At 35.1% G+C, this 288,358-nt stretch overlaps 4 protein-coding genes, 1 long non-coding RNA gene, 2 other non-coding genes and 2 pseudogenes across 17 annotated transcripts; 5 read left to right on the plus strand and 4 right to left on the minus strand.

The window, feature by feature from the left end:
- Window positions 1-2,609: 2,609 nt before the first annotated feature.
- On the plus strand, window positions 2,610-82,038 carry HECTD1 (HECT domain E3 ubiquitin protein ligase 1). 5 transcript variants are annotated; one of them, XM_036238606.1, is made up of 43 exons: window positions 2,610-2,748; window positions 4,059-4,319; window positions 23,581-23,815; window positions 26,463-26,690; window positions 27,462-27,743; window positions 27,843-28,113; window positions 28,892-28,968; window positions 29,053-29,151; window positions 31,812-31,926; window positions 32,433-32,607; window positions 38,167-38,305; window positions 38,496-38,666; window positions 42,074-42,296; window positions 42,817-43,080; window positions 43,187-43,263; window positions 46,731-46,865; window positions 47,482-47,628; window positions 48,695-48,789; window positions 52,547-52,652; window positions 53,967-54,101; window positions 54,670-54,809; window positions 55,080-55,403; window positions 56,403-56,569; window positions 56,664-56,840; window positions 59,862-60,698; window positions 61,388-61,609; window positions 66,688-66,821; window positions 67,694-67,816; window positions 69,107-69,263; window positions 70,384-70,606; window positions 71,751-71,805; window positions 72,008-72,190; window positions 72,588-72,795; window positions 72,880-72,965; window positions 73,166-73,293; window positions 74,501-74,702; window positions 76,279-76,416; window positions 76,700-77,307; window positions 78,269-78,347; window positions 78,472-78,565; window positions 79,216-79,366; window positions 80,826-80,970; window positions 81,073-82,038. In XM_036238606.1, the coding sequence occupies exons 2-43, from the start codon at window positions 4,180-4,182 to the stop codon at window positions 81,208-81,210; spliced, it is 7,833 nt and encodes a 2,610-aa protein (XP_036094499.1). In that variant the 5' UTR covers window positions 2,610-2,748; window positions 4,059-4,179; the 3' UTR covers window positions 81,211-82,038. The 5 variants fall into 5 exon arrangements, with proteins under 5 accessions (XP_036094499.1, XP_015979085.1, XP_015979086.1 ...); XM_016123599.2 differs by having other exon boundaries at window positions 66,688-66,815; XM_016123600.2 differs by having other exon boundaries at window positions 60,003-60,698.
- Window positions 82,039-84,471: 2,433 nt separating this feature from the next.
- AP4S1 (adaptor related protein complex 4 subunit sigma 1) lies at window positions 84,472-122,849 on the minus strand. Of its 2 annotated transcripts, none has more exons than XM_016123621.2 (6): window positions 122,543-122,849; window positions 102,146-102,353; window positions 99,632-99,718; window positions 98,681-98,749; window positions 93,506-93,517; window positions 84,472-85,254 (listed from the first exon to the last, which is right to left on the minus strand). In XM_016123621.2, exons 2-6 carry the CDS (start codon window positions 102,281-102,283, stop codon window positions 85,126-85,128), a joined length of 435 nt encoding a protein of 144 aa, XP_015979107.1. In that variant the 5' UTR covers window positions 102,284-102,353; window positions 122,543-122,849; the 3' UTR covers window positions 84,472-85,125. The 2 variants fall into 2 exon arrangements, with proteins under 2 accessions (XP_015979107.1, XP_015979108.1); XM_016123622.2 differs by lacking the exon at window positions 122,543-122,849 and adding an exon at window positions 121,581-121,771.
- On the plus strand, window positions 111,785-111,907 carry LOC118600562 (annotated as a pseudogene).
- On the plus strand, window positions 115,958-116,708 carry LOC107499448 (annotated as a pseudogene).
- Window positions 121,931-198,115, plus strand: STRN3 (striatin 3). Of its 5 annotated transcripts, none has more exons than XM_016123606.2 (18): window positions 121,931-122,425; window positions 152,304-152,407; window positions 152,839-152,912; window positions 156,585-156,666; window positions 158,963-159,136; window positions 164,142-164,271; window positions 165,519-165,660; window positions 170,711-170,821; window positions 177,710-177,850; window positions 181,793-181,926; window positions 183,229-183,404; window positions 183,601-183,648; window positions 183,949-184,070; window positions 187,616-187,783; window positions 189,137-189,277; window positions 191,840-191,947; window positions 195,400-195,486; window positions 195,571-198,115. In XM_016123606.2, exons 1-18 carry the CDS (start codon window positions 122,144-122,146, stop codon window positions 195,738-195,740), a joined length of 2,394 nt encoding a protein of 797 aa, XP_015979092.1. In that variant the 5' UTR covers window positions 121,931-122,143; the 3' UTR covers window positions 195,741-198,115. The 5 variants fall into 5 exon arrangements, with proteins under 5 accessions (XP_015979092.1, XP_036094501.1, XP_015979090.1 ...); XM_036238609.1 differs by lacking the exon at window positions 121,931-122,425 and adding an exon at window positions 151,649-151,864; XM_036238608.1 differs by lacking the exon at window positions 170,711-170,821 and having other exon boundaries at window positions 121,932-122,425.
- On the minus strand, window positions 148,926-149,028 carry LOC118601090. The gene has a single exon (XR_004950190.1). It is a non-coding gene; the product is annotated as a U6 spliceosomal RNA (small nuclear RNA).
- Window positions 198,116-198,350: 235 nt separating the features above from the next.
- Window positions 198,351-211,803, minus strand: COCH (cochlin). Of its 2 annotated transcripts, none has more exons than XM_016123620.2 (12): window positions 211,787-211,803; window positions 211,179-211,236; window positions 211,032-211,091; window positions 208,743-208,899; window positions 207,920-208,053; window positions 207,350-207,412; window positions 207,057-207,101; window positions 206,821-206,968; window positions 204,259-204,362; window positions 203,331-203,557; window positions 202,637-203,153; window positions 198,351-200,436 (listed from the first exon to the last, which is right to left on the minus strand). In XM_016123620.2, the coding sequence occupies exons 2-12, from the start codon at window positions 211,210-211,212 to the stop codon at window positions 200,261-200,263; spliced, it is 1,665 nt and encodes a 554-aa protein (XP_015979106.1). In that variant the 5' UTR covers window positions 211,213-211,236; window positions 211,787-211,803; the 3' UTR covers window positions 198,351-200,260. The 2 variants fall into 2 exon arrangements, with proteins under 2 accessions (XP_015979106.1, XP_015979105.1); XM_016123619.2 differs by lacking the exon at window positions 211,787-211,803 and adding an exon at window positions 211,557-211,621.
- LOC118614988 lies at window positions 208,873-217,272 on the plus strand. The gene is made up of 3 exons (XR_004956233.1): window positions 208,873-210,699; window positions 212,404-212,479; window positions 214,073-217,272. It is a non-coding gene; the product is annotated as an uncharacterized LOC118614988 (long non-coding RNA).
- Window positions 217,273-223,007: 5,735 nt separating this feature from the next.
- Window positions 223,008-223,113, minus strand: LOC118601067. Its single transcript, XR_004950169.1, has one exon. It is a non-coding gene; the product is annotated as a U6 spliceosomal RNA (small nuclear RNA).
- Between the last annotated feature and the right edge of the window lie 65,245 nt (window positions 223,114-288,358).

The following is a 288,358-nucleotide window of genomic DNA, read 5'->3' on the forward strand; positions in this document are numbered from 1 at the left end:
GAAAGTAGGGCCAAAAGGCAGCTTGTTTCTCTGCTCCCTCAAGAGGAGGTCACTTTATACCTCTATGCCGAGTCTCCACATGGTCTTCCTAAGGTCTGGCCAGCTCCAATATCTAACATTTGAGATCTAGTTCACACATCATTTTTGAAGCCTTCTGACATGCCATCACGTCCTTGATATTCTCAGTGTACCTGATAATATTATGTGATAAGTACTATCACAGATACTGACATGGGAAGTGTGTTTATATCTACCTTCCCCTAGACTTTCATAGTTTATCAAAGATGAAGTCTGTGATTTACTGTGCCTTATACTGTGTCTGGCACCTAGGAATTCTCAATGTCCATTATTCCTATATTTTGACTCTGAGGTGAAATATTAGCTTGTAAACATATCCTGGTTTCTTGGGACATACATTTAAGTATAGTTAGTTGACTTCATCTGGATCTTCTGTTTTCTTTAGGGCTTTATTCCTTCCCTTTAATGTTCTTGTTTTGGGATCTCATATTTTAATTTAAAGTAATATTAAAATAATAGAATCTTAATAAAAGTCATAGTATTTTTCTTTATAAGTTTCCTTTAAAGCATACTACAGTCGTTAATTTTGGTGGCAGAAAGTGGGTAGTAGAAATGAAGATGGTGAGGGAAAAAAGGAAAATATACCTTAAAAACTTAGCACAAAGTAGTCTCTTCTGTCCTAGTTTCTGTTAACAGCATCGTCATTTTCCTAGCTCAAGTCCTTTCCGTAAATTAAAAAACAAATTGAAGTTAATTGTTTAATTTCTGATATATTTAAAAAACATATTTTTAAGATGTAATTTTGTCCATTCTTATCGTCAATACCTAGGCCCTTCCTCCTTCCACTACTGGAGGATTGCAGCAACCTTCCAGCAATCTCCTTCTCTAGGTAGCTCCTTTTATCCATTCTGGACACTCTTGCTCTATAATCAATCTTTCTGAGACTCTAATTTTTCCAGTGTCAAAGTTCTGGTCCAGAACTTGTTACCTCGCCTAAATTCTGATCTCACCTACCCCCACCCCACATTCAAGGCCCTGCATACTTTAGCCCTTACCTTCTCTTCTCCTCTTTGCTTAATCAGTGTTTTTCTTTTTTTTTTTTTTTTTTGCTTGGGGCACACAGGTCCTCTTTCCTTTATCTCAAACCATATCAAGTTACTTGTAATCTTTCCTTCAAGGTCCAGAAAAAATGCCACTCCCTTCTTGACTATTTTCCTGGCAGCTCCAAGTCACTTTCATAGCTCCTAAATAATTATTCTCATATTTTGTAGTTGTGACAAGATAGTGGAATTCTTTACCGCTCTCTGGATCTGTTAGCAGGAGATCTATGGACCGACCATTCCTTGCGACAGGGGTACATGTGCTTATAGATTTCTGAAGTGCAAATCTGTAATTTCCAAAATACTGGTTCGTTAACCATGGGTATAGGCTTCTCTAATTGCTTAAAAGAACAGGTCTCGAATACTATCATGTAATATTCATTTTTGTTTAAAAGATGAAAAAGTATAGGGGGAGTGTCTGGGGCATGGGTTTATCTAAAATCAAGGGATTCATTTCTTAAAGCTATATTTACATTTCCAATTAATTACATCCTAACTATCTCCAAGTATGTCCTATTAGAAGGCATATTTTATTTTCAGTGCGTGTGAAAGAAAGCGTTTGAAGGGAATAACCTCGGACATACTTGAGACCACAACCCAAAGGAGTCAAAAGCACACTCTCCGCGCCATTGCTTACTGGCGACGCCAATAGACCTGGATTTACGCTTTTTGGAGCCTCGGTTCTCACATCTGTACAATGGAGATAATACTCGATAATATTTATTTCCTAGGGTTGTGGTGAAAGGTTTCCCTTTCTGGTGAACTGCTGGGCGGTTTGCCTCCATGGATCGAAGGGAGTCGCTTTTCCTCCTGCGACGCACTTCCGTGCGCGAGGAGGGGTCGCTCGAGGCGGAGCACAGGCCGCCGGGGCTGGAGCCTGGGTAGGGACAGGTTGGGCCGCAGCTTTGACGTGCAGCGCGGGGCCTTCAGCAGGAGCGCGCTAAGTGTGTGGACGCCGCGCGAAACTAGCTGGGCCGTCAGCACCAGTGTGCTCGGGGTGCTGGGAGCGCGCTCGCATTGACGGCGAAGCGTAAAGACGCCGGGCCATTGGGTAGAGGGGCGCCAGTCGGGAAGGCCGACGGAGTCTGAGGCCCCGGGGGCCAGAGCGGCCTGGCAGGGGCGGCGACACGCCCGGCGGGTTGGCGCCTCAGTGCTGCGGGCTGACCAGTACCTGCAGCGCCCCACGTGGCGGCCAGCAGGGTCGCTGCCGCGAGAGCCTGTTTGCTCCGCCCCCGCCGAGCCCGGCTGCCCTCCTCAGCCTGCCCTCCTCAGCCTCCCCGCCCAGCTCACCCGACCCTCCTCCCTCCTCCCTCCGGCATCGCGATGGACGCGGCCTCCCCTTGCCGCCGCCGGCAGCACCGCGCGGGCCTCTGAGCTGCCGGGCCTGCGGAGCCGCGTGCCTGGGACCGGACGTGCGCTGGCTTTCGCCGGTCGAGGGAACCTCTCGCTTCCCCGTCACTAGGTCCCCGCAGAGGAAGAGGAGGGACGAGGCACAGCTTTTCCTGTGCCGCCTACCCGGCTCGACCTGCGCGGCCTGCGGCTTCCTGGGAACTCGAGGGCCGCGGCCGGGCCTGGCTCTGCCCGCGGCCTCCTTGGTGCAGGACTGGAGCGCTTTGGGACTACAAGCCCGGTAAGAGCTTGAAGGGAGGGGAGGCGGGAGCTCCTAGGGCGGTCGGAAGGGCCAGGGCTGGGGTCCGGATGCCGGGCGGAGGGCCGCGAGCGAATACCCGGTCCCTGGCTAGGTCGGCAGGGCTGCTGCCGACTCACCCGCTTAGCCCCTTTGTTTCCCTCCCCCGGCCCTGCCCGCGCCGGGGGCCGGCTTGCCCGAGCCAGAGCCCAAGGCGGCCCCCCCTTGCCCTTTAGAAGGGTTTGCTGCCTGGCCAGGCCAGGGACGACCCGCCGGGCCTCGGGAGTTCCGGGCGCCGCTCCCGGGAGACCCGCTGTCCTGCCCGGCGGCCTCCTCACGGGCACGGAGGCTTGCTGCTTCTCCTCTAGAACTTCCCCCTCCTCCGAGACACAGGTAGCTAACTTAGCGGGGTTTGGTGCCGGCAAACCGGAGTGTGGTGCTTGCGCTTCCCCGTGCGGGGTCTCGGCTGGGCCCAGAGTGTTGGGTCATCTCTGCTGGTCGCCGCCGTTGGTGACCACCGGGACCTGCCTCTGGATTCAGACACCTGCAGCTTGGTTACGTGGGACCCAAAGCTAGGTCCTCCCTTATAAGCTCTGGTAATGACTTGCCTCTTGGGGCTGCTACTCTGTTTTGTATTATTATTTTTAAACTAACTGCTCCATTCTGTGGGGAACGAGGGACATATATTGGCCTATATTCTGATCCGTAACGTGTTAGTTCATTGCAGTTTACTTTTCGCATTTCTTTTTAAACTTTTAAGAACAGTTGCCAAGACTGTCAAAATTCTTAACCAAGTCTTTATTCATAGATAGATCTTGGATCTAGTTATGGTTTGTATTTGGACATATTAAGAATAGCAGTCAATAAATTGAAAATTCAGCAGAATTTGTTAAATTAAGGGTAATTTTAAAGCAGAAACTTAATTTGGAGGGGGATTGGATCAAAGTGCTTAGACTCTCTTCAAAATACTGACTCTAACTACTAACCCTTATCTGAAGAGCAGTTTTGAGTGGAGGAGGGGGGAATAGGTTTGCTGGGGAAAAAAAAAAAAGAACCTTTAGTAAGGTGTTCTTTGCCTTTTGGCACAGACATTGGTGATAACAGAAGTGGGATCCGAAGCTTGTTTGACTGTCTTTAACAAAGACAGCTCTGGTTTCCAGTTAAGCAGCAATCTAATCAGCTTATACTCTTGTGCAAAACTGGTTTTTATTTAGTATGGATATGTGAACGTTAAACTCGAGAAATAAGGGTAGTTGAAAAACTGCATTAAGCACTATAGCTAAACACACTTATAACTCTTTTCTAATTCCTAGGAGGACACCATGAAAATTTGGTTGTAGCCGATGTAAAGGAAACAATTTTAAACCCCTTGGACGTTTAAAGGACTTTTTCCCTTTAGTTTTTTAATTTAAGCAAAGAGGCTTTTAAAAAACCATGGCAGATGTGGATCCTGATACATTGCTGGAATGGCTACAGATGGGACAGGGAGATGAAAGGGACATGCAACTAATAGCCCTTGAACAGCTATGCATGCTGCTTTTGATGTCTGACAACGTGGATCGCTGTTTTGAAACGTAAGTACATCCCTTCATCATCTTCCTTTGGGGTTGCTGTAGTGACATATTTTTAACCATTTGCTAACTTCAGTTTGTGTAGAATTTTCTTTAGTGAGTTTAAAAATTATCTTTTTAAAAGTACCCACGGTTTTGAATTTATACTTTTCTGAGAAACAAAAATTGGTAGGTGAAGTAACTTGAGTAGTAGTAATTGTTATGACACAAATACATGTCTGTTGAATGAATAGGGATTAGTAAGGAAATGCTATTTTAACCCATAGCTTGGTTATGAAGTGGGGAACTACAAATACTTATCTTCTTTAAAGGTAGCTATTTCTTTGCTAAGAAAATGATTTAAAATTGCTGTGGAAATACAGTTGATAGTGAACATATATTTAGAATCGCCCATTTCTTCATAGGTATTAAGTCATATCACAGCATACTTTTGTTACAGCAAATCATTGGTTTGTAAATTTTATTTGAGGCTATAAATTGGATGTTACCCATATAGCATACTTTTTGGAATAGTAGAAACAGATTTTGAAATTTGGAGAGTTTAAACAATTTTATTCAGAGATTATGTTGTAGAATTGTGCAGAAATGTAGAAGAATTCAGTCCTAGAATGGCCATTAATACCATGTTTTTCCTGTTATGTGATACTTGCCTGGTATCATTTTTCTGAATGCTAAACACTTTTGGTTTTTACTGTTTATTTACAATTTTGAATTCCAGTAATGACTAAACAAAAACTCAGATGTTTCTGTTTTTTTTAATACCATTTTGAGGTAATTAGTAGAAAATATTTGAGATGTTGACATAAAATTTGGTATAATTACCTTAATTTCTTTGAGGTGAGAATAAAGGCTGTATTATTAAATTAACAGTATTTTTGTCTACTTTTTTAAATAAGTAATTATTGAAGATGAATTAGTAAGTGAATGATTAATTATTCTTAGATATAAATCTCATGAATATAGTATATTATTATGATAAAAATCTTTATGAACAATTTCTGAATAATAGTCCGTTAGTGGCCCATTTATTTGAACTAGTTCTTGTTATTGACAAACTGAGTACCTCATAAGTTAGCCTCTCTGTTGATACTTGTTTTAGCAGGATTCATAGAAGAGTGAAGTAGATTTTTGAGTATTCATAGATTCATTAGAGGGTCTTCAGTAACCTGAGAATTACTTTTGGCATTTTAAAAAGTAAGCCATACTTGCCAGTCAAATCAACTGTCAATTCATATCTTCTATTAAGTACTAACATATAGTAGAGGTATTTGTAATGGCCTTAAATAAAAGTGTTACCATATTAAAACAGTTATAAAGGAAATTTTTAAAATATAAAACTCATCCCTGTATAATATCCTCCTATCCTAACATTGATATTCTTTCCATTTTCCCTTCCAGGCTTTATACATATTTGATATGTAATTTTAAGAAAGAAGAAATTAAAGTCATGCATTTTATATTTTTTATTTACTAAGTGAAGATAAAAGAGTATTTCAAAATGGAATGGTCAACCCTGTTTAATGTAGCATACCAGTAATTGGCCTATCAAAAATAGACATTTGATTAAATTTGTGAAATTTTTTTTTTTTTTAAATTTAGTTTGCTCTGTGTTCTAAAGCCAGATTTTCTTGTTGTCACAAGGAAAATGGTCTTGGTTCTTTTAAACTAGAGGCAGCCTGGTGAGGTGGAAAGAATGGGCTATGGCATCAGAGTCCTGGCTTCAGATTTTTGGTTTACTACATGTAATTTAGCTTCTGAGAGGCTTAGTTTCTTCCTTTAAAATGATTGTAATCTTATTTCTGATAGGCTTCATGTGAAGACTAAAGGAAAGAATATGTGAAAAGTGTTTTGAGTAAAGTGGGCTATTAAGTGGGCTATTATTATTAAATATCTAGTTTTGAATTTTATTTTGGGACTTTATTCCATGAAACTGATTGATTTTGTAGAGTCTTAAAATTCTTTGAAACAGTCAACAAATAAGACGAGAAAAGCAAGGTGATATTTTGATTATTGGTGAAAATCAAACATACTAACTTGATTTCATAAGATAGTAGCAAATAGTCCTTAGTTATGTTGAGTAAAGCAAAAGATTTCTGTATGTTCAATGTTTTTGCCTGGATTAGCTTGTGTTAATAGTTATATGTTTTTTAGTCAGGAAAGGCAGATGGCGTGGTAGAAGTAATGGCTTTGGAATGAGATAGACTTGGGTTCAGGTTTTTGTGAAGATTAAATGGGATAATACTTGCAAAATGCCTAGCACAGTGCTTTTCACATAATAAAGTGTTTCTTTTTCTTTAAGTACATGCCTCTCCATTTTTTTTTTTTTTAACCAGTTTTGCTAGTCTTTTTCAGGTTAAGGAATGTTAAGTTTTCTGTGAAGCAGAGATGCTTCTTATTAATGCCTAAATTTAAAGTAGTGCTCTAGAAAGTAAAGTTGAGGTTCAGGGTTAGTTTTTGTTTTCATCTGTGACATGTTATTGAGTTAAATTTAATATGTTTTAAGTTTAATGTTATAAATGATGAGTACTTTGCATCCACATTAAAATAGATAATCATCATACATATTGTTATAAGTAGATAAATCCTGGGCAGCTGTAGATCTTGCTACAAAATCTTTATGTAATATAATTTAAAGTCATTCTTTTTTTCTGGGAGGAATCTAAGATCTCCCCAGAATATCTAGAAGGTAGGATATTAGGGATAGTGCTTTTAGGTACTAGAAGGCTCTGTTTAAAAAATAATCATTTTATTTAATTATGAAGGCACAAAAGAATATACATTAAAAAGTAAGTCTCTCCCTTTCCTGTCTCTTGGCTAATCAGTTTTCCTCTCTAGAGGCAACCCACCATTACTCATTGTCCTAGTGTATCCTTTGAGAGAGATCCTGAGGAAGACTGCCTTGAGTCTGGATTCCAAAGTTGTTTAACACAGTAGTAAAAATGTCCTGTTGTATATTTATAGTAAAAGATGAATGATACAACAGGACAAGGCTTTTAACTTTTTAAATGGTCTTATTTTTTGTCAGGTGTTAGAGATATTGTGATAACCAGAACAGGTACAGTTTTTGCCCTTATGGTGCTTAATAGTCTTATAGGGAAGACAGCTATTAAATAATTATAAAATCGTGATTACAAACTGTAGTAAGTACCATCTTGGAAAAGTTCAGGGCACTATGACAGCATACAACAGGGACATGGTCAGAGTGGCCTTGAGGAAGTGATTTCTAGGGATAGAAGGGTAAGAGTTTATGAGATGAAGTATGAGGAGATGAGATAGAAGGGTGTTCAAAGGGAAGGCAATGTGTGAAGAATTTGAAGTGGGATTAAATATGACATGATTGAGGAACTTGGAGAAAGCTAGTGTGACTGGGGAAAGGAAAAGTTGCTTGAGGGTTGTGTTGAAGGTAGAGTCAAGATCAGATGGAGTCTCTTGGTGCACATTAAGTAAAGCTTTTGGTTTTATCTTAAGAGCAATGGCAAGGCATTGAAGTTCTGTGAAAGTGAGAGATATGATTAAATTTATCTTTTAAAAACGTTACCTGCTTTATATAGAATAGATAGGTGGAGAGGACAGAAAGAACAGATGCTTATAGAGTTGGTAGGTTATGATCCAGAAGGAGAAGGTTGTTGTTATAAAAGTAGAAAGTGAATTTGAGATAGATTTAGGAGGTAAAATAGGACTTGTTGATTGGTTGGATATAAGAATGGGAAAGCAGGAGGTGTGGATGACTGAGGTTACAACGGATGATTATGCCATTCAGTGAGATAACACTGGAAAAAGAACATGTTTTGAGGGGCTGAGATCATGAGTTTGGATTTGACTGGATTCTCATATCTGCTTCTACATTTAGTTGCATTATATTGTTTTGATTGAAAAAAATTATTCTCCATAGATGTAGTTGGAAAAGAGAGGAATGCTGTAATGAATTTTTATATAATCATGAATATTCTCCTTTGATACCATACTAAACTATAAAAGTGATAGTTTCTTAAGGGGTTAGTTATAGTGTGGATTCTGCCATATCAATGAACTTTTTATACTCTTGTTACATTAGAATCTATTTGTCTTGTACATTGAGTGGATTTTTAACCTATGTTTAAAGGAGTAAAATCATACACTGGTCATATGAAAAATATTGGCCTGTGAGTTATACAGATATTCCAAATGTTGACATATCATTCTACAGTATTGCAAACATTTGCTAATATGACTGCTGATTTCAGCAGACAGTATTGGGAAGCTGTCAGGCTCATGGTGACAGATAACAAGTTTTCTAAAATTCTAATTTTTGCTTGAGCATTTGGAAGTTATCATTGGCAGCAGATATTGTCAAATTGTTTTCCTTGAAGTAGAAGGCTTACTTCATTAATTTTTGAGAAAATGTTTGCCAGATATCCAAGTCTGAATAACCACAGTTCATCTGAAGTTCTTTCAAATAAAAATGGTGTTACATGAAAAAAGTGGCTAGCTAGTCCAGCTCTCTAAAGGTTGTACAAAGACTCTTCCTTGACACAACCATCATTCTTCGGTATGCGGAAGTGCTTATTCTTTCTTCCTGTTTCCTTCAGTAGAATATTAAAAAGATATATATGTACTTGAGGATTGAGATTAGTAAAATTAATAGTTTTTTGCTTCATTAAGATTATTCTGTAGTGAAACTGGCTTTTCTTTTCCCATGCCAGAGCTTGGTAGTACAAACTAGTAGTACAGTTTAGTGGTGCTGCCTTGATTCATGCTTATGCAGGAGCAGTTTTTATCCACCATTGCTTTTGCATCATTAGTTTACATGTCAACACAGGAAAGAAAATGATTCAAGAAGATAAAGGACAATCGTGTAGAATACTGGTGAGAGGTCAAGTAGGGTGAAGACCAGAAGGTGTCTTTTGCATTTAGGAGCATTCTCAAGGTCATTGATCTCAATGAGGGCTGAGTGGAATGGGAAGAGTGGCAGATTTGAATGGATTGAGAAGTAAATAGGACTTGAAGAAATGGAGAGAGGGAGTTTGGCAAACTTTTTTGAGACATTGGAATGGGGTTTAGGGCTTTTTCTTTTAAAGGTCGGAGAGCCAGAATAGATAATCCATAGTGTGAGGCTTCTGAGAAACTGGGAGAGAATTGGCTTTTGTCAGGAGCAGTGCTTTTAAAACTTTAATCCAATTCCCGTTTAGGAAAAAAAAGGTGCAGTTCACTGCCTGCATTAATTTAATTTTACATAAACATTCTCTTTGAGGCTCAAGCAAATCTGACTGGTTTTCAATGTGAAAATAAAATATAAAAACTGTCCTTGGAGTTATTTCTAAGCAGAACTTGTCTCTAATCCTAATGTAACAAATGTTTACATAAACTGGATTCATCAAATGAATCTTCAACTAACAACTGTTTGAGAATGTTAACATCATGCATAGGAATGCTATGTTTTCTAGGATCTGACATTTTCAGCGATTGAGAATTACCATATTTTGTAAATGGAAATACCACTACTAAAAACAGAATGTTATAAATAGGATGATTTCATTTGTTTCCAAATGCTCTCGATATACTAGAGTGATGCAAAAATAATAATAAAAATAAGATGTTTCATGGTAAACCTTGAGGGTAAGGTTAGGACTATAATTGGCAAGGTATTTCTGGGTAAACGCTGCAGCCTCAAGTGCCGCCCACCGAGTATTCTCAGGGCCAGTGGGAAATGGGTTAATGTGCATAATTGTGATTCAGTTGCTTTGGTGTGATGCCTGATATTCTGCATTCCTAATACGCTTCCAGATAATGCTGAAGCTGTTAGTCAGAAAAACCCCACATTGAGTAGCAGAACTCTGATCCGCTGATAGATAAGTGTTAGGTAGTGTGTTCCTTATTGTAAAACTGGGAAGGTGCAGAGGTTAAATGCAGATGTTTTAGATTTGATGGTAAAAAGTTGAAGGGATTTCTTTCTGATGACATCTATTTTCTCCCTGAAGTAGAAGATTAAAAAAGTTATTATCTAGAATTGGTATGGGGAAATGATTATGCTCAGATAGTGCTAGTAGCTTAATAACAGATATCTCTGCTTCTAAGCTAACTCTACCCAGAATTATAGTCTTAAAATATTTTTATGGCTCTTTATTGAAGTATACTTGGCTATACTTTTAAAATATTGATTTGATTGTTCCATCAAATCATTAGGTTCTTTACCTAATGAATAAGATTTAAATGCCTTCAAAGACCTTTCTGCATTCTCACACACATAATACCAGTACTTTTATTTTTCCATTGCTAAGTGTAATGCCTGGCATACAGTAGCTATTATCTGGATATTGAACAGGTTAAGAAATTCTTTATATTGTGCGTGTTTTCCATTTATGCCTAAAATGCCTATAGATGGTATTTCCGTAGTCATGAAACTTGTTGAGGAGTATGTAGTAGAAACAGATAGCATCGATATGTATTTTCCCTACCCCCTTGCATTAATGTACTTGCCTTTTCCATATTGATTCTTGTTTTCTTCTACCCAGTGGCAGGGTTATAGGGAGGTGTAATTACTTTGTTTGATTAGCCCTATAGCTCTCCTTCTCTGATTAGAAAATGTTCATTATATCAAATACATACAATCCTAGAAAGTTAAATAAGTGAATTTCTATAGACAGCAATTGTGTACATACGGTATGTGCTTCATTGCAGTGGGTAGTAGAGGGAAGTGCTGGAAGATGAGAAGCATTCTCTCGTCAGTGTTCTTAACCTTAAGTTCTAGGGAGCCAATAAATAATGAGTTTCAGTGAGCTTTTATTAAGTTTACCAAAGTATCTGTCACCTTAAAAAGGAAAAAAAAATCCACTTCTAGTTTATAACAATATATGCGTATACTTTGCATACTTGTTGGCTGAGTCATGAGACCTTTGAGTTCTTCAGAGCCCAGCACTGTCCTGTTTGTCTTTGTATCTTAACACCGCCCCCGCCCCCCAACAAGCACATAATACTTGGCATAAAAAGGCATTCAATAGATACTTGTTGAATGAATTGCAGTTAGGTTTGTGCGTGTATTTTAATAGGAGGAAAGCAAGTCTACATATTGGACTTTGACTTGCTCCTTTTTCTTTGAGAGGGAAGGCCATATTTTCAACTGCTGTGTCGAGTTATTTTTAATTGAGCAATACAGAGAGTCAAGGCTGGGAGCAGATGAAATATTTCAAAAGATGTTATTAATAATCTTCAAAAAACCAAATTTATTACTTTTACAGTTAAAATTCTTAGTTTTTTAATAAAGGAAGCACCCAATTTATAGACTATTCAGTAAAATATTGCAGCAATAGATAACTTCCTATATTTAAAAAAGTTAAATTTTTTTATATTGTAAATCTGAAATTTTGGCCCAAGTCCAAGTGCTGTAGTCTGGAAAAAGCATATGATAGTTATTGTGTAGAAACTATTACAGTTCCCAGGGAACATTCTTTCTCTTTGGAACCTCATGAAACTTTTTTTGTTCTTGTTTGAAGTTACTTATCTCTGTTTTCATCAGGGAAAGATTCTGATGTCATTGCAGGTAGCATTTTGGAAACCATTATTTAAATTTGGATTCATCTGAAGATTCTTATCTTTTATGTGATTGACTGGTCTGACAGGTCTGTATAGACTGAGTGATCTTAAAGTTTCCTAATAAATTGGTATTATACTATGATACTGGGTTTAATATCTAAAAATAATTTCTACCTGTAATGTAAGAGGTAAATAGGAAGTTTAAAATTTTGAATAACTCTTTAATTGTTTAAATGTGTATAAAATTTTGTGCTGTTGATGGATACTTTTAGCACTATTCAGGGAGGGCTGTGATTATTATATGCATGATATTTGATTTTTTCTTAAATTCATTTAAATTTGAGTTTGAGTTTTGACAGATTAGTATAGAGTTGTGTAACTACCACCATAATGGAAATTCAGAACAGTTCCATTCCGAAACATTTCTTATCAATGTCTCTCTGAACTTAAAAACCCTCTGCTCACCTCAGTGCTCACCTCAGTGCCTGGCAACCAGTGGTCTGTTCTCTGTTACTGTAGTTTTGACTTTTTCAGAATGTCTGGTAAATGAAATCATATTTATAGTGTATAGCCTTTTGGAACTGGCTTCTTTCATGTAGTATATTGCATTTGAGAGTCATCTGTGTTGCTGTGTATATAATAGTTCCTTCCCTTTCATTTCTGAATAGTATTCCATTTTATGGGTGTACTGCAGATGGTTTTTCCATTGACCTCTTGAAGGACATTTGAATTTTTCTTGTTTTGGTGATTATTACTAAAGTTGCTACAAACAGCATACAGATTTCTGTGTATGCTGTTTTCAGATCTTCTAAAATTCTTAGAGATGAGTCTGACAAGATGTAGAAATTGATGAACTGATTTCAGAATTCATATGGAAATACAAAGTACATAGTAGACTAGTCAAAATGTTTTGACAACGTTGGAGAATTAATGCTACTGTATTTTAGTTCTTATTAAACAGCTATAGTAATCAAGACTGTGTTATTGGTATAAAGATCAATGAAATAGAGAGTTCAGAAATAGACTCACATATATAAATAGCTTATTTCAATAAAGGTGTAAAGGCAGTTAAGAGGAAAAAGGATAGTTTTTTAGGGAGCTGGAACAGTTGGATATCCATATGCAAAAAGGAAAAATTAACTTTGATCCATACTCTACATCATATACAAAAATATACTCAAAACGCATCATAGAATTAAACTATAAACTATAAAACTTCTAGAAGAAAACAAAAAATCCTTTGTGACCCTAGCAAATTTTTCTTAAGTGAACACCAAAAGCATAGTCCATAAAAGATTATTAAATTGATATGTTTGAAGGTCTTTACTCCTAATTCAGTTTCTGAAATAGAGGACTGTTCAGGTTTCTTAATTCTTCTTGAGTGAATTTTAGTAGTATGTCTTTCAAGGAATTGGTCTGTTTTACATAAATTAAAATGTATGGGTATAGAGTTGTTTGTAGTAGTCCTTTTTATCCTTTGGATGTTTGTACAGTCTGTAGTGATAATTCTTTTCATCCTGATATTGATTATTTTTATCTTTTGATCATTTGGGCTAGAGATTTATCAATTGCATTAATCTTTTCAAAAAACTAGCTTTCGTTTTCATTTATTTTCTCTTTTTCTGTTTTAAGCTTCATTATTTCTGCTCTGTATTATTTACTTCTGCTTCTGTGTTGGTTTGGTATTTAATTTGCTCATTTTTTTCTAATTGGGATGGAAGTTGAGGTCACTGATTTGAAACCTTTTCTGATATAAGCATTTAATACTATAAATTTTTCTTTTCTGCTTTAATTGATGTTGTATATTCATTTTCATTTGCTTCAAAATATTTTGAAATTTTCTTTGAAACTCTTTTTCACCCTTGGGTTATTGAAAAGTGTGTTAATTTCCAAATTTTGGGAGATTTCCCAGATTTTTGTGTTACTATTGTCATAGAGCCTACTTCATATTTTAATTTTTTAAAACTTTTTAAGACTCATTTTATGGCCCCAAATATGGTCTATTTTTGATGAATGGTCCACAAACATGCACTTGAGAAGAACGTGAATTCTGTTGTTGAGTGAAGTGTTCTACAAGTGTCAGATTAAATCGTTCAGTTTTTATCCTTATTGGTTTTCTATTTTGTTTTGTAGGTTACTGAGAGAGATTTTGAAGTTTCCAAGCATAATTGTTCACTTACCTATTTCTCTACAGTTCTCTGTTTTTGCATGTATTTTGAAGCCCTTTTAGGTGCTTTTAAGATTAAGTTTGCTTGGTGAATTGACCCTTTTATCATTATATAATATCCCTCTTAATCTCTGGTAATTTTCCGTGTTCTGAAGTTTACTTTGCCTGATAAAAATATAGCCACTCAAGCTTTATTTTGATAGTGTTTTTTTTGGTAAACCTTTTTCCATCCTTATAGTTTTAGTCAATTTATGTCATTAAATAACATCAGTTTCTTATAGACATTATATAGCTGGCTTGTGTTTTTTTTAAATCTAATCTGGCAATCTGTTTTTAATTGGTGAGTTTAGAACATTAACATTTAGTGTAATTTTTGGTATGTTTGGATACGTTTAACATTTCGATTTTTGTTTTTTGTTCTGTTTCTTGTTTTGTTTCTCTGTTCCTTTGAATATTCTGTAGCATTCTATTTTAATTTACTTATTGGTATTTTATGTCTCTGTATTTTTTAGTGGTTGCTTTAGGGATTGCAGTTAATTTAGAGTTAATATTTTACCCTTTAAAGTAAACCGTGTAGATCCCTTTACCACCTTCTCTGTTTATGTTATAGTTTTCATACGTATTAAATCTATATACTTTGATAATCTCAAGATACAGTGTTATCATTTTGCTTTTAGTAGTCAATTTAATAAGAGAAAAACAATCTATTCCATTTAACCAGATATTTATCTTTTCTCTTGCTCTTCTTTCATTCCTGAAGTTCCATGTTATCTCTCTGATATCATTTTATTTCATCCCCAAGAACCTTCTTTAGCATTTCTTTTAGGAGAAGTCTGCTGGTGATGAAGTCTCTTTGTTTTTCTTCATCTGAGAATGTCTTATTTTGCCTTCATGCTGAGAAGATACTTTTGCCGGATATAGAGTTTAAGAGTGGCAGGGTTTTTTTCATTATTTTAAAGATGTCATTCCACTCTCTTCTGGCCTTTATGGTTTCTGATGAGAAATCTGCATTCATTCTAAGCTTTGTTTCTTTGTGTTGTTTTCCTCTTGCTGCTTTCAGTATTTTTTGCAGTTTGATTATGATTTATCTGTTCATGGTTGTCTTTGAATTTGTTGTTTGTTGAGGATTGTTGAGCTTCTTGAATCTGTATGTCTTCCAACAAATTTGGGAAGTTTCCTCTTCAAATCTATTTTCTGAACCAGTTGTTTTCCTTCTTTTCTTGGAGTCCAGTGAGAAATGTTATGCTTTTTGATATGTTCCCTCAGGTCCCTAGGACTCTCTCCTCCTGCCCCCAATCCTTTTTCTGTGTTCTTCAAATAAGGTAATTTTTACTGATTTGTCCTCCCGTTCACTGACTGTGTCATCCTCATTCTGTTTTTGAGCCCATCCAGTGAGTTTTTTACCCCACAAATTTATTTTTAATTTCTGAAATTTTCATTTGATTGTTTTTCACACTTTCTGTGTTCTCTGTCGAAAGCAGCTGTTTCCAGTTACTTCAAGAATGTTCACATTTATTACCTCATGGAGTGTAGTTATCATAGCTGATTTAGGGTCCTCTCTAGTAATTTTAACATCTAGGTTGTCTGTCTCAGGCTTAAATCTGTTGACTGTTTTTTTCTTGAATTGGATAGATCAAATTGTACTGATTCTTTTTGTTTCAAGATCTTTTGGATTTTATCCTAGACAGTTGAAATATTGTATTTCGGGACTCTGGTTTTTATAAAAATCCTCTGGAATATGTGGATTTTGTTGTTTGTTTTGTCATGCAGTCAACCTGGGAAGATTAGATTGTAAGTTCTATTTTGCTCTGTGAACGGATGGTTCCAATATCAGTGGTTTCAATGCCTTTGTTACGATGTTTGGTTCTATTCTGTGCATGTATCACTCAGAGTTTAGTCTGGAACTTGCGTGATTATATCATAATTCAGTTGTTAAAGTTATTGGCTCTGTCTTCCACATGTACAATTTGGAGGTGAGCTCGGGACTTGTGTCAGGGATCCTTTTTCTAACTTTTTCTGAGATTTCCCTTATATCTTTTGGCTACCAGGAGCCCTTTTTACTAGTGTCCTAGCTAGAAAGCAGGTCTTCTCTTAGAGTTTTAGCCACACTTCTCTCGACCCTCTTCCCTTCTTCCCCCATGTGCTGTCATACACTTTCTGCAACTGGAGCTTCGCTGAAGGTGTAAGTAGTGAGAGAAAAGAGAGAAGAAAATAATAGGATTCCTCTCATGTGGTTTTTTGACCACAGGAGTTCCTTTTCTTAGTTCTCAGTTCTTCTGGGCTGGAGGTGTACGTGGCACCTCCACTGTACTGTGCACATGTCACTCAGGGTTTAGTCAAAGGCTTATTCCTGGGGCTGGCCTTGGGGCCAGGCTGGGAGGAAAAAACCCCAGGAATTTCTCCCCATACCCTCTGGCTCACAGACACTCCTTTTTCTTGGTCCTTTCAGAGTTTTTGTTGTGTGCTTCTGCTATATAGTTTTGGGACTTAGCCTATCCAGGAGTCAAAACTGGAAAAGAGGAGAGGAAAAAAGCCCTTGAAACTCACTTCCATCAAAGGTCATTATTTAAGTTTTAACTTCCTTCCCGAATACATCTGCTGTTGTCTATTTTTCAGAGTCCTCAGATAGTTGCTTTTTTTGTGTTCTGTCCAAGTTATTGGTTGTAATCATTGGGAGAGACAGGCTGTAATAAGCTTACTCCAGTTGACTAGCCCCAGACTTTACATTCATACTTTAGTTTCAAAATTTGGAAAAATCAAAGTTTAGAGAATGAAAATTATAATTGCACCATCTAGAAATTACCCATTTTAAGTTTTTGCTATAGTTTCCTCTCTCACGATGAACACCATAATGGATATCATTTTTTCCCTTTTACTTATTATTTCTACCAAACAGTATTTCTATCATAACAAATTCTTACTGAACAGTTAAAAATACTGTATTCTATTATGTGTCTATACTTAATTAGGCCTTTGTTATTAGATAAAGGTTATATATATATATGTATATATATATAAATATAAAACATGCTCATAGTGAGCATCTTTGTATATACATTTTGGCATGATAACATATTTTTTGAACTGCTGACTCTAAAGTTACATATAAGGGAAATTCAAAGTTTACTAATTTGTTTGAATAATAACATTTAATTATTTTTAGAAGTCTGGCCAAACATATTTGTATAAAATTATCTTCTAACTAACTTCAAAATGATACTGTTTTTGGTAGAGGTTTTGATGGTTTTGAAGTTTAGAGTTGATTGTAGGAAATCTAATTGAAGATAATATTAACAGGTTTTCATTCCTTGGAGGAACGAATGAGTAGGTTAGTAAATTGTAATTTTTATCTTTTAGGAGAAATCTCAGTGAAATTTTAAATGATGTTAATAGACGCCCAGTGTGATAGTTTCATATTTTGTATCTACATGTCCATAAAGAAATAAAATCTATATCAAACATGCAGAAATAAAATATGAATGACTGAATTTATTTTGGAATTTATCATGACTTTTGCTATTTTAATTAGAGACTATATCTTGAGAGTGTGTGTGTGTGTGTGTGTGTACAACTTTAGATTCTTTTTCTATTTTCTTGGTGAGAGTTTGTAAAAGTGTTAATTCCGTCATAGCTAGCTAAATTTTATGAAATGAAGTTAAATATTTACCAATTTAGTAAAAATTCCTTGTGGCCTGGGAATGGGGAAATAGATACTCTAAATGTTTCTGTTAGGATTATACATTCAGAATATCTTCTTTAAAAGTAAGTTTGATATCTGCCAAACTAAAAATAGACACACAGAAACACTTCTAAGAATCTTTCCTTCATAAATACTGATACGGGTGTGCAGAAATATACTTTAACGTTGTTCACTGTTTCAAGTTAGTAAAAAACTGGAAACCTAGGCTATTCATTAAATTGGATGTTACATAGACATTAGAAAGATTGAGCTGCATCTGTATTAATGTAGAAAGGTGGATATAACACTGATTAAGGTAATGAACAAGTTATAGGGTAGTATGATCCTACTTGTAAATAACAAAAGCTTGATGATCAGGCACTGGAATCATCTGGTGACTTGTTCTTTCATATGCCTTGAATATTGGCTTTTTCTGGCTGGGATCTGGTTGGAACACCTGCTGGCCTTATAGTGTGTCTACTTGGGCTTCCTCACAGCATGGTGTCTATGTTCCAAGAGGAAGAATACCAAGAGAAGCCAGTAGAAACTTTTATTGGTTTAGCTTTAGAAGTCACAAAGTGGTCACTTTCATTATAATCATAAATCTGCTCAGATTCAAAGGGTTGGAAGAGTATCAAAATAACATTATAAAAAAGAATATATGGATATGTGGGATGGGGGATAATATAATTCTTCATGAGATTCCATCCTTTGCACATGCTATTCTTACTTAGAATGCATGAACTTGTCTTCTTGGCCAACTTCTACCATATGGTTTATTCAGAATCTTTTATTTCCTGAACCCTGTATTACGTATTTTATATACATTATCCTAAATCTTTGTAATGACTCTTCAAGTCAGAGAATACCTTGACTTAACTCAAACTTTTCCGTTTTTGTGAGGTCCCTCTTTCTGTAAATTCCCTGAGTTGAGCTTTCCTTCAGCACTTTTCATTAACCTACTTTTAGGTTTTTATTATGGCAATCATTATATTTACATTGTCTTTCTCCCTGTTAAACTGAATTTCTTGAGACTGATTATTTTCATGCATTCATTTATTAAATATTTAGGTGCCCACTAGATAAAAATTACTGGGCTTGGTTGTAGGAAAATAGATAAGGTATAGACCCTGTTCTCAAGTAGCTCATGTTTTCATGGACGAGACAGGTAAATGGCAAAATATAATATAGTTTGATGGATGCTTTTTATAGATGGGTTTCACTGAATGCTCTCTGAAGCCACACAAGAGGAACAGAATTCAGAATGGGTAGTGAGGTTGGTCTTAGGCAGGCTTCCTAGAGGAGGTACTTTCTGACCTGAGTCTTCTGGAAATTTTAAAATTTAATTTAAAAAATTGCCTTGAAAAGAATACAAGTGAAAAAGAAGAGAAAGGGATAAGATTGTTTCTTACAGAGGGGACATGTGTAAGGAGATGAGAATCTGGAAACTTTAGATTGGAAATAATGAGTAATTCTGTTTGGTAAAGCAGGAGTGGAGTGTTTGTGTGTGGAGCAGAGAGGGGCAATGAATGAGGCTGAGGACAGATGAGATTGTAATCATGATGAATTTGGATTTTATCCTCAAAGTAGTAGGGGAACTGATGAGAAATTAAGCAGGATGTTACAATATCAGATTTGTATTTTAGAAAAATAACTTTGGTGCTAGAGTAGTGAATGGACTGGGGAGTCTAGTGAGAGGTTCTCCTTAAGATGCTGTTGCAGTAATAATCCAGGTAAGAAATAGTGAAGGTTGGAATTCAAAGGAAGGGGCAGATACTAAACACACTTAAGAGGTAAAACCATCAAGATTAGGTATTAGATTTTGTATTTGAGAAACAGGAGTTAGGAAGTATTTTGTGATTTTTACGTAAGTGAGTGGTGTTGATCGTAGGTTAAAGAATAAATGATGTGGTTTTTGATAGGGAAACTGTTTAGTTTTGGGTAAGTTGTATTTGATAGTTCCTGAAACATCTTCACATGGTGATAGGTGAATAGGGAGAGAGGCATTTGGGTCTGCAGTTCTGGGATTTAGGAGAGCAATTGGGGCTATAGTCTAAACTTGTCATTTTGTTAGAGTATAAAAAGATGGAAATGGTTTCACTTTTTTTTGTGTGGTGGAGTGATGTGAGGCGGTAATGGGCGGGTAGGGGGAAGTAGGTTATTTGATAAGGGTTGGGCCAGAATAAATTTATGTGGGGTGGAGAAGTAGTTTGGTAAGGGAGATGATGGAATTCTTTTTTCTTGGCTTCTCTTTCCATAAGCAAACAGACTCTTATTTTTTCTTGATATCAGTCATTTAACAAAACTTGAGTGTCTCCTATGTGCAGACAAACCTGCTGGGTTCTGTAAGAAATCCCCACTGCAGAGCTTACAGGCTTTTAGGAGAGAATACAGTGGATAACAAAAAGTAAAATGTAAATTGCGAAATAAATTAAGACAAAAAAAAAAAAAACAGGAGTCCTGTTTTGGGTAGTTAGGAAGTGTAAGTCTGAAAGCTGAGACAGTGACATTTAGGCTGAAATAGGAATGTTGACAAAGATCCAGCAATGGGAAGAGTTAAGGGAAAAGTATTTTAGGCAGAGAGATCAGCACACATTAGCATCTTTATTTTTCTATCTATTTCCATCTGTTGAAAATCATGAGTTTATACTAATACCCCCAGTTCCAATATAACACCACAGGGTTCATTCAAGTTTTCTCTTTCTAATTTTGCTACTCTATTCTGCAGTCAGAAACTTGGTTTCCATTATCCTTAATATAGTGATTGGATCATTTCCCTTATGCGTATCAGTTGCCTGTTACTGAGGCATTCCTCTGAGCAGATGCCCTCTTCACCTTCCTCATGCTGTGACATCCTATGCCATACTGACCCTCTCCTCGCTGTAGAGATACCCTCCTCAACACTGGTGCTAGACTTATCTCTTATGGGGGATGTCTAAGTGGCTGTTTCAGTGGTTCGAACAAGAGTTAGAAGTTGGCTTAGATTAAGAGTGTAACAGAGGATGTGGTGAGAAGTGAACAAATTAAGGATATATTTTAGAGAGAAAACTGGTGAGATTTAACTGATGGATTGGATATATAATGTGATAAAAATGAAGGGAAAAAAACTGGCTTTCTAGATGGTGAACTTTATAAAGATGGCAATTTGGGGGTAGTGGTACATAATGGGAGTTTTGTTTTTTGATTGCTCTCATTTTAAGATGCTTGTGATAATCCTGAATAGAGATAGTGAAATGAGTTGGTTGGAGGTAGAGATAACATTTTGGGAGTTTTCATAGTATGTAGACGAGATTTATGCTCACGGTGTGTATGAACTAAAGGCATAGATGAGATCAACTAGAGAGAGAAGAGAAGAAAGCTTAGGACAGGCTCCCATGGAAAATCAAGGGAGTCAAAATCAAGAGAAAATTGAAAAAGATATGAAATACTCATTGCACATAGTGGAAGAAATATAGCAGTATTATTGAACATTTTGCTCATTTAAGGCTAGCGATCATAAATTTATAATGAGATCAGTTTTCCTGATTATGTAAATATTGTTTTTAGTTAATCTCTTTTGACATGAATTCAGACCTAGGAATGTTGTGGTTATGTTTGTAGCCCAGGAAGAAGGCAAAGGACTTGAGGTTCTTGCTAATGGAAGGTAGTTAAGTGCTTGTTGAATAACCCTAAAGCTCAAATTGAATTCAAAGACCAAGGTGAATTTTCTATGAATTTAGAGTTTCTTTGATACTAAGGAATTTTCTAACAAACAACTAAAAAGACAGTTTTAAGGTCTTACGTGATTATATTATAATGGCTATATTAAAGCAGGATATCCAGCAGAGTATGTTAGGAAAAACTTGTTAGTAATTTTAGTTTCAATATGTACTTTCAAGTAATATAACCATAGTTCTTTTAAGTATTGTAAACTTTTTAAAATTCAGTAATTAATATTGGCATGTTTTCTCCTACCTCTGCTTAAGTTATAGCTTATATTATTTTTTGTGACTTGCTTTGGTTCTAAATTGAAAAATTAGTTTTTTTTTTAATATTTATGTATGTTTGTATATTTATGTTTATGAATGTGCTTAAATACCTTCTCATTGTTGAAAAGTAACTCAAGAGCTAGAAAAACAATTTTTCCTCCTAATAGCCAATAGTACAACAGATGTTTTCTATCGTACCTTTAACAAGTTCACTAAATGGGTTTTCATTATAGCTCACATGAAATAAGCTCCTATGTATGCAGACCATCATTATTTTTCTCTTAGAATAAAATTGATCACAATTAAAATTTGAGAGCCTATGTTTAGAACTTTCCGTTTTTTTTTTTTAAATTAGCAAATATGTACTACATTTCCCCATGAAATACAGAAAGTTATACTAAAAGTTTCTCTTAAATTTTGTTTATTTTTTGGTGTGCAGTTTTTGCACTGGATAAGAAATATAGGTGAATTATTTTTAATGTAAAGCATACAGTAGTAGATTCATTCTTGTCATTCGATTCAAGGACTGTCAACTTTAACATTTATTCTTTACCCAAAAGCTACTATTTTATAAAGGGAAAAAAAACATTACTTTTTAAGACTATGTATGCTGTTCCTCAGTAGTATTAACACTTATATGCTCTCTTCTCCTCCCTTTGGTTTATTACATATGTATATGTAGAAAACAGCAAAAATGCTTTAAAATTCTGATATGCTAGTCAGTCCTCTGATCTTACCAACAAACTAAGGGATCTGTCTTCTAGCCTCAAAGCATTTCCTCTTCAGAAAAATTACAGGTGACTACTTGACACGTAGTATTGCCAGTGTTGCTGGTTCATAAAAACCGCCTGTGTTTAATCAGTGTCTGGTCAGTCAATGAATGTAAGAGAGCTTTTAAGATCTTTGATAAATTCCTGCTACTGGACCCCTTAAGTTATGAACATCTAAGCAGATTTTAAAGAGTAGAGTTACTTTGAGGTTCATGCAGATATTTTTAAAAAGCTGCTAAAGACATCACACACATTAAAAATTAGAAGAAAAATAATTACAATGTGGAGAGTACTGTTACCATAGCCCATTTAAAATTTAGTCTGTGCAGAGGAATTAGAATAATGTGTTTCATCTAATATAACTGATATTTCTACTAAATATAAATTATACTCTTTCATATTTTAAATTTTGATTAAATATAGGGGATATTGATACCTCAAAAATTCTGCTTTCATTAAAACTTACGCAGGTTTATATAGCGCACATTAGACTGTTCATAGGAGGGAAGGGGAACTAAAGTTAATTAGTTTAATATGGTACCAAGGTACTGAGCTAAGTGTTTAATGTATATAATTTCATTTAATCTTCATATCATTAATATAAAGTAGTTATTGTTTAGATATTATCGTTGTATTACAAATGAGGAAACAACCAGAATGGTTACACAGCTGTTATTCTGTTTTATCCTGGCTTGTTGAACCCCAAATCATTCGTTCTGATAAAATATGAATTGAACAATGTCCCTGGCCTTCAGGAACTCTCAATGTAAATAAGGAAATAAAGTGATACATTAAACAGTGTGGGTACTGTTTTTATGAGGTTTTAGGAACACGAAAGTACCACATACGTATTTGGGGAGGTTAGGAGAGGTTTTTGCAGAACAGTTGATGTTGGAGCTGAGAATTGAATAGGAAATTTTTTTAGTATGGTTTCAAGTTAATGCTCCTATTTTATAAACTGTTTACAACTTGATATTTTCAGCAATGATGAAATTAGCATCTGAATATTGTTATAGAATCAAAAGCTATGTGAGAAATATTACCTAATACACACATAGACACAGTATTAAGCATGACGTATTATGTTTAATTTTATTATCTATTATTTTGATACTATTTTGATGTTAAGAATTTAGTAATTCTAGGTTTAATGTAATTTCTTTTACTACAGATGTCCTCCTCGCACTTTCTTACCAGCCCTCTGCAAAATTTTTCTTGATGAAAGTGCTCCAGACAACGTGTTAGAGGTAACAGCCCGTGCCATAACATACTACCTGGATGTATCTGCAGAATGCACCCGAAGGATTGTTGGGGTAGATGGAGCTATAAAAGCACTTTGTAATCGTTTGGTTGTGGTCGAACTTAACAACAGGACTAGCAGAGACTTAGCTGAACAATGTGTAAAGGTAAGTCTTATGTATTGGTCCATTTGAAAATCACTTAGAGAATAAAAAATATATTTTGCTAATAAAATAAACTTTGAATCATCAGTCTTACTTTACTGAAACTGATTGAGAACAGTGGAGGTCACAGCCCTTGTTACACAGTAGGAGATTCCATATGGCTTGGGGAAAGAAATCTTATTTTTGAAGGAAACTTGTAGGTCAGTGATAATTTTCTTCGGTGCTGCCTCAGTGCTCTTCAGTTCCTGGTAGCCACTATAACACTTTTGAGATAGGTTGTCCCTTTTCTCAGCCAAAATGATTTTGTACGAAAATGGTAATAACCTCCACCATGACATCTAACACTGACTACCAGTGCTAGCTATTATACTAAACACTTCATATGTATTAACTCATGTAATCATTTTTAAGACAATTTATTGTTGGTTAATATTGATAATAATTGGACATTTATTGATTAATATAAATTTCAGGTGTACAACTTTATCTGACTCATTTAATCTTAATACAACTCACTGTGTTAGGTACTGCTTATACATTTCTATTTTATAAGTGAAGAAAATTCAAGCATACTGAGGTTAAGTGACTAGTCTGGGGTGATGCAAATAGTGTTAAAGCCAAGATTTGGAGATTATAAATTTGAAGATTAGGAAGTCTGGTTGTAGGGCCCATGGATTTAACTATTTTACTCTTTTAGGTGTAGCTAATTGTAAACTTTATGTGACTCTAAAGGCATCAATACTGGGTCAGTAGTTTATTGGAACTACTTATGAATGCATTTAGATTTTACATAATTTTTTTATGATTCATGTTTCATTCTTTTTAGTATTCTTGTTGCTCTAGGTCAGCAATTTTTAAACTTTTTGTCTCCAGATCCCTTTACAAGTCTGAAATTATTGAGGACCCCCAAAGAGTCTTTGTTTATGTAGATTATATCTATTTATATTTACTGTATTAAATATTAAAACAAATTAAAAATATTTATTACTCTATCTGAAAATAATACTCATTACATGTTAACATGCATTACATTTTTAGTGAAAGTAACTATTTCCTGAACAAATAGAATATCAGAAGAGCAGCATTCTTAAGCATTTTTGCAAGTATCTTTAAAAAGTGTCTGGCTTAATAGAAGACAGCTGAATCCTCATATCTGCTTCTGCATTTAGTTCCTGTATCACACTTCACATTAGCTTCTAGAAAATTCTACTCTACTCCTGAGAGATTGAGAATGAAAAAGACAATTACTGTTTTAATATTATTATGAAAAAGTTTTCAAGGAACCCTGAAAATATCTTCCTCACACTTTGAGAGCTGCTGTTAGGTTTTAATGTCTTGACATTCTGCCTATATGTCTGTAGTTTTATTTGTCTGTCTCAAGTCTCAGAGGAGGAGGTATCCATTTTCCTGTTAAGAGCTTCCCCACTCCCTTATTCTTATCATATCACTTACTCAACTGCTATATTTTCAAACTCTTTCTGCTTTGTTACACTTTGCTTTCTCTTTCTCTGTTTCCTTTGCAGATTATTCTTAATTCATGCTTTCTTCAATGGTAGTATTTCCTAAGGTTCTGCTTTTACCTTCTTAAAACTATATAGACTTTGCCTAGACAGTCTCATCTATCAGCACCAGTACCATTCATATGTATATGCCTCCCACATCTTTATCTCTAGACCTAACCTCTCTCTTGAGTTCTTGAGTCTGTATTCAAAGGGTTGGTGGACATCTCCAGCTTGATGTCTATGTTTATTCTTTCAGTAAAGATAAACTCTTACTCTGATAATTGACGTTAATGTTCATGTAGTCACTGAAGACAGAAATAAATCTGTACTTTATCTTGTTTCCTTTTTTCCACTCTACACATCATTAATGATCAAGTCCTTTTTTAGTTTATTTCCTCCTATTTGTCCCTATTATTGTCTTAGTTAAGTCTCTATCATCTCTTGAATGTTAATGCTTGAATTTTTACATTTACCTTTACACTCTCCCTGTACCCTGTTTCCCATAGTTATTAACTGTAAATCTGATCATATTATTTCCCTGCTTGAAACATTTTTCTTGCTTTCAGAATAAAGTATAAATTTCTGGTATGCTTTTATGATCTGTGGATTCTGATAACTCTCTGGTTCTATCTGAACACCTTAAACATCAACATAATTTAGAAAATAAGTTGATTTTTAATGTTTTGAGATTCATAGAGTAAGAGTGAGGGCAATGAATAATGTAAAGCTAGCATTTATTAAAAAAATGTTTTTAATGTCTAGAATTTTTACACACTTTTGCTAAATTACTTGTAGTGTCTTAGCTTGCCATGTAGGTTTCACTGTCCAGTATGGTAGCCATATGTGAGCATTGAGCACTTCAAATGTGGCTATCTAAATAAAGATGTAAGTATGAAATATGCATGGGATTTTGAAAATTTAATACATAAAAGAATGTAAAATAGATAAATAATTTTAATATTATATTGAAATGATGATGCCTTGAATGTATTGGTCTAAAAATATTAAAGTTAAATTTTTTCATTTTGCTTTACTTTTTTAAATGTGGCTACTAACGAAGTTGGAAGGTGCTTTATGTTTTCTGTGATTCTGGAAAATTAAAATTGGACTTACTGTATTCTTTTGTTAATTTTGTTTTACTGTTATAGGTGTTAGAACTGATATGCACTCGTGAGTCAGGAGCAGTCTTCGAGGCCGGTGGTTTGAATTGTGTGCTTACCTTCATTCGTGACAGTGGACATCTGGTTCATAAAGATACCTTGCACTCTGCCATGGCTGTGGTATCAAGACTCTGTGGCAAAATGGAACCTCAAGATTCTTCTTTAGAAATTTGTGTAGAATCTCTGTCTAGTTTATTAAAACATGAAGATCATCAGGTAAGTAAATCACTGTTGTACACTTCGATTTTATAATGTCTCCTATTTGTAACTATGATATACTATAATTTGAACTTTTCCTTGATGAAGTAGAGGTAATTCTATCTTCATTTTCTCTTATTTTATATCTTTAGGGTAATCCTTTTTTGTTTGCCAGTGAAACATTTTAAATTTTAAAGGTGATAATGTGTTTATTCTTAAAATTTAAATGTTTTAGCAATATATAATTTTTAAAGCTGTACTTATACTCAGTGTAATTTGTTGACTTAAGCACAATTTTGTAGACTTAAAAAGATAGTTATCTCTGGAGTAAAATAACACAGTATTTAAAGTGCTATATGTGTAAACTTTGTTGAATTAGCATGTGAGAAAATAAAACTTGACTTACAATGATTATCATTCAGGTGTTATTTTCAATTGATACGCATAGATTATCTTGGCAAAGTTGTACATAATAATAGTTAATATTGGTTGAGGTTTTACTGTCCATTTAGGTTTTTTACATATGTCATCTTATTTAAGCTCAGACAGTGAATCATAGGTACTATTATCCCCATTTTATAAATAAGGGAACAGAGGCCTTGCGCTGTTAAGTAACATCCTCAGGTCTTACATTTAGGAAAATGGAGCCAGGATTCAAATTTAAACAAATTGTATGCCTTATCTCTTTGCTATATCTACCTTTCTTACTGTCTCAGTATTGAAATAAATAGTACCAGCTCTTTTTATTTAGGTGAATTTTGTTTATATGCATATTATTTACATCGTTAGGTTTCAGATGGAGCTTTACGATGTTTTGCATCACTAGCTGATCGATTTACCCGTCGTGGTGTTGATCCAGCTCCTTTAGCCAAGCATGGATTAACCGAGGAGCTGTTATCTCGAATGGCTGCTGCTGGTGGTACTGTATCAGGGCCATCATCAGCTTGCAAACCAGGTCGCAGCACCACAGGAGCACCTTCTACAGCTGCAGATTCCAAATTGAGTAACCAGGTTTCAACAATTGTAAGTCTGCTCTCAACACTTTGCAGAGGCTCTCCAGTAGTAACACACGTAAGAATGTTTTTGAATCTTTGATTTTTAATCTTTCAGAAAAAGTGTTTTAGTGTCATGCAAATATGTTAAACTCTTTTTCTCCCATTCTCTTTCTAGGATCTCCTGAGGTCAGAGCTTCCAGATTCAATTGAAAGTGCATTGCAGGGTGATGAAAGATGTGTGCTTGATACCATGCGTTTGGTCGACCTTCTCTTGGTGCTATTATTTGAAGGACGAAAGGCTTTGCCAAAGTCTAGTGCTGGATCTACAGGCAGAATCCCAGGACTCCGGAGATTGGATAGTTCTGGGGAGCGCTCGCATCGGCAGCTTATTGACTGTATTCGAAGTAAAGATACCGATGCCCTTATAGATGCAATTGACACAGGAGGTCAGAATTTTTTTTTTTTTTTTTTTAAATATAAAAGGGAAACAAATATAAGGAATTATATAGACAATTTCTAGTTTCTAGATTTTGGACAGTAGTTTTAGTAATTAGGCCAGATAAAGAATGGCCAACCCTTTTCATATCTTCCTTTCTCTTCATGTATATGAGTATCAGCCTAATTGATGCATGGTAAGACCTGAGTAAATACTTGTTGAATGAGTAAATGAAATTTACCTGTTACACGTCAGAAGGAAATCATGTTAGTTCTAAGGTGAACTGCAGATCGAATTTAGGGCTGTCATTTTCTCAAGATTAATGAAACTGACACAAGTGATTTATTGCAATATATAGTACATTTTTAGACTGTTTCATGAGGTGATGAGCAAATATAAATTGGTGAAAGATGCTTTTTGGTCATTAGACTTGTCTTTGTGTTCTTTTGATGATAGATGTGGATTAGTTTCTTTTCCACAGTATGGCATGAGGCAGCTAGTACCCTGTTGAGTTGTGTTACATAGTTTTTTTTCTTCCTTATTTTATATTTATTTTTAAGACTTAAAGCCTTGCAAATCCCCAGTGGTTTAAAATTTTAGAATACTTCTTCTTAGCAGAATTTACATTTGCTGATTATTTACTACTTTATAGTTTACGTAAATGTTTAAAATTGGCTCTGTATTTAGTAATTATTAGTAACAATCTTTAAATGGTCCCCACTTTAGTAAAGTTCAACATTATTTTGTTAGCTTTTAAAAAATTTATTTTTCTTCCTTTAAATTTCCAGCCTTTGAAGTAAATTTTATGGATGATGTGGGTCAGACTCTATTAAACTGGGCCTCTGCTTTTGGAACTCAGGAAATGGTAAGCTAATAAATAAAAGGTAATGTTTTAAATCAAAGGTAAAAATACTAACAAAGCAATTTATGATTATTTATCATTTTACAGGTAGAGTTTCTTTGTGAAAGAGGTGCCGATGTTAATAGAGGTCAGAGGTCATCATCATTACATTATGCTGCATGTTTTGGAAGGCCTCAAGTAGCAAAGGTAAAATCCAGATTTTTAAATCATTTTAATATTTGACATTTATCTGGTTCAAAAATTAGAATGCTATACAAAGTTTCATTATATTACTTCATGCTTCCATGCCATCTTCATTCATTTCATTCCCCCTTGCCCACTATAGGTAAGCATTTCTTATTGTTTCTTTTTGTTTATCTTTTCAGAGTTTCTTAATATAGGTACAAGCAAAAGTAAATATGTATGCTTAATACCTCTTTTTCTTATACAAAATGTAATATTTTATACACTGATGTATACTTTGCTTTTTCATTTGATAATATAGTTAGAAGACCTTTTATATATTTGGAGAGCTTTTTTACATTTGCATACTTACCCTGTGTGGATGTACTGCAACTTTATCCACTCATCTATTGGTAAACACTTGGTGGTTTCCAATTTCTTACTCTTGACAATGAATAACTTTGTACAGGCATACCTCAGATATTGCGGGTTTGGTTCCAGACCTCTGTGATAAAGCACAAGTATTGTAGTGAAGTGTGAGTATCCCTGTAAAGTGAGTGATGATCTTTTTGCTGGTGGAGAGTCTTGTCTTCAATTTGTAAAAAAAAAAAAAAACAAAACAAAACTCAATATCTGTGCAGCTCAGTAAACTAAAGCACAATATAAAGTGAATTATGCCTGTACATATTTCTCTTATTTCTGTTTAACAATAAGGTAAGTACTCTATTTGCAGATGAGTTATATTATTTGACTTTAAGTTTACCAAAGGACTTTGGAGAGTTCAGTTAGGAGAAATTGAGGTTCAGAGAGGTCAGATAATAAGGGTTAGACCAAATATATGATCTAGGTTGCTACAGTCTTCTTATTGTGAAGTAATTTGGCATAGTGCAATGTTCGTTGGCTACAGAATTAGGCACACCTGGATTCAAGTCTCAGCTCATTAACAAAAAAAGGCTGAGTGGTTTGGGGCAAGTTTCTTAAATTTGACTTGAAGTTTTATCAATAAAATGCACATATATTCCTAGCATGCTTATTGTGATAATTAGGAAAAAATCCATGATGAGCACTTAGTATACTAGTTGACATGTTATAGATACTCAAATGGTAATTGCCATTATTGTCACTTTTACACTATAAGAAAATTTTTGTTGATAATTTAGCTTTCTAATCTGGGAAAGGTGGTCTCTTCAAGCTCGAATTCTGTCAGTTTGAATTAGTTTCTGGAGAAAATGATGTTTCCGAGAGTGATAATATTTTTTATTGAGCCATTTTCTTTTGACTCATACTGTTTCAGTTATGAGTGTCTGAGTGGAAGAGAAGGAACCTAATGAATTTTATCTAACCTTAACCTATATTGATTACACATCAGCCCACAGTGAGCTATAGCTGCCAGTACTAACAATGGTATAATAGGTACTGTTCACTAGGCGTGTATTCTGTGGCAGCCAGTGTCTTAAGCATTTTACACATCTTATTTAATTTTCACAGGTTCTTTTGTTTTTAATTGATTCTAAGATATACTTCCACATTCCCCCTCCACATACACATTTTAACATCTCTTAAGTAGGAAAATGTCTTATAATTGTTGTAGACAGATAGAAATTGCATCATAATTATTACCTGTCCATGCAACAAAAATTGAGAAATGGATTTTAGTAACTTGAGTGAAAAATCCTGTTTGATAAGAGGAGCACTCTCAGAAATGCTATCATTAGTGCTGTTTATGGCACTGATGACAGCATTGTGTACACATATTGATGACTTTGCATCAAATTGTAATTAATTATGAAGAATTATATTTGGAATGTGAAGAAATTACAGAAATACTTATTACGTTTCATTTATATTTTCTAATTTGTTAAAGTAATATATGAAAAAATATCTAAGTTTATAAAAGTTCTTTCAGTATGTTGAAAAATAAATTCCAGGCAATGAAATAGGATTGTTGCAAAATTTAATTGGCCTTGCATTTTATTTCTTAGTAGTACTTAAAGATATAGAATAAATCTCTGGCATCTTAGAGTTGATGAAATACTGAATTATTGTGATTCAAACCCCAATAGTTTGAAACTTTTAGGCAGTACTGCATACTTTCTTGATTAATTTATTTGTCAAGTATATATATTTATTTATTACACCATAGTGAAGTTCAAAAAACTATCTCTGAGGCTGATAGGAAAAATGTGAGATATGTTCTCTGTTCCAAGGAGTTTACAGTCTGCTGGGGAGGGAATCCAATGTCCATTAAAAATTGATGAATAGTATGAATTTGTATTTAAGACCTAAATTTTGTAGTTCATTTTAGAAGAATTGATTTCACTTGGTTATTGACAGAAGGTAGGAAACAATGAAGATGATTACCACATCATAAACTGGATGCCAATAGCTATGTTAAAGAAATTGGAAGGAGGAGTTTGATAGAAAAGGTGACAGGTTCAAATGTGAACATGTTTAATTTGAGTTGTTAATAACCAAGTAAAAATCTAATTTTTTCAAGTTATAAATAGACCACTTTTATGGTGATGTGCGCAAAGGCAGAGATTTGAATTGGTATCTGCTTGATTAAGTAATTCTATAAGTATGCAATTTAAAGTATATGGGTACGATCTGAAGATTACAGAATTGGATACTAAAGTAATAATGTGTTAATGGTTATATCCAAACTAAATACTTTTCTTTTTTAGACTCTATTACGGCATGGTGCAAACCCGGATCTGAGAGACGAAGATGGGAAAACTCCATTAGATAAAGCTCGGGAAAGGGGCCATAGTGAAGTAGTAGTTATTCTTCAGTCTCCAGGTGAGTGGTAAAATATTTTCTTTTAAGCCATCTACTACTACTTTTCAGCTTCACTTCCATAGAAGTGGACATATTAATATTATATAAATGAACTATTGCTATGAAATCAAATAATTATTACGTATATGCTTACATTTGATAAACCAAATCAAAAGTTTAAGTGGTGTGGGAATGTCATGAAGAATAGTTGGGTAGATGAAGTAAATACTTTGACCAAATGTTTAGATTTTCAAAGAGTAGATGAATGCATACCCTCTTTGAAATAATTTTTTAGAATCAAGTGGAATAGCCAAGATTATCTCCTTAAGTTGTGATTGAGCTCATTGGAGCTACTAATGTTCTTTAATATTCTTACAAGCAACTTTGATAGATACAGCATCCTAATTTCAGTTTAATTATTGTTAATTAGGGATAATAATAGTTTGGAGTTGGGCACATTTTAATATTTTTTCATTGAAAGAAAAAATTTCCAAGAAGTTGTTTTATTGAACAATATTTGTTTGCAGGGGATTGGATGTGTCCAGTTAATAAAGGAGATGATAAGAAAAAGAAAGATACAAACAAAGATGAAGAAGAATGTAATGAGCCAAAAGGAGATCCGGAAATGGCACCCATATACTTGAAAAGGTTATTGCCAGTGTTTGCACAAACATTTCAGCAAACTATGCTGCCTTCAATAAGGTAGTTGTTCATACTATTTGTATTTACTAGTTAAATTATGCCAGTTATATAGTTTTATTTATCTCGCTTTTCCAGAATGATTTGAGGTTTATTTTAATACTGAAAAGGTATGGTAAGAATAAAAATTAGATTAGATTGGCAATTAGATTGGAAAGATAAATCTTTTCTTCTGATATGACTTAAGGATTTTAAAAAATCAAGAAGTCAAGGTTATAACACAATTTTTGTAGCTCTGAATATCAACTCCAGGGAAATTTTGATGAGTAAGTAAACATTTATTGAGCTTTATAGTTTTTTTGCTAGAGTCAATGTGAGATGGCCATTGGAGAAATTACCTAAGGAAACGAGATTTAGATTTTGCTTACTGTACCCATGCAGGCTTAGTGAGGAAGACTTAATAATACAGGGTGGTAAGTGATAGATTAAACATATAATCAGAGTTCTCTGAGAATATAGATTATTTAACAACTAATTGGGCTGGGCAAATTGGAGAGGATTTTACATGAAGCGAGTTTTAAGTTAGGCGTTAAAGGATACTTGGGAGTTTTCAAGGTAGGCAGATTTGGAAGGATCGCTGGATACCAGTATGTGCAAAGGCATGGAGGTATAAGTCAGTCGATCCTGGTGCAAGTCCTGATGGCTCTTCCTCTACAGTGTGTTCATAGTCTGCCATTTCTATCCATCTGTTGCTAATACTCTGGTCCAAGGTATCTACTCTGTAGTTTGACTACTCTAGTTTCTCCTCTTTCTCTCTTGCCCATTTATAATCTGTTCTTACATATTAGATTGTTATTTTAAAAGTCATAATCATATCGCTTTATGTTTTAAACCTTCCAGTACCTTCTAACTGGCCTTAACTAAAACCTGACTCTTTAACTCTCAGACTTGCAAGATCTTAACATAAGCCTTACCCAGTTCTCTGACCTCATTTAGTACTATCTAACCCCAAGCCCATTACACTTACACTCTGCTAGTCTTTTTTCTATGTTTGGAACACTCCAGGTATATCCTTATCATAGGGCTTTTCCACTTATTTTTTTCCCTTTGCTGGAAACTTTCTGTTCCTCGGTCTTTTGAATGGTTGGTTTCTCCATGTTAGTTCAAATGTTACATCCATTGATGTTTGTGCACCTAATTTAAATTTACCCCTAGGATACCTTTGACATCAGTCATAATGTTTTATTTCCTTTACAGTACTTGCACTGTCTGAAATCTTGCTCTTTGAGTTTTTTGTTCATTTTGTTGTCTGTCTCTCTCTCTAAAATAAGCTCCATGAGAGCTGGCCTTTGGGTACTGCCATACTCCTACAAAGACAAGGAGGTATAGAATAGGGTTTGATATTTAGTAGGTCCTCAGTAGATAGTTCCTGACTGTTTGAATGAGTGTGTTTTGTTAGCAGTGCAAGTAGTTTGCTATTAATGGAATATGGAACATGTTTGGACAGCTCAAGTGAATGATATTAAAAAGGTAGATAGGAGTCTTTATGACCTATGAAGGCCTTTGCGATCCATGATAATGACTGTGGACTTTACCCTACAGTTAAAGAAGGATCATTAAAGACTTTTGAGGAAATATGTCACAGTCAGATTTGTGATTTTTATAAAGATCATGTTGGCAGCTGGTGGCAAAAAGGACTGGGGGGAGGGCAAGAATGAAAATAGACTACTTATGGGTTCATTGCAATATGAACTCCAGATAGTTGCTTGGTGACTGGATTTGTGAGAACAAATTCAAGAGTTTGGGAGATGGGTTTTATAGGGATTGATGACTAATTAGATGTGAGGGATGAAGGAAAGGAAGCGGTGAAGATGACTGCTGAATTTTTGGCTGAGATCAATAGAATATGTAGTTTAGTAGGATTCAAGTACCTTAAATACCTGTATTCTGAGTTGATGTTTTAAAGTACAGTCTTCTTTAAATAGGAGAAAAATAGCAGTAAAATAAATCACTGTGAACATGTAAGAACTTAGTTTTTGTTCTTTCCCCAGCAGCTAATGAGGTATAGGTGTTAGTGGGGCCAACTATTTTTTTTTGTTCTGTTTTTATAAAAGATTTGACTTATCTTAAGAAATGAGCAGGTTTAATTTCGAACAAGATAATTTGGTCTGAAAATTTTAGAGGACTAGCTGTCAGGCCAATAAAAGATTAGCATAGAATTGCTTCATGATAAGGCCATCAGAAAATTAGAAAGTATGTGCCCTATAACAGAGTCCCCTTTTTGGATAGTTATTTTTTATCATTATTTTAAATGTTTGAAGATTGTCTAAACACAATTTTAGGTTTTGCACATTTGATGCTAAATTCTCCCAGGTAGTAATTAGCAGACACATTTAACTGGCGAATGAGATAGCATTATGTCTTAGTTGAGAGCTCATGCTTTGTAGTCAGCTCTAAGTGGGTCCAAATGCTAATGTTGTCGCTTCCTAGACAGGTGGCCATGGGCAAGGTACATAACCTCTTGATATTAATTGGTTCATCTCTAAGATGGAGATAACTATACTTAATTCTCTTTAGGTATGAGAGTAAAAATTAGAAATGCGTTAGGCATTTAGCATAATGCCTAATATTAAGAAGTATTTGAAAAAAGATAGCTCATTTAAAAAATATTTAGCAATATTGAAAACAAAGGGGAATAGATTACAACCTAATTTTTTTATTGTTTCAGTTTGAAATTTGATTAAAAGAGTAAAAATGTACTCTGATCAGGCAGTTAAAGAAGAGTCCATGTATATGGACTTCAGCTATTTTCTATCAGTATTGGCTTATGCACAATGTCTATTCATAAGTAAAAGGCAGACAACAGATGGGTGAAGGCTTTAAAACAGAGGATATCAGTTTTAATGGTGGAGAAGTTTGTAAAAACTTGATTATTCTCTGTAAGGTTCCCCATCCCCCAGTTTTATTGAGATATAATTGACATAACATTGTATTAAAGTGTACAAAATGTTGATTTGACCTATGTATCTCTTGTAAAGTAGACTGAGCACTTCTCACTTTGTTTTTGAAGAAAGGCTACATTGAATTTTGGAGGTCTGATAAATAAACATTTTTGGAGTTAGTATAACAAAACACGAAACCAAGATTTTTAGCAATGGAAATTTTCGAGGATTCATTATTATTATTTTTTAAATCACAATTTGAGGGAAAGTAGACTGGTTGGATAAAGGGAGAAATTGTTCTTAGATAAGAATAGTTAAGTAATCTAAAATAAATTATTTCAAAATTGATAGGTGGAGTTTTAAAGAAAAATAACTACAGAATTTGTTTTAGAATTTGACAGATCTTAAAGTTTATCTGGAAGAATAAGTGAGATTATTGAAGAAAAATCTGAATAGCTTTTGTAAACTTACAGTAATTAAGTCTTTTTGATAACTGGCACAGGAGTTTATAAAATCAATGGAATAGAGTATCTTCCCAAATAGAGCCAGTTATAATATATATAGAAATTGAATGTATTCTAATAGAAGTTTAATAGATCATTTGAGATAGGGAGGATTATTTAGTAAATGGTACTAGAATATCTGCTTTGCAGTTTGATTTTTAAAAATCAGCTTAGTCCTTTACAGTGTATATCTAGTTGTAATTGGATTAAAAAAGATTTAAAATAAAACCTTAGAAAACAAAAAGAAAATAATCATAAATGTTTATCAGAATTTGATAGGAAGAGTGACTTTTAAAAGACGTTTGTATTCGTCCTGTCATTTTAAATTTATTTTATGTAAAAAACAAAACTACATAATATCAGAAACAATATTACAGCCATAAAAGGGTCATAAATCAAAACTCTTAATCCAAATAAATAGGCTAGCAGATTGGTATTTGTTAGAAACTATGACCAAGGAATACTATCTTTATTATACAAAGAGCATATAAAATTTTTGGTAAAAATGAAAGAGCCAATTTAAATCATCCAATGACATTAGTTTTTAAAAAAATCACATTTTGAGGGACAAATGCACAGTGCTCAAGAGGAAATAGCAGAAAACTAACCTGGGAAAACAATACCTTACGAATAAAAAATAAAACATTTAAAAATAAAATCTGATGTCATTTTTACCTATTAGACATTTAAGAAGTTTCTTAAAAAGTAATATTGTAGTGAATTAGTGCATCTGAATCTGTTGTAGTTTAAGCTTTTAACATCTTTTTTGCTTTCCAGCTGTATTGAGGTATAAATGACATAAAATTGTGAGCTATTTAAAGCGTATATCTTGATGGTTTGTTCTGCATACCTATACATTGTGAAGGGATTCTTCTGTTTAGTCTAGTTAATTACCACATCTATCACCTCACATATTCATCTCTTTTGGGAAGGGGGCAAGAACATTTAAGTTCTACTCTCTCAGCAGATTTCATTGATACAATACAATGATATCAACTATAGTTACCATGTTTTATATTAGCTCCTCAGATCTTATTTATCTTATAGCTGAAAGTTTGTGCAGCATGGCCTTTAATAATACAGTTCAGCATCGTTTCATTATAATGTTAATGAGTTGCTATAGGAACATAACTCTTGTTTATATCAATTAGCTTATGGTAAAATTGGTTTCATTATATGTCATTTGGCTTAAAGTCGCAGAACCTATTCACTACGTTAGGTGAGGACTTACTGTGTACCCTTTACCAATCTCTCCCTAGAGAGAATTATGAAATACACAGAATAAGAGACTACATGCTATAGAATTAATAGCTGTATCATATGCTTCTCATGGACATCAGTGTCAATTTTTGCCTCTCCATTCTTCCTATGGAAGTTACCTCAAGGGCAATAATATCTACAGTGCAGGGCCTAGAATATTATGAAATATGTGATAAATGAATTATTGGCTTTTATATAATAGAATGGTCTCTTAGTCTATTATAATTGTTTGTGGATATGTGTTTACTTTAAAACAACAAGTTGCTTGTTTTAAAATCGAGATTGGTTTGTGTGACTTGTTGAGTAGCTCCTATGTTCTAAACAAAACCGTGGTTAAATAGAAGGGAAAGAAGGCATGTCAACTTGTTAACAGTGGAGATATTGGGGGGCATAGGATTATTAGGATCTCAACATTTGTATGAGAATATATTTAAAATGAACATGGATTTTGAATTTGACAGATAGCAAAAATACTTAATTTGAAATTTGATTTCCATATAAACTACCAGATATAAATCGTTAGAGCTTTGTATTTTGGGTTATAGGAAATTACAAGTTACAATTTATACCATTTATTCTGTTAGTAATTGCATTACTCTTTACTTGATTTTCTAAAATTATCATGGCATGTTAACAGCCATGCTAGTTTTAAATGTAAAATAGAATAGCACATGTAAGAAAATTATAGATAATTTCAGTTTTGATGAGCTCAGTACATTCATATTAGGAAATAAATGAAATCACCTAAAAATGATCGTAAACTATTGCTAGTATTGTCTTAAATTTTTGTATTCTTTTATTGAGAGTAAGTACTTTTTAGCGGGGCATACAAAACCCGATTGGATATTTTAGTTTTGATTAATGTGTACTTATGTTTAATTTTATTATGACTTCCTAAAATTCTTCTACTTCTCAAGGAAAGCAAGTCTTGCTCTGATTCGAAAAATGATTCATTTTTGCTCTGAAGCACTGTTAAAAGAAGTTTGCGATTCTGATGTTGGTCACAATTTGCCTACAATACTAGTAGAAATCACTGCAACTGTCCTTGATCAAGAGGTCAGTTTTTTATCTTTTTTTGAAATTCCTATAGATTCCCTTTAGGTAATGGTCAGTAAAATAATGTAACTTTTATCTTAATTTTAGTAAATCATTTTATCTTTGAAAATTATTGTATTTGTCTACTCCAGGCATCTAAACTTATTTTTATAATTTTTTTTTAATTTCCTTTTTTTTAAATTTTCTCCAGGATGATGATGATGGCCACTTGCTGGCTTTGCAGATCATAAGGGATTTAGTAGATAAAGGTGGTGATATTTTTCTGGATCAGCTAGCCAGACTTGGTGTAATTAGCAAAGTGTCAACTTTGGCAGGTCCTTCCTCAGATGATGAGAATGAAGAGGAATCAAAACCAGAAAAGGTAAGTGATCTTAATTGCAGTGGTCTCAGGAATAAGGTTTCTTTTGGGGAAATCTACTTGTACTTTATAATGGATTTTGACAAAATAATGGCAGTATGAAATAGTGCTGTTTTTAAAAATTTGACCAATTAATAAAATATATTATTGATAATATGTAAAACTTTCAGAAAAATTGCAAATCAAGAACATCAGGATATCCTCTATTCAAATTCACTAATTATTGACATTTTGCCCCATTGGCTTTCTCATTTTGTAGACACTTGTGCGTGTGTGTATGTGTGCATACATTAAGAAAATATTATTTGACAGAAGCTGGATACATAGTGCCCCTTTTTATACCTAAAAATGTCACCAAAAAAATCGGGACATTCTCTTATGTAATGCTAGTATAGTTATCCAAATCACAAAATTTAATATTTATATAAAATTATATTTAATTCAGAGATAATATTCAAATTTGCCATTGTCCTTAATAGCATTTTTTCCCCTTGGTCCAGGAGAACATATTATATTTAGTTATTATGTTCCTGAGAACCTGCAAAAATTTCTTAGCTTTTCTTTTTCTTTCATAGTCATGGCATTTTTGAAGAGGACAGACCACTTAATTTGGACAGTGATCCTCATTTTGCATTGGTGCCATGTTTCTTGATCAAATTCAGGTTATGTGTTTTTAGCAGGGTGACTGTAGAGGTGATGCTATATTCTTCTCAGTGCATAGTGTGCCTTCTCATAGGCCCATGATATCTTGTTTGATCTTTTGCTGATGCTAATTTAGATCACTTGGTTATGTTTGTCAATGCCAGGTTTCTCTATTGTAAAGTCACTGTTTTCACTTTTGTAATTAATAAGTAATTTGTGGGGAGATAATCTGAGACTGTGAAAATATGTCATTCCTCATTAAACCTTTACCAGCTAGTTTCAGTATTCATTGATAATTCTTGCCTTGGATTACAAATTTAAAATATACCTTATCTGTCTCTACCGATTGCAGTGGTTTAGTTCTAACATTTAGTGAAAGCTTGCTATGTATTAGTGACAGAGTACTGATTTTTTGAGATTGATGATGTTTGGTTTGTAATTGTAGAATCCTGAAGGAGTATGTGTGTGTGTGTGTGTATTTCTTAATTACTGGCGAATGTAGTAAAAAACAAAAGAGGTGACGTTTGGGTTTATCCTACTGGAATTGTACATTCAAGAAATAGGTTACACATACTAGCAGTCTTTTTTTATAGACTAACAAGCAGATTCTAACACACACTTGGAAATGCAAGGAACTTAGAATAGCCAAAGCAACCTTGAAAAGTAACAAAGTTGAAGGACATACACCCTAGATTTCAAGTCTTATAAAACAATAGTAATCAATAAAGTGTGATAGTGTTTTAAAGATAGATTAATGACCCACATATATACAGTCAATTGATTTTCAGCCAAAGTGCTAAGGCAGTTCAGTCAGGGAAGGATAATCTTTTCAAAAAATGATGCTTGAAAAAGTGGATAGCACATGCAAAGAAATGAAATCTTGGCCCTTACCGTATACACCATATACAAAATTTAACAGAAAACAAATCACAGACTGAAATGTATGAGCTAAAATGTAAATCTTCTAGGGGGAAAAGAAGACAATCTTAGTGACCTTGATGAAAATTTCTTAAATACGACATCGAAAGGTTATACTATAAAAGAACAAAAAAAGGCAGTAAATTGTACTTCATCAAAATTAAACTTACGTTCTTCAAAATATGTTGTTTAGAAAATAAAAAGTAAAGCCAGAAAGTTTTCTCAGATTTTGTCTGAAAATATCTTTATTTGGCCTTCATTTTGATGGATACTTTCAGTGCATACAAGGACTCTTGTGTGATCATTTTCTAGAACATTAAGAGATGTTCCTTTGTTAGGTGATGTGCGTAGTCCCTACTGAGAAGTTTGCTGTAATTCTCTTTTTAATTCCTTTGTATGTAACATATCTTTTTATTTTCTGTCTCTTTAAAGGATTTTATCACTAGTTTTTAGCAATTTGACTTTCGATATGCTTTGCTGTGTTGGGTCTGTGTGTGCTTATGCAGATGTGGGTATCCATCAGTGCTCAGGATTGTTTAGTTTTCTGTGATCTGTGGGCTTATAGTTTTTGTCAGATTTGGAAAACTTTCAACTAATAGTACAAAGAATTTTCCACTCTTGACTGTTTGGAATGTAAATATCTAACTACCTGTGTGACTTTTTGAAATTGTTCACCTTACACTTTTCTGGTTGTCTTTTGCTCTACCATATGGAGTATTACCCTATGCATGTGTGGTCTACTACTCAGTAGAGACTCATGATGACTACTAATTTTTAGAGGTCCTTTTTTTGCTTGACTCCCTATATTGAATTTAGCCTCCATATATTTTGTTTACCATAGCCTCTTCAAACACAGATCTCCATTTCTTCACCTCATATAGCTGGACTCTATGTTCCCTCTTCTTAAGACCTTAGCCTGAAAATTGTGTCTAAGGGGCTTCCTTTGTTTGTTTCCATTTTCTGAGGATCACAGTCCTGTGTTGTTCAGCATTTGAAAACACTTTCATATATTTTGTCTAGTTTTTATTAGTTAAAATCGTAGGTCTTGGTGTGTGTTAATCTTATCTGGAGCACAGGTACTGTGTTTAGAGGAAATTATCCATATTTTAGAATCTTATTTTAATATTCTAAGCTACTTCAGGGAAAAACATAAAAAAAATACTTATTTTTTAAGGTATAACAAGTATCTTGTAAAATTGAAAAGAACTTCACCCGTACACACATGCATGCACACATGCCAAGTGCATATTTGTTTAAGATGAACATTCTTAATATTTAAATGTCAACAAAGTAAAAAACAATTTAGGATACCAAGCTAGGCAAATAATATTTATAGTTTTTAAAAACATACTCTAATTAAAAGATTTTTGTGATGATAGGAATGATCCAGTATATTTGATTGACTTGGCTAAGGATGGACCTAACAGTTTATTCTTCAAAAGCTTCTCTGGTGATTCTGTTACACATCTAGTTTCAGATACCATTGACCCAGTCTAAAGATCCATTTTTTTTCCCCCATAGTTAGGTCCAGAGAATTGGTGGGTTTCCTGAGGATGTAGATAATTAGCTAGTTATGTGTAGCCCTAATCCATTGGTCTTCTCTACCACTGCACCTGGAAATGTTATAACTTAGGTTATTATTTATATGAATTTCTTAACATTTTTAGGGCTTATTCGTAAGACTTAGTTATAGGTAGTTAATAATGTATTATTAATTAAACTATTGGCAACTAATATGTTCAGGATGTTTTAATTCTAAATTTGATTCATGTTCATGTTTTAAAAATACTTATGAATATTTGGAATAGAAATTATTTTCCATGTTTCATTGAATAATTTTACACATTTAGGAAGATGAACCACAGGAAGATGCTAAAGAATTACAACAAGGTAAACCATATCATTGGAGAGACTGGTCAATCATTAGAGGAAGGGACTGCTTATATATATGGAGTGATGCAGCAGCCTTGGAATTATCTAATGGCAGTAATGGATGGTTCCGATTTATCTTGGATGGAAAACTTGCCACCATGTATTCAAGTGGTAGTCCTGAAGGTGGATCAGATAGTTCAGGTAATATTTTGTTTCTATTTAAATGTTATACTAGTTTCTGTTATTTCGATAATTTGTTTTTCTGCTCATATTTTTGCTGTCATTGTCATAGAAATAGCACATCCTTGATGATCTTATGGCTGGTTTCTTTAATATCAACAGAGAAAAATTATTGTATCATGAAAGCATTTCATAAATGCCTTTTTGTTGTATGAGATAAGGAATAGCACTATATCTCCTTTTGTCACTCTAGTTTTTTAGGTAAAGCTGTCTTTTGTCATGTAATGAAGAATTACACTTGCGCGATGCTTTCTCAAGTTATAATATCCCAAAAGCCTTAGATTTTAAAAACGTGTGGCTGTAGGATTGTTTTTATGCCCAAACCTAAATATATCAAACCAGTGAGAGTATATCAAAGAACAAAACTACTAATTAAGTTTTTTGATAAGATTTTTTGGTAAGAAATTCCAATAGATTTATTTTTTAAAAATAGAATATTTGAAAGGAGTGAGGTTTTCAAACAATCATTTTGTCTTTGTAGAAAGCAGAAGTGAATTCTTAGAGAAATTACAAAGAGCTCGAGGCCAAGTAAAGCCATCTACTTCAAGTCAACCTATACTCTCAGCACCAGGACCCACTAAACTCACAGTAGGGAATTGGTCACTAACATGTTTGAAAGAAGGAGAAATTGCTATTCACAACTCCGATGGTCAGCAAGCAACAATATTGAAAGAAGATTTACCTGGATTTGTATTTGAATCTAATAGAGGAACCAAACATTCATTTACTGCGGAAACTTCTCTGGGTGAGTAGGTATATAACTTTAGCAGATAAGAATAAGTGAATATATTAAATTGTAATAAAAAATATACTGTGAAATGTCTTTTTTTTTTTTTTTTTTTTTTTTGAAGGTTCAGAATTCGTGACTGGCTGGACTGGCAAAAGAGGCAGAAAACTGAAATCTAAGTTAGAAAAAACAAAGCAAAAGGTATATTTGTGGGATTTGCTAGCATTTTTCTTTTTAAGTCTTTTATGCTCACATGATAAGGTTTCAGTGGTAGATTCTAAGCATTTAAAAAATTGAGCCATATAACAAGCTACACTAATCTAGCACACTTGTTTTCCTCTTTTCTGTGCAGTTCGAAATTCTGTCATTCAAGCCAAGCAAGGGTCAACTGGACGTATACTAACTAGCAACATTAAAACAGAAACGAAATGAAAATTTAGACAAAGAATAAAATTTAAATTATTTTTAAATAATTTGACTTAATGTCACAAAATTTTTAAACTCATGTTTTATTATTAATGTTAGTAATATTTTTAGTGCTACAGTGGGATTGAAAATGCATTATATTTTATAAATCTAATTTAATACTTTATGAAAAAAAAACTTGTGCTGTGTTCTAGATTCAGATTATTTTGATGCTTAATTTAATAGCCATCTTAGATGAAATCACTGTTTCAAAAAGATACAGGAACAAATGTATTATTAACTCCACCCACAAAATTACAATACTGATTTTTAAATTCTATCAAGTATGCATTTTTTAAAAAAAATATGTTCAGTACATTTCTGTCTTTATTATATCAATTGTTCTTACATTTATTCATTTTTAAAAGAAAATCTAGTAGTCAGATTCAGTATTTTCTGATGACAGATTATTTTTACTTTATAATGATATAAAGTGTTTTTTTTTTTTATATACAGTATGTGAAGAATGTTTTTTTGGTGTTGGAATTAGGCAGGTACTTGTGTTTTGATGGTTTTGGCCATGGAAATGGTTATAATAGGTTTTATTTGGAGTAGTTTTTTTTTTTTTAAATATGTAAAGATGTCTTCATTTCCAGTTGTTAATGTCCAGGACCATCCCTGAGATATTTCCAGATGCTCTGCCTTGGATGGAACATAACCACTCATTTGTGCATGTGCACTCTCTTTATATCCTATAATCATGCACTGCATAACATTTTGGGCAACAACAGACAGCATATTTGATGGTGGTCCCATTAAAATTATAATGGCACTGAAAAATTCCTATCACCTAGTGAAGTAGCCATTGTACATCATAGGACAATGCATTACTCATATGTTTGTGGTGATATTGTATAAACAAACCTATTGTGTTGCCAGTTGTATAAAAGTATAACACATATAGTTATGTATAGTACATAATACTTGATAATGATAACAAATGGCTTTTTATTATTATTTTAGAATTTTCTTTTTACTTACATAAAAAATAGATTTTCTGTAAAACATTATGCCATGTTATGTTGTCAACAGCCTCATACATCTCATGTTTACCATGTCTCTTGGGTGCATCATTTTCTCTTATTCTTGATTTAATCTCATGTTGTATAGTAACACGCTATACAGATTTATAGCTGCGGAGCAATAGGCTATATCCTATGTGTGTAGTAGGCTATACCATCAAGGTTTGTATAAGTACATTCTATGCTTGCACAATGGAATCACCTAACAACACATTTCTCAGAATGTATTCCTGTCATTAAGTGGCATATGACTATGTTATTTCATGATTGCTTCTATGTTTTTGAAAGAAAGTGTGAGGCCAGAAATTTCTTCTAATTCAGGATATATTAAGGGCACTTGAGGACGACATAATCTCAATTAAAGCTAATCATTAGATGCTAAAAGGAATTTGAACTAAATACAGCTGATTTTCATTATTCATAGTAGTTATATTCTATAACTACTAGGAGAATTGTTCCTAGGGAAAATAAAGGGTTAGGTTTTTGTGAGACTCTAGTCACATTTTTGTCACCTGATCCATGCATAACTTTGTTTTATGTGTATTTCTATTTAAAAACATCATATTTGATATGTATTGTTTATTCGTTAGCATTGAACTTGTGGCAAACAGCACTGTCATGGCTGAACAGTGCTTATTTAACCACATGTATTTTCTCCATAAGGCACATGTGCCTTCTTGAACTTAGGAATACTGGACTGCAGTTCAGTATTGTGTTTGGAGGCCATTTTAAAAATTGAAATCAACAAAAAGTATAAAAATGTGAAAAATGTGGCACAAAATAGACTGTGAAAAGGACACTTGTTTATGGTATAAGAGCAAAAATAAGAAGGTAGAGTGTCACCTTGTTTGACCTCAGCTGGGAACATGCACGTGAAGGAACTCTTAAGTTTTTCCTGTATTGGCCATGCCTGTAAATGACTGAAAGTGCTGCAAGTATTGTTTTGGGGATTACAAATAAATTTTAGCCAGTGAATTCGCATTTTCAGATAATTTTCAAATAATGAAGATCAACTGTAATTCTTTTTAAAGCTATTACTCAGCTATCAAGAATTTCTTGGAGTATCTGATTTGTGGTATTCACCAACAAAATCTAGGCTAACTCACAGGGAACTGAAATTTCATAATAAAAAAGAAAAGTACATCAAGGAGAACATTGTCTCAGTCCTATATTTTCATTTTCTTAAAAATATGTAATTATTGATCCATTTTCTTTAAATTAATAGTAATTCAGTGATCATGTGACTTGTGTATGAAAGCAGTATATATTAAAATAAACTAATTTTAGGTAAAAATAATTTATTAGTTTTAAGCTCTTCTTTTATTTATTAATAGTGTTTTATAAAAGAATGCTTTCTTCAGTATTGTCTAATACCGAAAACTTACTTATGTTTTAATTGTGAATGGCACATCAGAATGGAAAGATACTACTAATTCACTTTTGGAGCAAATAGTGTTATATTACATTAGGGTTATGCTAGGTTAATTTGTGATTTAAATGAAACTGTATAAAGCCTAAATTTACATTATTTAAGCATTTATTTTAAAAGTGTTATGTACGAAATTTCATCAGACCCAAGTCTAGGATGCGTATGGGGTGTTCTCTCTGATAACATTAATTTACAGTTATTCCTTCTGATGAAATATGTACACATATGAATGTGATATAAATTGTATTTTGTGTGAATAACATAAATAGAAAAAAGGTATAAAACCTAAGGTATACCCCAGAATGTGAAAAGGTTCAACTTTGGTTGATGGAATTACAGGTGGCTTAATTTTCTTTTCCTTTTTTTTTTTTTTTTTTGCTTATTTGTATTTTCTAAGTGGTTCACCATAAACAGATTACTTTTATTTAAAAAAAAAAAAAGCAAAATTAATTTTTTAGATTGTTAATATTGGTTTAAATGAAATAAGTTTTTTGGTATATGATGAATACAAAGTTTAAATAACCAAAAATTAAAATTATTGGTTCTTTTATTTGACACTAGAGTACTTTTTTCAATCTTTAGAATCTTTGACATACGAATAGAAGTATTATCATTTTTTAGAAGTTGATAATGGCACAAATATTTTAATTCTAAAAGTTGCGTGTATGTGTGTGTGTGTGTACGTATGTAAAAAAGAGAAAATTTAGTAAAATTATAGTGAAAATTCACATTTGCTGTTTTAATTTTGATAGGTACGAACAATGGCTCGAGATTTATATGATGACCACTTTAAAGCTGTTGAAAGCATGCCTCGTGGAGTAGTGGTAACACTCAGAAATATAGCAACTCAGTTAGAGTCATCTTGGGAACTTCATACAAATAGACAAGTATGTTAGCCTCCAGATTTTATGACATGCAGTGTTTACTTTTGGTTTAGTTTCCCCTTTTTCCTTTATATTCTGGGCATTGATTAGGGGCCAGCAAATTATCACCCATGAGCTAAATTTGGCCTGCCTCCTAATTTTGTATGGCTTTGTGAGGTAAGAATGATTTTTACATCATTTTATTTTACTTTTTTGCTAGATGAGAATTAAATGACTGGTTTTTACAGTTTTAAATGGTTATAAACAAGTAAGATTATTTCATGATTCATGAAAATTATATGAAAATGTGATGTCAGTGTCCATAAGTAGTTTTATTGTTCATAGCCATGCTTATTGAGTTACATATTGTTTGTGACTACTTTGGTGGCTACAACAGCAGAGTTTTAGAAGTGTGATGGAGGCCACATGACCTAAAAAGGCTAAAATATTTACTCTTGGTGTTCTACAAAAAAAAATATTTGCTAACCCTGGTACAGGTAATTTGCATTAATAATGTGAACTTCTTAATCTTGTTTAATATCTAATTTATTTTCATGGTAATTGATGTTTTGATAAATTAAGAATAGTGAGACTTGTTTGTTTTTTGATTGACTTTATTAAAAAATATTTTTTCTTGTAGTGTATTGAGAGTGAAAACACTTGGAGAGATTTAATGAAGACAGCTTTAGAAAATCTAATTGTACTTTTGAAGGATGAAAATACAATTTCACCATACGAAATGTGCAGTAGTGGCTTGGTACAAGCACTTCTTACTGTTTTAAACAATGTAAGTTTATGAAGTAGTACAAACAAAGTATGTAGTTTTAGAAATTATTGGTAGGTACACTTTTGGCAGAGTGCTATTTACTTTGTTAAGAAATATTAAAAGCTTGAGTAATAAATATTACGTTTATAATTTATTCAGCCTTTCCTTTAAGTTGTAGTACTAGTTTGAGCCAATTGAATTAAAGAATTGGGTCTACTTATTTACATTTTTGAATTACCTAATTATAATTTGTTCAAGATTTTGTTGAAAAAAACACTTTAGCTTGATTTAACATTATTCACTGCTTTGATTTCCTTATTAAAAATGGAATTAGTCTGTAGACCTTAAATACCTAAATTATTTGCACAAAAGTAATTTATGAGCAATAAATGTTGAGGATGTTTATGTGAATATTTGATGAGTATTTGCTAATAACTTTATATTTCTTTTCAGTTTCTTCTACCTTTAATATCGTGATAATTTTTCTTTTATTTTTAAAATGAAATGTATGTTTATTATAACAAATTCTAGCATAAATGTAAAAAATGAAAGCTTTCTCCTTATTTCAGTTCTATTGCCCATTTAATTTCTTGATCTTAATCATTATATGTGGTGATACATTAAAGATTCACTTTAACTGTAGTATCATATTTTTTTAAATTAATTTTACAATTTGTATTTATTTCCATTTATTAAAAGTATATTTATATATTGCATATATCAGTGCTATCTATGAAATCATTTTTATAAAGCAGTTATTTTTCTAATATCAATTAAATTGTACTGTTAAAATATAAATTCATAAATCTGAAACCACCTTGCATATACTACACTAGACAAATTGATAATAACAATGTAATTGTTAGTCTATTTTAACATCGAGAAGAAAAAAAAATCTATGTATATGTTAGCTATGATTTACTAGTTATATAGTAGTTAAAAGAATTTTAATGGAAGGAAAATAATGATTTCAGTTAGATTATATTATTTAATATTAATATTCATCTTTGTAGCCTATGTTTTTGATAATTTTAATAACAGCCTTAAACATTTTTTTTCATACTGTTCTCCTTTTTGTTTTCTTTAGAGCATGGATTTAGATATGAAACAAGATTGTAGTCAACTGGTAGAAAGAATAAATGTTTTTAAAACAGCCTTTAGTGAAAATGAAGATGATGAAAGGTAAATGCCCACATTTCTTTTAATTTGATATTTGCAGTATTTTCAAGTTGGCATATTTTAAAATAGAATCTAATATAGTGTTTATACACAAAGTAGGAATTTTTTAGTCAATAAAAAAATAGCTTACATTATAAATACATAATAAAGAGAAAGATTTTTTAAAATTTTTCAGTTTTAGTTGGCATACAATACTATATTAGTTTCAGGTGTACAACATAGTGATTAGATATCCATATAACTCAGACAGTGATCACCCCAATAAATCTATTACCCTGACACTGTATAGTTATTACAATATTATTGGCTATAGTCTTTATGCTGTATTATCTTCCTATTTTGTAATTACCAGTTTGTACTTCTTCCCCCTCCTTTTAATTCCACCCCCCACTTCCACCCCTGACCTATGGATGTTGCCGTTTCCCCTTAAGAACTGGATCTCTGAAGGCTGGGCGTCTCCTCCCACGTGGTTGTGGCACGCACCTGGGGCCTGGTGCACTGGGGCTTGGTGCACCCTGGGCCTGGCACCCCTGATGAACTCGGGAGGCCTGGTGCACCCATGGTATGGTCCATGCTCCACCTGGTGCATGAACCCAAGACCTGCGTGTAAAGTAGACGTGTTAACCACTATGCTATGGAGCCACACCCCCCCCCCCATCTGTACTTCTTAATGCCTTCCCCCCTTTTCACCAACTTCCCCCAACCCCCTTCCCATCTAGTAACCCTCAAAATGTTCTCTGTATCTATGAGTTTGTTCTGTCTCATTCGTTTATTTTGTTCTTTAGATTCCACTTATATGTGCGATTATATGCATTTGCCTTCCTTTATCTTATTCCACTTATCACACTACCTTCTAGGTCCATCATGAAATATCTTTCCCATCCCATTACTTGTAGACTGTGTGTGTCTTTTAATCTAAAGTGAGTCTCTTATAGGCAGCTTATGTAAAGGTATTGTTTTCTTATCCATTCAGCCACCCTATCTTTTGATTGGAACATTTAATTCTTTTTCATTTGAAGTACTTGTTGATAGATATGTAGTTATTGCCATTTTTTATTTATACTTTTGATACATATTTTTTTCTTCTTAAAGAAGTCCCCCAACATTTCCTGTAATACTGGATTGGTGGCGATGAACTCCTTTAGTTTTTTTTTTTGTCTAGGAAGCTCTTTATCTGTCCATTCTAAATGATGGCTTTTCTGGGTAAAGTAATCTTGGTTATAGATCCTGGGTTTTCATCAATATGAATATTTTGTGCCAAGCCCTCTGGTCTGTAAAGTTTCTGTTGAGAAATCAACCGACAGTTTTATGGGTGCTCCCTTGTATGTAACTAATTGCTTTTCTCTTGCTGCTTTTAAGATTCTCTCTTTGAATTTAACCTTTGGCATTTTAATTATGTCTTGATATGGATTCCTTTGGGTTCATCTTGTTTAGGACTCTCTGAACTTCTTGGAGTTGTATGTCTGTTTCCTTCACCAGATTAGAGAAATTTTCTGTCATTATTTCTTCAAATAGGTTTACAATTCCTTGCTCTCTCTTCTCCTGATTACCCCTATGTTGCGAACATTGTTACACTTGATGTTATCCATAGACTCCCTAAATTATCTTCATTTTTTTGGATTCTTTTTTTCTTATTGCTGTTCTGATTGGGTGTCCTCTGCTACCCCGTCTCCTGTGTCACTGATTTTGATCCTCTGTTTCATCCACTCTGTTGATTCCCTCTAATGTATTCTTCATCTCATATAGTTTATTCTTCATTTATGACTGGTGCCCTATTATGTTTTTCATCTCCATTTTTTTTTTTTTTTTTATCTCAAAGTTCTCACTGAATTCATCTACTATTCTCCCAAGTTCCATGAGCAGTGTTTTGAACTCCGCATCTGGTACATTGCTTGTCTCTAATTTGGTGATTTCTTTTTCTTTCTGGAGCTTTGTTTTGTTTTATGTGGGATATGCTTCTTTGTCTCCCAATTTTGGCTGCTTTTCTATGTCTGTTTCTATGTATTAGGTCAAGCTCCTAAGTCTCCCAATCATAGTAAAGTGGCTTTATGTAGTAGGTGTGCTATGGGGCCTTGTGACAGAAACCTGGATAAGTCTAATTGCAGGCCAAGTTCAGCTGTAGCCTGGGCACCTCTGGGGCCACCTGGTAAGAGTCACCAAGAAATCCATATATGGCTGCCATCTGTGCCTCAAGTATCTGAGTCAGAAACTGAGGCCGGCTGCCATTGGTGCAGGGCTTAGGGCTACTCAGCAAGAGGTACAAGCCATGCCGAGACCAGATGCTATTTCTTTGGGTTTTGTGAGCCTTTGAGAGAGTTTATAAAATTTTGCAGCAGGAGCCAAGATAACCGTTTGTATGGAATTACATCACTGGGAGCAGCTTAGGTGGGCCCATAAGTTGGGAGAGGCGGAGTCTCAGAATCACCTGGGCTGAGTGACCTGTGTTATCCAGGTCGATGGCACCTGCATCTGTAAGCTGGGTATAGGGAGGGCTCAACAAAGGAATAATGGCTCTGCCCGCATCTCTGTCTGGAAACAAGCCGCTCCTCCAGTCTTCGCCCTGAAGCTTGACAGTTTAGCACCTCCTTGGTATGTCCCTGGTGCCCCTTGAGCTGCTGTCCCAGTGCTAGAGCTCAGAGTGAGTGAGTCTGTCAGCAAGTTAGGCCTGGTGTGGCCCCCTTAAAAGAAGGTGTCTGCTTCCCGCAGTCCTCTGTCTCACTCAGCCACAATATCTACTGGTTTTCACAGCCAGAGGTTGTGGGGACTGCTCTTCCTGGTCCTAGAACCCTAGGCTGGGTAGCCCAGTGTGCGGCCAGGACCCCTTGTTCTTTAGGTGACTCTACCAGTTCTCGATTGCCACTTGTAATTGTGGGACCTGGCTGGTTCGCATCTCTACCCCTCCTACTCTTTTGAGGTAACCTGTTGTTTGATGTGACCTAGTCGTAGGGGTTCTGTTCAGCCAGACTTCTAGTGACTCTGCGTACTGGTTCCTCTGTAGTTTTGTTAAAATATTGGTGTGATTGCTAGAGGAAGTGTGTACAGCCTTTACTTTCTATGTCATCTTGAATGCTCTCTCAAGAGAAAGATTTTTAAAGCATATTTAATAATGGATTAAAGACAGCTGGAAATTTGAACACTGGTTAAATATTTTATGATATTAAATAATATTCATTTTTTAGGTGTCATAGTGATGTGATTTTTGTTTTTTAAGAATTCTTCTTTTGTAGAACTACATACTAAAAATACTTCTGTATAAAATAAATTCTCTGGCATTTTCTTCAATATACGGCAAGGAGAGAAATGGGTGGGGATATAGAAACAATTGGCTATGAGTAGATCATAGTTGAAGCTTAGTCATGGGTTGATGATGTTCATGTTACTATGTTATTTACTTTTGAAACATTGTATCAATATTGCCTTGCCAACAAATACTATCATTTTCAAAACTGCTGCTTTATGTATTCTTTTTTTGTGTCAGATGTTACTTAAAATTGTTTAAACTTTAAAAAAATAAATTACACATCTGCTTTGAATGCAGTAGATAAAAACTTTATAAGAAAAATGCAGTAGTTTATTCTTAAGTGAAGGAAATTGGATTATGAGATTATCTTTGCTTACTCAGATGTACCGTAATATAAAATTAAACTTCGCACTAATAAAGAAAGTAGGGATCTGATGAGGTTGGTTATTGCAATTTACGTATGAACTTTTGAATGAAATTATGTAAAAACTCTTATAACAAAAATTTTTTTCTTCATAGTCGACCAGCGGTTGCATTAATTCGAAAGTTAATAGCTGTACTAGAATCTATTGAACGCCTACCTCTTCATTTATATGATACACCGGGATCCACATACAACCTACAGGTAACCATGAAAAATGTAGTCATTATTATTGCTGAATGCATTTAGGAGCAGTCTTATCCTTAAACAAACAAACAAAAAACTCTATAGTATATTAAATAATGGTTCTGCTTAATTATTAAAGACTTTAACTCTAATGCCATTTGATTGTTCTTTTTAATGACTCTTGAATGTATTGACATTTCAGTTTTACTCTGTTTACAATCAAATCATTGTGGATTTTCAATAAAATATTTATTGTAAGTAATCATATTTGCTAGGTCACAAATGGAAAAAGACACTATCAGTGGAAATGCAGAAAAAAGCATCTTTTTTTCCTAGAATTATGGGTTAAGTCCGTTCATTTCTGTGTGTGTCAACATATAAGAAAATGTGAAAATATGTTAAGCACAATTTTTTTTTTCTTGCTTTCTGTATATTATTGGTTAGAGCCAGATGGCCTTCCTTAGGTAATTCTATTAATTCTTTTGGAAATCTGTCATCATATGCATTTATAAAAAACCTATTTCTTCCTAAATGTTATTTGGGTGATGTTCTCATTCATTCATTCAGTTATTATTTTGTTAGCAGTTGGGATCCAGATATGAATAGACAAAACAAATATTCTTGTTATTTATACCTTCATCATATCTTCTGTGGGTTACTTTAGTATTTCCTAGCTGGGCCTTTGGCCTTAAATCTTGCCTTTGTTCAACCTATCATTCATTCCACTGCATGGAATAAGTCTCTTAAATATAATATAGCCTGTGGTAAATGACTAAGAATCTGTATTTGCCAAAACAATGCCTACTCAAGGTTAAAAGCTTGCCATACCACCCCCCCCCAAGTAACCCAATAGTGTTACTGAAGTCACTAGACTCCCAGACTAGTGAGTTTGACCAGGAAGATAAGTGTAGTTAGTACAGCTCACTTTGTATGTATTATAAAATAAGATGTAGAGGTCTACTTTGTGTCATTTCAGACAGAATAACATGTAGGAGCAAGGGTATTTTTTGGTCTGCCCTTTTTAAGGCTCTATCCTTGATAAATGAATAAAGTAGAGATAAGTCTCAAAGACTGGAAATTCCCCTGCTTCTACAGTCCTAGGAACACCAGCATTTAGAAATTTTAAGTAATTAACTTTCTTGAAAACCAGTATTACTTATTCATTGGACCTTTTTAAAAATATTTACATATTTAATAGAAAACACATTGATCCTTCATTTATGGTTTTTCTTTATAAATTTGAATTACTGTGTTCATGTAACATGTCTCATTTTTACAATTATAAGAAAAATACAAGATGTTTTCTGAAGCATTTTGGTCATTTCTGTGTAGATACTTACAAGAAGATTAAGATTTCGGTTGGAACGTGCACCTGGTGAAACTGCATTGATAGACAGGACTGGCAGGATGTTAAAGATGGAACCCTTAGCTACAGTTGAATCTTTGGAACAGTATCTCTTAAAAATGGTGAGCTCTTGCGAGGACATGGTGAAATAAGCATTCTCTGTTGTGGTTTAGCTCTTTAGAGTGAACTAATTGGGAAGTATATTTCCAGAGTTATGGTAATTCAATTTGACCTAGTAATTTCATTGTTAGGAATCTATTCTAAGAAAATAATCTTTATACACTGTAAGTGATTTCTTCAGAAAGATGTTTATTATAGTTATTTGTAATACTAAAATAGTAAACAAAACTTAATGCCAGTCAATAATGGAATGTCAAATCGATAGTTATTTCCATTAATTTGAATACTGTTATATAGCTATAAAATGTATAAGAACTGACAAAAGGAAAATGACCAAGAAAGACTTTGTTTTATCATATGCATTGAAATAATAGACTAAAGAAATACTCTATGATATTAATAGCGGGGTACTTTGGTTGTGGACATTTCTAGTTTTTGTTTTGTTTTCCAAAATAGTTTTTAGAGTATTTGTTATTCTAAAACAACTCACATTAAAGGGATAGGAAAAAAGTGGGCAGTATGTTTTAAAATAGCATTATTAAGGTATCTTCTGTATTTTCTTTGGTTTAGGTAGCAAAGCAGTGGTATGACTTTGACAGATCTTCATTCGTTTTTGTTCGAAAATTAAGAGAAGGCCAAAATTTTATATTTCGGCACCAGCATGACTTTGATGAAAATGGAATCATTTACTGGATTGGGACAAATGCCAAGTAAGTCATTCTATTTAATGAAGAGTAAAAACATGCACCTGGAAAAAGAATACTAGGTAACAGAATAAAATTTGAGTATCTTGTAGTTTAGGAGCTTTGTCTTATAGGTTAAATTTATGACTATCTAAATTACTTTTTGCGAAGAAAAAAAGATCTGAATTATTAATTGTAGAATTTTAAAAATTGACATGACTTCATGTGGAAAAAAGGTAATATGAACAAATGCAGTTATTTTAATAGTTTTAACATTTATTTTTTATTTTTGTGTAGAACTGCATATGAATGGGTAAATCCAGCAGCTTATGGACTTGTAGTAGTAACATCATCAGAAGGAAGAAATCTACCTTATGGACGCTTAGAAGACATATTAAGTCGTGATAATTCAGCTTTAAATTGTCATAGCAATGATGATAAGAATGCCTGGTTTGCCATAGATCTGGGTCTCTGGGTGATACCATCAGCATATACACTCCGTCATGCACGTGGTTATGGAAGGTCTGCATTGAGAAACTGGGTTTTCCAGGTATCCAAAGATGGACAGAACTGGACGTCTTTGTATACCCATGTTGATGACTGCAGTCTCAATGAACCAGGGTTAGTTGAGGAGTCTTTCTGAACTGGAAAATTCAATAAAGAGCTTTGTTTATTTTTATAATTGTATACCCTTAGAGCTCTCTTCTTTGTCAGATATTGAAGCAAGATTTTCATTCTAGAAACATCACTTAATACAATTTAGGCCTTAAAACTTGAAATCCTTTACCAAAACTTTACCAAAATTTTTTCAAAAGCTTTAAATTAAACATGAGTAGGAAACTAAGTATATTTTATTTAAAAAGAAATTGATACATAGTGTTACGTGCGTGTATACAGCACACTAATAAACACCAAAACAAATGGAATTAGCTTTTTACTAAACTTCATATATTCACACAATACATGTGAATGTTCAACAAATCAACAATGGTTTATTGCTGGTTATTGAATAATGACCGACTTAATTTTTTATTATTTTTATGTATCTCTTTTCCTAAATTTTATATATTGACCATATTTAATTTTTTTAAAGTCTGAAGGTCAGTATTACATTTCTAAAAATTTTAGTTCTAATAATTTATAATTGTACATTGTGACACAGTTTGAGGGTTAGATAGAAGGTGGAATTAAATAATTTTGTGCATTAGATGTAATACGGAAGGAGCTTCTTGACATTAGGATTAATAGGTAATATTTTCAAGCTTTAAAGTTAATATTTATATCATTTAAAACTTTGCAATAATTCAAAACTTTCATCATAAAAGCATATTTATTCATACAATTTCTCATATTTCTTTGGATTTTATTATTCATAAGTCATTTAATGTTATGAGCCAAATTAATAATATACATTTAAACATTTTATATTTAACTTAATTTCTTGACTGCTATTTTTCTCCATTTGAGTTCTTGATTTTTGTGTAATAAACTGTTTTCCCAATATGAAAGTTAGTTTGTTTTTCCTATAGTTCTCTATTATGTAAAAATATTCCCCTCTTAGAAACATCTTTTTCATCTGTTTTAAAACATTACACAATTTTTTCTTTAATGCATTCACAGGTCAACAGCAACCTGGCCTCTTGATCCACCAAAGGATGAGAAACAAGGATGGCGACATGTGAGAATTAAACAAATGGGGAAGAATGCCAGTGGACAAACTCATTACCTCTCACTGTCTGGATTTGAACTTTATGGCACTGTAAATGGAGTATGCGAAGATCAGCTAGGTAAAGAGATGGTAGTAGGTTTTTCTAACAAACTAAAATAATTGTATTTATCAAAAGTGATTTTGTTTATATTTCTGTAATTTTTACCTTATAGGAAAAGCAGCTAAGGAAGCAGAAGCTAATCTTAGAAGACAGAGACGTCTGGTACGCTCCCAGGTTCTGAAATACATGGTTCCAGGGGCTCGTGTGATCAGAGGCCTTGATTGGAAATGGCGAGATCAGGATGGCAGCCCACAGGGAGAAGGCACTGTCACAGGAGAACTGCATAATGGTGAGTAGGTGCTTAGCATTTGTAGTGTAGAAATCAAGTACTTAAATAACAAAATATTTTTCTTTTATTTTGTGATAATATATAAATTGTATAAATGTTTCAGCACTACTTAGAAAAACTGATGTATTATTTCACATCAAAAATGGAAAAATCATTTATTTAAAAATAAAGGAAAAATTTAAATTCCTAGGTTTTGACTAAAATTTATTGCTAATATTTTGAAGTGATTAATAAGCTAGTATAAGTTGAATACCCTCATAGCACATTTTCTGCTGTTTTTTTTTTTAAGTTTATTCATAAATTTCTATTGCTTTTTATCTTAATTTCTTGTGTTTGTCTTTATCTCGTTAGCCTGACAGGAGTCAGGGAATCATGTTTTTTTCTATTATGTAAGTCACTTAGAAGAAAAAGCATTAACATTTATAGTTACTGTTTCTCAAGAAAGCATAGAACAAGAATCATAGCCTCCTTATTTATAAGATTATAAGCAATTTCACAATGCTTATCAGACAACCAGCTTTTTACTTTGGGATTTTAAACTTTCATGTTTTACAGTATTGGTTATTGTTATTCAGTTCATTTTTGACCTTTGTTGCTATATGTTTTTAGGGAAGTCTATACCCACTTAGTAAATTCTATCAACTCCCAGAAACAACTATTATGACTAATTTTTTTTCTTATAATTTAAAAGACTGATTTATTAGTGGATAATTTGCCTAACCAGTAGTGGGGTTCCTATGAATTTCACCTAGCATTAAACACAAAAAGAAGAGGAAAATGTTCATATTGCCAATACCAGATATTTAAAGAGCTATAATAAAACTGACAATGCTTAGAATGACTAGCATTTAATATCTTAATATGTTCATATTCTGTGTGATAAAAGCATCAATTTACTTAAACTCTGATTTTTATTGCCTTTAAGATTCTTTTCCTTGATTTACCTTACTAACAAATGCGTTTCTCTATAGTCATACCCTAATTGCAAATAATTGTCACCATAGCCAGTTTATAGTGAGTGAGCATGTATTGACGATAACCGCCAGAATTCATAAAAACCAGTAATGGTTGAGAAGACAATATTACCATTCAGCTAAGACATTTCAAATGTTCTTGATTTTTACATATTAATTATAGTTAATATTCTTTCTTTTATATTGTTTGATTTGGCTTTTAAGTATGTGGGCTAGTTAGAGATATGTGAGTACAGTTCATTTTTCTTAGGCCAAAATCATCTGTGAAGCCACTGCATAGGAAAATGGGGATCTTAATTTCAGAATTTAGCATATAAGAAAAGTTTATTTTTTTGCTGATTTGACAAATGTGGGGAATCAGAGTTTTGGCTCACCAAGATGGCCATTCCTGATAAGTTGTGCCTTAAAACTGTTATATCAGCGAGGGTTCCTAGCTTTTAAATACTTCAGCTGACTGTTTCTAATAATGGCTAGTTATTACTAACTTTATCTTTTAATCTGTGTTTTGGGCATAGCAGGAGTTCAGTTTTGTCTCTGTGTATTTATGGATAGTATGTATGTACCCTATATTATGCCCATTAGATATCAATTTAAACACATTCTCAAACCTAATATGATTTACATTTTAAAATTATTTTCCCACATTATATCAATTAAATCCCAATTAATACATAGATAATACTTTTTATTTATTTTGCAAATATGAATGCCTATTATATAACGGTCAACACTAAAGTATGATCCCCTGCCTTCTGGGTGAAACAGATAAAAATATAATTACAGATTTTGATAAGTGATATGAAATAAATTATCAGTATATTTTTTGCACCAATTAATACAATACAAATGTTATTTTTACTTGGGGTTGGGATATCTTTTTGAACCTTTTCTTTTCTCATACTTCTCCATGTTGCAGAAGAGATAGTTAAATTTTGGTTCTTCAGAGGTTATTTCAGCATAAAGATAAATTGAGGCAATTGAAATCTCATGTAAACTAGATTATATAGATTTGGGGCAGTTTTCCTCTCAAAGAACTCATATGCAGAGAATCCCCACAGGTAATTCAATATTACTTATACCCCTCTGATTCTCATCATAAACATATATGAACTTGGCATTTGTGTGTGTGTGTGTGCAGTGCGCATGCATGGGAGTATGTGTGTGTATGGGTAAAGTACTTTTAAACTTTATAAAGACTTATTATGCTTAAAAATAAATACTTTTATGTGTTGTGTTTTTCCCTGAAGTAGTTAGTGTATAACACTATAATAAGAATGTAAAATTTCTATTAATTTCCTTTTTAATAGGCACTTTGTTTTATTGCTTTTGGAAGTTGCTTTAAAAAAAAGAATAAGTATCATTTTCCAATTATAAGTAAATAGAGATTGAATATCATTTTACTCATTAGTTCTTTGTAGGTTATTAGCTTTAGCATGTAGGTTCTAGTAAAAGAGCTTAGTATACTTTTAAATTTTGTTTTAAGAATTTTCTGTGCTTATTTAAATTTATTAAACTTAATCATAAGAGAACCAAGTAACCACTGAACTTTGAGAACACAACCGAAATGCTAACTTAGTGTTATTTGAGCTAGTGACCTAAAATTCTACAGTGATATGTGAATTTTTGTCTGTCAATTATAGGATTTAGCCCAAACTCAGAAATTAATGGTAAGCCAGCACTTTTTTCTATAAAGAACGTTCAACCACATAATCATACTTAGCAACTAAAAATCCTTTTACTTAGATTTTATTTATACTTGAAGTTGCAGTGTTTTACCATTTGTACAAGTTTTTAAAATTTTTTTATCGGTCTTCCCCTTAAAAGATACCCCAATAGTTGTAAACATGACCCTTACATTGTTTTTAAATATCACCAGAAATAATAGAAATAAAGGAGGAATTTAATTTAGGTTGGCAGACCTTAAGTGACTATAGAAATTCAGAAAAGTACAACACTGATGAAAAGCTGATCCCATATTGTGGAGCTACTGTCTGACACGCTCCTATCTGCTTTCTGCTGGGTCTCACAAACTCCTGTCCCTTTCCAGGCTGGATTGATGTCACCTGGGATGCTGGTGGCTCAAACTCTTACCGTATGGGCGCAGAAGGAAAATTTGACCTCAAGCTTGCACCAGGGTACGACCCTGATACAGTGGCATCACCCAAACCTGTTTCATCCACTGTTTCAGGCACAACGCAATCATGGAGCAGCTTGGTGAAAAACAACTGTCCAGACAAGACATCTGCTGCTGCAGGCTCCTCAAGTAGAAAAGGAAGCAGCAGTTCTGTGTGTAGCGTGGCCAGTAGCAGCGACATCAGCTTGGGTTCGACCAAAACGGAACGGAGATCAGAAATTGTAATGGAACACAGTATAGTTTCAGGAGCTGATGTCCATGAACCAATTGTTGTTCTTTCATCTGCTGAAAACGTCCCTCAAACAGAAGTAGGGTCATCTTCCAGTGCAAGCACCAGTACCTTAACAGCGGAAACGGGAAGTGAAAATGCTGAAAGAAAGTTAGGCCCTGATAGTTCTGTTCGTACTCCTGGGGAGTCTAGTGCAATATCCATGGGAATCGTTAGCGTTAGTTCTCCTGATGTTAGTTCAGTATCTGAGTTAACTAATAAAGAAGCAGCTTCACAACGACCCCTTAGCTCCTCAGCAAGCAACAGACTATCAGTGAGTTCTTTGTTGGCTGCTGGGGCCCCTATGAGCTCTAGTGCAAGCGTACCTAATCTGTCCTCAAGAGAAACATCTAGCTTGGAGAGTTTTGTAAGGAGAGTGGCAAACATAGCACGGACTAATGCCACGAACAACATGAATCTAAGCCGAAGCAGCAGTGATAACAACACTAATACTTTGGGGAGGAATGTGATGAGCACAGCAAGTAAGTGAGCTTTTCCTTATGGAACCCAATGCTTTTTCCACTGTGAGGGATGCAAAGTAGGGTTTCTTGTTCAGTGGGTTCTGGCTTCAGTCTTTAACTAGATCATTTACCATGTTATATGCAATTATGTCAAATTTAGCACTTCAGGAACATGAAGTTCTATAGAATCATGATATTTTAAGAATCAGATCAGGTGTGATAACCTCTTCTTTTGAAAGGATAAAACAATAACACACTTCTGTTTTTCACTCTTCTATGATAAATCATTAAGTATAGTTGTATGAGGAAATAAATGACCATTAAATATCCTAGTCAGTTGAAATCAGAGCATCACACTGGTATAACTTACTTAGCTTCTAAATTGTATTAGCTGTTGAAAGTTATTTAATTCTAATTCAAGCTACTAATGGGTCAAAGTAGTTCCCTTGGAAAATATCTTTGGGATTTATTCCATTGCCTACTTCACTTTTTAAAAAGCTAGGCTTAATTTTTTGAAAAATAATAGTGATATAAAACCAAGAATTTTTAATTGGATTTCAGTTGGGTTCCCAAAGTTGTTGCTTTTCAGCCTTTTAATAATTTAGTGTTTTATGACCTCGTTTTTTTTTTCCCTAAATATAGAACCTAGTTTTTTTAAGGTTTGTACAATCCTGCTTATTTGTACTGATTTGTTTCATTTGTATCCTTAGCTTCTCCTCTTATGGGTGCTCAGAGTTTCCCTAATTTGACCACACCCGGTACTACATCAACAGTGACTATGTCAACATCCAGTGTTACTAGCAGCAGCAACGTAGCTACAGCAACAACAGTTTTATCAGTTGGTCAGTCATTAAGTAATACTTTAACCACCAGCCTCACATCAACCTCCAGTGAGAGTGACACAGGTCAGGAAGCAGAGTATTCCTTATATGGTAAGTTATAGTTTAAAATATTTAGCTATTTATATAGTGATGCTTTTATTATGGTTTTCTGCTGGATTGTTTTTAACTTTTGATTAGAAATGAATTATTCTTAATAAATATGGCATCTTTATATAAGATGAAAAGAGTGATATGAGGGACTATTAAGAAATCAGATTATAAAAAGGCATCTAGGAACTTTTGTTTGTCATCTTTTATTTGCCTTTTGTCACTAACGAAATTAGAAGAACCATAACAAAGGTATCTGACACCTTTATCAGAGAATAATAGAAGTATAATAGATTAATAAATTATATTCCTTGTACACTAATATAATGTGTCTACTCTCAATATTCACAGAATACTTCACTTCTGTTACCTCTGACTACTAAATGTGACATTTTCCCACACTAAGCAATTCTCAGACACCACCAGCTATAATTTAACCTAGTTCTGACACTGCCTACCTACCCAGAGAGGTCAGATCCCATATGATAAAGGCTCAGTTCCACAACACTGACCCCTTCCCTCCTTTCCCTTTCCTTCAGAAGCTAATCGCAAGTCCAGATTGTCATTCCTGTTTCTGACTGACTGACTATAAATTGGTGGTTCCCACAATCCCCACTTCAGGTTCAATTCATTTGCTAGAGAGGCTCACAGGACTCAGGAAAATATTTTCTTTAGTAGATTACTGGTTTATTATAAAAAGGATATAACTCAGGAACAGTCAGAAGAGATCCATAGAGTGCGGTCTGGAAGGGTCCCAAGCATAGGCGCTTCTGTCCCCTTGGGGTTTGGGGGCTTTTCCTACCCATGACTGTGTTCTGTCCTCCATCCTGGAAGTTCACTGAACATCATCCTTTGGGTTTTTTTGGAGGCTTGCTTCACGATTTAGGCACGATTGATTAAATTATTAACCATTAGTGCCCGAACTCAATCCCTAGCCCTTCACCCCTCCCCAGAGGTTTCAGAGGTGGAATGAAAGTTCTAACCCTCTAATTATGGTTGGTTCCACTGACAGCCTGCTCTCATTCTTAGATTACCTAGGAGCTTTCCAAAAGGCCCCCCCCTCCCCGCCCCCTTCCGTAAAATAGTAAAACAACCCTGGGAATGAATAACAAAAGACACCTCTATTCTTATCATTTAGGAAATTATAAGAATTTAGGAGCTCAGTGTTTGGAACAGAGACAAAGACCAAATACATATTTCTAATTATAAATTATAATATCAATATTATTAAGGTCTTTTGGGAATAATTCCTTAATTAGATAACACTTGACATTTTTGCTTAGAAAGTTCTGTAGTTATATCATGGCTTCAATGCTGTATAGTCAGTGATAAAAATATGATTCAATTAAAATACGTTTCTAAAAATTTTATTTTCTCTTATTAGAAAAGTAAAACATTTTATAGAAAATAAATCTAAATGAAGATAAAAAATCTAGTCCCCACTTTCTTGAGGCAATCACTTAAATAAACGATACATACTACTTGAGGTGTATGTTCTCTCCCTTTTTTTTTTCTTTTGTAAAAACAAAAAGGAATTATATCTTTTCCAGAGAGCTCTTTTAACTCAGTACATTGTTAAAACATTTTCACATTGTTCTCTGGGTTTTATACTATTTGAAATGGCTGCCAAATACTCCATTGTTTGACTATTTGATCTTTATTTAATAAATTCTCCATTTAGGATATTTAAATTACAGCTTTTCATTACCATAACCATTGTTATGAACGAGCATCCTTGAATTGTGTTTTTGTATATTTCCTTAGGATAAATTCCTGAAGGAGTAATTGTTGAATTGCCTTCCAAAAGGTTATACTCTCATCATTATTGTTTTAAAATACCCTTTACCATAAATTCTTGATCACATTGCCTGTTCTTTTTTAACAAAATATTTTTATTAATTTCAAATACAAGAAAATTTATATGAAGATATGTTTTAAGTACTATTGTATGTGTACATCATTTTAATAGGTTTTCTTTTTTTTCTGAGAATGTGGCCTCTCTTATTCTAAGCCAAAAATTAGATGTGATGTTTTATGGTTTTAGGAAAATTATTACATTTTTGTTTCTACTTTATCTTTTAAATATGTATGTTGCAAAATAATGATGATTATTATACCAGAATATTATAAATGTATTGAATAAGCTATTTTCCACTTCAAGTTTTGCTGTGGAGGCCCCCTACTCCTCCCTATTCACTTGTTAATATGTTAATGTCAGGCTTTTAGTTCTTGGTCATGTGAAGGTATGCTAAGGGGAGAAAATATTAAAAAGTTAGGGCTATTGGTCGCCTTTTAAAAATTATTAGATGATTAAAATTTCCTTTTCTACATTTCTAAAACTGAAAGATTCTAACGAATGCTACTATGAAGGATCAGAGTAATATATCTGTCTTATAAAATAATTTGTGTATATGCAAACTTTTACTATGTATTTTGAGGGACATGATTCGATTCTGCGATATGGTCAAATATATGAAATAAAGAGCTTTTTTTATCTTCTTATACTCTGATATTAAATGGGAGGTAATGAGTAAAAAGAACCTGGCTTCAACAAATTGTAACACAAGAACGGAATTTCAGTATATAAAGTTAGATGGTTTTCCTTTAAAAATAAACTAAAAGTGGAATTAATTTATTTTGTGTGCTACCATGTCACATTCATGAGAACCACTGACTAAATTGCAAGATGGCACCTTACATGTATTAGGGGTAATATATTTTATCAAATTTAAGGTGCCATTAATTATGAGATGGCATTATTTTATGTCACTAAGGAGAAATGTTGCCAGTTTAGCTGTGACTTGCCACTGTTTCTAAGACATATTCTGATTTCAGAATATTAAAGTGTTAAAAAATTTGTACTATAGAAACTAATTGAATATAGTTTCAGGCCTATTTTTTCCTACTAGCCAGCCACCCAGTGAAAGGCATTGAATTTTTAGTCCCATGTAATTATTAAACCTAAAAAAATATATTTGGTTCAGAGGTATGCAAAGGCAAGTGTTTATTAAATAATTATAAATTGTCTTCTGAATATTGTGGAATGTGTAGTGTATACTGTCTTTTTAGCCATAGAAGTTATTTTTCTTCTAGATCTAGTAAAAAAAATTCTCCTGTTTTAGTCCTGTTATTCCTTTTTTTGTTTTCAGTTTTTGTGAAAAATAGCTTGTCAACACCAGTATGTAAGACAATGTAAATTTGACACAGTCTTTATTGCAGGGTGAGGGAGAGAGATCCTGAGGAGGGAAGTGAAATGGATTCAAGTTTATTGAAATTCTTTATGTGCTAGATAATATGGATCAAATGAAAGATGTTATTCCATAAATAGGCATTATCCTTAAGTAGTCATCATTTATTAACTTGCTCGGTCACATAGCTAAGCCTGGGTCTTTTCTGACTGACTGACTTTTGTTCTTTTCCTGTATAAGATCTTTTATAGTTTATATTAATATATTCATTTGTTTAGTTTTTAAATGCCTCTCTCCTTTGTAAGCTCCATGGGGGCTCAGACCATGTCTATTCTGTTTACAACTGTAGTCATGCACCACTTAACAATTGGGATACGTTTTAAGAAGTGTATCATTAGGCAATTTTGTCATCATGTGAACATGACAGCATGCACTTACATAAAACAAGATGGTATAGCTATATATCCTGTCGCTCCTAAGCTAAATCTGTACTGCATGTTACTTTACTGAATACTGTAGCAGTTGTAACACAATGGTAAATATTTGTATATCTAAACATGTCTAAATATAGAAAAGATACAGTAAAAGTACAGTACGAAAGAGAAAAAATGGTACAGTTGTATAAGGTATGAACCATGAATGGACCTTACGGGAATAGGAGTTGCTCTGGGTGGTGTGAGTGAGTGGTGAGTGAATAAATATGAAGGTGTATGACATTACCGTACACTACTGGAGACTTCATAACACTGTACACTAAGATTACACTAAATTTATAAAACATGAGATTAAATTAGCACAAGGGAGAATAATGTGATCAAAAGATGTAAACATGAGATCTGAGGCTGCTGCTGGCATTTTATGGCATATTGTTTTATAGCAAACTTTGTAAGTAGAAAGAGTGCACTCTAATGATAAAAAGTATAGTATACTAAGTATTATGTACTGTACATAGTTGTGTGTAATATACTTCTATACAACTGGCAATGCAATAAGTTTGTTTACACCAGCATCACTACAAACACATGAGTAATGTGTTGTGCTGTGACATTACAGTATGTAGTTCACTGGGCAATAGGAATTTTTCAGCTCCATTGTAATCTTAATGGGACCACCATTGTTGGTGACCAAAACGTCACTATGTGGCTCATGACTATATAACTATAAAAGTAATATATACAGAAAGAGAGAGTGCACACATACATTCCTTCCAAGGTTTGGCATTTGAAAATATCATTTGGGATGGCCCAACACATTAGCAGCTGTATGTGAAGACGTGAATATCTTTATATATTAAAGAAAATAAAGCTCAGTACAGTCATTTCTGTAGCCAAAGCCATAAAAACACAAGTAACCTCCCAGTCTCCCATCACCAAAAAACATTCATCACATATTGGATGAAAAAACTATATCATTATTATAGGTAAAATAAAAATCATGTCACCAGAAAATATTGACTGTGGTATATGACTGTATATATATCTAGTACCTACCACAATTCTTGGCACATAGTAGTTACTCAGTAGATATTTGATAGAATGAATGACACCATTCTCTTTCCACCATGTTATACTTCCTGTGACTTATGCAGAGACTGATAATAGCATTGTTGATTTTTAGCATAGCGCATATTGTTGACCTTTTATGTTATGATTTTGTACATTTAAATTGAGTTTTTAGTCATCCTTTATCCCATGTTGTTTTCTGCCATGTTCGTGATGATTTAAAAGTCATTCTGTGTGTACAGTTGGATAAGAAGGTTGGCATTACTAAATGTGGCCTTTATACTTGTCCCTTTTGAATTTTGCTTTTGTTTTGTAAAACCAAAACAAAAGAGTTATTTTGTTATTCTTTGTTAATTGTGTTGAGAGTAAAGTTCTTGGTTTTGTTTTCTAGATTTTCTTGATAGCTGTCGTGCCAGTACTCTGTTAGCTGAGCTAGATGATGATGAGGACTTGCCTGAGCCAGATGAGGAAGACGATGAGAATGAAGATGACAATCAGGAGGACCAGGAATACGAGGAGGTTATGGTAGAGAGAGTCTCCCATTCTCTTAACTAAGATAGGATGTTAATAATTGAATAAAAGATGTTAATAAATGAAGAGAGGAAAAGCAAAGTCTTGGTTAAACTTTAAAGCAAGAAAATACAGTACCAGTATGAAAAATATGGTTAATTAAGAAAAATGCTTTTAATTTGAACATTTATAATTCTCTTTTAAAAGAAAATAAGTTGGCTATATTGGAAAAATGTCACATGCTGATGTTTTAACAGGTTTAAACGTGTGAAGAATTTCACTAATCCTAAAGAATACAATTTTCATAGTTCTGCAATAATTTTTTCACATAGAATTTTTTAGTACCTACTGTTTTGCAAGCAGTATATTATTTCATCATTCTTTATGCAGAGCTATGGGGTACAGGCATAGGAAAAATAATTTGCCATAATTAATAAGAGTTAAGTAGAAAAGTAGGGACCTAAATTTAGGCAGTGTGATCTAGAACTACCAGTGTTTAACCACTATGATTGTCTTTGAATTGAACTTTTGCCTGAAAATACTCTTTACTGTAATTTGTATATCTTTTTTATTTCTCTTATAAAGTGTTATTAGATTTCAAAAAACTTCCTGAGTTGAGTTTTAATGGAGTAAAGAATTTTAAGAAATGCTTTTAGTATATGTTGCTTAAGAAACAGTACATTAGCATGTTTTTTGCATCTATTAATATATGATGCATGATAAATTTAAAACATTCATTTTATAACTTTTCTGAAGCTAGCTGAAGAATATGAAATTTTATTAATGACAGTTTTGGTAATATGGGTTGATAGTTTCACATCAGAGTTGCATGGGGATATATATGGATCAAATAATTAGACATATCTCTTCACATTTTTTAATTTCAGATTCTGAGACGTCCATCCCTGCAGCGGCGAGCCGGGTCTCGATCTGATGTAACGCACCATGCTGTTACCTCGCAGCTACCACAGGTTCCTGCTGGAGCAGGGAGCCGGCCTATTGGGGAGCAGGTAATAGCTTCATGTTTATATTCCCTACAGTGTATTTTTTCCCCTTTCACAGTAAAGCACCAACCAAAATGCCTATAGAAAAATATACAGGGGGAGGAGAGGGAGTTACAAAACAGAGTTAACAAAAGAAACATCCCCAACTGCTTGGGTTCCACATCCCAGATGGAGCCGATGATTGCTCTGTCATAATGCATACAGAAGTTTCTTACTTGAGACTCCTTTATCTTGGCCTTTGGTTAACAGTAAACATATAACAAAAAGGCTAATAGATATTATCTAAGAGTTATAGTTTTCATAGTAGTAGTAAGAGGTAGTAACATCAGTCTGTTAACTAACATTTATTGATTATTAATTAAGTTCTGGGCACTTTTTAAAAATACTTTACATGTATTAACTAATTCAGTCCTTTCAACAACCCTATAAGAGTTATTAGCCCCAGTTTTCAGATTAAGTGATTGGTAAAGGTCACACTTAGAAGTTTTGGATCCAGAATGAAAACCCAGACACTCTGGCTCCAAAGCTGTCAAATGTCAGTTTGATTTGTTATAAAAGTTAATTTCAATTGAATGTTAAAAATATAAGGAGCTATATGTGTACATTTACGTATATATATCATAGTTATTTTAAAATTGTTACATCAGACATTTAAAATATTTACAATTCATTGATCTCTTTTTGTTGATAGTAAAAGTGAAAGACAGGAGAAAATGTTCCTTAAAAACTTTTATTATGAAAATTTTCAAACATGCTAAAAGTTTCACTTTAACAGTTATTAACACTTTGTCAAACTTGTTTACTATTTGCCCCATAGTAATTTAAAGCAATTCCCAAGCATTATATCTTTTGTACGTAATTTAGTATATAATGCAATTTCCATTTTTTAAAAAAGCATCTTTAAAAATAATTATAGGTTCACAGAAAGATGCAAAGATGGTACAGAGAGGTCTTATGTGCTCTTTGCCTAATATCTTCCAATGGTTACAGCTCACACAATTAGAGCACAATATCAAAACCATGACATTGGTACAGTGTATGTGTGTGGTTCCTTGTCATTTTGTCTCCTGTAGATTTGTGTAACCACACTAATGCAACTTACTGTTGATAAACTTAAATCATTAAGAAATGTATGTACCTAAATATATGTTGTCACATTTTGTGCCTAAGAAATATGGCTAATTAAGGAGTGGTAATAACTATAGAGAAGTACTTAAACGTATACCTTATTTTATAGATAGCATATCACTTTTGCAATAACAAGTTTTATAATGTTCATACATGGCATTTTAATAGGAAGAAGAAGAGTATGAAACTAAGGGAGGACGCCGGAGAACATGGGATGATGATTATGTGTTAAAACGGCAATTTTCTGCTTTGGTTCCTGCTTTTGATCCTAGACCTGGTCGTACTAATGTCCAACAGACAACTGATCTAGAAATTCCACCTCCGGGTACAGTATATTTTAGTTTTTGTGAGCTAATGGATTCCAAATAAGATTATTAATTACAATTAGAAGTAAGGTTCTATGTGTATATGCAGGTTATAAATAAAAGTTTTCAGGAAAAATTGTCAGCCACATTCCTCAAAAAAGTTTTTTTAAAAAGAACAGATTACAGTATATTAAAAATACCATTTTTATTTATGTAATATTTGAAAGCAAGGCTTCATTTAAAGGTGAATAATTTGTTTTATTTTCTACTGGATCAGAATTCCTAAGGATTATTCCTGTTCATATTTTACTTTGAAAAACTATATAGTGGTTTCAGTCATGGCCCCTAGAGTCAGTCGACCTCAGTGGCAACTCTGTCTCTTATATCTCTGTTTTGGGTGTGGTGGGCACACTAATGCCCCCACCAATACATAGATCCTAACCTCCAGAATCTGTGAGTATGTTACCTTAACATGACCAAAGAGATTTTGTAGATGTGATCAGATAAGGATTTTGAAATGGGGAGATTATCCTGGATTATCTGATTGAGCCCAGTGTAATCACCAGTGTCCTAATAAGAGGGAGACAGAAGAGTCAGAGTTAGAGAAGGGGATTTGAGGTACAATAAAATGTCATGCAGTGAATAAAATATTTTTTAAAGCTCTATCTATGATATGAGGAAAAGATTCCTGAACTAATAAAGAGTACACCACCAAATATACTACGAACCTAATTATATAAAGTGTGTGTGTTTACCTCACAACATGATCATTCAGTGTAAGCAAAAGATTGACAAGTAATTGACCAAAGTATATGATTTTCTCTACATGTAGAAATTTTATTAGTCTTCTCATTTATAAAAATAAAATGTTACCAAAATATTCATATAGTTAGCATATGTTCCCTAATAAAAATGAGAGATCCATATCATATGCATAAGTTCTAGTCTATTATCTGTCTTTAAATAATCTTGGTTTATTACTCCCATTTAAAAAAAAAAAAGGCCAGGAGAGTGCTATGTAGCTGATATCTTTAGCTAACATGTGGCAGAAGAGTTTAGATTCCATGTACCCTGTCTCCTAGTGTTGTTCTTTCTGGGCAGCTTTAGTGTAATTGTTTTTCACATCTTCCATATTTTTAGGAACACCTCATTCAGAACTCTTGGAAGAAGTCGAATGTACCCCATCACCTCGATTAGCCCTCACTTTGAAAGTAACGGGTCTTGGAACAACTCGTGAAGTTGAATTACCACTCACTAATTTTAGATCAACCATCTTTTACTATGTACAAAAATTGCTTCAGTTGTCCTGTAATGGCAATGTGAAATCAGATAAACTTAGGCGTATTTGGGAGCCAACATACACGTAAGAGATTTAAATTTAATTTTTAAGTAGATATTTTCATAGTACATGAGCCAAGGAGCACTGTATTTCTATATTTTGAGCTATAGGAACGGAAAAGATCTGGTTTTTGTTCTGTTGATTTATAGGAACAGCTAAGATCATTTTTGACCCCCGATATAGAGAGGTTAAGGTTCACAACTGAAAGGAACTTTAGAAATAATCTAAACTAATAATAGTTGAACTCTTTGACTGGGATTGTGCATAACGTACTACTTATTTTCTATTTGTTTGGGGTCTGTGAGTTAAGCCTATTTCTTTGTTCATTCATTTATTCATTAATTCAATAAATAATTATGAGTGACCTTGGGTAGATTTATTTAACATTTTAGTGCCTCAGTTTCCCAATCTGTAAAATGAGAGTAATTGTGAGGAATCAATGAATTAATATTTGTAAAGTGTTTTCAGTACTCTCTGCAATGTAGAAAGTGCCCAGTATTACCCATAATAATTATTTATTATATCATATACATTAATTTATGTATTTTTTACATTATAGGATATTTATATAAAAATTATAATTATCCTTATGTGACTTTGTTAACTGTATTTTTCTGATGCTCTCTTAACAACATTGATAATCTTATATAGTGTCCCATAAAATAACCTAGGTCCTATTGAGATAGAATAGATCATCATGGCAATCCCCCACCTTCAGTTTTTATTAGAGGAAAATTTGATCTCAGCTACCTTACATGAACATAAACACTTCTGGTCCTTGTTATTCTTATCCTTCTTTCTATCTAGACACAGAAGCAAACCATTTCTCATTTTATTCTTACAATGATATATGAAAGTTATAATACATGATATAGCATGTTATTCATATCTTTAAAAGTTCCAGGTTTGATGTATGTTTTCTTTGCAATAATGCTAAATTTATAAACCATAATTCTTTTTCAGGAATATGATATCTGCTACTTTCCATTGTGTTTAACAAATTAATATATTTTTTTTTTGATAAATTCTCTCTGAGTTCAGTATTTAATATAAGATTATGGCTAATGAATGGCATCATTCATCTATTTTTTAAAAATTGAAGTCTTACTAGAAATAACCACAGATCATTTGATGTATGAATTAACTTGAATAATGTGTCCATGTTTAGAATCATGTACAGAGAAATGAAGGACTCTGACAAAGAAAAGGAAAATGGAAAAATGGTAAGTTACTTCTTGAGTATTTAGAAAAACTGAAAAAAAAACTAACAGTTTTCAGTTGAACATATGAGGGACAAAATCACTAACATGAAATTTCTTTAAATTAGATTAAATGCATGATCTTAAAATTACCTTATGTAATGCATGTGAGATAACATAGACTTTATAATCAGGAAAGGCCAACATTTGGTTTTTCCTATTGTAGGGTTGTTGGTCTATAGAGCATGTGGAACAGTACCTTGGCACTGATGAATTACCAAAGAATGACTTGATAACCTACCTGCAGAAGAATGCAGATGCCGCTTTCCTGCGCCACTGGAAATTAACTGGCACTAATAAAAGTATTAGGAAAAACAGAAATTGTTCTCAGCTCATAGCTGCATATAAGGTATATTTTGGCATCAAAACACTGTTTTGATTGGGAATGGCTTTGTGCTTTGTTTTGCAGCTTTTAAAGATTCTTAAGGAGGAGAGGTTTATTGGGACATACTAAACACATAAGATTGAATTCACATTGTAAATATGCCAATGCTAAAATTTCAAATATAGATTGTGGTATTGGAATCTAAGTGTATAGTTTTAATTGTGGCTTATAGTAGTTTTACATTATTTGAGAGTTTTAATGGTTTATAATGTATTAATTTCCAACTTGGGTGATACTGTTTTTATTTTAAAAAGAAAGCAATTCAAAAAATCCCAGCCTTTTCAAAGGAATACTAATAGGATGATATATTGCTTTTCTGAAAAATGTGATTAATGGCTAGTTTTGCTAATGGTTTCCTCAGGATTTTTGTGAGCATGGAACAAAATCTGGCTTAACCCAGGGGGCCATTTCTACTCTTCAAAGCAGTGATATTCTTAATTTAACAAAAGAACAACCTCAGGCCAAAGCAGGCAATGGACAGAATTCTTGTGGAGTAGAAGACGTCCTTCAGCTTCTGCGTATTCTGTATATAGTTGCAAGTGACCCTTATTCAAGAATATCCCAAGAAGGTTTGTAAGAAGCTTTGTTTCATTTCTATGGCATTTTAAATAGTAAATCAGTTTATATTTTTATTAATTTTATTAATTTTACAGAAGGTGATGAGCAGCCTCAGTTTACTTTCCCACCAGATGAATTCACTAGCAAAAAAATCACAACAAAAATTTTGCAGCAGATTGAGGTAATAAAGTCAGAGTTGACTCTTTATTCTGTAACCATTGAACTTCCTTTTCTATCTCCCACCATCTCTCCCTTCCCTCTGATTCAGTGATTTGGGCCACTTGATCTATTGCATTCATTTCTTTAATTACATTTAAGAATTGACTTCTTTTTGTCTTTTTAGATAATTGCCTTAAGACATTGTTATTTGTTAATTTACAGGAACCATTGGCATTGGCCAGTGGGGCTCTGCCAGACTGGTGTGAACAATTGACCAGCAAGTGTCCTTTTCTAATACCATTTGAAACTAGACAGCTTTATTTCACATGTACTGCATTTGGTGCATCAAGGTAGGAAGTGTATCCTTTTATATTTTTAGAATAAAAGTTTTTTAATGTTATGTAAACTTAAAATGTACTAATATACTTATATTGAGACTTATGGAGGGAATGTGTTATTTCCTTTTCTTTTTAAAGAGTTGTCAACATTTAAATATTACTTTGTTTCCAGTTGGATATATGCTCTCTTGGAGTAGTGTGGATGGATCTCTTGGAATAGTGTGGGTTGGAATACAGTCATCCCTTGGTCTCCATGGGGGATTGGTTCCAGGACCCTCAAGGATACCAAAATCCATGGATGCTCAAGTCCTTTAGTTAGTTTTTTTTCTGTATCTGTGGGTTCCATATCCGTGGATATGGAGGGCCAACTCGTGGGTATGGAGGGCCAGATATATTGCTTTCGCTAGCATTTTGTACAGTTCTTAAGTAGCTTACATAAATTATTAGTTGCTGAAGATCCCAGGAATACCAAATTAAATGCTTGCAAATAGCTTTGGTAGCATTGAAATATATCTACATTCTGGCCATCATTTTTCTCTTACTACCGTTTAATATACTACATATTTTACTTATTTCTGTCTCCTTCCACTAGATGAAAGTTGTATGAGGACAGGAGTTTCTGGCTGTTTTGTTTACCTCTTGCTGTAGTTCCTAAAATAGTGTATAGCACATTGTAAATGCTCAATAAATATTTGTTGAATGATTGAGTATCCAGAGTATTTTCGAAGTAGATATAAGAAATTCTAATTTAAAACGGAATTATTTGTTTCCCTGATAGGTTACATTGTTGTCCCATTTTATACCATTTATAAAGCATTTGTACACATGGAACTACAGGCCTATTATGATAAATGGCATTGTTTATGATTTTTCTTTTATAGATAAGGAAATTGATTCTTAAAAGTACTTAGTCGATTTGCCTGGGAGTACCAAAAAATTGTAACACACATGAGAGTAGATCTTTCATCTTATTCCTCATTCAAGATTCTTTCTCCCACCCTAGATGGGTTAGTTCTGCATTGCTAAAAAGAAAATATTTTAAAATCACAATATCATTTTAATGATGGCTTTCAGTTTGTATTACAGTAATAGATAGCATAACCATTGTTTAGTTTCTTTGGTAGTTAGGAAACATTTGTCTGTATTTTTATGTAGCAGGTAGGTAGCACAGTCAACTATTTTTGTATGCTACAGCTACATAGATATTTTTCTATTTCAGAGCAATAGTGTGGTTACAAAACCGACGTGAGGCCACTGTGGAAAGAACAAGAACCACAAGTAGTGTAAGGCGAGATGACCCAGGAGAGTTTCGAGTTGGTCGCCTGAAGCATGAAAGAGTAAAAGTTCCCCGTGGTGAATCACTGATGGAATGGGCTGAGAATGTCATGCAAATACATGCAGATCGGAAATCAGTTCTTGAGGTACTTCATATAAAATTTTTGTGTGCATGCAGTAATAACAGAGAACCAGCTGATCTGCATTGGATAGAAAGGAAGAGGGATTTCTAGCAGAACATCTTTCATAAGAGGATGTCAGCTCATCCCAGGGGTCAGGATTTTGTGATTTACAGTGAGCAACAAAGAATATCTTCATTCTTGAGATAGGAAAGCGTCGGTCTATTCGAAGGACACTATCCATTTCTTAATAAAGCCTGGACCCAATAATAGTATTCACAAAGGATTCTTTTTGATACTCTAAAAGTTACCTTTATATTAAGCTATGCTGTTAGATATCTCTATTTTTGGAGCATAGTTTTATAATACTGCTTCACTTAAATTGTGCTTGGTATTATATCATTGATCTGTATTGAGAGATGTAACAAATGGCAGTGTGAAATTCAATATATTTACTAGAGAATGTTTTTGTGGGCATTGTTGATTATATGCTATATACATATTATTCTTTGTATAAGGGACAGTGGAAGAAACATCCTTCCCGTCAACAGTTGTGAACCAGCCTTTTTGTTTATCTTTTGGATTACAGACTGATCATAACAATTATATCTCTAGAAAATATATAAGCCTTATGTCTTTCACTTTAAACTTTCTTTGCCTTCATCTTATTTTTCCTACCCGTATATGTGTCTAACCTAGATTTTATATATATATTTACTATGCACTATATGTTTTTGTAAGCTGCCTTAAATCATTTGGAACAGGTAGAGTATGGATAAAACCTTTAAAGTGATTGCCTAAAGTCAGAAATAAGAGTGTTTGGGTTTTGGTATTACATAGACACATACAACTCAGTATACTATCATTTCGTCAAGCAAATGATTTAACTTTTTAATCTGAATTTTAGTTTCCTTTGGTGTAAAAAGATGATACAGTAGTCTGCCCTTATCCGAGATTTCACTCTCTGCTGTTTTAGTTACCCTTGGTCAACAGTGGTCCGAAAATAATAAATGAAAAATTTCGAAATAATTCTTAAGTTTTAAATTGACTCCATTGAGCATGTCGCAATATTGTTCTTTCTTGAATCACCCTTTGTCTGGTGTATCCACGCTGTATATGCTGCCTGCCCGTTAGTCACTTAGTAGCTGTCCCAGTTATCAGGTATCTTGAGAGAGCGCATATTCACATAACTTTTATTACAGTATATTGTTTTATTAGTTATTGTTTATCTTTTACTGTGTATAATTTAGAAATTAAACTTTATCATAGCATGTATGTGTAGGAAAAAACAAATACAGGATTTGGTACTATCAGCAATTTCAGGAATCCACTGAGGGTCTTGGAATGTATTCCCCATGAATAAAAAAACTAGTCTATTTTTCAGGGTTGTTGGGAGAAGTAAATTAATGTATGAACAATTCTCACCAGTATCTAAACATGTAATAGTTCATAATAAATAAAACCCTTCCATGTTGCTTATAATGAATGTATCATACTGCTGCTATAAAAAAAAGTATAGTACAGGATTGGATATGACTAATTTTGGCAAGAATTGGGTCATTTAAGCTCACTTACCTTTATAATTAATTTGTTCACACTTCAGGTTGAATTTTTAGGAGAAGAAGGAACTGGCTTGGGACCTACATTAGAGTTTTATGCTTTGGTGGCAGCAGAATTCCAGAGAACTGACTTGGGAGCTTGGCTTTGTGATGATAACTTTCCAGATGATGAATCTCGTCATGTAAGATTTTTTCCCCCCATTTTATGATTTTATATGTGATTTTGCTTTTAGAAAGTGTTAAAAAGAGGATATGCTTTCATAACATAAGCCAGGTTTTTCTGACTCAATTTATTATTGAATAATTTTGATAATATTAAACTGTTTTTAAAGGATAGTATTTAGTTACAAAAATAATTTAATAAAATGTATATATAAATAATTTTAGATAGCTAATTGATAAGATGTTTAACATTTATGGATCTTTTATTTAATTTTATTTGAATTTCTCCCTCTAAAAAATTAGGTTGATCTTGGAGGTGGATTGAAACCTCCTGGCTACTATGTGCAGAGGTCATGTGGACTGTTCACAGCACCATTTCCACAAGATAGTGATGAGCTTGAAAGGATCACAAAACTCTTTCATTTCCTTGGAATTTTCTTGGCCAAATGCATTCAGGACAATAGACTTGTGGACTTACCTATTTCTAAACCTTTCTTTAAACTGATGTGTATGGGTGACATTAAAAGCAATATGAGTAAACTGATTTATGAGTCACGAGGTGACAGAGACTTACACTGTACTGAAAGTCAGTCGGAAGCTTCTACAGAAGAAGGTCATGATTCACTCTCAGTAGGAAGCTTTGAAGAGGATTCAAAATCAGAGTTTATTCTAGATCCCCCCAAACCAAAACCCCCAGCTTGGTTTAATGGAATTTTAACTTGGGAAGACTTTGAACTAGTAAACCCACATAGAGCCAGATTTTTAAAAGAAATTAAAGACCTTGCTATCAAGAGGCGCCAGATTTTAAGTAGCAAAGGTCTTTCTGAAGATGAGAAGAACACCAAATTACAGGAACTAGTGCTGAAGAATCCATCAGGATCTGGGCCTCCTCTTAGCATAGAGGATTTAGGGTAAGCTTAATATAAATATTCTTCAACCTAATGAATGAATAAGTTCTAAAGCTTTTGTTTCTTGGTCCCCACTAATTTGCAATATATGAGTAAAGTCTTATAGAACAATAATATGCTATAGGAAATACTGATTATTGATTTGAACCTTTGATTTATTAATATAAAGATAGCTTAGAATATCAGAATATAGTTTATTAATAAACCTGAAAGATTGATTTGTCAAATGTGATAAATGTATATATTTTGTATAAAAAACTCCAAAGCCAAAAATTTGACAAATTAATTTTTATATGTGTGTGTATGTATGTGCGTACACACATACACACACATATTACATAGAGAGAGAGGCAGAGAGAGAGAGAGAGCGCGTGCCAGCCAGCACACCCACTTGACAAAGCTCAAAATAGTTTGCTTTGTATGTAAGCCTATCCTCAGTGGCTGCATTAACTAACTCAGATGTTGCAGATCTTTTGATAAAATTATATTAATTTATGTGCATGGAACTATTATAGCCTTGGTATGTTTTACAATGATTTTAGGTTGACCACAAAGCTTGCTTTTCCTCCCACCCTCCCTCATAGTCAAGATTTGATAGTGTGAATAACTTTACTGAAGCAGTAGTTTCTTCCTACAAGAAAAAAGAAATCTTCTAAATTTGGTGTTGCCGGATTTCATTTCAGAAATCAGTTCATTGATTTTTTTTTGCTGTACGGGGAAAGTGAAATATGGAAAGGTGGTTTCATGCAGTCCTTGGTACAGCCAGGTTTTATAACAGTTGGCCTAATCATTTTTGTGCACAGGGTTTGGCTTTAAAAATGTCTCATATTTAACATCTAAGCAGTACACCGACTTTGTTGCTAGAGAAGAGTAGGAGGGTGTTCATGCTTTGGACAGTAATGTTATGAAAATTAAATAGCAGTGGTAGCCAAATGTTAATCTAATCCTTATTTTGTTCTCCCAGTTTAAATTTCCAGTTTTGCCCTTCTTCAAGAATATATGGTTTTACAGCTGTGGATCTCAAGCCAAGTGGTGAAGATGAGGTAAAACTTTGCTTTTGATGTGGTTTTAAGGTCAGAGTCATCCTCTTAATGAAGCTAGTTGTACTAGGTGCTTCTTTAATATTCCTAGATATTAACAATAATGTTGGCAAATTTTCCTTTGCAGATGATAACAATGGATAATGCAGAAGAATATGTAGATTTGATGTTTGACTTTTGTATGCATACGGGTATTCAGAAACAGATGGAAGCTTTTAGAGGTAATTTTTAAGGCTCTGTTAGCTTAACCTCTCTTTTTTTACCTCGAGAAAGTTGAAATTAAGGCACTGCTATGGTCAAGAATTGCTGGTAATCTCCAAATTACTCTCTAATTATTCTCTAACTTTTTGTCTTCCAGATAGTTAGGTACTGCACGGTACCCAGAACAGGTTGGAACATTGTAAGCTGTAGGATAGCTCAGCTTGCTCCTCCTGAGTAATGTGGGACCCACTTTTGGCCTCTATTTCTTCATTTTTCAGTGGTCATAGGTTGCATTCTTTGCACATTATATGATTAGGATGACTAAAACCATATTAGAACCTAAGTTATTCTGGTGAAGATTAAAGGAACATAAATTAAACTGTTTATCACTTACAGCTTTGGCTGGCTTGTATGATGGGTGCAGTGTACTGGTTGGGAAATGATCAGAATTAGGTTATTGACCATAGTGACCAAATATTTTATGTTTACATTTGTGATATTAAGCAAGAGATTTTTGTACTTAAAACCCTAGCATAGTTATTATTTCAAGCTATTTTAATTTATATTTTATTTTTCTAAACAATATTTTGATTTGAAATTTGGTATTTTGAAAGTATAACTTAGTAACTAAGGTGTGTGTGGTTTCTTTCTTGCTGTGTGTATAATGTAGATGGGTTTAATAAAGTTTTTCCAATGGAGAAATTAAGTTCCTTCAGCCATGAAGAAGTCCAAATGATTCTTTGTGGAAACCAGTCACCATCCTGGGCAGCAGAGGATATTATTAATTATACTGAACCTAAGTTGGGTTATACACGTGACAGGTATGTGTTGGTTATTTTCTAAGATTAACAAAATTGTTTATGTCCAAAATCACATGGCAGATGATCTGAAAAGAACTTTGACTCAGTGTATTGTATTCATAAAGTGAGAAAGCAGTTAAGTCTCACCATTACCAGGGTGCATATCCATTAATAAGACAGCTGAGTCTTGGCTAATGTTAAGATTCCTTTTCTCAGTTTTAATTGTTCGTTATTTTAAAAATTGGGGAACTGTAAACCCTTCAGCTTTATTGCTTTTATATAAAGTAACTTGTATTTTCAAATAATTTCAAACTTACAGAAAAGTTGAATAGTTGAAAGAAGTCCCCATAAACCTTTATCCAGACTCACCAGTATTTAACATTTTCCTGTTTCTTTAAACTATATGTCTTGCTTTATACACACACATATACCTACACATAATAAATATGTATATATGTACAGACACACTGGCTAATTTTTTCTGAACTGTTTGAGAGTATGTTGCATGTATTGTGTCCCTTTACTCTGTAATACATTTCCTGATAATATGGATATTTTCCTGTGTATCTACATTAGCAAATTCATGATGCTATACTATTAACTAATCTAGCGTCCATATTCCAGGAATGTTCTTAATGGCACTCCTCTCAACCTTGTACCTCACATGTCAGGAAATTGCATGTAGTTGTGATATGTTTTTAATCTGGAACAGTTCCTCAACAATTTTTATTATACCACTGACATAAGATTACAAGGGTCCTATATTCCTTTAAAAAAAAAAGTTTCCAAATTAATGAGAATGTTATAAATTATTTTATAATTAAATAACATAGCTTTTTTTAAAAAATAAATTTATTGAAATATAACAAGTACACAAATTATATGTACAGCCTAGAGAATTTTCACAAAATGAACACACCTTTATAATTGGTACCCTGAACAAGAAAACAAGTCCAGAAGTCCCTTTTTCTTCCCTGTCATATTCTTTTTTAGTCACTATTCCTATTGATAATTTTACTTGCTTTTGAACTTTATAATAAATGAAATCATGCAGTTATGCATTGTTTGAGGTTTGGCTTTTTAACAACATGATTGTGAAATTCATCTGCGTTGTGGCTTATAGTGGCTGTTTATTTCAGATCCCCTTTGGTAAATTAGCCATATTTAGATAAATTAATCAAGTGCATTTTGAGCTTTTCTGAATTGCTGGCTTTGTTGCATATTTGACCCCTACATTTCATCAGTGTTTCAGTTCTTACCGAGTACAAGAGTCTTGAAAGATATTTTTAAAGTACCTTGTATCAGCTTATTTTATACTTACTCAAGAGTCTGTAGATAGTTCTGTTGTTCTGACATAGTGCTGTTGTTCTGACGTGGGTATTGTTTATTTTTAAGGTTACTGCTGCCTTAAAAAGTAGTGATAGTGTTTTTCATTTAAATCAGCTGTCAAATCAATGTAACTGTATTTTTCTTTTCTTAGCCCTGGTTTTCTGAGGTTTGTGAGGGTTTTATGTGGCATGTCTTCAGATGAAAGGAAAGCATTCCTGCAGTTTACCACTGGTTGTTCAACTCTACCCCCAGGTGGACTGGCCAACCTGCATCCCAGGCTCACGGTTGTACGCAAGGTATAAACTCTAGCTGATGGGGAATCCAGTGTAGTTATTTAAAGGTTGAAAGAAATATATATTTAAAGTCATGGTCTGTTATTTTCACTTTTCCATTTGTAGGTTGATGCTACTGATGCAAGCTATCCATCAGTGAATACATGTGTGCATTATCTAAAGTTGCCGGAATATTCTTCAGAGGAAATCATGAGAGAACGCCTGCTCGCTGCTACAATGGAGAAAGGCTTTCATCTCAATTGAGCTTTGAAGTGCAATGGGAGACATCAGAGACTTTTAAAATACTAGTGAAGCCTCTTGTGCTTGTGTGCAGAGAAGTTTATGATCCTCCACGCTAATGACACTTGCCTTTTTTTCTCATCATTAAGGCTTTAAGAACATGTGGAATAAGTTTGTTAGCTGCTAATGACAAAACAAATCCTTTAACTACCCAGCCAGCCAGTACATAGCACAGAACACTGTTGCTACAAGGGCTTATGTGACTGGAATAAGGTGGTCCTACTTGACTGTTCCAAAGAGCAGCTTCTCAGATCTTCAGTGTTCACTGGTAAATTTCTAACAGTGTATTTGTGTAAAGTTTGTCATTTCATACTTCATACACTACAGTTGCCATCACTGATTCCTATTTTGCTGGCTTTTAAGCTACTTGGTCAAAAAATCCTGCTTCCTTAAAACTTAGAGAGTTAATGAGCATCTCAAGCTTTTTTTTTTTTTCTCTCCTTTTTAATGATGCCTGCACTATCAGAGTATTCTAGTGTTCTCTCTTTGTTTGGCATATAATCATGCACAATCTTTTATTTCTTTGAGGTGGGAGTATATTTTTATTTCCTAAATGCCATGCTATAAAGATCAAATTCTTAAGTGTGTTTGTGCAGCTCAAAAATAAAGATTATTAAGGGGAAAGGAAAAAAAAAAAACACTGGTCTAGATGCAAGGCACACTTAAAGCAAGTTTTACTTTCGGTTGTATTTTCTTTGTATATTATAAACATTTATTTAACTTGTTGCAGTTTGAAGTAAAAAATTTCCAAAATGTATGCTCAACAATAATCATTAAAATGTTTGCAGCGTACAAAACTGTGTCATGTGACTATTTCACTGCAACCACCAGACCTGAGCTTTAACCAGATACTTTCATTTTGAATCGTCAAGATTTAGTTTTTTGAAATTACAACATGAAGAAATGTATTTTTCTATAGTCGATACACTTAACTGAAACTGGAAAGCTAGAAGAAATATGTTCATATGCTTAATCGTGATCCAGCTGTTGTGTTCTGTCTTTAAGTATTCTTTTGCTAAAAACGGCCAAGTTATAACTTTTTAAACACCACATCTGCTATTTACCATTGTATCTTCAGGGATGTAAAATCTAAGATCCCAGAATAATTTTTGAATGTTGTGTTATCATGAAAAGAAACTACCAGGATACCACTATTTTCTGATTTTGAAGAAGGAGCTCCAATTCCATTTTCCAGACTTCTCTGATTTAGCATATTTGTGCATTTAGGTGAAGGAAATGTTGCTAGGCTTGATTTAGCCAAATGGCTTTTTTAGGAGTGAAAACATTGTTTTGGAATTGCCCATTATTTACCTGTTTAAAAAGTAGGTTCCCTTTCCACATTAGAAGAGCTATCTCCCACTACACTACAATCATCTGAGTACTGTTTTTATGTTCTACATGAGAATGTTGTAACTATGTAATCAGAGGCAGCATTTAAATAACCTTATTGTTAGCTTCACAGTTCTCTGTGAGAATAACAGTTAAAATAAAACATAATAGGAATATTTAAATGTATGACCTATGCTTTAATCCAAAAAAATAGTGGTGGTGATTGTCTCAATAAAGTCATGCATACATGACTAAAACTTTATACTATCATTAGAATTAAAATCCAATATATGCATGTAGTATTGCCATTATTTAGGTCTCTAAAATGTCTGTCGACAGCCAGTTTTTTCTAAGACTAACCTAGAATGGGTCAGCAAACTATGGCCTACCACTTGTTTTTGTATGGCCCATGAACTAAGCATTATTTAAAAATTTTTAAGTGGTTAAATCAAAATAATATTTTATCATGTGTAAATTTTATGACATTTAAATTTCAGTATCCATAAATAAAGTTTTATTAGAACACAGCCATGCTTATTCATTTATATATTATCTGGCTGTTTTTGCATTATGGTGGCACAACTGAGTAGTTATAGCAGAGACCATATGGCCCACAAAGCCTAAAGTATTTACTGTCTGACCCTTTAGTTTGCTGAATCCTTGCTGTAGCCAGTAGAATCGATGAGTCATATAAAATTAATTCACTATTTGAAACGTCGTCCAAGAACAAGGTAAAGTTGACCAGTTTAAGACATAAATTTCATGAGTGTGAAAGTCACTTAAAGCTGATAGTCACAGTTCAGCAATAAACCTGAAGAGATGATGGCATAGCCTGTAAGAACAGTCACATTATATTTCATTTGCATCAATCAAGTGTTATGAGACATCTACTAGAGTCTCCACATATACTAAGTACTTGAGTACTTTTTCCTGTGGTATCGTGTGTGTGTGTGTGTGTGTGTGTGTGTGTGTGTGTGTGTGTTTTAATTGTTACTCTCAAGGTACTTAAATCTGTGCCAAGATGTTATTCAAGTGCTATTTTGGTGTGACCTAAAAGTTAATTTTGTTCACTCCCTAGTTACTTATGGTGTACCAGTTTCAGCAGTTACCTCAGTGTGCTACTGATTAAGTGCCTACCAACTAGGACAGTGTTTCCCAACTACTGTCTCTGAAAGACCTCCAAAGCACTTTGATCTAGGCTGGGCTTTCCCCAGACCTTGGTGACAATGCAAAGGTGGGTCTGTACACACACACTACCCACTGTTCCAGTAGGTCAGAAGTGTTTCCTCTGCCTTCCTGAATGAGTCTGCTATTGACTGGTTGCATGGCTCTTTACAGATGCAAATTTTGAAATATGTAAGTAGATTTTTAGGAATGGATAAAGAATTTAAAATCCTCCCTCCACATACACATGAGAAGAAAAAAAAAATCAAATAGTGAGCACTAAATGAATTATTAGTGCTAGAATGTCCATTAATGTCCTTTTGGAGGATTAAGTATTGTAGATGAAAGAACTCTTGGAATTCCATTGGATGGCACAATATCTTAATGTACCAAGACTTTAATTCTATTTCCCCCACTGCACCTGCCCTCCTACTTCTACTGGACATAAATAAGCTTTTACTTAAGACAGTTCTGTATGTTCTACTGTTGACTGAGCAGCAAAAGCATATGGAAAGGTTTGGGCGGGGGATGAGGGCATTGTTCTTCCATAGCAACTTAGCAGTTTTCTTTGCTTCAAGGCATTCCAGGCAGAGGGGTTGAAGGAATAAATTAGGGAGGGGTGGGGGAAGGATTAATTTCATACCAACCTGAACAGAGATACCCTTTTGCCTTTTAAAACTTTGAACTAAAGTAAATTTCATTTATAAATAAGTTTACTAATAAGACAAACCCTTTATAATATGCCACAAAGGATAGTTGGCTTTTTTTAATGTATAACCATTTATTATTGGTAGTAACATTCTCTATAGTTAATTACATGAATGGTATTGTAATCTCTATAATTAATTACATTGATGGTATTGTAATTGCCAAGTGCCCATAAAATGGTTATCAGGTTTTTAGAAAATGGCAAATAAAATTTAGTTCTGCAGCATTCATTATGTATACAATAAAGTTTTGACTTTTTAAGAAAAAAGATAGCATTCAGAAGACAAAGTACTATGTGTTTAAGTCACTTTAAAAATTTTATTGGCTACTAAACAGTTGCCACACTTTCTTCCCACCTCATGCTGCTATTCTTGAATTTAATTTGCAAAGGGAAGCAGAGGCCAAAAATTTTATTTAAGAAAATTTAAACAAGTGAAGAAATGCTTGTGGTTAAAAAATAAAACTTGTTTCTCCCTCAGAAAATTTTTCTTTGCACATCATTTTAAAATACAGTTTTGTTTTCTATTAGGGACTAAAAAACACCTACTTAAAATGTCTTTGGAAGGATAGCCATTTTTCAGTATATGTTCTTCCAGATTCTTTTGGGCTACAGATGTTGAGAGGTCTTCCATATTCTCATTTCCTATGTTGATGTTGCCTGGCAGAGCCTTCCATTATTCAGCTTTCTGACATCTTATCAAGAATTAGTAGAGGAGCAAGAATTCTTGCCCGATTCGTTTCCACAATGCAGCCATTTAACACCATTTCATCCAAAATGATGTGTACTTTGTCTAAATTAAACATTATCTAGGGTCATATTAAGGAAATTGGTTTTAGAGTTAACATTCAATAAGTAATAGCATAAATCAGCCGGGAAGTTTTCCAGTTTTTTTTTTTTTTTTTTTTTACAGAATTCCTAAGATTAAATTTGAAATTAGTGTCTATATTGAAAATTATTATCTTCATGCATACATACACACCTAGTTTCACCTTGGTTAAGCTAACTAGACAACAGACATAGAAATAGAACAGCTATACTTCTTAGCTAGAGAACATAGAGAACTAAGAGCTGGAGAATATAGCAAGTGACATTTGGTTAGAGTATGACCTGGCCTCAAGAACAATGTTGTCTTCCCAGATAATAATAGTAATAGCCACAATTTATTGAATATGCATTATGTTCTGGCATTGCATTGAACATTTTGTATGTTATTTCAGTCTTCTCTATAACTCGTGATGCACATGTTAAATATTATCTTTGCTTTACATAGGAGCAAACAGACTCAAAGTCCAAGGTCATATAGCTAGTTTACTGCCAGAGCTGGAATTTCAGCCCAAAGTTTGGTCTTGACTGCTCTGCTTCTAGATTTCTCAGGAGGGGCCTGAGGCTACTGAGTACACACCTACTCTTAGCCCTCAAACCACCCTAAAATGCTTTTATAACCTTATATCTTAACCAATCTTCTGTGTCTGAAAGGCTGAAGAAAAATAACCATGAGGAGAAATGAATGAAGACGACAAGACAATACTGATTCAATTCCCAAGTAGATAAAAATTCTGAATTTTTAAGAGTACTTATAAATGGACAGCTCTAAAAATAGTCGTTTGAGAATTTTGGAGCCACTTTAGCTTACTGATATTCTTACTAGAAAGTTAGTATAGGGCATTGGGGAGAAGAAAATACTGGTAGACTATGAAGTCTAGCTAATTAGAGCCAAATTCTTCCCCCAGGAGCCCCTTCATTTGAGTACCAAACTTTTGTGAAAGGAGACGAGGAACCGGAATGGTTAAATGTTGATGAATTCTTAGTTTCCACTTCTATTTAAAGAGCATTATCCTGGTCTGTTAAAAAATCAGCTGACATTATTTCAAATAGACAAACTTCAACAACTGAGTGATTAAATGAAATGAGGAGAGTTCATAATTAAATGGTGAATCTCTATAAAGTGAATCATTACCACCTGATTTTTCCCCCAGTAATTCCAGATGTCCAAGTCTATACTGTATTTTTTTTTTAGTGAACTATATCTATGGAGACTAAGACAACCCTGTGAATGACTTTTAAGTTTCTATTAGGCTCTGCGGTAATATCTCATTAAGCTCTGTGCAAATAGTGTTCCAGCAGAATAAACTTTTTCAAGAGCCCATGGGAACTTTCCTTAAATGACCCAGAAAAAAAAAGCTTTACTCTGATAACACCTATTAATAATATTTTTCAATTATATAGATGATTGTTTTGTCCATGGCCAAATTGGGACTAGAATATTAGGCCCTTGACTCAATCCTATTCACCGGACCCAAAAGCCAGAACTTAGAAGAAGCCAAGACAAAGCAGGAATGACAGCCAGGTACAAAGAAAGGCAGAGTTGGGGAACACAGGTGGCTGCATGAAAAGTAGCCTACAGAATCCCCCTGTTTTATTCACTAAGGGCAACGAAAGATTTAGAACTTTTGAGAATGCCAACTCATCCAAGATGATTTTCTCAGAGATAGAATATCTAATTTTAATCTATTTGTATTGAATTGGTTCCCAGATCAAACTGGTCTGAAGACTGCTCCATCTTTGGCAAGTAGATGATCAGCAATTCAGATGTCCCCTTGAGCAACTGGCCAAGTGTTTTGAAATTCAGATTAGAATTTACTGCTGAATCCTATCAATCACTGACATGCTCATATTGCAAGGACAAGGTTCTTCAGCTAGTCTGAATTTCCCAGCATCCTTGGAAACAAGTTGCTCAGTGAGATCATTCTGTACTGTGGGCATGTGACTGCCTGTCTATCTGAGTATCTGGCTCAAACCCCTAATAATCATGCAGCTTTCTGGCACTATTTAGGGAAACCACAAACCAAATTTAATGTGAGGCAAAAGCCTGAAAGCTAATTTCCCCCTGGAATCATATGACTCCTTTAAAATAAGAATCCAGATGTTGTTCACATCTTGATTTGGTTTATGAGCAACTTGTGTACACTGGTGACGCCAGATGTAATGGCATTTGGGCTATGTGCCAGGTGAGCAGGGACCAAAAAAAAGTGTCCTATATGCCAAGCCCCACGGCAATAAACAGGCACACACACCTCAACCCTGAAATTTGGAATAAGACGAAGCAAAAAAGGTCCAGGCTGTTGATCTATTAACGTGGTGAGCTGAGAATGACTATTTCAAGAAACTCTTACCTTCCTACTATGCTGAACTTGACTGACATAAAGATCCTTAAGGCAACTTGTTACCCTCATGGGCACCCTAAGGTTGGAGCTGACATAAACTAGAAACAGCTTCCCAAAGAGCGAATTCATAGCCGCACTTTCTCCCAACCCTGAATCCTAAGAGTCTTTCTGAATTTCTATGAAATGTAGATTGGAGCTGAATATCTTGGGGCCACCATAATCAATTTTTTAATTAATGATCAAACTTTCTGGGTTTCTACATTGGAATTTGGACCATGAAACACGTTCTCAACATGGTGTTTTAACACCACTGAAGTGGCCTAGTTGTCCTTTCATAAGAGAAAATAGGCATACATTCAAATGGAACCTCAAAAGCAATTCCAATGCAAAGCCCGGCCTAAAAACAGGAATTTCTAACTTTAGATTTTGGTATCAGATTCTTTGTCTTATTTGATTTCTCTTCTTTTTTTTTTTCTTTATTTCTTGAAGATTCTAGCTAAGCAAAGTTCTTTATGGTGGGAAAAACTTGCTCTCATTATTTATACTTTAATTAAATTTCCCAATGAAATTAGATAATGCCAGTATGTTCACATTTTCCACGGACAATCGACTACGACTACTACTGCATAGAAAACTATCATCATGAAGATTCCGTACAGTCCTGGATATACTCTCCTTGTTACACGGTCTTCTGTTCACTTGTTAATTAGGCCACTGAAAAGGAATGTATCTGGGTTTTTCAAAGGTTTTCCTTAAAGACCATTCATATTCTGAAAGTGACAAGATATCCAGGTGTAATTTTTAAAGTTTATATAGGCTTATGTAAAATTACACAAATACTAAAGTCAGCTCTGGGTCAAATAAGCCTGTCATTTCTCTTGTATTTTTCCTGTTACTTCTCGTAAATTGCTGTCAATATTCCTGAGGAAAACAGAACCCAAACACATGGAGCAAAGGGAGTGGGAGGGGTCAGGGAATAGTGGAGGGGCAGGGCTCAGAGAACACATTGAAAGGAAATAGATGGCTAAGGCTGATGAGAGCCCAAAAAGCCTGGAAAGCAGAACTGTTTAATATGGAACGTTCACACCCCCTTTTCAGGCAAAAGGCTGACTCCCGTGGGGACTGTTCATTATTCTGAGACTCGTCACTCAAGACAGCACTGACTAGTACCCTCCTGGCTCCTTGTGTCTCAGGGCCTGCCCCTCCTAAATACTTGACTACACATACTCCCTCGAACCCACTGGCCAGCTCTCGCCCCCTTTGGCCCTGCCTTCAATTTATGTATTTTCAAAAGGTAAAAAAATGTTTAGCAATCTCTGAATGTCTGAATGTGAACTCCACTTTTGAAGAGCGTGCTTATCAAGACATTCAGATGTCCTCCTCATGATTTTTCTTCATTTCTGAATCCTCCAACCAAACACTAGTGTTTCTCTAAAACTTCTTCTCTAATTCAGAGGGAAGCTTTGACAACACCAAGACAGCATGGTGACAGGCACTTTATTAGTGTTTGTTAGAGACTAAATTGCCACAATCTACCTCAGATAACTACAAATTTAAAAAAGTGTGTCAAATTTAATCTTGTATCTAATTTATAACCCTAGAGTCAAGGGCTTTGGAAACCGAGAATGCCAGCTCTGCCCCAAAGCAGCTTTATATGTCGGGACACGTCACAGAACCTCCCTGGGCCTCAGCCTCTGGTCTAAGAAGTGAGCTTTTAACCTGATGATTATGTAGTTTTCTTCCAATTCCAGAGTACTCACATCCTATGACTAAAAGCAATCTTCAGGGAGAGGGGAGCTAATTTACTCCTTCCTTGTATTATCAAGCCGTTCCTGATGTTGTCATCATATCTCAAAAAAAGTTTTTTTTGTAGTGACTCCATTATTTTAACTTTCTGAGACAACACTGAGAAAATTTCAGTTCATGTAGAAGCTGTCGCTTCACAGTAGGATGGCTTCCCTGGGGAGTTTCTTTGTTCTTGTCAGCATTTCTGTAGCCCCTATTTGAACAAGTACTTTTATGACTTCTCATTAAGTCAGGCTGAAATTATCTACTTGGAGAAGCCCTGTCCTGGTTTCTGGACCTCTAAAAGTATTTGTGATTTTAGGATGGTAAAGAAGGAAAGAGATGCCCCACAGTGGGCAATGATTTGGGCCCGACTGCAAATCTTGGTGGTGCTGATTACTGTTGCCTGGTGCCTTCATTCTTCCAGAGAGCATCCCAGTAGAGAACTAGCTAAGTCACAGAGAGTGCAGGTGGGATGGAGACCCTTCCTACTCCTCCACTCTCAACTGCAATAAAGTGGGCATGAATCAAGGTACTTTCACATTACCCACATGAGCTTTGAGATTCTAGAATTAATTGCTTAGGCTTTGAGGCTTTAAAAAATTGTAAACTAAAAATATTAATGTTTAAAACAATTTTTTTTCTTTTTTAGATATTTTTGAATCAAGAAAACCTGGATTCTAGGTGTATCATATACTTGGGGTGGAGGGAACATGAGAATATAAACAGGGACTCAGCCTGCTCCCCACTTTTCGTCCCATGCATGTACATGAGATACAGTTACCATCCTAGCCTCTATCATTCCTGCCCCCAGGCCTGGGGCGGAGGTTGGGGGAGGCCTGCCCAGGCCCTAGCTACAGGCTCTGGGATGTCTGTTCCGTTCACCCAGTAAGTTCTGGGGACCGAGGTAGCTGGGGGGTGGCCAAGAAGTGAATAAGCATCCTCACCGCATGGAGAGGGGTGCTGCTGAAGGAGAGCGAGAGTGGGGCCCAGGAAAAGGACTCTGGTTGCCTAGGTCCAAAGGCAGTACAACTGCTTTCCATTCTAGGCCTCTACCCCCCCCCACCCCCCAACAAATCTTTAAGACTCTTTAAAGGCACCAAATGTCAAAAGGCTGTTAATGTTTTCTGTACCTTCATGCATACAGTACGTGTACACTGAACTGAGGAGTCGGACATGACCCAGACAGTACTATTCACTGACACCATCCCCTATTTAACGGAAGGGGGTGGACACAGCTCCCTTGAATTATGAATGTCTGAAGAATTCAGCAAACCTGGAGTTCCAGAGCTGAGCGCATTTTGGGAAGCTCATCAATTGGTTCCTAAAAACCATCTTAATTCAGGGAATTTTAAGTCTTAAATAGTCTACCAAAGTATGTGATAGGGAAAACTTTCCTATAGGAGCAACACTGGGTGGATCCCAGTAGGTGGAGTGGAACGTGAAGAGTGTACAGGAGTATTCATGGTACGTGAATGATTTAGGTCACTGATGTACTTGGTCCCAAGGGTGCAGTCTGCCCCACCTGCTACGACTGCAACAGAGAGTTTCTACTTAAAAGAAGGGTTTTCAACGGCCGGAATTTCTATCCTGATTCTTGTGCTTAGGTCATTTCTTTTTCAAATCCCATCTGTCTTGCTCTATGATGTTAGTTTTACTAGAAGTAGAACAAGCCCATACTAAGGAGAAATGTAAATGGTGTATTATATTTCTCAAAGTGTAACTATGAAAACTCTGGAAAACTGCCCCATTCTTAAAAGGCTTCAGGATGGTAAAGCACCTGTAGAAAAAGACTGCAAGAAAGGGCTTTCTGGGAATTCCATGAAGTTTTGACCTCCATCCTCCTGTTGTTGCACCAAAACTGAGCCCTAAGTCGTGTCTATTCCACATGGGCTGACAAGGAAGGTCTTCCTAAGCCTGAAACAGCACAAAGAAAATTATGTGCTCTTGAGTGTTGGGAGAACCAGTTCCAGGTTGCGATGATATCAGTTCTCTGTTTTCAACCCTTCAAGGCTTAAGGAAGCTTTCCTGGCGGAGAAGACCTCAACAGTATTAGCTGCTCCGGCAGGTTCCTGGTTACATGCTACCAGAGTGGTGATGTGGATCGTTTGTGCCCCTAACCCAGAGAAAGCCGGAAATAGGATCTACCTCTGAAAGGCTCCCTCACCCTACTGTTAGGAAGCTGATGGGTAGAGGTACTGCTTGCATATGTGATGGGTAAGAATAACTCTATGTATAAGGCAGAGCAGAGTCCTGGGATTCTAATTTGATTTTTTTTTTTTTCCAGATGGCTGAGGGTGGAATGTCAACAGAAGACAGATGTCCCAGGTCCTGCCTGCCCTGCTACCTGCTCCACTTTTAGGCTTCTGGATCCACATGAGATTATACCTAGAGCAAAGACAAACACTCCTAGGTGTGGAGAGATTTAGTCCCCTTCTCTAAATTTTGATGAATCCCTAATATGTCAGATGGATATGGCTAAGTAATTCCTAAAGACAGTAAATATATAAGTTAGTCAGAGAGGAAGAGAAGGCAAAAGTGAAACTAAGTAAAATGAGAGGGAAAGATATGAAGTGTGTGCCTTGGTGTAGAAATTAAATTTGGACAAGAATGCAGGAGCACATTACATGGACCTACGTATACACCATAGGGATATAAAGATAAATCCATCTCTACTTCTAATAAACATCTAGTCAACATATAAGACAAATGAACACAACTAACCCAACTATAATATATACCCTGTTATATCTGATTCACTTTAATTCTCTGAATATCTAAACCTATAAGACTCTCCCTTCCTTCTAGGTATAAGGTAACTCAGTTCAGTTACCTAGAATCATGGCAACATAAAGTATTAAGGCTAAGAGGGTTTTCAAGCTCTAATTCTATCATTTTAAGTTGAGGGGCTGTGTATCTTGTCCAAAACACAGCTTGTTGGTGGCAGGACAGAAAGAGGAACTTGGGTTCTTATACTCCCACTGAAGCGTCTATTAGCTTTTGCTATTTTTCTGATGACTTTTTAAATCAAAAGGCATTTTTCTCATTCCCTTGTAGGAGGAGGAAGAGATTTACTTTGAATTGCTTTAAAAGGCTTAGTAGAAAAGGAATGTTACATGCTGATATACAGCCTGGTATTGGGTCTTCTAGGTCAAAGGGATAATGGATTTAGGTCACTCACCACTAGAGGGCACTCAGATTTTCCTACTTAATTTAAAGAAGCTTCCAAACAGCCTGCAAATGAAGTTTATCAACATGATGAGATTTTCTATCAGTAGTAAAAGGTAAATGGCCATTTCCTCAGAATATACTAGCTCTGGGCATAGATATATAAATGTATGCATATGTACATATATATAAACATGTTATAATTATATATTTGTTATAATTAATGTTATTATTTTAGATTTGAGCTTGATTTTTTCCTCAAAGATCTCTTATTTATTGCTTTCAAGTGGTATACAGATTTTTAAAGTAAAAATTAACTTAGAAGTCAACTTCTCCCCAGAGCACTCACACTAAAGTGGTTCCTGCCAGAATCTGCAGGCCTGCAGTATTCTAAGCAAATCATGCTTGTTGTTTAGGTCCTTGCATACTTTACAATGGAGAAGAAAGAAGAAAAGGAGAACATCTTCTGCTATAAAAGGAAACGATTACAAACCAGGCTATATTTTAACCCTCTAGTTTACCATCCCTGAAGGCCTTATTCTGATCACGTGAGGAATTTCTGGAGATTAATACCTGGAGCCATTAAAATCCATTCTCTCTATGGGGACCAAGAAATTTCTGGCTGTGTTACTGGAATTCTGGAACGGTCTATTCCACATGCTTAAAAGAAGGTAATATATAACAGTTATTATGACCTATTACCACAATATCGCCCTGTCTAAAAATTACATAAATTTAATAAGATTTGTAAAAAAAGGTGAGGTGCTTCTGCAAAGCACCTGTGCCTCTCCGGCTGTCATGTTGGGGTTGCTGATGATTAGCATTCTGGATTAGATTTTGCTGAATCGTTTTCCTGCCCCATGGCACTTACCTGATCAAGACTAGCCTGTGTTTTGCCAAGTACTGTGGAAAACTTGGCTCACAGCATTGAAAAGGATACATCTAATTCACTCTAGAAAAGAAAAAGAGTGCAAGGATGAGAATGAGACACTGGGACTACAATGCCCTTAGCAGAGTTAGTGGCTGCTCTGGCCATAAGCCCGGAAACAGGTGGGAGAGGCTGCGTTGTAAGCAGAAGCATGAGGGCAGGAAGGGCCTAAGTTTGGGAATGTGATTTTAAAAAAATAGGCTGCAGTTTAGGGGAATTTTATAGGCTATAATAATTCATCTTTAGAACATAGAGGGAATAAATTAACTCGACTGTTACAAATGATAGGTAATTTGATTTGTACATCAAAAACCTTAATCACGTTATATATATCCTTTGAATCTATCAGTTTTACTCTTAGATGTTTATCCTAAGGAAATAGATAATGGCACAACAACATGTGCTAGTTCAGGATAATGTTTATAGTATCAAATTATTGAAAACAAGGGGGACTAGTTAAATAAATTACAGCAGATCCACAAATGATGATGTAGATATATAAGTACTGATATATTATTGAATAAAAAAGCAAGTTAAAAATGACATATATGTATTATCCCATGTGGACAGATAGATATAGATAGTTAGGTATACACAGATATGTAAAGCCTAAAAGGAAATGCACCTAACAGTATGTAGCAATAAGTGACAGGCTTACTGATGATCTTCTCCCCTTTCCTTTTGCTTATATGTATTTTTAATTTTTTTTTTTTGATGAACATAGGTATCTATGTCATGAAAATGTCATAGAGGGAGAAAAAGTAAACAGTGACATTCATATTTGAAGGGACTTAAGATGTGTCAAATGCAGCACTGACAACACTGATCCCTCTTCCTCAAGAGGAACGGTCCTTCTCTCTTGCAAAACTGCCTCCTTTAATGATAACTGGGTTGGCTTTTTGTTTTGAAATGTGATGCTAAGATGTTTCTTTCAGCTGCATGAGACTGATCTCCAAATTTCAGATTTGGAAACTCTAAGATTAAAAATAGCCCCAGAAAGAATGTTTAAAATTCAGAAACCTAAAAATAAATTTTAAATGACAAGGCATTCTCCATGAGTGGAACAGTTTCTACTTTCTTTCCTATAGCACTTGTTTCCTTCCTTTTTGCTTCTACTGTCATCCTAACCCGGATCCTCCAAGTCCTGTATAATCACCAGGTTTAAATTAAATTCTAATCTTTTCTTCTGTAGTTTATGTGGTCACTTACTTTCCCTAGAATTACAGCTAGAATTTGGCAATGTGCTATTTATACTGTTACCGAATATAATTTAAGCAATGACAGTGCTCGTACTCACTCTTTATTCTCCCAGGTTTAAAACACTGCTATTTGGGGGAAATTATATTCTTCTTGATAGGTGTTCCCTTAAAGTGGCTAATCATAGCCAGCTCTGAATCACAGACCTTGACTTGCAACGAATGTCTTAGAGTGGCTGTCCAGAGATAAAAGCAGGAGCTAGAGTTATGCTGTCCAATATGGTATCCACCAGTCTCGTGTGGTGATTTAATTAAAATGAAATACAATTAAAATTTCAGTTCCTCATTTACACTAATCACATTTCAAGTGTTCAAGAGCCACATGTGGCTAGTGCCCAGCATACTGGACCACACAGGTATAGAACATTTCCACGGTTGCAGAAAAGTTCTTTTGGATAGTGCTGCTCTGTGCTGCTCTCTTCAAGCAATCAATAGCAATACAAAGGTGGATTTTAAAGCCAGCTTCAATGCTCTGTCCAATCCAAGTCTCTGAAATGGCCCAACTTCTTGCCCTCTTCCAGTTTTGGAAAGCACTAATCCTTTCCTAGCCAGACGAACTACCATGTCACAGGCCACTAGGCAGCTTCCCAGCTCCAACATCTGAATTAGGAAATGGCTGACGAGAAGCCTCATGCAGTAAGACAGTGGTTTTCAAACTTAAGCATGCATCAGAACCACCTGGAAAGCTTGTTGAAACACATTGCTGGGTCTTAACCCAGAGTTTCTGATTCAACAGAATGCGGTGGGCTGAGTTTTTCTTACAAGGTGAGGCTTATGCTGCTGGTCCAGGAACTACATATTTAAGAACCACTGCATTAAGGCAATGAACACAGGCTAGTTGATTGTGCCATGAAGGAGTCTGCCAAACTTTACTTCTGGCATTAGGAATTAGATTGAAGATACAACTTCTTAACATGAGTTTTGCCCCTACAGGCTTCAGTGCACTCCATATTCCTAACTGTGGAGCAGAGTCCACTCGCTGCCTCAGGAAGAAGCGGCTTGGAAATGGTTCCTTCCTAATCGTTTTATTTAAAAGCAAAATGAAATAAACAAAACAACTTTGAAAAGTCAGCTTGTGCCACTACTACTTTTCAAGAATGTCTAAGCAAGGCTCAGGAAAGCCTATGGTAGCATCGTAAAACATCTTCCCTCATTCTTTTTTAAAAGAGTATTGGATTTCAAATTAACTACAAAGCTAAAGTCATAAAGATAGTGTGGCAATAGTAGAAGGATAAAAACATGCAGATTATTGGAACAGAACTGAAAGCGCAGAAATAAACCCTTATATTTATGGTCAATTGACTTTTTAAAAAATTTATTTATTTAAATTAGTTTCAAGTATACCATACATTGGTTAGACATCTATATAGTTCATAAAACGATCCCCCCAATTGCTCTCTCCCTCCCCTGGCCCTCTACCTAGCCATCATATTAATGCTAACTGCATTCCCTCTGCAGTGATCCCCATCTCTGTGACCATCCATCAGCTACTAATTTGTACTTCTTTAACCCTTCACCCTATTCTCCCAGGCCCCCAATCATCCCTCCCTTTTGTCTGTCACCTAATTGTCTACTATATTTTTTGAGTCTGTTTTTGATTAGTTTGTTCTTTTTGTTCCTTAGATTCCACATATAAGTGAAATTATATGGTATTTATCTTTCTCCGTCTGACTTATTTCACTCAGCTTAATAATCTCTAGGTCCATCCATGTTGTTGCAAATGGTAGGATTTCATTTTTTTTAATGGGTGAGTAATATTCCATTGCATGTATGAACCATAATTTCTTTATCCAATCATCTGTTGATGGGCACTTTGATTGCTTCCATATCTTGACTATTGTAAATTGTGCTGGCATGAATATTGAAATGCATAGATCTTTATGAATTATTGTTTTGGTTTTCTTTGGATAAAAACCCAGAAGTACAATTGCTGGGCCAAAAGGTATGTCCATTTTTAATTTTTTTGTGAAACTTCCATACTATTTTCCTTAGTGGCTGTACCAATTTGCAATCCCACCAACAATGTATGAGGGTTCCCTTTTCTCTGCATCCTTACCAACACTTGTTTTTTTGATTTATTGATGATAGCTATTATGACAGGTATGAGGTGATATCTCATTATAGTTTTAATTTGCAATACTCTGATGGTTAGCATATGGTCAATTGATTTTTGACAAAGGTGTTAGGACAGTTCAGTGGGAGGAAAGAATAGTCTTTCAACAAATGATGCTGTGACAGTTGGATATCCGCATCCAAAAAAATGAAGTTAATGAAGTTAGACCCCAACTTCACATCATATACAAAAATTACTCAGTATGGATCAAAGACCCACGTAGGAGCTAAAATTATAAAACTCTAAGAAGAAAAGATAGAAGTAAATCATTACAACCTTGGGTTAGGCAAAGCCTTTTTAGATATGACACCAAAAACATAAGCAACAACAACAAAAATAAATTAACCAAACTTCATCAAAATAGAAATTATTGTGTTTCAAAGGACACCATCGAAAAAGTAAGGAAAAAAACCACTAAATGGGAGAAAGTATTTCTAAATCATATCTGATAAGAGATTTGTATTCAGACTATACAAAGAACTCTTACAGATCAATAATGAAAAGACAATACAATTGAACAATAGGCAAAAGATTTAAGAGTCTCATGCTCTACCAACTGAGCTAACCAGGTACTATAAAAAAATGGGCAAAAGATTTAAACAGACATTTCTCCAAAGAAGATATAGAGATGGCCAATAAATACATGAAAAGATTCTCAACACTGTTATCTATCAGTGAAATGCAAATCAAAACCTCAGTCGACTTTATAACACTTCATACTCACTAGGATGGCTATAGTAAAAATGACAGATAATGTTAAGTTTTGGTGAGGCTGTGGAAAAATTAGAACTTTTATACACTGCTGATGGGAATTTCAATCATGCAGCCACTCTGGAAAACAATTTACCATCAAAATGTTAAACATGGAGTTTCCATATCACCCAGCAATTCTGCTTCTAGGTATATACCCAAGAGAACTGAAAACATGATTCTACACAAAAATGTGTACACAAATGTTCACAGCAGCAATTCACAACATCCAAAAAGTATAAATAACCCAAATACCTATCAAGTGATGAATGGATAAACAAAATGTGGCATATTACCGAGCAATAAAAATGAAAGAAGTACTGAAATATGCTATAACATTGATGAATCTTGAAAACATTATGCCGAGTAAAAAAAGCCAGCTACAAAAGACCATATATTGTATAATCCTGTTGATATGATATAGAATGTCTAGAAGAGGCAAACCTATAGAGACAGAAAGGAGATGAGTGGAGAAGGTGGAGGGAGATAACTGGGAGGGAAATGTTGATGGGTATGTATTTCTTTTCGGGGTGATGAAATATTTTAAAATTAATTGTGGTGATGGTTTCACAACTCTGTAAATACTAAAAACTATACACTTTAAAACAGTAAATTGTATGGTATATAAGTATTTCAATACAGCTGTTTATAAAAAAAAAAAAAGACTATTGGAAAGGAATGCATGTATTCCTTATGGGGAGATGGTTTTGACCCTCAAAGGAAGGGTTTCGATGGAACTGATTTTTAAATTAAAAAAGGGTCCTGTATATTAGGAGGGAAAGCAGAAGAAGAAAAGAGCGAGCAAGTGAAATAGCAAAATCTCTTAATTGAAGTAAAGACACAGGAAGTTCTTAGTCTTGTAGAAATAGTTTTTTTTTTATAAAGATCTAAGGCACACATAGCTTTGTAACACTTTAGATGAGCCAGAGGAAAGGTAATGAAAATCTGGCATCATTTGAATTTTAACTTTTACACATTAAAGCTCTATATAACACATGTTCTTGATATAGACCCATTTCTGGGAAATTGGCCTGCTGACAAAAACAATTTTTTAGTCATTAGACTTACAACTCGGCTGAAGTACTCGTCTAAAACTTCCACAAAGTTATGGATGAATTCATAAATCGCCATCTCATTCTGAAATAAAAAAGGAAGGGCGTAATTAGTTTTAGTGTGGCCCATGTGTAAATCAGACATGCAGCTGCCCACTCAGCAAACAGGTTTTAGAGCATGTGGCTTGGTATAGAGAAAATGTGAGCAAATATCTTCCCATGGACAAATATTCAGAATAGTTCTATGACTCGCTTGTTTAAAAGAAGCTTATTAGTAGGAGAAATGTAGAAAACCTTAATCTCTGAGATTTTTTTTAGTGTCCATGATGAATCTGGCTGGACTGTTTAGAAATCTGAGCTCTACTCCCTGACTTCATCACCAACTGGCTGAAGCAATTTCTCAGGTTCTTCATGTCATCACTTTTCCATTTGTGAAGATGAGGAAACCACCTTAAAGTTTGGTTCGCAGATAAAAAAACAACCAACTGATATTTCAAAGTATTTTAGATCTTAAACACCTTTTCAGAGCATCCATGGCCATAGGTGCTGTTGATCTGGAGTTAACGTTTCTGAAAAGGTGAACTAAAATCTGAAAAGACGCAATCATATTTACAGTTTGCTCTGGCTTCTGATATGTCAGCCTATGTTTAATGCTGTACTTCTCTAAGCTTGCCCCACTGTGTGACACAGAACAAGGGTAGGACACTGGTACTGCTTAGGGTCAAGGAAGGCATTCTGTGGTTTTGTGCTTCTCTACAAGCTGCACATCTAATTCAATAAAAATACTAGTTATTTCTCTTCCACACAGCTTTTATTAGCCTTGATGAAAACAAAGATCTTTCCAAGGAGTCAAGATAATTCTCAGGGAGGCAAGTAGGGAAGAAAATGTCACTGTAAGGAGGAATAAAAAACTAGACTGCTATTCTTAATTTTCTTGCATTTTCCATAGGCTCTTCTAGTCTCTTACCTCAGTGTCATTAACTCCAGCCACAATGAAGAGAGCCGCATACTGCCGATACACCAGCTTAAAATCCTTATATTCAATGAAGGAGCACTACACAAAACACAATTAGATATTAATTCCTATGTTTAACAGCGATTTCTTCAAAATGGCATGCATAATTTTTAGGTTCTGCTTTGAGTATCTGTCAACACATTCTTAGAAATATACAACATTAAAATGTTATACAGTCTTTGTTGGCCACATCCTCACAGTATTTAGAGGACGACTTGAAAGCATTTCTAGTGGGAGGTAAAGAAGTTGTCATGGAAAAAAGTCAGTGCTGACATAGGTTCCCACCTGTACTTCTTATTCCTTTGCTTGGCTCTATTTGGAACTCAGCAGGCAAAGCTACTGAATATTCAACATATTAAACCACCTCCAATGTGAAAATAAGCCAACATGATAAAGATTTTCTTCTTTTCACCTCCCTTAAGCTCTTTTGGAAGCAATTAGAGATTTGATTTTGTACTATTTAATAGCTGCTGAAGAGCCAAATACATGTGTAAAAAAAAATCTTGATTTCTTTTTCCTATACTCATGAAAATAATCAATGTGGACTCTTTTATAAATTATTTAAAGATGGCTTTTGTGTAGCAGATGCTAGACAAAAATCTCTCATTGTAAACATTGCTTCATATGAATTAATAACTAGCTTACCACCACTGACTTGTGGATAAAACAACTCCCGTCCCATTCATCTCTCCTAAAGCCATTGTATAAAGGGTAATGGGAAGGCCCTGGGTGGACAGGAATTAAGTAGCAGGCTGAAGGCACAGGGCTGCCCTTCCTTTGGACCTTTGGGTGTGCCTGACCAAATGTGACTGAGCATAAACCGTATGGCTTTTTGTACTGGATATGTTGCTCTCGGGTACCAGGATGCACCTGGGAATGAAGCAGTAATTTTTGATTATGGAATTTTTTCCATTGGAAAACCACTTGACAATGTATAAAATGGAGGGATTTTAGGCTTTTATTTAAAATTAAGATAAAAGTAGTAAATACAGGACCATTCTGCAGCTTTCAGCTCACTATAGAGCCAGTGTGCTTTCTGCTTAGTCGGACCTTTCAAAAAAACACAACCTGCTTGAAAGAACTGAGGAACATATTTCAAAGCCTCTCAGGAGTCTCAGACATTAAAAAAAAAAAAAAAAGTATCAAAGCACCTTTGTGGATAAAATAAAAACTAAGCTGAGATTGTATTACCTTGGTGCCTGATTATGCCAAAAGCCCAGTGGGTTTCTATTTAGTCTAAAATAATTTAGAATGCTTCGAAAATCTCTAACAGTATATTCATTCCAAAGCACATATTTCAAAGGGTACCCTATCACTGAAAAGGGTGTCTGAAATTGTGGAATTGAAATTGTAGAAAGATTCAAACATGAATGCTTCTGGAGTGTGTTTACCTTTACTTAAGGTACGTGGCTATTAACACAGCCATTTAATAGTTTCTGTTTCCTTTTGACAACTACATGAAGCAGTGTGTGCCATGCTGGCCAAAGCAGTAATTCAAAGAGGACTCTTGAGATGTTCCGACTGGAAAATCAATTTAGAAGCCAAGGGAAACACAGTTCCAACACGTTACATTCTGAGCACTGATGTAGTTTAATATTTTATGGCTTAGCAGTGGTTCCCACAGGCGGCCTTTCTACATAAGCAGTGAAATGGAGAGCTGGCAAAATTAATAAGTGATTTAAACAAACTTTTTGATTTCTGCCTTAGTTTGTTCAGTAATTTCCAATGGATTCAAAGTTTAGGATCTAGATTAAGTAATTCTCCAACTAAAGTTCTTTGTAGTAATAAACTCAGTTTTAAAAACTCCTTTTTATTCTTATTTTAATGATTTAATTTAACCTCAATTTTGGCAGAATGGATGTATCTGTTATTTCATATGAATTTTTAACTTCCATTTCTCCTATCTACATAATAAAATAAGACAGGTTTAAAACAAGTTTTTCAATCACTAGTTCCAGTATTATGTTGGTAGTAAATTCACAAAAATGATAAGCAGAGAAACTTCATTTCACATAAGAATCATATTATTATCCTCTGGTACAAAGTGGGTCTTGAGTATTCACCTCTGTACCGGTCCTCTGACCTTCAATGTCTGGCTTATAGAAAACCACATGCTAGCTACAGGTTCTCCTAGGAGTTCCAAGGGCTGAATTCGTAGGAACAAAAAAGGAAGATATGTCTATTAGCAGGAGTCAATTTGAGCTGCTACTTCCACAGAGCAATGAGACAAATATGCTGACCTAAATATGAACCCAAGACTTTTCATGGTTTTCTTTGACTTTATTTTCCTTAAGGGGATGTAAGGAGAGCTATGCTTCAGTCTTCATTTCATTCGATTTGTTATTTTCCCTAACAGCTGTTGAAAAATGTAGTTCAAAAGAACACGATGGCCCTTGAGACTCAGTAATAACAGATCAGCCACTGCTGAGTTGAAAGCAGAGATAAAAGAGAGAATCAGAAACTTACTTGTTCATTGGATCGAGAGAGACAGCTCTTTATGACTTCTGTTTCTAGAAGTGTACGCTTATTAATCTCCACATGTTCATAGTACTTAGAGAGTCGGGTCTGCCCTTGTTTATTCACCATGAGAAAAAATTTTATCATGTTTTTTTCTGGCCAGTATTTTTCCAAATATAGGTCAAAAGTTATGGCAAGGGGTGGTAGTAACTAGAACCTGAAGGATGAAAGAATAACAGAAAGGCAAGATCAAATTTCTCAAAGAATCATATCAAACGTGTTTTATAGATGAACTAGAAATAAATAAAATGTCTTCTGATATCATTGGTCTTCACTATGTGAACTAAATGAGGGTTTCATAAAGAACTAAACATTAACATTTCCATTAGTTATCTTCCAAAACATTTCTGAGTATCCGTAGTACTTCTACTCATATTCATTCAATTGACTCATCAACCTTGTTGGGCGCCAACTATGTGTCAAGCTCCAGAAGAAGAATTTGGAGAGGAAGTCATTATTTCTGACCTTCACACGTAGCACAAGTGTTAGATAGGTAAATGAGTAACAGCAGTACAAGGCGATGAGTTATAATCAGGACAAGTATCCTTGCATGGGGCACAGAAGGGAAGGACAAAGAACATTACAGGAGAGTTGGGCACAGCTTCCCAGAGAAGAAAGAGGCTTTTAAGCAAGATCTTAAACAATGATCTAGAAGTGACTCTGAGGCAGAAAAAACAGGTATGAAAACTCTGGAAAGGTCACTATGGCTGTAGTTCAGGGGGCAGAAGAATGGTCCCAGGAAATGGATCTGCTCACATAAGATGAAATTGGCTTTAGAAGCCATGCTAGGGAACATGAACTTTATTTTATGGATAATGGAGACAAGATCTATAGTGAAGCTTTTCTTTCCTTCCTGTCTGGAAGCAGTAGTAGTGTAATATGCAAATCTTCACTTCTTCAAAATGACTTTTCTCTTCTCATTCTCCTTGATTCAAATGCTACTTTTCTTTCCTTCTGCATAATGCAACACCCTCCCTTAATCATTAAGCCCTTTGGTCAGCATCAAACAGTCTTAGGAACAAAGCCTCAAGTCTGTTAAGCACAGAAACAGGTTAAACTAAAAATAACATCTTGCATCACACCCATGAAGGAGAAAGACCCTACCAGCATCCCCTAGAAACCAACAGAATGACACCATGACTGACATCAGGACCTGATGGAATGATCAGCTACCTCCTAGCCCCAACCAATCAGTAGAGCCCAAGACCCCAACTCCCTTAGCTACCATGACTAATGAGTTTTCCCCTGTATAACCTATCCCATAGAGGCAACTGGGAAGCCAGATCTTGGAGTGCTAGCTCGCCTGTGTCTTTGAGGAAAACTCCTGTCCATGTCTCCTTTGGCTTTGATGCGTGCAGGCAAAATGAACCCTTTGAGTTTGGTAACAGTAGTGATATTAACTGTTTGTCATAGGCCTCTAACGAGGCCCAAATACAAGTCCTATAAGGTTACATACTAAGCAATTTACACATATTATATAATTCTCACAATTCTCTGAGGCAGGTACCTCTGCAATCCCCATTTTAAGGACAAGCAAACTGAACACCTAAAATCCCTGGATTATTTTATATCAGACGTGAGATGCAATCCAGAGGTCAAGCACATGCACACATTTGTGATACCTCTTAACTTGTCTTCATCATTCAGGGGTTCATACTTGTAGTTTTATTTCTAACTCAGCTGTATTGCACCTCATGTTTCTTTCTCATATTTAACATAGATTTTGAAATAATCAATGCAAAAGAACACAGTATTGACCAATGGCCAGTCCTTCTTTCATCATGAGCATTGGAGCTGCCTTGTTGGCTCATCTGATATCATGCTCACATTTTGTGGTATCTGTGAAAGTCAGTGTAAAAGAGCAAGGTTAACAATAGTTCTTAAACTTTTATAATATGAAATAATTTTACAGAGGAGTTGTAACAGATTATGGGATAATATTTGGACCGAGTTTTATAATATTTTTTGCCTTCCCAGCTCATCTCGTATTTTATAACCCCATCAGACAGGGGGGTTATGTCACAATTCCAAACATTAAGAGCTAGAAAGAGCAAGGTCCAGTCTGGCAAAGCCTGGCATTGCTGTGTTTATTCAGTGTGCAGAACAGGATGTTATCTAGACCAGCTCAGCTGAGGATATGACAGCTGTGCCATGGGGGAGGCCTGTGGTCATTCACTCCCTTTTCCAGGAAGATAAGCTCACTACTGTACGTGGGATTGCAACATATTGTGTTGTTTAATCATTTGGTATTACGTGCTGCTTTTATTCTCTTTATAAATTATTGCCAGTAAATTATGGCAACGACTAGTAAATTATTAAGATTATCATCCTTTCTTTTATTCCCTTTCAACAGAGTTATTTTAAAACCATTTTTATGAAAGTTAGAAATTACAATCTTATACCCTGGATTCCAACTGCCAGGTAAAAGAAAAAATATTGTCTCAAAGGAACTCGGGGTCAAGCCTATGCCTTTAAATACCCTGGTTGCAGTAAGTGGTAAAATGAGATGTAAAATGATCCAACTGTAATGTTACACCAAGGGATCAAATTGGTTTCCACCTTAAAAGCACAGCATTCCTTCCCAATGACTTTAAGAGCAAGGATGACAAACAAGGACATGTTGAACTGATACTCACTAGGATGCAAGTCTTGAAAATAGTAGCTGAAGGCATCGAAAGACTTGAATACAACATTTTTTTGCATGTTTACAATTACCCAATTTATAACTGTACAATTACACAATGGTAATAAAATGGACAAACACAACTATAAATTATTTCTATTATAAAATAGACAAGGCCAAAATATACGATGCAGAGACTCGGAGACAAATATATGTTTGAGAACTGAAGATGAATGCTTTAAGTACCTATCCTGCTTATTAATCATCAGGGAGGAGGGAGATCAAATAATTATGAAACTTAGGTAGGGCAATAAGAAGGAATATGCTTAGACAAGTGCTGGGAGTGGTCAGGGAGCAGGTACGAACTTCCTCTGTTTATAAAACTCTGTATTCAACAACACACAAGGCTGGGGAAGATGTTTTGATTGCCAGAAAGTTAGATTCTACACCCAAGAGCTTGTGTGAATGTGCATGAAAAACCAAAGAAGGAAAATAAAATTTATTTGGGGAAAGCATTACACAAAGAGTGCTAGGATGCCTAAAGGGCAAGGCTAGGGAGGGTGGTAGATTCATAGTAGGTCAGGAAAAGATTAGTGACTCTGGAACCCAATGTGATGTAAACTTAATGCCTAGAGAAAAGACAAACTGGATAGACTGAAGTACATATCAATTAGGCAGTTTTCCAATTTCTGATGGTGTATTTCTGGGAGTTAGAACTGAGTCTACAGGTTGTCATATCCAAACATGATAAACAGATTTCGACTTAGGTGCCAACTGTGACTAACTATACTTGTTTTGAGCATTGTGTTGGGGAAGATTCTGGAGTTGTTTTCAGGTACAGAATAAAAAAATGACATGAATAATTACTAATGTCAGTCATGGGTTAGGAAGCAGGGTGTGGCAACATACGCACGTTCTCTCTGTCATCCCTGATTGTGTACTCCCTGTATTTTGTAGATGGGAAACCGATAATCTGAGATGTAGAGTGAAGTCTTAAATTTGGGTCTCCTGACTCATAATATATTATTGTCTTTAATTCATCACATTGCCTCTTTGCCTCACTGTGTTGGGGTCATTAATTGATTATTTAAGTTTAATAAACTCAATATTAGTTAGCTTTGGGAATGTAAAGTCAATTTTCTCTTTTCTAATGCCACTGACTGAATAATTAATTTGAAAAATACCAAACAATTCACTGAATGAAACAGTAGAGTAAAATTCCTAGAAATGAAAGCAGTATTTGATGATGACTAACATCCCTTATAGCTTCAGATGCTTTCTAGATACCCCAGAATTGTAACACACACACATTCCCTCACTCTCCCTCACCCTCTCTAAGGTATTATTAGACAAAAACATTATTTTTTGGCACATAGAAATGATTGAAATAAAATTCCCCAAATTTACAAGCAAATTTCCACCAAGAAAACGTATGGAACTCATACAGTATAATAGTAAGAAGCATGAACTGGAGCTTGACTGTTTGGTTCTACTAATTAGCTTCGTGATCAGTGATCCGGGGCATGTTTTTCTGTACTCAGTTTAAGGTAAGGTGGGAATAATAATAGTACTTACCACCTGGGTTGTGAGGATTAGGGGACCAAGTATATGTAACATTCTTGGAAGTGTGCTCAGCAGTTGGGACATAGTGAGTGCTAGCTATGTAAATACTGGCCAATGTCATTAAGATGATATAGCACCTTTTTCTCAGTGAAGCTTTCCTGCCTATCCCAAACCCTGCTTTCTAACCACAAAAATCTGGCTATCCTTTCTTTGAACCCATCACTCTACTTTACAAAATCTGCTACCCTATGTAATTATTATTAAAATACACACTGAGCTCCCCTACCAGACCAGTGATTTTCACTTTTTTATTGCGACAGTAAGAGGGGTATTTCACACTGTGACACCATATACAGTTACATATATATCTGAACCAAAAGTTCACAAAGCAATGCTTACCCATATTATGTATATCGCACTCTAGTATTTTCTTTAACATTTCATTTTGTAAAAATTGAAGTTGTGAGGGGTTTGGGTTACACAGATATATGGATTTTTCAAAACTCGGTAAATGTACATTTAAGATTCATGCATTTATCTTACGTAAAGTTTACATAAAAAGTAACTAATACTCTAGCTACTCTAGTTAATAATATACATGTTGAAGTGTTTGGGGAATTATTGATATCTATAATTTACTTTGAAATGCACTCAAAACTAATATAAATTAATGATGGATATAGATAGATGGTTAGCTATCTGATAAAGTAGGTCTAGTAAAATGTAGCATATAAGAAGTGAGTACATGGAATTCATTGTGAAATTCTTTAAATTTTGCAGTATATTTGAAAATCATCATAATAAAATGTTGAGGAAAAATAATAGCTGTGGCCCACTGACATTATTAAATTCATAAATTTTATGTTTTAGAACACTTTCAGATTTACAGAAAAAACTGCAAAGATTCTTATACAGAAAGTTTCCATGTACTCACACCCAGGTTCCCCTATTATAAACATAGGACAGTATAGTACATTTGTTATAATTAATGAACTGCTATTGATATATTATTATTACTGAAGTCTATACTTTTTCAGATTTCCTTAATTTTTACCTGATGTCCTTTTTCTGTTCCGGGATCCCATCTAGGATACATTATATTTTATCTTCCTGTCTCCTTAGAATCCTCTTGGCTGTGACAGTTTCTTGTGCTTTCCTTGTTTTGATGATATTCAGAGTTTTGGAAAATATTGGTCTGTTATTTTATAAAGTGTCCCTCTGCTGGGATTTGTCTGATGTTTTTCTCTTGATTAGGAGGAAGACCACAGAGGTAAAGTACCATTTCCATCACTTCGTATCAAGGGCACGTACTATCAATATGATCTATCACTGACAGTGACCTTGGTCACCTGGTTGAGGTAGTTCTTGTCAGGTTTTTCTACTGAGAAATTATTCCCCTGCTTTCCATAATGTGGTCTTCGGAAAGAAGTCATTTTGTGTAGCCAGTGTTTAAGGGGTGAGGAGTAATATTCCATCTCCTTGACGGAGGAGTATCTACGTAAATTATTTGGAATTCTATTGCACAGGAGATCTGTCTATTCTATCCATTTATCTATTTATTTACATCAGTATGGACTCATGGATATTTTATTTTATACTTTGGGATATAATCCTATATGACCTACTGAATTTTAATTTCAGAACCCATTAAAGGGCTGTGACCCAAAGTCTGCAAAATACTATAATAAAAAAAATGAATTGTGGGTAGGGTCTATATCTTACTTTAGATTTTGCACAGTGCCCAGTGTATAGTGAGTATCCGATACATGTTTGTTGAATGAAATAATGAAAGCTTTTTTTTAGCAATAATTTTTCTTCTAAAAAATCACATAAATATTGAAACAATGCAGACATAAAAAGTACCCTGGTACCCCAACTCCTGCCCAAAGATATAACCAATGTTTTTAAGTTTAGTGAGTATCCTTCTAGACCTCTATACATTTACATGTAAATATGCATGTATGTGTAGCGACTTTATTTTTTAAACATAAATATGATAGATGAACTCTAAAATGTCAAGAGGCCAGCCTAGCATCTATTCTCTTCTGGTACCTCTACATGAACCTAGTCTTCTCACAAATCCCTGACTGGATCCTATAAAGAGATGTGTTTGGAAATTCATCAAAATGACCTCTTATTTAGCCCATCTAGCTTAGGCTTTCCTGAATTTTTGTCCCCTTGATCCACTGCCTTGGCGCCCATTCTTTCTCTGGCCTTGATTCTTAATGACCTGGTTTAGATTTCTGCAATCTTCCAGGACTTGACCTTTGGTATTTGCCCTCCGGTTGCAACCTCTTTGACATTCAGTCCTCACAATGTCTTCTGGGAGTAATAGCTACCTCAAAAACTGGTGGCAAACATTAAATGAGGTAAATGATGTAATTCTTGCAAAACATTTAGCACTGCCTTCTTTAATTTTCTCCCTTTATGCATATTAAATTAGAAAAAAATGCTGATAAGGTTATAAGGCAATAAATATGTGAGTTATATATATAATTAGTTGTCCCTTAAATTGTTAACAAATTTCAACACTGTAACCAGGTAGAATGCAACAAAAATCATGAAAACAATTCTAATTTATAACTCAAGTATTTAAGTCCTGGGTATCTATCCTAAAAGTATAATTCAAAATATGCATGAAAATGTTTACAGCAATATTATTTATAATAGTAAAAAATGAAACAAGCTCAGATACTTCAAACTGAAAACTGAGTGTTAAATGAACACTAACTTGATGTTTTTAACCATTAAATAAATATGCAGACAATGCAGAAGAACAAAAACAACAATAAACAAAGAAACAAAAAAAAAAAAAAAAAGGAAAAGAGACCAGACAGATGGATATTGAAAACATTAAGCTAAGTGAACGAGGCTGGTCATAAAGATGACATACTATACAATTCCATTTATATAAAATACCCAGAAAATAAACAAATCTACAGAAAGTAAATTAAGGGCTGCAGGGTATGGGGGTTCAGAGGGTGAGGTCTAAGAGGTCTGCAGTTCTGGTGACGTTTGCAGAGATATGTGAGTACATAAAAGTACACTTCAAATGGGTGAATTGTATGGGTATGTGAATTATATCTTAATAAAGCTGAAAAAGAAATAGATAGCTAGACCAGACAATTAGGAAGAGCTCGAATAACCAAGCTGGAATGATTTGAATAAATAATATAGTACTAGATTACAACTCTTAACAGGAAGATATAAGCAGCACAATTAAAAAATGGACAATGGATCTAAAAACACATTTGAACATAATAAGCACACACAAAGATGTTCAACACCATTAATCCTTAGGAGAAGACAAATGAAAACCACAAGAAGATACCACCTCACACCTACTTAAATGGCTACAATCAACAGGGCAGAGTGACAGTCAGGCTGTGGAGACACTGGAACCCCAACATAGACACTGGTGGGAATGTAAATGTTACAGCTACTTTGGAAAACAATTTGGCAGTTTCTTCATAACTTAAACACAGATTTACCATATTATCCAGCAATTCTACTTCTAACTATATATCCAAGGGGAATGAAAACATATATCTACAAAAAAGACTTGTACATGAATGTTCACAGAAGCATTATTCATAATAGTCAAAAAGTGGAAACAACCTAATGTCCATCACCTAATGAAACAGATAAACAAAATATGGCATACCTACACACAATGGAAAACAATTCAGCAATAAAAGCAAACAGAATACTGCTACATGCTACAAAAATGGATGAATCTTAAAAACATGTTAAGTGAAAGGAGCCAAATGTAAAATACTACCTATTGTATAATTCCACTATAACGAAATATCTAGAAAAGGCAAATCTATAGGTAGGAAAATATATCAATGGTCACCTAAGGCCAGGAGAGGGAGGAATGAGTGGAAATGGGGATAAGATTTCTTTTTTTATAAACTAAAACACTTTGTTTCTTGGCTTGGAATTTACTGAATTGATTTACAATGATTCAGTTTTCTCATCTGTCAACTGGGAATGATGACAGCTGCTTCACAGACTTTCTGTGAGGACTAAAAGAGATAAAGGGCTAGATAGTCTTCCCAACAGATTCCTCCTACTGCAGTTCAAGACTACTGAAATTTGACTTCAAGAAACCTGCCACCTGTTCTCCTTTTCTTTCCAACCATTCTTCTCCACCTTGTCCTCCATTTCTCTCTGTAAATCTCTCTTTTATGATTCAGAATATATTTTCAGTAGCTTCAGCTGACACTTTTACTTTCTGTCAAATCCCTGGGTCACTCAAGAAATATTTCAACCGCATTTGATTTGGCATTAAATACATTTATATGTATGACGGTTTTTTTTTTTTTTTAACTCAAATAGTTTTAAAACAGCTAAAACACTTTAAAATCTTAAGTTCCAATCAAATTCAGGATTTGGCGAAATCCTGAAGTTATCAGTTCTACCGAAAAATTAGGAAAACACTTTGAGAATAAACCTTAATAATATGTATGGCCTACCATTTTTATAACAGTATATCTGAAAAAATTTCTAAAGCTTCATTCACGTGACTCTCAGATCTTGATCTAAAGCCACTTAGGTAAATTGATGAAAAGTCTCATCAAATTCTGTTCCAAAACAATATAAATCCAAATAAGCATGGTTATTTGTAACTTTAAAATGTATGTAAAGCAGACACACATTGGAATTTTTACTGAAAAGGGTAGCTATTGTATTTTTGAAAGTGTTCAAGTATCAAACTTCCTACCCTAAATTAGGGGGGTGAATGGAAGAATTTTTAAGGTCTTTACAGCAATATGATTAAGGCAGGGGGAAGTCATACTTCAAAAACTGAGGATGAGGAATTTATAAACTATAAATAGACCATTACATTGTCAGTTTGAAAGTATTTGTTTTATTTTTATTCATTAGTCATCTGTGTGTGGAGTGGCGGATGGAGGGATTGAGAATAGACTCTCCACCAGTCATTTGCCAGTGAGGTACTGACTATCAGATCTGGTGGTAGTGAAAGGTGTGAACAGTTTAAAGATAGAAAAGGTTGATGGCTGGAGTTCACTTGAGCCTGCTGCTATTGTTGATATCTTACCTGCCACTCTCCTCAGGACAGTAAAGCTGCTGTTGGGCAAGTAATTGGACTCAACCTTCCCATTACCACACACAATGGAGATATTGATATGTATCTTTCAAAATCGAAATCAAATTTCTTCCTCTAAAATCATCTTTCATTTGGTTTTAGTGTTGAGGGTAATTTATTTTAAAATTTAAAATAGAAAACTAAATTTTTAATTTGACACAAATTGGACATAGGTTAGAAATAGTGAAGAAACACCCCTGTATGGGCAATCTTATCCTACATTGTTTAGTTAAAATTAGCCACATGAATTAAATATTTGTGCTTAATGATTAAAAAAATTTTCACTGTAGTCTACGGCCATGCCACCCTGAAAGTGTCCAATCTCGTCTGACCTTGGAAACTAAGCAGGGTCGGGCTTGGTTAGTAAATGGATGGGAGACCACCTGGGAAGGAACACCAGATGCTGTAGGCGTTAAAAAAAAAAAAAAATCTTCATTCAATTTTTGGATTAAAAAGATGTCCAATATCTCAATTTTAGAGAAAAAGCAGAGGGGATATGAAATCTAGAGGTCTCCTGACTTCCAAGATTTGCTGTTGTGATGTTACAAAGTATCGATAAGGAGAAACTCCAGAAGGGAACTAGGATCACTACATATTACTTCCCATTCCTATAAAATGGTAAATCAAATCTCCTCTCAAATTGGAAACATGTATTTCAAGCCAGGTGCTTTGGATTCTGATAAATTTCTGTATTTCTTAATTTTGTTAATTATTGTTGGATATCTAATTTCTTATGAAAACTGTGAAAGACATACAAAGATAGAATTTTCTTAAACATTTTTCCTTCTCAAGAGTAGTGATCTAATAGTATTGCATTAGCATTCAAATGACAAGCACGTAAGTGCTCTTACAGGGTCAAGTACAATGTTTTAAAATTTTCAAATCAAACTAAAGGAATTTAAAATTAAAATTTGATTTGCTGGTGTCTCCTATAGTTTTGTGTCATATGAAGAAGAAACAAACAAAACCTTACAGAGGAATCTCACTTTGCATAAAATAGATCTCTGGAATTTAAGTGCAATAATGGAATTATGGAAAATGTTTCTGTAAAATAATCTGTAATTTATCTGCAAGTAATTTGTTTCAACATTATAAAGTCATTTACTTTATACTACTGTTCATATTACCTGGGGAAAAAAATTAGTCACCATGTGAATTTTTTTCCTAAAAAACATACAAGAAAACAATACTATAAAACTAAAGCTAAGCATTAAAGGTATTACTTAAGAGCTTCTTAACTAAAAAAAAAGCTTCCTAATTAGTGAGTCCTTAGTTAAAATTAAGCACCGTTAAAAGCTACATTAATATTTTTGAAGTCCGAAAATATCACTTAGAAAATTATAGCTACAATAATAAATTATTTTTGCAGCTCATGACTCTAAAAGAAGTAATGAAACATAAAAATTACTGTGCTAAACTTCAATTTCGGGATCCATTTACTTACTTAACAGGATCTATCTTTTTTGGTAATGACATGGCCACAACTATCTCTAATTCAAATGATTAATTAATGCTCCTGATGTTTGATAGTGCTTGTCAAAGATCTCCACTGCTATAACCTGAAAGGCATTATTGACTATTTACAATATGATGTGTGAATATAACCTAACAAACCAACTCATGAAGAAAGATAACGGTAAAAAACATTTACACAGTGCTTACTAAATAGCCAGGCACTGTGTTGAATACTTTACCTACACTCATTTAATCTTCACAATAGCTCTACAAGTTAGAGACTGTTTTTATCTCTATTTTACAGATGTGAAAACTTAGTTACTTGCCAAATGTCACTCAATAAAATGGTGGAGGGAAGACCCAATTACTGTTAGGCCCGCTACAGCATCTGTGCTCTCACTCACTGATCTTTATCTCCAGGTTTGCCTCAAGACTCCAGTAATTCAATACAAAGAACTCATATGACTCAATAATGACAACAAAAAAACAAATGATCTGATCAAAAAATGGGCAGTGGACCTGAACGGACACTTCTCCCTAGAGGACATACAAATGGCCAATAAATATATGAAAAAATGCTCAACGTCATTAGCTATTAGGGAAATACAAATCAAAACCACCTTGAGGTACCATCTCACACTTGTTAGAATAGCTACAATCAACAGAACAAGTAATAACAAATATTGGAGAGGATGTGGAGAAAAAGGAACCCTCATACTCTGCTGGCGGGACTGCAAATTGGTACAGCCACTATGGAAAACAGTATAGAGGTTCCTCAAAAAACTAAGAATTGATCTACCATGTGACCCAGCAATCTCTCTACTGGGTATTTACCCCAAAGACTTGAAAACCCATATCCTAAAGGATATTTGCACACCAATGTTCATAGCAGCGTGATTCACAGTGGCCAGGATATGGAAGCAACTGAAGTGTTCTATGATAGATGATTGGTTAAAGAAGCTGTAGTACATATATACAATGGAATATTACTCAGCCATAAGAAGAGATGAAATACTGCTATTTGCGACAACCTAGATGGACCTCGAGATAATCATGCTAAGCAGAATAAGCCAGACAGAAAATGTTGAAAATCACATGATACCACTTATATGTGGACATAAACCTAAAAGCAACAAATGAACAGGACAAACACAGACTCAGGGACATGGACAATAGACTAGTGGTTACCAGAGGGTAGGAGGTGGGGGAGGAAGGAAGAGTTGGACAGAGTAAAGGCGGTCAAATATAGAGGGTTTGGGGGAGGGTGAAGTGGGTAAAGGGGATCAAATATATGGTAGCTGAAGGAAGCTGGACTCCGGGTGGTAATCAAACAACAGAATATATAGACATCGAATTGTAATGTATACCCAATAATTATATAATTGTATTAACCAATGTTACCCTAATAAACTTAAAGAAAAAAAAAAAGACTCCAGTAATTCAGTGATGGCTGTAATAACATGGATGCACAATTTCAATCCCCATTCATCGGTGTCAACCTAGCTCTGACCCTCTACACACAACCGTTTACTGGCTAATATGGATATTCTGGCAGTTTCAATCTTGACCCTGGAGTGTATCAAAAATGGTGCAGTTCTAACAAATGATTTAGGTTTAGTTGATCTCAATATGAAGCCTAAAATGCCTCAGAAGTGGCTCAATCAGATAATGTGAAAATTTAGGACAGAAAAGCTCATACTACTACATTTACCACACTATATTTGTGATTGGACTTAAACTCCCAAAATTCTCATGTCTGATTGCTCTCCTAGTGAGTTCAGCTAATCTTGCTCTCTACTTTCAGTGAATAAAGCATACCCATATCTGAATTTAGTATCATTCTCATTCAGATCAAATGTCGGTAAATGTAGAGTTTTTCAGGTGGCCTGTTTGGCTGCCCTTTGCCCAGGAACCTTTTTGCTTTTCTCAATTTCACAATAAAGTGTAGCAATGTTATAGCCCCTGTTGAAATTGTAAATGGAAAATTAAAGATGTCAGACAAGAGCCTGCCCAACTGTTGCCCAGAGGATATTCATACTTAAATTTACATTCATTTATATATCTCACAATCCCTGAATTAGCAAAAATGTCACAATTACTTTAATAGTGATCAAATAAAAATATTTTAATAACAAGGCTATAATAAATAACTTTAGGTTAAATAGAAGGTGATTTAAACTTTAAATGCCACGGGAGTGGTGATGACAATAAAGTAGTTTTGGGATCTCCCTGGATCCCCTAATGAAAAGAGTGAGAGCAACTAGGACAGAAAAAAAAAATCTGCAGGCAAATCTTTACCAAAAAGTAGGTAAAAAACATCCTCTGGAACTCTAGAACACTAATAGGTTAATCAAACTATCCTTAGCAACGAGAAGGGGATGACCACAGCTGTGCTGGCAGAAGTGAAGGTTTAAATAAGTGAAATTATAAGAGTCAAAAGAGCCAAGGAACCCAGAAATCACCAAGTTATCATCCAAAGGAAGCCTCCCCGCCTTGAATTAAGAACCCCATATTGAATCTAAGAACCATAGTGGGAACTGAGAGGAGGGCTGGCAGAGTCCCTTTTGCCAATGAGTGTAAGAAAAGGTCCTATCCTGGTCACGAAGGCCTGGAAACACCCAATGGAACCTGTTTTATAGAAAGACAGACCCTGTGCTACAGAGAAACTGTTGAGGGCAGAACACAACATATGTGTTAAAAGACAGCTGGCTGGCAGCTAAGGCTGACAATAGCTAAATCAGAGTGATCAAGTTTAGTACGTTACTAAAAGTGAGACAACTAGACATTATGTGCTGCCTGGTGCGATACAACAGGAAGTACATTACATTCCCAATGAAGTAGTTTTGCCAAAAAACTTATAACCTGAATTGAACCTAGCCTCTATGGCTAACTTCTAGTTTATAGAAACTATGGAGGGGAAAGGAATTATGCTAAGTAATACCAGTAAATGGAATCAGCCAATTGTGGGAAATTCTTCAAGATAAATCAACAAATAAATGGCATGACGATGGAGAGTATAGGGAAGGCAAACCAAAAAAAAAAAAAAGAACTAAAGACATATCAGCTAAATGAAATATGTAGTTTTTTTGGATCCTGATTTGTAATCATCAACTCTTTAAAAAACAAAACAAAACATTTTTGAGCTAATCAGAGGAAACGGAATATGGACTAGGTATGAGACTGTATAAAGAAATTACCATTAATTTTGTAGGTGTGATAATGGTATTGTGGTATTTTTTTTAAGGTCCTAATCTGTTAAAGATACTTAGAGAAGCATGCATCAATATCATATGATGTCTAGAATTTACTTAAAAACATCTCTGGGGCCTGCCAGTGTGAGGGAGGCCATAAATTCTGTTTCAAGGTGTCATTGAGCTTGTAGAATAGATGCTAGGAGCGAAGCTCACCCTCCTGAGTTGAAAAATTTTTGGACAAGAAGTTATCAATTGAAATTAAATGGTGACAGATGTGTCCAAGGAATATTTCATGGATTTGATCCCTTTATGAATCTTATAATAGGTCAATGTGTAATGACAGCAACTAGTGGGCCACAGAACAATATTGAATGGTGGCAATACGAAGAAATAGTATCATCATGTTAGAAGCCTTGGAATGAGCATAAACAAAGGCTGTGTTCACCAGAGAAATCAATTGCTTCCACATGTCCTCTCTTCAAAGAGCCCGTTTTACTATGATGTAAAAATGGGTTGCATACGTTTTCATATCAAACTTTGTGTTAAATATAATTTTTTAACAGTCGAAAAAAAATCCTCACAGAAAATAAGTACCATAGATAAGAATGGCAAAATCTTGGTGATTGTTGATAATAGTTCATTAGACTTGTTTTAGCATGACTAAGTTTTCAAAATAAAGTCTTAAAAAGTCTATGTACAATATAATTTAAAATATCTGATAAAACAAAAAGAGCAAAGGGCAATAGGAGTTATTTTAAAATGCTTTAAAAATTTATTCTATCTTTTTTTGTGGAGTATTTGCCATGTACTTTAGGTTAGTCTATTAAAAGAAAGACAAAACTAAAGGTTACCATTGTTTAAAATGTTATTATATATAAAAAAAAAGTTTTTGTAAATTCTTGCCAAATTTAAAACATTCTCCAAACACTGTCTGTAGCAGAGATTTCCCAGGAAGGTATTCATGTCTGGTACCATTCGAACATTCTCCCCTGCTGCTCCAACAGGAGACAAACCACATTTCCAAGACTGTTAAATTATTACCTAGGAAAGCTTTGGCAATTTCCCATTCAGTCACATTTTCCAGTCATTTGGTTCTCATGTTTATAGAATGAGTTGTTCACTTTTAGCCAATGTCCAGGAGGGACTCAGCTCCAGGGAATTCTTTGTTTTATTTCCTTCAATTTTGACATCTCTATGAGTTAGCTATTATATAATAGTATCACAGCCTACTGCTTTCTGACTCATATTACCCAGGAGACAATTCAGGAATGAACTTGGACTAGAATTTTGCACAGAATGCTGAGTTTCCTAAAGGTTTTGGTGCCTATTGTCTATAATCTGTGAAGATCCTTTTCTTTTTCTTTACTACACAATATATTATTTGAATAGTTCAAGTGCCCTGCAACGAATTTCTACAATTTTCTTAGCTACAGGCAACTACTGTAATGAGAAGTAGATAGCTGATCTCATTTGGCAGGTCAAACCATGGAGTAGGTCAACGCTACCTCCCCCTCCTTTTCTGTTCCATCTGCATTATACAGTTTGTTTCTTTAGTTTGTGAACACATGCCAGCTCTTCTCAAAGATCTTCCTCTGTGCTCTAATATTCATTTGTTCTCTAAATTTATAAATGTAAATATTACATAATTTACCTAAGTGACTGAATCACCTCAAAACTACCTAAAAAGGCTTCCTTAAGAGCAAATGACTTGATTACTGTGTAACATATATAAAAGTCTAACCACTATGTTGTACACCTGAAACTAATATAATATTGTATGCCAACTATAATTAAAAATAAATTTTAAAAAACAAAAAAAGTAAAAAATGAAAAGTGTCTCTGGGAACCAGAGACAGCAATATTGAGCCTATTGACAGGACAGTAGGAAGCAGAATAGTGAAGGAATACTAACTTTTGTTTCCAGAAACACATACACACTGAGTGATGTAAGAGTGGAAACTGCTTCTTATTCTACTAAGGGACTGTGGAAGTGACCCAGAACTCTTATCTCAAGTTTTTCTCTACCCCATGAAGATAAGAATTCTTGTTACAACTTTTTCAGATGATGCAAAAAGATTACTAGTGTTTGTGAACTGGTTTGAGTTCTTTGTTAGAAGAATGTCAGGTACATAGTCAGCAAAGTCTAAAACTGGACGTTCAGGTGAGTAATTACAGGGCACCATATAGTTCTCAAAGGCAGAGTCAAAGCTCTGTACATTAGATATTACAATAATTGAGAAGAAGGCATCTGAGTGTTAACTGCGTTGAACTTATTGAAAAGCCTGGAATTCCTTAACATACCTTTGCTGACATAATATATGTACATGATATATGACAAGTTGCTTTTTGATCAGACAGAATGAGCACATAAGTGTCAAAGTTTAGATAATGGGAAAGAAAAAACAACACCCTAAAATTCTAAACTGATATAAAGAAAAATATAAATAAGCATTCCTGAAGATCATCAGTAGTATATTGAAACTAAGAATCAATGGGAGTGAAGGAAGGATGAATAGTCTGATGAAAGGACAGAATAATTAGAAAGTTTCAAAGATGAGATTGAAAAGAGGAAATGAGTCAGCCACAGTTTAGGGAGGGAGTTCCAGTTAGGTGAGCTGTAGGTGATAATAGGGTCTGAGAAAGCTCATAACCTGCAGAAGCCAAGATCCTAGGAGCTCACTGCAGATTGTTCTCAGAAGTCATGGACACAAAGCTCAATGTCAATAGAGTAAAAGTATATCCTCTCAAAGGAGGAGAAAATCTTGGTGTCCTTTACTTTTAACTCATGGCAGTTCTGGTCACTGAACCTTAAGAGACATCTGGTATAATGGTAGCAAAAACAAAAAATGATTCAAGTGAAAGAAAAATATTTATATTAGTCCAAATTGAAGTTATTCATCAAACATTTATTGGGAATCTCACTGACCCAAACACTGGAGGTACAGCTGTGAGCAAGAGGGGCATGGGTCCTGCCCCTCAGGGAGGCAATCTTGCAGATAAACATGTCCAGGGGACACGGCCATTAATTGACAATAATAAAACCATGGTTAAAGTAAATGTAGACATGTTCAATTGGAATTCACATAGAGAACACACTTGAAATTTTAAAAGAGACAGTTTTAAGACAGATCTGGATAGATATTGAGGAAGCCAGGATGGTTTCTGTGAAGTAATTTGCCTAAAAGTAGACTGGAAAGACTCTGAAGGCAGAGCTTATGTCTCCTTGGTTCACGGTGGATCAGTATGGACTAGCAGAATATCTGAAAAGTAGTCACCAGTCAAAAAATTTTTTAAAAAATAAATGAGTGAAGCAAAGATTTGTAGTACCTGTTAAATGCAGGTCTTGCTTTCACAGTGATTAGTATGAGTGTCACTGCCCAGTATATAGACAATTTAAATACAATGTAATGGATTCTAGGAGATAAGCATGCAATACTATTAAGATGAGGGTCTGTAAATAATTCAGGGATTTGGATAGCTTCTTGAAGGAAGTAACACTTCAGCTGAATTTCAAAGAAAGAAGGTAAGAAAAGGCAATAGGGTACAGCATGTATTAAATTCCTATAAAATGAAACATCATTATGCACTTGAGGAAGCCAAGACAGTGCAGTTTGGCTAGAGAGAATAGGGTGACATGATTGTGTGATGGCAGATTAGGCAATAGGGAGAATCTAGAATTTGAAGAACCTTTATATGCTATGAAAAATTGGGGCATTATTCTAAATCTGGTGATCACTAAAATATTTTAAGTAGGGAATGACAAGATCAGAATTGCCTTTTGAAGATCACTCGGGCATCAGTGGTAGTGAGAGATGGGGGAAGAATAGAGATAGGAAGGCTTAAACTAGACATGAATGAAGATAATAGACTAGATATGAAAGATGTTATTGGATGTGGGGGGGGGGGCTGAGTGAAAGGTACTAGAATGACAGCCAGGCCTCACGTTTGGATGTAGTGCCACTTAATAAGATAGATAATAGAGAAGCAAGAGTTTTCTTTTGTTTTGTTTTGTTTTGTTTTTTGAAGATGAATGGGAAGGCAAAAAGGATTAAAAATCCAGTCTTTACTTGAGCTTGAGGTATGTAAGTGTCTGTTCTGCTTCTTTCGATGCCAATATCATGGAGGTCAACCACGCACCCTCTCACAAATGTTTCTTGTTGTATATAGGTCTGGAGGAAGCATGGGATTTCTCAACTTGTATGTTGGGGTTCCCCCCAAAAGGAACAGATTTGAATAAGCAGATTGTATGTTGGTTGCTATAAAATGGAGAAATAGCACTTTAATAATATGGAGAAATAGTTCTTTAAAATATGGAGAAATAGTTAATAATACTGTGACCTAAGACCTTATTTCATACATAAATAAAACATGGCAGCCTGGGTAACAAGTCCAATATGCTTTCCATTAAAATTTGATAACAGTAAAGCAGATATGATAGAATGATGTTCTACTTTATCTCTTTGAAATTTCACCCTGAGTGGTCGTACATATTCCACAGTGAAATTTTTTAGTAGAGAAGAAAGTTTTAAATGTAATCCATTTAATATGCAATTTTCCTGCATAGCTGTAATCACTAAACCTCTTTTCCTTATTATGTTGTTGAATATTATTTTTGTCCTATTTTTCAACCAAATGGTTATTAGCTTTACTAAATTTTATTTATCTTAACTTTTAGGAACTAGTTTCTTAAGGATGTTTCCGGGAAACTAAGTACATAAAAACACATTCTGGTACGTAAAAGATTAACCTTGTCCTTTATGTGTGTATTGTAGTCACTCAAACAACATTTAATGACCCAAGAAAACATCTTTAGCCATTCATCTAAGATTCTAAGTTGTATTCACGAAGCTTTCACATTTTTATTTCCATCAAAAGATTCTGGTATGAATGACAGTACTTCTAAGCGCATTCGTTTCTAAAACACCAAATTGTTAGTCTAATCATTCTTCTCCAAAGTTATCTTTCTCCCTCTATCTACCATCTAAAGATCTAAACTTTTTCATTCCCTCCCCTCAAGGAAACAAAAAGCTAGGAAAACAATCGTCCCTGCTTTCCAAAACACAATTCATCCCGGAATAAGAAGAGGGGAGCCAAAATGGAACTAGTTGCGACGGGCGACCAGGCCCACATAACCCGGACCAAAACCCGCGCTCGAAACGTAGATGGGGAATCATTCACTACGTCTGGAAGGATCTGGGCTATTTGCCCAAAGAGAACATCCCCAAAGCCCCAAGAACTGACCGGTGCTAAGAACCAGAGAAAGAGCGAGTGACAGGCAGAGAGGCCCGACCCTCTGGGACTGCCTGAAACACGCATGGAATGCAAAAGAACGTCAGGAATCTGGGACCGGCCGCGGCTGGCCAGGGCGACCAGCCAGGTTAAAACCCAGCTCTACCAGCAGGCACATCGCTGAGACCCTTGAGTGGGGAACGGTACCTGGGGGCTGACTGAGCGGAGAGAACTGATTATTGGGAAGCCCGAGACCGAATCGCTTCCAAAAGTTGGAGTCAAGGGCCACTGCCCGGGACTCTCCGCTGGACACCCGGAGCAAGTCTGGGGGCGGGCCTAGGGGCGGGGCCAGAGTGCCTTCCCCGCCTCTAACGGCAACCCTGACGGCGCCCTCAGTGCGCCTGCGTAGGGTGAGGCCCGACTCTATTTGGCCACTAGGCGTGCGACGGCAAAGGCGTTCTCTACCCGGCATGCTGCGCGGGAGCGGCGGCCCTACGTCTATCCCCTTCCCAACCCTGCCCCCTTTCCCCCCTCCCGCCGCGGCCCCCCTTTTCCTAAAGTGTGAGTGAGACGGGCAGATGGAGGAGGGACTGTAATGGCGGCGGCCGGCAGCTCCCTGCTCTGACCCGCGGCAGGCATACAGCAACCACCCCCTCCCCGCCCCATTCCCAGCCGGCCTCCGCCCCGCCGCCAGCGCGGGGCCAGCCTCCCCGGCCCTTCCCCCAGCCGTCGGCGTCTCGCCCTGCGCCCCGGCCGGGGCCCCACACACAATGGACGAGCTCGCCGGAGGCGGTGGTGGCGGCCCGGGGATGGCGGCCCCTTCACGGCAGCAGCAGGGACCTGGGGGGAACATGAGCCTTTCACCAGGGGGGAATGGAGCGGCGGGTGGCGGGGGTCCTCCAGCCTCCGAGGGAGCGGGTCCCGCGGCAGGCCCCGAGCTGTCCCGGCCGCAGCAGTACACTATCCCGGGGATCCTGCACTACATCCAGCACGAGTGGGCTCGGTTCGAGATGGAGCGGGCGCACTGGGAGGTGGAGCGGGCCGAACTGCAGGTACCTCGCTGGGGTCGGTGTGCGGGACGGCAGCGGCGGCGGGGTTCCCGTTGGGGGGTGGGGCCGGGGCTCCTCTCAGTCGGAGCCTGCGGCCTTGGGGAGACAAGAAGAACCTACCTGTGCTGCTCAGGGGGCGTTGGTCCTGGCCACGGCTCTTCCAGAGTCGTCCTCCCCCTTTCCCACAGAAGCTTGTTTCTGAACCCTCACTAGCTGCGCGGTGCGGGCTACCTTGGGGCAGCCATTTTGGCTTTTAGCATGGCGTCTGCGGGGGCTCCTCCGGAGGCGGCCTGCCCGGGCCTCCGGGGCTTGGTGCTGAGCTCCTTTCTGTGGGAGGGACCTGGGAGAGTCCGGCGTGGAGCTGCTTGGCACTGGGCTTGCTCTTGTTTGTGCTTCTTGAGATGAAGAACCCGAGGAGAGGGACTGGGATGGGCATTTTACCAGCTTTTCCAGGGTCACCCCCCCCTTTCCAATTTGGCACGTTTGGCCCCCTCCCCTGGAGTTGGGACACACTTGCCCCTTGACAGCCACACTTCTTTCCAGGGCTGCTACCAAGCACAATGGATTGTGGCTGACCTGTGAAGTTTTCATTTCTTACCGCTAACTTTACCTTCTTACCTGGGATGCTGCCTTATTCACTTATATTCCCTATCAGTTCTTTCTTACTTTAGTGACTGACTCATAAAGCCTCCATACAGGCATACCTCGGAGATGTTGCAGTTGGGCCCCAAAGGACCGCAGTAAAGCGAATGGCAATCCTTTTGCTAGTGAGGGTCTTGCCTTTAATTTGCAAAAAAATTTAAAACACCGCAACATCTGTGAAGCGCAATAAATTGAAGCGCAATAAAACGAGGTATGCCTGTACTGAATTTTTCTTTTGAGGGTACTCTTAAGCAGGTCTCCCTCTTCTCGGTCACCTTCTTTACCTATACAAAGCCAAACCAGACTATCTGTTGTCCTTGTGAAACGACTGAGAAAAGATTTAATATTAGCTGGAAGTAAAATGTCTCAAGTTACTAACTCACAGAAGGGAAACAAAGTTAACTATTCTCAGGACCCTTCGTGATTAAGCCTATCTCGATGCTCTTAAGGTGCAACTGAAGGGCAGCTCTACCTGACTTTTGGCAGATGTTGGTAGTTTAAGGGTGCATGTCTCGCATTTTAGAATGGGTACATCTTCTTAAAAGAATTCAACTTTTTTGGATATTTGTATTTATTTTTAAACCTTTCCAGGTCAAATTTAGGCTTTGAAGCAAAAAAGTATGCACCTAAGTACTGTTGCACCTGTTTTTTAGACTGACATATATTTAGAATGTAAGCAGTATTGTTTCCTGACATGTTATATATGCCTATGGTGAATCGTTAGGAAAATATTTTTAAAGAAGGAATATTGAATGAACTTAGAGTTTCCTCAAACAAATATATATCTCTTCAGTTTGATTTTGAACTAGTAAAGTGGGTACAGTTAAACTTTTAGAAAGTAAGACTACTTAGATATTTTGACACTATCAAGTCTCGAAAAATTAATTATAAATTAATTTTTATTATTAGTCATTTTGGTGTTTTAGAATTGTGCTTTGATATACTACTTGGCTTTTAAAAATACTACTTTCAAAAAGAAGTCAAAATTGTCTATTGTTTTAACTTGTCTATGTAGTTGGCTTTAAAATCTCTGAGATTTATAGAATTCTGTTGTTACACAGCTTTCTACCACACCGTGTTACAAACTTAATATTCTGTGCGAGTGAAGATAGTACGGCCTTTTTTTTTTAAAGATAACATTTACAAATGCAGTGAGGCTTGGGCTCACTAAATATTAAATACTTCACCAGTCCCTGACATAGTGTTTATGACTTTTGTACTGTTGTAGAAAAGCTTGAATTATACCATTTTTCAAGTTAGCAATTGCATTAGTCATGCATAAGCTTTGCTAATGTAAGTAGCTGAGAAAATGCCTTCGTTTTGTGTAAATTCATAAAATATATACATTAATGAAGTCTATATTGTCTCCCCTAGCTCTTGCTTTTCTGTTTCGTTCTTTTCTCCTTGACAATAACAGAAAAGTCTCGTAAGGAAGATTTCCTTTTACTTGCCTGCTTTCAGTTGCTCTATTGGCATAGCAGTTCTGACATAGTCATTCTCAGCTTTTTGTTTCCTTATTTTGAAGTTCTACAGTGTTTTTAGACTCTTAATTTGTTCCAGGAATTTTCATTATTTCATACTGATTCTTTTGGAGTAAAACGTTCATGGTTGTGTTTGTGTTTTTGTTATATGTATTTCTCTAAAAATTTTTTTTTGAGTTACTTAATAGAGTTTCACGTTTACTTCTGGAATACTGAATTTGCTTTATGTGTATTCGTCTCTAGTGAGATTGTACCCATTAAAAAATATATATGTTGAGTAAAAATTTATTGGGAGGGTTTAAGTGAAGCATCAGTGGATTTAAACTGTAAAAAACTTATTTTTAGGCAAGATAAAAGAAATAAGCTTACATATCATTGTGTACAGCCTTGGGTACACTGTACATCTGCACATATATTTAAGTATTCAGTATTATAACTATTCAGTAATGAATAGAAAGAGTCTAAGGCCTACCTAATTTTGATGTAAAATTCCTATATGGAATCATGTTTTTCCTGGCTTTGGAAAGGACTTTAAATTGGAACTTTACAGTGTTGTTCTTTTCTCTGTAAAGAAATTTGTGGTAAAGGTCTGTCTTAAGAACTTGGAACTAAACCAGAGAGCATGTCTTAAAGCTCTTTTTATCTTTGACAGTTCCTTGGATTGAGGTGAAGCTTTGTTAGTAAGGCCCTAAGACAGTGACTCCTAAATGAGAGTGCTAGTCAGAATCACTTGTAGAACTTTAAAAAATAGGCAGGCCTCTGCCTCATCCTCCAGAGACTTGGAAAAAAATAGACTGTAATTTTGGCAGTTCATGTTATATAAAATTATAACTGCCAGTTAATCAGCACTGTAACCTTATAAGGTAGATATCATTCTAATTTTACAGATGAGACAAATTTAGGTTAAATAACTTTGTTAAGGCCACCCAGCTAGAAAGTATCGTAGCTGATATTTGAACCCAGGTGTCTCTGAATCCAAAGCCTGTGGTCTTATTTACCACTCTTGTAATCACTGTGTTGTATTGCCTTAGCAATCTTCATAGAAATAGAATCTGTCCTATATTTCTTTGTCTACCATTATGTGGCATACAACACTTTAGTACACTTCACAAAGCTTTTCGAGCCCCCATAATGTGTGAAGTCTAGTTCATGTTTATTGCCAACATGTCCTTACAGTTTTCTCTGTAATCGATATGTAATATTTGCGCGTATATACAAAGCGCTTGTTTGTCAACTTCAGAAATATGACGTAGATCATACATAGAAAATGGAGTTCAGAAGTTTGTATTCTAAAACTGCTAATTCTCCAGCAAATTAAAAATTTTAATTAGTGTCTGTGTTTGCATATTGCCATACAGTTTAATAGATATTTCACTTACATATAAGTTGATTTCTTCCTTTTTAAGGGAGAGAGCTTGTTTTTGTGCATCCTTTTAATTTCAGCGTTTTCTTAGGGCGGTCTAGAATAATGATTTGCAAATCACGGTGCCTTTTCTATTATAAGATTTTTATGAATCTTATATGAAATTACAAAAATAAGAACAGTATAGTGATTTTTCATAAAGGTACAGAATTTTAGCTTTCATAAAATTTTGCCGTTATGTAGTTTCCTATTTCAAATGATGGTGACAGTAGAGTAAAAAATATTTTATGAGATAGAATTAAGAGTCTACAACTATGTCATTCTCCCTTTTTTTTTTTTGAAACCCTTAAAAACCAAATGACCACTAATCTAAAATTCTTTTCTCCTCCGTTTACCCTTTATCCCTGTTCTATAATCTGCATTTTTTGCTCTACTCTTTCCTTAATACCTATCTGAACACTTTGTAGAACCCTGTTTTTTTCTGATGGTTGACCTTCAACGTGCCAAATCCTATGGTCTTCTTATATACCATATGCATCTAACCAACACCTTCTGGTGTTGACTGTTTCTTTTTTTTTCCACTGTAATTCCCTATTTTTCCTTTGGTCCACTTAACACTTTTTTTTCATGCTTTTCTCTCCTTTGTTCCCAGTTGATGTTACCTGGCGTCTGGTTTCTTCTTGTTTTCACTGTATATTTCATGTGAAATCAGTTTTTCAGCTATTACTTACCATCTTAATACCTAACATTTATTATTTATCTTTGGCTACGTGTTATTCCAGTACTTCAGTATTCACTCATTTAATTTTAGAAACAACACATTGAGATTGGTACAGTTGATTTTTTTTTATGTTGTTGGGGTTGTTTTGGGGAAAGGACACTAGAATGTTGAGGCCCAGGTTAAGTAATCTATGCAAGATGGTGCAGCTAGGAGGCAGCAGGCTAGGATTTAAACATGGACAGGCTGACTCTAGTGGCCATGCTCTTAACCACTTCTCTATTTTTGGCTTACTGATGTCTCAGACATATTTCTAACTTCCTGTTTAACTTTTCTACTTCAAATTCAATACATCCATTATTCATTTCATCTCTAATGACTGCCTCTTAAACCCCTATGAAACACACTTAACTTGTTCATTCTCCTTTATTTCCTGTTATTGTTAATGTTTATCATCATCCTTCCAATCACTAAATACGAGAGATCAGTGGGTCCTCCCCCGGTATATGTTGAGTCTTTGAGTTTTATTGATCTAGTGTAATTATTAAGTGAATATATTTGAGTGCTACTTTGTGGTAGGCCCTGGGTATATAAATGACATTTGAAATAAGGACCTGGCCCTCATGGATCTTGTCACTCTAGAAATAATGAAATGTGGTAAACCAGAAATTAACAGGCTACAGAGGAAAAAAATGATGGGATAACCTGTGTAGATAATGGACTTTCAGATAAATAGCTAATATTTACTGAGCATTTACTACATGCTGAGTTATTTGAAATTCTTAGTGCATATCTTAGCTCAATGGGTTAATAAAAAATTTTGCCTAGAAGGTCCATGAAACCTAACCACTCAGCTAAAGAAATAACCCTAATTTAATCTGGTTTTAATTTCTTTACTATCATTGTGTTAGTTTATATTTCTCCTCCTGCCTGAATTCTTGGAGTAATCTAACAGCTTCCCTCTGTCCACACCCCTCTCTTAACATTTTATCCTCTATATTGTAAATATGGTTGTATTACATATACCCTTGCTTTAATTTTTTATTATCTGTGATCTGTCACAAACTTGTCACTCATCTTAGTAGTAACTCATGATGACCAGTCTTGTTTTACTTATACTACTACTCCTCCACTGTCCCAAATTATTTTGAAGCAAATCCTAGCAGCATATTTTATTAATGAATATTTCAGTATATATCTAAAAGACAAGGACTTTAAAAGACAACAATGATACCATTATTGTAGTCGTATACCAAATTCTTAAGAAATATGAAGTTCTTTAATATTATCAAATATCCACTGTTCAAATTTCTTATTTCCTCAGTTATCTGGGAACAAATTGAATTAGGATCTAACTAACATTGTGATTGGAACTCTCTCCATCTTATTTGTCCATTCACTTATTGAGGGACACCTTTGTTTCTCAGTTTTGGTGATTATGAATGAACATCCATGTGCAGGTTTTTGTGTAGATGTAAGTTTTCAAGTAATTTAGGTAAAGTAAATAACTAAGGAGCTTGATTGCTGGATTGTATAAGAGTGTGGTTAATTTTTAAAAAACTGCCAATCAGTGTTCCAAAGTGGCTGTAACTTTGTGTATTCCCCCCAGCAGTGCATGAGTTCTTCACATCTTTGTCCGATTTTGATGTCAATGTTTTGGATTTTAGCCATTTTAATAGGTTTGTAGTAGTATCTTGGTTTAAGTTGCAATTCCCTAATGGCATACAGTGTTCAGCATGTTTTCATATACTTTATTTGCCATCTTTATATATTCTTTGGTGAAGTGTTTGTTAAGGTCTTTGGCCCGTTTTTAAATTGTAATTTCTGTATCTTTTCTCCTGACATGTATTTGGTATCTGGATGGAATGATGTTGGGCATTGTTTCCAGTCATTCATGAGTTATTGTTTAATAGATGGCAGCCGCATTATTACTTATAACACTTAAGTATTTACCTTACAAGGCTCTCAATGGCTTGATCTAAAGGAATGACTAGCTGTAATATCACCTTGCCTGAGGCTCTCCTAGTGTAGCTACCAAAGGCAATGATTACATTTATTTTATATGGAGATACTTGTAAAGTCTTTAATTTTAAGAGAGAGAGAGAGAGAGAGATCATCATCACCTGGGATGCTTTAAAAATACATATTTTCAGATTCTGTCCCTGGTCATTGTGATTTAGTAGTTCGAGGTGGAACCTGTTTTTAAAGTGTATATCTGCTGTTTCTGATTATCGGTCATGTTTGAGAACCTACATGATCAGAGGCTCTAAATGGTATAATCCATTTCTCTAACCTCTTTCCCTTCTTCATCCTTATTCTTCCTATTGATAAACAGTTTACTCCCTTCTCTTCACGCACAGTGACTTGCACTGTGTATACTTATGTTGTTGTACTTTTTATTATTATTTTCACTCTTCTCCTTTCCAGTACATTGAAACCACTGTTAACAGGAACTTTTTGAGTATGCTATGAATTTTTGTTGGTTTCCATAGAAACACATTGTGGTGTTTGGTTACATAGATGAAGGCCTTATATGTCCATAAGGAACTATTATGATGATCATTCATTAACATTTAATGAGCACTCTCTCTATGTTGGGACTCATTCTAATTTTCATACCATCCTTAGATCATAGGTAACAGTTAATTCTATTTTAGAGAGAAGGAAACGTGGACAAGAGGTTAAATAACTCAACATAAAATAGTAGGTAATGAAGCCAGGAGCTGCTGAATTGCTTTTGACCAATATGTTTATGCCATCTTAAGGTAATAATACCAATACCTGGTGTTCATTGGGACCACCTAAGTGGTAAAAAATTGTAAACAAATGACTAATAGGCTTAGCATGACAAGATTTTAAAGACTATAACTGAAGCAATTACAAATGTATAGTGAAATTTTTGATCATCTTTAGGCTAACAAGGTTTTTAAAGTTGTAATTAAAATTCAAACTTAATTTTTTTCAATAGGTAATGAACGCATGGTTCAGAATTAAGCCTTAATTAACTATGAGTCTGCCCACATTTAGTCCCATATTAGTAATCACTTTTATTAGTACTATAATGTATTCCTCCAGTGTGACTTTATGCAGATAAATATAAACATATATATATATATATATATACACACACATACTTATTTTCCTCCCTTTCTGATACAATTTATAAACTATGTCTCAGTTTAAATTAGTAGTCTGGAATATTTAAGCTTTGAAAGCTGTTAACCAGGGCTTGATTCCATTTAAGTTGTGAGTCTGTTACTGAAATCCTAGAGAATGAAGAAGCCAAAACAGAAAAATATGAAATAGAAAAAAGGGGGTGGAGCAGATGGGAAGAAGAATAAACATAATGATAGTGTAACAATGGATGAGTGTAATAATATGCCACTAACAGTTGTCTTAGATAAAATTATTTCAGAGTGGCCTAAGCTAGTATTTGTTTTGTTTCTTTTTCCCAGAGCTTTAAAAATTGGACCAAATTTCCATAAGCTTATATTTAAAAAAGAGGGTGGGAGTGGGGCTCAGGATTCTAGAAAATCTATACTTAAGAATCTTTATATGTCATGTATATGACTGCACCCTGTTCCTTTTCTTTTTAACATTTAAAGTAATTTGTAATTTTAACTCGTTTGTTTATTGTCTGTTTCCTCCCTTAAGGTTGATAGTAAGCTCTTTGAGAGGAGAATCTTTTTTTGACTCATGTATACCCAATGTGACAGTAAAGGACCTGGTGACATAATGAGTGTTTGCTAAATATTTGTTGAGTGAAGTTGCTGAGGACATTCCATTAAGCTGAATTTAGGTATGAGAAGGTGACTTGTAATTTTTATAGTACATAATAGAAGAGAAAGCCCGTAAGATGGAGATAACATATTAATAGTAAATAACTACTCTTCCCTGACCCTTTCATTTGATATTGGAAATGGATGCAGAACAGCAAATTTCCCTGTGTATGGGGAGACCAAGCCCTACACTGAAACAGATGAAGGTTCTTTGACGGACACACATGCCAATGTTAGGGTCAAAAGGCAAGTTTATTAGAAGGGGAAAAGCAAAGACTAGAGAAAGCAAGGACAAAAACCCAGGACAAAGAAGCCCCTAGTGTCGTTAGTTTTATATATCATTCTTTAGTTCCTGCGAGTTACAGTTTAAAGACTTTGTGTACCCGTTTCCTTAGATTTGGACATACAGTGGGGAAGGGGAAGAGTATGTAGCGTGAAAAGGTAAGAATATGTAGTGGGAAAGGCCTGCTGACAGTTCCCAGCCTTTAATCCATTGGTTCCCTATGGTTTTAGCCATAGGGAATAAACAATTTTATTTGCTAGGGCAGCCACTTAAAGACTCTTTTTCCCCAGTTTCTTCTTCACTGGTGTGGGAAATGGGTTGTTAGCCATCCCAGCAGAAGTCTTCCTTTGTTCTGTAGATGTCCTTGTGGCCTGACTGCAAGGCTGGTCAGCTTATCACTGTCGCTAAATATAGCTTGATTTAACATTTTAGTTCTCTTGCCTCCTTCCTACATCGAATAAAACTAGTCTGCGCATTTTTTTTTATTATAAGTATTCAAAATAATTTATCCCCCCCCCCCATGGAGCGTAAGAGAAATCACAATTTCCAATTAAATGAATCACTGCTTGAGATTAATGTACTAGATGGGGGGCCTCCTTTTTCCCCTTAAATAATAATGATTTTATATAAAGAATGTTTAGTGAGTAGGCATTGCTTATGATAAATTAAAAATAAAAGCAGAGTTCTGTATCATGTGCTAAATCAACTATATAAAACATTGAAAAAGACTATAAATATTTTTAAATAACTAAGTTTTGGTTGATGGGATTTTGACAACTTCTGTTTTATTTAGAAAAAAACAGTAGACACTCCATAATAGGGTTTTTTTGTTTGTTTGTTTGTTTGTTTGTTTTATGGTGACATTGGTTAACGAAATCTAGTAAGTTTCAAGTGTACAATTCAGCATTAAGGCATATATGTATTGCATTGTGTGTTCACCACCCATTATTAAATTTCTTTCTGTCACTACATATTTGACCCCTTTTACCCCACCTACCTACCCCCTTCCCTCTGTTAACCATTTGTCTGTTGTCCATGTGTCGCTGTTTGTCCTGTCTATTTGTTACTTTTAGGTTTATATCCCACATATAAATGATAGATGATTTTCAACTTTTTCTATTTGGCTTATTTTGCTTAGTATGATTATCTCAAGGTCTTTCTAGGTCGCAAATGACAGTATTTCATCTCTTCTTATGGATGAGTAATATTCCATTGTATGTACCACAGCGTTTTTATCCAGTCATCTATCGTTGGACACTTTGTTTGCTTCCATGTCCTGGCCACATTAAATAATGCTTCTATGAACATCAATGTGCAAATATCTTTCTGGATATATGTTTTCAAGTCTCTGGGGTAAATACCCAGTAGAAAGATTGCTGGATCATATGGTAGATCAATTCTTAGTTTTTTTGTGGAACTTCCATACTGTTTTCCATAGTGGCTGTACCACTTTGCAGCCCTACCAGCAGTGCATGAGTTTCTTTTTCTCCACATTCTCTCCTACACTTGTTATTGCCTATTCTGTTGATATAGCCATTTTAGCAGGTGTGAGATGGTATCTCATTGTGGTGGTTTTGGTTTGCATTTCCCTAATAGCTAGTGATGTTGAACATCCCAACATCCTTTCATGTGTTTGTTGGTCATTTGTATGTCCTCTAGGGAGAATTGTCTGTTCAGGTCCCTTGCCCATTTTTTGATTGGATCGTTTGCGTTTGTTTTTTTGTTACTGAATTACGTGAGTTCTCTGTATGTTTTGAATATTAGACCCTTATCGGAGGTGTTGCTTGCAAATATATTTTCCCATTCGGATGGTTGTCTCTTTACCTTGTTGACTGTTTCTTTTGCTGTGCAGAAGTTTTTTAGTTTGATATAGTCCCATTCATTTATTTTTACTTGTACTAATTTTGCCTTTCAGGTCAAATTCATAAAATCCCTTAAGTCAGAGTAGGTATTTTTTTTTAATTAAAATTGATGTTTCAGAAGTGGATTGTTCTTTATGCATATGTATAGTCATTGTTGAAAAATAATCATAAAACAGCAAGTTGAACACAGTATTTTTAACAAATTTATACACTAGTTTATCTTTTCCCCATATCCTTTTTTACTGATTTCTTTAAAAAGTCTCAAATACCCTCTAGTATTTATTAAGATTTTATTTTACGATTTTAAAAAATTTTGTGGTTGCATTTAGTTGCTTTTAAAGTTTTTATTTTAGTTTTTAATCTTAATTATTGTTAAAGCAATATATTTATATGCAAAGCCACAAGAATATAAAAAATAGTGACTTTCAGTCATCTTAATCTCCCAGGAACAGCTACTAGTATATTTTGGGGCGTGTATTTTTATATATATATATATATACATATATATACACACACACACACACACACACACACACACACACACATACAACGGTGATTCTCAATGGGGTGTAGGGTGGGGCGGGTTTTGCTCTCATGGGACATTTGGCAGTGTCTGGAGACATTTTTGGTTTTCATAACCAGGATAGAGGTGCTACTGACATCTAGTGGATAGAGGTCAGAGGTGCTGCTAAACATTCACAAGAGAGCCCCTTACCCCCCAGATAAATAATCTAGTCCAAAATGTCCAATAGTGCTACAGTTAGAAATCCTGATTGCAACTGCATTGGCCCTTGAACAACACAGGTTTGAATGGCACAGGTCCACTTACATGCAAATTTTTTTCAGTGATATAGTTGGCCTTCTGTATCCCTGGCTTTCACATCTGTGGATTCAACCAACTGCACATTGAAAACAGTATTTTCCATCTGCAAATGTGGAGGACTGACTATGCATTGTTCTATACTATTTTAAATGATATGCATTGTTCTATACTATTTTAAATGAGGGCCTTGCGCGTCCATGGATTTGGATATCCAAAAAGGTCCTGGAACCACCAATCCCACGTACACACTGAAGGACACTGAAGTCTTTAGGGAGTCAGAAGTTACATGGGGTTTTTTCCACTATGCAGGGGTCATTGCCCCCAAACCCTTCATTGTTCAAGGGTCAATTTTATATGTATACATGTGTGTTTATGTAGATCATCTGTTCATTCATGTCCAGTGCCTAGAAAAACATGCCTGGCAGTGAATATATTAATACAAATAAAGACTATAATGTATTTCGAATGTTTCATTTCAAAATATATAATTCTACCTCATTTTTGTTAACGGTGTTATAGTGTTAAGTTTATGAAATCCTGTCATTTGTCAAATTAATTTTGCTCAGAAAACACATACTCAAATTTTAGAATGTTTATGGCAAGAATAGCTTGTCCCCTACCCTTCCTGTCCATCTAGTCCAGCTTTTCAGAAGCAACTACTTTCAACTTTTCTCCAATATTCACATCTTTATTTTTAAATAATAGAATTCTACAACTATTACCTGTTTCTGGCAATATTAAATATTACTTCTAATATACTGTTATGGCAATTAAGGACTTATCACACTTCTTACATCTCTTCTCACCGTGTTCCAATATTGGTGATTAAACTAGTTAAATCACTAATTTTTGCATTTTATTATCATGTAAATAATAATTCGTGAGTCAAAAAGCATAGTGTGAATACTTCCCTTTTTCTCTACATTTTTTGTTTTCCGTGGAGTTATTTGCTTCTTTTTTTTATTTGCTTATTTTATGTGCACCGATTGCTATTTTTTCAAAAGGTCCTACTAATCCGTCAGGGTTTTCAAACTCGCAAGCCCGTTACATCTATCATTCCTGCCTCTTGTGAGGGAGTGGAGTGGGATGACCTTCCAGAGCTTTCAGTTCTCTTGCTCTCATCTAGAATCGTTCTTAAGATTTATTAAAAGAGTTGTTATTCTGAAACTTCAGTCTGCTATTCTGTTTACAGAGTTACTACTCTAAAATTTGTTTGCTCTTCTCCAGCCGGGATTTCCACCTTCCCTTTTTTTTTTTTTTTTTTAAACTTGATCTAATTCCTAATTCTTTCTTGGTTTAGTCCTTCATTTTGCCAAAGTATGTTATCTGATCATTTCTTGAGAAAAGTTGAATAGGAGGTAAGTTTTAGGGACTTGGTTTTTTGAAAAATATCTGCTTTAGTCTCACACTCCATTGGTAGTTTGGCTGGAAGTAAGTTTCTGTAAACATTTGAAGGCATTTCTCTTTGAAGGTGTTGCTTTTTAAGGGTTTGATGCTGTTCTGATTCTTGATCCTTTTTTTGTATGCATAAGTTTTTGGAGTATCTTTTGTTTACTCTGGTTTTATTAAATTTCAGGAAAATCATTGTTAGGCACTGAGAGAATTCTTTTATGCCATAGTTTAGTATTTCTCAGTAGAGGGCACTGTAGACATTTAGATGGTACCACTTTTGTGTTGGAGTGTGTTGTGCTTGCAGGGCTCTGAGTATGCTGGCTCCCTGTCATTAAATCCACGCATAACTGATTAGTTATTGGTACAACTAGTAATGTCCCTAGATATTTCCAAAAACCCCTTGTGGGGGGTGGTGGGAGGACAGTACTAATCTTTTTTTGAGAAGCGTTATTGTAGTCCCAAGCCCTTAGGGCATATTTTCTGTTCGATTGGTGATAGACCTGCTGACTTGAAGTTTTTCTTGTTTCTTGTTTTTCATATTTTTTTTGGTCTATTTTCTGAGATATTTTCTTCAACTGTATTTTTCAATTTTTTTAAATTTGTAAAAGTGTTTTCTTGTTTGAATTTTTAAAAAAGAATGGTATTATGTTTTTATTTATTTTCTTGAGCATAGAGGAGTTTTCTGCTCTGAATTTTTAGTTTCCTCTGAATTTCTTTTTCTCTTCTCTCTTACCTAATTCTTTTCTCAAATATTGGTGATAATTGACTGTCTTCATATTTAAGAGTAAGGTAGTATAAGACTGTATGGTAGTTATGAGCTTTTTACTCTTAAAACTCATTTTCATTAAAAATTATCAAATGACTTTTAATCTGCTTTAGCCTAGCCATAGGTTTCTTAAATCTTTCATTGTTTATAATTGGTTCTCTTAGCTTATAATTCCCTGAATTCTGCAGCTAACTTCTTATGTTGACTTTTGTTAGTCTCAGATGTCTGTCATTGTAATTTTAAAAAGTTTTAGCTATATGGAGTTTATCATTTTTGTGCTGCATTTTATTTAGAGCTTAACTGCAGGTTAATATTGCATCTCTGCTGAACTTTTTAGAGTTGGTTTTCTTTGAGTCTTCTGTCAGTTTTTTCCAGAATTCTCTTATATCTTCTATTAGTACATGGTCACTTTCTCCCTAGATTCTTATCATTTCCACCTTACCAGGCTTAATAAACTTTAGGTCCTTCACTTTTCCTTGTTTCCTTAGCCATACTCTCTATTTCTAGTTTGTAGTGTCCTTGTGTTCCTTGCTGATATTTTAACCATTTCTGGTATCCTTAAATCCCAGTTTTTGCAAACCAGGTTTAATTTTGTTAAGTCCTCTAAGCCAACGGGTATCTCCAGTCTTCAGTTTCTGTTTTGCTTATCTGGTATAAATGTACATATGGCGTGGGGTACAGATTTCTTTTGATTTAAATTCAGTCTCTAAATAAATTTTAAAAGTAACTATGTCATTTATGCTGCTTTAATACATCTAAAATACTATAAATGTATCTTTTTTCCCTGCAATTTTTTTATTATGGTAAATAATAAAATTTATCACCTTAACCGTTTTTAGGTAGCATTTCAGTGACATTAGGTACATTTCTATTGTGCAACCATCACTGCAGTCCATCTCCAGAACTCTATTTTGTAACACTGAAATGCATTAAATAATAACTATCCATTCCCCTGTCCCACCAGTTTCTGGCAACCACCTACTATTCTACCTTCTGTGTCTAGGAATTTGACTAATCTGGGTACCTCATATAAATGGAATCATTCAGTCTTTGTCTTTGTGACTGGTTTCCTTTAGCATTATATCCTCAAGGTTCATTCATGTTGTAGCATGTGTCAGAATTTCCTTCCTTTTTAAGGCTAAAAATATTCCATTGTATACATACACCACAGATTGCTTATCCATTCAGTGGATAGACACTTGGGTTGCTTCTACCTTTTAGCAATTGTGAGTAATGCTGCTAAAACGCATTTACAGATATCTCAAGACTCTGTTTTCAGTTATTTTGGTATAACTAACTTATTTGATAATAAAATTGATAAATTCAATACACAGGTTATAGATTCTTTACATCAGGTATGGTGTTCTTTTCAAAATCTGAGTTCAAGGCATTTTTATTGATTCTTCTAAAGTTTTAACACTTTCTGAGTTATAAGAATGCATGAAATTTGGTGGACAGTTTTACACAGTCATGTGACTATTGATTCAGGGCAAGAGTGCCCAATCAAACTTATCAGAATTCGAATCCGATTTAGATATTAATTTCAACAGAAGCATACAAGGTACCTAGCCATCTCCCCCTCTAACTCAGATGTCTTTACCTCCTATTTAACAAAGAAAGAAACCCCATCAATTGGGGAGTTATTTATATCCCTGCTACCAAATATACAAATAGTACATATGTACACATACCCCTTTCTCTTAGGCTGCTTTTAAAACGGAGGACATTTCTTATAAAGCTTATCTCTACTGGTTATTCATTAGTTTATTCATTGATTGTTTATCAAGGACCTACTCAGTAGGTGTGTGTGAGGCAGTGGGGATAAAGCTATAAACAAAATAAAGCTCCTGCCTTCTTGGAGCATTAATCTTAGTGTGTAGAAAAAGAAAAGAAGGTTTGTTAGCTGGTGATAAATGCTGTAGAGGAAAGTAAAGGAGAGAAGGGGGATAGACACAGAATGGTTCTATGTGTCAGAGATTACTGTTTTTAAGCAGGGTCCCTGGGGAAGACCTCACTGCTGAGGATTAGATAACTTTTGTTCCTCTCCTTCCATTACTGCCTTTATGTTAAATATTTTTTTAGTGTACCATTTTAACTCCTTGTTCTTTTACTGTATATGTTTTTTTGACTTATTTGCGTTATGGTTGTACTAGAGATTATAGTTAGCATTTTATCTAGTTTAGATTAATAACAATTTAATGATAGCATACAAAAGCTTTTAAAATCAGGTAAGAGAAAAAAAGTTACAAATATATTTATACTGTTTTTTATAGTTATCTGTGATGTTACCTGTACTGGTGCTTTGTATTTTTCATGTGGATTTGAATTACTGTTCAGTGTCCTTTTATTTCAGCTTGGAGGGCTCCTTTTAGTATTTCTTTTGGGGTAAATCTAGTAGTAACAAGCTTTCTCAGTTTCATTTATTGGGAATGTTTATTTCTCCTTCAGTTTTGAAGGATATAGAATTTTTGGTTGAGAGTCTTTTTCTTGCACCACCTTGAATATGTCGTCCCGCTGCCTTCATGGTTTCTGATGAGAAAATGGTTTAATTTGGGGAGGATCCTTTGTGTTGAGTAGTTTTTTTTCTATATGTTATCAAGATAATTCTCTTTTTCACTGGCTTTTGGCAGTTTGATTTTGATGTTTGTGTGGATCTCTTGAATTTACTCTCCTTGAAATTCTTTTAATGTCTTTCAAATATTCCACCCTTTTTCCTCTCTCTCTCTCCTCTCCATTACATGTATGTTGGTGTTCCTAATGATGTCCTACAGGTTTCTGAGGCTCTGTTCATTTTCCTTAATTCTTTATTCTTTCTGTTCTTGAGACTGGCTGATCTCATTGGACATATCATCAAGTTTGCTGATTGTTTCTTCTGCCTGCTCATATTTTCTGTTTGTACCCCCTGTTGAATTTTTCATTTTATTTACTATATCAAATTTATAATCTCTATTTTGTATTTTTAAAAAATAAATTTGTCTTTGTTGATATTCTCACTTTGGCGAGACACTGTTCTCATACTCTCCTTTAGCTCTTTAGACATAGTTTCTTTTATTAGTTTTAACATATTTTAAAAAGCGAATTTAAAGTCTTAGTTTAGTAAGTTTAATATTGGGCTTCCTAGGGAGCAGTTTATATTGACTGCCTACCCCACCCTAACTCCCAGTATATAGACCATACTTTCTTGTCTTCTTTCATGCTTCATAATTTTTTGTTGGAAACTGAACATTTTAAACAATGTACCAACTGTAGAAATTAGATTCTCCCTTCTCCCCAGAATTATTTATTGTTGCTGTTTATTATTATGTTTAGTGACTTTTGGGAACTAATACTAAAAAGTCTATATGTTTTTGTCGTATATGGTTACCGAAGTCTGCTCAGTTAGCTTAGTGGTTAAGCTAATGAATAGGTAGAGATTTCCTTGGATGCCTGGGACATGAAAGTCTTCCAGTCTTTGCTGAGGCGTCTGTGTGTGTGGTGTGACATGCCTTTAACACTCAGCCAGACAGTATATAGCTCTGTTGTCTTCTGCTCATTCAGAGACTAAAGGTGAGCCAGAAGTAAGAGTTGAGAGCCTTCTTAGGTCTTTTTTGAGCATGTGCAAAGGTTACACATGATTTTGGCCTTCTAGATTTCCATGAATATCTTGAAGCTTTCCAAAGTCTCCATGGATATCTCATTCTCAGCTTTTCCTGTTAAGCTTTTTTATTATCCGATTGCCCTAAATATTGTCACTCACCTCAGGCAGCTACAGTGTTTAACAAATGCCTCGGATGGTTTTTGACTTAAATCACCAGATGAGAAGACATTAGTACTGGATGAGCTCAGAGTAAGGTCAAACAAAGACAGCTTTGCTACTAGAGTCTTCCAGGGAACTACCAGACATGTCAAATGACAGTTCTTTGGGAATGGGACTTTTTAAGGAGTTCCAGCCCAGTTCTGCCCCCTGTAGTGGCTGTTAATTTTCACATAAATGTGTTCTTTAAACGTTTCCTTAAATTGTTTTTTAATTGTGGTAATATTCTTATTTAATGAATCAGTTTTTCTAATGAGAAAGTGGTGAAGTAAAATTCTCTCAGGTTGTATATATTTTATTCATAATAAGATGGACAGTTCTTTCTGAAACCAACTGAACTGTTTTAGTTTTGATGTGTATAAATAATGAGTTAACCATTTTAATATCAGAAATGTCATTATAGAATCCTGAGGTGCTAATCATAGGGATTGAAATTTACAGCTAGCAGATCTTAGAAAGACATCTAATTCAGCCCTCTCATTTGACAAATGAGGAGGCAGAGGAGGAGAGATAAAGGGTTATAAAGCTAGTGACAAGTAAAGATTAGAATGTAGGTTTCTAAACTCTTAGACTAGTTTCTTTTATCAACTTCCTTACTCAGTTTTTTATAATTCCTGAGAAGAGAATATTAGGATTCTGGACCAGCAAGAGTATGTAATGGCCTTTGAAGTCATCTTGTTGCCCCTTGGAACAGTGTTACTATGTGGATGCTTCATTAGCAACAGCAGTAATAATAATAAAGTCAACTTCTGGAGTCTGTCCTTTTCATTACCCCTGAAATTATTTTGGACTGACCAGTCTCATTTATTTTTAACCTTCCTGGAAGATGATAGCTTTGGAAACTTCTTCCTTGATGGCTATGGGTTATCAGATAATGGAATTATCTTTTCACTATTTGCTGGCAGAATTATACAGTGAACATGATTTTCAGACGAGGTCTGAAAGTGCTCTAGAATTTAAAAATTTAGAATTTTAGTTTCAATGGTAAATTATCTTAAACATGTTTTGGATCATCTGTATGTATCACAACCGAATGTTGTTTTTTACTTGACTCTCAAGTTAGAATTTGTATTTATTTTCGGTGGTGCCAAATAATACTGTTTGTTTCTTGAGGACTAATATTAAGGAAAAGAATAGAGGTAGTCTGAATGAATAAGATGCTTTTAAGTTAAGTAAAGACCAAATGATTTTCTAGCATGTGGAATTAATGTTTCATAATAGTGTGAAACAGGGAAAAATTGCATGCCTTGACATGGGGTGAGACAGACCTATTTAAGTCTTTAAGTCTTAGTGCCTCCACTGTTATTCTTGTGATAGTGACCAAGTTACTTAACTTCTTTACCCTTTTTGTCTCTTCTGTAAAGGGGGGAAATAATACCAACTCATAGGATCATTATGAGGAATAAGTAAGTGCATACACTTAAATACTTAAAACTGGCACGTGGTATACTTGACAAATATTCGTGATGGTTATTATTTACAATAGCTTTTCCTTTACAATTCTCAAGTCCAAAAGTTATGAAAATCAAAAGGTTTTTGTTAACCATTTAATGGCAGAAACCTTACCTGAAGTGACAGTTATCCCATTTACTGAAAACTCATATATTTTGTTGTATTTGTTTGATTTTGTTATTGCTACAATTTGCATTGGATAGGGTGTTATATAATATGTGGTATATACACTTTACTAATAATTTCCAGGACATATCTGGCCTAAAGGGTTTTGGTAGAGAAGTTTGGGCGTCTGCTGAAAATTATACTACCTAGCTAAGTCTTTTTTCTTAAGATTTGTAATGATTTTAAATAGTTTGCCTGTTCAGTAATTGCTGTACTTGATTACTCAAAATGTTTCGAGTTTTAAGAGAAAGAGTAATAAATTAATCTAAGCCGCTGTTCTTGAAAACTTGAAAACTTGCTTATAGAATTATTTTTTATTATTTGTAACCTATTAATATTTATTATGAAATTTGAAATATCTCTGGGGGTTTAAAAAATGGTTTCAAGAAACATTCCAGTCTTGAGAATGTAAGTTTGCCCTCCAATCACAAGAAAGGTGTTTTTCCTCCCCTTTAATTGTAAAGTGCTATGAAAACCATTTTGTTATTTTTTGATAATATGTAATCTTTCATTTAGTCAACATTCTCATTATTGGCTTCCCCAAAGAATCTCAGCAGCGCGCACACACACACACACAGCTGAAAGTCATTTAATGGAAGTTTCTTCTACTTAGTCAGTTTTTGAAAAATTTAAACCCATATTCCAAAAATAACTTCCTTCTCTTTTCAAAGATACATAAATAACAATAAAATGTGTTAGAAGTAACAGAGTCTACTTAGTCTTAGCTTAGACATGATTTGGTTGGTTTGAAGCAAACCAGCTATTGCTGTGTAAAATGACATTGTGATTTTAGAGGGTGGCGGTGGTATTTTTATTAAATTTTGTTTTAGCTTTTATTATAAATAGAAGAGCTAAAAATATAGTGTTTTTTTTTTCTTTAGTTTTACTGACATTTCTTTAGTTGACTCAACCCCTACATACTAAATAGATGATTTAAGATTTTTGAATGGAAAAAAATTTTGGTGTCAGGAGGTTTTATGAATCTACTACATGTTTTCTGGAAATTGTTTAACTGGGAATTTTAAGACCCCTGAAGAAAATAGGAGAAAAATTAGTTGAAGGAAACTAGCAGTTAGATTTTTGCATCAAACTACCTCTTCTTTTTAAGTTTATTGGGGTCAAACTACCTCTTCTTAAGCAAGCAAATCCAGAATTAGAAATTGGGACAATTCCTTGTCTGTATTTTCTACACACACTAATTCATCCTGGAAAACAATGTTGTGTTTTGCTTTAAAGTGGGCACAACTGAAAGCATAGAAAGTTTGTGGAATGGTAAGAATTTTGAGGGTAGTTTGAGCAGGGATGAGAAAAATAACTATACATAAAGTTAGATCAGAAACCATGAATTTGTATTGACACCAACTACATGACTTTTCTCAATAGCCTTATGGGAATAATGGATAAAGTGGGTTGACCCAAGATGACTTGTTAGACTGATTGGACTAAGTAATGAGGTACTTTTAAGTAAAGTCAACCACATTTTTTTCCCCTAAGGTGGCTAGAGGGTTCATAATGGTCACAAATTAACACAACAAACTTTAAGACTAGTAATTTTTTCTCATTTACTTTATGTTTAATTTCCATCAGTTTTGATATATACCAGTGTAATTACCATTACTGACAACTCTGCATGAAATTCAGTTTTCTGCATATCCTATGGAGTCATGGGATTGAACCAGTTGCTGCTTTCTTTCTTTTATGTGAACTTTAGTGGTACTATGGAGACCAAACCAATTTTATTTCGGTTAACCAGGATGTTTCATTTGTAGGAGAACCCTCTTGCAACAGGATTCTTCTATTTTCCTAATAATGGTGGCATTCTTTTAAATTTTTTTCATTTCAGGAGTAGCAGTTTTATAAATTGAATATTAGGCTAAATCTAAAAATGTGGGACTCCTAGTCAACTTTCATTTTTCTACATATAATCATGAGAACAGATTAGGATATCCATCCTTCACATTTTCAGGCAATACACAATTTAAAATATTTGTGCTTTCCAAACTACAAAAAATAGCCTCTTGAGAATAAACCAGAAGAGCATTGCATTACCCCAGTAATACTGTAGTTTCATCATATGCACCAACAAATCTACATGACTAGTTCTGTACTCCTTTTTCACAGAATTTATTTTACACCTATTATATCAAAGCATTTTAAACACTGACATATAAACTCCTTAATAAGATAAAGCAGACAAAAATGTTTATGAGAAACAAGACTATCACTTAGTCTTCAAACATTATTGCACTTTCATAATTTGATAGTTTATTCATGAAAAAAATCTGCAGACAACTAGTTTTTAACAGAACACTTTTAAACAGACATGACTGACCCAAATTGTTTATTAAGTAAGAATTTTAATAAACATTACTTACATTAGCAGTGGAGCTGCAAAGTATGGCGTCTTCTCCAAGCTACGAGAACCACCAATAATGTGGAACTTGGGGCACTTTTCGAGGCCACAGCTCTTGTGGCCTGCAGACGTCCGCCTTCACATCTCCCTGTGCTTGTGGACTGGTTGGGTGTCAGGATTACATCTGATAGCTTTATGGAAAGGATCAATGACGTTAACCTCAAAGAATTTATATAATTCAGTAAGAACTCAGGACTCTCGGAGCCCCACAGTGGTGTCCAGCTTGCTCCTCAGCAACAGATTGAAGGCTTCAAGCAAACTTTATCTGGTTAACACCATGATGGACAGGCTTGTCATAGATCTCACCCTAAGGAACTGGGCGTTTGTGGCCACTGTAGGCACATGAATCCGATATATGACATAACCTTACTTGGCTTCGTATCTCAGCCTGCACATTTTATTGTGCTAGGTGGGGTAGAGAGCCCTGTGGAGCACAGAGAGCTAGTGGTAGTGCCAGCAGAGCACCCTGAGAAGAAAGCACTTTGCTTCGGACTGCTTTTTCCTCCATAGCTCCTGAAAGTACTTGTAAGTGCTCGTCTTGGCTTACCTGATGGCTTCAGCCAGATGGAAAGGAAAGATCCTTTCTCCCACCAAAAATAGAGGTTTTATTTACCTCTGGAAATCTTATTATTTTGTTAGTGTTTCTCTTTTCCCTGGAATTCTTAGCTAGGTATAAAGTTGGAAAATGGAACGGAAAATGAGAATATTTATAGGTTATATATTTAAGCAAGCTTTTTCTTCTTCTTGAAAGGACTATGCCTTTTGCATGCACTTAAAGTGGGGAGCCGACTGTATTACTAGATGTTTATATAGATTTCCATGCAGTGTGCCTCAGTACACTAAAATATGAGGCTAAGTGTGTGTTATGTGTTTAAAATCTAAGCTCCTCGATGATTCTGTTAGCTAGATTTTCAAACCTTTGTGTGATATGGATTTTTTTTTTTTGTATTTTATGTTTTATATAAAACGCCAGTGAGCTAGTTGACTCTTTATAGTTATAGCTTAAATTATTTACAACTGAACCTTTCTTTACCTGAAGTATTTAAGTGCTTGGAATAGAATCACATGTATAATTTTAGTTGACCATTAAGGGAAGAGGATACTAACATTTGTTAATAGCCCACCACTTTAAATAGTGGTGTTAATAATTTATTATTGGTTGTTATAACCTGACTTTTCCTTTACTTTGCTTCCAAACCTAAAGTAAACTCAATTTTGTTAATTCCTTGGATGTTAAAGTTCTCCAGTGGTGGTGGTGTAGTTTCTAAACATCTCAGTTTTCCAATAGTTCTAAAGAATGTCTTAAAATCATTAAAGAAAACTCACTTATAGCTAGTGTTTGTGTTTAGTTTAAATTTTGTTTAAAATAAGAAAACTCTTACAGTAAAACATTTTATTAAGTAATTTATTTCTTTGTTTTAAATGAGATAATTTTATTTTAGAAACATTGGAAACTGCAGTAATCGTGAAATAACTTTAGGCCGATACTAGCTGAATCAGTGTTGATCATTTGCACTGGAGACATTTGCTGTTAAAAGTTATCTGTTGTCAATATTAAGTAATTTCTTTAGATTGTCATGTTATAACCACACGCTGATTGTTGAATAAACTCAAGTGATAAATAAGTCCAGTGAATACCTTCACCTATGTTCAAAGGAAGAGAGATTATCTTAAAAATCAGTAATAAGATTTGTTACTCCAAATTAACTGAGATCGGATATGGAAACATTTATAAAAGTTCATTTTTTGCCTGTACAGTATATTTGTAATAATGAATTTCAGGTTAATTTTCTATGTACTTTTATACCCATGAAATCAAATAATTAGGAACATGTTAAAATTAGTTGAGTTTGGCAATAAAAAAATTAAAATATATGGTTCTTAAAGAAGTTCTTTACTGAAGTTACTATGCATTTTATTGTAGAATGTTTTTTTCCTCTTAACTAAGGACCTAGATCTTTGACTTTATCTTCATAATAAAATGTACTCTTTAATTCTTACCCTTAAGAGTGAGATTAATTTTTTAAACATTTTAAAATTGTGAATAAATACAAAAAGTGTATAAAACATAATCACACAGTTTAACCAGTTATAAAGAGAACAACCATGATATCACTCTTGGAGAGGTCAAGATACAGAGCATTGCCAACACCCCAGAAGCCTTACAACCTGCCCCTTTCAAATGATACTGCCTCCTTCTCACGGAAGGGTAGCCAGTATTCTGTCATTTTTGTAGAATTGTTTCTTTGTTATCTAAGTGTGCATTGCTCATTAGTTTAATTTTGCCTGATAGTGAGCATTCTGTAAATGGAATCATATACATGTTGTGTCATGTCTTGCTTCTTTTCTAACATTGGTTCATCTGCATTGTGTGTAGCTGTCATTTATTTTCTGTACTATATAGGATTTCATTGTACTAATATACCACAGTTTGTTTTTTAATGGATATTTAGATTGCAGTCTTTGGCTACTATTAAAAATGGTCCTGTGAAGATTTTATTATGTCTCCTAGTATGTACATCCATACACACATTTCTTTTGGGTATATGTCTAACAGTTTTTTGGTTTTAATGTATCTTCGACTTTAATAGATAATGCAAAACTTTTCCAAAGAGGCTGTACCAGTTTATGGCCCCATAAGTTGTTTATGAGACTATAGGTTGATTCATGACTTCCTCAACAAATAGTGCTGTTAGATTAAATTTTTTTTAGCCAATCTAGTATCGTTATTATATTGTATTTTTAATTTTACTTCTCTGAATACTGTTAGGTTGAGAACTGTTTTGTATCTTGTGATCTGGTAGTATAAGTCTTTTAACAGTATTTCCATCGGGCTGTCTGTTTTTATTTGTTGGTATATCATTTTGGAGAGTAGGTAGAAATTATGTTTATGAGCCCATCCTCTGCTATATGTTTTGCAAATATCTTCCATGTGGTTTGCCCTTTTTTTAAGACTTAATTTTTTAAAATACTTTTTAAAAATTGCATTAAAAAGCATTTACTATCTTAACCATGTTTAGGTGTACAATTAGTAGTGTAATGTATAGTCACATTGTTGTGAAACAAATCTCCACAGCTTTTTAATCTCGCAAATCTGAAACATTAAACCCATTAAAAACATCAGTTCCTCACCTCTATCTCCCTAGTAACCACCATTCTATTTTCTGTTTCTATCAATTTGACCATTTTCAAAACCTCATAGAAGTGGATTCATGTAGTATTTGTCTTTTCGTGACTTCCTTATTTGATATACCATGTTATTGTAGCATGTGACAGGATTTCCTTGCTTTTTAAGGCTGAATAATATATATTTTTTGTATGTATATACCACAGTTTGTTGATCCATTCATCCACTGATGGATAGTTGGGTTGCTTCTACCTCTTGGCTGTTGTGAATAGGGCTGCTATGAATATGGATGCACAGATACCTCTTCAAGACCCTGCTTTCAATTCTTTTGGATATGTGCCCAGAAGTGGAGTAACTAGTTCTATTTTTGACTTTTTGAGGAACCTCCATACTGTTTTACATAATAGTTGCATCATATTACAATCTCATCAGCACAAGAGATCTGATTTCTCCACATTCTTATCAGCACTTGTTAATTAATACTTTATTTTAAACAATTTTAGAAATGGCAGAAAATCGAGTCATAGAAGTCCCATGTGTGTCATGTCCCTGCCCCAAACCCTGTTTTCCTCTATTAAAATCTTGCATTAGTGTGTTACATTGTCTCCAATTAATGAACCACTTTTGATACTTTATTAACTAAAGTGCATAATTTAAGGTTTGTTCTGTGTTGTACTCATTTATGGGTTTTGGCAAAGCACAATGTTGCGGATTCACAACATACAGAATATGTCTTTTTACCGCCTCTAAAAATTCCCTGCGCTTACCTATTTATCTTCCTTATCCCCAAATGCTTGGCATTGTTGTATTTTGTTGTCTATAGTTTAGTCTTTTCTAGAACATTTTATGGTTGGAATCATGCAGTATGTTAATTTTTCAGACTGGCTTCTTTCACTTAGGAATATACATTTAAGATTCCTCCCTGTCTTTTCATGGCTTGATAGATCATTCCTTTTCATTGCTGAATAATAGTCTCGTGTATGGATATACCACAGTTTCTTTAACCATTGATCTATTGAAGGATGTCTCGGTCAATTCCAAGTTTTGGCAGTTATGAATAAAGCAGGTTTAAACACTCAGGTGCAGATTTTTTTGGATACGGATTTTCGGTTAATTTATATTGGTACCAAAGGGTTTGATTGCTAGATCTCATGGTAAGAGTATGTTAATTTGTAATAAACTGCCAAAGAGTATTCTAAAGTTGCTGTACTGTTTCGCATTTCCCCACATATGAATGACAGTTTGTGTTATTTCACATCCTGGTCAGCGTTTTGAATTTCAGCCATTCTAATGGATGTGCAGTGGTATCTCATTGTTTTAATTTGCATTTTCCTGATAACAGTGATTTTGTGGAGCATATTTTTATGTGCTTAATTTGCCATCTATATCTCTTCTTTGGTGAGGTGTCCTTATCTTTTGCCCTTTTAAAACTTGGGTTGTTGATTAGATTTGGTTATTAATAGTTGTTTTAAGAATTCTTTGGTATTTTGGAAATATTTTCTCCCAGTTTCTGGTATTTTCATTCTTCTAATAGTGTCTTTTCTAGAAAACAAGTGTTTTCAATTTTAATAAAGTCCACTTTATCAATTTTTTTCATGCTTTTGGTTTTTGTATTTAGAAACTTATCACCAAACCTAAGGTGACCTAGATTTTCTCTTTTGTTATCTTCTAGAAGTTTAATAGTTATGTACTGTACATTTAATATATATTATACACTTTAATGTATGTACATAGTATAGTTTAAATGTATGTATTTTACATATGGGGGGAGGTAGGAGGGAGAGAGATACAGCTACATAGATACAGTGAGTAAGTCTTTAAGTCTGGTAGGGTCAATCTTCTGACTTTGTTACACTTCCGTATTACGTTGGCTATTCTGGGTCTTTTGCCTTTTGCATAAAGTGTAGAATCAGTTTGTCTATTTCCACAAAATAATTGGAATTTTTGTTGCTGGGCTTTTCCTTGGGATTTCATTGAATCTACAGATCAAGTTGGGAAGACTTGACATCTCAAAATACCAAGTCTTTCTATCCACGTAATATACATATCTGGAATATCTCTTCACTTATATAGATCTTTGATTTCTTTCAGCAGATTTTTTTTGCATATTTCCTTATAGATCCTTGTGTATCTTTTGTTAGCTTTATATCTACATTTTTTTAGTTCTAATATAATGATGTTTTCTAATACGAATGTATTTTTAGTTTCACTTTCAAATTCCAGTTGTTCATTGCTGATACATAGGAAGACAGTTAACTTTTGTATATTAATCTTGTATCTTACATCCTTGCTATAATTGCTTATTAGATCCAGGAGTTTTTTTGTTGTTGATGATGACGATGTTGTTAATTCTTTAAAATTGTCTATGTAGATAGTTGTGTCATCTGCAGACAGAGTCTTATTTCTTCCCTCTCAATCTGTACACTTTAAAGTTCTCTCTCTCTTTTTTAATGGAACACTTCAAAGATTTGTGGGACATCCTTGAGCAGGGGCCATGCTAATCCTCTGTGTATCATTCCAGTTAAAATGTTCTTGTCTGTTGCATTAGCTAGGACTTGGAGCGTGATGTTGATTTGAGTAAGAGTGGGGAAAGGGGCCATCCTTTCTTTGTTCCCAATATTAGGAGGGAAAGCATCTAGTTTCTTACTATTAAATATTAGGATACTTAGCAGTAGGTTTCTGGTAGATGACCTTTATCAAGTTGCAAATGTTCTTATCATTAGATTGCTGAGGGGTTTTGTCATGGTGTTCGAGTTTGTTAGATGCTTTTTCCGAATTTATTAATATGGTCCTATTCCTTTTCTTTTTTAGCCTGTTTAGCCAATTAATGATAGAGGTTACATCAACAATCTTTCAGATGTTGAACCAGCCTTGCATACTTGAAATAACCTGAATTGATTTGTACTTGTTATGTAATATTTTCTCTCTTCACATGTATGTGCGTGCACACACCGTGTGTATTTGTGTGGGGGGGGTGGAGTGTGTTAGATTCAGTTTGTTAATATTTTGTGGAAGATTTTTACATCTGTGTTCATGAGAGATGTTGGTCGGTGGTTTTCCTTTCTTGTGATGTCTAGTTTTGGTATTAGGGTCATGCTGACTTACATTAAGTAAGTTACCAAGTATACCCTCTGCTTCTGTTTCCTAAAATAGATGTAGAGAATTGGTATCATTTCTTCCTTAGATGTTTGGTAGCATTCACCAGTGAGCCCATCAGGGCCTGGTGCCTTCTGGTTTGGAAGATTATTATTGGTTCGATTTCTTTAATAGAGGACTATTCAAATGATCTATTTCACCTGTATGAATTTTGGTAGATTGTATCTTCCAGGTAATTAGTCCATTTCATCTGAGTTATCAAATGTGTGGGCATAGATTCCTAAAAAACTTAGAACTATAGCAATTTCACTTCTGGGCATTTAGCCAAAGAAATTGAAAACACTAATTCAAAAATATATATGCGTTCCTGTATTCATTGAAGCTTTACTTAAAATAGCCATGATATGGAAGCATTTAAGTGCCTATTGATAGGTTAATGGATAAAGAAGATGTGGGAGTATATGTACACAGAGAGAAAGAGAAATATTACTCAGCCATAAAAAAAATGAAGTCTTGACATTTGCCAAAAGACATGGATGGACCTAGAGGGTATTATACTAAGTGAAATAACTCAGAAAGACAACTACAGTATGTTTTCACTTATATGTGGAATCTAAAAAAGCAAAATAAATAAACAATGCAGAAACAGACTCGTAGACACAGAAAACAAACTAATGGTTGCCAGAGGGGAGGGGAGGTAGGAGAAGGGCAAAAAAAAAAAAAAAAAAAAAAAAAAAAAAAAAAAAAAAACCGAAGGGAAATAAAGGTACAAATATCCAATTATAAAGTAAGTCATGGGGATTTAATGTTCAGCATAGGGAATATAGTCAGTAATATTGTAATAACTATATGGCAACACATGGTTACTAGACTTATGGAGATCACTTCATAAAGTATATATAAATGTCAAATCACTATGTTGTACAACTGAAACTAATATAATGTATGTCAACTATAATTTAAAAAATATTTGTCAAATATATGATAATGGAAGAAGCTGGATATTTGGTGGTGAGCATACAGTAGAGTATATAGATATCTAATTATAATGTTGGACACCTAAAGTTTAATGTTATTAACCAGTGTTACCTCAGTAAATTAAAAATGTTTGTGGGCATAGAGTTCATGATATTTCTTTATTAGCCAAACAGTATCTGTAAGATCTTTACTAATGACTCTTCTTTCATATTTGTTATTAATTTGTGTCTTTTCTTGATTAGTTCACTTAGAAGTTAATTTTGATTTATTTCAAAGAATCAGCTTCACTGATTTTTTTTTTCCTGTAATTATTTTTGTTGATTCCCCTCCCCCCCCCTTTTTCTATTAAACTTACTGGAGTGGCATTGGTTAATGAGATCAAATAGATTTCAAGAATACAATTCAATAATATGTCATATGTATATTGCATTGTGTATTCACCACCCAAAGTTAAATTTCCTTGTGTCAGCAAGTATTTGACCCCCTTTACCCCTTTCTACCTTCTCTACCCCCCTCGCTTGTGGTAACCGTTAATCCACTGTCCGTGTCCATGAGTCTGTCGTGTTTGTTCGTTGCTTCCAGTTTTATGTAAATTGGTACAGCCACTATGGAAAACAGTCTGGAGGTTTCTCAAAAAATTAAGAATAAAATTACCATATGATGCAGCAATCCCTCTTCTGGATAATTACTCAAAAAACTTGAAAACATTTATCTGCAAGATATTTGCAACCTGATGTTCATAGCACCGTTGTTCATGGTGGCCAACACGTGGAAACAACCGAAGTGTCCTTGGTACATATATACAATGGAATATTACTTAGTTATCAACCTTAGTCTAAAAATACTAAGTGGAAAATGTCAGAAATAAGCAGTTCTTAAGTTTTAAATTGCACTCCGTTCAGAGTAGCATCATAAAATCTTCAGCTATTTTGCACCTTCCTGCTCAGGATGTGAATCATCCCTTCTTCCAGGGTATCCATGATGTATATGCTACCTGCCCGTAAAGTCACTTAGTAGCCATGTCGTTTTTCAGAGACAGACCATATTCACATAACTTTTATTACATTAAATTGTTATAATTGTTCTTTTTTACTATTAGTTGTTTTTATATCTATTATGCCTAATTTATAAATTAAACTTTATCATAGTATGTATAGGAAAAAACATATATATGGTTTGGTACCATCCCAGATTTCAAGCATCTACTAGGGATTTTGGAACATATCCCTCCTTCTCAGATTTGTAGGGGACTGCTGTATTTGCAGTACTCTGGCATTGTTGTTTCAAGAATTGAAACAGTTTGGAATGGGTGAGTATAATGATAAAAAAAAAAGATTATAAATTTTTAAGTATTCCATGAAATAAATGCTTTTGAGGTAGTATTACTGTTTATTGAAACATCTCATTTTGGGGCAAACATATATCTGCTTGTGAATATAATATTGCTTTTTAGTTCCTTCTGATATGTTAGGAATTAGATACAATTTTTATGTATAAAATTTTCTTGCAAGGTTATGTAAAATTATTAATATTAGTGACCTTAAGGATTATAAGGAAGTAGTTAATTTGTAGTTTATTTTTAAAGTGCTCATGTTATCTGACAGAAAGTTTGGTCAACTAGTTTTGTGAATTTTAAGTCTTGCGGTGATAAATAAAAGTGTAGAAGTTTACCTTTATCATTTCCTTTTTTCAGTTTCCTATGTATAGTTAAGAAAAAATGAAAATAAGTGGACCATTTATATTTTTAGGCCCGAATAGCATTTTTGCAAGGAGAAAGAAAAGGTCAAGAAAATTTGAAGAAGGATTTAGTAAGAAGAATAAAGATGTTAGAATATGCATTAAAACAAGAAAGGTATGTGTGTCTCATTATATGAATAAAATAAATGAAGACATTATCCTCTTTTATATCATTGTACAAGGTATTTGAAAGCTCTTTGAAAGATACAAAACCTTGTTCAAAATACAAGGTGATATTTTGATTTGATTCTTATATGAGAAAAGAAAGAGTAATTAAAATCCTTAAATTGAAGTAACTTTTTGTTATAGAATTTAAGTTTTGGAATTTTTTAAAAACAAAATTTTTTCGTTAACTGGGTATATATGTTAGCTGGATAATTTACCTATTTTTTTTCCTTTTAGAGCAGTACATTTTTTCTCCAGCTTCTTTTGCAAATAAAGTTTAAAGAAACAGACATTCATACCATGTTTTAGTTGTTATTGGAGAAACTGTGTAGAAAAAGAAATTTTTTTTTTCTTTCAACAATTTATTTTTAAATTTTTCAGGGCCAAGTATCACAAATTAAAATATGGCACAGAACTGAACCAAGGTGATTTGAAAATGCCAACCTTTGAATCAGGTAAACTCTATTCTTATTTATGGCCCTCCTTCAAGAAAAACTTGTTTAAGCTCATTTTTATTTAACATATATGTTCTACCCCTCACCCCCCATTTTACCTTAGTTGCATTGGTCAGTCAAATGGTTGACTGTTGTACTTCTGTCTAAAATTTTGGGGAAAATAATAAATGAATAAAAGTAAGTAGTTTTATCTACATCTCAGCCTTGAGATATTTTGTCCTGTTTTCCTTGTATCAAGACCTATGTAAAACTGGATGCATTTTTGATAGCAATTAAGAGGTGGAAGGTAATGAAGTAATAAATAACTCTTCCTCCATCTGTAGGCAATTCTTGTTCCATCTTATATAGGCTTACATTTTTATTAAAAAGTTATTTTTATCTGGAGAGGCTGTCATTGACTCATTTTAATACTAAAAAAATTGGGTATTTAATTGAATTAGGAAACTATAGTGGCAGCTGAATAAGGAATAAGAAGGAAACAGTTATCTCACATTGGCCTTGTTCTTTTCTAAACAGATAGTGAATCTGAGAGTATCTGACGAACAATTATGCAGGGAAGAGAGGGCTAGATATAGGAAAGAACTAACTATATAGTGTTTATTTTAGGGTTCTGTATAATTACAACTTGAGTAGTCTAAAAGTCTAATAAGTAAGGAATGGTTTGATTTATATAATATTTGGAAATATTTCTAGCAGTTTCTCACGTATATTTAAAACCCATTTACATGCACATTTTGATGGTACAAGTTGAATTCTTTGCTGTTCTTGGATGCTATTACTAAGACGAGAAAAAGATGTCTTTATTTGGATGTACAATAGTTGTTTCCATATCTAAAGAGTAAAAGCATATATATGGTAGGGACAATAAAACTTATGTAAATTATGGCTAGAATAGTCACAAAATAAACCATCACCTTCTAGAAATCAAGGATTGTCCCCCAAATAGTCTGCGTAAATGTGAGGAAGGAGGCTAGTTGCAGGCACATTGTTCCCAGAGCCAGAGTCAGAATTCTTAGTGCAACAGTTTGTACAAAGTGAAATAATTAGCAGATAAATCTCTCTACGCACAACTGAAGTCAGATAAAAATAAACTTGTTTTAAACTTAACTATTAAAACTTCATCAAATTGATGAATAAGATAACATCAAGTATTTTATTTTTAGGAGACACAATAATAACAAAGTAGATCATTTTTACAGAGGTAGAAAAGTTATTCAGGATATTTAGTGACCAAAAAAAAAAAAAATGATAGACAAAAATATACTATGCAAACACCACATAAAGTCATTTACATCAAAGTGTATAGATAGAGATAAACATTAAATGAATCAGTATTGCCCTTTATATGACTAAGTGTAAAGAGTGTAAAAAAAGAAGAGAAAATATGCAAAATATTGATTTGGAAGAAGTACAAGAGATGCATGTTTTATACCCCCCTTCTCGATAATCCCAAGATATATGATGTAAACTTAACCTTGTAAAAAGGGTTATATCAGAATATGTAAAACGCTTTTTTCTCCCTACATATAGGGAGATAAAACCTGGAACAGTAGAAAAACGGGCAAAAGAATTGAAAAGGCACATCCAAATGGCCAATAAGCATATGAAATGATGCTCAATTTTATCAGTTATTGAGAAAATAAAACTTAAAACCACGGCGCAATATAGTTAGACAGCTACAAGAATGGCTAAAATGTAAAAGAGAAAAAGTCAGGTGTTGGTGAGGAGTGAGACATGTACAAGCAGAATTTGTAGACTTACTGGTATTGGAATTGTAAATTGATAGAACTGCTCTGGAAGTCATTTGTCAATGGTATTACTAAAGGGAACATAGCATGCTCTGTGACCCACTAATTCCTTTCCCAGGTATGTCACTCCCTAAAATGCTTACATATGTTCATCATAAGACTTGTATAGGAATGGTCATAGTATCATTACTTTTAATAGTAAAAAACTAGAAACAACTTAAACATCCTTCAGCGTTAGAATAGATAAATATATTGTGATATTTTAGCATAATGGAATGCTATTTAGCAACAAAAGTGAACAAACTGTAAATAAACCTGACAACGTGGATGGCTCACATAAAATTGAAAATTGATATAAATGATTTATTGTTATTAAATTAAAAAATTAATCTAGTTTTTAAAATTCAGGATAGTGTTGATATGCCCTTCTGGGAGTATCTAGTGACTGGAAAAGAACACCAGGAAAGCTTTTGGGATGCTGATAATGTTTTGTTTCTTCATCTAGGTACTGGTTACATGAGTGTGTTCAAAAATTCATTGAGCCGTATGCTTACGATGTACTTCAAGGATATCCTTAGCAGCATTATTTATAATAGTGGATAATGGAAACTAATTTCAACATTAGGGGACTGGTTATATTAAATAGGTATATACTTTCTATGGAATATTATGTAATCATTTTATATGATGTTAATCTTTTTATTGCCATAGAGAGAATGTTCAGGATACTTTTTCAAAATCAGCTTATAGTGCATATACACAGTGGCCCATTTTTTTAAAGGAGGGGAGAAGCTTACATACGTATTTTTAGATGGAAAGTATGGAATGATATACTCTTAAATACTTTAGTGATAGGATTTTGGGCAGTTGCATTTTTTTTTAACTGTACTTTTTTTCTTCAGTGATTATGTGTTATGTATGATTTAAAAAATAAAATGGTATAAATAGAAAAAATAAATAGAAAAATAGAGGAACTATTAGAATAAAATAATTATTTCTAGAAATTATAGAAATTCCTGTATGCAGAGGAAGAATAAGAAAATATTAATAATAGGATTGTTAGGTTAGGGTTAGAGAAGTAATACCTGCAGAGAATATTTGAATTGCTACCATTAGGTATTTGTTCATGTGACTTGAATCTAAGAGCCTTACAATTGAGCTATTTTAAATTCTCAGCATTCAATATGAGGACTGATCTTTAATGGCCCTTTATGCTTTATCTTTATTTCGAATTCATGGGAAAATAGTTCTATAACAGCATTTGTGCCAATAAATTTAAATTTCAATCTAGGGATACTTATTGAGAGTTTTACCCATTGGAAATTATACAGTTTACTAAACTCTTCTTTAATACATATACTTTGTTACCTGAGAATAAAAAATGACTTTTTGTGCTTTAACTTTTTGTTCTAAAAATGAAATTGATTACATAATCAATGTAAAGTCTTGTGATACAGACTTAGAGTCTATTGGTTCCCACTCAAAATTAGCTTATTTAATAGTTTTATATATTCCTAATTTCTTAACAGATACTGAACATGAATCGCTCATTTAAATGTTAAACATAGCTTTTTAAGGTCAAAAGTATTCAACTCAGCAGAATTTTGATAGTTAAAAAAAAATTTTAATAGTTTTTCAGTTCAAACCCTGGGCTTTTGATTTTTGAATCCGTGGTGGTAATAGTTAATATACACTTGACTTTTCAAACAAGGGGAGTAGTACCTAAGTGTTTGGGTTATTGGGATAAACATACTTAAAATGAATGACCCACAGTAAATAAGTTAATTTTCTTCTGTGTTTTAATAAAGTAGGTTTATTTTTGTGGGAATTTATCCTTTAAAGAACTTTGGCAGTATTTTCAATAGTCGAAATAATGTGTATGAAACTTTCTTTTTTGATGTTGTTTGTTTGTGTCAACTTTTAGAAGAAACCAAAGACACAGACGCTCCCACGGCTCCTCAGAATAGCCAGTTAACCTGGAAGCAAGGCAGACAGCTATTAAGACAGTGAGTAATGGTTTATTTTGAGTTTTAAGGTTCTAGATGTGTCGTGCTTATATTCAGTCACTTTGTAAGTGAAAAATTATTTAATGATAGTGGGATAATGTGTATAGTTTTCATATTGCTTTTTTTTATGCTTTGGTAGATGCTTCAATTTTTTTAAAGTTCATTTCCTTTGAATGTTGGTCTGAACATTCCTCAGGCTGATGATTTTTTTTATTTGCGGGGTATAATGTTCTAAAGACTGGATACCTTGAAGGCCAGAACAAAAGCAATACAGAGTTCATACTGTAGACACTCGCATGCCCATCACTGCAAAATCCACATATTTGGTTTTAAGTGAAAGTGTGACTGGTTTAAAGAAGGAATTTAACTGGTTATCTGAAACTTCAGAAGTGGCTTGCCAAATCCTACCTTTAAATTTTGAGGCACCTTTTTGATGTTTGAAATCTTCGTTGTATTAGAAGTACTTCTGTGGCAAATCTTATTTATTTTCTTTTATCTATTCTTCTCCCTTATGTTTTGAAAACTTTGATACTTCTGTGCTCCTGATATCCTGGGTAATTTACAGTTACCCAACTTTCTCAACTCTAGACATTTCTCCCTTCACTTCAGTAAACCCAGAGAAGTGTGGTCAGACCCTTAATCTTGTTGTTACCCAGAACTACCCTAGCTCTGGAATATTCCATAATCCAACAGTCATTTTATATTCCACCTCTCATTGTCCTCTCACTTTACCTTGATATTTAGTTGCGTAGTATTTTTCTTAGATATGCCTGATCCCATTGCCTGGATTTATATTGTCTCTTCTTACCTTTCTCTAAGAGTAGTTTATTTCCATAGTTTTCTTTATGCATACCTGTTCAGTCTGTTTTCTATTTTGATATTCCATTGAAGCTGCTATCAGAAACATATTTTAAAAACCTTTTTTGTTCAATTTTGATCTTTTGCAAAAGTGGGACATTAACTATTTTATTTCATTTTGAAACTCTACTTCTGTGATACCACTCTCTGCTATCATTTGCCCCTCTAATTTCTCAAGTTCCTTCTTTTAATTTCCTATGTTTTCTCTTTTTCTTAGCCAGTTAAACGTTCGTATACACAGACTTTCTGTTCTTACTTAAGCTTTTTTTTTCTGGATAACTTCATTTAAATCTATGGCTTCAAACACCATCAAACATTAATGACTCCTAAATCTGTATACTCAGTCAAATCTCTTCCGAGCTTTTGACCTTTGTTATGGTTGTGCCTAATAAACATTGACACTTTCATAGACACTGCATGATTATCCAATAGGTACCCGAGAAACCATGCTAACCCTTCTTTCTTCATTTCATTGAACAGAACTACTATCCCAACTATCCAAGCTAGAAACCTGAAATATTTCCAAAATTTTTATGTCTTTAATTCTACTGCCAGATCTTTAGTGTACCAAGTTACTAAGATTATATTTTGCTTATTTTTCTCATGTTTACTTTCCTCTTCCTCAGTTTTATTTCTTGCTGTATTAGTGCCCTAACCAGTCTCCCCATCTTTATTTTTCACCTTAAAATCTTTTGTTCTTTTGATAGCTCCTTTTTATCACCCTTCCTTAGCTTATGAAATACTTTTGGAAGAACTTTTAAAATTTGTTATGCAAAGCCATTTATGAGCCATATATATTTATGTCATAATTGGGTCCCTTTCATCTTTTTCAGTCTCATCCTGGATCCCAAATTAAGTACTCTGGTTCAGATATACAGAAAACTTGAAGACCATGGAATTGGAATGCCATGAGATCTTAGATCCTAGAAGGAGAACTAACTGTCCATCTACCTCTGGCTAAGAACCTAGATTGAAACTTAGCATATCAAATATATACATACACTTATACATACATACATACCTATTAACTTAGCATGACACTCTTCTGAGGTTAATTCTACTCATTCTCTACCACCTTCTAGACTTAAAAAAAAAAATACACACACACACATATGTGTGTGTGTATATATATATGTATGTATGTATGTATGTCATCAACTCAAGAGTCTCTTAAGGCTCTAGGACTTTGTAGGTTTCAGGATAATTGGTCCTTAATTAGTGTTGACCATACTATATCCTTTCTTAATTTTGGTTTTTGATTGGCCTTATTCTCTTAAAACTGGACCTAGTCTATAGAGAAGACAGTTATAGAGGCAAAAGAAGAGTATATTTTATAGGATTATAGGTTTTTCTAAAATCTGTTGATAAAATTTTGGACTAACAAGTTTGCAGGTGTTAACAGTATGTAGGGTTTAATATTTTTAATTTTCTCTTACAGATATCTTCAGGAAGTAGGTTACACAGATACAATATTAGATGTACGGTCTCAGCGGGTAAGGTCATTACTTGGATTATCCAATTCAGAACCAAATGGATCAGTAGAAACAAAGAATTTAGAACAGATCCTGAATGGAGGTGAATCTCCTAAACAAAAAGGACAAGAAATTAAAAGGTATGATTTATAAGTGTAGATTAATGCTGTTTATATAATGGATATTATGAATCTCTTTAGTTTCTTGTTACTACCATTGATGGTTTTTAAGGCAGGTAGAGTTTAGATTTACAGACTTCTGCACCACCCCTCCCCCTTTAGTAGTACCATGGACAAATAAATTTTTTATTTAACTGTTTTTAAAATTTATCTTAAGTTTTGATGCCAGGAAAATAGCTGTAGTTTTGAAATAGGTGCAGAGTTAAAATCTGAAGGTGATTTCATGTAATTCAGAGCTATTTTAACATCCTGGTTTTTAAATTTTTGCTAGAGTATTTTCAGTAAATTATAATGCTACTCTATAACCGAGTAGCAGTGCTTATTTAGACACTAGTGCGAAAGGGGCAAGGCTTTGCATTGAGCTCACTCAGAAGCCACCAGATACTTTTTTTTAAATTTAATGTCCCAATTAAATATCACAAATTTCACCCATTTAAAGTAAATGGTTTAATGGTTTTTCGAATATTCACAGAGTTGTTCAGCCATCACCACAATCTAAGTTTTGAAAATTTTTATTGCCCTAAAAAGAAATCCCCTTTTCATTAGCTACCACTCCCCATTTTTCCCTTTATTCCTCCCACCACCCATCACAATCAACTTTACTAATCTCTCTGTCTCTATAGATTTGTCTGTTCTGGATGTTTCACATAAATGGTTATTTTGTGAGTGGCTTCTTTCACTTAGCATAATATTATAAAAGTTCTTCCAAGTTATAGCATGTGTCAGCAATTTATTTCTTTTTATTGCCAAATAACCTGTACTTTGAATATACAACATTTTGTTTATGCATTCCTTGTATAAAATGTAGGTTGGTTCTACATTTTGAAATAAAGAATAATGCTACTTTGAACATAGGTATATAAATGTGGACGTGTTTTCAGTTTTTTGGGGTATGTACTTAGGAAATACTAACTGAATTACCTTTTTGAGGAATTTCCAAACTCATTTCCCAAGTGGCTGGATTATTTTACATTCTCACCAGAAATTTATAAACATTCTGATTACATCCTTGTCAATTCTTATTTGCTGTCTACCAGATATACTTTTGGTTAATATAGACGTACTAAATGCAAGCAGTCAACCAGGTGGAATTCCCTCTCCCCTTTTCATTTATTTTTTTAAACATTAGATATTATGTTGAATAACATAGGTTGTAAGGACAAAGAAAGGAAAAAGAGGATTGGGGAAAAAAATCGATTGAGTTCATTTCAGTTCTTGTAGAGCTTAAATTAATAATGTGGCGGTGTTGAAACTTACTGGATTTCATTAACCAATGTCACCATGATAAAAAAAAATAGATTGAGAAGTAAAATATATGTGATGAGCATTGTTATATTTATAATAAGTGTAAGTTATTTATAATAAAATTTTTTCACATGTTCCAAAATAAATAAATTGCCCCCCCCCAATAATAATATGTACATTATGCAATTATTTAAAATATGTTCTATGACTTTCAAGTTAAAAAACATGAACCTTTTGTTTAGGCTTTTTATTTCTGAGAAATGAGGTCTCTATAATAAAAACAATTTGGCATCTAATAGAACCCTATTTTCTTTACTTTGTATTTCAAAGAGCATAGAATGTTTTTGTAGCATAAAAGAAAAAGCAAAAAGTATGTATTTTTAACTAAACTTATTAGCTAAGTAGTTCAAGGATTTATAAATGTTTTAAGAGTAATGCAGTTTAATATACCACACATGAATATGAATTAAATATCTGCAACAGACTGTGTCTTGTAAAGCTTCCTGCCTTTGCAAGATTAAGACTGTAAAAATTTTTCCTATTGTAAAAAAAACACATAGCATGAGATCTACCTTTTTAACAAATATTTTAAGTGTGCAGTGCAGTATTATTAACTATAAGCACAATGTTGTAGAGCACATCTTTAGAATTTTTTTTATTTTGAATGACCGAAACTCTATACCCATTGAATAGCAACTCCCTGTTTCTTCCACTGTTGAACTTTGTTTCTGTGAACAACTACTTTCAATACCTCATTAAGTGGAATCATGTAGTATTTGTCTTTATGTGATTTGTCTTATTTCACTGAGCATAATGTCCTGAAGGTTTATCTGTGTTGTAGCATATGACAAGATTTTCATCTTTTTTATGAATGACTAATATTCTAGTTTGTGTAGATATGTATGTAATACACACACACACCACATTTCATTCATTTGTCCACAGACATTTACATAATAGTAGTTTCAATCAAGGTTGATCTCCTTAATGAGTATACTTAAATATTCTGAGTCTACAGTAATGGACGTGTGTATGGTTCAGTTATTATCAGGGTATTCGAAAACACCTAGGAATAAGAAATGATCTAACATGATGATAGAGATTTCAACAAAAGATGCTTATCACATTCTTATTTTTAACAGTAAAAATTCAAAAGCAGCCTTAATGTTAACAGTAGAGGAATGGTAAATTTTAGATCATATTATTAGAGGCAGTGTGCTTAATGGTTTAGAATGTGAATTCTGAAGACAGACTGGGTTTGAATTCTGATTTCACCACTTACCAGCTGTGACTTTGGGCAAGGTACTTTACCTTCTTTTGCCTCGGTTTCCTTATTTGTAAAATGGTGATCATAGGATTGATGTGAAGAAGAAATGAATTAATATGTAAAGCATTTAGAACAATGTTTGGCACATAGTGTCAGTTATGATAAAATATTGTGTATCCACTTGAGATGTGACCCCACCAAGAATAACGTTTACTAGATTCTCCTGAGTGAATATCACTATTGAATTTCTTGGTTTTTTTAGGGGAATATATGATGCATAATGCTTCATATCACAAAACATCCACTTTATGAAGATTCCTTGGGAGAGGAAGTTCTCTTAGATCTTGTAACTGGGAAAGCTGTCTTGCTTCTTAGTCATTGGTCTAATTATTGGTCTTTGAACCTCCAGTTGCTCCCTTTTTCTTTTTACTCTGGAATCTTGCCAGATTTGGGGGAGGGGGGTGGGGTTCCCTCTTTAGAAAATGCAGTAATTCTTTTTGCCTTTTACTGGACAAACTTGACCTTGGCTTCATTTTCTTTTCCCTTCATATGGATATATTACTTTTGAAAAATTCTGTTGATTGCCTTTTTAGAATGACAGAGGATAGTAAATAAGTAGTTGAGAAAGAAAAAAATATATAATATACCATAGATTGAGACTTCCACTTAAGTATAGTGGATTAAAGGCACCTCAACTAAAATGACAAAGACTTTTTAAGATTGATTAACACATGAGGACAAAAATATTGATTGTATAGAAAGAATGAGGCTACTGTCCATCAGATAGGGAGAATTTAACAGTTTTGGAACCTGAAAAGAAAATGGAGGAATGTCAACTGAGCTTAAATCTAAATGCATTCAGGAGCAAGAGGAAGAAGAAAAGGAACAAGACAATTCAAGTTCCATCATGCCAGTAGAACTCCAAAGGCTAAAGAATTAGAGGTTTCAGGTATATCTGAAGTCAGGTTTAGAGGGGGGCATGAATAGAAAATTATGTTAAAGTTTATGTATGAGGCAGTTAGAATCTGAAACCCCCTCTTTTATCCTGTGCAGCCATTTGACACCCTTCCCCTATTTCAAAGACTGGTGGTATATTTTCTGATGAAGTTGAACTAAGGATTCCCTAAGAAATCAAGCCAACTGCAGGGCCAGTTACTGAACTGAAAACAGGATCATCTGAAAATCTACAGCTGAGCAGTGAGATCCTGTTTTCTTCTGTTATTTGGTTTGTAACATTGGCAGCCAGTCTTAGATCTATTCCAGACAGGATATTGAAATTGGTCACATTAATAAAAGAGACCTAATAAAACAGACAATTGGGATCTGGCAGTGAAATGGTTAAGGCCTCTGTACTATCATGCAGAAGTGAATCCAGCTGCTTGACAAGACTAATTCATGTACACAATACATCCAGTTATCTTTTCAGTGCCTCACACTTAAGGAAAGACTTTAATATGAAAATTGGAAATCAAAGAAATCAAACAGAAAAAGAACTTAGAAAGCAGAGAACAGAAATCTATATTTAATCTTCTGAGAGGGCTGGGAGAAGATAATACATCTATAAAACAAATGGAATGTTATTTTAAAAGGTCTTATCAGAGATCAAAAAAGAGCTAATAAAAATTAAAAAGTATGATGAAATAATCGTTATGTAAAACTTGGAAGATAAGGTTGAAATGGCTTCCCAGAAAAGGGAAAAGAATTAGGACTGAAAAGCTAGGAAAATTCAAAGATTAGTTCAGGAGAGCTGGCATCTAACTAGGTGTTTCAGAAAAAAATATAGGTAAAATGGCATTGGAAAGATTATTAAAGTAGTGATAAAAGACAATTTCCTGGGATATATTTACAGAATGTATTTCTAAGGATTTTTTTTTCAGATTGAAAGGATTCCCCCCCAGGTACACTATAAAATTAATTTTTAAAATATCCATACAGAGACCATCATCATGAATGCTAAAAAGAAATAGCATGTTAACATGCAAATAAAGTCTCGGGTCCTTCACAGTCCATGGTTGCTTTAATTTTCATTTTCCTAAGGATTAATGATGTTGAGTGTTTATGCCATCCACAGATCTTTTGATACAGTGTTTATTTGAATAATTTTCCCATTTTTTTTTTTTTGTTTCATTTGTTATGATTGAGATTTAAGTGTTCTTTGTATATTCTGGACAGAAGTCCTTCATCAAATATGTGACTTGTAAATATTTTCTCTCAATCTGTGGGCTTCTCTTTAAATTCTTGAACAGTATCTTTCAAAGAGCAAGTTTTTAATTTGGGGAAGTCTGATTTATCAATTCTGTCTTTTATAGATTGTGCTCTATTTGACTTTTAAAGCCATGCACATGTATCGCTGTCATTAAATACAGTTTTAAGTACTGTTTTAAAATAGGAATCAGAAAGAAATGTTAGAAATAACCATTGGAATATTTGGATTTATCTTTTTCCCTCTTACAGGCCTTCCGGTGATGTTCTTGAGACATTCAATTTCTTAGAAAATGCTGATGACAGTGATGAAGAAGAGGAAAATGACATGATTGAAGGCATCCCAGAAGGAAAAGACAAACATCGGATGAATAAACACAAAGTAGGAATTTGATTTTCTGTTCTTATTAGCTAAAATGTATATACTCGTGTATTTTGAATAGAAATTTTCGTGATATCTTTAGTTATATTAGGAGTGATCCTTTCTTGTTTTATGTCACTGAAAGTTTTATATATCAGATCTTATGGAGTTATCCTTACATCGTAGAAATTAATACTTGCTGTATTAATCACTAAATCATGAAAAAGAGTTTGTTTTTATAGTCTAGTGGTTTGAACCTTCATTGTTTTAAAAACAGCACCCTCTCCACTCCTGCCATAATTAATCACTGTTGTAGTCTTTCTCTTCATGTACAGTAAGCAGGTGATAAATTAACTGAACCTTCAGTGGGGATACTTCTACCCTAGTTGAAGGAGTAAACTATGGATTATAAATGTACATGTCAATATTCTTCTTTGATAAGGATTAATAATTTACTTTTGCTCATAACCTAAGAAACAGGTTTATCTATTTGAATGATGGTATGGGTTAGCTATAGGAGCAAAAAAGTAGATTAGGTGACCCATTTGTGAATTACCATAGTATATAATATTTCAGATATGTAAAAAACAAACAAACAAACCAACCCAGAAAAACAGATAGGTTCATTTTTGGTTCTTTGGGATGTTGTAGTAATGTGGGGAAAATTCTAGTGTTCCTCAAAAGCTTCCAGTCTATAAAAGCGGTTTTTAACCATTTTGCCACATTTCATATGTGTAATGTACTCAATATGTGTAACATGGATGAATAGACATTTTAGTCCTTTCCTTTTTTATTTGGTTCTGGGAGGTAAAGCACTGTTATTGCTACCACAGCTATTGGCCTCCATTAGTTAATATCCTTATTATCTGTACCGTATTCCTGTGAGTTACAGACTACATTTGCAGTTCAAAGTGAGTGAGGTCAGTTCAGTACAACATATCAGAATGTAAGTGAATGGGTCTTTAAAAGGGTAACTGTGAATATATTATAATTGAAGAAGTTAACTATTCTTGGTGATTAGAGTTTTAATCCTTCTTACTACAGCACATTACTTGCATCACATCTTATCACATCTTACAATGGTCTTCACATAGCACTGTTGTAAACATTTTATCTAGGGTATAATTTGGAATTGGAGAACTATAGGGAAAATATAAAATTTTGTACTTAAGTAATTTAAAAATGGAAAGATAATTGTGTGAAAACATAAAAAGGACCCCTTTAAAATTTATGATAAAAGTCATTCTGGGCTTATGTTCCATTTACAGATAGGTAATGAAGGTTTAGCTGCTGACCTAACTGATGATCCTGATACTGAAGAAGCACTGAAAGAATTTGATTTTTTAGTAACTGCCGAAGATGGTGAAGGAGCTGGAGAAGCACGGAGTTCAGGGGATGGCACAGAATGGGGTAAGGCGATAAGGAATTATGGGGGTGGGGAAATTGCTAGCCCTTAAAGATGTATTATTATGAATAGTGTATGTGGAATGTATGTATGTATCTGAATGAATGTACACAAATGATGGCAGCTAAAGTGAGAGCAAGAGGAAGTGGTCTTGAATAATTTCAGGGTGTTTCGTACGGGTTTATTTAGATCGGGTGACTAAACTTTCATATATGGCTTTTGGGGGATTTTGATTTTTTGAAATTTAACATTTAGTCACGTTAGAAATTCAGTTCTTTTTCTCTTAGCAGATTAAAAAAATGAGCGTGTATAGTTTTTTAAATTCCCATTATTTAATTTGGTAATGAATCTAGGTTTCAAGAAGAATTAACTCTTTGAGTATGCCTGTTAGGTGCTATTTGACTTAACTGCTAGGAAGTAATAATGCTGATAATCCTGAATTGTAGCTCTCTGTTGAACAAGATTTAGTGAAGATATTAAACTTTATTATATGTAATCAGTGTGTAATGTTAAGGCCTAACCTTTGGAAGTGATACGTAATACTAATAATAATCCAGCCATAACTTGAAGGGAGAAAACTCAATTCTGTTTATAGAGGGTTAAAAACCCCATTAGAAAGTAAAATTAAAGCACAAAAATTATTTTAACATAATAGCTGAGGTCCAATATGTTGTTCCTATTAAAGGTTCATTCAATCATCTTTTACTACCAGGATGTTATCTGTTAGGTAGATCTCAAATTGTGTTTACAGAGCTTTATTAGAGAAGGTTACTCAGTGCCTTAATATATTTCACATGAACACCAACTTTCCTTAGTTACTAGGAATTATCATTGGATTTTTAAGTACTACTATGGTGATAGGAAATGTACTTGGATTTTTGAAATGCCTCTTTGAAACTGAATATAGTCAATAGGAGAGATAAAACCTAATAGATAATATATTTATTGACTGTCCTGATACATATTGAGTACTTAAAAGATCTGAATTTTGTTGCCAGGTTTCTCATTGTTTTTAATTATAAGCATTGTTTCAGACCTTCACTTCTCTCCTAAGTGAAAAGAGAAGAGGTATGTTAATTGAAAATTTGTAAAAACTCTACAGTTACTTTCTAGACTCTGAATATACATTTTTGTACTTAGTTGAAAATGGCTATATTCTAGAATTTTATTCTTAAGAATTAGCCTTGCTTGGGAGAAACAGTAAAGGTATCTAAGTTTTCTTTTAGCTTCTCTGTGCTACCCAGTAAATGTTGGAAATACCTTAATTTTTTTCCCAGTATTTTTTAAACTACCATTTATGTTTTTCTGGATTATTTTATAACTATATAGATATATTTAAATTGTATATATAATAATTTTCTAATTCATGTATGTTTTAGGAAGTTTAAAACCCACTTTGTATGTGAAGAAGAAAATTAAAACTCAATATAATGCTACTATGTAGAGAGAACCATAGTTAACGTTTATATAGAAATATATGTATATGTAACAGAGGGTTTCGATGTGTGCTGATTTATTGTCCACACCTTCCACTTAACATATTATTTTTTTGCAACATCATCTTTTAAATAGCATAATATTCTATCAGTATATTCCTTTATTTATTTAACCAAGGCTCTGCTGATATATGTTTAGATTATTTTCATTAAAAAAAAAAAGATCAAAAGCAGTTTTTGAACATTTGTTAGCTAAATCTTAACACATATCCATTCTTATTTCCTTTGCCTAAAATGGCTAAAAGTTTAACTCAGTCAAAAGAATATACAAAAATTAACAGTAATTTAATTTGTAAAATATGGCATTATATCTTTAATAAAAGTTCCATATTCTCTATAGTTGATTTATCCTTCTGTCCAAAGACAAACTATATAGTGCAATTTCTAGAGAGTACCTAATTAGTGAATGACAGCTCAATACATTATTTACTTTTACTAATAATATTCAACAGTGACCTGAATCTCTTTGTGTAAATAGAAGCAACTGACAAAGTCTCTTCTGGAAGAAACTAAGACATCTTTAAAGCATTGTAAGTTCTTAATAAGAGAAAGGGCTCTTTTAAGAACAAAATGGTTCAAGTAGTTTTTTTTCCTTAAGAAACGAAAACTGTCATAGGATCTTTGCTGTGTTTTTTAATTTATCTTTTCTGCTCAATAGGTATCATACTGTTTTTCCAAAAAACAAAAGAATACATATACAAACATTCTTGTATATTTAATTCATTTACTTAAATTTTGAATTTACTTATAAATGGGAAGGTGATGGTTTTCATATTTAAGTTATTGAATAAAGGGTACAGATTTTTTTAAAAAATAGTCTATTCTAATGAAACGTATTCCATATTCACCTACATTGGATAATCTTGTTACTTTTTATACTATCAATCTGCTCATATATCTCTAATTTTGAACCCTCTTGTCCTATGAAACCACAGCCTTTTAGAAAGCTTTTAAATACTGTTTTTCTTATGTCATCTATGTTAAGTAGTCTAAGTGTAATTTTAGTAGTTTTTAGTTCTTTCACAATCAAAAATATTACTGGGAATTTTTAATTTTGCTATTTGTCTCATGAAGACTAGACATTTTAAGGACATTTAGTTATTTTCTCCTACACTATTACACTTATCTGTGGAAATTTATAGGTCTATAAAATGCAATTAGTACCTAAATGTTTATAATTAAATATAATGGTTAAAGTACTGAATATATGTGTAAAGTTAGTTACAAATTTATGCTACATTAAGTAGATTTCTATAATTTCTCTGCTGTGGTAGTTAGAATTACCATGAAAGAATTTTATGTTTTTATGGTATATTGAGTTGTCAAGGGTCAGTTTTGTTGGTGCATATTTGTGTTCTCTATTAAACAAAAAAAAAAATCGCTATAACTGATTCAACCTCATTTCTTGGTATTTTTTCCCCTGTAGATTTTTTAAAAACAATTAATATGTAGAAGATTATGCTGGCTCTTCCCTTTTGCTCTTAACTATTTCTTGTAAGCAATATCAAATCAGCTGTTATTACCAGGCAAGTTTCAGGATGTTGTTTGTGCACATCTGCATTCACCAACCTGTTCTTTGCACTGCCTAAGTTTACCTTTGTTTTCTAGACTTGAGGTTATCTTGCAAGTAATGTTTGTTTTTTTCCTTTAGCTTATTCTTTTTTATTCCCTTTGCTTTTTTTCACTCCACTACCCTTTGCTACTTTAGTTAGAGCTACTCACAGCTAATTTTTTTTTCTACAAAGGTCTTCTAAAAAACTGTTTGGCTATCTTATTAAATTTTTCTGTTTTATCTAATTTCATATATAAAGTTTATACCACTTAAGTTTTTGTTTGTTTCTAAGAGGTTTCAAAAGTATTTTCTAAAAATGTGTCATATTGTCTTGCTTGAAGTAGTCACTTAAAGAATTGTTAGCTTTATTATGATGAGTGCAAAGGATTAAGTTTTTAGATTACATTTTTTCTTGGCGTATTCAATAAATTGACAATTCCTAATATAGCATATTTCTCAGGAAATTTCATAATTAGAGTACATGGAAAGTGAATTTTCTATTTAAATCAGCATTACAACTGTATTAGAAACAGTATACAATTTACAGATTTGACAAATAATCTTACATATAAATTTCAGTCTTGAACAACCTAGTGTCAAGGAATTCAAGTTAATAAATTAAAGCTCTGGATTTAGCCTTTTACATACTGACTACTTAAGATTGTAGGAATATCCATAAGGGAGACAGTGATAACAGTTGTAGTACAAAAGACTCAAACTACAGTAAATAATGGAATTTCTATATGCCATTCAAATACGAGTATTTCTTAAGTTTACTACGTATATCAATCTATAGCAGAAAAAAGCTTTTTTATGCCCTTATATAAATTAAGTCATTGACATGTAGGGTATTTATAAGACTTGTGAGCCAGAATATTTTTGTCAAAATTTTAACAAGTATATTTTCCCTAAAATCTCACTATTCTGTCAGTCTTATTGATTGACTTAACCTATATATTTCTGTGTAATTTGCATTTAATAACAGGGTTGTATAAACTCCAAGTTGTTATTCTGTAACAGAGTATTAAGCTTACTAATAACATGGCTGTTTTAAAACTAAATAGAAGAAAGAAAAACTCTTAATGATTAAAATAATTTTAATAGACATTTTTTTAAACTGCTTTTGGATGCTATTTTTCCTCTAGTTTACTATAGAGTTTTTTCCCACAAGTATTTACTTCAAACAAATATGGATTTGTTCTATTTAGCTAAAATAGCTGACATGTTTTATCTTCGGATTCACAGCAATGTATGTTTTCACTTTTCCATGCTTGTTGCTTTTATCGTACCTTAAAAAAAATCAACTCTAAAAAAGTTCTTTGGTGGAATTTGAGTTTTTTTGTCTGTTTTTGCTAATTTTAGTTGTAGACCAATGGAAGAAGATAATGAAATGTTGAACTATTTGAGTGGGCTGGGGCAGAGGTGATTCTCTGAATGCTTTGTATGAATTATTTGAGACACTGTTTTAGAACTATATGTATGTATGTATTGGACTAGAATGCCTCCCCATTAGTACAGTTATCCTGTGCATGCAGACTCAGTGTGACAGAAGGTGCATGAATATTTTCATTAATAAAACAGCACTGACCTTTCCAGCTTGCACTTTTGAATAGTTCGCATGTAATTCATTCATTTGCATTTAAGATGCTGGCTGAATAATTTTTATTAACATTTTAATAAAGATGCAGTGATCTGTTTTTTATAGCATTAGATTTTTAATGTCAGTTCATCGAAAGAATATTAGTTATTGAAAGAATAATCTTCAAATTTGTGATTCATAGATGTGAAGCACCATTTAACTGTTGTAGTAAATGTTTAGAAATTTATGGGATGGGCATTTAGAATTTGAATTGTGAATATCAAAATTGAAACTGCACCTTTAAAATATTTTGAGTATATGCTGTTAGTAAATATTTATTATGACTATGTAAAGCTATAACAGTTTACTGCAAACAGCTTGTATTGCCAACTGCTGATTTTTTTCTTTTAATAATATGCTGCATGTAGATAAAGATGACCTCTCCCCAACTACTGAGGTTTGGGATGTAGACCAGGGACTAATAAGTAAACTGAAGGAACAGTACAAGAAGGAACGAAAGGGGAAGAAAGGGGTGAAGAGTAAGTGCAGATTCTCTTATAATTTTTGTATACCAATCTTTGAGAAAAAAAATTCTTCAGTTCTGTTTTTTTATGTACTTTTTTGCTTTATAAAGGGGGCAACTAACTTTAAACTTTGTCTGTTGTATAATCGAAATTGATTTGACTATAACTTAGGATTCTATATTAATCAAGTAGAAAATCATTTTAAAATGTGGATAAGGATGAAGGAAAGGTTTCAGGGTTTTTTGTTGGGGAGGGAGAGTGTTGGTAAGCTTTAAAAAGTTTACCAAATTGTAAGAATTATTGGCCTTTGAATTAAAGATAATGGAAATTTGTTCAAAAAGGAGAAAGTATAAATCTATTTTTGATACATAGAGTATTATAGGTATAACCAATTCATAGCCAGGTTAACATTTCTTAGTTTGAGAATCCTGAAATACAGTGAATAGGAAAGCCCTTTGCATAATTTTTGCTTTCTGGCCTAATCCAACCACAAAAAATAGCAAAAAAAAAAAAAAAAATCTCTCTCGAGTAGTAGTTTCTTGACTACTCTGGTAGAGGAAGACCTGAGGAGAAGGGGTGTGGTGGCAGTAGGGTTTGTTTGGTCAATAGCTGGTGTTTTTTGGTGTCTCGATGTATTTTTCACTATGTTGTATCCTGACTGATGTACTCTAAAAGTACACATTTAGCTTTAGCACCTCTTAGAGAAGTAATTCATTTTCATTTTGTGACTCAAACTTAAAAACAGCCACATGAAAAATACCTTTAGACCTGTGACTATTAAATGGAGAAACTTGTAACTTATTTTATTTTGGGGAAACTTTATTTTTAACTGGCCTCTAATTCTTTCTAGTCTAACTTTTTTGACTGTCAAGGAGAAAGCAGTAGATGGCACAGGTAAAAACCATATAGGTATCCTTTCATATTACTTTCTCTGATGACAAATTAGTTTATAAAATGGCAGGTGTAATGGTATAAGTTTCCTCCAGTAAAGCATGTTTTGAATGGTTTAATTTATTGTGGAAGCAATAAGTGGAGTTTGGGAGATTTATCTTAGGCAATTTTCTTTTATAACTTTATGCTAATTATGTTATTGCATGTGAATAAAAAGACAAACCATTCTCTAATAAATTTTAGACTGTATGGCAAACTGCTTATTGTACTTTAAAACATCAAGTCCTGGGCAGAGGCAGTGTTCTGCTCTAACATCATTTACCAGTATAATTCATGCATGTTGACTATAAGAGTACTTTTGCATATTTTAATATAGACACATGGAATTAGAATTTCAAGGTTGAAATCTTTCTGAAAAAAAGAAGTAGTTTATTTTAATATTACATTGCTAATTCTGTGTATTCATAAACTGACTAATCTGCTGAAGTTTCTTTACAAAATGCAGATAATGTTGCTCTTAGTTTAAAATACCCTATTTTTTTCCTTATAGAATATAATTAGATCTATATGTTCTGGGGGTTTAGAAATTTGATAAAGTCAACTGAAGATCTTTTTTAGTTGTAGATTTTAAAGTTCTCTAAAAAAATATGTTTTTCATACCTGTTTGAAAAATATTAGAAACACCTGAAGAGAAGTATTAGAAACAAATGAACTAAACTAAATTTTAAAATCTCCTTAAAATTTTAATTAATCTTCCTTAATAGGACCATAATATGCAAAATTTTGTTATTTGCCTACTTGGCTAGCAGCTTAAATAGAAGGTATCATTTTAGGTCAATAAATATTCCTCTATAACATTTTCAGGGTTTTTTTTGTTTTGTTTTTTGTTTTTTTAAAAAACAAGCTACCCTGTTGTCAAACAGAATATTGGAGAACCTAATTGTGAAGTGGGTGAAAGAGAGCTATTGTGATTGAATCAGGAGCTGGGGAACCCCAGAGTTAGGCCTTGAGGCTCTTATGTCTCAGTATGATTTTATTATCCAGATGTGTACTATATTATTCAACCAACCACCTTTAACTTTGATTCTGTCTTTTTTTTTTTTCAAAAAATGAGCTAACTTTGCATCTATAACCATAAAAACAACGCATGTTTATTATTCAGATGAATAAGAAGTATGTAGAAAGAAAAAGTCAAAATCACCTGCAGTTCTGCCACTTAAAGATTAATATTTTGCATGGCATATCTTTCCAGGCTTTTCTAAGTGCATTTATACATAAACCTTTTTAATTTTTTCAACAAGAATATCATCGTATTTAACTCATTTTTTCTTACTTAGTCTTATAATCATCTAAATAAAATATAATTTTAGTATTTTAACTTTACATAGTATTGCATTTTGTGAATTTAACCTAGCCTCCATTCGTTAAACCTTTAGAATGTTTCTCATATTTAATGTTTTTGTAAACATCAGTGTATTTAAGGTTACCTCTGTACATAGATATAAAGATGAAGTTTCCAGCAAAGTGTCTCAGGAATGAATAATTAAGGAATACATAGAAATCAGTAGAAACTTTTGGCTTGAATTCCTGCCATAGTGATAAAACTTAAGGAATTAAAAAAATTTTTTTTAATTGATGGATTATAAACTTCGAATGGTCTTAATCCTCATAGATCATAATATTAATGCTAAGATACAATTTTACATGAAAAATATAATTTATAAATTTTCTAGCATTCTTATTAGCTGTTTTCGTTGGTTTTTAGTCTGATATTTTCCCGCTTGATTTGTACAGGTTAGAATAATTCATAAACTGTAGCCTTTTCATTTTTTTCCCTTTATTCCAAAATGTGAATGAAACTTACCTACTGGATCATAACACTATGATTCTAAAGATTTTTTTTTTTTTCAGCTTCTTAGAGGAAGAAAATTACTTGTTAACTTTATCATAGGGATCAACAGATGTAATCCAATCTAAATACCTTTTTTTTAAGGTAGAGAAAAATGTGGCTAGAATGTTAGCTTTTAACTTTGTAAAGACTCAGCTGTGTTTTGACTCTTAAATGGAAAGCCTTCTAAAATCAAGAGTTAAGAATCTAACATTTATCTCTCTTCTAATTTGTTCACTCTACTCCACCCTTTTTTTTTTCCATCTGAGGCAAAAGAAAATGACTTAAAAGTGACAACCTTGCCTTGAATTATAGATATAGTTCATTATTAATTTCTTGCTAAGTGAGGCATACTTAAGAAATGTAAGTTGTTAATACTTATAAAAGATAAGACCATGAAACTGAAGAGACTTGATGCAGTTATTTTGATTTTAGGTTTCAAATGGGTTAAGCTTCCTTTTCTTTTTAACTTTTTATTTTGACGTAATTTCAGACTTAAGGAAAAGTTGCAGGAATACTACAAAAGAATTCCATGTACTTTTCACCTAGGTTCTCTAAATGGTAACACTTTACCATATTTGCTTTATCCTTTTCTCTATAAATATATACATTTATGATTTTGAACAGTCCAGAAAACGGAGTAATTTGTAGACATGTTGCTATTTAAATACTCTAGAGTATGTTCCAAGACCACAAAGATACTCTCTTACATGACTACAGTATGATGCTGAAAATCAGGAAATTAACAGTGGTATATCACTATTATCTAGCCTAAAACTTAGTTTTCTTTCATTTTTAGATAATTTCTAAGGTTTCTATAATTGGGGAAGGGAGTTAGGGAGCAAGTTCTAAATTAATTAATCTTTTGTTAAAATCTTGGTATGGTAGGATTTTTCTAGTTTTCTATGGTCTCCATTTTGCTATATTTTATATCATAAATATATATAATTCAAAATGAATAACAAAAATCACACTATATAGCATTTGAAATAAGCATGAAGCATCTGAAATCTGGCATCTTTATTTAGAATATGAAGGAGGAGTTAAAACTCTAAAGATTTCCCTTGATATTTGATATTTGTCTATTTCAAATTGGAAAGTTTAGATTATGAATTGTAATATATTTTCCTTTGACAGATGCCCTTTGGCTTATTGTTATTCCTATGCTATTTTATACCTATTAAATAGAGGCCAATTAAGATTAGATTTTTTTATTTCCTTCAAAAGATGTAGAGGCTTTCCCCATTTCAGAGATTCACATTCTGAAAATAGGTATGTTTTACAGTGCTGGTTCTTAGTGATTGACTTAACTTAGTTTTTCTAATTACTCTTATTTATCCTGACTTATCTTTTCTATAGAGTATGATTTATATGTCATTCCTTTTCTTTCCTTTACTCGTGTTATAGAATTGCTGTATATCTTCTGACTGATTATCAATACATTGGAAAAGAGAAGTCTTAACTTTTTAAATATTTCTTTTAATATAAACTATAAATGAGTATCCCTGGATTTTTTAAGTTTCAAATTAATATTTGTCATTTGCTATTCCAGATCCAAGATTGAAAACTGTCACCAGGAATTGTAATAGTTTTTGTAAAGTGTGATTTTAGTCCAAATAACTTCATTTTAATATTTTTGATACATTTAAGGAGACTTATTTTGTAGCAGTGACTTTGAGCTTTAAAAAAAAACCCTTTGGCGCATACTATAAAGTATCTGTGATGATTAAGCTGCAGATTGCCTGCCTAATAATTAGTTTCACTTCAGAATATACAGTTGAGTAATAAAGGGAAGGAACAATTGAGAAAGGGAAAACATTTATTTTAAAAGTATTATTTTATTTAGAATAATAGAATGATAGATAAAAATCATATGTCTAGACTTGGCACTATGTTACACAGAGACTAAAGTTTGGCTGTAATAGGAAATTTAAAAAAAATTATATAATTTGGGATCCTTAGTTTGAATAATAACTTTTATATTACCTTTGACTTTTCTTTCCTTCCATAAGTTCTAGTCCATGTGTTCAGGGAGAGTATGACTTCATGTTATCTCTCGTGACAAAATTTTTTCTTGTCTTAATTGCATTTGACATTAGCTATCATATGATGAGATTATTTTTAGGATAATATCTAATAAAGTGAAATTTTGTGATACACAGAAATATCATAAGTGAGCAGAAAAAGATCAACAAAAGCTTTACAGAGTAGATGGAACTGTTTGGAGGATTGAGTAGAATTATGACAGGCTGAGATGCATGTTAGAGGATAGAACTTTATGTCTGTGTATGTATATATGTAGGAAGGATTCTCACCTTTGTGAAGAATAGATGAGGACAGATGTGACAAAATATGGTAGAAAGAACCTTGGTGAATGTTGATACTGTAGGGAAACTGCTTCAACTGGAAAATTAGGGAGATTTGTATTATGTGACATTAAAATAGGTTAAGTACAAGACTTTAGTTAGTCTTAATCTAAAAAGTGTTGAAGTGCTACTGGTTTCTGAGTAGGGATGATGATGATAAATGTGATACCAAATTTGATTGAAGGCAAGTGGAGCTGGGACATAGGAAAACCAATTAGGAATCTATTGCAGTAATTCATAAGAATGAAAGCTTTGATTAGAATAAAGTCGATATAGCGAAAGAGATTGATCTGAAGATTACTTTAAGGGAGGATTCTTTTTTAAAACAGCCCCTACCCCCATTTTGTAAGTTGAAGAGGAATTATTGAGATGTGGTTGCAAAATTTTAAGAACAAACCCAGTCAGTGATGGTGATATGCATAAGTGGGAAAATTATAAAGGAGAGCTATTTTATGAAAAAGGATAACATTTATTTTCTTTCATGTTGAATTTAACTGATGATCAGACATTCAGTTAGCAGTTTTTCATTTATTAGAGAATTTGTTAACAGCATTCATTGTCAGGGAAGTTCCTCAGATTATACTGAGTTTCTTCATTATAATTATTATTTTAGAAAATTCATACTACTTGTTAAATTGTATACTTTCGTACACAAGTAGAATCACTGAAGCATAAGCATTTCTAAGAAGTTAGGGATTACTGTAAAACAGAACTAATAAGTGTGTAAGATTCCATCTCTTTACATTGTCTTAACCATCTCGCTGCCTGGCATTTTGTTAGGGATACTTAGATGAATATAGTTCCTATAGAATTACTAATATTCTAATAGCTATAGTGAAATTTAATAATTACATAGCAGTCTAATTAGTCCATAATTGTTGACATTAGTAAATATAAGGTCATAATGTGTGATCTTAGATTTGCCTATTTTGTTTTTACTTTATATTGACTATAAAGCATTTTCTTTTGTCTTTTCAAATTATTTTTTCTGGCATTCTTAAAACTGTTTTTCAAAAATACGTGAGAGATGCTTCTCCTGTCATTTCTGAAGTTCAAAGATAGAACAAAGATCCCCCAATACTGCAGGTGCTTTTGAGTTTTTCTGTTTTGGCCTGAATTATTCAAGCAGCAGCTGAAGTTCTCCCCTTAAACTTACAGCCTGTGACTTCATACTATTATGAGAAAATGAGAGAGCTTTTGGGTAAATCAGGGTTTTCAAATTGCGAAAAGTACAGAAACATTTAGAGGAAAATTGGGGTTGGTTTCTTAATGACAAATTTGTGTTAATGTGGCAGGAAAATATTCACATAAACACCAGGGAAAGTTAATTGTTTGTTGCACCCTCATAAAAATCATTTGTATTTATTTGTTAATTTTTCAAAATAGTGAATTAAGTTGGAAAAACTAATGTTTTATTCTTTACACTATTTAATATTAACCTTAAACACCAAAATTTCCTACTGTTCACCTTCTGTATGAGCTTACAGAACTTTGAGTGACAGAAGACTCAATTTTGTGTGTATATATATAAAGCAATGGATATATATATCCATAGAAATAGTGACTGTCTTAAATATTTAAATCATTTTAATATTTGGGAGAGATGGTATGGAAAATTTAAGATATCTTTAATTATCCGAGATTTTGTAACTAGAACTTCTTAAATATCCTATTTTGTTAGTAAATTGGTTTTAAAGGCTGTGAGCAAGTCAGGCGGTAGCCATTAAATGAACCTCTACTGCTGACATTAATTTACAGGGGTCAACAGGACAAAACTCTGCGACATGATAGCTGATCTGGGAGATGATGAGCTGCCCCACATCCCTTCAGGAATCATTAATCAGTCTAGGTCAGCCTCTACTAGAATGACTGATCATGAAGGTGCAAGAGCAGAGGAAGGTACAAAATTTAGCTACCATGTTTATTTACATTGCAGAAGATGTTAATTAATTCCAAATCACATCTCCTTAATACTGTAAAATTACTGCTGTTTTAAAATGCTGAAGATCATTTTATATGATCTTCAGAGAAGGTGTTGGGCAAGCTCTTTGTGTAATTTGTCTTAGGGATTTTGAAATTTTGGGGTTCTATGTTTTATGTTTTGTTTTTGTTTTTGATGTTGGAGTTATTTCTATCAGGGATCAGTTCAGAGTGCCCCTCAGAAATCTATCTTTAGCTTATAGATCTAGTAGCAGGAAAATAGTTTTAAAAAAGACCTTAAAAAGGACATATAGTAAAAGAACTATTTAGTAATTTAGTCATATTGACAATTAATAATAACTACCATTGGGAGACAAATAAGTGCCAGACATTGTGCTTGGCACTTTACATATATATTATTTCGAAAATTGTACATATGTAACAGTTGCCTAATGTGATCATTTTAGAATAAGGCAGCAGCATTATTCTTTAACTTGGTACCAAGTATATCATACTTGGTAATGAATTTTCTAAAATATGCCTAAAGTAGAAATGCATAGGAAATGAAAGTACTACTTATATTATTTCCAAAATTGGTTTTAGCTGAAGATATGTAGATATACTTGAGTAATTTTTAATTCTAGATCCAGTTATAATACTAAGTAATAAGACCGAATTCTTACCAAAGAATTTATTGTGATATGTGAGATATGTATATTATCTAATAATATAACATATAGATTGAATCATTGATGTTTTTGAATACATCTTACTCTCTTTTAAGTGTTCTCTAATAGCACATTTTCCTTTCAGTTATAAAATAATTTTGCTTTTTTTCTCTTATAGTATCTCTGCATGCATTTACCACTTACCATAAACTGTAAGAAAATTTGAGGAAGGATAAATAAAATCACTAAAATAATAAAACCAGAACAAAAATATTAAAGCATGAAAAGTAACAGAAGTAAAATAGTTGATTTTTGTAGATCTCTTTTCTATTATTGAGCTATTTTTCAGTTTTGACAGGAAATATTTTATAAAATGCACATACCAACTCCATTATTTTTCATTTTACGCATTTTTGTGGTGGGTTAGCTTCTTTAGTTTGGGTCTGTTTTACCAAATATAGAAAAAACTCGCTAAAATTTTGTAGTTAGGGTTATACATTTAAATTGCAGATTTTGCACTTAAAACAATTTAGAGCTCTGTGTGTGTGCTTGTGCGTATGTGTGCTTCTTAAAAAAAAATTAAGTCTGGTCTAATTCTTAGTGGTGGTAGGAGGAGGAGATTGAGAGATAAATATACTTTTCAAAGAGTAAATCTTAGAATTTATTTTAAAAGATGCAAATTCAGCTTCAAATTAGAGTTAAGGCAACATTAGAGTTTGTAATCTCTTATTTTCAGTGTCAACCTCCAACTTAATGCTTTCCTACTGAAGTCTATGTCATACTTTATTTTATAAAAAAAAAAAAAATCTTTTCAAAGAGAAACTATGGCATTACAATCTTTCAGACTATTTTTAGTATATAAGACATACATGTTGACACTGGCATAAATCCAATCAGTTATTGGGTGGTGTGTTCTTTAGGTTTGATTAAATTGAAGAAGAGTTAGATATGTGAGCTACAGATTTCCTTGGTCATTACTATTAATTAAAAGGAGGATTAGTCATAAAAGAGAAGGCTCCCATTTTATAGACCCTAAGATTTCCCTAAAAGGAAATGCTAATATGATAATAGTATTCTTAAATTCCTTGATGAAGTCTTTTAGGCTATTAAATAAAAAGTATTGTAAGTTCCATCATTAAAACCTACTTTTAATAGTTTAATTTTCTTTGAATTGTTAATGACATTTTTATGCTTATGTAATCTTGTGCTGCAAGTAATTATATTAATGTTAATGAAATGAATTTATAGAATACAAATTAATTCCCCTTGCAAGAAAACAGGGGCAAATAAATTTAGTATTTACTGTGATTACCACATGCCACAGTTGTGATGGGCGATTATGGAAAGTAGAAATGTAGCTTAAGAGATTTTTTTTCACATAGATATGTATGTAATAAATACTGAGTGAGCAGCTTAGCTTGCTATATATAAGTAAATGTATATGTACATATCAAGATAGAGAAATGTCATACGATTAATTAGAAATGGATATAATACAAACTTGTTTAATACAGTTAATCTAAAACTCAGTTAAAACTAGCTAATATTGCCCAAACACTTCTCTTCACATGCCTCTAAATTGGTCAACAACTGATCAGAAGTATCTCTGCACAGTGAATATGTAGTGATGCAAAATAATTTATTAAAGTTATTTTCTTTGGGTTTTATTAAGATTTGTGTTAAGTGTTTGTGTAATTGTGAGTGGGCGGAATTGTGTCATTTTGTTCTAACTTGCCTTATAAACAAATTAAGATCTTAAAAAAATGTACCTGTACTGGCTAAAAATGCTTTGAGTAAATATCTAATGAATTTTATATATATAATTGTTTTTAAACATAATCGATTTTATCATTCTTAGCTGCTCCTGTTATTACCAGTAACTACATACTAGATGTTCTAGGGAGGATCAGTGCTACGGATTATTCAGTTTTAATCACTGAAAAATTATATCTGAAACTAATATTGTATGTTAGCTAAATTTTAATATATTTTTTAAAAGAAAAAAGATTAAATACTACTGGCATCCCCATGTATGTTTTCTATCATATTTGCTCTACGTCAGTTGCTGACTCACGACATTTTACCAATATCATTTAGTACCTGATTTGAGTCAAATTCTATAGCTTGCTTTGATATTATAGCTTACTTTGATAAATAAGATATTCTAAATAAAGATGAATGTTACTTTTGTTGTATATATCTAGAAGTTGACTTGTGTCTTAAAATTATTTTCATTAGTAGTGATGGCTGACAAATTTTATATATACTTGTTATGTTTTCTGTAGTGTATTAAATTTATATCATTATTCATAGGAATTTTTCACAATTGACAATTAGCTTGAGTTTTATGTTTCCCTTTTAAATTTGCTCATAAATTTTAAATGTTTTCATATTTTGAGTTGTTTGTATTATGACTTGTGTACTTTCCCCTTGCATTTTAAGATTAAAATTTTGCTTTCAAAGCATGTTTTAAATGATATTGAGAATTACTGCTTAAACTATCACTATTACAACAAAATATTAATATATTATTATAGTTATTTTAATTATGGTTGTGTTTGATTTTAATTGTTCAAAATGTCAGATTTAATTTAAAGTTCTGTAGTTTTATAGATTAGTTACTTTAGAAGTATCATGGTAAATAAAAGGGAAGTTAAAAATCATGAAGCTTGAAGGCTGGAAGGCATTCTGAATATCACATGAATTAACCTTTTACAGAAGAGAAATTGACATTGTTGGTGGTAGAGCTGCCCTCTTTCTAGACCATTGTTGTTAAGAAAGAATTTGAGCAATTCTAAGCATTCCTGTTAGTAAACTGATACACTGTATTATAGACCAGAGACCATTTGCATTTGAATGCTTATATTAATTTTTTTCAGAGACTAGAATAGCCAGCACTTCTAAGCAAATATAATACAAAGCATAAGGACTTAGCAACAACCTATAACATTCTAAAAAATACAGTAGCTATAATTGTACCAAAGTGATAAGTGATGTAAAAAGACAACGCTTTTGTGCCCACCTTCCCACCCTGGAATAGTATATCTAGTACATTTGATTTGTGGAAGATTATGTTGCAATTTCTAAATATTTTTTACAACTCATTTTTTTAAGTGGAAGAAATAAGGAGGGACATGGGAAAATAAAAATCATATTACTGTATTATAACTGTTAAGTGCTTACATTTCCCCCACAATATTGTCTTATACTGTATGATTTTTCAGCATTTAAGAAGCGGTTTTGTTCTTTATAGCTGAACCAATAACGTTTCCATCTGGAGGAGGCAAGTCATTTATTATGGGTTCTGATGATGTTTTGTTAAGTGTACTGGGCCTTGGAGACCTTGCAGACTTGACGGTAACAAATGATGCAGACTATAGTTATGATGTAAGTGCAGTTTTATTTTTAATTTTTTAATGATTTAATAGAAGGCTCCTTATTTTTTGGAAACACTTATAAAAACAGAATTAATGTTGAGGTGCATGGAAAAGAAGTTTAAGCGTGTCAATATGTTGATTCGAAGTGGCATGTAGGGTTTTTTATATTACTACTTTTTCGTGGTATTTTAATTTTTCTTAGGTAATGTGGTCGCTTAGTTAGGAGTTTAGGATGATTGATTACTTTAAAATATTGGTCAATAAATATCTGCGTAGTCAACTCTCAATCCATATTTTGGTGTTAAGAGAAAAATAGATAACCTTAATCACTTATTTGCCTTCAGGATACTTCTTAAAAAGCACATTTTATTTTTGAACTTTTTTTTTCTTTAAGTATAATGTTAAAGTTAGCTTGCTATTTCTTGAATACTTACTATAAAGTTTTAATGTACTTAGTCCTTCATTTGAGGGATGGGGAGAGAATGGAGGCAGGATTGGAAGGACAATGTTAGAGGTGAAACTAGTCTTGAAATAAATTTTTTATAGACAATAAACATCCAAATGAGAGTTAACTATACTTGTTTAGATTTTGTGTTACTGCATTTGCAGTTTTTCAGCAAGCTAATTTTTTTAACAAATTCATTTTTTTCCTGCATTTTGCACTTATGTTAACATACTTTTGAGACATCAGCCATGGTGGGCTGAGTTATTCTTATTAATATTTTTAAAGTACATAAGGAATGAAATTCTAGTAAACTTTTGACTGCTTCGGAAGGTTTCACAGCCTATCTTTACAGATGGAGAAGAAGGTAAAACAATTAACCTCTTATCAGTATCAATAGTGCTGATGAAAATATTCTTAGACTTTTAGAAAGTACCTTAACTTGCTGCCTTTAAAAAATTCACATGCTAATTTTCTAAATGTCAATTTACTGTTAATATTGTATCCTTGGATTTTTGGTAGTAATTTATATAATTTTTTTTGTTTTCATGTAAAAGTACTGCAGCATGGTAGTTTTTTAATTCTCACTGACAGTTAATAGGACCTTTGGGTTTAGCCTGATGATTAGGTAAAACAGATTAAGGGGCTCTTCATTTGATCTATATATTTGAAAGCTAATGAATTATTCTTTTTAGTTCTTATTAAATGATAAAGATTTATTACAAAGTTTTAAGGTACATTAAATTTCTACTGGACATTTTAGCAAGGCAGTTTTAAATGTTTTAAACACACCACAACAAAGAAACAAAAATTCCACATGCCTGTCAATTTACTGCTTTTACTACTAAGTATTGTGCTCTTTCTTTTTAGTTGCCTGCCAATAAAGATGCCTTTAGAAAGACATGGAACCCCAAGTATACACTACGAAGCCATTTTGATGGAGTACGGGCATTAGCTTTTCATCCTGTAGAACCTGTGTTGGTTACTGCCTCTGAGGACCATACTCTGAAACTTTGGAACTTACAAAAAACAGTTCCTGCCAAAAAGTAAGTATTTTAATAGCCTGTGTTGTTTTCCCTTCCAAATTTGTTATTAATTATAAGTAATTATTCTTCCTTACTGGTCCTGTATCTTTTATGCACTCATATGAGCTTACCTAATGACTCTTGAATATCAACCAGTGATTTATTATTATTATTTAATTGCCTTCTCCACCCCTACCCCTTTTCTCCCCTCTTTTAGGAGTGCCTCTTTAGATGTAGAGCCTATCTACACATTTAGGGCCCACATGTAAGTTTTACTAAATTAATAGTTAATTAACAACCATAGTTATTGTTTGTTAACTATTATTTATCATTTCTTGAACCTTGTTATTTTCTAACAATGTTTGTTTTATATTAGAAAAGACAGTAGTTGAATAATGTAATATTTGATTTTTAATTGTATTAATGAAAATATAATCAGTACTGTTCAAATGTACATGTTTACCTTAAATAGTTTTTAGATACCATATAAATTCAGAGGTTGGGGATGTGGATGTGAATTTTTTAGTTTTTATAAGTAACTTTTTTCCCTCTGTGTTTATTATAGTGGTCCTGTTCTATCATTAGCTCTTAGTTCTAATGGAGAACAGTGTTTTAGTGGTGGTATTGATGCAACCATCCAGTGGTGGAATATGCCTAGCCCTAATGTGGATCCATATGATACATATGGTAAGTAAAAGGCTCAAAATGTATTTTTTTTAAGTGAATGGAGCTGGCAGAAATACTGCAAATATTATTTAATAAGGTTGTTTAAACATGTATTAGTCTCCTCATTTTTTTCTTTCATGTACTAGTAATTTCCTTTATTAAAAAGAAAAATTAAGAAATATGCCATGAATATTTAAGCCTGTGAATTGGTACTTTCTCTATGGTAATTTTATAGTGTCTCAAAATGAAACTATATTAAAACATTAATTAATGAACAGTGGTCTACTTAATGATTGATTCATTTAAAAAGAATTCAAGCTCTTTGGTTTTTTCATTTAATACACACTCAGTGCCTAAATTTACTAGGTATAGTATTAAGCACTACATCAAGAAATAACAATTAGTCTAATGGAAAAGAGACATTAAACAGATAAGCAAGAGGATGAAGTCTGTGGTTACAAATTGTGATAAGTGCTATGAATATAGCATTATGAGAGAGAGTAACAGGCAGAACTTTCTTTAGATGTAGTCTAAAAGAGTGACATTCAGGCCAAAATCTAAAGGTGAAAGGGAAGTTTTAGCAAATGGTACCTCCTTATCTGCAGCTTTGCTTTCTGAGGTCAGTTGTAGTTCAAACATATTAAATGGAAAATGCCAAAAATACACATAAGTTTTACATTGCCATGCCATTCTTAGTAGTAGTATGATGAAGTTGAGTACCGTCTCTCTCTATCCCACCCAGGACAGGAATCATCCCTTGTCCAGTGTATCCATGCTTTAAACACTACCTGCCCCTTAGTCACTTATATCCATCTTGGTTATCAGATCCACTGTCACAGTATGAACAATGTTTGTGTTCCAGTAACCCTTATTTTACTTAAGAATGACTCCAAAGTGCAAGAGTGTGATGCTGGCAATTTGCATATGCCAGAGAGAAGCCATAAAATGCATTTCCTTTAAGTGAAAAGGTGAAAGTTCTCCACAGGAAAGAAAAAATATATTTATGCTGAGGTCGCTAAGATCAACACTAAGAACATATTTTCTGTCTATGAAATTGTGAAGAAGGGAAAAGAAAGTTGTACTAGTTTGCCGAGAGAGAAGGAGGAAGAGCTAGAACACATTCACATAACTTTTATTATATTGTTATAATTGTTCTATATCAGTTGTTAATCCTTTACTGTACCTAATTTATAAATAAAACTTTATCATATGTATGTATTATAGGATAAAACAGAGTGGTATATACAGGGTTTGGTAATATTTGTAGTTTCATACATCCACTGGGTGTCTTGGAATGTTTCCCTTGTGGATAAGGGGGAAGCTTCTGTAAAGAGTTTTATGCCAGGAAGTGACCTATAAATGTAGAGTTCAAAAAATTACTGGCTGTTGCAAGGACATGGAGGGGAGAGTGGAGAGAGGAATACCAGTATAATGTTGTATTGTAAAGTTGTAATGGAGCAGGTCCAGTAGACAAGGTGAGAGGCGATGCCAAGATTAGTGTGGTGGTAAAGCAGTTGGTAGCAGAGCAGTTGGAGAGAAGTGGATTTGAGACATATTTGGAAATAGAGTAGAATAGACACAATCTTTTGATAAATGGATTGAGGGGGTAAAGTAATGGATGAGTGACTCTGATTTTGTTAGGTTTTTTTAACAGCTTTATTGAGATATGATTCACATGTAATAAAATTTACCCTTTAAAAGTATACAGTGTAGTAGCTTTTACTGTATTCGCAGGATTGTGCAACTATTAACACCATCTAATTCAGAACATTTTCATCACCTTTTGACACAAGCAGTTGCATCTGTGATGGTAACTTTTATTGAAATGGAGGCAGAAAAGGGGTGAGAAGATAAAAGATGATGAGTTTGGTTTTTAGGCATGTTAAGAATTGATGCTATCAAGTAAGTAATATCAATATAAAGATATGAGAATGGACAGTATAACACCAAGAGAGTGTGTTTTGTAGGGTAAGATGAAAAGGAACTCTGCCATTAGGAGAGTGGCTAGAACAAGAGAGCCAACAAAGGAACTAAGAGAAAACTGGCTTTGAGGTTGGAGGAAGTACAGCAGAGTTTGGAATTATGGGAACGTACCCAAAGAAGAAACCATTTTGAGAAAGAAGCAATCTGCACTAATTAGATCACAATGAGGATAGAAAAGTTCTTTTTTATAAGTGACAAATCCGTCACCTAGATTTTGGCCAGACAGAGGTTTGATGTTAGGGCTAAAACCAGAGAGTGAAGGGAACTCTGGGTAACCTTTCAGGGCACACACTTTGGAGGAAAAGCAATGTGATGAGAAGAGCAAAGAAAGAAATCGAAGAAATAATTTTATTAAGTTTGGTAGAATAGAGTTCATCATTTGGGGTGATTTTAGCAAGGGTGGTTTTGGTGTGGTGTTGGTATAAGAAACCATATTAGAGTGATTTAGAGAGTAAATGGGAGGTAAAAAAGCTTATTTACTCTGTTTTCTACTGTTTAGTGTAAGGATAATGAAGATTTTTTGTTTAGGTTGAGAGATACTGGAGCTTATTTGTTTGCTTGTCGATCCCAAGGAGAAAGAGGAAGATTTGTTTAGTAGAGAAATAATAAACACGAAAGCAAGTTAGTGAGTTGAATGGAATCCAAAATATACCTCGTAGAATTAGTCTTCGATAGGAAGGACAATTCCTTAAATCTGGAAGCGTGGAGAAAATGGTGTTAGACACCAACAGATTTATAGCTTTGGAGGCAGGAAGATGGGGAGAGCTTCCTTTTTCAATGCTATATTTTCTTAGTGTAATATGAGAGAGAATCATTTATGAGGAAGGGTAATTGGCAACTGTGAGGATTGGTGGAGATGTTGGGAAATATCTGGAGATTTTAAGAAATATCCATGGAAAGTGGGAGTTTACTAGAGAAACAAATTTGTAGAACAAATGATGCACAACATTATTAGCCATCATGTCCATCAGATGAATAGATAAATAAAATGTAGTATGTCCATACAATGAATATTATTTGACAATTAAAAGAAATTAAGTGCTGATACATGGGTGAACTTTAGAAATACTGTGCTAAGTGAAAGAAGGCAGTCACAAATAGCCATTTGTATAAAATGTCCAGATTAGGCAGATTTGTAGAAACAACATAGATTAGTGATTGTCCAGGGCTGCAGAAAGGCGGGGTTGAAGAATTGGGGGAGGAATAGCTAATGAGTGATGAAAGTGTCCTAAAATTGGTGTGGCAATGATAGCACAACTCTGAAATACTGAAAAACATTGACTTGTACAGTTTAAATTGGTGAGTTACATGGTATGGGAATTTAAGCTCAATAAAGCTTGTTTTTAAAAAAGTATATGTTTCTTCCAGAAAATGTAAAAATGCAGGAATGTATTGGGGGAGGGATTAAAAATAACCTGTAACTTCACAACTTAAAAGAGATGGTCATTGCATACACTTTGGTCTTTTTATAACTGGTATATGTAGTCTTATACTTAATTATATGATAATTTATCTTTATATACCAGAGTATTTCTTTTAAACTTCTAGTAGCTAATTTTTGTTTGTTTGTTATTTTTTTCCAGAGCCAAACGTTCTAGCTGGCACTTTAGTTGCTCATACAGATGCTGTCTGGGGACTTGCTTATAGTGGCATAAAAAACCAATTACTGTCTTGTTCAGCAGATGGCACTGTTAGATTATGGAATCCACAAGAAAAATTGCCATGTATTTGCACTTACAATGGAGACAAAGGTCAGTAAGTTTTGCCTCTTAAAAAAAAGGGGAGGAGGTGGGTGGGAATTGTTTTTTGGAAGCCAAAACGTACAGAACAATCATTTACTATTTCTTTGCTGTTTCAAGAGATATATTGAAAGAATTTTATAAAGCTTACGATAATTTTACTTTGTCATTTTTTTATACATAAAAAAAGCTGCTTTGCAAGTTTGTCCTGTTGCTTAGTGCTTTCTTACTTTTTTCAGGACATGTCCTACTTAAAAAAATAAAACTATATGTTTGTAACAGTGGAGTAGACGAATGAGGCTACTCAGACATGCGACCCTCTGTCTGCTCCAGGTGGCTGCCCACTGAGACTGAAGGGATCACAAAGTGTATCTTCTTAATTTTGTTGGGTCTCAAACATTCTTGTAGGAGCATAATAGTTGCGTAGTCTAGCCATAGTTACTGAAACAGCACCCTTAACTGAGAAGTACAAACTGAGTTACCTGCATGATTTAAAATCTTTTCCTGTCAAAGAAGCTTTTAACCAATTTACCTTGCAATGACGTTTATTTGCATACATGTATTTATGTACTCGTGTTGGTCTTATGTTCCAAGTCAGTTTGTAAAATTAGTTTTAAAAATCAGACCTTTTATTTTTATTAAAAAGTATATTTGTTTTAAAACATTTTAGATGAATAGTATATATGCTTAATTTTATTGGGTCTTTTAGATAGATACCTTAGTGATTCTACTACTTTTTTTAGTTACCCAAGCTTTTGAGGTAAAAATGCATTTACATATTGATTTCTAGCTTCACCCAGGTAATTAACTGCTTGACTCCAGATTTCATTTAGTTGTGCATTGATCTTGCCAATTGAATTTATTATGTTAAAAAGAGAAATTGTTGCTCAGGCCACTATAGGATAGTACTGAATCAGTGGATTCCAGACTCCAAGCTTCATTTTCACAGATCTGAAAATTCAACTTGTATTAGCTACTTGATAAGGCTTATCGGTCTCAGACAAGTGAATAGTCTCTCAAGACAGTGATGTGAGATTGCTAATTTATTATCTAATAATGTAATTGGCAGTGAACCAAAAAACTCATCCAGGATTTTTCACCCCTCTTAGAAGAAAATGCATAGAATAAATAACTTTTACTTTTACACATCTACTTTCACTTTAAGAGCTCACTAGCTGTATATTTTTTGTAATATTAAATAGAATGTTATAAACACTTTTTAAATAATTGAGGGAGTGTTACCTGTTATAGCTCACCATCCTAACACAATTGTTTTCTTTTTCATCATTAATATTATTTCAAGAATAAGAAAAGCAGAGGTTTCTGAATTGTAGTTACACTGTATCTTTTTTGGGCTCCTTTCAGGGCATGGAATACCTACATCGGTTGACTTTATAGGCTGTGATCCAGCACATATGGTGTCCTCTTTCAACACTGGTAATACAGTAATTTATGATTTAGAAACATCACAGTCATTGGTAATGTTGTCATCACAAATAGATTCTGGTAAGTTTTCCCGTTTTTGTTTTTTGGTTTTTTTTTGAAACCTTGAAAAAGGTTATTTATTACACAGTAGATAGTAATCTTTTATTTTCATATTTTGACTATTTGAATTTAGGATGGAAGAAGTTTCTATGTGTTATAGTTGTATCTATTTACATTATTTTTGATATTTAAATTATGTTTAAAAGCTTGGGTGGATACATGGGGACAGAGGAGTGAGTAGAGTAATGTAAAGGTGAAAGCAAGGGAAATAATTTTAAATTTTTAATGGAAGTACATATGAAAGTAGAGAAAATAATATAATGAACCCAATGAACTCATCTAGCTTCAATAATTATGTATAAATAGCCAGTGTTATAAGTCTAGGATGTAGTATGTGTTTTACAATTAATTTAAATAGGAATCCAAATAAGGCCCGTGCAGTGCGATTGGCTGTAGGCCTTTCAGTCTCTCTTCATCTGTAGATTCCACCTCCATTTCTTTTATTTCCCTTGCATTTTTCTATTTAAGAAATTGGGTAGTTTTGCCTTTCGTGTATCCCGCAGACTGCATTTTGCCAATTGGATCCTTGGGGTATCATTTAATGTGCTCCTCTGTTCATTTTACTTCCTGTAAATTGGTTATAGCTCTAGAGGCTTATTCAAATTCAGGTTTAATGTTTTTGACTGTCTTCACTTTAAAGTTTTTATATGTTTTTGGCTAGACTACTAATAGTAATTTGTGAACTTTTATCAGAAGTAAATATTGTCTGGTTGGTTGTTTATCTTTTTCTTATGTTTTCAGTCTTGATCATTATCTGGGTCCATTAATTCATTAACTATTGAAAAATAGTTTTCTGATTCTATCATTACTTCTCCATTTATTTGCTAGAATACTTCTATTAAAAGGACCACCCCATATCAATAACTTGGTTACCCTGGAGTTAGAGATTATAAAGGAAAAGCAAGATAAATTGTTGATTCCCCACTCCCCTTTACTTACCAGTTTTCAAAATAATAATGTGGTGGTTCCCTAGCATCCTTCAAAGGTGCCTAGTGTCTTTTGGGTGTTGTTTATTTTTATTATTATTATAATCTTTCTTGAAAATAAATATGTTTGATGTGATTGAATCCATTGCAAGTATTATTGTTATTGCTATTCAGATTGTTTAATCTTTGGCCAATGGGAGTTTATTCAAGTTGGCTCTAGAATTTAATGACCCTGTCATCATTGATAGTTTTCTTACTTTCTGATTTGACAAGATGTTCTGGGTTCATCTTGTTTATTTTGTGCCCCATATCTGAAATCAGCCATTTCTCTAAGGAGCCATGGTTTCTTTTAGTGGAAAGTGACATTTAGAGACTACAGTCTGGGTGTTAGGTGATTGGGTTGGTGCTCTTGAGTGGTCATTGGTTTAGGCCTTTTCGGTGGACAAAGCTACAAACACATTTTTTTAAAAAGGAAAACACTGATAAATTCATACAGATACTTCAATTCAAATTCAGATTTATCTCATTGATTTTGTGTGTTTACCTTATTTTAACCATACCAAAATTCCTGGTTCTCAGCAAGAGCATCATAATTTATTTATCTCACAGTACACATATAGTCATCTCAGAATAATAATACCAAAACCACCACCAGTAGTGTGATTCCTGATAATATTTTCTACTTAAGGTGTATTCTACTAGGGATGGGCAGCCGAATTACTGTGCTTTAAAGTCACTGGAAATAGGTCATTTATTTGTGCTTTACCAATTAATTGGATATATAGTTAAATTCATTTGTTTAATTTGAGTTTTGATTTTTCATGATTACTTTTAAAAATCATTTTATAATTATGTAAAACATTTAAATGGTTCCATGATCAAGTCTCTCAAACCAAATTACACTCGAAGTACCTTCTCCAGTGTCTTTTTCAGCCCTAGTTCCTTTCTCCCTCTTAAACATAGATAATTATGCATGCGCGTTCACACACGCATGCATACATGGGGTTTTCTTGGTAATGTGTTTAAGAGTTTATGTATACGTGTGGAATGATTGTTTTACGTAAAGTCTAGTAATGTTGATAACGTTTTCCCATTTGTTTTGATTCTTCTCTGTTCTCCCTCATCTCTAGTCAAAAATTAGCTTAGTAGTAAAGAAAAGATCTCATTCCTAAGAACATTAGTTTTAGTTCTTTGTGTGTTTTTTGTCAGTGTGGGTAGGATGGTGATTGTACCCTGCAAACATCTAATTATCCTTATGAATTTTCATTAAATGCTTATAATTCTTTTATGAGCTGGTTATTAAAAGTAATAATTACTGTAAGTATTTTAAAAATTCTAAACCACTGATAAATCTGCTTTAAAATACTTATAATTTTTTCTAAACGTGAGCCTAGTACTGTCCACATAATAGGACATGATAGCTTAAACATTTATTTTTTAAGAAATTATCTCTCTCTTACAGCCCTAGTTTTAGTTCTCAGGTTTCTTGTTTTATACAAATGCTTTGATTTTTATTTTTTGGTAAGAATAAAAAAGTCATCCTGCTTCTAATTGAAGGTTTAAATTTTAGTACATTCTCTTCCTTTTTTTTTTTTAGATTTACAATCCAGTAATCATATTAACAGAGTAGTAAGTCACCCCACACTTCCTGTTACAATAACTGCTCATGAAGATAGACACATCAAATTTTTTGACAATAAAACGGGTAAGTAGATTGTCTTATTTTCTTTTCAGTCATATTAATCTATAAATTTGAGGCAATCAAAAATGCTGTTCTTTTATATAAAATACTGACTCTTCAGCTTTAAAATTGCCAAATTCAACCATTTTAACTCAGATTTTTGCTTTAATTAATGTAGCACAGTTCCAAGATATGTTGCGTTTTATTCTTAAGACTGTGTGTGTGCGTGTGTGTGTGTGTGTGTATTATAATTATGTAAAATTATACCTTGCCTACCTGTTATGATTTCTTCATGTCATAGTATTTAAATAAATATACTTTGATTTGAAATTTTTTCCTTTATATTCTATTGTGAATTAGTATAGCAGAAGAGGTGTCTTTCTGGTATTTGACATTTTAGATGTTTTAAAATCATTTCTCAGTAGATGAAATGATGATATAGTGGAAATTGGTTTATTTTTATCTTTCCTATATTTATTGCTGTCAGGAAACTTACCAGTTGTATATAGAAGTCAACTCAAATCTTAATTTGGCCATAGGGTTGTTTCTTTAAGGACCCCTATTTCATCTGTCATTACCTAGATACTACATAAAATATTGTTTTCTTTCCTTTAGGAAATGTCCAACAGCTAGAGAGGCTTCTTTGAGCAGAAGCTTAAAGAGAGTCTTGAAGGATTTCCAAATAAGAAACCTAAATGTTAATTGCAACATTATTGCAGGGAACAAATTATCAAGCAAACAGCAAATCAGAACTACAGATTTCTCTTTGTAGGTTATATAGGGCATAGTCATAATTTTTAATCTTTAGAGTCTTATGAAAATCTCTTTGTTCAGATAACACTTTCATGGACAGATTCCTTTTAACTCAGAACAGTTTAGAATGGATTTTGCATAGGAAAGACGATTTATATTCGTCTAACACCTTATCAGTTTAACACCTTATCAAATCAATGCTTTGAAAATTCTTATGAAGCCTGAAGATCTTCATCTCTGCTGCAAGAGTAGAAAGATAATTTCCTTTATTTCTAAAAAGAGTCCTTTTAATTATCGAAGATTTACATTTGTATGAGAAGGTTCAGGAACTTTAGTAGTTGTATTAAAAACAAAAATTGAGTCAGAACTTTTACTAACAGAAATCAAGAAAAAGTGGTAATGAAATTTTACTTAGTAACAAAGAGTCTTTGTCTTTCAAATTATTTATAAATTCTACCAATTTATTCTGTTACCTAGTCTAGTACCTCATCTTTAGTATGAAGATAATTGAAGCAGTAAGCTCTTAAACAATAGAAAAATTCTTTCTAAACTCCTCACTCACTCACTTATACACACACACATTGAGTTAAACTGGAAATTGTGTTCTTATGTATTGTTTTCAAAGACATTCTTCTTTAAAAATTGGTAATTTATTTAAATGTCATAAACTAGAATATCTCCATAACTGTTATTTGCTGGTTAGCTAAATTGTTCATAGAATATCATTCTGTCAAATAAATTAGTAAATTTGTTATTCAAAACATCATGGAAATCAATACTATGAATGGGTTCAATAAATATTTAGATATTAATATTTAGGTAACAAATGTATTAGCATTTTGTATTCTTCAGTGGCTACTATCATGTATAAGATGTGGTTTCTGCTTTCTGGGGACTTAACTGTTGTCTGGGGAAAATAGGAGGTGTATTTGTGTGTATGTGTGTGCATGCACTCATGCAAAGATCAAGTAACATGAGCCCTGCTAAATAAAGGAGTCTTTACAGAAAGAGGCCTTGAAAGAATGGTAAGATATATATTTTTTAAGTGAAGAGGGTAGTAGGAAATTTCAGATAAGGGCATGTTTTGATCAGAGGCATAGTGGTAGGAACTTGACTGACACAGAAGTTTTATTTATAGACAAAGCCAAAGAGGTGAGAAGGGAAACCAAATCTATTGAGAAACACTTTTCGGAGCCAGGCTAAGAATAATAAATTTTGTTCATAGTATGTGCTTTGTTTTAAGACATTAAATTTAGGACACACAGGATCATTCTCAGGAGAAAATTCAGAATTAAGAGTTACTGTTACAGATTTGACATTTTTAGTGAAGCTAATTAATGATACTTGTTACTTAACCCCTAGTGTTTTGAGATTATTGTCCTGGAGCACAACCATTTCATACTCTGGGTGGTGGTGGTGGTGGTGGTGGTGGTGGTGGTGGTGGTGGTGGTGGTGGTGGTGGTGGTGGTGGTTGTGGTGGTTGTGTTTTGTTTGTTTGTTTGTTTTTAATAGGAATACTGAGAGGAATGGATTCTAGAACTGATAGATGAATTATATTGGAGTAAGCAGTTAAAGATAGCATGTTGAATGATTTTTCTGTTAATCAGACAAATGTGGTTTGAAATGATGAGAAACTTTAATTTTGTCCTCAACCAGTAAGTGGTTAGTATTGTCAGAAATTGATAGGACTTTTTATGTTTTTTGGAGGAAGTTTTTGCACTCTTTATTATGTTGTGCTTTTATATGCAGGTTAACAGCTGTGGCCCCCATGGCAAATAACAAAAGTACATCTATTTCTGTTCCAGTGCAGAGTGTCATCAGGGACCAAAAACCAAAATGATTGCAACTAGAATTCTGTAGAAAGCTTTAGTCTCTCATTAGGAGCAGCCCAACCATTTGAGTTGCTGCATGAAAGGGGAGGATATTTTTTAAAGTATCAGTATTTGCTATTTTAGTTCCTTCTGGATTAATCGCGTTGTTGTTGCTTTCTATCCATCAAAAGCACATATTGTCCATGCAGAGGCTGATGCCTTTGCCCCAAAGTATTTAAGTTTACAGGTTTTATATTTCAGCTTGCTCTTGAATCCCTTTTTGCTTGCCAAATCTAAGATAGCATCTTCCTATTTTCATTTTAACTCGAGTTTACATGATCTTAAGCCCCTGATGCAACCCTATAGTCATTAAGTTTTCCACTATCAAATACTGTTAAGTTCATACAGGTGTCTTTTTAAAAAAGTAACTAGGAATGTTCTGCAGTAAAATTTAAATTCTCTTTAAAAGTGGACAAATTTTGTAAACATTATTCTACATGACAGAAGACAGACACACAGAGCCACAATTTTTATGGCTTTATTTGTATGAAACATCCAGAAGAGGCAGCCCATAGAGACAAAAAGCAGATTAGTGGTTATCAGGGATTTGGGGGAGGGGAAAAGTGAAGAGTGACTACTTAATGGGTGTGGAGTTCCTTTTTGCAGTGATGTAAATGTTTTGAACTAGATGATGGTGATGGTTGCACATCATTGTGAATGTTCTGAAAGCCACTGAATTGTGCCCTCAAATGGTTAAAACAGTAACTTTTATGTTAGGTATATTTTACCACAATTTTAAAAAAAATGTGCTATAGTGATTATCTCTTTTATATTGATGCTGTTTTATAGTGTCTGATCTCTCAAGTTAGTAACTATTTGAAGACTTAATCTTCTCTCTTATGTTTTATTTAGGTAAAATGATCCATTCTATGGTAGCTCATTTGGATGCTGTTACAAGTCTAGCAGTAGATCCTAATGGAATATATTTGATGTCTGGAAGTAAGTCTGAAGTGAACTTCCTGTACTGCCCACAAACTTTATAAAAGAATTGATACTCGTAACACTTTGTTTGTTCTTTTACAGGCCATGACTGTTCTATTAGATTGTGGAATTTGGACAGCAAGACATGTGTGCAAGAAATAACAGCACATAGGAAGAAATTAGATGAATCAATTTATGACGTTGCTTTCCATCCATCCAAAGCATATATTGCCAGTGCAGGGGCCGATGCCCTTGCCAAAGTATTTGTGTGAATCAAAGAAAACTCACATCATAACTACAGATTTTCTTGGACAGGAAGAGGGTCTGCATCACTGCCATCAAAAAAGGTTACTGATATGACACTACATGTGATCTGCCTGGTGAAGGTTATTTAGGGCAGGCATAAATTGGTGAAAATCACATCTTAATGTCAGGCTCATTAATTTAATTGTAATTACTGTATTTCGTGGGACAAAAAAAGGACTCCAGTATTTGTGGCCTGTACTGGATATGAACTGAGCATATTTCTGTTTTCTAGGTATCTTTAAGCCAATGTGGAGTCTGATCTTACAAAAGGACTTTTATTTTGGACTCTGTGTGCTGCCTTAGGGTTAGGAATGTGGTGCTCTTGTTGGGGGGAAGTGAGCTCCAAGAGTAGTTTTTTTCATCTCTTAGTGATGTTCTGTTTATCAGTTGAATGCCACAGATTCCCTTTTAAATTTATTTTGCTTTAAAAAGAAAAAAGGAAAATTTAACTTAAAATATTTTAGCATTAGTTGCACAAAATGTTTGGATAAAATTCTAGTTTTTATAAGTCTTTTTATATATTTAGCCTGTCACAACAGTGCTCAAGATTGTATTGAAGTTTTTCTGCATTACACAGCCCTCAAACATAGAGATCTCACTGACCCGCTGCTGTGTGACCACTCTTTCCTTCTTTTGCCTAATACAGCTCAACTAAGTCCTCCATAAGATGCTAAATCACCTTCATCATCACATAATTGTCTTCATAAACCAAGGATTATTAAAATGAAATGGTGGGGTTTAGTACTCCAAATGAACTCTTAAAAAAATTTAAAAACCCTAATCTTGGCATTCTATCACTATGTGATATTTTGTACATCTTACTGTATTTACAAGTTTATTTATCAAGGATTATCCATCTTGCTAATAGCCTATTATTTATTTCACTTTTTGTTGGTCTTTATATCCTTTTATTAATGTGCTAAAGGAACCTGTATATCTATTTTGGAACTCTTTGGATAGTCTAAAATAGACTAAAAATGGAATATTTTATAGTTTAAGTTACATACTGAGGTGATTCCCCCCAGATACATATCTTGATTTACCGTAATTCCAAACAAAACTATCTTGTTTAAAAATATTTGGAGTAAATTTTTATTTGCATTACAAATAGGATACAAAAATTACTGAATCAGGATACAGAAATTTGCTGTGTTTGGACTAGTTATCCCTGTTTTATTTTTTCAGATGTGCTTAATTTTATGGTGTAACTAAAGATTTTGTTTGTGTAATGCATGATTAAGACAATAAAATATTTTTTCTAGTCTTCCAAAAAACTTTTCTGATCAGTTTGCGAGTTTTGATGAGTTTTGTAAGGTTTTTGTTTTACAAACTATGAATCAGCAAATTTTTAAGATTGTACCACATAGCAAACATACAGCTGTTGCAAAATAATGTATATAAAATGCATATAATAAATATTAAATTGTGTACCTGTATGTTACTGTTGGCTACATTATTTTGTGTTGAATAATTAAGTGCAATACTTTACTCTCCATCATTAAACTAGGAAATGGAGATGATTCCTCAGTGAGTCCTTCATTTTTATGCTTTTCTTTTCAACTTTGTACTGCTCATTGATATTCTAATAAGATTAGAACAATTAACACTATTAAGAATGCCTTTCTAAGTATTTCATCCTATTTGGGGATAAAAAAAAAATCTGTTGAAATAAGATAATTCAAAATAACAAAAAAACCCAGAGATGCAGTTTTAGGTCATTTCTTTAAACATCCTGTCTTTTAAATCTGAATTTCAGTAGTGTTGTCATTCTTATTTAGCCATATGTGTTTCCACAAAAAAGTTCAGAGAATACACTGCGTTGTCATTAATTAAAAGTTGTCTCTAAAAATAATGTTAAGAATTAATAACTCGAAACTTTTCCTTCGCAAAGGTAAAACCTTTTTTCTTTGAAGGAAATTGCAAATGGAATTAGACGGTAATATAAGAAAAATTGTGGTAAAATTCTATTTAAATGCCTACTGCAAAAAAATTACATTGTATATTGAGAAATTTTGTCATCTTGCATAAAAATCCAAGTAACAGTTTTAGTCAGTGCTGGTGAAACACTAAGATTTTTCAGAAATTTTCTTAAAATGGTTTTTTGGATTTCTGAAGATTCAACTTAATGAACAAATTCAAAGGGCACTTTTTTCTTTTTATTTATTTATTTATTTTTAGTAATTTAAGGACAAGCTTTTCCAAAGCTACTAGTATTTCTGGCAGTTGTTCTAAACCAATGCATTACTGTTTAACTGAAATGTGATTATCATCATTGCAATGCATAAACATTCACCTCTTTGGAATGTATTAAAACAAATGAATAAAAATTAGTATATATGTTTATTTTTCTCATCTATTTTGTATTTTTCTTTACAATATTAAACATTTGGAAAAAAAACTGAAAGGATACAAAAATAATGTCATTTTCATTTTATTTGCTTCCATTTGTGACTTATGGGAAATTATGTAGATTTATTTGACAATTAAATGGTACTTCATAAAGTTTAATTATATTTTTTATATCCAAATTTAGAATGTTGGCTTTCAGTATTTAATCATACTCTGCCTTTTTTTTTATTATGTACTTTCCTCATTGCAAAGCAAGTTATCCACTGAAGACCGGCATCTTATTTAATGCATTAAAAGGTATAAATGGGCTAGTACGTTTGCAATTTAAGTCTACCTACAAAAGTTGGATTATAATACATCTTTTTGAAAACCCTTTTACTCTACTTTTTAGCTGCTACCTCTTATGTTTACTTATAAAAAAAAAACCTGGTGGTAATAAAGTGCTCATTTCTGCTTTCTTACTGCTCAAAGTATTAGCTTCCCTGGTTACCTCAGATGCCTCAAAACTTTGTCCTTTATAGAATTAAAAACATTTTTAAAAGGACTGTTGATTAGAGGCTGGGATTTTCACTTAAGTTTAAATTTTTAAGGAGCAGTATTCTTAGCTGAGAATTTGTCTATTGGGGGAAAATCATGTTAAACCCATTTTAGTTTTTATGAAAATTCTTGTTACATGAATTCATATTTGTCACTTTTTATAAGGGAGGGGTGGTTTAATATCTTCCCTTACTCTGTTTTATCAAATTTTTAGTGTCTGGCAATTTCTGTTATGATTCTCTGATACATAGTTCTTTCATTCCTTCTGCACAGATTATTAAATTCTTAGACTCAAAAGATTTACTGGAGTATATATATTCCAACCAGTTAACACCATTTTCACATCAACTGGTTGTAAACCATTCAGATAGGATCAATGAATGTTGCTGGGAAACAGGGTGTGTAGGCGGTTGAGGGAGAGGACAGGGCCTGTATAGGTAGGATGGGGTGACAGAGCACCTCTACCTGAGAGGAGAATTTTTGGTGAGGTAATGATAATTACATTAATGGATTTCTGATGACTTAGGAACCAATTTCACAAGTATGTTTAACTAAAAATGTTAATTATAAAACATTTTTATTTAACCAAGTAACCTAAAAGTATCTCATACTGTTTAACCTGGTAGTGGTTGTGTATAATGCCTAGAGCGGTAGGCTTTCAATAAATGAATCAAAGAAAAAATACAGCCTTACTGCATGATTTAAGGGAAAAAAATTGATTTTTCTGCATGAATTAATGAATATAGAATTTTTACATGCCCTCGGGAGAGAGACACTTGGAAAAATAAAAGGTAGCTTAGAATAATAATCACTACAAGTTTTATCATTTAAATAGTCAAACTATAATATTTTTTCTGCAGTTCTATTTGAAATATGTGCTGTTTATAAGTGGTAAGTAAAAATTTACCAACTTAGCAGGTTTTTTTTTCAGTACACAGAAGACTTTTAGAGTACAAGCCAAATATATCTATACACACAAAAGGATATAAATAGAAAAATACCAGACAATCCCATCTTGTTCAGTGTGATATTTCAGTTATGTTATGAAAATAGTCTACAAAATCAGCTTGATACCAAATTCCCTTCCATTGTACCCATAATTATAACATTTTAGGATACTAAATATATTTGTTGATTGGTTTTAAGAATATCTACTTGGGTCAAGGTATTTATATTTGAACTAAAGAGTTGTTTTCTGAAGTTTCTCTTTCAGTTTCCTTACATAATACAGAATGATTAGAGAAGGAATGTCACTTTTGGTCTAAGTATTAGATTCTTTTATTGAGTTATGCAATCTGCATATCTATGCATTTAATAAGCACGTTAGAATACAACTCTTAAGATTTTAATCCAGGATAGATTGTTTTTCCTAAGTTTCTAAGGGTCATGATCATGAAGCTTCAGCAGAGTGTTGAACAATTAAGTCTAAATTGTAATTAGAAGGTGGTAGCTTTAAACGAATGCTTATTTGCTTAAAACAGCTGTTGCCATCTTTAATAGTTTTGTATCTGATCCTAGTATGCGCTATAGTATCTCTATATTAGAATAAACATATATTATATCCCTTGCATTTTCCTTTAGTTGTCAAAAACTGCCACCATTATTGCTGGGATTCTAAGAAATCTCTACAAATGCCTCTAATGACATCGGAAACGATTGGTTCTAATCCTGTGAACTCTCTTGTGAAGAAAGCGTGTGACTCCTTTGGTTTTGAGGCCATATCTTTCAGGTCATCCAGAGGGGCCCAAGCCACACCAACAGAGAAGATGGTGATACCTACAATGGAAATATTTTTAAGTGAATTAAAACCAAGTCCAATGTAACATGAAAATTATATGTATGTATTTTTCATATATTAGTACATGGTTGTAGAGAAAACTGCTTAGTAATTTCTGAGGAACTAAATTCCACCAAATTGTTAGGTAAGTTTTAACAGGAGAATGGTTAAATAGTTTGGTTAAAACCAGAAGCTATGCCACCAGTGTTAATTCCCACATGAAGTTAAGTATCCATTTGTGATACAACACAGCAAGAAATAAAAGGAAACTTTCTTAACCTGTTATCTTTTTTAAAAATTCCACAGCTAACAAAGAAATGGTGTCAACTTTCCCTCTGAGACTAGCATGAGAAGGTACTGCCTGCCATCATCAAATAATGGTTATACTGGACTTAAGCCATTACAAGACAAAAAGAATGGCACAAAAGATGGAATACACAAATGGTGAAAGTTTTTAAGGCTGCATTGTCGGGGATAATGGTGACCAGTCTTCTGTGAATAACTTTCTTCCATTTCAGTCTATATTTACACTGACAAACTGACCAATAGTTAGAACTTGTCTGTAATCCCAAAGCAGAAATCTGGTGATAAAAACAGCTAAAGAAAACCATGAAGCTCAAATTTTTTCCAGCTACATGGAGGTATTTCATCTGCATTCCCCTGAGCTACTAGAAGGCTTTTACTCCACCTATGTTTTGGTCAGGGTGATACCACATTAGTCTGATTCACCTCAGTCACAGTTGTAAAAGGTAGTTTAGTAGATTCCATCTGCTACTTTCTATCTTCTGGGTGAAATTCCCCATAGCACTTTGAGAGTTTCTGAAATAGTTACTTCCCTCCTCTCCAAGTCTTCATCCCCTTTCTAGTGGAATATAGTGTTCAGTGTTGTGAATTGAATGCTTAAGATATAAAAAGGCAGGTTGAGATGACATAAAAGCTACTTGAAACAATTTCCTCCAGCCAATCCCTCTCTCTGGCAAAAGAAAAAAATTTTTTTCCCTTTAGTTTTCCTCACTTTTAATTCTGCATTCAAACTGAAATTGTTGAACTCAGGACCAGTATATAATTTCTGTTTTAAAAATAAGGTTCTGACCTAGCCCCCAAAATCTACTTCCTGGCTTTTCACTTCACTATCACTAATTTTCATGAAAATAATGTGGTTCAACCTCCTGAATTTCAATTAATCGCATGGGGAAGTTATATGTGAATTCACTTTAGCCTGAATCCAATCCTGTTAACTATAACTTAATTCAGTAAGCTACATTTTTCAGGGGCATGAGAGCAAACAGGTCTTCAGCATAGGTTAGTGCTGCTGTATAAAATAAGCTATGTCTAAAAATAAGCCATTATATCACACTGCATGTATCATTGTTTAAAACTTTGCCAGCAATATTTATGAAAGTACATAAATACATTAACAAGTGCTAACGTACAAAAGGGGAAAGGTTAAGTCATTAGGAATAAAATTGGGAAAAGGAAGTGCAGAAGATAGGAAAATGGAAGGCTGCTAAGCCCCCTTCCCAAGTTAACATTTTTTTTTTCGGTATTAACGCTAATCTCTCAGTTTTATCTTGACCTATTTGATCTCAGCAACACATGCTAATGGCTTCAGGACCTAATGGCCTTTGCTAAAAGTAAGATAAGATTAAGATTAGGGTAAGGGAAAAAAATCTTTTTATACTCTTATAATATCAGTGTTTTTATTATCTCAAGAAAAAAAGACTGAAAAGAAAGTTTAGATGGAATTGAATTAAAGTCTTTCTTCATTGCCAAACTGAAAACTACTAAAAAGTTAAACTATCAAATAGAGTCATAGTAATTTATAAACTAATTGGGCTGGTGGACGGATATATTCCAAGTCTGTGCCAAATGTGAGTACCTGTAACATGTTTCCTTGACACATGACATGGTTCTCGTGATATTTCCCCCAACAATACAGTGGTTAGGAGTGTGGACTCAGACTACCTGGGTTTCAATGCTGGCCTCACCACTTTGTGTTTTGAGGAGTTTGTTTCCTTATCTGTAGAATAAGATTAGTAGAGCTGCCTTGACAATCAGTCATTACTGGGTGAAGCTCTTAGAATATGACTGTGACACTGTAGATGTTTGTTCAATAAAATAAATGCTTAAGCTTATATTTACTCCTTAAATTCACCGAGTCCTCTCTTCATTTCCTCAGACAAAAGACAAGGCCCTTACCTGCATCATGTGCAGCAGCAGCAGGGCCTTGCACATCATCGTAGGACTGCCCATCTGTGACAATTACCAGGAAGTTCTTGTTGAGGCTGTCCCTCATGGGACCAAACACATTTCTAACAGTAAAGGAAATGGCATCACCAGTAGCTGTTCCACCACTCATATAGCGGATGTTTCTGATAACCGCTAGGACATTCTCTTTGGTGCTATAGTCAGTGAAACTGAATTCTGTGCGCTGTTCATAGGTAAACTGTACAGCAGCTATCTTGGCACCAATGTCTGAGATTTCAAAAGTCTTGGCTATGTTGGAAACAAATTCAAGCATGAGGCGGAAATTACTGTCTCCAACACTGCTAGAGCCGTCAATTAGAAAGGCAATGTTCACTGAGTTATAACAGGTCTTGCTGCACATCATTTGCTCATGAGCGCAGAGCTTCTGTACCAGAGGCTTTACATATTTCGTGGTGCCAAACCAGTTGGGCATGTGGTAAGAGAAGAAGCCATTACTCCGACAGACAGCCTAATGAGGGGGCAGGGGAGTGAGAAGACAAAATATCCAAGAGATCAAAAGTTTCTTAAAAGTTATGAAAACATTAAATCTTTAATGTTCAAAGTTAATCCAGATATGGGGCAGTCAGCACTATACCTCAAGGTACAAAACTGAATCACTACTATAACAGACCCCTCACCTCCTCACCTTGTCAACAAATGCAACATCCTGAACCATCCCCAGTTCTTCTGGGATAGGCTTGGCCACAGAAACTATAAATACATTGACACCAAACTCTCTGGCCATGATGCCCGCTTCCTCAATGTCATCGGAAGGCCAACCATCAATAAATACCACCACCACTTTGGGGATCCCTTTTCTCACTCCAGTGTCTGCTGTGAAGAATTTCTGGGCAGTATGCTTCAAGGCTTTTCCTAGGGTTGAAAAAGAATCTAGAACAGTACCACTACTCAAATGACATTTCTATTTCCCTGTACCAACTTGATGCCACCTAGTTTAAGAATTTTATGTAGAACCTGGTTCTATGACAGATGCATAAAATGGGAAAGTTAAATTATCTGTCAGGCCGATTTTTTTTTGTCTTCATGGCCCACGTTACTTACCCCATCCTCTCCCAGAAGCCCCACATTTCTTTTCCTTACATCAGTCATCAACCAGAAACACAAAACTGACTTCCACTCATGTACTGGAGCTCTCTATCTTGCCCTTAAGTGACTGATTAGTGCCTCTAAGGGCTCAGGACAAGAAGTCTCCCTTCAGGGTCTGTAACACTACTCTAGTTCTTTCCACCACATCTGCTTTCATCAGGTACGTCTGTTGCGCTCTGCTGCTTTTTAGCATTCCAAACAGGTACTTACAACTGCCCTCTTCAATATAAGGATTATAAATCACAATGCTTTATATATTTAAAAAATAAACTATCAGTTAACCCATTGGTATGTTTTCCATTATAAACTGAGTATCTCAGATGATCAAGTAGCATTCCTAGGCAAGATTTCAGTGCCAGGAAGAAGTTTCACATGTCCTTATATGAAATAGCATAATAACTGTTTCAGGTATCTGATCATTCATAACCCTCTGCTGTGTTATATCCCAGGTACCAAAGTCTACTTACCTGTATTGGAATTACCCCCTCGAAAACCTACTTCCTTTATGGCAAACAAAACATCTTTGGCTGATGTAAAGTTTTTCAGGTAAAATTCTATTTTGGGATGTTCACTAAGTGGAAAAATGAAAACAACAACAACAAAGTTATCCAAAGAAGAATGGAAAAGGAAAATAAGGCAACATTATATACCTTAAACTAAAGTCTTTAAACTGAACAATGCCCAAGTTTCTCGATTCCACATTATATTGTCAACTGAGGCACTGCATCTTTATATTTTTAGGGATCTTTCATAAATGTAACAAAAAACTTTGCTACCTTGAAGTTTTATTATATTCTGGGCAATATGTGAAATGTATAATGTCATTTCATTATAATTATAAGGTAAAAGTTATCCCTATTACATAAATGAAGAAAGAGAATCAGAGTACTTAGGTAATTTGCCCAACAAAACATTACCACACTTTAAATTCAGATCTGTCTGACTTGGAAGTCCATGCCTAAACTACATGGAGCATCTGAAACCAGGATTGGCTCAGGGCACTGGGCTTAATGAAAGTCTGCTGAGTTGGGCACCAGATATTAGAAGGCAGATCTTCCTGGTTATGAGGCTAGGTCCACTCCGTGGGGCGTCCTGGAAGCACTGAACAGTCTATTAACCCAGTTCTCTGGTCAGAAGAGGCAGTTTCAATGACATGAAGGCAACATTTAAAAATGGGAAAGAAATGTTCTAAGGAAGTGAATTATAAAATATTACAATATTAAATTTTTCTTAAATGACATTGACATTTGCTATTCTTAAAGTTATGTGTATTAAGGGAGATTTGAGATTTTCCATATTTAATAGTAAAGAATTTCAGCTCACTTTTAAAACTACTTTGTGTTCATTAGAGACCATGTTAAGTAAAAACAGTTAAAACAATTTGTTGTGTTAAGTTTTTAGTTAAGTTAATATTTTATAAGTAGAAAATTTTAAGATCTTAGCATTGCCATTAAGTCAAGATTTTTGAGGGACAAGTATAGCACTGATTATATTTCTGCATACCTAATAGTATGATTTCTATCTACCTGCTGGAATGTTGTGGGTTGATAACCTTTTCACTTTTATGGTCACTTTTCAACTGTCCAAATTATGACCTATGGAATTTAGTCTTATTTTTGCATCTTTAATGATATATTCTGTTATTCTGCTTAAATAGAAACTCTTGATATAGTTTACCTAATGTCCTTTTTAAAATAGAAAAACTATAAACCAAGAAGTTTATAGAGAAGCTAGTTTTTGTATGAGTGTGCAAGGCAGTGCAGCTTTCATCTTGCAAAGAAAAATATAAGAAAAGTACTAAAGGGAATTTGCTCTGTGGGATGTTAAAATGAACACTAAAGAAAGCTACAATAATTAAAGCATTGTAGAAAATATGTAAGACTTAGTAAATGAATTAAAGAAATAGACTTGCCTTACACATAAAATTGATATCACAAATCAATGGAATAAGAAGCTCATTTCTTAAAACGTATGAAACAAATGGTTAAATTATGTAGGAAACAACGAAATTGAAGTCTCACACCAAAAAAAAAAATCTGTCTAAATTAAAAACCAATTCTAAAAAATAATATAAGAACAAATAAAATATAAATTAATATTTGTAATTAGTGCTGAGAGTTGTTTAAACTGCAGCAACTTTCTAAAAAGCAATTTAACTTTATTTCAGAAGCCTAAAAAATTTTGGAACCTTTTGACCTAATCCCACTTCTAGGAATCTAGCTTAATCAGAGATGACACACAGATGACATAAGGATGTTCACAGTGTAATGCGTAATGGTTAAGAAGCAATAAAAGAATGGCTAAATAATCATGCAAAGGAACTCTATGAAACATTATCTTTTGAAGAAGATTTGCAATATGGTAAAATGCACAGAATACTAATGGATGAAAAAAACAGGACACAAACATTTTTATAGTCTGAGATTTTGAAAAAGAAATACACATGTAAAATCAAGTATTTTCTTAAAATACTGAAAGGAAATAAAACATTTGACAGTGAACATATATATTTAAGAAATTTGATTTCTTTGTGTTTTATATGGTTTTCAAGCTTTTTATAATGAGCATATTATAATTTTAAAAGCCATCAATAAATATTATTTTTAAATGAATAAAAATTAATAGGTCAAACTTCAGATCTCTGATAAAGGGAATATGAAGAGCTGAAAATAATAACAGAATAGGAAGGAGAAATAGACATATCACAGTTTCTTCCTTTAGTAAAGACAAATTAAGAATTGAGCAGAGTAGATGTGCAGAAGTAATCTGTATGAACAACAACACCTTGTAGTCTACCTTCTGGTCCTCAAATGGCATATAATTCTATGAATCTTTTTATTCCAAAAAGGAAGCACTTAGACCTACTCAATCTGCTCAGTCTTAAAGCCTGAATTTATAGTTTAGGAATCCGGATTGTCCACAACTCAATATGTTCATACTAAACTAAAATGAATGTACCTACTAAAGGGACTGATCATTTGTCATCATTCAAGATATCATTCAAGTCTCCCATTTAACAAGGTTCGTACCTGGCTTGAACAAGGCCCACATGTGGTCCTTCTGTTCCAATTCCCAACATTAGAGCCACTTTCCCAACAAAATTCTTCTGCAGATTAAATCGGCGCTGCCCGATATTAAAACTTCCATCAATCAGAAATGCAATGTCTGCTTTACAGTCTGTGAATACCCAAACAAGTCTCTCCGTTAGCAGTTTCAAGAGGAGAGAGGGAGGTAGAGGGGACGTTATTTTCCCAAATAAACTCACCTTTATTGCCAGTTTTCTTCTCAGGTGTTTTCTTTAGTCGTTTACCTGAAACAAAGGAAGCATTTGGCATTAGCAAAAGGAAGACGGTTCCATAGTGAGAAGCCCACATAGGCAAAAGCTTATGACAGGTAGTGTCATTCTTAAAAAGACTTTTTTTTGAAAGTTAATTTTATTTTTCTGGACTGGGGAAGCAATGCCCCAACAAAGAAACAAGTCAGGACTTCAGTAGACCTACATATTTGACAAGCATCCAATCCAATGTACTAAGCAACTATACGTTTCATACTTCATACCTGTTGGTGGACGCGCTGTGGACACTGCTTGTCCTGTGGCTTCCTGTGTACCACTTTTGCCTTCTGTGAAAATAAAGAGAAGGCCATTTTTTCTTCATTCTTTGTCATCAAAACATAATGAATCTAATTTAGGCTTCTAGAGCATGATAGATATAATAGAATGCTGGCAATTGCAGGAGTAACTGCTGCATTCTCATTTCAAAGAACCAAAATGGATTCTTATCTAGTAGATCATATTTTAAGAGATCACCAAAAATGAATTCACATGCATTCACTAGCTGTTTGATTTAATGCTACTCAATAAGTGTCAGGGCATTCTGGTTGCAGACCATTCAGCTTCTATGGCCATCTTCTGACAGCAAGATTGTTCTTCCTCCTTCCCCCAAGTTCGATTTGAGTGGGTCCTCAACCCTTTAGGTCCCCTGACTTTAAGCCATAGTTGACCCCTTCAATCTTGATCACAGGTTTTCCCATTAAGGTCAAAGAGGTTGGGCTGAGAAAAGCAGGAAAAAAAATTGGTGGGGGGATGCAATATTTACACAAAAGTAAGAACAATACAATTGTACCTACTTGTGACTGTGAAGGAAGCAGACCATCTGGAAAGTGTTTGAGACTGGATGCCATTGGCAACTACTGAGGAATAGTTTTCTCGACCTGGTAGGCTATAGATTCGCACAGGTCCCCCTGAGTTGCCGATTACTCCCCTGCGACATGAAAATAACAGCTGAAATCCTCACCACACTTTTCAGGGGCATCCGACTGACTTGTGCCATATTGCGTCTATTGTTCTGATTAATCAAGAAAAACAGTTCAGCAGAAAAATCATTTAAGGAACCCACCTGCCTTTTTTAAAAACCTGCTTACACAGGTACAAAATCTGCCCCGGGAAAATGGTTTTGTGCTATGAAACTTAAGAGTTGATAAGGACACACTGTTTCCTCATCTGTAAAATGGAGTAAAATTGTACTTACCTTATACAGTTGTAGGGGTGTCATGGACATTAAAACAATGACTTGAACACACAATGCAATATACACATGACGTATTATTGAATTGTACACTTGAAAAGTATTTGATTTTATTAACCAATGTCATCCCAATAATTAAAAAAAATGGCTGGCACACAGTTAAAACTCAGTGATATAATACATGATTAGGAATGTTTTAGAATCACAGGAATCTACCTATCAAGAAATAATGCAATTTGCCTTTAGTTAGAAAGCTTCCCTATTTAGCTGGTGTTCAAGGATAGTCAGGAAAACCTTAAAATGTATCCATATTCTATGGCCAAAATTGGTGCCAAAAGGAAGAAAAGGTGGGGGTCCAGGTGGCTAGATTGGGAAAGGAAATAATGACACCTGCATTTATCTCCCTTTGGCACGTTAGGGCTTACCTGTGGATAGCGGCACCACATATGCTTGACACAGAAGCATATACTATGTTCCCAAACACGGAGAATTCCTCCAGAGGGCAGCCCCCTGGGCAGAGGACATCTGCTTTCTCTTTCCTGATGTCCAGGCCTCTGGTAAAGCATGTGATAGCGATGGGAGCTAAAGAGTAAGGAGGGAATGTTATAACCATTCTTAGGTCTTTTAGGGCTGTGGTGGTTGGGGGAACTAAGATATGAGGTTGAAGTTTTATTTCTCTGATTTAATTTTTTTTACATTTCTTGTTAGGAATATTGAATTAGGTACCTTTCCATACCATTCCAGACTTTAGCAAGCCAAAAATAAACTTTCTAATTTAATCTAGTCCTCGGCCACTATAAAGTCTAATGGGAGAATTTTCTCAGTTCTTATTTGTTTGAAGATACATAATTGGAACTATATCATAACTAGAAAACATTAGTCATTGACCATTTATTAACTCATTCTAGAAATATAAAAATCTCCCTTTGATGACAATGACATAGTTTCCTGAGATGATGATATTAAATCTAGATTGAGCCTGTGAGGAACATTTTCATAGACACTGCAGAAACCTAAGTCATCCTTTGCTTCAGAGGACCATTTCTACTAAGTTTTTTTTCTTTTTTGTCCACATACTGTGCCTTTAAATTATATCTTAATGTAAGCAAGCCATTAAAAAGATGCTTCATTTTATAGAATGTCATTTAGCTCAATCACTCATTTTACAGATGAAAAAATTAAAGCCATGGGGTTAATTTGCCTAAGGTCACACAGCCCAAGGAAAATTCTGTAACTGCCGTGGGACAGGAAACAGGAAAATTGGTTCCTTCAGAATGGAGCATTTTTATCTGAATTGAACTTGTTTACTTCTGCTCTAGATCTGTCCAGAGAGCTATATCAGGAAGTGAATGCATTTCTAGAAAGTACTGTTAATACTCTCGAGTTTTACATGGTCTATCCAACTAATAAAGAATCAAAGTTTTTTAACAAAATATGTTGAGTAGAGACAAGCCTTTGGCAACAAGTAACAAGATAATAATACAATATATTAATCCACTTTTTATAGTGAATATTTACTGTAAACATTAAATTGAGAAAAATGTTATTGAATACAATTTTCCAAACACGGGCAATTGCAGTTATCCAAATCTTTTTGAAACAGATGTTAATTCAAAAACAAACAAACAAACAGACAACAAACCCAACTTTTTTCCAAGACAGAGTAATACTGTCTGGTCATATCGTTCAACTGAGTAGCCTTCCTCTAACAAGGACCCTCTTCTAAGCTGTACCCTGGACTGTCCACGTCGGTGGAAGGGAAGGCAGGATGCCAGGTCCAATGCCAATTTCTTAGCTCTGAAACACTCTAGATTGCTGGGGAAATTAAAATCCTTACCAAAAACAGTAGCCTCATACCGACGATCCTTATACCTGCTATCAAACAGCCTTAATCCTCTCATTTTTAGTAGCATCAAATGCTCTACCTTTGACAACACTGATTTTAGTTAGTGAGTGAGTGAGTGAGTGTGTGTTTGTGTGTGTGTGTGTGTGTGTGTGTGTGTGTGTGTGTGTCTTAGACTCATTTCTCCTTTCAAGGAAAACAAAGGATAGATGTGTGAAAAGAGTTTGCCTTTACTGTTGTAGAAAACAAATTGAACCACACACCCATATTCGGACTTCTACCTATGGAACAGACTCTAAGACTCTGGAACGCTGCTTTTTACAGGGGTTACTCTTAGAAACACAGCCAGGGGGTCAAGTAAGGTGGGACAACGACATAAGCCTCTCTCCCTCTGTTTGTCTGTCAGTCTGAAGTCGGGCCCGAAAGGGCTTCCTCCTGGCCCTAAACGCGGCGAAACACCCGGGACTAGACGGTCCGCCGGTGGGGCTCAACAAATACCCCCTGCCTTGACCTTCCGCAACCGCTGCTTCGAGTGCGAGGTAGGGGAGGGGATCTCTAGGGATCTGAGTGTGGATGGGGTGTGTGTGTGTGTGTGGGGGGTGGATGGAGGTTTCCTCTGCGCGTTGGGAAGAACACCCCCATCGGACCCCCTTCCCCCTCGCGCCCGAGAAATGGGTGAGCGGGAGAAGACCCGCTGCAGGTATGAATGGCAGTGCGCCAGGAGGCCACTCCGACCCGCGCGCTCTGCGGCTCCGGGCCCCGGGGCCACAGTCCCCGGGCTCGACCTGAGCGCGATTCTACCTGCTGGCCCTCAGCCTCTCCCGCCGCCTGCACCGAGCGCTGCCTCCCCGACCGGGAACCCGCTACTCACCAGCTCCCTCGCTGCCCGCGGGCTCCGGCAGCAGCAGCAGCAGTAGCAGCAGACAGACACCTGCGAAGAGAGGACAGCACCGAGGCTGGCTCCAGCCTCTACGCGGCTTGGCGCGAGGGGCAGGGGTGGAGAGGGGCGCGTACCCACCGAGGCCGAGAACTGGGACCCAGGGTGCAGCCATGGTGGTCGAGAGGACTGCTCGGACCTGGGAGAGAGAGAGAATGTGAGGGAGGATGTGGGAGAGCAGAGGCTCCTGCGACCCCACCACACCGCGCCCGTCACCCCGCGGAGATCCAGCACCCCTCGGAAACCCAGGGGGCGGCCGCTGCCCCGGAGCTAGCGCCCTCTCGATCTGGAGGCGACGCTCCGGCTGCAGATTGAGCCAAACCCAGAATCGATGTGCACCCCAGGACCGGAGTGGAGGGTGCAAGATGAAGACAGACTAGCTGGGGGCGACGAAGGAGAGACACGGACGAGCAGGCTCAGGGACCCGCTCGCCTGCGCCGGACGCCGGGGGCCCTGCACCTGAGTCGGAGCCGCCCCGCTGCGTCTGAGTGCGGACAGCGCGGCTCCCGCGGCCGCTATAAAGGCTGGGCCGCGCGCATGAGCACTGTGCGGGGGGCACGCGGGGAGGGGGCCGCGAGCGGGTCCCCCACGGCCGGGCGGCGGCGGCGGGCTCCACCCTCGCCCCCTCCCCGCCCCGGGGTGAGGCCTGCGCCCCGGCGCCTCCCCCCTGCGGTGCAGGGCTCGGCCACCTGGACGCCGCGTCTGTCCCCAGGGGAGGCGCAAAGGCCGGGGTCAGCGTCCCGGGGACCCCGCCGGAGCCGGCGTCCAGGGTGAGGGAACGAGCGTGGGACGGCGCGGGGTGAGACCCGAGCGCGCTGCGCGCCTCTGCGCTCTGGGCGGGGAGGTTGGTTGCCCGACGGGCGGCGCCCTGCGGAGCCCGCCTCACCCGGGCTGGGGAGCGACGGTGCGCCTCGCACAGGCCCCCACGTGCGGGGCCGGGGCCCTCGCCGTGAGCCTGGGCTCTGCCTCCCTCCCACCTGCCCGCCCCGTGGCCTTGGGCTCCGCAGAGCCACCGGTTCCACGCGCCCTCGGAGCAGAACTTCCCAACTTCGTGCTCCCGCGGACACCGAGTTCCTACTTCCAAAGTAAAACTAACCTGGGTTTGGGAAACGCATGCTTTGTATTTGTTAGGAACTCCGTCAACTAATTGGTTATTCTGTAGACCTTAGGGATCCAGCCTTCCGACTTCGATTCTGCTGGAGTAGGATTTTTCCGAGGGGGTTCCATTTACCGCCATGGGGAGGGCCACGTTTGTGAGGCCACCCCGACCCTCACTGCATTTCCCTTTTCTCCTTGTCTACATCAGGAAGGATTTATGCTGGATTGCCTTTCCAAGTTCCCAGACCTGATGTCTGTTGTGACTGCACAGAATCTCAGATTAGGTAATGTGTTCTGCCACTCCTCTCTCTCATCTTAACTTTTTACAGGTGGAAATGGGAGAGCAGAATTTACGGGGAGTGCAAGTGACTGAAAAACGACCTGCATGGCAGCTTAGGAAATACCCCCAGATCCAAGGGAGGGAGCACAATAACGTTTTTTCAGTTTTATTTAGTCCAAAGAATAGTATTTTGTTTAGTTCCAAAGAATAACCAATAATTTATATGACGTAAAATTCATCCACTTTAAGTGTACAATTCCAGATTTTTAGTGAGTTTACAGAGTTGTACAACAATCACCACAATCCAATTTTAGAACTTTCCCGTCACTCCCCAAAGGATCTCTTCGAGCCAATGGCAGTCAATCACTTTTCCTACACCCAGCCTAGGCAACACTAATCTATCTCCCAGCTCTGTTGATGTGCCTTTTACAGCCGTTTCTTACAAGTGGAATGGTACAATATATGGCCTCTTTTACTGAGCATGTTTTTAAGGCTCATCCAATTTTCCAGCATTTATGAGTACTTCCTTTTCATCGTTGAATAGTGTCCCCCCTACATTTTATGTCAGGAAACAAACATACCACCACCACCTGGAAGCCAAATAAGTACAGCTATTTTCTCCATTTGGAATGAGTCGATATTTGCACCAGGCAACCAGGGAGTGTCTTTTTCATTCCCTTTACTACCTGAATGCCTTCTGGAGAGAAGGAGACTTATTAAATAACATTTATGGAGTGGGGGTTTTTGATTCTTATTTCCATGGCTGCTTTAAAAATTTAATCCCTTCCATGGTAGACTGACCCTTTTCTTAGAAACCCACCAGTAATGTAGCCACCACCCCTGATAATTTCTTTGGGCGAAAGTTCAAGCCTTCAGGACAATTAAAGCTGTCTTTTACATTATTATTTATTGAGTGTCCTCAATCAGGGTGGGATAACTGCCTCCAATTAGGCTGGAGAAATTGTTATGATGCTATGTAATTAGAAGAGTTCACATCCTGGAGGGGGTGGGGGAGTGGACGAGGACAGAAAACTACCGTTACACAGCACAGCAGGCAGGTACCCACATGGCTGAAGGGGTGCATGCTCTTCAGCTCTCCCACAGGGTGCAGGCCTCCTGTGATGTAATTTTACTGAGCCATTTGGCAGAGTCAAAACTATGCAGCTATTTCCATGATTGACCTCGAGTCTGTGACTGTTAAAAAACACAGGAAATACCTTATTGAGTTTCATGATTATTTACCCAAATATGCATTTTAATTATTTTGTTTTGAAACGTTTAAGAGAAGTTAGTCTTTATTTTTCTATTTTGAACGGCCAACCAAGGAGAGTGGGGAGTGGGGATGAGATTTCTCATTCTCACTTTATTTGTACCTCATGCTCACCATAAGCAAAATGAGGAAAAAAATACCTGAACTCAAGAGGTAATTTCTTCTGCTATAAAAGTCGAAGAAACTTGGGCATGTTTGACTTAAAAAACGAATCATTAAAATTATAGTTTTGTATTCAGTTGGGTGATATTTCAAGGCATTGTACTCCTAGGATGCCTGATTAGTTTATCCTACTTTAATTAAGTGTATTTGATATTCAACATTTAGACTAATTCCCTACAGATCAGTGGATTCTGGACTGCGCTGCACAACCAACCACCTGGGAAGCTTTAAAAAGTACTGAAGCCTGAGTCCACCCCAGAGAGTCTAATGTAATTGGTCTGGAATGAAGTCAGAGCATGTTGTCTCTCCAGGTGATTCTAATGTGCTTTCCAGGGTGCATAATACTTAGCTCAGTATTATAGGTTAAACTAAGAATTCTAATTTTTCATTCTTATTTCATTATCTTTTCATTAAAATTCCACTTTAAATGTACTACTGTGTTCCCCTGATAAAACATGGAAGCATCTTCTGGCCTGGTGGTTGTTTAAAAACAATCCTTAACAGAAAGGTTGAAAACTCAATTTGAAAATTAATTTTCCCTGAGTGTGCCATCTGGCCATATTTCTAACTTTGTGCAGAATGGGCTGACATTGTTAAGGGAGTGAGCTGCCTCAAAACTGATACCCTAAGTGGCATCTTCAGGCTTCAAGATGCTGCTGACAGCCCTAAAAGAGCTCCTCAACAATAGCACGATTATCTGATTAGATTTGGTTCATTACCGACATAAGATAAGCTCTTACTTTAGAGGTCCCCTCTCTGTTCTGTTTTTGCCTGAGTATTAATCGGTCTTGCCTTGAGGTTTTTATGTTTTTGTTGCCAGTCTTTTATTTTTTATCTTTTAAAGGAACGTCAGTCCTGCCCCACCCCTGTACCATTTAAGCTCACCTGTAACCTGTTACTTAGCTAGTGAAATACATGGTAACTGGGTTTTATTTCAGTTACAGTGAACTTAAAGTGAACTTGTTCCCTTTTAGGAAGTGTATGTTTATCCTGCAGTGTCCTACAAGTTTCTATGATTGGCTATAGAGCATAATCATTTTAGAAATGCCTATCACCTAAGTTATTTAATCCATAGTTATCTTTATTCTAGATCTACTTTTCTTGATTCTTTTTTGTTGTTCTTGTCTAATGTTGAGCAAGTATATGCATCTAGCTTTCATTTTTTGATGATTTCTAGCAACAGAGTAAATGCCCATAGCCTCTGGGGAGTGAATAGCCCTGTGATCACTAGCAATCGCTTTCTTTTTGGGGGCCTCATTTTCCTTTCCTGTAAACTGAAGGCATCTTTCACTGGCCACATTCTGTGCTGTTCTCTGGGGGTTGGAAGGCAGTGCCAGGTGGCTCCCAGTTGCCCCAGGAGCCATCTTTTCTTCTGCAAGTTCTTTTTCTATTCATCTCTTTTTGCCAAACTATGGTCTGGACCATGTTTGCCCCTATTTAATGAGAGGTAACGAAGGTCACATTGCCACTGGAATGCCACAGGGATTTCCCTCCCAAGGAAGGAAAGCTGCAGCAGGGAACATCACTTAGTTCTACAAGGCCCAACACACATCCTGTGTAAGTTCCTCAAGGTCAAGAGTCTTACTCTCTTTGTTCCATGCTCTACCCGTGGTCACCAAGGAAATGTGTAATACATAATAGGTATTCAAGAAGTATTTGTTGAATGAATGAATGAATCAATACCATTTTATATTGTCATTTGCTACCTCGTATTAATTTTTAAAATCTTTTATTTTGGAATGATTTTACATTTATGGGAAAATAGATAAATAGTAGAGTTCCCATATACCCCACACCTAGTTTCCCCTATTATTAACGTCCTACATTAATGTGGTACAGTTGTCACAATTAATGAACCAATACTGATACATTACTACTAACTTACATGAGTATTATAAGTATATACTTATATATTATTATTATTAAAGTATATACTTTTTTATTATTAAAGTATATACCCAGTGTCTTGTTTCTGTCCAGAATCCTCTCCAGAATACCACATTATGTTTAATCAACGCGTCTTAGAATCCTTTCGGCTGGGACATTTTTTCACATTTTATTTATTTTGAGACCTTAACAATTTTGAAGAGTACTGGTCAGGTATTTTGTACGATGTTCCTCAGCTAAGATTTGTCTGTTGTTTTCCTCATCATTAGACTGGGGTTATGGGCTTTGGGTAGGAGGATCACTGAGGCGAAGTAACATTCTCATCACATCATATCAAGGGCATTTACTATCAACATGACATGGCTGTTGATGTAAATCTCGGTCACCTGGCTGATGTAGTGTTTGTCAGGTTACTCTATTGTAAAGTTACCATTTGTTCCCTCTTTCCATGCTGCGCTCTTTGGAAGGACATCACCATGTGTAGCCCACACTTAAAGAGTGGGACGGTTGTGTGGATCCATCTTGAGGCCAGAATAGCTACATAAATTATTAGAAATTCTTCAGCAGGGGAGATTTGTCTCTTCTCTCTTATTTGTTTGTTTGTTTGTTTGTTTGTTTGTTTATTTTTCGGGTATGGTAGTTCTCCAAAAGGCAGAGACTATTCTGTATGCTCCTCTTTATTTCCAATGACTTGCATAATGTTTTGGAGTACAGAGTAGATGCTCAGTCACACTGTAATGAATAGTCCATGGCTTCCAAGCCTGGGAGTTTTTTGATGATGGCTTATCCTTTTTTTCTCACTGCAAGATATGGGCCACGAAGTTGTCTATTTGGCTCTTGGCAAAGGTGTAATCAAAAATGCTAATAAGCCATCCTGACACTGTGTCAGGCTCAGAATTTTTGTAACATATCTACAAGGTAGGTATTATTCTAATTTTATAAATAAAAATACTGATGCCCAGATTGATTAAAAGATTTGTTTCAAGTTGCACAGCTAGAAAGAACAGCCAGGATTCAAATCAAGATCTCTAAAGCCCATGCCCTTAACCACCAGGTTATGTATTTTTCCTATTAATTGTCAAATAAAGCCACAGGGAAATGTTTCAATACATGCCAGAAGGTGATGGAAATGATAAGGGCTATGAGAATATGAAAAAGGAGAAAGAAATCCCTGAGTGGACGTGTCTGGTGAGATCTTTCAGGCATGTGTGGCCCATAGTATCTGCTATGAAATTGGTAGATCCTCAAGAGAAACACATAATTCATAGGTTAGCATAACAAGATAGTTAGAAAATATTATTATCATATTCCAAGCACAAATATAGCAGGTTTTGCTCATATTCTTAACATTTAGGCCAAACAATAACTTCTAAAATATATTTAAATGGAGCAAAAGCCTAATGTGATTCAGTTAGTTTGTAAGGTAGGTGGATATTAGTGCTGATCCCAAACCCTTTTTTCCAGGGGTACACTTTAGCAGTGACTTTTGTAATATACTTAAGGAGGGAATGTTTATTCTCTTCTTCCCTGGGAGACATGGTTTGTGGTGTGGTGGTCAAAGGAAGGTATCATCCTAATTTTATAAATAAAGATACTAATGCCCATATTGATTAAAAGACGTGTTTTTATGAGATTCTTTGAGAAGATCTTTTATAATCCTATAAGAACATGTATAAACAGCTCGATATCGATTTGTGGTGTGGTGGTTAAAGGATAGTGACAGTAGTGGTTATGTGAAGCCATTGATTTAATAAACTTTGTTGAGCCATTAGGATCTGAAATAAAATATCTTGTACATGTGATTCTAGGGAATTATATATTGATAGTGTTGCTAAAATGTGAAGCTCATATAGCATTTTCTATTGGAACAAAGAGCTTAAGCTGAATACAAAATGTTTCCAAATAATTATGTATAGCAAAGGCCAATTCCTTCCTTATGTACTACTTTAAAAAAAATTAGAGGGCCTGAGAAAGAGTTCTTTGAAATATGGTCTAGATAAATAGAAGTATTTAATAAGGCTTAGTTCCATCCCTAGTTTTTCCAGTTTTCCAGTTCTGCTAAAATAGTATTTTCATATTACAGAATAATTGTCAAAAACATTTTCACATTTTGTCAAATCTGAGCTACAATAAAATATAAGACATTATTATTAATGTAATTTTAAATAAGAAAAAATGCTTCTGGGAAAACTATGCTGATTGTAAGATGCATGCTAATTTCAGAGATATTAAAATGTGGTTAGAATGTACATCAATGATATGTTATTACTAATTCTGAAGGATACAGTTTTACAACAAATGACTTATATAAAAATATTTAAACCTTGTAAAAGGAGAGAGGGAACACATAAAAAACCAGAGATATAATTAAATTTAGCTTTGAGTTTCCTAGAAGGCTAGACAAAAAAAGGAAATTCATTATTTTATTTTTTGAATGATTAAAAAGATTTATTCCCCTTGAAAGATAAGCATTTTTTTTCTGGAACTGAGTTATAAAAAGAATTGTTGATTTGAGCATATATAAAGAGCTCTAGGCAATATTATGAACATCATCTTCAACAGTTTTAAAGGAAGACATAGAAATATTTTCATTTTACCATTTCATCAACCTTTGAAAAGAGAAAGCATGAGTGAAGATTTGGCTGATATCTTTAGAAAGTTTAAAATGAAATTTATTTAAATTGCTTAGCCAACATTTCACACTAAAGAACACATTTAATAGGAATGCTGCTCCAAGTATGACAAACACAGCAATGAGATTTGCTGAGCTTTATATTACCCTGAAAAGCCACAATTATTTGAAATTTAATTGGTACTGAAAATCACTTTCATGTATAGCAGAAGAAAAGCTTTTTAGATTGAGCTATTTAAGACCAAGTGTTTTTTTTAACTATTTTTATTTTAAAATTTTTTTTATTTTAATTTTTCAATTAGAGTCAACAGTCAGTATTATTTTATATTAGTATCAGCTGCACAGCATAGTGGTTAGACATTTAAATAATTTATAAAGTGATCCCCTGATTAGTCTAGTATCCACCTGGCACTAGTAACATTGTTATTACATTATTGACTGTATTCCCTATGCTGTACTTCACATTCCTGTGACTCTTTGTAAGTACCAATTTGTAGCTCTTAATCCTTTCACCCAGCCCGCCAAACAATTTTTCAATTGTAATAAAAACTGTTATGTGACCAAAGCTAATTCAAATTATACATTAAGCCCAAGAGTTTCATTTTGGGTTTTAGTTTTTGTCCTTTTTTATAAAAACAATTTGTTATGGAAAACTTTAAACATATTCAAAAAGTAAACAAAATATTATAGTGAACACTTTTTTATGTATTACCCAGCTTGAACAATGATTAATTTATGGCCATTTTCTTTTCTTTTATGCCCTTACCCATAATTATTTTTAAGGAATCACAGATATTATAATCTTAAATCTCCAAAGATCTTCCTCTAAGAAAAGGACTCTCTTTTTAAATATAACCACATTAATATTATTATACCAAAAAATTATTAATTTCTTATCATCATAGCCACTTAGGGCTTACATTGCTTAAACTATGAATCCAAGTAAGGTTCATACAATTATAACTGTTTGATGTGTCTCTTAAGTCTCTTTTGATATATAGGTTTTCTCTTTATCTTCCTTTTAAAATTATCTTTTTAAAAAATTTGTTTACATTTGATTTTCTGTGGTTTTTTTTTTTTTATGGTCTGGGTTTTGCTGATTGTATCTATCTCCATGGTGCCATTAAATATGTTCCTCTGTCCTCTGCATTATTATATATTTGAGAGTTAGCTATAGAGGCTTGATCAGATTCAGATAATTTTGTGGTTGTTGTCATGTGTGTATATGTGTGTGTATTACTTTATAGGTGGCGGTTTGTACTTTGAAGCCTCAGGAGGTATAAAATGTTTTCTTTTGTAATCATTGTTTTGATTCATTAATTTATTGGGGTGTACAAAATGGTAATATTCTTAATTTTAATATTCCTTCTTCATGTATTAGCTGGAATACTTCCAAAAAGAGAATCTTTTCATTTGGTTATCCTGAAGTATAAGTCATATAGGAAAGACAAGATAAATGTTTCATTTTTAACCTTTATTTACCAGTTCAAAATAATAGGTTGACACGGGAGGGGTAATAGGAAGTTGGTATTTAATGGGTATGGAGTTTCAGTTCGTGAGGTTGGAAAAGTTTTAGAGATGGTGGTGATGGTTGTTCAGCAATGTGAATGTACTAAATGCCATTGAACCATACACTTAAAAATGTTTAGGATAGTAAATTTCATGTTATGTGTATTTTACTACAGTAAAATTTTAAAAATAGGTTGGTTCCCTTGTATCTTCCAAAGGTGACTAAGTTTGTTTGTTTTTGTCGGTTTTGTTTTCAGTATTATAAAAAACTCCTGGATTTTAGCATAATTGATGTGTTTCAGTCTGTCATAGTTATTGTCCTCCTTCCTGCTCACTTAGGCATATTTTTGGCCTGTGAGGCCATTTCTAGTTTGTTCTTGAGTTCCTTTGACATCAACTCTAGTAGTCTTTGATAGCTTCCTTTCTCTCTGGTATGACAAGATGTTTCAGGCTCATCTTAGAAATTTTCTGCCCAAGACGTGGAATTAACTAGTTCTCCAAAGAACTCTGGTTTCTTTTAGTGGGAACTGGTATTTAGAGATCATAATCTAGGTGCCAGGGGTGTTTGTTGACACTGGGTTGGTTATTGTTTCTAAGCCTTTATTGGGTAGAACTAGGGATAATTTTCTTTTTCTATAATATATATCAGATACATTATGGTTTTATGTGGGTACTTTCAATTCTAATTTAGGACTATGAGTGTTCACTTAAACTCATTGACTTTATATCTTTATTTTTTTCAAATATACGTAAAATCTCAATGGGACTACTTGAATTACTAATTTAATGTATCTCGTAGCACTTAAAAGTAATTTCAGAATAACGATACTTAAATACACAGTTTATGATGTTTTTGATAGGTGCAATCATTATCTCAGGCATTATGGAAGTCTACTAGTTTGGACAGATTGCAAACAAAAACCCAGAAAAACCAAAGGACAAATAAGATAAAGATACACACACACACACACACACACACACACACACACACACACCTGTGTGTAATATTAAATTTAAAGGAGTTCAATAAGACTAATAAATAAACCTATGGAAGCAGAGACCCACTCCAGTCATGTTGGCAAGGCATATTTTTGTGGCTTGGGAGGCCCCAAACTACTACTGTGAAGAGGTGAGGTATAAGGAGTACCGAGTCTGTTTAATCAGCCTTTCTGAACTGGATTTCAGAAAATGATTTGAGTGACTCTTGTCTCAATTCCTCCAAGGATGGTACATGGCAAGTACATTTCTAGATGCAAAAAAGAGAAGTTAGTTCAATTACAAACAATGAATGCCTTAGGACATTAGGGTTTGGGCAATAGATTTGGAAGGGATGACTTAGAGTATTCTAGTAAATTTGAATCCTTTAGGCAAAAGTTGTTTATGATTAAAGGGATGTTTGCCAGGCTAATATATCCCTACGAAGGCTAAAGAAAGTTCTAATCTGCTCCTGTTAATTCTTTGGAACCACACATGTCCTTCTGTCTATAAAATTGTTTTGGATTGTGGTATAATTGAGATGATCATTTCTATACTCAGTGATGTTGGTTTACTTGGACATGCTGGTAACCAAGTTGAAGTAATTCAACAGTGATGTGTCAATCACAAATTACTGTATTTGACAGACTGGATTTTTACTGTTTGGTGTTTGTTTTGGGTTTAAAATTTTTTTCTTTGACTTTTTTTTATTTCAGTCATTTTGGTAGTAAAGTTGGCTTTTTATTTTTATTAAAAAAAATTTTTTTTGGTGTTGCCACTTTTACCTCATGGTGATGGGGATGAAGAAGGTGGACCCAGTACCCTCAGAGATAAAAACGTGTCCCCTCAGACATTGACTAAGAGTCAGACTTTAAAGGTACTCATAAGTTGCTGAAACTATAGAATTAAAAAATTAAATGAATATCACACTTGCTTTCATCTTCCCTTTGAGCAGTAACTGGTTTTCTAGGTAAAGTAAGCAACTCTGAGATACTGGTATGGTATTTGGAACCATACAGTGATAGAACTGAGGTGTGAGAGAGCACCTAGTTGAATTCTTTTAGTTTACAAATGAGAACACAGATTAGGAGAAGCCAAATGAGGTACCTAAGACCAGATAAGCAGTTACTAGCAAGATCAGAACTATCCCAAGTTCACAGGGGACTTTCTAGCATGCCATATTGCCTTCCACTGTACTAAAAGCTCAGTCAGTTTTCTGACACAGCACTAAGGACTAGAGGTTAATAGACAAATTTCAGCCCAACCTTCATGGGTAGATCAAGAGACATAACACATAAATTAGGAGGATTTTTGGTAAATGGCAGGCTTTTAGTGCCAGGCTACTCTAGAAAGATAACAATATAGAGGGGCTCTTGCTTCTTGGGGGTCACCTCTAAGTCCACAAAAACAAGAACATTCTCATAATTGGTACATTTTACATTGGAATGAAGAAAGTTAAATGTCCTCCTTCCCCTGCATGATGCCAAGGAACTGATTTTTGATCAGAGAAGGTACAAGAATGGCTGCTGTATACAGCTGTCATTTCAGTCTCTGAACACTCATATCCTCAGCAATATTAACTGAGTGTCTACAGGGTCACACTCCATGCTGGATGCTGAAGAAACAAAGATGAATACAACAAATCCTTCCATCAAACAATGCAGAGTAAAACAATGCATCTGTCAATGTGTCAGTGAAACAGTGCATCATTTATTGCATGGGAAGGACTGACTGAATACTTTTCTTTGGTAAGGTGTATTTATCTAAAGATATAGATGGAAAGAAGTGCCAGGGGGATACACAGTAGAGAGATCACCAGTGTTCTCCTATGACGGTCTCATTCTATACGCCTCAGGATCTCTCAAAGAGGACTTCAACATCACTGTATATGATTAGTCTGAGTGACTGAGGATCACATCGGGACTTGTAGGAAGTGTCACTGAGCAATGGGCAGAACCATCCCCCACCGCACCCTAGCCCAACCCAGCTGGATGTTTATGATCATCAGTATTGGTGTTATGCCATATGACTATAGAGACTGGTATAATACAGTGTACACAAGCATCAAAACACTATTTCTTTTTATTTCTCATTTAAAAAAATATGAAATGCTTCACAAATTTACATGCTGTCCTTGCACAAGGGCCATGCTAATCTTCTCTGTATCATTTAAATTTTTAGTATATGTGTTGGAAGTCAGCACCACATTCTTTCTTTTTAATATATTAATTCTCCCCCAGGTTAGCACAGTCTCATCTAAGACTTTTTCTGATCTTAGAGTTGCAGTTAGAGCAAGGGTCAGTCACCCAGATGTCTCTGAGAATCTTACAAGCCCTCAGACTAGCTATAACTCTGTTAGAGTGATGGTCGTAGTTTTACAGATGGGAAAGTTAAGATAAATTAGAGGAGTTAAAATTATTTGGTCTCCAAGTGTACATAGCGAGGTGGTAACAGAATGGAATGAAAACTGAAGAATTTTGACTTGCCGTTCAATCTTTGCTTAACTAGAGTGCATTAGTTTTTCATCCACAGGAAGTAACCTGAGCAAATTTTGTTTAAGTGAAGCCCAGAATAAAAGTCAGAAATATCATTGGAAGGTCAGGCCTGTGCCTTTATTAAACCTGACAGGATTAGCCTGGGTTAGTTTGCAGTAAGTAATGTTGAAGAGTAGGTAAAGAGACTAGGCATGTGGTTCAAACAGACAGTCTTTTGGTAACCCAGAACCGACACGCTATGATGACTGTGACACTAGTGAGGAACAGCCATGGCTTCTTGATCAAAGGGAGTGACCATCAAACCCAGGTGACTGCTGATTTCCCAGCATGGTGAGGGGCTTCAGCGCCATAACGTTTCCCATTGCTTTTTCATGTGTTTTTGATAAAGTGGGTAATGGTTTCTTTTCTCATTGCTAGTATCTCATTTTGGCACACCAGTAAAATCCTGAAGAAGTCTTCTACCACCATAAATTCTAAATGCTCCTGACTGACTTAACCTTATTAGATAGTAGAGCATTTGGGAGCACCTTAGATAATGAATAATTTTAGGCAGTTCCCATATCTCACTTTCTCATTCACTCGAAAGTATTTTGTGTGTTAGGCACTGTGCTAAATAGAGAGTGTAGAGCAAACAGAAGTGATTCCTGCACTGCTGAAGCTAATAGTATAGTGGGGAAGGTATCATCAAAGGAGGAAACACAATTAAGTGTGTAATTACGAAACATGATGAGTGAAATGGGAAAGTCTTGAGTGCTATTGAAGACGTATACCAGGGGACCATATTTTGGATTGTGGCACCATTTTCTGAGGAAGCGTTGTTTTTATCAAAGACTGAAAAATGAGAAAGAGCTAGCAAGAGAAAAAGGTAATGAGAGTTTTCTAAGTAAAAGTAAAAATAGATTAGTTGTGCCGAGGAAAGAAAGACTTTGTCCTGTTGGAGTAGCTGAAGCCTGAGCATTTGAGTGAGGAGGGTGGAGGAGCAGCTGGGAGAAGTAGGTAGGTGCAAGCTCATGTGACTCTGGTCTTTTGAGCTTTGGAATTTTGAGAGATTTAGGTTCGAATCTTGGCTTCTGCTTTTATTTATGATCTTGGACGTATCACTTAATAACTCTGTGAATCAGTTTCCATTTTACTAAATTAAGGGCACAATTATCTGCTATGCAAACTAATTCAGATTAAGAAAGTCTAAATGTATGGTCCACAGGATTGTCAGTTTCTTTCCCTACCATTTACTTCCTTTTCTCTTCCTGTATTTTTATGCAGAGCTTTTTATTACATGAACAGCAGTGTAACATTGGGTTTCTTTGCCTTCTCTCATGATCTTGGATAGAAGTTTGTTATAACTCGAATGAATAATCAAAAGCCCAATAATCTCAAGTTTACTGTTATATAAGAAGTTTCAGTTATGTCATTGACATTACCTTATTAATTATAGTAGATGGATTTAGAATCAGTAATCAAAGCTTAGTTTCAAGCCTGCCCTTTCGAGATACTCAGGTTTTTGTTTGCCTAATGTTTTATTTACAAAATAGCTGTGCTTTAAAAAAAAAAAAAGACTTGGAAAAGACTGTCTGTTTTGATGCATAATATGAAAGCTGGCTGTGCGGCTTAGCAAACCAAAAATATTTATTAAGAAAATATTTCATTTCGGTTATCTGTCATGGTGAAAAGGCAGCTTTTTGTTTCAATGTAGTCAAAGCAACACAGTATGTTTTAGTTTATCAGCTCTGTTGGTTGAGCGTGATTGTAGGAAAACACTTGGGCACCTATTCCCAAACACAATAAGTGCCTCAGATACTCAAACGTTAGGAAGATGTCACAGGATATACCCGTTTTCCCAAGTAAACGAACTAGATCAAAGAATTCTTCTCTTTCCTTTCCCACTCTTATTATCATAAAGCTTATTTTGAATGAATTTTCTGAAGTGGAAACCAGTACTAATATCTTTCAAAAATGCTTTTACAGGGAGTTGATGCTTCACACCATCTTAGCGGCTATCTTGGTGACCAAGGACTACAGTCTCGGCTTCCGTGAGCCTTGGTGTAAAATAGAACATGATTATATTTCCTATCAATCTCACAGGATTGTTGTGGGGGTTGAGCCGGATACCATTTATAAAACAGTTGAGAGTGGGGAGCATTCATTCAACTCTGACTTAACGGAAAGGACTAGAAGAACTGTTTTCTAGTCTTGTCCAGGTATATTATCTTATTTGATATTTGTAACAACCCCACACAATAGGACGAGTAACTATAAAGTGCTAAACCAACAGTAAGTGCTGTATGATAAAGATTTTTAAAGTTCAGTGTTTACAGTTCTCCAAATAATTAAATTCCAGAACTGTTCAATAATTCATTTTGATGTTTATCAGCCCGTACCATAGGTAGGTCCTTGTTCCTGCGTAACCTCCTGACCCTTTTGTTCTTTACCCTGCTGTGTTACTTTTATGAGCGAATTGTAAAATAACTCTCGAAGACTTAAACACATCATTCATTTTTTTGCCTTCTCTTTTAAGAACTCACTGTTAGACCATACCTTTTATACAGTTTTCTTTTCTTTAATAGTTCTAAGTTTTATAGTTTCCCTTCCAAGTCTCTGGAAATTTTCCTCCTGAGTCTTTTTTTCTTTCTTATTGTCTTTGTAGCTTCCTCTCTTTTCTTTATAAAAGAGTCTTTCCTTCCCACTACGTTGTGCGGATTTCTTTTTTAACCACTGTATTGTATTGCAATCTGTTCCTTTTCTGGCTACGGGACTGAACACTGCTGGGCTGTTTTGGGGAGGGCTGTGTGTTGTCTGACGGAAAACTACCAGTCCCTGAAAACACCTGACTCCGGCTGTCCCCCCACCAATCCCCAGTCCAGGCTGAGAGGCCTTCCTCTCATTAGGTCTTGGTGGAAATACTTCCCCTTCTCGGACAGGGCATGTCAACTGAGTTCTGTCCAAGGGCTTTACTCCATTCCTATAAACATCATCTGATGGTGTAATTTGGAGGGAAAGGGGAGAGCCAAGGCGGGTTGTACTGCTGTCTGCTTTTCCTGGCAGGAGCGTTGGGGGCATGCCGTTCTCGCCTGTCCTCATAAACTGATTGTTCTCCTCCTCCTGGCACAGCCTAGAGGTTACCACACAGAGTGGGGTGAAGGTGGGGGCCGGTGGGGAGTGGGGTGGGTGACCGGCCACCAGCAAGATGATAAAGAACATTAAGGCCAGCAGGGAAAACAAAGCTAGTCAACGAAAGTCCTGAAACTTACACTTTCCTTCAAGTGGGAGTCCCGGATGGAAGTTCTCTGAATCACAACCTGTAAATATTTTCACCCTCGGTTTATTTTCCTTAGACCTTTTGTTGTCAGGGAGAAATGGAAGGGGATAAAAAAAAACAAAAAAGAAGAGATAGCAGAAGAGTAAATCTCAGACTTGGAAACTAGACTCTTAGAAGTAGACTATTCAAAGATGTATTTTCAAAGATATTAAAAAACATGTTCAAATATATGTACTATTCAAATATATATATATTTCAAATATATGTACCTATATTCAAAGATATGTTTAAACAAACTTGAGAGCAATGTTGAGAATGTTGACTTTACAGAAGGCAACATGAAGTCAGTATGTCCAATTTTACCAATTGTTAATGAAGGGAGAAGACATATACATTAGCTTATTTTAGACATGGTAAAAGAACAAAGGGTTTCGCCGGGCAGAAAATGAACCGATGTTCAATTTCAAGAGTAAGCAGAATAGAGTCTAAAAATTAAAATTCTTTAAAAATAGAATTTTTTTTTTATTAGTGGTAAATATAAATTATAATGGCTCCATAGTAGTAAAATACTTGTCCTGGTTTTTCAAAAAGAAGTACCATTTTTTAAATTTTAGTTTTTGAGAAGCAGTACATATTATAAAACTTATATCTAAAAATAAAGCTCTCTAGCCTGTAATTTGAGAGCTACCGAATTTTAAGATGAGTTTCTTTGACAAGCTCTGTTTCCCTGTGACAGAATGTCTCCTTTTAGTTTGAGTTATCATTGCACATTTATGAAATCTGACAATGTTGTTTTTACCCAGCCTTAGACATTTGGGTCACGGTGACGAGTGAGACATTGCAAAGGTGGGATAATTTGACTGATTGAATGTGGGTGGTGAAAAAGGTTTACCTGGAGGTGGGAGAGGATTACAGAAAGAAGTAGGCGAGGCGTGGGGCACCGAAGGTGAATTTCGCTGTCTGTATCATTTTGCCTGACATTCGAGTTCACAGATGCCTGAGGTTAGTGTAGAATCCAATTCTTCATTAATCTTTGAAATTAGCCCAGAAAGGGTTTCTTGTAGACACGTTCAGGGTTCTGAAACTGGGGCCACAGGTGTGTTTGATTGTAAGTTCTTTGTTTCTCTACTAAGTATGTCATCCATTCTCTTTTAGTTAGTAATGACAGTTATCTCGGAGGATGTAATTTGTTTTTGTTTGTTTGTTATTCTTCGTTTTCTATTTTTATCGATTAAGTACCAAGGTGCCAGACTTTCTGTGCCGTTGGAATCTGAGAGCGTATGGAAGCCACTTATAACATGGGATGAAAGGAGGCTTTTCTCCTTCGCTCTCAAGAGAAAGCATTACTGACAGCCTTATGTTCTAGCACGGGAAGGCCACAGCTGTGAATGCAATTAAGGGCCCTTGCATTTGCAAAAAGCGCAGATCCATAAACTGCAATGACGTCTTTTTAAATGTGTGCCATATTTGGGGGGCAAGAAAATAATTTACAGAAAGGGTGGGATTGTGCTTAAAGCAGATGGATGTGTTCTCAGTGTGTCATGGTATGGGGTGGAGCGTGAGAATTGTCAATTCTACCATAAAATATTAAAATCAGGTGGTGTTCTGGAACATTTTTTTGGTAGTTGCTTCTCTGGCCTCAGCAACAACCCTGCCTTTTGCCCAGATTGGGACCCATTTTCTGCCTAGCTACTTAGACCAGAGAACTAAATGGTTCCATATGTTCCTGGCATCCAATTCCTAGAAAAGAAACAAACAAAGAAGAGTCCAATGATTTACTTTTTCCATCAGCTTGCCATATTCTTAGAATTTTTAGGTGTATTTTCTACCAGATTATTTACTACTGTGCTGCTGCTTCTTACTACTGACAGTGTTTTTCAGAATGTCTTTGATCAGTGGTTCTTAAACTTTCACGTACATCAGAATTACCTGGAACTCTTGTTAAATACAGACGGGCCTCACAACCGTAATTTCTGATTCATTGTAAGACATGGACGTATAATTTGCATTTCTAACAAGTTTATCATCTGAGAACTATTCTTTCTTTTTTTTTGGCTTTATTGAAATATAGTAGACAATTAGTTGCTCATATTTACATTGTACAATTCAATGAGGTTTTTTTTTCAATTATAGCTGGCATACAATAATATATTAGTTTCAGTTGTATAGCATAGTAATTAGAGATCTATATAATTTACAAAGTGATCGCCCCACTAAGTCTAGTACCCTTCTTCCCCCTTACATATTTATTACATTATTAACTATTTTCCTTATGGTATATGTCTATTTTGTTTCTATCCATTTGCACTTCTTAATCCCTTTGCCCTTTTACTCCTCCCCCAACCTCCTTTCCATCTAGTAGCCCTCAAAATATTCTCTGTGTTAATTAGTTTATTTCCATTTTTATTTTTGTCTATTTCGTTCTTTAGATTCCAAATGTATGTGAAATCGTGTGATATTTGTCTTTATCTGACTTATTTCATTCAGCTCGATATCCTCTAGGTCTATCAAAGCAGTATCTTTTTCCATCCCCTTCTGTTGAGTCTGTGTGTGTCGTTTAATCTGAAGTGTGTTTCTTGTAGGCAGCATATGTAGGGGTTTTGTTTTCTTATTCATTCAGCCACTCTATCTTTTGGTTAGAGTATTTAATTCTTTTCCTTTTGAGGTACTTGTTGATAGGAATGCATATTACTATTCTTTATTCCTATTTTTGATACATATTTTTTCTTCTTAAAGAGGTCCCTCCAACACTTCCTGTAATACTGGCTTGGTGTTGATAAATTCCTTTAGCTTATTTTTATCTGGAAAGCTCTTTATCTGTCTTTTGACTCTAAACGATAGCTTTGCTGAATAAAGTATTCTTGGTTGTAGATCCTGGGTTTTCATCACACTGAATATTTTGTGCTAAGCGCTTCCATCCTGCATAGTTTCTTTTGAAAAATCAGCTGCCAGTCTTATGGGATCTCCTTCGTAGGTAACTAACTGCTTTTCTCTTGCTGCTTTTAAGATTTTTTTGTATTTAACCTTCGGCATTTCAATTATAATGTGTCTTGGTGTGGGCCTCTTTGGGTTCATCTTATTGGGGACTCTATGAGCTTCCTGGGGTTGTATATCTATTTCCTTCACCAGGCAAGGGAAGTTTTCCATTATTATTTCTTCAAATAGCTCTACAACTTGTTTTCCTTCAGGTAATCCTATGACATGGATACTTTTACATTTAAGTGTGTCCCATAGTCTCCTTAAGTTATTATTATAGTCTTAGCTTCTTTTTTCCTTGCCATTCTGATTGACGATCCTTTTATTTATCCACTCTGTTTATTCCTTCTGATATACTCTTCATCTCAGATAATGTGTTCTTCATTGCTGACTGGTTCCCTTTTATAATTTCCATTTCCATTTTTATGTTTTTTTTAAATCTCTTTGTTGAAGTCCTCACTGAATTCCTCTACACTTCCCCCTAAGTACATTGAGCATCTTTATAACCAGTGTTTTGAACTCTACATCTGTTAGATTGTTTGACTCTATTATTCCTGAATCTCTGTTCTGTTCTCTCATATGGTTTCTACTTCTTTTTCTTCCCATTTTGGCTGCCTTTCTGTGTCTGTTTCTGTGTACTAAGCAAAGCTCCTAACTCTCCTTATCTTATTAGTGTGACTTTGTGTAGTAGGTGTTCAGCAGCACAGTCCTGAGAGAGGTTCAGCTGCAGGCCAAGTTTAGCCCCAGCCTGTGTTCCTCTGGGGTCACCCGTTAAGATTCAGCAAGCAATAGACAGATGCTGTGCTTATAGTTGCCTCAAGAAACCACACCAGAAACCAAGAACTGCTGCCACCAGTGTGAGTCTTGGCTCTGCTCAGCAAGGAACCCTGGACTTGCCAAGGGCACAATTGGATGTGGCTCGTGTGGGACCACAGGTTGGGGGAGGCGGAGTTTCAGAGAATCCTTTGGGTGGAGTGACCTCTGTTACCCAGTTTGATCACTCTCAGGTAAGGTGGCCGTGTCTGCACACTGGGAGAGGGAAGGGCTCGCCAGAGGAGCAATAGATACTGCCAGCACTTCTGCCCAAGAGGAAAGCCTTGCTTCTGGCCCTTGCTCTGACAACTCAGTGTCCGCATGAAAGTCCCTGGTGCCCACTGAGTATTCGACCCTGTGCTGGTGCTCAGAGTGAGCAGGGCTGTCACCGTAAAAGTCTGCTCGTGGACATGGCCCCTTTAAGAGGTGTCTTCAGCTGCCGTAGCCTCTGTCCCACTCAGCCGCTCCGGACTGAGCAGCCTTGTGCCTTTGCCCCTTCCTACCTTCTACCGTTGCAGGTTGATTATTTCTCTCCCTAGTTGTAGTGCTTCTGTTCACCTTGATCTCAGGTGCCTTGACTTGCTGTTTGATTTAGTCACAAGAGAGATGAACAAAGCCTCCATTATCTAAGTCATTTTTCCCTTCTTCAAGGACTATTCTTAATAAAAGTTCCTAGGGAACTATAAGTTATAGGAACTCTTATCAGTTCATAAACTGCCAGAACTCTTGATTGTTCTATTGGAAGAATTTTAGGAGCCTGTGTTGACCATGTGGTATCTACTATACCTTGCAAGTTGGTTAGTGTCCTGGAAAGATGTGGAGTTGCCAGGGTCAGAGGTGTTAGACCTGAATATCATTTCACTCTCAGACAACTTTTGACTCGTCCTATGTGCTAGATCTCCAGATCTCAACCACTGTTGAATTCAGAGCGTAAGACCACATTGTTGGAAACTTATTTATTTTTATTAATATATAATTGACATGTAACATTGTATGAGTTCAGGTGTATGATGTGGTTTGATATACATATAAATTACAAAATAATCAGTACAATAAGTCTAATTAACATCCATCACGACACAGTTACAAATTTTTTTTCTTGTGATGAGAACTGTTATCTACTCTACTTTCAATTATCCAAAACAGTATTATTAACTCTAGTCACAGAACTTATTTTACAATGGGACGTTTGTATGTTTTGACCCCCTTCACCTATTTTGTCCATCCTCACCTCCTGCCTCTGGCAACCACCAGTGTGTTCTCTGTATCTATTAGTTCATTTTGTTTATTTGTTTATTTTTTAGATTTCACATATAAGTGTGATCATATGGTATTAGTCTTTTTCTGTCTGACTTATTTCAGAGGACATTTCATAATGTCCTCAAGGTCCATCCGTGTTGTTGCAAATGGCAGAATTTTCTTATTTTATATGGCTGAGTAATATCCAAGACCATATTTTGTTTGATCAGTGTAGTAGATCTGTTGTAATGAGAAGCTTTTTTAGTAATTATTACAACAAAAGAGATTTGAGTTTCCTGTTTAAATAACAGGTGGTTGGAATTATTACATTTGTTTTCAGTAACTCTATGGAAATGTTTGCCAGCCATTCCCGTGTGATCTTAAGGGGAACAAAGAGGTTGGATATTAAGTCTGAGCCTCAGTCTCTTAACATCTGAATGGAAGTTAGGAGTGGGAGCTGGAAATTTTTAGTACAAACACCTGGATGCAAAGAGGAAACGTTTGCTAGTTATCTGAAAATCCCTAGGGATGACTACCAAAAATAGCCACCTCCAGTGGCTCTCTTTCTTTACCTTGGCTTATTTTTTCCATAGTATTTATTATATCAGAACTTATATCATTTGCTAATTTATTAAACCATCTGTCTTTGCTGAATGTATAGGGACTTTGTCTTGTTCACTTTAGATACTGGGTCCCCAGTGCCAAATGGTTTCTGGCATGTTATTGTTGCTTGATAAATATTTGATCAACGAATGAATGAATGAATCTATCTTGTTCAGCACCTCACTTCATTCCAAAATTATTGCCCCACTTATAGAGTTAGCATTTTCCTTTGAAGAAGCAGGTCACCTAAATGTTATAGGTCTGCAGGACTATTTTCTATCCGTGGCATGTGGGAATAACATTGGTATTCTAAAGCAATTATTTAGGCTCACAAGTACAAGAGCTGTGGAGGAGAATGGGGGAAAGCAGAACATTTGAATGCACTGTCTTGAGTTATTGGAACTCCTTATAATTATTATCAAGATGGTAAAATGAGTATAACATCTCACCCTGTTTTAATAACTCTTATAGTTTCTTGAGTTAATTCTCCTAATTTTGAGTGAAATCATTCCTAATAACTGATAGCATTTGATAGCATTATTGGCTATCAAAACTTTTTGACTTTTCACTGAGGATCCCTTATTCGTGGGTATAGCCTGGCTTGAGTGGCTCTCCCACACACTTGCTGGGGCTTTACTCAACAGCAGAGAAGGGATTGTTCATTAGTAAATTGTAAGAATTAAATTTTTTTTTATTTTGATGATAACATAAAAAAAAGTAACATAAACATGTTCCTGATCATCAAGCTGACCACTTCTAACTAAGTTCTGCCACCATGTTTCAGTGCCCGTGTATGCTTCTTGTCTGTGATGGTTGTTTTTGGGACATGCATTTGTGATAAACTGTCATGCATAGATGAGGGAAGAGCAGTGACAGGTTGATATATAATGAAACACTTGTACCAAGTGAAGATCAGAACACAGTGCAGAGACCCCATGTGAAGGAGCTCGCATTGAGCCTGTAGATCTGGGATGACAAACTTTTGGAGGGACTCAGATAAGACAGAGGTAATTAAGATGGAGACAAGAAGAAGAAACGTTCATGGTGTTGAATTAGCATGACGTGGTGATCGTCTCTTGGGAAAGGAGAGTAGGATGGTGAAGGAGAGAAAGTATTTAAGGATGATTCCTCATGAGCAACATAGAGATTTCTCCAAAAGAAAAAAATTTTTTATAGTATCTGGTGTTGACTTGAATTAGTTATATGATAATGTAACTTAAATATGTATGTACATAAACTAAGTATGAATTTCTTTTATTAGTCTAATAAAACCTAACATAGTTACAAATTAAAGAACTATAAAACCAGTTAATTCTAAATTAACAACTTTAGTTTTATGTGACAAATATTGTTTTGATAAAACTAAATCACTACTTGCAAACTAAATATAGCACAGACTGCTGCAGCACAGGATATTTTGAGTTAGGATAGCAAAAAGTGGTGAATAATTGTCAATACACAGCTCATGAGCACACCTAACCCTTTTAAAGAAGATGCCCTAATTTGTCAAGTTTGAGAGACTTATTTCAACACTCCATTCATCTGAAAGTCTTCTCTGACAAACCCAGCTGAATTGGAGGCCCCTCTTCTGAATCTGTGCAGAGTTCTATCATTTAATTTACCTCAAAACATTGTGATTCTTATGTATTTGTCTTTCCCCGAAAGCAGTTTTTAAAATGTCCTCAGAGGCTGGAATAGTGCCTAGCATATAGCAGGGGCACAGTAAAAGTTTATTGGTTAAATAAAAGCTTTATATTTGGGCTTAAAAATATATATATCGATTAAGCTAAATAAAAAGACTTAGGGGGTATATTAGAGTTCAGTCTGAAGAGAAGAGACATTTGAGTGCTATGGGATAAGGGATTTTTATAGGAATTAGATCTTACACAATTGGGAAAGAGTTGGGGAAATGAAGGTTTGGGGTGGGGAGGAGTCAGATAATTGGAGAAAAATTCAGCAGGCAGGCATAGACAAGCTAAGCTCGTCCAATGATGTGGGAACCTCATGTTCAGGTCTGTGGGAAGCTGTTTAGCTACTACCTATGTGTCTGGTCATAGGTGTTGAGCTGCTATTGGTCAACAGTGTTGGTAATTGGGAGGAAGAACTGGACATGGAACAGAGGAGAGCAAGGACAAGCTCGGTTCTCTAGGGCCCCTTTGCATATTTCTGTCACCATGTTGGACTCCAACGGCTTTCAGAGAGTAATGGCTGTTGCTTCATTTCTGCCTTCTAAATCTCACACAAGTTCTTCTTGGTCAACTCAGATCCACAAACACAGGAGAGGATTTTGAGAAACAGTTTCAGCTTAACCAAGTTCACACATTATAAACCACCACAATCAGATTTCTGCTTTTGGCAGTATGGCTCTCTAGGCAACACTTTCTCAGGCATCTCTGGTCTCATAAGAGTAGTAGAAATCTCCAAGGATCCTCTCTCTACAAATATAACAACCAGGAGGGTAGGGAACAATGAGAGCATGAAGCAGAGTTTCCCTGAGAGTATATGTCAATAGTCGCCTACTGTCAAGATGTTGGGCCTTGATATGATGTCCAGGCTGACGCACTGAGCCTAAGACAGCCAGCCAACGTGAGGAAAAGCAGAAGCAATTCTCTCTGGAGGAAATCTTCAACAATTCATTTTGTTGATAAAGCAATCATTTCACAGTCAAAGGTCGCTCTGCATGTTGGAAGGTGAGCTGCTATGCATGAGAGTCAGAAGGAAAAATGAACCACAGATTTAGACCCCCATTGACTTCCTTTGTCAGAATTGTCAGTTACAGAATGTAAGGCAGCTATGCTAAAAATATTTTTTAAAAATAATGGACGCAGTTGCAAAGATGAATAAGCAACAATAAATAGATATACTTGAAAATAAAAGAGAAATATTTGGAAATGGAAAATATAGTTGTTCAGAATTTAAAAACTCAGTGAGCGAGTGGGTTTAACAGCTGATTTGATATGTCTGTAGTCACCACAGCAGAGGGATAAAAACAATCTGAAAATCTGAAAAAGAGTAGACATGTGCGGAAATCTAACATATATGTAATTGGAGTCCCAGAAAGTAAAAATAGAGTGAAGGTGGTTAGGCAATATTTAAAGAGATATGTGCTCTAAGTTTTCCAGAATTAACCACTTCCACAGATACTAGAAATAAATTGTTTCAAACGGGTAGAAAGCCCAAGTCATTCTAAAACTATTAAAGAATTTAACAGCAGTTAAAATTTTCCCGTGAAGAAATCTCTAGGCCCGGATTATTTTACAGGCAAGTCTTATCAAATTTTCAAGAAGTAAACTTAAACAAATTCTTTTAGAAAATAGAAAACTTAAACCCATTCTATGGTGCCACTGTTGCCTTGATACAAAATCCGGACAAGCTCAGTGTGAAAAAAGGAAATTACAGGTCAGTTTTACTTGTTAATATACAGACAGAACCCATCAGTCAATAATGAATACTCAAGGGACTCTAATCCAAATCTGTTAGAAATGGCTAATAGAAGTAAAAACAAGGGACAGAATGTACCGGCATTGAAATTAGGAAACAGTGCCAGGTATATTCTGTCAATTTCCGCTTATAAGGAGAGGGCACATAAGCAGATACAGGTTTTGGGAAATGTTCTGTTTTTTAGATTGTCAGTCATGCAGGGTGTTCTTTATCTTATTCTGCTTAAAACTTACATATGTTCTTTTGACTATATCAAGAAGTATGTATAGATGTGTATGTGTATGTGTAATGTGTGTACATATACATATATGTACACGTGTGTGTGTAGAGACTTAGTTATCGTCAATGGAAAGGTGGTAGCATAAAATAAATAGAATAAAACTGCATTGGCTCTGTATCTAAAAACTAATGCTAAGTACCAGCTATGTACCTTTGGCAATTTGAGCCAAATAAAACACAGTTTAGACCCAAGTGACCAGAGTTTCAGCCAATAAGCCAATACTCGACTGCCTGTGTAGCAAATAAATGCAATATTATAGAAAACAGTAGAAGAAGTTCTCAAAAGCTCTTCGAGCATTCCTTGTTCAGTGATTCTCAACTTTGGGTTGGGCCCCCAGAGTATCAGAATTCATCGGAGGACTTTTCTAAAACATACAGATATCTTCATTGGTTTTTGATATATATAGCATGCCCTCTGATAATGTTTCATTGTAAGGTTGATGAGGGGGAAAAAAGTCCTGGCCAGGGCGGCTGTCTGTAGTTTGCATGTTCTCCGCATGTCTGTGTGGGTTTTCTCCAGAGTTTCGTTTCCTCCTGCATCCCAAAGATGAGCATGTCTGGTGAACTGGCATGTCTAAGTTGTCTCAGTCTGAGTTCGTGCACGCGCGCGTGTGTGTGTGTGAGTGGCCCTGTGGTGGAAGGATGTCCTGTCCAGGGTGGACACCTGCCTGGTACTCTGAGCTGCCAAGATAGACTCGGCCACATGTGTCCCTGGAATGGAGTAAGCAGTTTGGAAAATAATGATATACTTGTTTTATATATATATGAAAAAAAGTTGTTTAATGGACTTGGATTGTTTTGCATGCTCAGCAACCATTAGCAGCTGTGGGGGACCATATTCAGATATATTAGCTAAAGAACTTGTTCAAAGAACCTTTGAACTATTTTATTAGAATCCTGGTACTGCCAGCAAACTGAGAAATGGTATGGATAAATGATCGTTGAATTTCTAATTTGTGATTCTGAGTTGGACCCCAAAAGATTTTTGTGGCTCAGATCTGACTGACTTTTAGGACTGAATCCTGCAGCCTGTCTTGGTACTAGATAGTTGAATTTGCTTCCTTCATGAGTCTCCTTTTAGTAAAATTTACTTTTCATTTCACTGAGCATTCATGGGGTCCAGTCTAATTGTTACTTTCTTTTTGAGGATTTTATAAAATTGCAGAAAATAAAGGAGAGCTTGTTGATTTCAAATATCCACTATTTTTTTCTATAAACATTTTAGTTGTGGCCATGAAATTAATCAAATACAGAACCTAAAACAAAACAAAAAGAAAGGAAGAAGACAGGATCTTTGTCTAGTTGAAGATTAGACCCCAGAGTATTGCCATGTTCATTTTGTCCTTCACTTACAGTCAATATATCTTCTGAGTTTTAGCCTTACTAATTTTGAGGGTTCTTAAAATTATGTTGTAATATTATTGAATTGTTAATATTATTGAAGTTATTGTAACAAAGTTATAGTGCTTTAGTCCTTAGAAATTAAGCATTTGAATTTATCTATTAATATACTCTTACCTTCTTTTATTTCAGAAGAAGTTATTACAAAGTTATGAGTCACATAAAGATACATTAAAGCAATATTAACTTTTTAAAAGGCATTTTCTTTAAAGCTTTTGCTAGATCTTGCTAGTTTGGGATTAAATGTGAGCAATTCTAGGACACTTTACATGTTGTTTTAGTTCTCTATCATCCAGCCCTTTCCTCAGCGTGGTCAAGAAAACTGCAGTACTACCTTTGTGTAAGAACAGTATTGGATACTTCATGTATCCAATAATTACTCTCACTTTTATTTTAGTTGCTGAATTTCTTCAAGTACGTTCTCTATTAGTATACTATTGAAATCTTTTAAAATTGTTTTTTATTGTAATACATAACAAAGGCACCGAAAACTTCATGAAACAAATATATAACACAATATTATTAGTGGAATACCATTGTAACCATATTAAAAATTTTAAAAAGTGAATATTAGACACTCTCATGTGTTGCTGAAAGAAAGTAAATTGGTACAATATTTTTGAAGGGATATTGGCAATTTAAAATTTGCATGTATGCTTTGCTCCAGAAATTTGACTTCTAGGAATTTATAGTAATACACAAATACACAAAGATGTGTGTGTGTGTTGTGTGTGTACACATACATATATATATATATATGGCTGTGTATTTCAACATCCATTCATTCAACAAGCATTTTATAGCACTCCTATTTTTTTAAGGACTGGAGCATGAGTTATACTCCATTAATGTCATTATTTTGATAATCAAGTTATCTTAGATTTGGCCCATGGCAGTCCTTTCAAAATGACTCTTGTGTTCCTTTGAAATACTCCCTTATTTGTTTGTTTGTTTGTTTGTTTATGTACATTTTCTGATACAAAAAGATGTTGCAGGCTAATCTTGTACCTTCCCCCCTCCCCCCCGCCCCCCCCCCCCCCGCCCACACTCCTGGAATAAGCCTCTTCTCCAAACAAATGAACAAACCTTTGTTCCTTTTAGTCTCTGTGTCCCTATGTCTCTCTCATAAGCATACATGTGCTGGTATTTAGGGCTCATCTGGATAATCCAGGATAAACTTTTCTACTCAGGATCCTTAATTTAATCACGACTTTTTTGCCTTATAGACAATTTTCGCAGTTTCTAGAGTTTGGGATGTAAATGTATGTGTGTGTTGTGGGTGTGTGTGTGTGGGGGGGGGTCAGCATTATTTTCAGCCTACAATAAAGGATACAGGTTGTCTGTCCTTGGTCACTGCTTCAAACATACTTGCAGATTTTGATGTGCAGTTTTCATCATCATTTTTCAGAGATTCTATAATTTGCATTTATATATCTCATTTCACCCAAGATTTGTGTAATAGAAGACTTTTAAATTGGTTCAGTCTTTCTACGTTAGAACATATCACATTCACATACTTTTCTTCCAACGCCGTCCCTACCTTTGTTTTATTCTTAGTTCTACCATTATATGTCTGAAATGCTCATTAGGTCTGCTTGCTTATGTTTCTCCACTCATCTCTTGCTTGGACAAACCCTCTAGGTCAGGGGTCAGCAAACTTTTTCTCTAAAGGACCAGACCGTAAATATTTTTGGCTGTGCGGGCCACATACACTCTTTGCAGCGGTTGCCCCTTCTTCCTCCTTCATCTTCATCTTGTACACCCCTTTAAAATATAACACATTCTTAGTTGGTAGGCCATATAAAAAGAGGTGACAAGCCGGATTTGGCCCATGGGCTGCTGCCGACTCCTGCTTTAGTAGACTCTTCAAAAAGGACGTCGGAGGCCTGTATGCCCCTTCCCTGTCTCAGGTGCCATGTACTACCAGGTCTTGAATCTGTGTTCAGTATTTTGTCACTTACGTTGGACTTTTTCTAGGGATAATATTGTTTATATTTTGTTTAACTTCTTTATTGTTTTCAGAGTTTCTCAAGCCTCCTGTGCCAATACTCTGTATATCCGCAGGCTTGCATTGTGATGAGAGCTATGCCGGAATTTAAGTTCTATTTCTCTACTTTCAGGTGATTTGGAATTTGTGGTATTCTCTGTTGAAGGCATGTGTCACTTTTTTTTCCTTATACTCCTTGTTGGCCTTTTAGCCTCTGGAACTACAAGAAATTCATTTTTGTTGTTTATAAGCTACCCAATTGGTGGTATTTTTTTTTTATAGCAGACTAAGGCAATGATCATTTTATTTATTTATCAATGTTCAGAATAATGAGTTGGTACACTAACAGAGTTGATAGATGACCAATGAGTTGTTTTTTAAAAATTTTTTTTTATTATTAACTTATGGATTTTATATTGAATGAAGTCATAATCTGTAACTTCTCTAACAATACCCACTATTTTAATTTTTATGTATTATTTTCTGATTGTGTCCATCGGCTTACATAATTTTACCTAGCTATAATTAACAAATATAGCTGATTTTATATTCTATTTAATATTATGGAGTGTGAACTTAATGAGAGTGGGAATTTCATTCTATTTTGGTCACTAATATATTCCTAGTGTCTCAAATAGTGATCAGCGCATAGTAGGTGCTCAGTAAAAGTTTGTTGGATGACTGCATGAGTGAATATGCTTCAAAAGTGTTTCTTTTAAATATTTACATTCATCAAGCATGTTAAAATGATGTGGCATGGTTAAAGAGAACTGTTGTTTATTTCCATAGTAATTCTATTAATTCTTCTGAAACTACTGTTTATCAGTCTTTGAAAAGTGACATCCTGGAAAAAATATGCTCTATGATTTCCTGGAAGTAATTAAGAAAGTTATTATTTGTGTCATGTCAATCTGAGAAGAACATAACAAGTATTTTAGAGGTCTTATTTTTAAGCTATGATCCTTGATATTTTTATTAATATTTGGAATGATATAATGGAGAGAACAGCACAAGCTGAGTGTGGGAGAGAAGTACTTGCCTGGGAGGATATTATTAAAATCCAACATGAACCTAGTAATTGAAGGAGTATGGAATGTGGCCAGAATAAAATTCAGTGTGGTTAATCATTGCTGGGAGGAAAAAACAGAATACCCTAGTATATAATGGGGACTTATAGATAAATATGGCTAAATTGTTTAATTTTAAGGGTATGCTGAACCTCATTTAAATCAGTAATGTTAGGATGTGTTAGGAGGAAAAGCACATGATATTAAAGGTGCAATGGCAGAATGTTATGTAGGCGTTGGGGTCAGAGTAGCATATTAGACTTCAATTCTAGGACAGAGGTTACAAACTGGCATCTCACAAAATCACAAAAACACTCTAGATGGATTTTATTTGATCCCAGAAGATAGGAAGGAAGGGAGGAAGGAACGCCTTTAAAAAGTGGGAGATTGAAACATAAAATCCAGATATCCAGTGTCTCTTGAACGCTTGAGGATTTGACTGTTCTGGGTCTTCATTCCTGCCTGGCAACAATAGACTAGTGCTGAAGCAGATGCCTGCTTAAGTCGTGGCACAAACCGCCCATTCCTCCATGTCCTCGCCACTTCCCAGCTCAAAGGCACTAAGGCCAAGTATTGTTTCAGCTCTTTTTTGGCAGCTGTTTTCTTCATGCCAGATCCATACCTGTTCTAATTGCCTCCTATGCACCCCATTGATGGAGGAGGGATTTCCACCCTAGGGCTGCACCCTCAATACCTGACACTGGACAAATGAAATGACAGCAGTTTCTTTTTTTTTTTTTTTTTGGTTTTCAGGTGAAGCAACCCTTGGTTGACCTCACAGATTCCAAGAACCTTGTCAGCTTACAATCCCTTATTTTTTTAAAGGTATTTTTTTTATGCCTGCAGCATCTTGTCTTCCTAGGTGGTCTCCCATCCAAGTACTAACCAGGCCTGACCATGCTTAGCTTCCGAGATCAGCCAGGATCAGGCTTGTTCAGAGTAACATGGCCATAGACGACAGCAGTTTTTAAATCACGTATACACACAGCCCTGGAGGGAGGAGGACCCCTCATATCATTCAGGGCAACATGAGGTTTGCACTAGGATTCGAGTGAACAAGCAGGGGCTTTGGAAGGCAGGCCTTTAAATATCAAAAGGATGAGGCACCCTCGGTTCTGGTGGAAGATGTGCTTGGCTCATTTGGGTAATTCTGTAGGCTGGCAGGAAACTGAAACTCCGTACTCAGGGATAATCAGGATACGTACCTGGTCAGCTTGATAAGGAGGGTTGTTTGGCTAGGGAACCTTATCCGTGGGGGCAGAGTGGGAAGAGAACTCTTGGTTAGGCCATGTGAGGCTCTCCCGATTTCACCAGAGGTTGAGGTAGCACATAATGTTGGGCCTTACATCAAAATGCCATGCTTCACTCATTTACTTTGCTTGGCTAGCCCATGCAGATATTTGCTCTGATCTGGAAGAATTTTTCTAACTCTGTAGGTTTGTGAAATTGGAGTACATTCACAAGAATGATTCTATAGTTTTCTTCTCTGAAGATTACAAAGATGTACAATGAACAAAATCCAATAAAATGTTTTTTTTTTTTAAAATGTGCTGTTCAGAGTGGGTAGTTTCTAGTATCTTTTAGGGACTTTTATAATCACAAGATGGTATTTACGTTGGTATTAAGAAAAACTTCATGGCAGGATTGATAGTGAAATAGGACACCAAGGAAACATTTATTCAGCCAGTATTTTGCTATTTGCTCAAAAATATTTAGTAAGCATATAGTATGTTAAGTGTTAAGGCTTTAAAACAGTAAGGCTTATTTTCTTCCCTCAGAGAGTTTACACTCTGCTTCAAGAGACAGAAGATTAAGCAAACAATTACTATTTTGGGTGGTGCTTTTGAGGATCAAGGGAGAAAAAAAGGAACATGAAGTATGATCTTCTTGGAGGTTTAAAAAAAATTTTAAATAGATTATCGACTACCTGGGATGATTCAATTGTAGTCTTGAAGGTGAGAAATGTCATCTTTCAAGGTTTTTCCAAGTTCGGTGTTTCTAAAATCTTCAATTTGAAAATTAGTGCTTCTTGTGTAAAGGAACCACATGCATAGCTCATGCAGTGTTTCCAAAAATTCCATAGCTTCCATGCTCTTTCTCTCTGATAAAACTTGTCTACAGTTTGTTTTTCCTTTGTCCAGTGGGGCTCTTGTAAGCTGTAGTGGTTTAAGACTGCAGATCTCTGATGAGACTTCCTTGGCGGGTTATTGCTAGTAGCCTACATGATGACTTTGAACTCAGAGGTGCATCCTGGGGTCTTAGCAGTGGACTCAGGCCAGGTGCAGAGGGTATGTGCATATCTGTGCAAGGATACAGTGTGTGTGTGAGTGATTGACAAGAGTGTGAGTGATTGGTCACATTTTAGAGCCAAAATATAAATAATTTGAGCATTCTTAGAAATTATGTAGAGTTATTTGTGCCTTCTCTAATTTTATTGGTATAATCAGAATTTTCCTAAGTATATTCTGTGGAATACCTATCTTCCCAGATTCTCTTAAAAAGGAGGAAGTTTTATGTTAAAAAATGCCCAGGAAATGCAACATATAATAACATGTATAAATAGCGTTTGTTGTCGTTGTTGTTGTTGTTGTTATTGTTATTGTTGTTGTTGTTGGGGTTCAGCTAGTGTTTTCGAAATTCTGGTCCTTGAGAAATCCTGGTCCAAGCAGGAAAAAGATGTGTAATTTGAGGAGATTTTAATAAATAATTTACAAAGTATGGGTAGAATTTAGAGAAATCATAAGAGTTATTGCAGTACCCTGGGGCTGGTCGACAGGGAAACCTGTCGGTTCTAAAGGGGCAGGAGAAGAAGCGATCACCAGCAGCTGTAGAGGGAGAGCTTTGTGGGGAGGCCTCCTGACTTTGGATGAGCGACGGATGTAGCCATTCCTTGTTGACCCCTTTTTTATTTCGACCCCCTGCTGGTGCTTTTCTTTGGCTGAACCCAGTAGGAAGCTGGAGCATGAGGGAGCCTGTTTGTTCACTCCACACAGTCTCTTGAGGCACAGAAATGGGTAGAGGGTAGACCTGGAGGGGCAAACAGATGATATCTAGCCAATACATAATTAAGAACAGATTATGTTGCAAGAGTAAACTAGCCGTTAGTCCTAATAGCATTTAAACTGTCATTGGAAGAGATTATGTGAAAGGCCTGTGAATAGTAGTACCCCAGGTACGTTTTCTTCAATGTTTCTTTTTTTCTTGCTTCGAAGAATGGAAGATGAGAAAAGACTTAACTTCCACAATCAAATTATTGTGGAACAAACCTGGGGTACCGTTGCCTCTCATTAATAGTAAATGGTAAGATAGAGTTTTTATTGCCATTCGATCAGACCTAATTTCAGCCCAGAGTATTATTACTACTTAGAACTGCCACATGTTCAGAAAACACAGCAAAGCTCAAACCATAAGAGACTTTGAATTTGGGTGATAGCACAATTTATTTTCCTTCGTTCTTAGAAATGGCATTATAGTCAGTTCCCTGATGAGTAGAAGTGATGTGTGCCACTTCTAGACTGGGGCTTTTGGGGAATAGGAATTCTTCCTTCATTCTTTTTTTCACTGGTTGGATGCAGATGATAAGACCATAGAGAAGCCACAGAATAAAGGCACCTCAATTCCTGAATCAATGCTGACCTGAATACCCGTTCTGAACTGTTATCTAAACAAGAAATAAATTTCCTTTGTAGTCAAGTCATTGCATGTTTGCATTTATTCAATTCAGTAGCTTATTTAGCCTACCCAAATGAATACAGGTACCATTTAAAATTTTAATCTCAAACACTTTAATAATTTTTTTAATATGTTTAAAGCCCCTATGTGGTAAGCAGGGTAGGCTCCTATTTTATAGGTAAAACAGTGGGGCATAGGGAGATTCATTATTTCTTTCAACAAATAATTATTGACCATTAGGAAATTTTGTTACAAAAAATTTATGAAATCATAGTTTTGGAGGGCATTTATTCAATCATTCATTCATGCATTTTATAAATATTTATTCAAGGCTTTCAGTGTGTCCCTAGGAGCTCATAGTCTAGTATAAAAGACAGATATTAAATTTTAAAAAAATTTAAGACAGCAATTGCTACAGTGTTTAGTAGTCATGAGAATAACTGTATTCTGAAAACATATAACAGTGATGACCTAGTTAGATGAGTAGGAAAAAGTGTCCCTAAAGAAGTGCTGACTAAACTAAGACGTGAAAGAGGTATACATATGTATAAAGGCCCTGAATTAGATGGAAGGGAGCTTGGTGAATATGGGACCAGGAGGGAGGCCATCATGGTTGGAGCTGAGATAATGAGTGGTTGCAGGGTTTAGGACTGAACCCTGAAGCGCTCTGCATTTAAATTCAAAGTCAAGGAGACTGAGACCACAGAGGAGACAGAACCAGAGGGCAGGCAGATGTCTTAGCTAGGGCTGCCATAACAAAATGCCATAGACTGGCAGCTTAAACAAAAGATGTTTATTTCTTATGGTTCTGGAGCCTGGAAATTTCAAGATCAAGGTGCCAGCAGATTCTGTTCTTGGTGAGGGGCCTCTTCCTGGCTTGCAAACATCTGCCTTCTCGCTATATGTTTAGATAGCAGAGAGAGGAAGCTGTGGCGTCTCTTCCTCTTCTCATGAGGGTGCTAATCCCATCATGGGAGCTCAGCTCTCTAATTGATCAGAACTAGACAATCTCCCAGCTCTGTGTGAGCTCCAGCATTTGTTCAGTTCCTGGTATGTGTACTTTTCCCAGATGTTCTTTCCTTGGTGTTTCTTCTCAGCCTAGACCTTGTGTAGTCGCATTTGAGCACACACAGCTTATCATTTGGCCCTTAACTCAAGGGACCCTATTTAAGTTTTTGAGCCTTTTCTCTATTCAGTCCCCTTTTCTCTGAGACCCTGCTCTACAGGTTTCAGGAGCCTCAGTTGTATTGATTTCTACCTGTTCGATTCCTTTCCTCAGTTTGGCTAAACTGTTCTGTTTGAGCATCTACCACTAATTATGTGCATTAACCTTTGTTATCAATTTCCTCAAGTGTAATGTGTTTTTTGAGTTCGATTAGATAATCTCTAAAGTTTCTTATATAAATTTAATGATTGCCTATAGAATAATCAGTTTTAAGTTTTCACACTAAATGTTCAATGATTAGATTTTACATCTTGAGTTTAGAAATTCTTTGAAATTTTATACAGTAAATGAACATAGATGCGGGAGGCTAGGTAGTTCTGAGTGATGACATATTCTGGTTAAAGCTTGTTATCAAACATACCACACACAGTTTAAAAACCTGGAGTCTTCAAAATTAATAACATTCAAAATGCTTTACTGACCACAGTTTTCCTTAGGTGTCTCAGAAGGCGATTCAGGATTGCAGTTCCTCACATGAACCATTACGAACATCAATTATCATTATATTTTGGATTTATCGAGGTACCTGCCGGTAGAAATTTCTAGTTGCTAGAATCTCGTCTAATTCTTTTATATTCTTTGTTTTCAATAGTTAAAGATGCCATGAATCTTAAAGAACAACTACTGGTGAAAACCAATCTCTTGCAGAGTCTTTATACAAATTACCAATTACTGCTTCTTTTTAAAATTTAAGTTATCAGTCTCAAAGGAAAAGACTATCTCTTCTCTTTGTTTCTTGATTTTATACTATACCACCAAATGCTTAAAGACCACATATGATTCTCCAACTGTCAGATTCAGGAGATACTATTATCACATAAAAAGCAAAAAAAAAAAAATTATTATTAAAAAATGCTTCTTGGATTAGAAGAAACAGTTTTTCAAAGGAACAGTGTCCCATTATAACTTCTTAGAGCTACTCTTCTATATAATCGGAGTACCAATGGTTTTAAAAAATTAAGCAGAGTTTCATGGGAAGAGTTTATGCACAGAGGTCAGATACTTTGATTGATTTTGTACTTTTCTGGGCTGGGAAAACTATCAAAATGTTTCCTATCAATCTGAGGAAACTCATCGAATCAATGAATTCCATGTCAGAATGTGGTATGAGTCAATGGCACAGGCAGAGGCATTTTATTTTGGCATCTGAGTGATTTAGTAGAATGTCATCCATGTTCTGATCCTGCATTTCATCTATTGGTTTCTGCTGTCTAATATCAACACAGAGGCCAGAATGACACATGAGCCAGATTGTGTTGCTTCTCTGCCCCAAATAATCCAATTGTTTTTTCTCTCATTCAGAGTAAAAGCCAAAGTCTAAGTAATGATCTGTCCCCTCATTCTGTTCTTTCCACTAACTGCTTTCTGGCCTCTCACCTTGTTGATGGCCGTTCCTTGAACACTGCGGCCCAGCTCTGTCTGGTGTGTCTGGTACCTCTGTTTGGATCACTCTAACCCCCTATTGCCATGTCTTGCTCTTTCACCAACTTCAGGTCTTTACTCTGTGTTATCTTTTCAATAAGCCCTTATTTGATCACCCTACTTAAAAGTAGATCTTCTACTTTAAAAGTTTTAATGGAAGATTTTATTGAGATAACTGTAGATTCACATACAATGGTAAGAAATGAAACAAAGAGATCCCATATACCTTTTATTCAGTTTACCTCAATGGTAACATTTTGCAAAACTATAGTACAGTATCACAACCAGGATATCAACATTGATGCAATCTACTGACCTTTGGATTTTCTATTTTAATTTTTAAGGTAGAATTTATTTTTTTTCTATAGCCCTTCTTGTTATCTAATATAGTTTATATTTTACTTATTCAGTTTATTGGCTTATTCCACTTCACTAGAATGTGAGCTCTGGGAGGGTGGTTGTTTTGGTCTGTGTGTTCATGTCACCATCTCAGAACCTGATAGAATGGGCACTTACACATTTGTGTTGGGTTAATGAATGAATAGCACAGTCTGTCACTTGGACTCTGTGTAAGGGATGGATACAGTGCAGCAAACACCTGGGCCAGTCTTTGATTCAATGCAGTGAAAGTATACATTTAAAGAGGAGTAAATGAGACTCTTTACACTGAGAAACCCTGTTTTGGTTTGTGATAAGCTCTGTTGACAGCAGGCAAAAATCATCTTTGAAATGCTACAGAATGAAAGATTAGTAGTCCAGAAAGAGCTAAAGAAGTCTTTGCTTTTCTGTTCTAGAAGCTCCCTTTCTGTGTCTTAAGCCCTTAAAGAGTGGCTAAGCTGGTAACAAATCTGGAAATCCATTTTTAATTTTTATTGACTAGCATCACAGCCTAGAGACACTAAACAAATCAGATACAAATGGTTAAACTGATTAATCATTAGAAGTATGAACCAATGAGACTGTGCAGTCAGGACCAACCTTATTTTAAACTCCTAGGTCTTCCAGTTGTTTGCTTATATTTATTCAGGATCTGACAGTCAATTCTTAGAGAATATTGGTAGAAAGAATACTGACGGAACTGCACTTTTCCCAAAGACCTGTTTAACTAACAACAATGCAGAGAACAATTCTTAACTTACTTCTCAGAAAGTTAAGGATACGAATAGAAAAATTGATGCTCTTGGTAAAATTTTGACCAGAAGATAAAATTGGCGGTAATGGACAAGTAATGAGAAACTTCACGTAGAGCCTCCTTGGGGCACAGTTTGACCTTATTTTTTCAATCAATGCATGTATTCTTTGAATCAGCTTTTACATTTCCAGGAATTGAACAGATATTATTTGCCCCTTTGCTATAACAAAGACACTGGCCTTATGTTTCTTTGCTTGATAGCTCTAACATGGGACTTAGTTGTCATTGAAATAATTTGCTAAGGAGAATAAATGTTTATATCATTTTTTTTTCTTATTTCATTGGCTTTGCAGAATTCTGAAATCTGTTTGTTTAGACAATTCTAATATTTTCCATACCCACAAAGGTTAGAATCATAATTCGCCAAAATGACATTTCGTATGATATCTGAATTATTAAGGATGATGTTTGTTTTGTTGTATCTATAATAGCAACAGTGAAAATAAGTTTCTAAAACTTTCAAAATGTATATGTGGAAAAGGGAGAATACTAAATTATTTATGTTATGGTTATTTATACTATGTAAAATAAGTATGAGATGAAGGACATTTATTGTAGCATGTTTGTAATAACATAATAGAAATTTCTCATATGAACATCAATATGGGACTGGTATAAATTAGGATTAATCAGTACAATGGAAAATTATACAGCTGCGAACCCAGAAAAATGAAGTGTTAATTGTGCTGATATGAAACAATCTCCAAGTTGTATTGCTAAGTAAAAAAGCAACTTGTAGGACAGTGTGTATGGTCTGATCCAATTTGGATTAAAAATGTGATTATGTATAGGTATATGTATGCAAATATGAATTTTCTTGAAAATGCATAGAGTATTTCCAAAGGATACACAAAACACATAATGTTTGCCTCTGGGAGGAGAGGGTGGTGATTTACTTTTTATTTTTATACAATTCTCTATATCATGGTTTTTTTTTTTTCTAATTTAAAAGAAAAAAGATATAGCTTCACTTCAGTTAAGATAGCCAGTGAGATAGAGGCTGGCATAGTTCCATCTGAATCTCAGCATGTAGTAATATAGTTTTGATGGGTATAATTCTGTGACATGAGACTTTTCAAAGAAAATGTGGTTCAAGTAGGATAGGACTCTTTACACAGTATAATTCTGACTTTTTAGTCACAGATAATCCAATTAAAAAAGAGAAAAAGAGGAAGGTATCATTTCTAGAGAGCTCTCTGACAGCTCAGATTTTAAACGGACATGAATAAAAAGATGAAAAGAAGGGCATAAGCCAAGAGAAATGGTTTGAGGGTGGCACAAAACTGCATAAATGGTGTCAGAAACAGTTGCGCCCCGCCATGTGTCAAGTGTAAGGACACTTGTGAATGTCTAAGGACAATAAATAGCTACCATTAATTGGGCACATAGGTCAAACTTTACATGGATCGTCTCATTGGATTTTATGACACTCCATAAATTATTACCACAATTATAATTCCATATTCAATTGTGAATATTATCACAATTATTACCATCTCATTTTACTGACAAGAAAGTGAAATACAGAGAGGCTAAGTAACTTTTCCATGATAATGTAATTGGTAGCCAAAAATATGCCAACATATAGAAATGATAGCCGTATTATAGCAAAGAAAAGTGTAATGGAGTTAAAGGAAAGTTTCTGTATTAAATTATTTTTAGATCACAAAGTATAAGATATTTTTGTTATTGTCACTGAGCTCAGTGAGAGTAACATGGGACAGCTCTTGTAGTCTTGGGTTACGTTAATTGTAATAGATTATGAAGTAAAAGGGGGATGGTGGGCTTTCTGAGTTCAGTAACTAGCCATACCACACTTGGAGCACTTTTTAGAAACACCGAATGTTTAAAAATTAAAAGTTAACCTATTAGAAGCATTATTGAAAATTTTGAAAAGAAAATATGCTGGAAATTTTCCCACAGCTGTTACTGATTTTAAATTTTTTTCATGTTATTTCCAAGTAATATTTTACAAGTAGATACATCATATACCAATCATATTCATAATTTAATTTGCATTTTCTTTTCCTACCTATTATACATAATCATTTTAATTATCATTCTTAGAGGCTGAATAATTCCTTCATGTTGATGTACCATAATTTACTAAACCAACTTTTTGGGTACTAAGCCTGCATGCATTTTATATCTATTTTAGGAAAATGCCATTTCGTTCAATAGGGATTCTAGCTGTTCGGTGTAGGATGCTCTGTGGTTGTCCACACATAGCTCCAGGCTGGTGTTTCCAAAAGTCATACCATCTAGTGAACTTTAACTCCTTTCTTAAGAGTCAGCTTAGCTGTCACCATCTTTGTGAAACTTTCCTTCTTCCTTCCCAGCGCAGAGCTCTGTAAGACACTTTTCGTATAGCCTTCATCTGAACATCCACAACTCTCTTTTTCAGAATAAACTGTGAGTTCCTTGGGGCTGAGACTTTGTCTTGCTCATCATTCTACCTCCACCATCTACCATGTAGTCATGTTTTAAAAAGAGTTTAACGAGTGCTGGTTGAAAGCATCACAGAGTGAATAATAAGAATTTAATTTAATTCCTCTCGTGCTTTGTCCAACAACTGAAATATTGAAGAATGTTCCCGTTTTTAGTTTACAGTGCATGTGCACTCACACGTACACACACACACACACACACACACACACGCGCACGCACACACATTTGTTGCAAGGGAGAGTTAGAAAGAGATTATTTGACCTAAACTTTTTCCTCCTTAGAAGAGGTAGGCGAAGAGTGAGGGAAGCTGGGAATGGACATAGGCGAGCCGTCCTGTGGCATCTAATACACCTTCTTTCACAAATGTTCACACTTGTACTTAAAACAAATTTAGGCATTGTAGGGTTATAGAGCACCCTTGTGAGAGTACATTATTCTATATATATATGGGATTATATTCATTTTTTAAAGTGGTGATTCACTTCTCAAAGTCTTTAGACTTTTATTAAAGCCGAAAGGCATGTTTAATCATTTTACCATTCACTATTTCAACTGTTTGAAATAGTTTAATCTTCAGAAAGTAATGAGAGATGTAAGGAAAAGGATCACCAGGGTCTGTGTATTAACAGGAAGGAAGTCCCAGACCTGCAGGGACATTTCCAGCCTTAATGCCAGCCTTTTTTTTTTTTTTTTTTACCCCTTTACTTACTTTTCATTTGAATTTCTAAATCTGCCATTATGTCCAGACATCTGTTCTTATACTAAGAAATAAACTTGCTCCAATTCCACCTTTTCAGCTTTATTTCAGAGTCAAATCCTTTTTCTTAGGTAAGCAGCTTTAGTCAGCATCCCTTCTTTCCCTAATGCACATTTGAATTTGCACTCTGCTGCTCTACTAACAAACTCCCAGTCTTTGCCTCGTTAGCTTTTTCACTTCTCTGTTCTTAAACAAAAATTGTTGATTGATTACTATGACTTTCTTAAAACCTTGCAAGGCTAAGCTACTAGTGAGTAGCTAGTCTTTGACATTTAGAGACTTCAGCATTAGACATTTCCTAGGGGCATCTTTTCTTAGGATACTCCCTTATTCATATAGAACTAGGATTTAAGAGCTTGAGAGGTAGTCAATAAGTTGGAGGGGCGCAACACTTCTAAGGTGCGAACTCAAGACAGACACATCTGTACATGTGACCTGTGGTGCAATACACAGAGTCATCAGAGAAGGCCCAGCAGCACTGATTCTACCAACATTCTCTCCCAAACATGGCTGGGTTAACAAGCACTCCAGGTTTCAGGCATCAGTGAACTCTGTCTAAAAGGCAACTGTTGGTGAGCTTAATGCCAATTCTTGTGACGATCAAAGGGTGATAAATTAAAAGGATGGGTTTTTTGACTACATAGAGAAGCTGCATGAGTCTAAGAACATATAATATAAGATGAATCTACTTTTTTTGACAGGGATGTTAAAATTGCAGTTAAGAGATGCGGCATTTATATACAGTATCTGGATTTCATAAAAAAATGTTTGTTTCCTGTGATATTCTCTGAAATAACATGGAGAGAAATAAGTATAATGGGTAAGAATTATCGAACAACTTTATTCCAAAATTCTTATTAATGAATCAATTTTAGTTTCAGGGGGTTATTTAATATCAGGTTACAGGATTAAATACCTGTTCTAGTCAACATTTTTCTAAAATGTAACCCAGATATTGGCTGCCCATCATTCTTCTATTCCATCATGCTTGCATGATGATGTATTACCTCTTGAAATTTTGCTAAAGAATCCATTCACATTAGAGGGTGAACAATGTGGATTTTACTGAAGATTATATAAGTTAGGGGAGAGGTTTTACACTACATACTCTAAAGTTAGCATCTTATTCCTTCCATCAGACTTTTCTAAGTTTTATTGCTCCTATGACACCACTGAGAGTTCTCTTCATTTTTTTCTGGTTCTTTACTCAGCATTTCTGGCTCCCGTTTCTCTTCTCGCCTCAGTTTTCCCCAGGCATTTCAATTCCTTTATAAAGCAGAGCAATTCAACTTGAGCCTACTTTCTACTTCCAGCTTCTACCTCCAAGTTTATATATCCAAATCCGTCCAGGCACTCATCAGAGTAACGGGATTCACTCTCTTTGGAAAGCAGGCAGGATTATAACGAAAAAATATTTTTTATAACAGCGTTAAGTTAGATGAAAAAAAAAATTGTGAATAGAACAAAATGAAGAGGATGGCATGGGAACTCAAAATCATGTTGTCTGGTTACCTATTGCTGTATAACAAAAATCCTAAAAGGTAGTGACTTAAAACAACAACTTATTATTTTCTCCATGATTCTGAGCATTGTCTGTGCTTAGCTGGGCAGTTCTCATGCAGTTGTGTTAGGTAGTGGCTTAGACTGGAGTCACCTGATGGCTTGACTGCTGGATAGTCAATGTCTGGTACCTCAGTGATCTCTCCACACATCTCTTTTTCAAAGAGTTACCTGGACGTTTTAATGATGGCTCAGGGCTCTGAGAGCCGTGCCAAGAGCACGTGTTCCTAGGCAGAAGCTGCCATTCTTTTTATAACCTATCCGTGGATGTCCTGGAACTTCATTTCCATGTATTCTTTTGGTTAAGGCAAGTCATTAAAGCCAGTGCAGATTCAAAAGAGAAGGGAATTAGACTCCAGCTTTTGATTGGAGGAACACTATGCCGGTGTAAGCATTGAAGGGACTGATGGTACCATCTGTGACTTTTTTCCATTGCCTGCCCTCTTGCCACAATTCACATTTTTTCCTATGTGCAAAATTACATTCGTTCTCTCCCAAGATCCCCAAAGCCTCCCTATATTTCAGCAGTGGATCCAATTTCAGTGTCTTGTCATCTAATCAGGTATAGGTACAGTTGTTTGGGTACCACACCTTGAGTATCATTTCTGTTAAAGACCTTGAGCTAAAGAGACAAGTGTATCTGTCTTCCGCATGCCTGAGATACTATGGTGATACAAGGACAGGATAACTGCAATTAACATTCCTGTACAAAAGGGGTGTGGGTTGCACAGAGAAGTCACTGGTCTAATTCCGAAATCTGGCTGAAGCACATGCCACCTGTTCCTTTAAATGGGCCCAGTTCTGCTCCCTGGGAATGATTCGCCATGGTTCTTGGCTCCGAACTCTGAGTCATCTTTCCTCTCTATAAGAAATGTCTCACGTTTTTCTAAGCCTGTATCCCCATAGAAGTTTGGGGATCCAAACACTTTTATTTTTGTGCATTTATGTGTAGTATAAATGGAATTATATGACATACAGTCTTCTGTGAATTTCTTTTACTATTCTACCACCAATGTGTGATAGTTTCAATGTTCCATATCTTCATCAGTCCTTTATATGGTTAAACTTTAAAAACGTTGCCAATCTAAGGCTACAAAATGATATTCCATTGTGATTTTATTTTGCATTTCTCTGATTACCATAAATGGTAATGATTTGTGTATCTTTTTTATGTTTCTGGGTCATTCACATTTCTTGTTCTGTGAAATGCTTGTTTATGTGTTTTTTTTCCCTTGCTTATTTTTCTTCATTGAATTGATTCCAGTAGATTTATAGAGATTCTTTGTATGTGCTGGATTATTATCCTTTTTAAGTGATATGTGTTGAAAATGCCCTTTCCTAGTTTCTGACTTATCTTTTCACTTTCTTTATCATGTCGTTTGAACACAAATTACTAAGTTTAATGCATTCAGATTTATCAATTTCTTCTTATATGATTATGCTTCTTGTTTCATTTCATTACTCTTTACCCTGAAATCATAAATACATTATTTTCTTTGAAAAGTTTTGTAGTTTTGATTTTCACATTGCAGTCATTAATCTATCAGTACGGAATCAGTTAAGGACCAATTTTCATTTGTTTAATATGGATAACCTAATTTACCAGCCTCATTTACTGTGTCCTTTCAGCGCTATGTGCAATGTCAGCGCTGCCTTGTCAGGTTTCTATATAATTATGGGTCTCTATTCTGTTAGCTCTCTGTGACCAATAAATATATTGGCCTCTGTGATCAATACCATGTTACTTTAATTGCCATATCTGGAAAATAAATCCTGACATTTGCTGTGGCAAGTCTGCCAGCCTGGTTCTTCAGGACTGCCCTGACTGAACCTTCTTGACCCTTTGTGCTTTCATACAAATTTTAGAATCAGCCTGTCAGGTTCCATAAAAATGGAACAAAACAAAACAAACAACCCCTCATTTATATTTTGACTGGAATTACAGACTTTACTACATTTCCACTGTCACTCACTTCCATGTCCTCATTTCCTTCCTAACCCAGTTTGGCTTCTGTATATAATCACTTCCTTGCAAATACCCTTCACTCTGTTCTCTGTCTCATCTTTATACGTTTACCACATAATTGCTTGTTCTGTGCCTGTGCCTAATCAGCTAAAATTGCCAGAGAAAAAACAAATAACTACACTGAGTGGTTTGTTTAAAAATTCATAAGCGCAAATCTCCAGTAGGCACACAAAACTGTCTAACATTCTATTATACTTACCTCTATCATACTTTTCCAAAATTACCTCTGTCATACTTTTCCCTCTTTTCTCAAGCCTCTATTCCTCTCTCTCCTTTTTTCCACTCTCAGCTGATCATCTTATTTCACACTTCATCGAGGAAGTCAGAGAAGCAGCCGAAACTCCCTTATTACCCTATCTCCAAGTCTTCCTGCCACATCAGTTCCAGTTTCTGCCCTCCCTGGTGTTATTCAGAATCATACTCACTGTGCCTATCAAAGCCAACTCCTTCTTTGTGTTCTGGATCTCATCTCCTCTCATGTTTTCAAGATGTCTCCTCTTGCATTCTCTTTCCTCTGCATCATCAGTTTTTTACTTTCCACTGATGAATTTCCATCGGCATAAAAACAGGCTCTACTATCAAACTGAAAAATAAGCTTAACTTCTTTGGATCTTTCCTTTCAGCTAAAAGAGGCAATACTATATCATGGTTATGAATAGACTCTGATGCCAGACTTCTTGGGTTCAAATTTCATCTCTGCCTCTTACTAGTATTGTGACCCTTACTAGTATTGTGGGCAAGCTATCCTGTCTAATACAATAGCCACATGTAGCTATTTACATTTAAGTTTATATCAATTAAAATTAAATAAGATAAAAAATTAAGTTCCTCAGGGTGACTAGCCACATTCGAAGTCTGGCTAGTGGCTATCATGTTGGATGCTGGAGCTATAAAACTGTTCCATCGTGGCAGGAAGTTCTGTTGTGCACCAGTGTTCTAGAATAGCCCACTCTCCCCCACACCTTTGTTTTAAATTAATTTTTTTTGCAAAATTTAATAATTTATTTTTCAGCTTTATTGAGATATAATTGACACATAACATTGTGAAAGTTTGTTTAAATGTGCAACGTGTTGATTTGATACTCTTACATATTGCAAAATGATTACCACATAGTGTTATGTAACACCTCCATCATGTCACATAATTGCCATTTGTTTTTTTGTGGTGAGAACATGTAGGGTTACCTTTCTAATTATATTCTACCATGCCACCATTTATATTTTCTTTACAATATTTTTCACTGTCTGATATTATTTTATGTTCGCTTATTCATTTGTTTTTTTCTCCCTCCATCGGAGCAGGTTCTGCTTCACCATTTCATTCTCAATGCCTAGAACATATTTATTCAGTGATGGCTGATCAGACATTAAAAAGCTTTGGGCTGGGACAAGAAATGTTTACTTAGACATAGTGTACTCATTTTTACATTGTTGGTAGACAGCCGTGGTGGGTTGAGTGAGGGATACAGTAATTACTAATATTTAGAGATGGGTGGACGTAAGCAACTCTGTTGAGCCTGGGAGACCAGGTCCTGGTCATGATATTCTGTCAGCTGTGGAATACAAAGAACCAGCCTAGCCCTGAAGAGAATATTTGAGAATTTAAAAATTAGAGAACACATGCGAACCATTGTTGAGGAATTAGAGACTTCGTGTGTGGGTTTAGTTGCTTTGGAAGTAGGCTGCCTCACGTGCCCGAGATTTTTCATTGCAAATAATTGTAAACAACTTAAATGTTTGTTAATATGAGAATAGATAGATACATTATGGTGCAGTCATACAGTGGAACATGGTGGAACAGTAAAACGGCTAAACTAGATCTTAATTTATCAGTATGAATAGCTTTCAGAATCTAATAATGAGTTGAAAAGAGCAACTTCTAGGTGGATAAATAGGGTATAAACATTTATGTAGCTTTTAAAAACACAAAAAGTAGCATCTATGGCCACATATATGCGTAGTTAAAGTATTAAAACATCGATGGTGAGGACACATATCTAAATGGATAACTCTAGGGCAACAGGATGGGAAGTGGGATCAAAGAGGAAGTGGGATCAAGAGAGGCTTCAACACATCTGCAAAGTTGTATTTCCTTAGAAAATTTGGAAGTCAACATGACAATGTATTAACATTTTAAAAATCAGGGTATTTGTTGGTATTCCTCAGAGTTAGCTATACAGTATTTGAAACATTTTATAACTAAAAAACCAAGAAGAATGTAAGCTCATGCCACATTTATTCAATAGTATTTCCTGAGAATCGACTCTATGTGTGTCCTGCTAGGTGTGAGGATTATAGAGACGTCATAAAAGACATGGATGGGTCTTGCTTCCCAGAAGTCTGCTTTCTTAGTTGAAATAATACTACATCTTTACATGAAGCAGTTGAGCTGTGGAAGGTAACACATAATTGTATATAAAATTGAGTAGCAGAAGTTGGAAATAAGAGTTCCTAGAGCAGCTAAAGAAGACCTGCTGGAGGAGGGGGAAGTTGAAGAGCAAATCTGGGTAGACACAAGGGAGGTTAAGTACCTTCCAGCCTGTGGAAGCATCTTATACCTAGGTTTGAAAGAGATTAGTAAATACCGTCCTGTACACATGAAGAGGTTTTGAATAGATGGTATTGAGTATACTCTGAGATACTTTGGTGCCATGTCTAAGAATTTAAACATTATTCATTAGTTAAGTGAAGAACCCTTGACAACTCTGAGGAATTAGAGTGACATGGTCGATTTGATTTCTTTGCATATTAATCTGTCTCTGCTTTGCAGGGTACACGGGAATAGGGAAGAGTAGAAATAGAGAACTCGGCTAGGAGGTTGTTTAACAGTCTAGCAGTTAGTAGATGAGGGCCTCAGGTGAGTTGGTAGTAATGGAGATGGCGAAAAGAGAGAAGTAATATTTTCCAGCAGAGTAGATATTACTGGTCACATTTTACAAAGGCACAGCGTAGGTATGTGTTTTAGTCTGCTTGGGATACCATAAAAAAAAAAAAATACCACAGACTGGACGGCTTAAACGACAGGAAATTATTTCTCACTGTTCTGGAGGCTGGGAAATCCATGACCAAGGTGATGGCTGGGTAGGTTTCATTCTGAGGCCTCTTCTCTTGGCTTGTAGGCAACCACCATCTCACCATGTGCTCACATGACCTTTTCTTTATGGGCGCATGGAGGGAGAAAGCAAGCAACTCTCTAGAATGTCTTCTTATAAGGGCACTAATCCCACTGTGAGGACCTTGCCCTCATGACCTCATCTAACCTTAATTACCTCCCAAAGGCCTCATCTCCACATACCGTTACATGAGAGCTTCGACATATGAATTTTGGGGGAGTAAGATGGGGGGACACAAACATTTAGTCTATAGCAGTACTTTGTCTAACATTCTCATTGCTGTTAAGTACCAGAATCTGCAATCAAATTTAAGTCTTTTTTACTCCAAAGTTTGTGTTGAAATTTTTAAAAACAGATCAAAATGATTTAAGGCATAATTGGATTTAGAAGATGAAATAGAAGGAAGGATGTAAAAGAACAATGAGGTTTCGGTTGCCAGTGAGTGCTCGGTGGAAACTGGAAATTTGTGAGAGTAAGCTAGTTTAGTGGAGAACAAAATGAATCCAGTGTGAAAGAAGGAAAGTTTGAGCTGCCGGTGGGCCACCCCAGTGCAGATGGTTTCTAGACTGCTAGAACTCCGGCAGACTGTTTGAAGCTCTCAGATCTAAAGTGTTGAAAGTCATCAGCACAGACGTGGTAATTAAAGTCTTAAGACAGTAGTTCCCGTAAGAATGGGTAAAAATAAAAAGAGATGAGCAGACATTGTGCACTTAAAAACATGTTAAGAGGATAGATTTTATGTTAAGCATTTTCACCACAATCATTGGGGGGGGGCGGAGGGAGCAGAGGGGGCTGGAGGGAGGGAGGGAGGGGGAGAGAGAGAGCGCGCATGCAAACAAGCGCGCGCACGAAGTGGTTTTAGGAATGGCCAGACTTAAGACTTTTCACTTGGTAAAATAGAAGTACCAACAAGGAAAACAATAAAGGAGCAGTCACATAGAGGAGAAAAACTTTTTGTTGTTTTTTTTTAACGTGTGTGTGTGTGCCGCTGAGGCCTACTTATTAAGGAGAGTTTTAGGAAGAAGCAGGTGGTTGAATATATCAAATAAAATAGTGTTGGTTAAAGAGGCTGGCAGCTGGCACTGGGTGGTCGTAATATTCTGTGATTCAATGAAAAAGCCATAAGATTAAAAAGATCTAGGAAATATGATTCACAGACTTTTAGGTTTCACAGACCAGAAATATTTCAAAAAACATTTAAGGGAACTAAATATTTTTTCAAAAGACCATTCAAAACACTGCAATCTCTTACCAACCTCACTTTCATAAAAAGAAAAAAAACTCTTTAAACATAAATTTAGAAGCCTATAACCATAAGATAAAGGATGGTTTGTCTTAAGGGCAGCCCTTGTGATGTGAACAGGTGCAAAGTCAGTTCCTGACTGGAGCAGATCTGTGAACTTGCACTTGGTAACCATTGGAACAGTGTATGTGGTGTCTCCTCCAGCTCATACTCCCAGTAAATCCGGTGTGTTAAGTGGCTTTTAAAATTAGATTTTGTCTATAAAACATCTTTTCTCAGAGCACTAAATAGGAGGTTTCAGGAAGCTGAGTAGACCTTTATACACATAATGGAGGCAGGTTAAAAAAGCAAGTGGGGAGCGGGATACTTGGGAATATTCTTCCTAGAGTTGAGGGAATGTTGGGAATTTCTGTGTTGAGGAGAGAGTGAGATTATAGAAGTAATAATAATTTTTCTCCATGAAATTATAGTTGAGTTTTCATACGTGGCTAGTAGGAAAATCATGAATTATTTATTCCTTGCCATTTCAAAGTTCCTAAAAGGAATCCAGCATAATAATTCTCCAGGTTCACTTTTCCTTGTTGTGATGTAAAAACAACCTTAACTCTGTGAAGTAGGTCCTGAAATATTACAATTTTCTACCTTCTGTCTGCTTGCCCCTACCAAAACTGAGCGTTTGAAGCTTGACTTCATCAGCAAAGCTGTATAAACTGGACAAACTCAAAACGGGGCAGACTGCAAGGACTGGGGCTAGTGTGGAGCTAGATCAGATTCAGAAAATAAAATAAGAAGGCACTAACTATGCTGTGATCTACTGCATAGGCTCAAATGAGATGTTTACATATGGAAACCAAAGGTTTATTATACAAAAACAGTTTTCTGCTGGCTTAAGAAAGGAAAAGAAACTAATTATGCAAGCTCAAATAATAACAAAAAATGTATTATGCATTAAAATCTGTTTTGATTTTTAAAAATAAATAGCTCTTAGGCAGACACTGAAATTAACAGATTTCAGTGCCAGAAAAGATAAAAATTGCCCACCCACTCACCACAAAATATAATCCCTTATCTATAGCATATGTTGCTATATATAGCATACAGCATAATTGGTTCTGCAATTATATTTGGTAGTCATTTTTTTTTCACCAACTGTTTTCTTTTGATAATACTGTCTCTTGTCAAATTTCATCATTAGTGCGATCTATCAGTTCCGGGAAAAAAAGCTTCTACAGGTCAAAATAACACTTGATGATGCTAATGAAACCACCAACATGAAAAACATGTCCCCAGAAAGTACTCTTTGTTATCAAACAGTCTCCAAGGAAAAAACCAACAACGTTACTTATAAAACATTTATAAAGGCATTGCTTAGTATTTTTTCCTTTTATTGTGCAACATAAAGTATATGCAGAAAAGTACCCATGACATGTTTGCACAGTTTAATGAAGAATATTAAGGCAACCACTCAGGCAACCACCACTGAGATGAAGAAATTGAACATTGCTGGCACAGAGAAGTTCCTGTGTCACGCTTCCTGATCGCATCCTCCTCATCCTCTCTCGAGATTACAGATATCTTAAATTTTGAAATAATGACTTGCTTTTATAAAAGTTATACCATCTATGTATGTATCCCTAAAAATATAGTTTAGTTTTGTTGAATTTATATCTCTGGCTGCTTTTAAGAGGATTTTCTTTTTGTCTTTGGTCGTCAGAAATTTTACAAAGATGTATTTTGTGGTTGGTTACACGTCCTGAATCTTCTGCTGGTTTTGGAAAAGTCTCAGCCATTATCTCTCCAAATATTCTTCTGTTCCATTCTCTCTTTCCCCTCATTCTGAACTATAAAGATACTTTCTGATAGGCTGGTTCTTCCATACCCCTTAAATAAAATCACAGGTAATTAATTCCTTATGTTTTCTCGTCATTTTCAGGTAATGCAAAGTCCTCCGGTCACTTTAGTCCTTCAGCTAGTTCAGTAATTAAAATACCCATATGAAAATAAAAAATTCTAACATCTTTAAAAAAATTCTTTATCAGCATTGTTGAGGTATAATTAACATGCCACAAAATTCATCTGCTGTACATATACAGTTTGATGATTTGTGGAGCTGTGAAACCATCAACAAAAGCCAGTGGACACTTCCATCATCTCAAAAAGTGCTCTCATGCTCATATGTAGTCAGTCCCCACTCCTACCTCAAGCCCCAGGCAAACTCATCTGCCTTCTATCTCTGTTTTTGCCTTTTCTGGAAATTTTATATAAATGGAATTACATGAATGAAATATGTAGTCTTTTGTGTCTGGCGAATTGTGGTTTTAACTTGCACTTTCCTAATGGCAAATGATTTTGATTATCTTTTCATATATTTAGCTTGTTCATATGTCTTCTCTGTTGAAGTGTCATTTCATATCATTTGCCTGTTTGTTAACTGGGTTATTGAATTGATATTCAAGATAACCAGGAAGACATTGTATCATGAAACTCCAGTGGAGATAAAGTTTGAGGAAGAAGGAGAATAATCACTAGTACCAAATCCTGTGAAAGTTTCAGAAAGGGTGAATGAGGACAAAAAGTCACTAAATTTGAATAATAACAATAAAAATAATAACTGATGACTGACATTTACCAAATGTTTATTTTATGCCAGGCCCTATATTAAGTATGATCTCATTTCTAGTTTCAGTAGATAGATGGAGATTAGATATTTTTCTTGAATGTTGGAATCAACACATTTCCCTGTACCTCTAAAAATATTAATACAGAGAGTATAGCATAGAATTTAGAGATGGGAAGTTGTTTTTAAGTTTGGGTTCTGCAAGTTATTAGTGATGGGCAAGCCACTAGCTTTTATACCTGATACCTCATTTGTAAAGTAGGAATACTCATTACTAATTTGGGGGGGCAGGGTTTTGATAAAAGATAATGTATGCAAAGCACCCTACATATTGTCTGGTCTATAGTACATGCTCAAAAATGGATGTTGTAAGATTAGACAATATTCTGTGAACCGTTACACTCTATAGAAGACATTATTAGTACCACCTAGTACTTTTTGGAACTATAATGCACTGTCATATATGGTGCTATTTTAATTTTTAAAAATCTTAGTCATATAAAAGTACTTGAATTTCCCTCCTTTCCTATCTTCCAAAGAACGTAACCAATGCTCTTTTATTAACAGCTTTAGTAAGATATGATTTATGTACCACATAATTCACCCATTTTAAAGTGTACAATTCAATGGTTTTTAATATATTTACAGAGTTGTGCAACCATTACCACAATCAATTTTAGAACATATTCGTCGCCCCCAAAAGAAACTCTGAATCCATTAGCAGACTCCCATTACCCCCAGACCCCCTCTCTTCCCCAACCCCTTCCATTCCTAGGCAAAAACTAATCTATTTTCTATCTCTATAGATTTGCCTATTATGGATATTTTATATAAGCTGGATCATATGTGATTTTTTTTGTGACTAGTTTCTCTTAAAACCAGAGCCAGACAGTAGTTGGAGTGGTAAAAAGATCCTTTATTCAGGAACTGTTACAATAAGGGAAAAGAGGCCTCAGGGTATAACGGGTTTAATTCCATATATAGCATGGACAAGTTGGAATTTATAGCTAAGGAATAGGTTGTGGTGGTTGGAGGGCAGGGGATGAGGTGGAATTGATAGATGGACAGTTCCTAATAGGAAACATCAAGGGTAGGAGAATTTCTTACTAAACTGAACAGGATTCTTGCTGAAGGCTGACCAGCAGGACCAGAAATCCCATAAGAGATGGTGGGAGATGAGGAATTTGATCCGATAACAAAGGCATCAGATATTGGGTGGGGATTTTTGGAAGTCCAACGACAAGGCCCAAGGATGAGATGTGGTTGCATTCTAATAAAACTTTATTTACCAAAACAGGCATTGAACCGAATTTGGCCCATAGGCTCTATTTCACAGATCTCTGATATAGAAGAAAGGGAGAGATTCTTGGGAATATTTGTTTTTATAATAACTTTAAAAATAGACAAGTGAGGATGCTTTTTAAAAAATTTTTTTCCTACACAGATGTTTTACAATTGGGCTTGGCTTCTTACCCTGGGTAGATCATCTGATGGATTTTTCAGAGATTGTTTGTCTCTTTTCCTTTAAAATTCTCTTTTTTCTTTTCTTTTCTTTTCTTTTCTTTTCTTTTCTTTTCTTTTCTTTTCTTTTTTATTGATAGGAAAACATCTTTGAGGCATTTAAAACTAAATCAGAGAACATTTCAGTCATCTTTAGGAACAACTTATTTTCATTATTGACTAGTACTGGGTTTTTTAAGCCAGAAGTCAAAGAAATATTTATTTTATTATTCCGTTAATTTTGTCAGTTATTTTTGATTGGTTTAAACTCTTTCATGTGGTTCTTTTATTTCTATTATAGTGAAAGAGCCCATAAAATTGTACTAGTTACGGACAGACATAATAGGACGGCCAACTAGGGAACAACTTTTATATTTTATTTCTATGTTTAAATTACCATACATGTCTTTAAAAATACTCTTTAAGAAGCTTTAACTGAATCAAAAGGTAGAACAAAGCAGAAGCATGAAGTGAATAACCTTTGGGTTGAGAGACTAGGCTGGGACATGAGTTCGAAAAATACTGAGCCACATCTGTGGTCTTCCTTAGAATCTTTCCTACATAACCCAGTAAACTCCCCTCGGGTTTAAGCTAGTGTAGCTGCATTTCCAGCATTTGCAGTTTAAAGAGTCTTAGTTAATACAGAGGACCGCACGTCGGCATTGAAATGTGAAGAATAATGGCTGTATGCTAGGTGAACAAGGAGGGGCCAGAGTCCAGGCAGAAGGATGAGCAGGTGCAAGATATAGAGAATGGAAGGATATGAGAAAATTGTGTGTTCTGGGAATGGCAAGGACTTTATTATTGCTAGAGACTAAAGTGGATAGGGATAGAGGTAGGAGATGATGCTGGATATATCAAATCATAAAGGGTCTCACAGTCCCTTCTAAGGTGTTTAGATTTTATACAGTTGACAATGAGGAGCCATTAAAGAATTTTTGGACAAAGGAGCAATATGAGAAGATTTGTGGGCCAGGACATTTGTTTTAATGTTGGCATAAAGGAATTAGAATGGAGACAAGATCAACAGTTCTAGGTCAGTTGCAGTTGTCTGGTGAGAGATGATGGAGAATGGAAAGAAGGGAAAATACGTGAAAGATATCAAAGAGGAAGAATTAATAGTGACAAAGAATGACTGGATATGGAGAATAAGAGAAAGAAGAAATCTGGATGATTCCCAGTTTCTGGCTTGGGCAGCTGTTTGGGTGAAGGTGCTAATCAACGTATGAAATAAGGTACGTGTTTGTGGAGGGATGGATGTGGGGAGGGAGGACAATGGGAAGAAAGACGATTAGCTTAATTTTGGATATGTTGAGATAGAGGTGTACTGGGGTTATTCGGTTGGGTCATGCAGGAGGCAGTTGTATCATCAGATATAAATTATAGTTGTTGAAGAGAATGCTCAGAAAGAGTTTGTATGGTGAGGAAAGAAGAGGTTATAATCCCTGGGGACACAGCCGTTTAAATTGTGGTCAGAATGAGCAGTAAGAGAAGAAAGAGAAATAATCAGGAGGTGTAATAAACAAAATAAAAGGGTGAAATAATTCTAAGAAAGATGGAGAGGTTAAGGGAGTCTGATATTCAAGAGAGGGAAACCTCTATAGGAACTGAAGGAGTTCATTGGATTTGGCCAGTAGTGGATAACTGGTGATCAGTGCAAAAACACTTTCAAGAGGCTACATGAAGGAAAGGCCCAGATTGCAGACCTCCAAATGGGAGTGGGAGATGAGGCCCTTGTAGGTTAGGCATTTTAGACCACTCTTTATCCATGTTTAACTATGAAGGACAAGAGAAGAAAACTATCCTAGAAGCTGGGATCACACAGGCCTAGGAATTGTAGCTGTGTTTTACTTATGGAAGAGACAAAGCTTGTGCTTTGGAAAAAGTCACTGAACAAGAAATAGGTGGAGATAAAGGAAAGGGAAGGAATGCTGATGGAGTAAGGACCAAAAGGATAGAGTGGAGAATGTGATCCAGAGAACAGGTAAATGAATGAGTAATGGATGAGCTAATTGCCTTGGTACCTCTTTCTTTTTTTCCCCCCATTTTTTAAAATTGACATAAAATACATGTAACATAAAATGTACCATCATATCATTTTAAGTGTGCAGTTCAATGGTATTAAATACATTCAGAAAACTGTACAATGTCATTACCACCATTTACATAATTCTTTTTATCTTGTGAAACAGAAACTTTTTTTATCCATTAAACAATGACTCCCCATCCCTCTCTCCTCCCAGGCCCTGGCAACCATCATTCTACTTTCTACCTTTATGATTTTGACTACTTTATTTCACATAAGTGGAATCATTACAGTATTTATATTTTTGTTATTGGCTTGTGTTACTTAGCATAATGTCCTCAAGGTTCATCTATGCTTAAAATATGTTAGAATTGCCTTACTTTCTAAAGGTGAATAATATTTTAATGTACATATATACCATATTTTGCTTTATGGACATGAGTTACTTGCACATTTTAGCTACTATAAATAATGCTGCTATGGATATGGGTGTACAAATATCTCTTTAAGATCCTACTTTCAACTCTTTTGGGTATATGCCCAGAAGTGGACTTGCTGGGTCATATGGTAATTCTATTTTTAATATTTTGAGGAACCGCCATAGCATTTTCCACAGTGGCTGTATTATTTTCTATTCCCACTAATAGTGCGCGAGTGTTATAAAACTTGTCAATGCTTGTCATTTTTTGTTGTTCTGATAGTAGCCATCCTAATGAGTGTGAGGTAATATCTCATGGTAGTTTTGATTTATATTTCCCTAATGATTGATATCTTTTCATGTACTTATTGGGCATTTATATATATTCTTTGGAGAAATTTCTATTCAAGTGTTTTTGAATTGGGTTTTGTTGTTTAGTTTTAGGAGTTCATAATAATGGTGAAAATTCTGAATATTAATATTATTTATTATTAATATTTTGAATATTAATATCAATTGAGAATTAATATTAATTGATAATGTTCTCAATTAATAAATGATAATTAATTTTACATCTTAATCTCATAGCAGATATGTGATTTGAAAATAGTTTCTCCCATTCTGTGGGTTGCCTTTTTATTCTGTTGGTAGTGTCTCTCAATGTACAACATTTAAAAATTTTCATGAAGTCAAAGTTGCCTATATATTTTTTTGTTGCCTGTGCCTTCAATGTATATCTAAGAAATCATTGCCAAATTCAATGTCATGAAGTTTTGCCCTGTCTTCTTCTACGAGTTTTATAATTTTAGGTCTTGAGTAGGTCTTGATCTGTTCTGAGTTAATTTTCGTGTATGATGTTAGGTAAAACATCCAATGTATATTTTTGTATGTGGATACCAAGTTTTACTAGCACTACTTGTTGAAAAGAATGTCCTTTCCCCATTGGATGATTCTGGCACCCTTGTCAAAAATGGTTTGCGTATAAATGTTTCTAATTGTTTTACCTTCTTGCTGTATTGAGCCTTTTATTAACATATGTAATGTCCTTTGTTAACTATGTTTAGATTTGAAGTCTATTTTGTCTGTTATTAGTACGACCACTCCTGTTCTCTTTTTTACTATTTACATGGAATATCTTTTTTCCATTCTTTCATTTTCAATCTATTTGTATCTTTGGATCTCAAGTGAGTTTCTTATAGACAGCATATGGTTGTATCATGTGTTTTCATCCATTCTGATAATCTCTGTCTTTTGACTGGTGAGCTTAACTCTTTTAAAGTATTTCCTGATAAGAAAGGACTGACTTTTGTCATTTTGCTATTTGTTTCCTATATGCCTCGAGCTTTTTTGTCCCTCGTCTCCTTTTGTGTTTAGCTGATTTTTTTGTTGTTGTTAATGAAATATTTAAATTCCTTTCTCATTTACTTTTGTGTATATCTTATAGTTATTTTCTTTGTGGTTTCCATGAGGGTTACATTTAATGTTCTAAAGTTAAAACATTCTAATTTGAATTTACACCAGCTTCACTTCAATAACGCACAAAAACGCTGCCTCTGCACAGCTCCATACCCACCCCTTTCAGTTGCTGATCTCACAGAATTTCATCTTTATACACTGTGTGCCCCAAAACAAACTAATAGTTATTTTAAATGCATTAGTCTCTTAAAAATGTAGAAAACAAACATGGAGGTACCAATAGAGTTACAATAATACTAACTTTTAGACAAATAATTTTAAAAAGTGTATTAGTCTTTTAAGTCATGTAGGAAAGAAAAAATAGAGTTACAAACATTGTTACAATAATACTAATTTTTATAATTGCCCTTGTATTTACCTTTATTGAAATTTTCATTTTTTCATATGGCTTCGAGTTATGCCTACTGTTATTTTATTTCACACTACAGGACCCCCTTGAGCCTGTCTTTCAGGGCATGTCTAGTGGTAATGAACTCTCTCAGCTTTTGTTTATCTGGGAAGGTCTTAATTTCTTCCTCATTTTTGAAGGACAGTTATGCCAGATATAGGATTCTTGGTTGAGTTTTTTCTTTTAGCATTTTGAATATATGGGCCCACCCCCTTCTGGCTTCTAATGTTTCTGATGAGATATCTGCTTACAATCTTCATGAGAATCCTTTGAATGCGATGAGTACTTCTCTCTTGCTGCTTTCATGATTCTCTCTTTGTCTTTCAAAATTTGATTATAATGGGTCTTGGTATGGGTCTTTTGAGTTCATTTTACTCATAGTTCATTGTGCTTCTTAGATGTTTATATTCATGTATCTCAACAAATTTGGGGAGTTCTTAGCAAATATATGTTTGAATATTCTCTCATTCTCTCAAGGTCTTTTCAGGTCTTTTCTGAGCCTGTTCCTGGGCACATGTAGTCACTTTCAAATTTTTCCTATATATGCAATTGTCTTTGAATATTCTAGTTTGCAATGTTTGACTCCCAAAGGGTTAAAAGAGAAAGATGTTGGCGATAATGGAAGGGCATCGACCCTTTAAGTCCCTCTGAGAATCACCTGCTGCAGATAAGTCAAATGGAAAAAGTCAAGAACTGTATGATTTCTCTCATATGTGGGATATAAAACTAAAAGCAACATGAACAAACAAGACAAACAAACAACAGCTTTTAGACACAGACAGTAGTGTGATGGTTACCAGAAGGAAAGGGGGATGGGGAAAAGGTAGAAAAGGGTAAAGGGGTCAAATATATGGTGACAGAAGGAGACTTACCTTTGGGTAGTGAACACACAATGCAATATACAGATGATGTATTATAGAATTGTATATTTGAAACCTATATAATTTTATTAACCAACATCACTTCAATACATTTAATAAAATTTAAGAAAAAGAAAGGGGCTTGCAACAGTTGGGGTAGGTACCAAAACAAGGGCTTCCTGCCTCTCCGTCTGCACCTCTGTGATCAGAAACAGCAGTCAGCAATCAAAGCACAGCTCCCTGATATTTTTGCCCACCCTAACTCCTGAAAGCTGTGTGCAGGCTGCTCCAGGAATGCACAGCTGACTGGTATATTGCTGAGGGTAGAGGATGGGTAGTTGTTTCTGTGGTAAGAGCTGGAACAGACTGAAATTAACCACGATTTAGAATCTAAGTCTTCTCCTGGAAGTTGCAAGCCTTCAATAGACTCTAGAGTCCCAAACTACTTACGTCAGACTGATTCTGCCCAGTGGAGTTGTTGTCTAGTTGTGAAGGCATTCCTGGTGCTCCCTATTCTCCCATCTTCCGAGAAGCCTTCTCCCTGTTTCTTGTCTTGTGGGTATATACAGTTCCTAGTACTGTGCTATTTTGCAGGAATGCTAAATAAGTAGAAGTTCTGATGACTGTTGTGAAGCCAATTTTAGCTGGAGAGACAAACATGAAACAAATATTGATCAGTGCTAAGCAATCAATAATGCACAACAAAGTACAAGAGTTTTGGCAGGAATAGCCTGACTATGACACTCTTACCTTGCTTGTCCCTTCAGGGCCAATGACAAACAACAATAACTAACCACAGTGTCTGTTCTGTGCCCAGTCTTGGACTCAGAACTCGTAGCAGGACTTTAGGCAGTCTTTAACACTTAATAAGAGTTGCTGTTTGAGTTGAAAGCTATTTGCCATCCCTGGTTTATGATGAAAATGGTTAAGTACCTAAGAACTTGAAGAAAGTTATATTGTTTCATAGAGGAAATTGTATTTTTCAAGGAAAAGCACAATATGTTCTATTTCTTTAGTAGTCCCTACGTTGTTATAATTAGAGGCTTGATTAAGGCTTCTTGAGTTGATTTCATAATTTTAAGAGATCTTATCATAAGGAAATAAGTCAACTATATGTATTAACACATTGTTCATAGCACTTCTGTAAGTGCTAAAGGCGTAGTTTTTTTTTTTTTTTGAGTTTGTATTCCAGCATCTGACAGTGTTTTCTACCCTTGCCATTTCAACTCATTTTCCCTTGTTTTCTCTGTTCTTATGAAGATGGAAAAACAGCTGGTCTGCATCCTCAGCTAATACTTGTTAAATTCCTTCTTAAAAAATAGAGGCAGACCTTTGCTTTATTGCACTTTGCTTTATTGCTCTTCACACATGTTGTGTTTCTTACAAATTAAAGGCAAGAGCCTCCACTAGCAAAGAGATTACAACTCACTTCATTGCGGTGGTCTGGAATGGAACCTGCTATATCTCAGAGGGTACTCCCATAATCCTTAGCTTGAAGACATTTTGCTAAGGGAAATAAGCCAGTCACAAAAGGGCAAACATTGTGTGATTCCACTTATGTGAGGTACCCACAGTAGTTACCAAGGCCCTGGGAGGGAGGGGGTAATGGGAGTTATTGTTTAATGGATACAGTTTTAATTTTGCAAGATTAAGAGTTCTGTGATTGGATGGTAGAGATGGCAGCACAACAATGTGAATGTACTTAATGGTACTGAAGTATTTAAGTGTTTGAAGTGTACACTTAAAAATGGTGAAGGTGATTACAGAATTCCTTACTTGCATAGAGAGCCAATATCTTTACCCTATGGTGATGTCAGAGAAACCATTACCCAGTAACCTCATCATCTACAGGATTCTTTGCTCTTTTTCCATTTGTTTCTCATCTTCGTTTGAGGCCCCTCTTTCCATTCTTCCAGGAACTTTTGCTCTCTTCTCTGGAGGAGAAGTCTTCCACAAACCAGACGTAGTTTTGGAAAGATAGCAAAGCCAGTGGAGTGGGGAGGGTGTCTCCGAGATCCCGGAGCGTGGGGCAGCAGGAGGGTCGCTGTGTTTGAGAGCAGCTCTATGTTGCCTGTGCTTGACACTCATTTGCAGATGTGACTTCTGTTTTTTTCATCTATAAAGTTGGGGTGGATAAACTAGGTGATCTCTAATGGAATTTACAGCTCGCCATTATCTTTGGACTTTTTTTTTATTATTGTGAACTTATGTATTGTATTAACATTGTTATTTTGGGGGTTTATGTAATGAATATCATACTTTTTTTTTTTTAAATTATGACTTCAGTATAGGTTGAAAGCACGAAACTTGTGAACTTGGTTTTCCACTTTCCCATCTCTTTTCTGTATGGTACTTCACTGTGTTGGAATGATTTTAAAAAAAAATAACTCCCCCCCCCGCAACACACACACACTTTTGATGAAGGACTATGAACCCTAAATAGAGCACCTGAATATAATTGGGTATTATGTCTTAATTAGTGAGTATGTACCTTCTCCCCCACTCCCAACACTGAGCTGAAAGTCCTTAATTTTCTAGTAGGTAACTTGCAATTAAATGTTATTGGTTGCAGGCTTTACTAAGAATGCCTCATCAGTAAAGTAGTTTAACCTGGCTTGGTTTTATATCTCTTTCCTTTGCCTTTATATAGCAGAAGAGCCTTTGGGTGAAGACCTGGAAAGTTGGAAGGAGTTCTCACTCTGTTACAGTAAGTGTGTGACTATTTCCCAGTTACCTCAGGGCGGCGGGGGTGGGGGGGGGACATTATATAGCTGAGATATGCTCTTAAGTTCTTGTCCACATGTTTTGATCATCCTAGTATTGGTTTGGCTCAGGATTTGCTTTGACTCATCAGTGGATTCAGAGAGGTGTAGAGGAGGAGGATGGGGGTGGGTATTTAGTAGAATAACAGTATTCAGTAGAGTGAAATATTATGATTTATCTACCATCTTCCCAAAATCTACCAAGAAAGCCCACCCAACTTCATAGTTCTAAGAAACAATGTGAAAAGTGATGCTCGGTTAGACATTGCACACGTGTGTGTATCATTTCTGTAACCACCACCTAGAAGGCTTTCTCCTGCCCTCTCCTAGCCAGGAAGCCCCCAAAGGTTACTGTTGGCCTGATTTGGTGGTGTGGCTGTCCAGTTAGTGGGCTTACACTGTGATAAACGTAGCTTCAATTTTGGTAGACAATCACATCCCAGGACTTAAGTGACTTTGGGTCTTTCCTGGTAGTTTAATATTCAGGAGTGCTGAAAGTGACATTAGTGGAAATGCCGAAGAAGTCAGATGCGGCATCTGTGGCGGGTCCAAGTTTTACCCTGCACCAGAAGAGGTTAGATGCCACCGCTGATTTATAAAAGTTGATGTTGGTCTGGAGCTTGATGTCGTGCTGGCGCCATGCTGTCTGCTGGCCTTTCAAAGGGTGTTCTGGCCTTCTTAATTTGGCTTCGTAGTTTTTGGATGACCATGTGTTTTGGACACTAATGCCTGTATAGCAGAGTTTAGTGGCACTGTTTAGTTGTGTTACCAGAAAGCATGCTGGCCGAGTCCTCATGCGAGCTGGGTGGGCCTTAGACTTCTGTCCTTGTTACCACGCTGACCAACCAAATGGGTCTAGATTAGTTGTTTCTATTCTAGTCTGTATTATATAGTCAACAAAAGAGGGCAGTTTCAGAGTGTCTTGACAATCTCAGTAGCTTAAGGAGAAAGGTGTTTCCCTGTGTCTGGAAATGTACTCCCAAGAGAGATGGCATAACATTTATTATATCTATTATATCACAGTGTTGTATTGATGAAGTTAGAGCACGGTAAATTTCCCCCATGCGCTCTGACAATGCTGGGAAAGATTTTTATGCTGGCAGCGAATCATAGAAACTGTTCCCTAAGCCTCTAACACAAAGTATAACAATGAATATGCACCCAAAATATGTGCGAATAGATGTGCGAACAAATGAACAAACAAATTTAATTAGTAGCTCTCAAAATCTAGTTCTGCAAATTGTGCTAAAAATTTCCATAAAGTCTTGACATGGTTCCTTGCAATTTTACGTGTTACGCAGCAAAGATTTTGTAGTCTGAAGCTATAGCATGTTTCTCAACCACTGATATTGAGAAACTAATCAAAGAGACATTTTCCTGAGACTTCAGAGAGGAAAGGAGCATGATTTCCAGTGCCTTCTGGCATTGTAAGAGGGCTACACATCTCAAAACTGCAGAAAATAGCAAAGTAGTTCTGAGAACTTGAGAGAGTAAAAGCTGGCAGCAACACACATGGAAATCATCAGCTCAAGATTCAGTACATATGTGAACCGCTGCTAGATTCTACCCTATTGACTTATTAAGGAAAATATTTTCAGAAGGTCGCCACAGATTTTGACGCTGTTGGTGAGAGGGCTTTCACCAGTTTTCTCTCAATGTGGAAGGGCACAGCCACTTAAAGGTGTCAGAAAAATAATATTTATTCAGAAGAGCAGTCCCCGGGGAAAGCCAATGCATCAGTGACAATGATAGAAGACATAAGGACCAAAACCAATATGAGAGGACAGGGAAGAGTCAGAAACGTGCCTTGCTTCCCCAGCCAATTTGCTGCATGTGACAGGAAGGAAATGTGACTCCTGAACACTAGAGAAGAAAGAGGTGGATGATTTCAGATCAATGTAAAACAGCCTTTTAAACACTGTGTGAGTATAAAATCCTCATAGAAGATCTGCTTTAGGCTGAGGAACAATTTTTTTTCCTTCCGTGTTGTCGTTGTAGTTTCAATCGATGTGATCACAGAGGGTTAACATAGGCTTGATAGAATGAGAAGTATTATAGCCTGTTTTTTTTGTTTTGTTTTGTTTTTAGTTATTTCCTCTATGAGGGTAAACAAAACCCTTATGTGTATTACTAAGGTTCTTTTAAAAAATCAAGGGGAGCAGTGGGAAGCCCAGGTGCCATGGAAAGAATCTGGGGATTGTAGCTGAAAGGCTCTCGCCCAGCAGGCACTTCCTGGGTCCCATTACTCAGGGTGTCCCTCCCGGTCCCCCTGTTTGAAGCGGCTGGCTGGGCAGACCGCCTACACCTGGAAGCTGATAAGACATACTCACGGCACACTCTCATAGTTTCCCAAGAAAACTAGCAAAAAATGCACTTGTTTTGAGGTACAGGAGTTGCTGACTGGCAGGGTCTCTAAAGAATCAACATGCCCACATTTCTGCCTCCTCTCATGTTCCCAAGCTGATTCTCAGCTCAAAACAAGTAAAATCGATGTGTTTTTGGAAATCGACAAGCACAGAACCTCAGCTCATTCTTTAAATGTTGATGTGCCAATTTAAAAACATTCTCCTTTGCTAAGAAAATTACTCTGCTGCCAGTGTTTGCAGGAAGTGGATAGTTGTAATTTTGTGTATGCTTGTTCGGATTAATGATAACTCAACCAATATTTATTGAACACCACTATGAGCCAGGCTCTGTGGTTACTGGGGTCAGAGCAACAAACGAGTCTTTAACCTCTTGAGAAGCTTCGGTATTTACGAGAAGAACTTGGTTATTTCTGAGCTGATATTATGTAGAAAATTGAACACTGAAAGTGTGGGTTTATAAATATTCTGTGGCATTATACAGTATACAGTATATGTTACTTCCCAAAGATTTGCTTATCTTTTTTTTGTTGGGGAAGATCATTTAATATCAAAATTACTATTCTGGGTGGTCACGATCGAAGAGAAAAAACTTAAACCATAGAGACGTGTGATTGTAGCTGGAGAATTTTTTTCGGATATCTTCCTCACAAAGAACATTTGTGGAATGAATTCTTATTTGAAGTAAGTTTAGCTTTGGTTGTTGTCTCTCTGAGTTGCTTGTTTTGTGTTTTTGAATTGAGGAGAATACATTGGTATTTCACGCACATGTCAAGCAGATTTACAAACACAAAGCAAAGCTTCAAGGCCCTTTCCCGCTAGGTTGTATGCTATTATTTTGCGTAAGAGTAACTATCCTTAGAACAGGATTGATTCTGTAGCCATTTCCTCAGGTTAATCTGAAACATTTCCTCTGAGACTGCTAGGGAGGGCAGAAGTAGACTTAAGCAAGTTCCTGTGGAGTGTGCCTGTGTGAGAGCATTGTTCTCTTGGAGTTTCCTTCTTTTTTTCTGGTATGTCATTTTACTGGAAATATTAGCCTCAAGAGAATTAGTTATGTCTCGGTGTGCTTTACCTGGCAGTTTACCTTTTCTTCTTTCCCTGCTGTGCATCATTTTGGCCATCTTCATGAAAAGACATTCTCAACCTTCCACTCCCATCTGTCTTTGCGCCTTTAATAAGGGAGCACTTTGATCTGAGGATATCCTGAGTGAGGTGAGGGGAGAGAGAGCAGGCTGGTGCTCCTTGAGAGCTGGGGCCCACAAGCCCCCCACAGGTACAACTCTGTCCAGTCCCCAGCTCCTGGAGGAGCTCATTTTTATGTCCCTAAGCATTATGTCCCTAAGCAAGCATGCATAATCTTAGTCAAACAAACAATCCTTCTAGAAGGGACATCCAACAGCTCAAGACAGAGAAACAATTCTTGGCTCCTAGATCAGTAAAATTATCTATTTTCAAAACAATCCTTTAAAAAAACCAACAAAGGGGATAGTGTTGTTTATGTAACTCTTTTGTAAGGTTATAAAAGTTTCCTCCCTGGGTACAAAAAGAGTATGATACATGTTCCCAAGCCTAGAGAGGTTGTTTGGGAAGGCAATGGTATCTCCTGAGATTTTCCTTTGCTAATGACTTCAGCCTTTCTCTCTTGTGGAGACATTCTGCTCTAATGTTCTTAGGAATGGTTGTTGGGAGCTGGGTAAGCTGGATCCTCTCTCTGGTGCCTAAGAGCTGTTCTCAGATCCTCTGAGTTGGATGGGCAGGGTGGTCTAGCGAGGTACCGCAGAGCCTCTTTGTCAAAGGTGGGTCAAGATATGGCAGAGAAGTCGCCACAGCTCCTGCAGTTCCTGGCCTCTGTGGATGCTCATCGTGACTCGTTTAACCTGGGCTGAACACATTTCTCTTCCAGATTTTCTTCTGCTTGGCTATCAGCTTTCAGTAGCAGCCTATCAGTTATTTGAAATCAGCATTACTGAGGCCTAAGAGGAGGGCAGCATACAATGTGTTTGGGAGAGTGAGGGACTTCATTACAGACTCTGAGAAGCCTTGAAAATTTAAAAATCCACAAAGAAGAGATTCAAAAACCTTATGTGCTCAGAAGGCTACTGTTGAGGGAAAAGCAAAGATGAAAGAGAGCAAAGGGCACACTGCCATCTTAAACAAGGAAGGCAGAATAAATTATTTCGAAGGGATCTTTGTAGAGGGAAGGATATCCAAATACAAAGATGAATACAAGGCTGACTTGAGGTCCAGGTGAAACGGAGTTGATCAGTCAGTGAACTCTCATCTAACACAAGTACCAGTGACAGAGAATGGAAGTGTAAAATGTAGAGGGCAGTGAGATCCATCCTCCATGCCAGGGGTTCATGGACACCTGGTGAGCAACAGCTCCAGAATGTTCTGCCCTGGAACTCCTCCTCTTCACGTCTCACATAGTTGCTTGGGTCACTCAGTGTGGACAGAATTATGACCAAGGCAGTTTTTTCAGTTTCAGCTCAGCTGTATCTATTAGCTATATTTCGTTTGTTCTGTGGGGAGTCATTTAGCGTCTCCAGTCTAATTGTTGACTTTGCTAGTTATCAGTAAGAAGCATTTCACAACAAATATCCACTACATCCCATGTTCCCATCTAAGCTCCAGGCTTGGTTGGACCTTGTCTTGGGCCCCTTTGGGATCTGAGGGTTTCATTTCTGTGTTTCTTGGCTTACAATTTTCAGATGTGTCTTTACTCATTTGTTCAGAGAGAATCTTCAGGACACAGTGAGGTAGAAGGATATTGGCCAATGGTCATCTGTTGGTTCAGAATTTCCGGGAACATCCAAAATTTTGTTGCATTTGACTATGAATAGAGTTTTAAATTTTATTTTTATTCTTAAAGTTCATATTTCTTTTCTTTGATTTTTGGAGGACAATTCTCATCCACCAAATATTTAGTATCTACTAAATACTATCGTCGAGCCGAGTGTAGAGAGGGCCTGGTTTGTGTTGCCACAGATTTGGGCCAGGTTTCCCTGAAGTAGGGAACTCTTCAGGTGGAGATGGGGGGAGGACATTTCAAACATAACAGAGTCCCAGAGCCTTGCAAATGAAAGATTTGAGAGGGACAGTGACACCTCCTGAGTGAGTAGAGCCAGTCAGGTGGTGGGGCTAGTAGGGCGTTCAGATTTTATCCTATAGGCACTAAAATTCTTCTAAAATTCTTAATCAGAGTCATGATATGGGAAGTATAGTGGACTTTTTAAAATCTCCTTGGCTACCCAGCAAGGCGTTATGCTGGAGAGACGGTAGGGAGCCTGCGTTAGAGAGATTCCCAACCTTATGATGCAGAGTCTGCTCTGTTGTGGAAGCAGAAATGTAATGCACTCTCTCTCCCAGTTTCACTTGCAGTTAAGTAATGGGAACATGACCTAAGCTCTGCCCATCAGATATTCCCACTCCAGACATTAAATAGTGACAGGAAGAATCTGGGACCTCAGGCAAGGTCCGTTTCTGGAGACAGAAGCAGCAGGGGCAAGCCCCTGAGGGTCAGTGCCAAGTGTCCAGTGGTTCTGGGTGAGGGTGGAAGCTGTCTGTGTTGTCTCTGCCCATCAGAAACGCTTTACCTCGCTGTCCCCTCAGCATAATTTTGAGCATTGCTGCTCACCGCATAGCCTGCAAACCTGGTTCTCAACAATCCAAGAGATACTGTGGGCTGTTCAGGGTCCCTTCCTCTTCTCTTCCTCCCTGGATCCTTCCTTCCATCCCTCCTCCTGTCTCCTTCCTGCTCCCTCCATTGAAGTATGACTTAATGGATAGTAAGATGCACCTTATTAAAGTTTATAGTTCAATGAGTTTTTTCCAGCGGATGCAGATGTGTAACCAATTCCATGAGATAGACTGTTTCCATCACCCCCAAAGGTTCTCTTGTGCCCCTTTGTAGTCAGTCTCCTCTCCCTATTCCCAGCTCTTATGTCCTCTTTTTGTCTTTGGAGTTTTGCCTTTTCCAAACTCACGTAAATGGATCATACAGTATGCAGCTTTGTGTCTGGCTCCCCCGCCCGCCGCCCACTTAGCATAATGTTTTTGAGACTCATCCGTGTTGTGTGCATCAGTTCATTTTATTGTTGAATAATATTCAAATAATATTTGGTTATATCTCAATTTGTTTATCTGTTCACCAGTTGATGAATATTTGGTTTCTTTCCAGTTTTTGGTTATGTATAAAGCCACTGTGAATATTCATGTACAAGTCCTGTGTGGGCGTGCATTTTTATTTTTCTTAGGTAAATATCTAGTAATAAGATCACTCGGTCATATGGTAAATACTTGTTAAACTTCATAAGAAACTCCCACACTGTTTTCCAAAGTGCTGATGCAAGAGCAAAATGTACAACGGAAGTTCCAGGTGCTCCATCTGCATCCTTGACAATACTTGGCATTGCCAGTTACATTAATTTTAGTCATTTGAGTAGGTGTGTAGAGATGTCTCAGGGAAGTTTTAATTTTGCACATTTTATAATGAGTTTGTAAATGACATTGTTTTAAAATTTTAGTTTCCATTGGTTTGTGGCTAGTACATACAATTGCTTTTTGTTTGTTGACCCTGTATCTTGCAACCTTGCAAACTTACCTAGCAATTTTTATAGCTCTTTTTGATACATTCTTTGGGATTCGGTATGCAGATAATCTTGTCATCTGTGAATAAAAAGTTATATTTACTCCTTTATAATCTGATGCTTTTTGTTTCTTTATCTTATGGCTTTAACTGGTGATGGTTGAATGGAAGCAGTGAGAACAGACTTAATTTTAAAGGGAAAGCATTTAGTCTCCCCCCACCATGTATGATGCTAACTGTAGGTTTTCATATGTGTCCTTGCCGCAGCCAGCCGGCTAAAGTCGATCAGTACCTGAAAGAGGGGAATGAAGCCTAAGAAAAAAGATAGGAAAGCGCTTCGGGAGGGCATACAGTCACTGCTGCAGCCCTGAGTTTATTTAGCACAGCCTTTGTATAAGTTTTTGGATACAATAGCAAAGCACAGCTTACAATATAGTAAAGTACAGGGAACAATAGTAAGGTACAGAGTACAATGGCAAAGCACAAAGTACATTACCATAGGAATGTTGACATTTACATAAGTTCCTATACATCCTTCCCTCAGGGTACGAACATCCTTTTCAGGGCTGTAAAACATTCCACTATCTTAAAAGGGTTTCTTTATGATGCAAGTCTCCCCACCAGGGTCAGTAATGTTTAAGTTAACATCTTGCTTCCTTGAACCATTGTTAAGCAGTCTCAGCAGCTGCCTCATGGCTATCAGCTACATGACTTCTTCACTGTCTCTTAATGGCTCCCAACATGTCCTTTGCCAGCTTTGAGCATGCCATTCATACTAGTTTCCTGAGAGTTTTTATCATTAATGCATGTCGAATGTTGCCAAGTGTTTTTTCTGCTTCTATTGAGATAATTATGTGATTTTTGTTGCTTTCCGTTAATGTGAATTACATTGATTTTTAAATGTTCAGCTAAGTTTGCATTGACACTACTTGGTCATAATGTATTATTATTATTATTTATATTGCTGGATACAATTTGCTAATATTTTTTGAGGATTTTTCATATTTAGTTTTCTTTTCATGTAATGTCTTTGTCTGGTTTTGGTATCAAGGTAATGCTGGCCTCATAAAGAACTGGAAAGAGGTTGTGTAGAAGTGGTATTATTTCTTCCTTAAATGTTTGGTAAAATTCATCAGTGATCAATGAAGTCATCTGAGCATGAAGTTTTCTTTGTGGAAACTTAAAAACTAGGGCTCCAATTTCTTTAATAAATATAGGCTTACTCAGGTTACTTTTTTTTTTTTTTAATGAGCTTTGGTAGTTTGTTTTCAAACAAATCATCCATTTTATCTAAGTTATCAAGTTTATTGGCTTTAAGTTATTCCTAGTTTTTCCTTATTGTTTTTAATATCTATAAGATCTGTAGTGACATGTCTTCTTTCATGCTTAATATTCCTTTTTGCTAGATTAGTCTGGCTAAAGGTTTATACATCTTATTGAACTTTTCAAAGAACTAGCTTTTAGTTTCATGATTTTTCTGTATTAATTTTCTCTTTTGTTTCATTTGTTTCTACTTTTTATCATTTGTTTCTTTCTGCTTATTTTTTTTTATATAATCTGCTCTTTTTCTAGTTTTTTTTAAAATGTAAAATCCTTGATAATCGATTTAAGACTCTTATTCTTTTCTAATACGATCATCCAGTGCTATAAATTTCTCTCCAAGCACTGCATTAGTTGCAATCAACAAATTTTGGTATGTTGCATTTTCATTCTATTCAAAATGTTTAATTTCTATTGTGATTTTTTTCTTTGACTCAAAGATTATATAGGAGTGGGTTGTTTAGTTACCAAATTTTTAGGGAATCTTCCAGATATCTTTCTGTTATTGAGTTCTCACTGAATTTTAATCTGTGCAGATAATGTAGTCTATCCTGATGAATGTTTCATGTTCTCTTGAAAAAATTTTATTCTACTTCTGGGTGTAGTATTAATGTTAATTTGGTCAAGTTAGTTGATGGTGCTGTTCAAATCATCTCCATCATTGCTTTTTTTTTTTGGTGCTTGTTCTATCAAATACTAAGAGAAGAGTGTGTTGAAGTCTCCATAGTTGTGGATTTATCTATTATTCCTTTTAAGACTAGTTATCCCTTATGTATTTTGAAGGTTCTGTTATTAGGTGTGAAGATATTTAGGAATGTCATGTCTTCTTGATAAATTGATCCATTTATCAATAGGTAATATTTGTTCTCAAGTCTATCTTGCTTGACATTAATAAAACTTCTTTTGAGTAGATTCATGTATTATAACATCTTTCCCGTTATTTTACTTCTAAGACATTTGTCTTTATATTTAAAGTGGCATCCTTATAGATTGCGTTTTCTTTAAGTCTGGCAATCTCTACCTTTTAATTGTATTAGACCATTTATATTTTATATAATCATTGATATGGTTGCTTTACATCCTACCATCTTGCTAATTGTTTTCCACTCGTTCCATCTCCTCTTTGCTTTTATTCTTGTTTCCTATGTTCTCTCAAATTTGTTGAGTATTTTTAATATCTGTTAACATGAATTTCTATTTGTATCCACTCATAAGTTACATGCATTTTTAAAAAAGATTTGGCTCTCGAGTTCACAATATGTATCTTTAACTTTCTACACTTAACCTTCAAATAACATATCTTAAACAGTATACTTGGATTTTTTCCCCTTCCACACTTTGTGCTATTTTACTTTTTGCTTCTGCATATGTTATTAACCTCATAATACCTAATTATTATTTATGATTTGACAATCTTTTAAAAAGATTAAAAGTAAGGAAAAACTTTAAAAAGTTTATTTCCACTTTTTTTTTTTAAAAAACCATCTTTAGGACTCTTCAATTCTTTATGTAAATTCAAATGTCCATCTGGTTTCAGTCTTTCTACCTAGAGAACATCCTTTAGCATTCATAATGTATCAGAACTGGCAATGAGTTCTCCATTTCTGTTTTCATTAGTCTGAAAAGTCTTTATTTAATCATCATTTTTGAAAGATTTCTGAGTGTAACACTATGAGCTGACTTTTTTTTTATTGGCTTTCAATGCATAAACAGTGTGACTTGTGTTATCTTCTGGTTTTTATATTTTCTGACAAAGTTTTCAGTATATCTTTTCTTTGCTTCTTATTATGCATGGTTTCTTATTTCTCTGGTTGCTGTCTAGTTTTTCTCTTTAACACTGATTCCCAGCAATTTGACTTGAATGTGTCAATGTGTGTTGTGTGTATTAAATTCTGTTTGGGGATCTATGAGCTCTTTGGTTCTGTGGTTCATTAATTTTGGAAACTGTGTGACTATTATCTCTTCAGATATTTCTTCTGATCCATTAGTCTCCTTTTGCATCTTAATCACTCTTATTAGATATTATTCCATGATATCTTGAATGATCCTTTTTTTCCCTTTTTTCTCCTTGTGCTCAGTTTGCATAATTTCTGTTTACCTAATTTCAAGTTCACTAATTCTTTTCTCTGCTTTGTTTAATCTGCTGATAAACCCATTAAAGGGACATTTCATCTCTGATATCATGTTCTTATTTCTAGAATTTTCATTTAACTTTTAAAATTAATGTCCATCTCTAGTGAAAGTTTCCATCTGTTTATATATGTTTTTCACCTTTTCCACTAGATCTTTTTTTAAAATTATATTTTTATTTTATTAAATTTATTGGGGTGACATTGGTTAACAACATTATGAAGGATTCAAGTGTACAATTCTATAATTATAGCTATTTTAAAATTCATTTCTGATAGTTTTAACATCTTCATTTGTGGGTCTGGTTCTGTTTACTGCTTTGTAACTAGAAAACGGGTTGTGTTTTCTTGCTTTTTGTAATATTCGTAATTTTTTTTAGTGGATGTTGGACATTGTGTATAGAACAGTAGAGAATGAGATAAATCAGAATGGGCACTTTTGATTGTCAGGCCACTACTATGGAGAGTAAAGTTAATCTAGTCAGTAGTTTAGATGAGTTTGAGGTTTGTTGTTTCTATGGTTACCTACAGTGCACCAGACTTCAAATTCCTCTGTTGGTGGGCTGTTGTTATCTTATGCTTAATGAGTGGCCCAGGATTCTTGAGGACTTTTCTCAGTGTATGTCCTCTACCTGATCTGATAGGCTCAACAAAAGTTAAAATTATTCAGTTTTTTATATTGTTAAGATGTCTTGTGGTTTTCTACGCCTTAAGTGGAAGCAGAACTACACTTAATATTCTTTTAATAAACTCCTTGTCTTTTTAAATCAGTTCTACACAAGTAAGAATTTTGGCTGATGGAGAAGGTGATGAATGGTAGCAGTCAAGGGCAAACAGAGCAGAGTTCAGACACAATTGATTTTGAATCCCAGCTCTATCTACCACTTACCTTATCACTTTTACTAGCTAGGAGACCTCGAGCAACTTATTTAACTCTGTAATTTATTTTCCTCATTCGTAAGGTAAGGATCGAATGAAATCATGTATGTAAAACGCTTAACACAATTTCTTACCTATGGAAAATACTCAGTGGTCATTATTATCAGATTTAAATTTCATGCGACTAAACTTGGTGACAGAGTGCAGGGTAGCCCATAGGAAGGAGAACCTAAAAGGCTGGAAGGCTAGTTAGTAAATAAATTCAGACCAGATAAGAGGGCTTGGCGTAGATACAATGAAGGTGATGGAAGAGGTTGACTCAAAAAGGTTTATGCGTAATCAGCAGTGTCCTGTGGTAATCACGTGCTTGTTCTTCCATCATGCCTGTACTTCTCTACCTTCTCTGTTAACATCTGTTCAGTCATATATCACATAACCTTATCATCGTTTGTTTGAATCTTTTTCTCTACTAAACGGGAATCCTTTGAGAGATGGACTAAGTTTGATTCATTAGTGTATTCTTGGTGTAGAATACAGTATTTGGCATATAGTAGGTGTCAACAAATTCATTGTATTAAACTCACCAGGAAAGTCATTCTGCCCTTTTTCTTGCTACTACAGCCACTGTTCAGATTATCTGTAGTTGAATGTTCAATTACTGGAACATTTCTATTTCAGTAATTCATCCATTTTGAATCTAGTTAGATACTAGATTTTCTGGTGATCTTGTCCTTTCTCTTGGTGTTGTTCTGTAGGAAAAGACAAGGACAGTATAGATGTTAATATGTAAGTATGTTGAGAACTTGGGCCTTAATCAACAACTAGAATATCCCACTGCTTTGTTTTGTTTGGGAGCTTTATACTCTGTTACTTTCTATTTATGTCAGATTCCTTAAAGATACTTTGTTGTTGTTGTGGGTGTCATTATGCCCATTGATACATTTTTTTTTTAAATTTAGATCCTAATTTCTTTGACTATTAGTACACAGTTAACGGATGAGTTACCCGAGAGGCAGAAATTAGATGCCTGTGCTGCCAGTATCTTTTACCTCATCATAGGAAACCCATGTTGGTGTGTGCTTTCTGGCTTCTTGAGTTTATCACTTTATTGTCCCATGCCAATTCTGCAAAGGTCATTATGTAACGAGATGAAGAAAATTATAGTCAGCAGAATTCCTTTTAGCAAGAGGGAAGTTTTGTTTAGAAGAATTTCTTTGACAAACTTTCTGGAGGTAAAAAAACAAAACAAAACAAAAACAAAAACCAGGACCTCAAGGGACCTCATTGGGAAGAGAACAAATACGAGTGAAAATATGGGATATTTGTTTGTAACCCCTGCAGGGGATTGTGAATCCGGAGCCACAGAGAATATGGAAGGCTGCTTACTTTGTAAAGTGATCCCTCTTCACTCTTCCTTAAGATCTCCCCACATTCAGTAAGCTTACCAACTTCATATCATGCTTGGAATGAGTGGTTTTAAAAAAGAAAAAAAAAATAGCGTAGCCAAAAAATGAAATAACCCAAATATCCACAAGTGAATGAATGGAAAAATAAAATATGGCACATCTATACAATGAGATATTATTTAGCCATTGAAAGGAATGAAGTGTCCTTACATTTTACAACATGGATGAACCAGTAAAACACTATGTTAAGTGAAAGAAGTCAGACACAAAAGGTCACATTTTGTATCATTCCATTTATATGAAGTATCCAGAACAGGCAAAACCACAGAGAGAAAAGCACATTGGTAGTCACTAGTGTGTAATGCAGGGTGACTGCAGTGAGGTTTCTTCTGTTTGGCGTGAGGGAAAAGTTCTGGATCTAGATAGTGGTGACAGTTTCACAATATAATGAGTGTACTTAGTGTCACTGAATTGTACACTTTAAAATGGGAGGTTTTATGTGATGTGTTTTACTACACACACACATGCAATGTGGGGACTGGGCTCTGAACACCCATGGGTTGGAGAGGGCAGCCAGGGCCGACAGCGGAGTGTGGAATCAGTGAGAGGAAGCAAGCAGCAAGAACACCTAGAGAGAATTGGAAGGCTTTGACTCTTTCAGCTGATGGCATTGGGGTTTGAGCCAGAGTTACCCAGATCTGGCAGCCCTGATGGGTCCCCAAAGAGAAAGGAGAACATTACAGAGGGTTTTTAAAATTTGAAAGTGTAGTGTCCAAATGATGCGTAATATAATGAAACCCAAAGTATATAGACATTTATAGACTTACTGTCAATCTAGGTTTACAATATGGTTCGATATAATTTTTCATAGTTTAATGGACTGAATGTTTGTGTCCATTCCCTCTCCCGGGGAGGTATATTGAAATCCTAACCTCCTATGTGATGGTATTAGGAGGAGGGACTTTGGGGAGGTGATTAGTTCATCAAGGTGGGTCCCTCATGAATGAGATCAGTGTCCTTATTAGGAGAGATTTGAGAAAGCTTGCTTTCTCTCACTACCATATGAGGATACAAGGAGAAGAAGGCCCCCTCTAAACCAAGAAGTGGGCCCTCATGAGACACCAAATCTGCTGGCTCTTTGATTTCAGACTTCTCAGACTCCAGAACTGTGAGAAATAAGTGTTTGTTATTTAAGACACCAGTCTGTGGTAATTTGTTATAGCAGCTCAAATCGACTAAGACCTGTAAGGTAGGATGATCACTCAATCTACTTACCACTATCAATTGTGGGTATGGTTCAAGTTGGTTCAATGGGAAAATTCTCAGATCAAAGTTCAGTTTTGTGAATATGGAAACATGTCCCGGTATCCATTTCCTCAAGTATGGATACAGGAATTTATTTAATAAGAGTGAATCTGCTATAAAGCTTTCTTTATAATTGTCATGGAGGATGATGCTGGGGACTCCAAAATACTAGAGAGGCAGCCTGAGGCAGAGCAAAGCAAGGGAACTTTGTCATTAGAACATCTGCTTGCATCCCAGCTCACTGACAACTCTGAAGGGCATGATTGGGAACATTGCAAAATGCCGATGCAAAATCAGGGCCAGCATCCTACCCGGATGAGGAGCAGAGCCATGCGAGGATCATTTGCCTTTCTTGTCATTACCACCAGTATTGCTACTGGAATCCTTAGAGCCACTTTATCCTGTAAGCCGAGATCATGGTGACAAGACTCCTCTTATAAAGAAATCTCACAGCATTTCTGCAATGCTTCATCTCCTTCAAGTCTTTGCTAAAGGTGGCCTTTTCAACAAAGCCGGCCCTGGACTCCTTAATCCTCCTCTTCCTAACATACTCCCCACCCCTGACCTTGCAGTGATTTTTATTTTTCCAACAGAATTTATAAACTTTTAACACAATAAATTTCCAAATTTGTACTTTGTTTTCTGTGTCCTCTCTCTATAACAAACTCCACGAGGGTGATCTCCTTGTCCTTCGCTTGTGAGGAATTGGAATCCTCCTCAGTGTAAACCGTATTGGCCTCCTGCCAACTTAGAGATGACTTTACCTAATGTCATCCTGCTATTAGCCATCAGGCATAAGGTTCTCCAAATACACCTCACCAAGGTTATTTCTGCTGCAAACCAAGTTCAGAGACATCTGACTTCTGTGGAAATCTTCGCAATAAGAAGCCGCTTTTATTTTGCACATTAATAATGTTGATTTTGAACTTCAATGAAATAGTTGAAAGTGCAGTATGTACAAAGTTTCAACCACATTGGAAAAAATAGATAATGATGCTGCCAATTCTTAAAATAGTTTGTTTGGCTAGTAAGAGTCATTTATTTTAGAAGTTTCAGCTACATAATTTAACATTTAATTTTTAGCTTAAAAGTAATTCATGTGCTTACTATAGCCAGGGTAGCTCTGTTCTAGAATAGCTCCCAGTAGGGAGCATTCAGAAGACACCCAGTAAGACCACACAAGCCAGTGAATTCTCCAAACATTTCCTTAAAAACATGGAGAGAATAGCCACATTGTTACGGACACAAATTGGTCAGTTCTGGCCCTGCGTGGGGACTGAAGACTTTGATGATTGAGTCTACTTAATACATCACAAAATTTATACATTCAAAGGATAATTTGACCTGAAAGAAAACTGGTGAGCAGGAAAAGTCAGGACTGAGATAGGCAATTTTTTGCTTCATCTCCTCACTTGGTGGTGGGTGTGTTCAGGAGATTTCATAATATGAAATTCTCAGTTTTGATGTATCGTCCTAAGATTTATTCATCTAACCCTCTCTCCAATTCCCTTTCTTCCGCCTTCCTTCATCCCATCATTTCTGAGCCTTTTTCATGGATCAGGCATATCTTAACTAATAGACTGAGACGAATAAAACTTCAACACTGTACTAGAAGGGCTCACAGTTTAGTTAACACTTCATGGTTTAATGAGTAGGCAGGTTTGTATATTGCAAACCTTGATCACTTAGATTAATACACAGGCATTGTCAAGGTCTGGTATGATGGAGAGAGACTTTTAGGAATAACACATAAATAGTTTCACAGCTGGAGAAACATTTTCTTCAAAATCTTTAAGTTGGTCTGAGTGAGTCTCTAATCAGGCAGTTAGCAACTTTTCTGGCCTTCCCAATAACAGTAACAGATCAGAGTCCAGGCTAAGTAGTCACTGAGGTTTTCCTAGCCCCATAGCCATCCAAAGTCCCAGGTGTGAGACATGCATGAAACGATTTTTCTTAGTTAAGGCCAGCAACGTGCCTTGGAAGTGGGAGAGCAGTGATGTTTGCTAACAATCAGAATGTGGCAAACCTTTACTAGTATGGGTTGTTCTATAGCTTCTGGACAGGAGGCCAGGCTACCATTGCCTTTGTTCAGTCATTGATTGGCCCAGGGCAGTGGACGAAAGCCAACAGATGACACTGTTCTCAAGGAAGAGGTGGAAGTAGAAGGCTCCAGCAAATGTACTAGTTTTTATTAGTGCTTTTTGCTCCTCAGCTCCCAGGAGTGTCAGAATCTCGTTGTCAGATAGAAAACAAGGTCATGAGTGTGGATAAGTTGATGGAGATATGAAGGCTAAAGAGAAGTGCTCATGAGATTTGGGAAGAGCACCAGGAATAACGAACAAGGCAGCCACAGCACAGAAAAGCCAAGCCAGATGCATTCTCCGTAAACCATGCTGTCTGCAGCTACTCTCTGCTTCTGTCTCTGCCACTGCTGAGTTTTGAGGTTATATTGGAAGAGGTAACTATTCTCAAAATGTTTTTATTGAAATAGAAACCGACCCATCGGTTGTTGGTTTAACAAAGTAATTCTTTCAATGGCTGCTAACTGCCCGATTAGAGACTCAGACTAACTCAGAAATGGGCGGCTTCACATGCACCCAGATTGCAGCCACATCGCCAGGCCCATGAGGACCCTGGAACAGTCCCGCAGCCAGGCCTCATGAATCTGGAAACTAGTTGAGTCTCCAAAAGGTCAACCAGGATGCCTTGTGGCTCTAGTGGCAGAATCTTTCCTTCTCCCTGCAGTGTCAGGACTTCACTAAATCGACTCTAGTTCTCTGCTGTCTCTTGCGCTTAGCCACTGAGTTTTCTGTTTTGATTGCCACTTGTCGCTCACTGCTCCTTCTTTCTGCAAGCTTTGTAAGAAAATGGATCTTATGGTTCAGCCACCATGCAATTGGGATATCCTTGGGCTGAAATCGCCCCATGCCAGTTTAGAGATTGAGGTGCCACTCCAATCTAATCACTGATGGCCAAAGTAGCAGGGCCAGGAAGTACAGCAGTCTCTCTCAGGAAGGGCTAAGCAACAGGCAGGTCCTGGAAGTCTTGCTGGAGCAGTTTCATTGGGACTGGAAGACAACTAGCCACAATCTTATGCCCAGGGTGCAATAAAGTTTTATCACATACAGAGGATAAAGAATGGTCGTGATATCAGACTCCATCCTGCCATTTGTAAGTAAGCTGATAGCACAGA

Source organism: Rousettus aegyptiacus, unplaced genomic scaffold (assembly GCF_014176215.1).
Source record: "Rousettus aegyptiacus isolate mRouAeg1 unplaced genomic scaffold, mRouAeg1.p scaffold_m13_p_3, whole genome shotgun sequence".
In the NCBI taxonomy this organism is placed as follows: domain Eukaryota; kingdom Metazoa; phylum Chordata; class Mammalia; order Chiroptera; family Pteropodidae; genus Rousettus; species Rousettus aegyptiacus.

Excerpts from the sequence above, each read along its gene's own strand:
- HECTD1 (XM_036238606.1), top strand. The coding sequence starts at position 4,180 with ATGGCAGATGTGGATCCTGATACATTGCTGGAATGGCTACAGATGGGA. Across the intron at positions 23,816-26,462 it reads TAGCTGAACAATGTGTAAAG|GTGTTAGAACTGATATGCAC; the intron begins GTAAGTCTTATG and ends TTACTGTTATAG. Across the intron at positions 66,822-67,693 it reads AGGAATACGAGGAGGTTATG|ATTCTGAGACGTCCATCCCT; the intron begins GTAGAGAGAGTC and ends TTTTAATTTCAG.
- AP4S1 (XM_016123621.2), bottom strand. The coding sequence starts at position 102,283 with ATGATAAAATTTTTTCTCATGGTGAATAAACAAGGGCAGACCCGACTC. Across the intron at positions 99,719-102,145 it reads TCTCTCGATCCAATGAACAA|TGCTCCTTCATTGAATATAA; the intron begins GTAAGTTTCTGA and ends TGTTTTGTGTAG. Across the intron at positions 98,750-99,631 it reads CTGGAGTTAATGACACTGAG|AATGAGATGGCGATTTATGA; the intron begins GTAAGAGACTAG and ends TTTTTATTTCAG.
- COCH (XM_016123620.2), bottom strand. The coding sequence starts at position 211,212 with ATGGCTGCACCCTGGGTCCCAGTTCTCGGCCTCG. Across the intron at positions 206,969-207,056 it reads GAAGAAAACTGGCAATAAAG|ACTGTAAAGCAGACATTGCA; the intron begins GTGAGTTTATTT and ends GGGTATTCACAG. Across the intron at positions 203,558-204,258 it reads AGGGGGTAATTCCAATACAG|GAAAAGCCTTGAAGCATACT; the intron begins GTAAGTAGACTT and ends TTTCAACCCTAG.
- STRN3 (XM_016123606.2), top strand. The coding sequence starts at position 122,144 with ATGGACGAGCTCGCCGGAGGCGGTGGTGGCGGCCCGGGGATGGCGGCC. Across the intron at positions 181,927-183,228 it reads ATGCAGACTATAGTTATGAT|TTGCCTGCCAATAAAGATGC; the intron begins GTAAGTGCAGTT and ends CTTTCTTTTTAG. Across the intron at positions 187,784-189,136 it reads CACTTACAATGGAGACAAAG|GGCATGGAATACCTACATCG; the intron begins GTCAGTAAGTTT and ends GGCTCCTTTCAG.